Genomic DNA, 288,358 nt, shown 5'->3' on the forward strand with positions numbered 1-288,358 from the left:
GCCTTTGAGCAATTCCACATTTTTGTAGAACTGATATTAAACTGGGACTTGATTCTATTTTCAAGATATCAGATCAAAAACTTTATGTTTATTTGTAAAACTTGTAACTGATCAGACAATGTATTCTTCAGCTTTAATGTATAATCTTTCCCGTAGCACACTAACAGTTCAACTGTGGTCTCTTATTTAGCCTTTGAGCCATTCCACATTTTTGTGGAACTGATATTAAACTGGGACTTGACTCTATTTTCAAGATATCAGATCAAAATTTTTATGTTTATTTGTAAAACTTGTAACTGATTATGCCAATTTGTATAAGCACATATGTTTTCTCAGAACTTGTACACATTCTGATCAAATGTTTAAACCACATCAGGTTAAGGTTAGATTTAGGACAGTGTTGTAACTACCATGTGTATAGTGCTCATATAGTAAGCTTGTTGAGTCTTTCTGTTGTTAGTATTTCTTTAATGACTGGGTTATATAATGGCTTTCTGTATGCCTCTCTTAGCTATGTTACATCTCTTTCCCTGTAATTGCATGGTTTCTGTCACCAAGGTCTTTGTTTATTCCCTTCTATTTTAAGTTCCATTTTATTTTTCTGAAATCTTCTATTTGTCTAGCTGCTTTCTATAGTTGGGTATTTTCCTTGAGATCTGGAAAGGGAGGAAAGCAAAACACCTCTGAAGGGTAATGAAGTGGTCTTGCATGGTTTCTGTCACCAAGGTCTTTGTTTATTCCCTTCTATTTTAAGTTCCATTTTATTTTTCTGAAATTTTTTATTTGTCTAGCTGCTTGCTATAGTTGGGTATTTTCCTTGAGGAGATCTGGAAAGGGAGGAAAGTAAAACACCTCTGAAGGGTAATGAAGTGGTCTGTCATCTCTCAATGTGTTATAAATTTTAAAATGTATTTTTTTCTTATATTTGCAGCAACATTGAAAATCAACAAAGAGATTAAAGGTGTTAAGAGAATACAGCTATTGCCAGCATCCTTTGTTTGCTTTCAGGAGCCAGGTATGACTGAGCTATGATTCTCACAGTAGTAAACTGAAAAGTAAAGAAGTGACACAGTGGGTAAGGATATACTTCAGTAGAGGACTAAATAGCTACAGAATAGTGAGACAGACTAAAAATGTGGTTACCATTTAGGTTAGCCATAGCTTTGTGGTAAAAGGAATTCAAAACGTAGCCATTTATTCACATTTTGCTTTTAAAACAATTTGAGTTTCTTGGATTAATAGTGTAAGGAAAGAGCCTTATGAAACCCAAGTCATCCTTTGGCCCATATGCCTGTTATCTATGAAGTCCAAAGCGTATGTGTGAATCTCTGAGGCTGCAATGCTGGATTATACCTCCTTTTTGCCTGGCAGTTCAGGACTTCAGAGGCTGATGGTACCTACACTCTCGTTGTGGCCCTGTAATTGCTATATTCTCTTTGCCAGAAAACATGTGCTGACCACATAGTTTTCCCTCTAATTTTGGCATTTTGGAGAGCGCTGAGGTCGGGGGGGGAGGAGTGAAAGCCAGATAGATGTGGATCCTTGTGAGCACAAGGGTCTGACTAGCCTTTTGTTCTCTGAAGTACATGAACTGCTTTGTAGGCAGCTGAGACTGACTCAGTGTTCTACACTGTGTCCTGTCCAATTGCTGATATACAAGTCGAGTTGAAAGGCTTTAGAAGAATAACTGAACGCTGAAATGTGTCTGATATAATGGTAGAGTCTTCTGGCTCCTCTTTCTTCAGAGAACAGAATGGAAAAACATCTCCTGTCAGAAAAATGAATATTGCAGGCGTTTACAACATAGATGCATGTTACCCAGGAGCTTTGAAATCTGACAAAGGAAGCTCTGGGAGCTTGAGAGTCAGTTTGTTCCTGACGAACTCGAGTATTTTTCTTATGGTGCTTTGTAAGGCCAAAGGAAAGCCTTGCCTGACCATGGAACTGGTCTGTAGTTTGTTGAATTATTTATTGCATGATTGTTACACTCTAGCTGCAGAGTTGCTCCCATCAATATTACAAACAGATTACAGTTCTGCTTATAAGAAAACAATAATTCTTCTGCTTATATATAATTTTTGCATTATAACCTCCTGAAATTAAGCTTTTTACCTCTCCTCTTTGATAGAAAAGGTTGCAGGTGTTTACAAAGACCTCCAGAAATTATCCCGTCTCTTTAAAGACCAGCTGGTTTACTCTCTTCTGGCTGCTGCCCGACAAGGTGAGAGAAAATATTTATAATTACAGATGGTACTTCAGTTTTGAGGATGGAAGGAAGGTGGTCTATCTAAAGCCTTGAAGGAAAGGTGTTTAAGCTGGTCAGTGATGGGTACATAAAGAGTAAGGATAAAGAAATTTATACATTCTAAAGAAATCATATTAGTCTTCGTATCTCAGAAAATGTTAATATGTGTTTTTGATTGCTCTGGCCTGACTTAAGAGACTGGAGTGGCTGTTTTCCACACTTAGTGATAAGAAAATTGTACCACAATGATTTTGTGGTAGTAGTCCTGTAGTTTTGATCCATTTCTTTGTCAAAGCAGAAAAATTTATATAGCATCATACTTGGAAGTTTATTCCCAGGAATGATCTTCTCAGTAACTGATCATTGAGGGCTTGGAAAGGATGGTAGGAAGTAACCCAAGCTGGTGTTTGTGAAGCAGTAGGAAGCCAGGCTTTCACTGCATAGATGCTGCTGTAAAAGGTCTCAGCTTGGTACTTCGAAGGCTGTTCAGTGGAATTCCCTTTAGACTTCAGTGTGGGAAGGTTTTATGTGAAGCATGTGCTCTGCATTTAATGTGTTTTTTGTGGGCTCATGAAATTGGGCAGGTCTTTTTTCCTTACCTATTTCTTTGTTCTGTAGCCTATAAACATAGTTAGGTGTGTGGAATGTTTCTTAGGCTTAGTGGCCAGTAGTGGTCAGTATAAAGTGCCATTTGCCCTATTTTGTGCACTCTGTAAATGTACTCAGAGTTGCAAGGGATCTCTTATAAGAAGTCACGTCACAGTACTTTCTGAGAAAAGTGGTGTAACTCAGGCATCAAAGGGAAATGATTTAAGGGAAAGATTATAATCTCCATCCTTCCTTTTATAATCTTCAGAGATAAACTCTGCACCATTAGGTAATGCTTCTATTTTCTCCACTTTGTAGCTCTTAACTTGCCAGATGTGTTTGGATTAGTGGTCCTTCCTCTTGAGCTCAAGCTTCGGATTTTCAGACTTCTGGATGTCCGTTCAGTCATCTCTCTCTCTGCTGTTTGCCGTGATCTTTACACAGCTTCCAATGACCAGCTGCTGTGGAGGTTTATGTATCTGCGAGATTTCCGAGGTAATGTTGAGACACATTTTTCTAATTGCATTCTCATGTGAACAGAGAGATTAGATCTGACAGGTTTTTCATAATAGGCTCGTCAGGTGATCACTTCTGATTTTTAAACACTGGGAGTAAATGCAGTCATTGGTGATGCTAACCAGTGGAGTTGGTCAGGTGTAATTCAGGTGGATGCACAGTTTTTTGCCGGGAAAACTGGTGATAATCTGCTGAGCCATTACTGGTGGACCACATAGTTCTTCCCATTGTGTAGTGCAGATTTTTCTTGTTTTCATATGTTTCCCTGGCTACCTTGCTGTACTGGCTGCTGCAGATATTTGAAAGTGGAGTGAAGACTTACTCTTGCTATAATTTCTCACAACAGATTGAAGAAATAAGGTGATCAAAGGAAGTGCAGTCAGGAGTCAAAGATGGGGACAGTGTTTCTGGGATTTCTCTGCTTTTGTAGACGATGCTTTAGATAGAAGGGGTGTGCAAGTACATTAACTATTGAATGGTCCTTTATATTTTTTAAGATGCATTATCTTTATGAAAAATTTATTCAACAAAAGTGGGTTTTCATCTCTTGAATCTTCAAGTTCTGACAAAACTGTGGGCTTCTGTGATGTGAATGCTACTTAAAAATAGAATAGATTGCCTTTCTTAATTGTTTGCTTCTCTTTGTAGATCCTATTGCAAGGCCTCGTGACACAGACTGGAAAGAAGTAGGTGGCTTTTATACAATCCCTCTGCGATTAGTCTCCGTGGGCTAATTTGAGAATAGAAATATAGATTTTTGGGATGTGTAACTTTGAGTTAAATTTTAGTTTACAAGTCTGGTGTTACATATACACATGCTGAGTTTGGTCAGAGTAGGAGAAAACAGCATTAACAAGTTGCATGATGCATGCCCAAGTCATGGGTCTTCCAGAGATGCTGTGTTTGGTCTTTGGTGGGCAGGGGAGTTGCTGTTCTGGGTTTTCAAACTGGTAAGGAGTGCTTTTCTGAGAAGTGCTGCAGAGCTGAATGCAATTGCTGAAGGTGGAACACAGATCACTTCTAGAACTTTAAAATGCCTTTGTTTCTGTCTGCAGCTATACAAGAAAAAGTTGAAACAGAAGAAGGAGACCCTGAGATGGAGACACATGATGTTTCTGCCCCCTACCCCTCATCCAATCCCCTTTCATCCCAACCCATTCTATCCTAATCCCTTTCCTCCCAACCCATTCCCGTCAAACCCAATTTATCCCCCAATGATCATTGGTGGAGAATATGATGAGAGACCAACACTTCCATATGTTGGCGACCCAATTAACTCACTCATTCCTGGCCCAGGAGAAGCACCAGGCCAGTTTCCTCCATTCAGACCACATTTTGACCCAATTGGTTCCTTGCCTGGAGCAAACCCTACACTTCCAGGACGAGCTGGTCCCAGTGACAGGTTTCCACCTAGACCCAGCCGGGGCCGCCCCATGGACATTCGCCGTGCGTTCATTTGATGGCTGCTTTTTCCTTCAGTGAGTTTTCTAGTCCCTGAGCTTGCTTCCTAACTGCAGGAGATTGCAAATCCCAGGCACTAACATCTGCCTTCTCTTCAGATCGTGGCAAGAACGTGTGTGCATGGTAATGTTTCAACCACAAAGGTTGGGTTTGTTTTATGCTCTGGTAGTACTCTCCCATCTGACACTAGGGTCTGTTTCACCAAGAGCTACAACTTAGAACAGTTTGTTCTCTTTTCCCACCGCTGCCCCCCCTCCCCACAGCCTTGCCTGTAATCATCTGTGGAGTGCTACTTAGAGACCAGAAGGATACCGGCCAAATACTTGCTGCATCAGATAAAGAGCACTTTAAATACAAACCCTCTACTTGTCTGTCTTGTTTGAAGAGTTTTATTAAATTGCCAGGAAAAAGAATGTTGTTTAAAATGTACCTGGCTAATAATCTTTATTAACAGAAAAATCTGACATGTTTCACATAGAACAGGATACTACCGCTGTTATGGTAGATGTGAGTTTGTAGAAATTTTCAAAGATGCTGTTTTCCTTTTTCCTTTAATGTTTTATTAGGTAAAAAGCATTTTTGTATTGTTACTTAATACACAAAGAATACAGGGAAGGGATTTTCTTTACAATGGTAATATTAGAACACAAATGAATTTGTTTTACAAACAACTGAATAAAGTCATGCTAGAGAACAACTCAGAAGTCTGAACAGAAGCAGAGCAATTTTACAAAGAACCAGCAGCAAAACGTTTGTCTTTCTCTTTGACTTGACAAATAAGGAGCTGTAGTACATGGCTGCATTTACTGTGTGTGAACTAAAACTGGTGCAAAATAAATCTTTCCTCTTGCCTAACTTAAGGAATTAAATAGGTTGACCTGGTTGCAGTGAAAAGTGGGATGACAGCAGGAGACGCAGAATGAAGTCTTAGTTTACTGCAGTAAATTCCATTTAATTCTGTACTCAAGTATCAAAATGTATCTTGCCAAGAGGAAATGTGTTGTAGCATGTTATGAGCACCTTTCAAGTGTTGTCTTATTAACTAATGAGCAACTAACAAGACCACTGTTAAAGTTTCCTGATGAGATCTGCAGGCTGATGCTGGAGCTCAATTAAAGGAAGACTTGGATGACTAAACGTTGCTAGAACTTTTCATTTCTTACATATTTGTTTTTAAGATGGATTGATCTCAGTGTTTCTATACATGTAAATGGTACTGATGACTGTTGTGACAGCTGATATTATTTTCTAAAATATTTTTGAAATTCCAGCAGTGGAAATTAAATGACATTTCCTGTTAAAATACAAGCTATTTAATCAGTAATACTTATGTGCTTTTCTAGGTGATATTTCGGTGATTCATCTTGTTTTGTATAAAATCAGCTGGCTTCAGTAGGGTCAGGAAGTTTTGCCATTAACTCCAGTGGAAGTAAAATATACTTTATTTTGCTGTCAAAAGTTGTATTGCTTTTTTCTTCTCTTCTCTACTTCACAGCACTGGCATACCAGTGCAAATCCTGACATAATTAAACACCCAAGAGTAGGTATTTATACAGTCTGTGGATGGCGGTTTCCCATCAACACCAAGATTAGACTTAATTTTTAACATTTGCCTGCAGTGGTTGAATTGCCTTGTTCCAACAGAATTTTCACTTCACTGAAGTATATAGTTAGGCCTCTTAGAGCTTACACTGATTCTTTTTATTCCACTGACTATAAAAAGGAGAAGAGAAATCTACGCTGCATTGGGTTTGCACTATTTTGTCCTTGTGATGAGTGCTTCAGAAACGCACCCATAACATTCAGATAAGATTATACAGCTCTAACTGATTTAAAAAATCCTAACTTTTCACTTTTTTTCAAGCTGTTTCTGGGAACAATGATCTCTCTGTGTGTCAGAATCATTAATTTTGTGACACCAATGGTACTCACATTACTAGTGCTTTGATGACAGTCGTGTTGCTTGCTCTGCTGGCACATCCCATGCTTCTCTGGAGTTGGGCCCTCTCTGCCATGAAGACAACCTTGTCATACTTCTGCCAGGTTGATGCCATGAGGTCTGGTTATCCTGGATTTAGTCATTTGAATGTTTGTTTTTGAAGAAATGAACTCTGCCTTTTTACAGATACGCTGCTAAGTGGCCTGAAGATATTCCTTCCCTTTCTTCATTGTTCCTTCATAGTAGGGTCAGGAAGTTTTGCCATTAACTCCAGTGGAAGTAAAATATACTTTATTTTGCTGTCAAAAGTTGTATTGCTTTTTTCTTTTCTTCTCTACTTCACAGCACTGGCATACCAGTGCAAATCCTGACATAAGAGTAGGTATTTATACAGTCTGTGGACAGTGGTTTCCCATCAACACCAAGATTAGACTTAATTTTTAACATTTGCCTGCAGTGGTTGAATTGCCTTGTTCCAACAGAATTTTCACTTCACTGAAGTATATAGTTAGGCCTCTTAGAGCTTACACTGATTCTTTTTATTCCACTGACTATAAAAAGGAGAAGAGAAATCTACGCTGCATTGGGTTTGCACTATTTTGTCCTTGTGATGAGTGCTTCAGAAATGCATCCATAACATTCAGATAAGGTTATGCAGCTCTAACTGATTAAAAAAATCCTAATTTTTCACTTCTTTTTTCAAGCTGTTTCTGGAAACAGTGATCTCTCTGTGGGTCAGAATCATTAATTTTGTGATACCAATGGTACTCACATTACTAGTGCTTTGATGACAGTCATGCTGCTTGCTCTGCTGGCACATCCCATGCTTCTCTGGAGTTGGGCACTCTCTGCCATGAAGACAACCTTGTCATACTTCTGCCAGGTTGATGCCATGAGGTCTGGTTATCCTGGATTTAGTCATTTGAATGTTTGTTTTTGAAGAAATGAACTCTGCCTTTTTACAGATAAGCTGCTAAGTGACCTGAAGATATTCCTTCCTTTTCTGCATTGTTCTTTCATGTTGTATTAAAGGTATTGTGAGCCCAAGATAAAGGAACTTGACTTACTCTGAACTGTCAAATTCACTAAAGAGGCGTTCCCGCTGCTAAGTGGCCTGAAGATATTCCTTCCCTTTCTTCATTGTTCCTTCATGTTGTAGTAAAGGTATTGTGAGCCCAAGATAATGGAACTTGACTTTGAACTGTCAAATTCACTAAAGAGGCGTTCCCTTTATTTATAAAAGAGGATATGAAATATAAAGTCAATCTCAGGGCCAGTATAAAATTAGAAGACAAAACAGAGGAAATATTTGAAAACTAGCAGCATATTTTGTTTATTTGCCAGCTCCTCAGTTAGGTGTGTCATTGCTGTTTGTGAACTCTACAGAAGAAAAATCAAAAGATGAAATGCCTGAAGATGGGCATTTTTTTAACTGTACTGTTCATCTGTATCCAGCACTGTTAAGGTTGCTACTAACAGTCTTTTGCATCCATAACATTCAGATAAGGTTATGCAGCTCTAACTGATTAAAAAAATCCTAATTTTTCACTTCTTTTTTCAAGCTGTTTCTGGAAACAGTGATCTCTCTGTGGGTCAGAATCATTAATTTTGTGATACCAATGGTACTCACATTACTAGTGCTTTGATGACAGTCATGCTGCTTGCTCTGCTGGCACATCCCATGCTTCTCTGGAGTTGGGCACTCTCTGCCATGAAGACAACCTTGTCATACTTCTGCCAGGTTGATGCCATGAGGTCTGGTTATCCTGGATTTAGTCATTTGAATGTTTGTTTTTGAAGAAATGAACTCTGCCTTTTTACAGATAAGCTGCTAAGTGACCTGAAGATATTCCTTCCTTTTCTGCATTGTTCTTTCATGTTGTATTAAAGGTATTGTGAGCCCAAGATAAAGGAACTTGACTTACTCTGAACTGTCAAATTCACTAAAGAGGCGTTCCCTTTATTTATAAAAGAGGATATGAAATATAAAGTCAATCTCAGGGCCAGTATAAAATTAAAAGACAAAACAGAGGAAATATTTGAAAATTAGCAGCTTATTTTGTTTATTTGCCAGCTCCTCAGTTAGGTGTGTCATTGCTGTTTGTGAACTCTACAGAAGAAAAATCAAAAGATGAAATGCCTGAAGATGGGCATTTTTTTAACTGTACTGTTCATCTGTATCCAGCACTGTTAAGGTTGCTACTAACAGTCTTTTGGAAATAAGGAACTTTCATTCTTGGCTTTTCTATTTATTATATTATCTTATTCATAAAACCAGCCAGCCAGATGAAGTAACTGGGTCAGATGTACCTGTCTATGACTCGTGAAAAAGAGGAAGATACCACTGCAGTTATGAGCAAGACTGCTATTCTTCTGAACCTTAGCTTTATACAAGACTTTTAGTTGCATGGTAACAAAAGTGACATTCCTCTGGAAATACCACACCTAGATATTACAAGAAAGTCAAGGTGTTTCTCAGTCTGTATCTAAACAGCAAAATGTGAACTAATTTTCCAGGTGGTGGATATGAGTGGGTGTCCTAATTGTGTTCCAACTCCTTGGCCTGAGTCCAAACACAGAAATCTGTTTTTGTTTCCTGGCTTCCATGTGGAGAAGACTAAAGCATGCTGGACAAAAGGGAAGCTCTGTCCAGGTGCTCAGTTTTCACAGCTGTGTGAGAAGGATCCTAAGGCATGCTGTGGGGCACGCCTGCCCTCTGATTTAAATGTAACTTTTATTCACCAATTCTTCTGTTGCCTTCTTACTGCCCCTAACTGCAGCTCTTGTATTTAGGTGCCTAAATACCTCTTGGGTATCCCTTAGTTCCCCATTCATATAAGTGGATAATATACCCCTTGTATTCCCACTGTCTCCTGCTTTGTTAGAATGTAGGGATTTTGGAATAGAAACCCTGCATCGAAGGTGATAACTGGAATATATGATGATGCATTTGTGAATCTCCTGTTAGCCAAAGCATCTTATATGTGAGCATCGTAGTTGTAGATTGAAGTGTGCTGTTGGAACATTTCTAGGACACAGTATAGAGTTTCATCATTTTAACTTGCAGAAGAACTCTGTTTTCACTGAAGCATTCCTGTGGATAGAACTGAAAATGCTTTTCAGGAACTATAGGAATAACCAAGTTAAATTGAGAGTGCCTGTTGCTTTTACTTCTTTTTGCAAGCTGGACCTAGGAGAGGGGGAGATGCCATTCTGTTTGCTTGTCCTTTGAAAGACGACAGATGTAGGCAAATGAGGAGATCTGAGTCACTGCTGGGTATCGAGTCAACAGTGCTGTCCTGCTACTGTGGTCCCCTGGAGGACAGCCCTGCTGTGTTCAAATGCAGCATCAGCAAAGGATCCAACCGTTGTGGTTTCAGTGATGAATTGGGGTCAATTTATGGGGCCATACCATACTAGTCACTTGTTTCTTGCGTAGGTTCTTTTGTTAAGAGAGAAATAAAAAGATTTGGGGGATAAAGCAGTTGAGGATTCTGGCAGTAAACTTTTATTTCTGCCTTTGCATCTCTGATGACCATTTAATAGGGAAAGTCATAAACCATGCTGAGGGAAGTGTTATAGAAGGAAATCCTCTCCCACCAGGGTTGTATTACCTCCTCTCCATATAGTGAAGCCTGTTAATCTGCTATTGTTCTTGCCAGTGGGACAGTGCTTGCTCAAGGCCATTTGTCACTCTTTTATTGCTCCTGGAGACTGCAAAACATCAGGGTCTGTTTTTTTTCTCAAATAATGACATGTATTTATGATGCTACGTTGTAAACTGCTTAGCAAACCTGGAAGGACAACACAGAACTGGAAGGGAAAAAAAAAAAGATAAATCATGAGGGAATAGGGTGGTTCTGTAATACTGAACTTCAGGTATAAATCATTGATCCAGAGGAGTCTCTCGAGAGCCTTTCAGCCTGGAAAAGCTATGCTGTTACTTGCCTGAAAGTGCATGGGTCACAAAAGCCATTATATGTGTAAAGGCCTGCACAGGGGTAGGTCATACAAGGTCCAGATGACTGCATTGAATTTGGATGTTCGTTACAGGTGCTGTGCAGGAAGGAATTGTTTGTTTGGCTTTATTCCCACCAGTGAATTATAAGATCCAAGATGGCAAGTGCTGCTGCTGTTTTTGCTGCTCTGGTGATCTCTGTTTTTAAGTGACAGCAAAGATCTGTGCTGTTGGCTCAAATGTTTGTAACTTGCTGACCACTCTGGGCATTCCTAAGTGTCACTAAGGTGAAGTTGCTAAGGGAAGCACAGGGCCAAAAATCTGGCCTTGGAGCTGTATGCACGGTTTGTGATTAAAGTACTTGACAAAACTTGAGGAAAAGACAAGGAGGTGGGATGGGGACTGGCACCTGCATCAGGTGTTTTATAAATAGAGCTAGCACAGTGTAAGGGGTAGGTTCTCAGCTGGTAGAAATAGCCATAGATACATTGATTTACTCAGGATGATTTTTTTCAATCGTGAATGCAACTTGTGTCGTTCCTGGTTTTTGCTGTGTCCCAGTTCTAGTGTATGTGTCCATTCGCAGCTTCATTCTCTGTTGCAGGCTTAGAGGAAAAGCACACCTGGCAAAGATCCACCTCTGTCTTCTTGGGAAGAATAATTCTTAGGGGGCGTCAGCAAGAACTAATAGTGATCATTTACCTGCTTGGGACAATCCCATATGTGGCTTCCCAGGGTTTAGTGTCTCTGTATGGACCCCAGCTCATCTTATTTGTAAAGGATAGTTTTCCTTTTCTATTGCAGGTTTGTCACCTTGCATTCATGTTGCACTCACCCCAGTGAAGTCAATGGGAGTTCAAGGAGGGAGACAGGATTTCACTCCATCTCTCTGTCCATTTGGTATTATGGAACACTCAGCACACAAGTATGTGCACTTCATCAGCTCTGCTAGTAATTAAGCATGTTCCTGGGGGACATACTTAGCCAGATGTGACCAAGTCACCAAAGTGCTTGGAGTTTAGCTGGGTTTTGTCTGGAATTTGTGTGAACTGTGAATGTGAACTCTGGTGTTTCCAAGGGCAGGGGAAGAAGTTGTTTTTTGTGTGGAAGGCCCATTTCTCAGGTTATTTTTGAGCTAAGGCTACAGGGTTAGAACATGACATTTTTCTCTCAGAACTCAGGAATCACGTGCAGGGGACGTAAATGCAAGGCATGAAACAGAGACATTTTATCTGCTATGAGCTGAGTGATCTGGAACAAACTATCAGTCCATCTGGATGACCTGCTCATGTGATCTTTGGCGCTTACTGATGCCCTGTATGGTATTTAACTTGAATGTAGTTTTGCTCTGAAAAGTGACTTCTTATAAAGTTGGTATCATGAAGTTCCACAGTTCGCTTTGTTTCCATGCTTGAGCATGCTCACTTTATCAGTCAATGAATACATAGTCTTGACTCTGTTTTTGCACATTTGTTTCTGACATAAGCCTGTATTATTTTTTTTTTTTGGCTTGACCTCAATAAGGAATTGGAAGTTAGCAATTGTATTGACTATATACAAATGAAAATAAAATCTAGTTTGCACTGTCATAATTGTGTTGACTCCACAGGGGTTAGCAAGAGTAAAATTTGCTTTACGACTCAGTCATTTGAACAGATGTGATTCTGGTTATGCACAAAAAAACAATGAAATTGTGCCACTTTTATACAGTCACTTTTCAGACCGTTATTAGAATATTTCCTCTGTATTAAAACAACTATAGTTTTTTAAATTCCATTTACCCAGCTAGTTGTAAATCGCTGGGTACCATTGAGTGTGTTCCAGGATGACATCAGATACGCTGATATGAAGAATGAGGGCTGACAAAAGCAGAGACCCAGCTGCAGGGCTGTTAATCGGAAAACAGGCTTGCAAATGATTTCCTCAGGTTGCGGATGGTCTCAGCTTTTGCTTCGTCTTCATTGGCATTTCCCCGCTGAGATGACTCAGTTATGCTGAAGGTGTTTGTCAGGGACTGCGATTTGCTGAAATGGAAAACAGAGTTTGGACTCAGCAGGGTGGTTTCTCCTAGCCAGTAATATGCAATCAGCACAAGACTGGACTCTGGATTAAAGTACCTGAAATGTGTAGTGTGGTGGCTGCATTCTTAGCACCAACATTTTGATCCTTAAGTACACTGCTCTTGGTTTGCTTTGCTAATGTAGGTATCACCACTGAAAGCCTGTTCCTGAACATCGCTCCTCTGCTGCCTAGAAACTCTTCTCATTCCTAGCCTATATTTTGTTCATAGAAATTTGCTCTTGTCAACTTCTTGTCAATGCCAAACATTTTTTTGCCAATCTTTGCTGCCATGGTGCCAGCCAGACATGCTCCATGAAGGGTGGCAGCAAAGGCTCGTAGCAAAGATCCACAATAACTCAGTGGTGTGCTGGGCTCCAGGAGAGTGCTTAAACATACAGTCAGCATTTGTTTATATATATGATTAGTGCCACTTCCACTTATCCCCACCCCCGTCCTTTTTGCTACCAATTGCAAAAAAATATGCCCAGTAAAGAACCTTGCGTGGCTCCTGCATTCAGGGAATAGTGAAGGAATGACTCTTGTTGAGCTTTCTGGCCAATAATGTGCTGATTGCAGCCTGTAAGGAGTATATATACACCCTGCTGGGAAGGTAGTAGCTGTGTTGATATAGCTGGAGCATAGCACACAACTAAAAATGAGCACACGAACAAGAGGAAGACTGTGAAATCTTACACACATCAAATACAATTTGTTCTATCCTGACAACAGGTCAATGGTGGCCTGTTAAGCCCAGGCATGTATACCTCTGCAATCATTCACAGTTGCCCAGGCCTTTGTTTGTCTAGGCCTAGGGACTACTGCCTGAACACAGTTGATACATTCTTCAGGGCAGCTCAGGGTAATTTTTTGACAGCTTTATTCTGCTATCTACAGGTATTGGCAGTTTAACAGAGCACCTACTTCAGATGTGGGTGTGGGGTGGCTTGCTGTTTGGACGTTTCGGTGGGGCTTGGCTGGCTAGGAGCCCGGCCTTGAGCGGGAGGTCTAGGCTGCTGTGGAGGGAACACGCCTGCCTTGGAAGCCTGGACTGGAGAGGACCCAGTTGCTGATCGGACTTGCTGTGGAGATCCAGGTGACCTTTGCTGCTGGGGTGAAGTGGACTGGGGACTCTGGGGCTGCTGTCCTTGAGGAGAGAGCCGCTGCTGTGGAGGTGCGTTTGTCCTTGCAGGCTGAGATCCCTGAGGCTGACGTGGTCCACCTGAAAGGGACATGTAGACAAAAGCATGAGGAAGTGCATGTGGTGGACAACAAGCAAGGAGCATCTGTATAGAAGAATGGGTTTTGCTAAGGGGCCAGACTCTTCAGAGTAGCTTCATGCAGAAGGATAAGGGAAAACCTCTCTTATAGGCCTAAAACTGGTGTCATGCCCTTGTCGCTAGAGTTGTCCATTTCTTTACCTCCTGCAGCACTAAAGCAGCTCTCCCCAAAGGGGGTCACTTCAATGTGCTGTACTCTTCCATGTAACTAGTATTTCTTGTCCTTGGCAAGCACTTCCTGCTTTGGGAAGGAAGAGTCACTGGAGAACCAACTCCGCAGGAAATGAAAGCTGTATCTGCTGGTTTGGGTCAGCAGCCCCTTCATGGGCCCAGCAGTTTGATGTGAGACTCTGCACTCTGTCACTGCCCATCCATCTGTTCCAGCATTATCAGCAGGTGGCTCCAGATGTATTGGTAGCAGACTCCCAAAACTGAAGAGGATGTGGAAAGCAACTGGATGTGATGTGAGAAATCGCTGGACATGACAGGTAACAGTGTGAGAAGCTGACAAAAGTCAGAGATAGCGTCGTGAGGGCTGGCTGGATTTCACAGGTGGTCAAGGGGGAGTTACATGAGAAAAATCTTCACAAAGAATTGGAGGGGAGTACTGGAAACAAAAGGGGAGTAGTCTCCTGCAAGGCCAACAACTCATACCAGTAACAGCGTGTAACGCCAACATTACGTAGATGCATTTGGTATCAGGAATACTAAGTTTTGCATACAGCAAAACTGTGACTGATGAGGAAATGATAATTAGAAGTGGGTGTTAATTTGGTAGGAGGTTGGAGTGGAGACAGGAAGGGACAAAGGTGGCAAAAAGGAGGGTCTAATTGCTTATGTGGATTGAGCAGTTGGTGTAGTCTGTGTACCCACGGGGCAGCCCTGCACTTCATTACCTCAGTGTAAATCAGGACAATAAACCAAACCTATTGTTCTGACCGACCTACATGAGTCAAACCCGCTTCTACTGTCAGGAGGAGTTGGAGGGTGTACTTTTGCTCACAGGGGAACACCTGGACAGATGGATCACGGGTCCTGGCAACACCACATTGGTGTCTGTTCCAGGCCTGACAGCACTAGAATCTTTTCATCACTTCTTAACACTTGTAGCCACTGCAGCTTTGTGCAAATACAAATACGTTTGTTCCCAGAATCCTACTCCAGTGCCAGTTCAAGTGGCCTTGTTTTGCTGAGTCAAGTCCTACCAGCAGTATCAACTGGATCTGTATCAAATTTTCATCCCCCTATGTCACCTGCTGTGGACTATGACAGCGGCTGCTTTAATAGCACACTGGATTTTCTGCCTGTTTGTCAGTGAATTGGAACAATGAGTGAAGCCTTTATCCTGATAGCTTTTATTTATAAGGCAAACTGTTAGGTCTCACAGTACATGCTGTCATGGGACAAAAAGAACTGTACCTTGGGGAGGAGGCCGTGGTTGGGACAGTTGTCCAAGCTGAGGTCCGGTCTGAGATTTCATTGATGCAGGTTGAACTTGTGGAGGCTAGAGGAAAAAAAAACAACATTCCAGTTAATACAGAGTCCCCAAGGAGAAGCCCTGAGGTAATACAGGAACTGCAGAGTCATGAAGTGTTCCTTAAATACACACACACACAGAGCATCTGGCTGGTAAAAGCTCATGGGACTAAAATGGAGAGCTGAGTAATAAAGAAATTGTTTGCTCTCAGGGAATAACAATTAAGTTACAGTTTAGAATGTTTTTTAGGCAATCAGGAATTACCAAATGTGTCAGGCCTGAGGGGGTCTCTTAGTCCCATCTCCCATTTTGGACAGTTGCCAGCACCAGATGTTTCAAAGGAAGGAGGGATGAACCATGGAAACATCTATGGAGTAATCATCTTTTTACCCTAAGGGGTCTCTTCTTGATTGCTAATAAGCAAGGGCCAGCTTTAACCCTGAAACATGAAGCTTATTATCTGCTCCACAAAATCTTTGCAACAGTTCCAGATATTTTGTTTTGATATTTACATCCAGAGCCTTTGAGTCTTGCTCAGCTCTCAGCCTCACTGCTTTTCCCATTTCTTAACTCCCTTGCTTTGTTCTGAGTTTTGAGAAAGTTCTCACACCCTGCCCTTGCTAGGCCATTCATTATTTTGCAAACCTTTACTCCCCTCTCTCTCATTCATCTCCTTTCTAAAACCAAGAGACTGAGTCCCTTCGGTCCTTCCATGGGAATGTTTCCAGGCCCCTAATTGTTTTCATCACCCACTTCTCTTTCCCAGCTTTGTGATTCCTTCTGCAGATGCCAGAGGCAGGTCTGCTTACATTATTCCAGATGAAGCAGTATCTGGGTCCTCTGTATACATCACCAGCTCATTTCTCCTGCATCCTAATTTCCTGCTTCTCCCTTGTCAGCACAACCATAGGCTGAGCAATGGTTTTCATTAGCCCATATGTGACAAACTCTTTCTCAAGGGGAATGGCTAGTGCCACTTGCAAGGTCTACAGATTGTTTATGTTCTCCCTCTCTCTTCCCCCAGTTTAGCTTACCTTTCAGTCTTCCATATGGAGTTTCATTTGCTGTTGTAGTGACTTAACATACATAGCTCTGTCAGATGTTCTTCACTGCCATCCCTGGTCCTGACTAACGCAAATAAGTTGGTGCCATCTGCACTTTCTTCTCTCTCACTGTTTACTCTTTTTGACAGATATTTTAATAAACAGATTTAGCAACACAGAACTGTTGCACAAAGGGCTGGTCCAAAGTTAACAAAAGTCTGAGTAAGCCTATTGCACAAAATTGTTTATGAAAGCAGAGGAAGCTGGAGACAGATGGGCTGGTATGTGCCAGATTATTTACATGAAGAACACAATGATAAAAGGGTCTTCATGGCTCCTGGAAGGTCAGGAGAATGAGCTAAGTGATTCTGGAAATGGGAGGAAATGTTCCATAGTTGGAAGCACTGAAATGGTTTTCAACTGACTAACATAAATGTGATGAGGTTGCCAGCCCATGTTTTACACTATTTGTCTGAGATGTGCAAATGGACGGGGAGGAAAATCTGGGAATTTTCCATTCATAGCTTCTAGTCCTACATATCTTGGGAAACTAAACCTTGCCTTGGTGTTGGTGGAAATTTACCATCCTAATGCTGTGAGACATCCTGATTGGACCAGCCAAAGACAGGGAATCGGATCTCATATTCACATCTATAGTCTTTGCCTAAAGCCAACCCAAGACTTCTCAGAGACAAAGGCAGAACAGGATTTTGAGGCTCAAACATGAAGGGGTGAGGGCCACCCCAAGATCTTCTGCATTTGGAAGGGAAACAGCCAGGGGATAGGATGGAGGTGCGGCAGAGAGGTGAGGAGAGAACCGCAGCTGTATCCATCAAACCAGGTTGATATTAGCATCTTATCCTGTCCTGGGCTCAACCAACCCGATTATCAACATGACCAGGCTTAGCATCCTTTAACTATCCCCTCTGCTAACTTTGCAAGAGTTAACATCTCTCATATCTATGTAATTATCTGAGGACAGTTTCTGAAATGAAACTTTGCCTTTTAGCCCCTCCCTGCTTGCTTTCTTCAATAGCTCTTATCTGTTATCTTGTCTAAGGCTTTTTGACAATCTAGCTACATTATTTTGACTGATTGCCTGTTATCTACCACTCTATGAAAGAATTCTCAAAGAAATGAGGGGAAGAGGATCAAAAGGAAATAATTTTCTTCAAAAAAAAATGTGGTAGATGCTCTTAAGCATCTGTGTTTCTGTTGGTTTATTAGTCTTCTGTATAATTATTTAAAATATTCTGAGATAATTTCTAACGTCCATGACTTGTCTACATTTTTCTACGTTATTCTTACAACTTTCTAAACACTTATTTTGTATTTGTTTTACACCAATCCTCTAGAGCAATAACTGTTTCTAATGAAATTCCTTATTTTTTGTTGCCAGCTTAGTCACTTCCTAAATTCAGTTCATTGAATGTAGCCATCTGGGTCTGGGGGCTTAATAATTTTTAAAAGTATTCAGTCACTGCTTTTGTTCTCTTCCATGTCTTTCTGATCAGGAAAAACTGTATCTTGCTTAAGAAGTTCCCCACTTTCAGCAATTAAATTTACTAGAGTCACAACACTGTCCCTGTTGTCTTCATTTTCTCCCTTAACTTTGGATGATTCATAGAGCTCACCACTTCTTTGGTAGGGTTCTATATTCTGATGAAGTCAAAGAATTCATTTCATTTCTCATTCTATCTGCTCTTCAAAACCAATTTCTATCCTTTTTATATTTTCTTTTATTACTTGCATGATTGTGCATAAAGATGTTATTAAATGTCAGATTCCCAAATTTGGAAGATTTTTTTTTTCCCTTTTTTGTCTTGAAGGACCTCTATCACTTTGACACTTAAGTCTAGAAGTTATTTCTTGCATTCCTGTTCATGAGCAGATGAGAAATGTATATATGCCTTCTGGAAAACAATGGTCTCTCAAATAACAACCATAAAATTTTACATTTAATGAAGGGAGTCAATTGATTTTCTCATTTTATTAAAATCATCTTTTTTAATTGCTTGTGTCATACTGTTACTTTTTGATATCACTTCTGTGCCTTGGACATCAAACTCAACGTTACATATTCACTTTCCAAATTTGTACCTGGGTGTTTCTTAAGGCTCTTAATTTTCCTATTCCACTTGGATTTTGTGGTTCCAGGAAGCAGACACCTACAGAGATGGGGAACTCTCTCTGAATTACTGTCCCACTGTGCTATTTGACTTGTTTCTTGATAGCTGCAGTCTCACAGTATTATGACTTGTTGCTTCTTCCATCTCTGTCTATGCAGTGCACTCAATTTCATAATTTCTCAGTTTTTCTTGGTCCAGAGACTAGTGTATACAGTTCCAATAATATGTATAGATATTCTATGCACACCCATAGGATATCCAAGGGTTCATATTTCTGTGTATTCAGTACTGCTGTCCTTGTATTCAAAATTGTTATTTTTCTTCATTCTGTGGAAGTCTTCACCTGTAGCTCTAGTTCTGCGTCTCAGTAGCCTTGAATGTAATTACTTCTCTCTGCACATTTGTAACTATGTGTTATAGCATTATATTAGTAAATTTAGCTTATACAGTTTCTGTACCAAGATCTTTCTCTGTAGCAAAATACTGTAGTTACCATGTTTGTAGTTTTAATTTTCTTGATTTTCATATATAGTTATTTGTAGGTTGTATTCTTGATGAAGAACCTTTTCCTATTTAAGTCTTCAATTTGATATCAATTCCCTCCAAGACCATTTGTTTTGTTTTTATTTTGGCCCTATTTTAGGTCTGTTGTAATCCAGTCCAATCCTATACAACTGTGTTACAGACATAAAAAACAGATGCATCTGTCCATGTTCTCAGTTTCTGTTGGCTTCCCCTTTGCTCTTAGTTTATACACTCTCTATCTTGGTTATTTCAGATGGCAGCTGTTGATAACACTTTGGTCAGAGTAAAGCCTGTCCCTTCTGTATACTTTCCCTGCCTCAAAGCATTTTTAGTGCCTATTAAATGTTTACCCCCTCAGTCTAGCTACAACTTGGAGTTACCTTGATGAATACCCTTCATGCTGTGCACCTGCTTTAGCAGGAGTGGGCTGTCGTATGACAAAGCCAGAGAGCCATAAAGCGCTTTTTCTCATTTTTTGTCTCAAGTGGAAACTGTTCCAGCGCATTGCAGTCAGTAGTATCCCTCAGCCTGTTTACTCTCCTGTTTTTTCTTTTGTACGGATTTGTTGTCCTCAAACCCTTGTGCTTGGCTCCCTGCTAGATACCGAAAGAGGTGTAGCATGTACACCTGGAGACACAGATTGTGTTCTGGTGTGTTTCATTTATACAGAACTGCCACTGAGAAACATGGCACTAAGATTAGATGCATTTGATACTCAAAATGAATGTACACGAGCAGCACTAAGGGGTCAGTTTAAATGCAATAATGACAGGTTCTTATGTGAATTCAGCATTAGTCAAACCTCCTCCGGATGAAGGGCACCTCCAAAGAAGAAAGGCTGCAGTAGGGAATGGAACAGCTTTTGGTGGAATTTCCCACTTTCCATTCTGGGAAGCACAGATTTTCATCAGGGATGCAAAAACTGGAATGAAACCTATCCTGAGGGATGATGTTAGGAGATGAAGTCGGGTGTTACAAACACCTCTAAAAATGGCTGTCTTCAATACAAATCCATGAATTTAGCAAGCCAGAGTGTCTAGACGCATGGCCCACACTTCCAGTGTGATGCCACAGTTATACAGAAGGAGAAAAAGGGAGAGAGAGGTGTTTCTTAGGGGCACCTACTTCAAAGAGTCTATGAGAGACCTCTGGAAGGGTAGGAATCAATCTGTTCAATACACTCTCATATGGGACTGTTTGACTCCCTGTGATGTCTGGCTGCCTGACACCCACAGGGAGGAGTGAGAGAGAGAGAAAAAAGTTCAGGAAAACAACTTGGCCAGAAGGTCTCTCTTTGCTCATACCCAAGGCCTCAGTGGTGATGGCGTAGATCCACCAGTGATGACAAGCTGAGTCATTTTGGAAACCACCAGATCGGCTATAAGCTGTCTGTCCTCTTCAATGTGCTCCCCAATCAGGGGCATTGAGCTGTCCATCACCTGCCACAGGAGGGAAAAACAACAGTTAGTAAGGAGATTTCCTGGTGGCAGATGCCTGTTTCAACTCACCTCTCACGCTAACCTGCTTTGTGTCCCCACATCCTTGCCAACACCTCTAGTCACCACTCCCCCATGCTGAAACATGCTTGACTTTCCTAGGTGTGGGATTCCACTTAGAGTTTTTTTTCGGAAATGACATGTACTTCCCCCTACTCCCCATCTTCCTTCCCTTCACAACTCAGAAGCCGAGCCAAGACTTTTGGTGGCTGGAGGCTTTCTAAATCAACTACCCACAAACTTGCTTCTTCACATGTCCTGAGGAGACACCTCTGATGGATGAGGTCTCTCTGGCATTGTCCCACAGTATTTGGGGGTGACATAGCAGCAGAAAGGGCCACAGGAGAAGGGAAAAGACATGTACTGAAGCCTGAGGAGATGAATGCAACAGGGTCTGGAGGAAACCAGGAAACATTTGGTATTAATCAACACAAAGCACTGCACCCTGAGAGGGGAAGCAAACACCACAGACGAGGACGATATCACCCAAACAACAGCACCCAATGCAGGAAAGTAAACGTATTCTTTGCTTGTCTTCTTGATATTGTTGAGCAGTTGAGATACAATTGCTTCCCAAGCAAGTTCTACAACTGTGCTGGGGAAAGCTGGGAAGCAAGACTGTGGGGATGGGGGAAAGAGAACTGTCAAAGGGTCTTTGAGGTAAGAAATGGTCTGACAACAATAACATTAATGAATGCACGGAAGACCCTCAGCTGTATAGCAGCCCTAAACATAATTTTCAACAGTTCATCATAAATCAAGTGCTTTGTAAACATTAGCTAAATCCCAAAGGAAGAGCTGCACTATGATGAAGTTAAGATTCAGCTGGAGTAAATATAATTGTACCAAAATATCAGGGTTGGAAGAGTTTATTTTATTTTGCTTTTATTTTTAAACCAAACATTAAAAACCCTGGAAATGAAAACTTAAAGGCTGCATTGCTCAAGAAAGCCACTGACTCATGCTCAGATAACAATCAGAAGTGCACTCCACCCTGGCAAGGCTGCAAGAGTCCACTCTTGGAATGAAATGGAAAGTTTTGCATCTTTTTTTTAGGCTTAAAGCAAGGGAAATCAGTGAGGTGAGGTCATCGAGTTTGTATTCTAGTCTCTTCTTGCAGATTTGCTATTAATTTAGATTCATTTCTATAGGTGTTCCACATGAAAATTAGAGAAGCTACCCAGGAAGGTTTAACTGGGGTTTGCATGAAGAGTGAGTTGGTGTTTATAGCCATGGCCTAGTTGACCCAGGAGGTGAAAGAAGGAGGTTAGAAAATTAGATGGCAGTGCTCAGCGAAATACACAAAGTGACTTTTCGTTCCACTGTCCACTTTGCTGTTTCTCTGTAAAAAATGAGGTGTAGAAAGGAGATGCTGCATAGTAGTGTCAAGGAAGGGCTAGTTCCCTTCTGCATCTGACTAGCCAGGGGCTCCTAGGGGCCCTCCAGGAGGTTCCTGTGCAGCTTTCCCTCCCCTCCCACCTTAAAAGCATTCCCATTTCATTTGGCAATTCCAGTTTATGCGTGAGAAAAGAGGTCCCAGCTCTCTGCAACACTGCATGAGAGGGACCTGTCTGACCACTAGATGTTGCCATTACTCTGCTAACAGCCTGGCCAGCCGAGCCCAGCTCCTGACTCCCTGACCCTCTCTGTGAGTAACTGGGGTACAGCTCTGGTCAAAACACCCCAAAACCCTCATTTCCCTATCTTAAAGACTCCTTTTCCCTATTTCTGTTGGAGAGGTGGCTTGAGAAGAAGAGAAAGATGCACCAGAAACAAAGGCACCAGGAGAAATGAACCCTGGAGCAGGTCCCACCTGAACCAGTGAAGGTGCACCAGGGATGAGGATATCTGCTGTCCTGCTGTGTAGTGTCTGGCAGGGGAACGTGAGCTGTGGAAGACTGCAAATGCAGGAATGAACAATCACATGCATAAGGGAGGGCCTTTGAAAATGGCAGCGATTTTAGTGGGCAAAGTGATACAGCTGGTTACCTGAAAAGGAGCATGAGATGTCACCTTGTCTGTCCTCCAGGGCAGGGGAATTGCTCTGGATCTGGGCAGATACGAATGTTAGTGCTGAAATAAATCAAATGGCTGGAAGGAATATGTGAATCACAGGCAGATTGTGCTCATCTCTTCCTGGGGAGATCACAGAACAGCTGGGCAAGAGAAGACATCTGCACATATGGACCCGGCCTTTGTAGCTGCCCAAGGTCAGTGGCTGCTCCTGACACAGCTGCTGTTGCCTGATAAGGTGTATGAGGGGGGAGCGGAAAGCGGCTGAGCAGAGAAGAGACTCAGGAAAACCCCATCCCGCTCCTCCCCCTGCGCCTATCTGACGCTGAGGCCTGAAGGCTGGACTTGTTATTCCATGCTCTGATGTGCAAGAGCGGGGTGTTAGGTGATTTTTAGGGAAGGAAGAAAGGAAACAGATGATTAGACATATCAAAAGAAATGATATGGCAGCGCTGAAAGGATGGGCAGGGCTTCTTGCGGGGCAGCAAGGAGCATGTCTAGTAACACAGCTTAGCTGTATGGCAGGTAGGGCTTAGCTGATCCAGGAGAAAGAATATATCACACGGATCATTTTACTTGCCCTCTACTCACTTCATATTTGTCAGCGTAGCAGAGACATGGAAAAGATTAGATTACCCAAAAAAAATGGAACAGGGAAGATTGTTACACCATACACACTGCTGAGCTCTTTTGAGAATCTGAGCTGCTAACAGTGGCACCAAACTTGCACTGTTTTGAGGATCTGGCCTTCTGATCAAGTGCTGGCTATTCCTGCTTAATATTCCCTTAGAGTGACAAAGTTGTTTACAGCAGAAGAAAAAGAAGTACCAGCTTTTACCTTTAAATTCACAGCTGTTTTAATAGGATGAAGCTGAAGAATCTACTGATTTCTTCAAAGTTTTCAGTATGAGCCATGAAAATGGTGCTTAAGCATGCTAGGTCTTTGGAGGACAGAACCGTACTAGATTCTGCTTTTTGCCATGGGAAAAGAAAAGAAGGTGAAGTTCGAGTAACAGCAAATACCACGGGTGCAAGATTACTCTTGTGCTGTGTTGATAACTCATCTGTCTTAATCTGATTCTGTTTGCGACAAACCACTGTGATAAATCTCAATTCATAGAAATGCCCATCACTACTATGCCCTCTGTGAATTTTTCCTAGAGAACTGCTTTGCACTGTGAAAATTAATTACTGCCTGCAATTGCATTGTGCAAATTCCTTATTTGCTCAGCCTATTTAGGCATGCTTTCTTGTAAAATGTCACAGCACACTGTTCCTTCTCACCAAGAAAAATACAACTGTCGCACTGTCAAATAACTTTTTTTCTCCCCCTATCAAAAGGAAAAAGCAAAATAAAGGATCAGTTTCAGGCCAAGAAAAGTACCCCAGGAAGTAGGCTGGAGGCAATTAATTACTTGTCAGCATCTCCCTCAGATCTGCATAAAGTAGAAAATGTGCCCGGTTGGCTTTGTTCTGCTCTTTGTCTGGCACTACTCTACTCCTTTTCCTACAACGTCCATCAGTCTGGCATCTGAATGCCTGCTAATTGTTGGTACATCAGGCCTGCTCAATCAGCTTCTCTGCTGGGATAATTCAGCGTGACCCATCTGAAGCTGATGTGTTTCTTCTGATTTGTATCATGTTAGATCCATTGCTTTTTACCTTGCTCTCAGAGAGAGGAATATTAGCACCTGTTTCACTCTGTGCAAGCTGATGATGGTTGTTAGTGTATGGATGCGCTTTTTCTCCAGTCAGTCACACACAGGGGCAGATGTGAAAACCCAGAGGTATACCCAGACAGAGGCATATAATCCTTAAGCACAGAATTAGCCATGTGTGCACGTACATGGGCTTATATGCAAGAATAGATGCTGGGGTATGAAATCCACATCTCACGTCTGACCATGTATGGACATAGTCCAAATGTCCTCCCAGTCATTTCTAGCAAGACTGCTGCCTTGCTCTTCCTTTCTCAACTGCATGTGCACAGAGATATAAAAGTGCACGTCAGGGGACAGTCTGCTGTGGGGGATGCTCCTCTAGGTGCTGATGTATTGCATACAGGAGCAGACCCATTAGCGGTGGACTTCCCCCATCACTTTGGGAAAGACGGAGGCTCGTGGCTGTTTTGTTGCTGGCAGCTGCACTTAGATCACATGGCCTTTGACAGGTCACCGCTCCCCGGAGAGCAGATACATAATGCAGGAATGCGCAGTCACTGGAGGGCTCATGTGGTTCTCATCAGCATCCCAACCCTCAGCGGGTGGGACTGCTCTCCCACACATAGCTTTCCAGTGTGTCAGCACCCCTGCATGAAGCCATGGGCTGGCTCTGCTCATCTTCCTCGGCCGGCCTGTGTTGGTGGAGTTTACAGCAGGTCAGATGCTGTGCCTTCTTGAGTCACATAGTGACAGAGGCACTTGCTTACTTGCCAGATTTTCTCTCCCCCAGAGCGTCTCGAAAGTTTCCACTTTGATTTTCTGGCCAGCTTTTCCTTCTCTGCCCTGTTAGCATGACCTGAGCGTGCTATCCACCCCACTCCCACATCTGCCTCCTGGCCTGGCAAGGAGCACGTTGAACTTTAGCTCTCAGAGCCACAGTCTGTCCAGCTAACAGGGCTCTGAACACAAACATTTGTGGTCCACACTGCCCATAGTAACTCCGTGGTGCTTTGCCTTGCTGGGCAAAAGATTTTAGTAAATACACCTGCTTTTTAAGTTAAGTTTTTCCTGCTATTTATGGATATTTTTGCTACATTCTCACAACTGATTTTATTCTTTTAAATTAAATGCAGCTAGGGTTTTTGTTATTGGGGTTCCCTTTAAAGTGACTGCAGAAAGACAGGTTCATTCAGAGACAAAGTGAGATTTTTTTTAATGGATTGAAACACCTGCTGGACCTCTGCACGGGTAGTGGGGGGAGGTTAACATGACTAACATTCTAGCACTAATTGGCACCTGCATTCAAGATGGGCTGAAAATAGGCACGTTTGTTCCTGATGTTGTTGATCCCTACTAGCACCTATGAGAGATGCGCTGGCTTTGCAAGTGCTTAGCCTAGGAAGGAGGGTACTGGGGCATTACTGCATTGAGAGAAACCAAACTTTCCATGCTGCCAGCAACACTTGCAGGCTGTTACATGCATGAAGAAGGCAGCTTCACATCTGTGCCATACTGGTGAGGTTCTGCACTATGGGGATTTTTCAGCTGAAAAGCTGAGGTGACTGAGCAGTCTCCATTTCCCTTCACAGCCCACAATGAGAAATGAAAGCACTTCAACCCTGACACCTTGCTGCATATCTACCAGTTTACCTGGGACTCTAAATCAGTTTCTTGCATATCAGTGGGCCACAGCTTGGAGGAAACAGGTGGACACTGAGGAGCAGTGATTGCTGGACTGTGCACACAGGAGTAAGTGACAGGCTGAGAGGGTTGGGATTGTTCAGCCTGGAGAAGAGAAGGCTCTGGGGAGACCTTGTAGCAGCCTTCCAGTACCTAAGGGTGCCTACAGGAGAGATGTGGAGGGACTCTTTATCAGAGAATGTAGTGATAGGACGAGGATCAATGGTTTTAAACTGAAAGAGGGGGGATTTAGATTAGATATTAGGAAGAAATTCTTTACTGTGAGGGTGGTGAGGCACTGGAACAGGTTGCCCAGAGAAATGGTGGATCCCCCATCCCTGGAAGTGTTCAAGGCCAGGCTGGATGGGGCTTTGAGTAACCTGGTATAGCGGGAGGTGTCCCTGCCCATGGCAGGGGGTTGGAACTTGATGATCTTTAAGGTCCCTTCCAACTCTAACCATTCTATGATTCTATGATTGGTGCATGTGAGCTCCAAGGAAGCATGTTTGCAGATACACTTCCCAAAGGAGACTTGCATTCAGGTTTCCCATGCTCTCACCTCAATGATGTAGTCTTTTCCATCTTTGCTGTGGACAGCTTTGACAGCACAGATGTCAAGACCTCCAAACATTTCCGCGCAGGCATCCGCCCAGAGTCTGTACCTGCAGAAACCACAGAAGCATGGCCTAGGATTAGCTGTCATTGGGTAGTCCACCAAATACAGCCACCCGTCCTGCTGCCCATAAGAACACAAAGAGATTCAGGAACCATTTTGAAGTAATATGAAGGCATGCTTCATATGCTTTGCTGGGTTATTGCCTCCCTGTCTTGCACAGAAGATGGAGCAAAAAAAAAAGAAACTTGCCTAAAGCTTCCCTTCATTTCAGATTGTTTCAGTCCTGCCCTCAAATCCACCTTAAAATGTTTTTTTCTCTCCTTGGTGTTTACATCAGATCTCCAGTTGGTTGTCATTTAGCCAAGCTATAAATATTTAGCTCATTTAATCTCCCAGTAGTGTTGGCCCCTTAGCGTTTGTATTGGCTTTGCCTGAAAGCCCTCCATTATGCAGGCAGCTTTCTCCTGATAAGATGTCCTACACATTGAGGCTGGAATGGGATTGGAGTGAGTGCAGAATTTAGCAAGTAGTAGTCATCCCCTCCCCGATCTGTAACCCAGTGGCTCCTGCTTTTTACAATTTATGCTTTCAATTTCATCCTTTTACAGTCTCCTGCCTCCCTTCTGCCCCTTGGGTGTTGCTCCTAGCCAGGTGGTCCCATCACAAAGACCAGGCATTACTTTGTCAGAGGGAGAGCTGCAGGCTGCAGCCCTTTTCTCCAGTTGTCCCAGAATGGGAATGTGAGCTGGTATGAACAAGGGCCAGGCCTGGCGGGTGCCCCCTTAGCTATCCTGGTGCCACAGCAGGAGAGAGAATGACAAGAGGCGTATTATGGGGGGACTGCATCCCCCCGCTGTGGAAATGAGGAGGGAATGAGGAGGCCTGGTTTTATTTCCTGTGCAGCTGTGCTGCAGTCCCAACCATTTCAATAAAAATAATAATCTCAGAACAGCGGATCTGTAAGCAGGACCACAAGATGCGAGGAGGAGAGGGAAGGCGACAGTCTCATGAAAACACTGACATTTTGCAGACCCTACAGGGACTGGGAAAAGAGCTGTTCTGGCCAAAGAACAAGTTTATGTCCTTAAAGCCAGCCAGAGTCCCCATAGCTTCACAATATAATGATCAACTTGTGCGAACAAAATGTCTGTGGGAAAAAACAAGAATATGGCTTATATGACTACTGGTGCCCTCTTATCTCTAATGAGGAGACCACCCCAGCCCCCTTGAGGAAGACAGCACCTGAGGAGGAGTCAGTAGCATAAGGAAGAGGAGAACTATGGACCCCATGAGCCATGCAGGAGGCACTGCCAGCACCCCACCTGTACTGCTGTGGTCCCACACTCAGAAGCACCATCATGGGAACTACCTCTCTTCCTGAGGGACATCTCTAGGGGTCTGGATTCAGCAGCCAGGCTCAGGGAATCATTGCCCAGGCCAGCGCTGGTTAGCTACATGTCTTCAACGTTGCTGGCCCTAGGTGAGCACTGGGAGGCATCAGGGCTGCTGAGGAGGGATGTATATGTATCAGGGGTAGCATTTGTAGAGGATTCACTGCCATTTTGCCTACTATTACCTGGTCATGTCAATGCTTTGGGCTAACATTCAGTACAATAGGTACTTCAGGTTGCTCCTACTCAGCAGAGCATTTTAGCACACTCCTGCCTTGTTGCGTGCACTGATGACTCACAGATTTCAATGGGATTTGTTGCATTTATGGCTGGATAAGGCTAGAATGGTGAATTGTGGTACTGCATCTATAAAATGAATCTTCAAAATGTAGCATAGCAGGCTGGCAGGAATATGTGTTTTAGTCCTACAACACTGCAATGAGAGTGTGTCTACCTTTCATCTCTCTAGCTTAAGCTGTCATATAAGCCACCAGGACGCATAATAGTGTCCAGTTCCCACAGTCCTATTACAGTCTTGCAGAGTCACCTTCAGCATCTGATTTGGGGCTCGGTTTGACTTCCCTGTTTCACAGAACTAAGGGTACAAAAGGGACCTCAGATGATCACCTGCACAATTCTTTACCCCAAAGAGGAGACTTTTCTTTAATTTGGTCTTAAAGAATACAGGGATTTCTCATCTCCTTCAGGCAATCCATTTCTGTGCTATTCTATCCTTACTGTTAGAAAATATGGGAAATGTTCAAACAAACCCTTTATGCTATAATTTGAGTCCATTACTTCTTACAGTATTATACTGGTAATATAAAGAGTGAGTAATGCTCTATTAGCAGCCTTTTACATATTTGAAGTGCTTGTGCCCTTCAAGTTTTTTCACCTTTAGGATGAAGTGGTGTTCAGCTTGTGGACAACTTCTTCCAGCTCTGTGACAGCTAATGAAGGAAAGTGAACCTCTGCACTGGAGGCATTCATTAGGCACAAGTCTACACCTCTACTGGAAAAATATTAGTGGTCTGCTAACTTGGAAAACTACATAAGCAGTTGTTGCATACTTTTCTTATAGGTTGATTATGTTTTCTCTCAGCGTTCCCCCTTGTTGTCCTTTGGGCTTTTTCCAGCTCCTTGCTATCTCTCTTTAAATGTGGTGCCCAAACCTGGTCAGAGTCAGAATTCAATCATCCTGACAAATTGGAGACAGAGTTGGAAAAAATCTTAGATTCACTAGGGATGAGTGCCTACATATAATCTATGGATTCTATAAATCTATGAATGATATACTTCAATAGAATGGAGAACAGGTGATTTGATAGCAGTTCTGCAGAACAGGGTTTGGGAGTTACAGAAAAGCATAAGTTACCATGAGTCAACAATGTCTTGCAGTTGCCATATTAGCAAATATCTCAGTGATTTGAATGTATGGAAGTACCATATGCAAAATTTCATCTGTAAGATGCATGAGGCAATTCCTTCAGCTCTTTGCAGCAGTGAGAAGACTTTGCTAAAACAGTGTCCACTTTGGGGAGACCAATGCAAATAAGCACTTTCAACACTTCAGCTGACTGATTTTTCCCTCTGTTGAGCAGAAGAAAAACACTCTTCTGTGTCGGCCTCTCATTAGTAATGTGCTTAGAATAACTTCTTGTTACTTCTTGTTTTGTGCTGTGACCTTTCTGATTTTATCCCTACATGTTTGTGCTCGCGCTTGACCTTAGCATGCTGATCTTGTTTCCTGTGGCTACATTCACTAAAGATCTAATGATTTAGTTATGTTAGTCTCTAGCTGTACTTCCAGTCTGTTCTCCAAAATAGGACAGTTTGCCTTTGTGCTCTTAGTATTTTTTTAAGGAAACACTCAGTCTTTTAAACTTCTTTATCCAGCCTCCCAGGAGACCTCACTTACCAGTTCTCTCAATTAACCAAAGTCTGAAATACGATTCCTCCCTTCTAACCCAAGAATAGCTAATACTGTCTTGAAACCCTCTTCCTTACCTCTCTGTCATTGCAATCTGTTCTAGCATCGCAGAACCTGTGTTTGCCTTCCAGTTTCCAGAGATGGACGTCCTCCTAGGAAAACAAACCAAAAACGTAACCTGAAAAGAAAAATACACTGCTGCCCCATCCTCCCGCATACTGTAGTCCTCATTCTTGACTCAGTGCTTGTACAGGAGGGGATAAGGTGAGGTTCTTCCTGACAGAAGCCTTTCCAAATCCTGCCTCCACAACACTCCATACAGGATATGTTGTTCAGACTCATGAAAACCTGAATAAGGAGTTAGACAGGGAAACCTCCAAGGAATCTTGAGCACACATCAAGCTCTGTGAGTACTTTCTTTCTTCATATATCAGGCCCAGGAGAGCTGAAATGTCTGCAGAAGATCTGGGATAATCACCCTTGTGTTCTGTAATGTGTAGCAACTTCTTTCCATGGAAGAGCAACTCTTCAGGCAAACATCTGCCTGAGCAGCTTCACAAATATCAGCTCTGATATTCTGGGTCTTCCTAACTTTGATTTCAATTCTATTGGTGTCATAGACTATATGATTATACTCTCTTTTCACTGACTTTTCATTGACCTGTCCATGGCTCACTGTGTCTGGACTGGGAGAATTTATAAATGCAAAATTGTTGGATTTGCATTAGCTGCAACTGATAGTTAATTTCCAGAAAAATGTACTGTTGCTGGAAAATCCTGGGATTCACCGTCATCCACCAAGGGATGAAAATTTCTCTTTTCTTGACCTTAGGCACAAGGCAGATCTTGGACAGCCTGCTGTGACAACACTGTCCATCTGCCTGGAACAGTGCTCAACTATGTACAGTATACATAGTGTACAAGCTAGGACAAGTCAACAAGCTGACAGGATACATCCAGGGAGCATCTCCATGCTGAAGAAGATTTAGATAGAGATTTATTAGGAGAGTATGAGGTGCGGTCCAACATGAGGTTGTGGGAACCTTGCTGCCAGTTCTCTCACTTTTTCAGCATGATGTGGAAACTTGCAAAACTACGTGAAGCAGTGATGTCCTGGTGTCCTGCTACACTATGAACCTGGATTATTATAGTTGACTTCCTAGGGTTCCCCTGTACTATGGTGAGGGACAGCTTGGAGTCCTGTTCCATTTATCTTCATACATGGTATGCATAGTTGCTGTGAAACTTTAATGGTTTTTGTAACCATATTTAAAGGGGTTGGGGGTGGGGAGGAGGGAGAAGAGTGGAAGAGCATAGCTACTCTGTTGCATAACTGTGTTTCCATATAGTTGGCTCTTGTCCCTTGTTCCCTTCACCCAACATCCATCTTCCTGCCCTACTTTCTGAACAAAAGAATGTATTTCTCCTCAAGCGTTGACTGTTATGAGCCCTTTGATGGCCTGTAAGGTCTGTGTTCAACCCTCAGACTCTCTTTTTCTTTTGACATGGGATTCTTAGGATTATGTCTTTCAGTTCTGCAATAAGAAGAACCATTCTTTATTAACATTTAGGATCAGAAAATTGCCCTGCAGTGGCAGATGGCATCCAGAATCCCATTAGTACTGATGAGAACTCCCGGAGTCTCATTAGTGACAAGATTGGACATTAGTTCAGAAAATGCACCTGGCATACCAAATGTAAGCAACTGTGTTATCCCTAAGAAAACCAAACCACAGCTATACAGTTTTAGAAGGAAATTTGGTATGGGAAAGCTCCCAAAATAAGAATTCTTCTCTAGCCATTGGGCTGATGGGTTTGATTTGTTTATGCTCACCCATCTCCACCCTAACTTTCCTGTTAGGCAACTTTCCTGTTTTTAAATTGAAAAGCTTCATTTGAAGCCCTCTGGACCAGTCACCAAGTTCCTACACCACAGCCTCTGTCGAGATCACTCCTTTCTAAATATGTCTGAGCAGTTCAGGTGTGAAGTGTGCCATGAAATTCTTCTTCTTTTTTCTTTCTCTTTTAGTGTTCAACCCGAAGTGGAAAACGAGACTAAAGACAAAAATATCTCCCTAAGGATGCCCTGGCTCAAATCCCATTTCTCTCAGGGACTGAAAGTCAAAGTACTTCCAATCATCCTAAACATCAGGGAGGCAGTGTACAGTCAGTATCTTAAAGGAAAGGACCCCAGGCTTTTAGGGATTGGTTGATCAGATCTGTGACACCTTCAGCACTGCTTAGGATAAGTGGATCAACTAGCAGATCATGGGCTGTTGGTGTCCTGTACTTACCATCTCCAAGCTGAGCCATTTCAGTCTAAAAGTAGCTCTGGTTTAGACACAGTTGGTTTGTATCCCCTGTAGAGCACATTGAACTGCATTTGAGGTGACAAGATCAGAAGTCACACTCATGAAACTAGAAAGGAAAGGATATTACCCTCTTACTAAGAGCTGGTGGCAAGGAATATCCCACCCTTGAAAGCCAGCAGCTGCTAGCCTCATTCAAAGTGAACAACATTTCACAAATTTTAACTGGAAACAATCCCTCTCTTTGCTCTCAGTTGTGATGAGGGTGGAAGATTAATTTCTGCCTCAATTTCCCCTGCCACGTGACTAGCATTCAAGTCTTCTCTTTGCCAGTATTACAATGACAGTCAAATAGATTTGGTGGAATTTTAGGCATGTATCACATGCTGCTTATCTGCTGTTTTGAGACTGCCCCAAGGCATGGGCTAAGTAGGTGTTTGTTAGTAGTGTGAATCTGGAGTCACTACACTGAAGTCAATGGGAAACTGAACTCAAGCCTTGGGTCATGGGCTGGAAGGAAGTGCATTGAACATCTGGGGCGGGGAGGAATGCATGAGTCACCCTGTAGCATCCTCCCTCTGGCAGATGCTTGGTGCAAAGTAAACATATTATGGAGAATTTCGGTACGCAGTCTTTTCTCAGAAGGAAGGGGGATTTTAAAATCTGTATGTGTGGGTGAAGGTATAAAAATACTGGGTAGATCCCATGGCTCACAGATCAAAGCAATTCACTTAGTGTGACGCTACTGCAGATGCTGTAATTGCCTTTAAGTCTGAGATTTGCTAGCATGACTAATGATTTTGAGTCCTCTATTTGAGACACCGGTGAGAGCTCTGATATTTTGCGTGCTTTTACCTCTGTCCTTGGACATAGTAGGGACTTATTTATACCATAGAAATAACCTTCTATTCTGTCTGATGCTGGGACAGAAAGAACAGCCCCCAAAGAGACTGACTACTGCTCTCCCAAGCTCACGTCCATAAATGGCTCTCTCAATATAAGTCAACCTCCTGGGTTAGCAAGGCACTGGGTGAACTTTGGTGTTTGCTTTCTTTGCTAATTAGCTTCATTTCTCATTAACGTATTTCCCGTTCATGGCTGTTTTCATGTGAAAACATTTTTCATTTAGCAAACAATTGTTTATGCAGCTATATTCCCAAATGGGATTAGCTCTTAGTGTGACTGCTTTCTTTCCTCAATCATCTGGTATTATTTGTGATCCCAGTCTGGATGAGTGCGTGGTGAGTGCGAATAATAAACAGGGAGAGGATATGGTCAGGCTAACCGGGTCTTTGTTTCACGTAGACGCAGGCTGGGAGCAGGCTCTGGAGCCAAGGCTGGGTAGGTTGGCAGGAACAAGGAATTTTAATTGATATTTTAAACCTTCCTTCCTTTGGCCAATTTGAGCCAGACTCCCTGAGATGTTAATGTAATATTAGGCAACTGTGCTATTGTTGACCTGATCAGATTCAAAACAAATTTTCTCTCATTGAGTTCATGTGAAGTAGTCCGGTGTCCCACAAGTCCTTCCCATGAAGAATGTGACTCAGTCATCATCTAGTTTAGTTAAATACCTCTGTGCTAGGAATCCAACCAGGAATTTTAGGCAGCTATGGCTGAAAAATATGTGATCGTGTATATTTGATTATCTTATTTAACTATGTTTTGTCAGAACTATGGCCTGGGGGTTTGTAAACACGGACCCGAAGCTCACAGTGTTGTGAGTGTTAGATAACATATGAAATTTATTTATCTGGTGACCTGAAGAATTTACTGCTGGAGCTGTCTACTTGTCCAGAATTTTGTGGCTGGATAAGGAGCTTCTGGAGAAGCTGTGCTATTAGGCTTTCTCTTTCAGTAAGAAGAAACAGGTGTTTGACTGACTCATGTGGTTACATCTTTAATTGAGCTTGATGACTACTGAAGTTTGGCTGAGCACTTTTTAATATTTTCAAACATACCAGCGTTGAGGGTTGCCTTCATGCCACTTCCCTCACTACCCCACAGGGCAGTGGAGGAGCTTTGGGGAACGCACTGAAATTTCTCTCTTTCTCCTTTCCCTGCTTTGTATGCTTCAAGCACACATGCAGAAAGCCCACAGAAACCCTGCATGCTGGCCAGGCTGAGTCTGTTTGTACCCAGTGCTGTGTGCTTCTCGTGTCCTCGTGTGATTGTTGTGCTGTGATCTCCAGCTGGGGAGAGGATGAGGTGTTGGACACTGTGGCACTCCATGAGTTACAGCTGGCTCAATCTTTTCATTGTTTCTCCAAGGTGGGAAGGGAGTGGGTTCAGTTCACACTGGAGGGTGCTGGGAGCTGGAGGATTTTGCTGGGAAAGATGAGCCCTTTGACAACAGGAGGGAGGAGGTGATAGGTGATGGCAAAGCACAGTTGTTATAGTGGGAACTAACTGAATCTCAGAAACAGGTAGAGAGACGTTTACCTTGCAGATACAATGAGCTGACAGTGAGTAACGGAGAAGATGACCGGTGGATGAGGTATCTGGGTTCAGAGGTGGGAGGAGAACAACAGGGCTATTCTTCAAGGAAATTAAGTCAGCTTCCTACTCCTGCCCAGAGCAGACACTGACTGAATCACTTCCACAGCTCCCCCCGTCTCACTCCAGCATAGCCGTGCACTCACATGTAAGCCTTGTAGTTGCTGCCAATTTTCTGGATTCGGATGTCATACTTGGAGTCAATGAATGGCTCGGTGGTGGCATAGGTTTTTGCCATGGCTACTATGCTGGCCATGTCCCGGAAGTCGTGCTGGTTCTCAACTTTGACCTTGGTTGCCAAAATGCAGTGAAAAAGTGACAAGAGCAAAAAGAACAGGAATACTCTGTTAGCAACAGTCATCTCCATACCTGAATAGCACAACGTCAGTTAAAACCCACACAGACAGAGCTGAGGACAGAACAGGGATTGTGTGACTTAAAGAGTGGAGTTCCCCAGACCAACCCAACACAGAGCAAATCAACGCCTTTCTCCTTCCTCATGCACAAGCCCTGGTAAACCTGGCACCGGCAAGTCAGCTAGACCTTCGCCCAGATGGCTCTTACTAATGCTCATTGCTTTTATGATGCTTCAGAAAAACATTTGATCTCTTAAGGGGCATTACTTCATTCAAGCATTGGAACTGCTATTTCCCATGTTGGGATGGATGAAAACAGTATTTTGGGTGGTCAGGAAATAGAAACCAATGCCAGAAAATCAACAAGAGAGCTGGTTGTCTGCCACTTCTAGGATTCAGTTCCCTGGCATTTCACATTACCACCCTCCAGACTTTCTCTGAAGAGCAGTGCAGGTCTCCTGGCTGGAAGCAAGCTGTGAAGCAAAAACATGTCCCTGGGGGAACCTGTGATTTTGGAGGAGATTTGTGTGAATGCAATGCCATGGACACATGTGTGGGACAGCTGGTTGGGTGTTAGACTTGAGTTGCACTTGGAAATGAGAGGGCAGTGGCCTATGAGCTGGAGTTTGTATGGGAAGCTGGCTTTTCACAGATCTGTATTCAGTTATGAAAAATGCTCTGTATCTCATAAAAAAAAAAGAAAAAATTGAAGAAAGAAGGACCAAACCAGTAGAAGCTCTAATGATATGATCAAATCTCCGCATAAGCTCATTGATTTGGGAGAGGAAAACTGAACAAGAAGGTAATGAGAACATAGTGGACAACTTCACCTCATCCACACAATCAACCCTGGCCTTTAGTCTATTAGCAAAAACTTGTTTCCTGCATCAGAGAAATCCGTGCAAGTCTTGTTCCTTAGAGCCGGATGGATGCAGGAAGGGTGGGTTAATTGGTGGAAAAAAGACCAACACTGTATGAAAAGGGTGAGAAACTGAATGACTTTCTTTACGTATTATCTTCACTTTGTAGTTTGGTAACACTTCAAGACCACAGTTGGGAATTGCAACCCTGCTTTGCTAAGTGTCTACTCGCTCGTGACAACTGGTTGGTCTCTGCCCTAGAAGAGTTTCCCAGTTGCGTCAGTGCGTGTGTTAAAGGAGGGTGATGCCAGACTATGTGGAGCCGGCTGAAGGAAACACATGCAATGGTATTTCATGTTTCTTCGCAAAGAACAAACAAGTGGTTTTACATATCTGCTTTCAACCATGAGAGGGCAGGAGCCATCTTCACTAGAGAACAGAGGACAAGCTTGTTGCTAACCTGCTTTACTCTGTTTAGATGGTTTTGTGTAAGCACCAGCCACATTATAAGCCAAAAATGCAGCCACATCCTGATCCAGAAAAGCTCTTGAGAACTGGGCAGACTGTGGGGAAGGTGAAAAGTGCAACTAGTTTGACCTGTGACCATTTTTAGATATCTGAATAAGAGGAAAAAAGACCTGGTCGTTGCTTCTCTTTTTGCTGAATGCCAAATACCCCCTTGCTGTGGTGAAGACTGTGCTCTTGCTGTTCAAGGACCACTGAGAAAAGAGCAGAGGAAGACGACAAGAGTCTGTGGGGTGGGAACGTAGAAAAGAAAAAAAGGAAATAACAAACCCAAAGAGGAAATGTAAAGGCAATCATTGCACTTCATCAAGGAGGAGCAACCTTGCTCTGGGCTGTGGTGTTCCCCTCTATGTCTGAGCAGATCTGTGTGGTCCTGGCATGGCAGGGAAGCTTGAGGTGGTAGGAGAGCCCCAGAGGCTGTGGGGGAACAGGAGAGGGGAGCACCTCACATGGCAGAAGCCCCCAGCCTGGGCATCACATTCTTACAGAATACCGGAGGAACAATGCAGGCTGTGTCAGGGCCAGGTATTTCTGTTGCACAGATAAGTGCTGGGCTGAATGACATCAAGCAAGGGAGTCCCACCCAAATGAGATGATCACAGGAGGTACTATATGGGCAGGTGACGCACAGTGTTGCGACATATTCTCCTGGACCCATTTGGCAATGGGAAAAGGCAAAAGCCATTGTATGATGACCTACTTGGAACAAGGACTCCTGTGGGATCTGAAACAAAGCGCTGTGCTTCTGCGACAGATGTCTTTGAGCCCTGGCTGAAACGTTTGCATTCCCAGCCCAGGAACATTTGTCCCAGAGGCAGAGGAAGGGATGCCGCTTCCCTCTCCATACTGGAATTAGACTGTATTGTTATTGCTAGGAAAGAGCTATATGCTTAACTTGTTAAATGGGATTTTTCCTCAAAACTTCATTATGCTATGGAATGGAAGGGACCATTTCTTCCTCCTCTACATCACCCTGTCCCTGTGGGGAGAGAAGGAAAGCAAGAGGTGTTTTTTCCAATGAGCCTGAGGATTTTTGGCTGGGTAAATAGTTAAAGAGTGAGGGGACTCACCAAGGACACAAAGTAAGACATGAAAAACAAAGATGATGACTCCCACAGTGCTATACCACCACACAGCCCCCTGGAAACAGCTCTGCCATCTTCCCTGGCTTGTGCCAGACTCCTTTCCACGGACTTTTCAGAGAAAGCACCTCACAGAGGACCCCTTTTAGGAGATCATGGCTCTTTTTCCCACCAGGCATCAAAATAATCACCACACCAATGCTGAAATCTGAGCCACTGTTTGTTAATTGTTAGAGCTGGCCAAATTTGACAAAATAACAGCCGTGTCCTGGGTTAACGCTGGTTTAGTCCAGCATATAGTTATGACTTCATAAACAGGAAGCACTCGAGTTACAGTCAAATTAGATTTATTTTCCTGGCTTATCTATCAAGTCCACCATTTTATTAGCTTTCTACTTTTAAATTTTGTATAATTCATTTCCTCCTGCCTTGTAACCCTTTTACATGTCAATAAAATATCCATTCTCCTAACAGGAGAAAAAACCCTAGAGATAACCAAAGCCAGGGTGGATATACTGTGACGCCAGAGGGCATTATTTAAGAAGGGACTATTAAAAATAATTCTAGAGCAAACAGTTAACAATTTACCTAATAAGAGATACATCTGTCTTCTAAAATGGCAGGTTGGCCAATGCATAAAACTGAGAAAAGAAGTTGGAAAGAGATCAACAGGAAGCCATTTCTCTCTCTCTCTCTCTCTCTCCCTCTCTTTTGCACCCTTCTTAGGATAAATGCAATATCCCATTAGGTGCATAGAGGAGTGCAAACAGTGAGTGCAAACACAGCCCCTGCCCTGGTGGCCTGTTTGCTTAGCTGTGCTGGTTGTTTGAGCAGCAATAGACTCATTTTGGAACCATCAGCTGCTGTTTGCCGTAGCATTTTAGTGACCTGTCGTGAAGAGTTTGGGCCAGTGCATTGACAAATGCCTTTTCTGAGGAAGAAAGTTCCCCAGGAGAGTCCCTTCCTCCCTTCTGGCTCTCTTCTGTGACTCAGGCACCGGCCGTGCCTTAGCACACTCCCTGTCGCTGCAGTGGAGAGGGGAGTCTGGCTGGACCCCTGGGGACATGCTCACACAGATGTGACTGTCCATTTGCCCAGTGGTGGCATCTCAGAGGATGAAACTTTGTGACCTGCAGCTGGTGCTCATTTCCATCCTCAGCCTGCCCAAGAGGCACTGATCTTCCTGCCTTTGGCTGGAGAGTGGTCTGAGGAACAGATCATGAACAAACATTTCTGTCTCATCCCTGCTCTGGATGTGCTTTTGAGGTCTTCCTGCAAGACAGGATTTTGGAGAATGGGTCCTGACATTGTTAAAAACCCACTGTGGATATTTCCCAGGCAGCCTGAACCACCCCTGAGATGTGTGTGAGCACAGCTTCCTGCAGTGATAGACCTGGGCAGAAACTTCTACTTTCTCTGTCTCACAGTTCCCAAATCTACTGTCTCACATATATCCCAGATGTTCCTGGACACCAGGGTCCCATGGCTACAGCTCTCCTTTCTCATCTCTAGCCTAAGCACTGCAAGGTATTGCCTCACAGTCCCATTTTGCCTTCCTTAGTTACATGGCCACATGAAAAAATAGTCTGCCAAAGTGGCATAATTATAGTAGTCTGCTAGGGCTGCCCTAGCCTTGCCTCTCTGAGTGTCATTCAGAGCTAAATCTGCCTCACAGGTTAAACCCACACCACTTTAGAGATGACTTGCAGAAGTGGTTTCTGTGTCCAAACTGGGGTTAGAGGCAGGTTCAGCTGGGAGGTAAGTGTCCAAGGCTGAGCCAGGGCCAGGTTTGGCAACGTGGTGTTTGACCGAGCCTTGGTAGGCTTGTGAAAATGTCTGAGTCTTTTCCTCCAGAGGAACTGGCAAGGCCTCACAGAGCTTGTGATTTTTCATCCATCTTGACCTGCACTTAGCCTTTCTGTAGCGACTTCGCCATTTTGAGACAGCAGATCTTCAGGAATGGCTCTGTACAGAGAGTTTCCCGAGTCTCTCCTTCCCTCTACCCCAAATTATACTCCCCATCTCAGAAAATACCTCATCCAACTGACACACATTCAGTTAGGCCTAACTTGGACTCACCTCAAAATAATAAAGACAAAACAATGTCTGCATTTCATTATTATCCTCACACTGAAGTTCTCCACATGTTATGCTGCCTTTAATGCATTAAACTTTATAATCCCTACCAACTTCCTAACGGAGAGCTTCTCTCAGCCCCAGGTTTTGGCAGCTTTAGTCCCTGGTAGCCTGGATCATTCACTGTTTTCTGTGCCCAGCAAAAGGTTCCAGACTGGTCTGCAAGAAATGAGGATGCTTTTGCTATTTTCAAGATGGGTGGTACCTCCTCACTCATGAGTCAGTGGGAACGCAGCGATTGGGCTGCTCTGTTGTGAATGTTACATGTCAAGTCATTATTTGTCCTCTGTAAAAGAAAATATTTGTTCCTTGACAAACCGAGGCAGCCCTTTCCCCTTCCTTTCCTCTTTAGCACACTGGATTTTCAAAGCTCTCACTTTTGGAACATTCTATTTCCAGTCCCAAGAGAGACAAGGTGACGAGCTGTCCTTCCTGATAAAAAGCCTGCAGTATTTTTACATTATAGAGTGGCTCTGTTTAGCTTGTGCTATATTTATACCAGGGGAAAAAAAAAGTAAAGAAGTCTTTCCCATCCAGTAAGAGCGAAAATAACTCTGACCACATTATTATGAACAACAAGTTTTTCTTCTACAATGTAATAAATTCATCTGAGCCAGGATTTGTACTGGGGAGGTGTTTTCATAATTATGGGGCAGAAGGGGACAGGAGGCGACTCTTAAACTCACCTAGTAAGAGAGGTCTAAAAATAAAGTAAGAGTAGCAAAATATATATACATTTATTAAATTCATATAAATATATATAAAGCCACATGAACAGATACTGGTTTTCCGCTCTTCACAGATCTGGCAGTTGTTTCCTTCTCATGATCTGATCAGGAAGAGGTGAAGAGGCTCTTTGAGAGAATTTGCAGTGCTGGGCTCTGTTCCTAGGGCAGTTTAGGGTCATGTTAGCACACAAATGGCAGATATTAGTACACTCAGAGCTTTATTCTTTCCAGGGGCTCTGGCATTATGAGATCTGGAGTCAGGAAGGAGTGTTATTCCTTTCTCACTGTGGTGCTCACCCAACGCAACAGAGACCCCCAATCACTTCTGGGGTAGTCAGGCTCAAGCTTAAATGTGCAATGCTTAAAAATGCCTTGACCTTTAGGAACCGCTGGGCGAAGAGTAGTTCAATTCTGCACAGGGAAGGACATCTCATCTCAGTGTCCACCCATGGTTTCCCTGGAAGGCTCCTTGAGTATTTTTGACCACATAAACCTGGGCAACTTAAATACAACATGAGAAAGGCCCTTCTCTGCTGCCTCCATTGTAAATCATTGTCTGAGCAGCATTTCTACAGCTATTGTATTTGTAACAATACCATATCAGACCAGCAGCACACAGAGCACTTGTTACGATCATCCAGTGCCAGTGAAATATGAAGTGATTTCAAATTTTGTAAGGAGGATAATGAAGGTCATGGGAGGGGCTGAGGGGGATATGTCCTGTTTTTAGACGAGAAGATTGTCTGGGGCCCCTTTGTCTCTCTGGGTGAAGCCTATTCCTGGTATCTCTGTTCGAGTCAACAGAGAGGCTGTTGTTTCTGGATTTCTCAATGGAAATTTCAAAATATGCCTTTTATTGCAATTCTTTTTTTCTTCATCCCCATGTGCACCTTACATGCACTTGGCAAGAGCATTTTTATCACTAATGGTATACTGCCACCCCTTTTTGGTTCTGACCTTGAATACTAACTGTTCAAGCTAAAGACAGTCAATAGAGCCTGTGTCTTACAAGTCCTAACATGGTTATTTTTCATTTTAGCTTTGAGGATTCTCTGTTCAACCCTCTAACTGAAAAATGTGTTGAGTGACTTTTATGAAAATGTTGTGAAAACAAAGAGTATGTGAAAATGAAAGTCTGACTATTATAATTATGCTCTTTCTAGCCATTATTGCAAAATAATAAACACTCAGCACTTCTTACAGTGCCTTATGAAAATGAATTAGCAATAACTATCAGGTAATCATTATAATTCCTCTGGTCTGTAAGACAGAGAAACTGAAGAACTGTGAAATGGCACAAGTCTCCCTACAAGTCAATGGTGGAACTCTGGGGAAGAGGCTTTTTCTGTGTCCAGAGCTTTTCTGGCTCCTGGCCACTGCCTCAGTACAATTAAAGAATAACAGTGTCTGGACTTCCCATCTTTGCTCATTCTTTTAAGTCTTGGTGCCTCCCATTACATGTGATTTTATCATTAATAACAAGAAAAATGGAAGTACTTCCTTGACAATTTCTGTTGGTAATGAGATTGTAATCTGAATGCTCACATCCTTTGAAGCACCCATTACAGGTACAAATACATGGCTCACTAGCTTGGCATCGTTTGTTGCAGTAAGTACTATTTTTAATACTGACATGTGTACTTTGGCCAATAGGTTGGTTATTTTATCCTTTGTTTCTTCAGTCACTGCTTTTATACAAAACATGACCTGATGCAGGTACTTTATTAACATTTATTTACTTACGCTGATCTAAACCAAAAGCAAATCTCTCTCATTTCATATTGCGTATATTTTACAGCTAAAGACCTGCTATTTCCTGCTATCATCTCTACTTCTGAAGACTGATGCAAAGAAATTCTTTAGCTCTCTGTAATCTCCATGTCATCACTGGTTATTGCTTTTATATTATGATTGTTAAAACCAACATTATGTCTCCTGGAAACCTTCTTTTTCTGAATTACTTAATTGGTTTGATTTTTTTTTACCTATAGGTGTTACTTTTCTAGTATATCCATAGTTCTGCTTATCTGTATTTCTCCTGACATTTTCTGGGGTTTCTGTCAATCCCACTTGGGCTTGAACCATATTACCTTAAAAACAACATGAAACAAATTCCTGTTACTTGTCTTTTAAATTAACTGACTTGTTCTTTATTTTTATTTTCACTTTCTCTCTTCTCTTTTTGCTCTATGTAATGAAGTGCAGTGCAACTTCAAGAAGACTAATTTAATCAGTCTCAACTTTCTTTCAGACTGCTTGTGGCTGGAGAAGGGCCCAAACTAAAACCATAAGGTCAACAACCCTTCCTTCCTTTACCTTCCCCATCTGCAGAATAGAGCAGTGTTGAAACTCTGTGCCCAAACACACATCCAGACTTCGCTAGTAGTCCCTAATTTCATAATGGACTTAAGTAAACTTGGCCTTGGATCAATTCTTTCTTCTAAGATGCTGGCTGTTGGCCTATCTTCATCTGGAATGACTTCCACGTACCCGCCTTGTACCACTGTGTACAATTGTGCCTGAAGTTTGAATAGAAACTCTCTTCCCCTGTAACTTGTGACAGCAAAAATCAACATAATTAAAGAATAAAATGGGAGGGAAAGTACGAGGTGGAAGAAGATCTGGTGTTTGGTACAGAAGACAATAGCTAAATACTCAGCTGAGAGATTTGTCTGGAAACACTGTTAAGATTGGGGTACTTTTCTCTAATTCTGCTATAATTTCTGTAGTCTTTGTGCACAGGAAAGACAAAAGAAGCCCTCCCTACATTACCAGTGAAATTACAGAGCAGTCAGAGAGATCCAGGATTGCAGGGTCTCAAGGAACTTGAAACCTTTCCTCAGGGAGAGGTTTCTTCCTCCTGGTTTGTCCTGGTTGAATTTTGCTAATGAAATCCTTCCTAGGGACATGTTCAGTGGCTCGCTCTACAAGCAGCTCTAGGTTTGTCTGCATGTACTCTGATTCAACGACACCTTTGCCTGTTTAACATATGTAGCACCAATATTTTAACAAACATTTCCTGCTTATTTAAATGTTTGTTCTTTGATGCTGAAAGCCAACTCCACCACTGGCCAGGGATCTGAACCCACTTCCTCTCCAGCAGCTACCATCCAGACAGAGGAACATTGCAAGAACGGTTATGAGAGCTTCCATGTGCAATCCAGGAAGCCAGAAAGGGCTTCCGTTTCCAGAGCCCAAGCAAACAAGATGTACCAAGTTTAAGTTTGGCATACCTATATATATAATTTTCAGGCAAAGTGTGAGGCTGGGAGATGGTCTGTCTGCTCTAGGGAAGTATCGTGACAAGGTATCAATTACACAGTTCATGTACCACCCATTCTGATACATCAGAATATCCTACTTCTGAACAAATCCAGTTTTAGACAGATAAGAGATGATTTTTAAAGGTATATGCAAGAAAGGGGAGGCTAAAGCGCAGCAGGAATGTGCTGGCGATGCCACACTGAAAGGGGAGCCCAGCCACCCCAAGAAACAGGGGCTGCTAATTCACTTGGGGAATAAAGACCCCAGAGAGCCTGGGAAAAACAAACAGGTCCTTCTGGGGAGTGAACTGTTTTTCAGGATTCCTTGGCAGGCAACCAGCCACTCTGCTTTGTAAGGTCTTGTTCTTCCTTGCAAGGAGGAAAAAAATAACTGAAGGGCTGCCGTTGTATTGAATAAGGTCATCATAATGCACTCAAAAAGACCAGTGCGACTGCTCCTCATTGTGAGAGCTATGGGGTGTAGCTGCACATTACAGGTGCTTGAATAAACAACATTACCACTTTCAGGAGAGTAGAAAATATATAAAAGACGAGCCTAATGACTTCAGCCCAGCCGGCTTTTCCCCCACTCTTCGCAACCCCCCTTCCTGCATCCCAGGCAGCCTCCAACCCAATACCACTGCCTGTCTCCAAGTGCGTGACAGTGGAAAAAGGCCTTTTCTCCCACAGGAACAGCCAGTGCAACACAGATAGGCTCTGGGGAGGTTTAACCCCTTCGTCGGCTGTCCACACACTGTGCACAACCACAGGAATGCTGTGGCACATATATGTTTCCTGAGCTATACATATTTTTTCTTTTACTTACCTTCCCCATTCCAGCATGAGCATGTCCCAGCTTGACCACAACGGGGAAATTCGGAGTTGTGTGCTGAAAGACATAAGAAGGAGATCCTTACTAGTTATTTCTTTCCAGCTATTGTATTTGAAATAGATTACTTTTATTTAGTGGCTTTTATCCCCTTCCTGGATGATGACAGGCAGATAAAAAGGTCAAATAAAGATTGTTCAGGTGGTAGTACAATAAGCAAATAGCTCTTCACTGGGATCAGAAATGCAGGCCAGGCAGAATTCCTTAGATCTCACCCATTTTTGCTACCTGATAGCAGTAACCTCTAAAACCATCTTATTTTTCCTGTTATTTTTCCCACCCTATATGTATGGATGAGTGTACACTCACACACATGTAAAAAAAAGCTGTACCTGCAAGCTTGAGTAAGAAAGCACTTTCAGATGCTGAAAACATCTGAATTGTGAGAAAAACAAGGGTTGTTCATTTTTTTTTCTGCACAGACAGCTTCAGCCTTTAAAGTGAGCATGAGCAGCTCCCATTCCCCTCCCGTCAGCAGCGATGGGGGCAAGGGAGGAAGGGAACTGGGGCCAGCTTTTGGGTACAACTCACAAAGACCATCTATTCATAAAGCCTCTTCCTCTCCTCTCTAGCTTCAGCAGTGGGTATAGGGAATAAAAGAAAACAAAGAAGGGTTGGAATCAGCAATAAAAATGGAAAAAATTATGTGATGCCTTCTCCCTGGCTTGCATGGTGTTTACATTGGGCAGGGTCCTGCCATCCAAGCCATGCAGGGGCATCTTAGCAAACATGTTGGATTTTACTTGGAGAACTGCAAGTATCCTCTTTGCCTTCTATTCCCCGGTTTCATGCTTGTGCAAGGATTCACTTGGAGCGATCAACTGAGAGCTGAGTGTCTGGAACTGGTAGGAAGTGCACATGTCAGGAGTAATGAGGATATATATTCCACACCTCTCCTGCTACCAGTTAGTCCATTTCTAAACCTCTGCTTGACATCCCTGCTATTGTCATCTTGTCCTGTGTTCCTGATTCTTATGATCTAAATGTTATCCCTTTAGTAGATAACCTGTTATTTTTTATTGCATATTTCATTTTCTTTAATGGGAATTCTTTTAAAAGACCCTTTTGTCTTTACCCAAACGCCTGAAGTGATGAGCTCTATTCATGAAGCAGTTAACCTGGAGATCTGGCAATGGGAGGGAGTTGAATTTTGACAGATAAATGGCTCTCTTATTTATTTAAGTTCGAGAATAGATAAACAAATTGTTCTTGTGTTAATTGCCAATTGTCTGTATGGACAGGCAGGCGTTACACCCTAAAGATAGAATGGTGCTGCAGTCTCCATCTGTGGCAGCTCGCTAAAAATAACTAAATTAGTAATGAACACTGATATGTTTTGCTATTCAGCTGCTTCTGTAAAGAAATGTCACAGGAGAGGGGAACAGCGAGTGCAACATGTTCTCAGACAACTTGTGTCTCTTGTGAGGACCTTCTTCAGACAGAAAGCTGAAGGATCCTTTTCGGACCACAGAAGGGCACACAGATGCGATAAATCAGTCCTGGCACAGACAGGGAACAGCATCTGCTTTTTCAGAAGAAGAGGCAAGAGACTGTGATAGGTGGCCGTCCTGAAGACCCATAGTAAAGCATATGGCCAGGCACATGAGTTTGTGCTCTATTTCCTCTTCGCCTCTCTAATTCATCGTAAGAGCCTGAAACTTAATTTGCTGCTGGCATAAATGGATCAAATGGAGGACTGCACCTTAGGCTTACTGAAGAAAGGGCTATGGATGGACCGTGCCAGGCCTTTAATGCTGTAAGATGAAAGGTAACCTGGTAGATAGGGCACCCACCTGCCCAGGCTCTGGGAGACCTGGCTCACTTCCCAGCTCTGCCATCCATGCCCCATGCACATTATTTGAGCACAAGCTCCTGCAAGACCCGGCCTCTGTTCCCTGTTTGTGAGCTGAGGCAGCAGCTACTGCTCAGGAAAAGCAAACTGCATGCTGTGAGCTGGCGTGGTACCCTGGCAAGGAGGCCAAAGAAGTGTGCAGGATAGATAATGTTGTATCACCAGCTCAAAGCAGCCAGAGGCAGGAAGCGATGCCTCTGCTGCTCTGTTTGTGTACCCTACCTGTGGGTTTTGCTGAGGGAGCCTGGCTCGAGCATGGGGCAAGGGAGTGGGAAGCATCTGTTTTCCTGTGTACATGCAAAGAAAGTTTGGGATCCAATAAACAACCCAAGTTTACTGCTGGCCTGGAAGACACCACCGGAATGACAATGCTCTGCTCAAATCTCTCCCTTTCACTCCGTTTCTTGGAAACATGAGCTCAGCTTTCTTGGGAAGACCTGGCCTCATCCCATGGAGGGGTGACCAGCTGGTGACAGAGCGCGTTGGAGTCACAAGCCTCTTGGGTTGGTCATAGTGCCAGGGGCTTGGGGTGAAACACGGATCCAGACTCTGAATGTGCAGTTTGCCAGGAGCCCGCTTTGGCCACTGAAACCCCACCGAATTTCCACCTACGTGAACCTGCCTTATGAAGGAACTAATGAGAGAGAGCAGCACATACGCTCAGCTGCATTTTATGACAGGTTTATCTAGTTACAACAGAGTGCCCTTAGTCTGTGCTGCAGTTAGGTGGAATCAAAGCTCTCAATAGTCCACAGGACTAAGGCAACCAGAGTCCACAACCACCCAATAATGGAGATAGGAAGCCCTTGATGAAGTGGTGGAAGTGGGCTGAACTCCACTGCAGCCAAAGGAGATACTGCCAGCTTCCACCAGAACCTTCTTGGGACCTGAGTCCCATTTCTGTTGTTAAGAAGGTGGCCAGCCAGCATACCTGGCAAGCACCCAGATGGATAGGGCAGCAGGAAGAAGGGAGAATGTATTATACATGCCACTATGAAGCAATTCACACACGTATGCGGTGAGAAGCTCTGGGAGTGACCACAGCCACCACAAAGGCAGACCCCTGAGATGAGTATTTACACATACTTTGTCATAGATTTCCTGGCAAAGAACATGCTTATAATCAAAGTATAGCACCAGAGTTTAATAAGAAAAGCATGTTTTTACTGAAATCATGCAAAGAAATGATGTCTATGTCTTCTATGTGTTGGTTTATACATTGTAAGGGCTCTTTTTTTCTTGGAAAAATGGGGAAAACCACTTTGATGCTTTTAAAATGTGCATGAACTGTTGACAGGGCTGGTATAGATGATGTCTGCAGCTTTTGGGATGGGACTGTAGCACCACAGCTAGCTCAGTCAGTGAACAGACACTGGTCGTTAGTTCATATGCATAACGCAACCCTTTGAATTAAAATCCTATAGATGTATTCCCGGATGTTGTCACACAAAAGCCTTGAGATGGCAAGGTTTGCATATGCGTCTAGAACTTAGTGTAGGAAGATGCTTGTTAAGAGTAGAGCAGGAACTCTGCAAAGCTATCTTTGGTAGGAGTGAAGCAAGACTCATGAAGTTATTTCAATTTACAACACTGGTGGCCCAAAGTGTACCATTTTAGCTCCTCATTTTAAGGGCTCTCCTCTGTGTGTAGTGTCACTGCAAAGATCACTTTGCAGTTAATCAGTATTTTGCCACTGGTGTGTAAAAGTGAGTGCTGGTATGCATACATTAGCCTTTATTTGAAAACACATGGCTGTAAACTATGACACTTTCCCCTTTACCCTCTGCCCAACAAATAATGAGATTTTCAATACTTCATGTAAATATATGAATATTTTCTGTATTTACTGCTGATGGAGTAGTAGAACAGAGTTGGATATAAACTGATCTAAAGGGAGGAAATCAGATAAAACCTGATCTATCCCATAAATACTTTCTACTCTTTTGTTTCACTGAGGTCCTCAGGAAGGATGCTGATATCAGGTCTGTGATTTTGTGTACATAAACAATGCAGAATGTCTCTTTTGATTTCCTTCTGCCATGTTTAGTTTTGTCCATTAGTTCATATTATCCATCTCATACAATACACCTCCAGTTTCCAGTAGTATTCTTTCTCCTGCAAACCTTTCCAGTCAACGCTAAAATGAATAGTCCAGGGCATAATGACATCATGGATAATATTAGGAAGGATCTGGGGAGGCAGGATGTGGAGACATTATATCTTTGGTCTCTTCGCACCAGTATTGTATTACTACAGTTTTCAATCAGACCAGAAGGCCCCATAGAACAAGATACTGTAATTTTTGTTTTGCCCTTCTCCCAGAAGTAATACTGTGAATTTTTCAAGCTTTTTCTACTCTAAATCTGACCTTTCTGTTTATTTAGCTGCCTTTGCTTGTATGATGACAAAGTTTGTTCTGGGTGGGTACCTAATGGATTATGGGAATGTTGTTCATGCGCTTGAGAGCTAAATGTTGAAAGTAATGTGTGTGGCACTTCCCCAGTGTAATTAAGTTGGAGGAGCAGTGAATATGTATGATTTCCTGTAAAAGCAAGCAAGCTGATTCAAACCTACAGGAAAGTAATGATGTCATGACATGATGTCATTGTGTTTATGGAACTATCTTACTGAAAATCTGAGCTGAAGAGCAGCACTGGTTGTATGCCAGCCTTGCCAGGCATGGCCAAGTCGGGGCTGTATAGTGAAATAGAGATGAGAAGCAGCAGTGCTCCTTATTGTTCACTTACTCTCTCATAAGTTGATGTAATCACCAACTGCATGCAGAATAGTTCGCTCAGTGGATTAATACCATGGCCCCATGGAAGTTTGTGGTGGCCAAGAACTATGACAGACAAGTCCTTCCTCTCTGATGTTTACCAGATCAGAAATAATGTAAGAAACAACAAACAACAATGGGAGAATATGAACAATGAGAGTTGCCAGGATTCACATCTGTGCTCTGTTAAAGACACGTGATATGGATTCCTTTGAAACACACACGTGTGTATTCATTATTGTATTATAATTATAGCACAATGAAGAAAAATGGGGAAAGAGGGCCTATGCTTCCAAGCCAGCTGAAGTAAATCCTAAGGAGGAGTGGATATCCTCAAGGGTCTCCAGAGAAAGGAGGAGATAGGGGTTCTGATGAGAAAAGGGATGAAATGCTTGTGACAGGAAGAGTTCAATAACAGCTGGATCGAGACAACGTTGTACAAGGTAGGGCCTGAAGCAGTGTGGTGATTGACAGATGGAATGACAGCACCAATACAACAGCGCTGCTTCTAGCAAAAGAGGAGACAGCATATCATTTTAGGATGGGTTAAATTTTACAGAGCGTTACTGAGCTGGGGTGATAAAATCAGTGCTGTGGATGAGGTGCATGATTTAATTCATGGTAGAATTAGTAGTCTGTAAGGGAGGCTTGTAAAATCAAATGGAAATAAACTAACACACTTGACGTAAAGCACTGTGAGGACAGAGACCAAAGTCTTAGCAAGCACGCAAGTTTTGGAGGTGGCATAAGGAAGAGACAAGAATAAGACTCCTGATTACAAGATTTTGGGGAGCAAAACCACTCAATAATTTGGAGAGGACCTAACTGCTGCAGGTCTGGATATCTCTGAGAGCAATGGGAGGACCAGGAATGACTGCAAAGCAAAGGGTTAAATTTAAGATGCTTTAGATGGATGGACTTTTAACTTCATTTAGCACTGGAGCTGAGACCTCCAGCTTCGGATAGGAATTAATATAGTAAGTAACTAGATGGAGATATAGCATAAATTAATTTGTGCTACTAACTGAAGTCAGCAGTGCCTTAGGGCATGAAGATCCTTCAGGGTGGTAAAACAATTATCCTTTAATACTATCACTGCTTTTATAAAGCACAACACACACACACACACAAAAAACCCAAAAAAAACCCAGCAGCAACATGACTTAATCCCCACATCCTAAAGTAAACAAACCACAAACCAATGTTTCAGGGCTCCAAACACTTGCTGCGGTTAGAACTTGTCACGGAAGCAAGTGGAAAGGGTTAAGCATGAAACGAAGCTTTTTATCATTGATTCCACCTCTAATGTTTCTTCTCCTTTATTTCAGACAGGATGCTTTTGGGTCCCCAGTCATCCTCCTCAGCATTTGGAATGTAAGAGTGTGAGAATTTGATATTATTCTCATTCCCTTGGAGTTTCAGGTGTGAGAATTATATGGACATATCCAGACAAGCAGATGGTCAGCAAAAAAATAATATAGTATGTGTGTGTATGCACGTGTGCGTGCTTGTATTCACACACTTATCTACCAGCCCTGGCCAGTAAGTCCTCATTAACACATCTTAAAATACAGGCAACATTTTAAAGATTGGTATGTGTACATAGAAAACTTAAATTCCTTAATGTGTGGTGTTTTCTTAGCCAGTATTTTGCAGTGTTGCCTTTAGGGAAACCTCTTGTCTTTGCATGCTAGAAGAGTGAATACATTCCCCCAACTCCTGATGCTGAAAAACTGTTTAAATATTTTTTGTGGGATGCAGTGGAAACTAAGAAGAAACTCCTCAGTTTTCTTTCCCCTCTGACTTGAATTGGGTACATTTTGATATGTTTTTCTCTAATAAGAAAATTCTGTTCCCCGTGTAAACCTGTTGTGGAGGGAGAGATATTGAACACCAGTTGTTGACAGGGTGGTGAACTCTCTAGGAACTTTTTTTTGGTGGGTTACCTTTGGATAAACTGTAGCACCTAAATTGTGGCAGAAGATAAAGGAAGGAGGTAGAGGGGAAGACAAATACCCTATGAAGTTATGCTGGTGTCTTCAAAGCCATTTCTCTTCCAAGGACCCCTAAGGTTCACAAGACACTGGCCAACAGAGCTCTCTCTTCACTTGGAAGACTTGACCCCTTTTTTGGTCAAACTCTGATTTATCATTGATTTCAAAATGAGCAGCGTGGGGTTTCTCTGGACAGAACAAAACTTCCCTGAATTTCACAGTGGAAAACAACCTTTAGCAACAGGCACTACAGGAGTAATTAGGTCTCACTGAAGCTGATCATTCAACTGTCAGTGCCGGTCCCTAACCACACCAGGCCATCAGCTGCAGGTGCTTTTCTGTCTCCAAAGGGTAAAGTGAACATGGTTCTCACTCCAGCTTTTATACAAAGTGAAGCCGTGCATCCTGATGGTAAAGCCCAAGAGAACCACACCCGACTCCAAGGGCTTGGTTGTGATTTCACAACCTTCTGTAGCACATTTGAGAGTGATGCCTTTATGCCAGCGTGAAATGAGAAGTGGGCCCTGGGCTTATTATTACATTCAGTGAGAAATGCTCTGCCTGACACAGAAATGGCTCTGACGTTTTATTGTAAGTCTCATACTGTTGTAACTCTGCCAATGACCCTGTGAGGCCTTGGCTGACATTGCTGTGTCAGATGCTGAGGGGAAGAGGGCCACAAGCAGTGAGCCATAGATGCTGCCTGGTACGGGGAACGGGATACCATGGTCCACTGGAACACTTGAAATATCCTCTAGGCTCCTGAAAGTTGTTGGGCAATGGATCACCAACTCCTTCCTTCTTGCCATTCTTCAGCACTCAGAGCTATAGAAATCACAGCATGGAGAACCAGGCAGTCACAGTCAGACTTTTTTTAAAAAAATCCCTGATTACTTTTTATACTTCTTAAAAAGTACAGATAGTAATCTTGATTAATGCTGCAGAGCACAAGGGACTTTGAACATAAAGAAGAAACATGGGAAGTGTCACCCTGCCACTGGCATCTCAAGCTACATCTATATGACTAAATAAAGCAATGACATAGCAAGGACAATGGCCCTGAGTTGCCTGTACAGGTAAATTGTTAGGCTGATCTCTGGCATTTTCTGGCTCAAGCCAAACAGCATTGCCTCCAAACAATTTCCAAGTACAACAAGGAAACCAGCATAAGTCTGCTGCCATACCCCATAGGACACTTTGGAGGCACAGAGAGTTTGATAGCATGGCTGGGGTTGGACCATGACAGAGTTACCAGAGAATGGAACTGGCACTGTGTGGTTTGCTACTGTTAATGTAGCCCTACTCTGTCTCACAGGGTTGAGCAGGAAAGTAGTTTTTATCTCACATTATACCCTATCTTTGTATGCTTTCACATCAGTATTTTATTTCAGTTGAACAGACAAATGGTCTATCACATGCAGCCATATGTCATACCATTCCCATATGATAATTTCCACTGACTACCTTTTTCAGGCCAAATTCATAGTGGGTGCATTTTTCACCTACAGCTACAGATATTTACTCCACATTTCTTTTGTCCACTGACCTGGAAAGTCAGGTATTACCTCACATGAGAAATGTTTATGCTATGGGCCCAGTTTGTCCTATTTTACAGCCAGATCTTAGTTTAAGCATTTTAAGCCCTTAGGCTCATGCAGGAATTCAAATACTTCACTAATGTGGCCTGGCAGTGAGATACACATCCCCTACTTTTTGTGGTCACTTCAGCATTCTGGGACATAAATGTGGGGAATAAGTGTTTAAAAAACTCTATTCCATGTACCTACATTTTTCATGGGCTGCACATGGGGCTGAACAGTGGCAGTAGCCCTTCTGAACCCTGAAATTGTTGTGGCATCTCTCAGAGGCACCTACAGCAGGTGGGTGCTACACATGAGCCTTGTTCTTCCTATATCCTTGTTCTTGTGCTTCACAATCTCAAGTTTCTTTCTCTAGATAAAAATCTTGTATGTTTTTCCAGACTAATTTTTGCCTTATGTCAGAGACACTGAGGACATGGAAGGCAGCCATTGTATCCTATGATTGAATTAGTTTTGTGTCTCTTGAGATTTCTTAGGAACTTTCAAATTACATGTTTTTGGTAGGAGCCAAATACTGTAGGAAGGACTCTATTTCACCATCTCTCTAAATTCAGCCATTGATGGGGAAGAAAATAAGATTCCAAACTGCAAAGTTCATATTTTCAAAGGTGAAAGTTTCATGTTCCAATGATTCTATGAATGAGCACTAGTAAACTTTTTTTTTTTTTTAATCTAAGAAGGAAATGAAAAGCTTCCAAACTGTAAAAGGGAAGTTTTTCTGACATGCGTTTTATTTCTGCATGTTTCATTTATGAGGCTTTTTGAGATTCTGACTTTGGGTTAGGGAAAAACACCTGAAATCTTGAAACCTCTCAAGAGCTGAGAAAACCTTTTCCTACCTAGGCTTTAAGGGCATGAGCCCACAATGGCACCACAAGGGTATTTGTCTCCCCCTTGTGGCTTATTCCATGTGATGAGATGTGATCCTGCTCCACCTGTTTGCTAAAGCCATCAGAGTTTTCAATGAAGTGGAAGAAATGTATTCTGTGTGTGTCCTGCACAACCATCCTACACACAAATTCTGGCTGTGACCTCAGTGTCAAGGGACAACTGAGTTTGCCATTAGGAGTCAAAAATGGTAGGGGGAGTGGAGCAGGCTCCACACAGGACATAGGTAGAGTTATTTTCAGCTGGGCCTGGCTTCTGTTTACATCTTTCCCAGCTGTTACGAGAAAGGAGCTACTGAAGTGAAGGCATTCAGAGGAAGACAGAAGAAACCACTGTGTGGATCAGCCTTTTTCATCTCCCAACCACCACCTCAGTCAGCAGCATTTTTCCCCTGCTGAGCACACACATTGATGTACCGCAGGCTGCAGCGGCCAGGAATGGCAAGCAGCAGGAAGCAGAGAAATTCCTTTCGGAGTAACACATAGACTCTCTTCTTTAGCTTGGGCAAGCCTGCAGTGGCAAAGGATGCTGTGGTCTCCGTAAGCCCACTCCTTCTGTTTTGTCTAGAGAGAAAGGGTTCACCATTTACTGGAAAAAGAGGTGGAGACCTGGGCTGATTTCATCTGTGAGGCAATACCTCCACTTCTCTGGGATAAATGAGACAAATGTGAGTGAGCTGGTCCACACCCAGTACAGGAAGGTATTTGTTTCTTTCCCAGGCACATTAGTGAGGCCGTCATGGGATCCAGGTAGGATTTTGGAATGTGGGCAGAAGCCAGCTTGGAAGTAAGTGTGCACGTGCCTGAAGGAAGGGCATTGGGCTCACCAGGGGAGCTGGAGGCACTCTGGCTGGAGGCAACACCAGTCACCGGGGGTGAGTCAAGAGGAGCAGAGGCACCATTAGCCCACGCTACCTGTTGTCACTGAACACTGCCCTTCCTTCCATCACTGCATGAGCATTGTGCTCACCCACAGGCAATGTCTGAAACTAGTCCAGAAAGATGGGTAGTTGTTTCCTTATAACAGCTCTACCTCTTTTCTGCCCATCAGACTTCATGCTATTAAATTATTTTCCAAAACTGGTTGCTGAAGTCTTTTAGAATGGTCCTGGTTTTATTTCTTGTGGAGGTGGTGCCAGCACCTCAGAAACGCAGCAGCTGAACTTCTCTGCTGAGCTTCTGTGCTGCACAAACAGTTGCTATCAATATATATGGACCAAAATTCAGGGTAGTGGGAGCTCTTTTAAACAACAACAACAAGAATCTTTGCATTGACAAATTAAAAATATTTGCTTTCTCAAAGAAGATAAATCATACCTCAATCTGTTTAGGACTATTCAAAACCTGTAAGATAAAACCTAGTCTCAGGTCGGAGAAGCCAACTGGACTTTTCACTTTTTCTTGGTTTTGTTTCTTAAATTCTGAAATCAAAGAGATTTTTGTATACACTTATCCTTGCAGGCTTCTCAACTGATAGTTTTTCACCCATCAGTTGTGGGTGTGATAACAAAGAAAATGTTCAAAACTTCCTGTGCAAAGGTGGCTCAGCTAATTCCATACTCAGAGAGTAGCAAGTGTCCAGGTTGTGTGCTGTGCACTTTTGGACTTCAGTAGCAAGACTCTGATTCTGGACCTTGAAGACAGAGTACTATTTCATATGCATTTTGTAGACAGCCCTAATTAGCTAAATTAGTTTGTCTGCATCATAAATGTAAAGCAGCGCACACTGGATTTGTCTCTAATTGTGGCATTGCTGTGGTGATGGGTTGCAGGCTTTTTTTTTTAACTTTCTCATTAGTACTTAGCTTTAGGCATTTGTGAGAAACCACAGCCTCCAAAAGCTCCCACTCCTGTCCTCTTAATTTTGACTCACAAGGTTTTAATGGATGAACAGAAAGCAAAGAAAGCCTTTGGTTCTCATACCATTCAGCAAACCTCCGGCTGGCACTGGCATTGTTTGGGAACCCTTGTGGGGATGAAAGCAAACTCTGTACAGATGTGGCCTCTTCTGAGACTGCTCTTTGAGGCCTGTTGATTCTCAGAACAAAAAGCACGTGAGGAGGGTGACTGGCAGGGGATTTCCATGGAGCGCTCTAAGTGAAGTTATTTTAAACTGATCCTGCACCACGCAGGGCCAGAAATAGTCCTTGGTGAGAGGGGTTCCCAAAAGCACGAACTCTGCTGTGACCCTTTGTACACAGTGAATTTTTCCATAACCTCAGTGGGACCAGATCTGGCATGTCCGCTCCGCACAGTGTGACGCTGCATGGAGATCCTCTGGGCCGACAGGCTCATGAAGGACATCATGATGCAGGCTCACCAGTTTGGAGCTGGGAAATGTAGAGCTGGGTGAATGTGGCAAAAAAGCCACATGTAGATGGCTTATGCAGGGACACCTTGGGTGTTTCTGTTCCCAGACCTTTCTGGGGCGGGAGAGGGGAGTTAGCATACGTGGATCTAGCTGCTGTGTATTTTTGGACCTTGGTCTCCACCTGTGAGAAGTTAATGGGGTGAAGCCATTTGGTTGGGTATCTCTGTGCCTGCCATGAAGACATGCCCATGGAGCACTTCCTGTCCTTTCTTCCTAAACCCTCATGTAGGGAGTTTATGAGGCATGATATGTGAACCCTGCCCCATGAAAGGATTAACCAGCTCTCAGAAACTGGGAGTGGTAAATGGGGTCCCTCCTCAAACAAATCCCACTATGAGTACAACCGCTGATTAAATTGAGGCTTTGGATGGTAAAACTGTAACCAAGGCAGGAAATTTGATTACATCCATCAATCCAGCTGTCTGACTTCATGTGGCTAATGCTATCCTGAGCTCATCACTATGGCAGCATGGCATCTCGCACGTAAAAACTGAAGCCCTGGCCGCACTGAAGGCAATGAGAGTTAGCTCATTCATTTTGACGAGCCTACGGTTTCTTTTGCAATGTCCAGTAAAGGATGCTTATCTCAAATTCCCCTCCCACTGGGAAGTATTTTCACTCTTTTATTGCTTGATGATGCAACTTTTAAGCAATCCTGTGAAGATGGCCTTTCGTGCTTGAAGTTGAGGCTGACCGAGTGTAGGAGGGCAGCTGAGTGGCTGTGGTCGGTCACTCAGCTTATGGCACAAAGTCCCGGGGGGTTGTGGACCGAAGGTCCCTCAAGGCGCCCCTGTGGCAGGGAGAAGCAAGCTCTTCTGGGAACTTGTAGCGGTGCTGGGAAAGCTCAGAGTGAGGGGAAACAGCTGACGCCTTGTTCCCTCCCTTCTCCTCCCTCACATCTGTGAGGTCTCAGCCGAGACTGCTCAGGAAAGGCTGGGACTCTTCCCTCTGTGGTCCCTCTGTACCACACCAGCACTGGCCTGTGACCATGGGCCTCGTTTGCACCAAAGTTTCTGGGTTGCCAAGGTGATGGTAGGAGACACAAATCATTTCTATATGTGATTTCATTCCTCTATGCCATAAGCTAATTGCTTCCTTGTACCACAATATGTTCCAGCTGTTGGTCTTTATCTGTTTCTGGGTTTCTTCTGTCACTCTGGTGCATGGGTAATTTAGAAATGGTTCCCATATTTCCTCTTTTACTTCAAAAGGAAGAAGAAAACAAAAACACTCACAGGCAAAATCCGCTTGCTCCTAACTCTATTTCTCCATGTGAGAAGCTCTGCGATCAAATTCCCTAAAATATTACCTATCAAAAGGGTTACTTTGCATTTGTTGATGCAGAGCAGAGCTTCTTCCTTAGTGACGCTGCACATATAGAAGCCCAGACAGAACCGGGACAAGCTAAGCTGTGCAATATGCGACAAACTCAGCTTTAGTCTTCAATGTGGTGAGACTACTTGTCCAACCTTAGAAAGACTGCCCTTGCTTGGGAGTGAGGGGGAATGAGGAACCTTTAGTTTGTTTGTAAAATTTGATGTGATCCTTCTGTGTCCAACAGATGACAATAATTACATTGAATTCACTTCCTCGGGTCCACAAGGCTGTTTCAAGAGGTGGTTAGGTGGTACACAGGACTAGACAGGCAGCTAGAGATCAGGTTTTCAGAGCTGCAAGCAATTCGTGCGAGAGGTGGATTAAACAGGTCCTTCTTCTCCAGCCTCAAAGCATTTCCCAACACCCATGAGCAAGATTACAATTAATAAGCTTTCAAGATAGGAGGTAGCATATCAGTTTTAATTATTTTCTACTGCAAATATGTTATGAAGGGCACAGAAGAAGTATAAGGAGTTGCCCAGAAAGGTGGGTGAACTTGGCAGTCAGATTCAAAGCTGACCTTTTCAAGAGCTGTATTAATCACTGGCTAAGCTAACATTTGACGTGTAACTTAAGAGAAGACAGGCTGCTGAGTTTACGGAAAGAGTGAGGGAGAATTTCTCAGTGAATCGGGAGGAAGAAATGAAAACGGAAATGGCTGTATGGGATAGGTGTGAATTGCAAGTGAGCTGGCTAACTGGGGTGAAGTAGAGGCTATTTGCTTTAATTCAGTGTGAATGTTACGAGAGGCAGATGCCCATGGATACCCTGATCCTCGGTTCCTACTGCTCCTGTTTCCTGACTGCTCTCCTTTGCCTACAGCCCACTGAAGGGGACCAGAGACATGAAGAATTAAATATCCAGGTGCAAACTGAACCAGTGACCTCTGCTTCAGTCTCATTAATCTGATCTGTCCTGGGAGTGTCAGCTGGTGGCCAGAACTTCTCTCTCAAGGGATAGCTGGCAAGACAGGTCTACTGCGTGACCATCTTGTTCATAAGCAGGGTGAGTTGCATCATGCAGCTTGCAATGCTGTTGGGTAAATGTATCCAGCAACAAGCAGGGCAGATTTAAACTGTGCATGAAATTTTTTTTAATGAGTGGGGTTTACACTGACTCCAGGGGACATTAGAAAAGCTTAGTGCTACTGTTATCCTCACCAGTTCCTCTCTGTGAACGTGATCAGATAAGCCAGTGGGGAACTGGTACTTTGGTCTTTTGGGTCATACCTGGGGCATGGGCCTTGGTGCCAGCTTGGCTATGGGATGTGTATCATTTAGTGGAAGTCCATTTGGCATATGGGCCCCAAAACTGGCATGCATGTTGGCAACAGTTCAAGGTTGGGACTCTTCCTCTTCTGTGACATGACAGCCCAAGCCCAGCTGGCCAGGCATTGGCACCCTGAGCTCATATAGTGAACCTCATGTTAGATGTGTCTCAGTTATAATTGCAAAGGATGGTACAATGTTTGGTGAGTGAAGAAAGGAGTTTTAGGCTGGTAAAAGTGTGCCTGCCACCGGGACTTTGTGCAGGTAGAAAAATTGTAGGGCTGATGTGGCCTTTACACTGTTCTGGGGCAGACACAGGCAGCAGGAAGGAAGGAAGCCCCACAGATACCATGATCTTCTATAACAAGGGGCTCGTACTGACCATTGATGACATTGAAAAGCATTCTGTCTGAGTGCTGTCAGGTAATAAAGTAACAGCATATCCTCATCATGCCCTAGCTCCTGCTCACAATTTTTACTGCAAACACAGCCTGAGTTGCCAGATTTGGAGAAATAAGGGCTTAGAGCTAAGTTTCAGTAGAGCTGATTGGTTTCAGAAAATGATTTGGCTAAAGCCAGCACTGACAGAAAACAGAGGGCACCTCCTCTGATAACTGCTACTCCAGTGCTGCCAGCTTAGGTTGAGGTCTTGAATGTAAGAGGCATTGTACAATGCCATAAGGAAAACATCCAGGCAAAACAGCAGTGGTGAATAAACAGGAAAGCAGACGCGTGCGCTGCAGTGGGAAGATAGTCAGCACAAATGAGCATACATCAAGTTGTGAGACAGAAAATCATCACGGCTCCTAAGCAGTTACCAGGTTAATCAGGGGTAGATCCTGCCAGCCCAGTGGAGCCTACTCTGATTATTTGACAGAAATGTGAGAAACCGTCACAGTGAAGCAGGTCCTTCAGCCATTCACATGACACTGAGTTTTCCCAGGCGTGCCGGCCAAATGTGTTCAAGCCAGAGTTTCTGTCTTACCTAACCCACAGGCCTGGACCTGATCTTTAGTACAACTCCTAGTGAGATTTCACAAACGCCTTAGCTTAGATGAAATTTAAGGATGCAATGAAAGAGCTAAGCTCTTCTTGAAGATGAGTTCTTGACTTCCAGAATAAAAACCTAGGGTTTTGAAATCTGAAATCAGTATATTTCCACTTGAGCATGATCTGGCAGAACTCTGACTTATTGCCTGTCTGGGTGTGGTGGAAAGTATATTTGTTTGCAAAACCATGTATTGGGAAGGACTTGCGGGGTGTTGTTTTCTTGGAGACAAGATGACCTATTATCAATATATACAATTATAAATTAAACTTGGAGTATATTATGCTGAACACTGTGCAAAATAAACCCTGCTTCAAGCATTTACAGTCAAAACAGACAAGATGAAGGAGAATTATCTTAATTTTGGGAATGAAGAAATGAAACACTGGGAGATTAAGTGATTTGCCATGAATCAAACAAGCAATCTGTGGCAGAGCCAAGAATAAAATCCAGATCCCACTGGAGCAACCTAACCAGGAACATCCTTCCCATTGAACAGTTTAATTAACATAAATTAAGCAGCAAGTTGACTCAACATGTTTTTAATTTTACATGTGTACTTCAGAGAACACGATAATTGCATTTTATAATCTAAAAATAAACAAACACATATGTCTGTCAGAAAATCAACAGGCCCACAGGAAAAATAATTCATCCCTTTATTGTACTTGGTGTGAAGTCTTTCGTTAGGACTAAAATTGTGATGTGAAGTGCAGGAAGAAGGCAAAGAACTCTCTCCTTCTGCGCTAGGTTATTAGAATTAAAAATAACCCTTCTTTTAGGTCTGTGCTGTCTGAGTTCCAGGGTTCTGTGTAAACAGAAGAGCCAAATGACGGATTCCTTAAGCATGGATCCTGTGAAATCCGCCACAACCTCAGTCAGCTCAGTGATGTTCGGGGGGCAAGAGGCAGAGCTGAGAATTTGCTAGCACCTAATATGTGCATTTGAAAGGGTCCAAAGACAGAAGGAGTCTGGAGAGCACCTGAGCCCTCCCATGCTCTGAAAAGGAAGATGAGAGCATAAGAGATACAATAGCAAATCCCAGTCAAGGGGAAGATGTCTTTTAAGCTCAACAACAAATCTGTCTAGTCTTTGAAGTTGGCTACGCCAGGCTTCATTCCCAGACAGCAGGGTGAGCATTCCTCTCTAAAATTAAGCCCCTGGCAATTGCTTCCCCCAGGAACAGGCATGTACTGAGTGTAGGAAAGCTACACATGAGTGACAATAGGATTTAAAGAGCAAGAGAGAGAGAGAGGAACTGATTTAGACCTCATGGGAACATTCACAGAGCCTTTTCTACATGCAAAACACTTGCATTGAATTAAGCTAAATCAATATAAGCCAGCTGGAAACTGATCAATGGGGATGGCGTTCACGAGCAAACAAGAGATTATTCTGCAGGGGCTGCACACCAGCCGAGGGCCACGTAGCCCTGGTCAGCGCGGAGTCACGGGGAAGGTCAAAAAGCAACGGCTCTTGCGGTAACCACTCTTGCATTGTATGATGCAAGCACGGCCACATGTCTGCACACTGCACCGCTCCCAAATCACAGTAACATCAGTAACATCACCATCCCCAACACCACGGTCCTGAGCCGGAGGCAATTCCCCCTGCTGATGAACGTGTATCAGCTGGAGCTCGGTGCTGCGTTAGAAGGCTTTATGTATCTCCTGGTCAGCCTGGAGCATGTGCTGAACAACTGCGAGCCTGCCTGGTGCATGCTTTGTGTGTGGATCAGCTTTTACTGTCTTGGGGTCCCTTCTGCAACTCTTTTCCCACAGTTAAAGTGAAACTAGAAAATTTGGCAGACCCCTGGCTTTCGTCTATGGAGCTGAAAAGGCACAACGCTTTTCTTCCTGTGACATTGCTACCAGTAAGACACAACCCCTGCTTTGATTTGCACTGGTGAGATTTTGTGCACTTTTTTGTATGTGAGGAACGTCAGGAAAATGCCAGTAATATTTGGTGTACCCAGAGTTATGTTTAAGATTACACTTTCAGGCAGGAACTTGGCAAACTAGAACCTGGTAGCCGCATGCTTCCAGAGGCTGCGCTTGAGAAACTGCTCGTGTTCCACTCTGCTTTTCTACCATGATCAAAGCTTGAAGACCTTATAAAATTTAGACTGATGTCCCATTTTAACATTTTCTTTGTGGATATGGGCTTCCATGTTAGCATCTCGTTTTGGGGAGTAGGTGCCATTCAGAGGAGGGGAGCAGTGGCTTTCAGATAGCCTATGCCCTGCACATGGCACGCCAGGATAAATTCCACTTCTGTGCCCAGGTTTATGTTACTCGCTGCAGAAGAGTTGGGAATAAAGCAGGCTTTTGTCACACTCTTTCAATGAGATGTTTCTCACCTAACATTAGACACTTGTGAATCTCATTTTTACATCTGCAGCAGCCAGTCTGGACAAACTTCACAATCAGTGGAGAGAAATTTGGTGTTTCAGAGCCTGATTTGTCCAAACTATTTAAGACATGTACCTTAGGCTGAGAACAGCTGCTCACCAGTAATGTCTGTATTTCTCCCCGCTGATGACAGACAGTGCTGGTGACCAGGTCAAATACACACACCTGCATAATACACATCTAGAAGATACTCATCAGCATTTGGGTTCGGTGAATCCTAGCCCTTGAAGGAAATTGATTTTGAGCGACACCCTGGTGCCCATAGGTAAAAAGATGCTAAGAATATGTTATGATTGGAAGACTGAAGTCACTGAAAGCTTCACCTTGTGGGAGCTGGTGCTCTCTGGGAGTATGGAGGGTAGCTGAAGAAAGTTTGAACAGGGCTTTGTTGTTTATCAGCAGATACTGGGGGCCTAGGAAAAGAAAGAGACTGGTTTGCTTCAAGGTGTTAGGCAGTGGTCTGTGGTGATTGTGTGTAGGTGTGTGGACACCCTGTGTCCTTATGTTCTCCACTGCTAGTATGTGGCCCTCAGCAGTTGTGGGAAATGATGCTAAGTGACTCTTCAGCTGGATGCTTCTACGACAGATGGAGGTGGCTTTATTTTTTACAATAGTTGGTGCTGAAGTACTGGATGCTTCTAATAGTTTTGAATTTAGCCTGACATCTGAGGCTCACCAGGATGCTGTATCATAGGAATTTGAAGAATACTGGCTTCCACATAAAAATGAAACATGTGAACCATATGTCATTAACAGGACAATAACCAGGCAAAAATGCAGCAGAATTTGTGGTTGTCAGGGAGCTGAAGAGCCAAGCTTCTTGATTTTGAGGAGCTGAGTCTCCAGAAAGAGAGAAAATATGGCTGAAATTTGAGACGAAATAGTCAAAATCTGTTGGAGGAGCAAGAGTTATTTTTTGGAAAGGCCACTAAAATTTGCCAGCCAAAGGAAGTTACCTAATTCAGACTAAAATGTACATAAGACAGAAAGTGCTATCATGCCACAGAGGATGTAGCCTGTTTCAAGACCCGAGACTGGCAGCAGAATGGTACATGGAGCGTGGAGCTTCTTTCCTCATAAAGCAGCACACAGATCTACAAACAACACAAGTTAGGACAATGGCTGGTATTTAGAAAAACCTTCAAGAACCACAGTAATTTCTATCACTTTCCAAGAGCTTCCCAAGCATGGACAAAGAGGACAATAGCACCATGTCCTTAGATGACTCTTATGGGACCGGTGGGCAATGCTGCAGAGGATTAAAGCTCTATCATCTTGAAAGCAAGTGAAATGCCTGTGCCTTGAACGTGGATGTTGGTGCATGATGAAGTGTTGCCAGGAATGCGCCTGTTAGCATGGAAAGCAAAACCATAGGCAATTGACCATAAATAAGTGAAGCTCAGGACTTATTGTGGTGAGCTAATTCCTTTTAGAGTTGTGACTAAACTCATGGGCAATTAGCAAATTGGAAGAAGTACAATTTGTAATCACACCAAGGGAGAAAAATTATCCACGAATAAAAACATGCCACTCCCTTCATCTCATTAAAGAGGTAACTCACCAAAGCAGCAGAAGATCAAAACAATTGAAGAAGAGTTTGAGGATATCGTCCAAGGGAAAGGGAACCTGTTGAGGCTTGTCACATATACTGAAAGCACAGGCCAGTCAAGTGAAAACTCCCACGGCATGGGAACAGTTGGTCAGCTGACGCAGTCTGGCATAAATTTCTTTATGTCGGAGAAATTAGCTATTTATTTCAGAGACAGCCTTACTAGACAGTCATAAAGGCAATCATTTCCATTCTTGCTAGATCTATTCGTCTGGCATAGCTAATGGCTAACGAATCACCACAGTTAAGTGCATCTGAGTTTAAGCAGCCTGTGCTGAAGCACAGTGTGAGACATTTTATTGCTAGTCCAAATTTATACTCAGTACAACAGGTTGGTAGAAAGCAATATCAAAATAAGAAACCACCCACTGGAAAAGAGTAAGGAGGTTATCTGTCCTGGATTTAGCATTGTTAAATTACAGGATTGTAGAGAAGATGAGTGGCTTGTCAGCTACAAAGATTTCCTTCAGCAAAAATCTGAAGAAGTAAGAATGCCTGCAGTGTTAGAAACTGATGCCACCAAAGCCTGGCGTACCTACAAAGAAACAGACGAGGTAAAACAAACCTTTAAGAATTGAGGTCCTGGTAGCATCCACTCCTACATGAAAGCACAAAGCAGATAATCTATGCAAAAACAAAAACAAACAAACAAAAACAGTTGCAAGCAGTAGTGAGATCTGAAATGGTAGCCCTGAATTCATGAGGTTGTCAAAACAAACGGATATTTGGTCTCTAAAAACATGGGCAACTTCTTCCATTTTTAGAAGGGACAAAGATATGAAGATCACACGGTCAGTTATTTTGCTCTGGAAGATCTCAAATGGTGGACGATTGGAGCTGGCTGAGGCAGCTGCATCCTAGATTACGGCACAGCAAGAATGAACAAACTCAGAGGTGCTCATCATTAACTGCTGTTGCTGTTTTTACACCAGTGGGGATTTTGGGAAGGTCCATACAACTCTACAGGGTACCTCAGAAACTGACCAAATATTAGTTACTATGCTGCATACATGTTTCTGGCATTCTATGTTATGTTTTTGCTGGCACGGGTGCATATGGAGAATTGTACTTCTAAGAGGCTTTCTGAAAGCAAGTGGCAGCTGCAACTGCCTTGATCACAGGCCCAAGTTATGCACTGATGGATAGAAGATCAGGCCCCAGCGAAGCGCACCTCCTTCAGATATGATCGCTCTAAATGATTTCTGAACAACAGGCACAGCTCATTCAGGAATACTGTTTACTGCCATTTAGTGAGAAAGTTCTGCATCAGCTGGCATTCAGGATAAGCATCTCTTGAAGTCAAAATAATTTTGCAATTACTCGAAACTGATTGTACTTTCATCACAATACTAGTTTGCCAAAAGATCACATATCAGCTCAGTATAACTTGCGAAAAACATACCAGAAAGTACTTGAAATGCAAGGTTTCTGCAATTTACAGTGGCTTATCTTTTTGCGAAAAAATATCACCAAGACAGCGTTTTCTAATGAAAATGTCAAATGAAAGCAGGAGCAGTTTAAATAGTAGGAGAAGATTTCATTTCCCTTAAATGCAGATTTTTTTTTCCCCTGTGAAAATACATTAAAACAGTTTATTGACATTACTTTTTATGCAAAGCAGTACTATTGGGACATTCCAAATCACACAAGACTTTTAATTTTGTAATGGTCTACCTGCTGTCTTCTGCTAGGATTGCAGTCTCTTGTGTTATCAGAATACCACCAAACCAACAGCGCAGATCTAAGAGAAGCACCTAAGAAAGTTCCAGGAACCTCAAGGCAGCTAGTTACAAGCATGAATAATTGTAAGTTAACCAGGCCTCAGCAGTACTTAAGTATCTAATGATCATTTCTGTATCTAATGACTTAATACTTTTAGGGCAGAGAGACAAAACATAACAATTGTATTGAAAATAGAAATTGAAACGTCTTTTATTTTATCACCGCACAACTTCTAACTTCCAAATAAACCCCTTCCCCCCCAAAACCCTATAAACCTCAAAATGGCAACAAGAAAAAATAAATTAAAGTGAAACAAAAGGGATCTCCTTAAAATAAAACATAAAATTAAATTTCCTTCTGGACTCCCCATAGGGTTCTCCCATCCCGACAAGGGACTAGTGACATCGGTTCAAGGTGTCATCCCCTCTCTGAGTCATTCAGCTGCACAGAAAGGAAGGGAAAGGGAAAGCATTTAGAACGGGTCTCCAGGGCTTTAGCCCACTGAATTCCTCCTCAGCATACAATCTCTGGAAGAAGTGGAGAAACCCCTTGAGAAGGAAGTGATTCAGAAAAATAAGATGGTCTGTTTGCAGTGACTCACAACACATCAATAGTGGAATTGTCCAGAGACCTATAGAATGTCAGGACTCTTTATACCATTGTGCAACCACAAGTACCAAGAAACATGTGTTTCCTATCACTCAGCCCAGCTTTATGCTAGGCTAATATATATTAGTCTGTTTAAGTGCATGCTTGAAAATATAGTCTTGCATGTATGTAAAAAGTTTCATGCTCAGGCATATTATTATTATTATTATTATTATTATTATTATTAAGATTGCAAGTGTTTCTGTTGGAGATTGTATGGATGCAGTTACAATTTGTTCTTTGTTTTCAGCAGACGGCATTCTATAAATATGTATACTTGTACCTATGTTTAACAATATATTCTGTGAACAAGTTCCCTGCAGACATGCCATCAGGTCTCTGTGGCCAATCACAGTGGTCTGCAACACTGCAGCATTGTCAGAGAAGTGGTGACACTCAGGCTGCCTATAACTTATTGTAAGATGATGTTTTACCTTTTGAAAAATTTGCCTTCTTGTGACCATTCAGGGTAGAATGTTTACCCTGAGTACCCCCCCCTAAGCTGAATATACGGAGAATTTCAGGTATACCAGGAGGCTAAATACCCTTACACACATACGCTCACATGCACAAGCAAAGGAAGAGCTGTTGGTTTGCCACAGTGAAGAATACTCATGACTACTACTACTCCAGCTATGAAAAAGACCAATGAAGAGTAGCAGTCCTTGAACTTCTTCATCCTCATGAAAATTTGACCAAATTTGGTCAAGTTCCAAACTTCTGGTACCTGCAGTTAGCAATTGCTAAGTGCGGTCTTGCCACAGATGTACCCCAAGCCTATCAAAGCCTCTGTCTGCACTGAGCAGGTTGCTGAAGTGCAGAAACTCACCAAGATCTTCCCCTGCAATCACAAGTCTCAGGTGCTATAGGTACTGAACTGAAACAAGGGAGTCTGTGGGTGTGGAAACCCCAACGAACAAATATAGGGAAGCAAATTACTTTGTGTGAACTGATATGTAGCAATTATTCCTGTTCATTCTTACTCTGCAAAAACGGTGGGGTAATTCACAGCAATCTCACCTTCAATAAAAGGCAAATAAACTGCCTTACATTACAGCATGGTAAGAGTTGTCACGGAGACACCTGTTTATGGTTAAACTCATTAAAAGCTGATGGTGTGTACTACTGCATAGTGACATTTTTGCATATTTGCCCTTTTCTGTGTGCATACCACACTCCTTGTGCTGAACCAGTGTCAGGGACATAGCACTGCATGTGAAGGCCATGGCAGAAAAATCAAGAACCAGTCCTGGGAAAAAAGATAGGATTTGGACTTGGAGCAGTGAAAACTCAGGTAATGACACGGGGATTGAAGACTGCTATGAAAGAGAGAAACTAGAAGTAAAGGTCTGGTTGGGTAAGAATAAGGATGGGAGCCAAGAGCAGAATATATGGGAACCAGTGGGACAAAACCTCCGTGTGGAAAGACCAGATGAAAATTGATGTGCAGCAATGAGGAAGGCAAGGAGTGGCTGGGCAAGGAGCTATGGACCAAGGAAGAGCAGGGTGTAAGTGTCTTATGGAAGGCAGATATTGCACAGGGATCAAGGTGCAAACAGAGAACTGGGATGGGCTGCAGAGAGAGTCTGAAATAAAGGGGTACGCCATGAATGAACCAGGCATCAGGGGAGGGATTCTGAGAAAGGAAATAAGCAGGAAGGCAGAGTATTGGCAGAGAGGGGAGAGAGCATGGACAGAAACCCAGGGATAAGGGCACTGGCCAAGGCCAGTGGCACTGGTGGCAAACACTGGGACTCAGTGAGCAAGATTTTTAGGACGGGGAAGAATACAATATTAAAACCAACTACATAAGGAGAATGGGACTTGCCTGAGGAACCAAGATAGGACAGAACCAGCACGAAGATACAGATAAACTGGAGGGAACAAGGAGGAAAAGTCTCTCTCCACTGTGACCTTTTCCATTCAGAACCCAGAGTGGATTTTAAACATCCTGAGTATTACTAGTTCTCTCCTAATAGAAAATATTTGCAAGGACATCCATACGGACACAGGAGATGAATGTAGACGTACGCCTGCTCTTCATGAAATGCAGGTGAAAGTGCCAACCTTGGTGAGTCATGCGAGTGCCAATATACGGCTGCCAGAGGGAATTTATTTTTTTTTCCAGTTTGCTTTGTGGTAAGCCTAGGAACCGTCATGCCCATATATCATGTGAAAAGAACCTTATTAAGGTCGAAAAGTTAAGCACTCAAACTTTAGGAAATGCAACCTTCATTTTCCGTCCTTGTACATAAACATTATGAATCAGTCTTTAATTACATGACTGTGAGTTATTTTTTCCACGGGTCCCCTTCAGAAGGGTCCCCCAGGTGGACCTGCTCTGAGGCTAAATCTGGACTAAAGGAGGAGGTTATTTGCAGGACCCCTGCTTCATTTCTTCCAAAAGTCAGAAAATGCATAAATTATGAGTCAGGAAGTAGCAGAAAAAGAAAGGGCACTTTGATGATTAAGGCAGCTGAAAGACATCTTAGTGAATTGGATTCTGTCCCTAACTGTGCCAAAAAGTCCATATGAAATTCTGAGAAAATCTTTTAAATCACACCTCTTTGTAGGAATTGATGTTACGTTCCTCAATTTTTGGTCTTCTAAGTTTGAAACACTGGAAATTGACTTGAAAATTTTTTCAATCCTGCTGCAATTAACTCCTGGAAATGACGTCTTGGACTGGTGTTTACATATAAAAAATGAAGAAAGATTCAAAAATTGGTGTAGAAAAGAGTAACTGAAATTATCTGAGGGCTGAAAAACATGTCTATCAGTGAGTTCCTTACCAAACTTTTTGACATGTGATTTGAATACAGGTTACAAATACCTTCCTGAGGAGTAAATAGCAACTGTAAAAAAAATCTTTAATACAGTAGAGAAAAGTAAAGTAAGCACTTACGTCTGTGAGCTGAAGCTATGCAGATTCAGATGAGGAATTTGGCATAAAGTGTTAGCAGTGAAAGTAATTAATCACCCCTCAAAAATCAACCCAAGCAAATCACCAGCTCTTTATCTCTTGAGGTCTTCAAATTGAGACTAGCTGCTTTCCTGGACTACCTGCTTTATACTTTGGATAATCCTGAATTATTGGACTGAGTACAGGGATAACTGAGTGAAATGTATATATAAGTATGTAAAATACGTGAAGTGAGACTCTGTGACCTAACAGCCCTTATCTTTACTAATCCATGTGCCAGGCAGTCATGGTTGCTGCTGAAGTCAGGGAAAACTTCTCTATGATCATATAAAATGCTAAATTGTGCTACACAGACAGAAAAAATAAGGTCTAAGGTAGCTCTCTTCAGACACTCAGTAATAGTACATGCTTTTGAACATGATCTGTTACTAGCTCAATTTTACATCTATAAAATAGGGCTGATAATCTCCCCTTAGTTGGAAGAGCTGTTTTGAATGTGCACTGATTACGATGAGAACAACTGAAATATCCATGTGTAAAAGAGTAATTCTTAACTCAGGACAGCATTTGAATAGTGTGAGAATACTGGACAAAAAAATGTGAGGAGGTAACAGCTCATTCAGTCAGAACTAGGTATTAAATTATGCAGAAAACTTCTAAAAAAAAAAAAAAAACCCAAACAACCTAGTATGTGATCCAGTAATCAAGGACTGGCACATAGATGCATAAGCATAAGGGAAGCAAATAAAGTTGCACAATCAACCCTGATTCTGGCATTTCTGAAGAAATCCAGAGTTTTCAGCCTGATTGTGTTCCTCAGTTTATTAGCTAATACATCCTCCATAGGACACACAAAAGAAAATGTAATATAGTAAAATATGTAACTGCAGCATGACATAAACTCAGGTGTATCTCCTGTGAGCTTACACTAGGGAGAAACCTGTCTCAGTTACACAAACCAGCAACTTATTCTCGAGCATTTGCAAGTCTAATGTGAGTCACAAAGACTGGAAAAAGGTGGAGGGTGAAGCCGATGGGATCTCTACAACCGGATTTAGAGAGGAAAAATCATCCCAGTGAGAGATGGGAGGAAGGTATGGCTAGAAGAGAGGATCATGTTGAAGGAGACATGTCAGTTACCATTTGGGTAAGGAATCAGCACCTGGCAGGAAGCACATAAATACAAAAAGATTCCAGACTACATGGAGCCTCTGGTTTTGTCAGAGCCCTGAGCTCATTAATGGTCCTAATGACCCTGACAAGCCTTACCTGGGGCCCACACCCATGAGCCCAGGAGCTCTATTTAAGCTCAGCCCTGGGCATTTACACCTTGTTTGAGCTATATTGGAGGAGTGCTGGTCTTCTCTACAGCCACAGTTGTTCCTCTGCCTGACTATGGAGCCTATTGAGCTGGACCTCAACCTATGGATTGGCTTCCTGGCTTGATTTTTGTCACTGTGGATTTGCCTGATGATCACTGGACCTGATCCTGTTCCCGATCTACTGGTTGACTTCCTGGCTTGACCTCAGACCTGTCTCGTCACTGTTATACTGCATTTTGACCTGAACTTTTGGTTGGACCATCACCTCCAGGTCTGTCTTGCTCACCTCTCTCTGGCACTGTGGGACTGAGACCTGGCTGTCTAGGCTCCCCCTTGGCTCCTGGCTCACCTCCCTTTAAGAAGCAGTCCTGCTCTTGCTCCTCCCTGAGAGATTTATCCTGGCCTTTGGATGTCAGGTGCTCCAGAGGGAGAGGCTGCCTTGCCAGCTGGAGCCAGAAAGCAATGTAGCAAGTCTGAGAGGGAGGGAGGGAAGGAGAACTCTCCAGCCAAAAATAACTAATTTAATTTTTTAGCCATAACAGAAGTTTGGTGACTGGTAGCTGTGTGACTAAGTGTGTGCACCCAGAGCTCTAGTCGGGCTGTAAGATGACGTCAGCTCAAGGAGCGTGCCAGCAGCCTCTCAGTCATCCCTTTCCTCTTGCTTGCCAAGAGCTGTTGATGCTTCCCAAAATATGTGGTAAAAGAAGCCTCATGCATGTTTACATTCAAGGCAGGATGAGGGCCTGCCCCTGACCAGACTGCCACAGTGTACTTCAGAACCTGAGCCAAAACAATGCTGCTTTGACAGAGGCTATTTTCTGATGGCTGATCATTAGCTGGGTGAGGTTGTTCCCCATCTTGGTCCTCTACCACATCTGTTTATCTTCTATGACACTGATATCTGAGGAATCAAAAGGGGAACAAAAATGTCCAGCCTAGGAATGGAGAAGCAAGGTCTCATGCTTGAAGCCAGCCTTCTGAAAGCTGGTACAGGAGCAGAAACTGTGTATAAGCTTTGTGAAAAGCAGCGTGTGTCTGTTTCCCAAGCGGGTGTTGTGTAATGTAACTGCTGTCATTATCTTCCATGATGGAGATTAACAGGAAGTTTATTTCATTTTGTATACATTGTAAGCAATAACAACGGCCAGATTTTTAACGACTGAAGCAGGCTTTTGTTTGTGAGCTGAAGAGCTCACATGGGTTAGAAGGGGGTTACTATCTTGGGAAGTGACTGAAAGGAGCTAATTGGTAGGCTTGAGCCTGTTCAGCTGGCACAGTAGGTTTTATCATGAGAGCAGTTACGGTTTTTTTTTTAAAAAAAAAAAGGTTCTACTATAAAGGGGTGTGTGTGTGAATGTTATAGCTTTTAAATATGTGTGATAAACTGGCAAACCAGTGGTACCTAAATGTGCACAGGAAGAGTTGGAGCACCCTCAACTTAGGCAATAGCTGGTACTTTGTGCAGTGAAAACCCAGACTAAAAGATGGTTCAGAATATATTATCTAAAAAAACCTTTATTTGGATGGAATGGATTATGTACGTTTCTCTGTGCTGTGCCTATTCTTGTTAAAACCCAGGTGTTACTGAAGCATAGAAGTGGCTGTCAAAGTCAATGCAGGTGGCCAGATGCAGTAACCTCTAGGGACAGTTAATGGGCGAAGAGTGGCTGGTAGAAGTGGCTTGGACATGCTGTGTGGTCTGCTGAAGCCCAGCTTAGGCCTTGTTACCCAGCTGTGACACTGTCAGGCTTGGGCCGACAGAAACTGGAGGCAGTTGTGTCTAAAGCAGCACCAGCAGCTGCTTCACCAAAAACTGAGAGGGCTTGAAAACTTGAGATGGTTGTATTATAGGAAAGGACTAATTGATTAATCTAGCCCTTACACTATATTGTTCTTACAGTACGTTATTCTATTTATTTTTACTGTCTTCCCTTACTTCAACAATGTGCTGTTTTGGTAAGTCATTAGATTCACCATATGGCAGCAGAAAGGCTGAGCTCTCAGATGAGCCCACCGGTTCCTGTTTTCCCATGTTTTGAGGTGGGAGATTCAGCTGGTGTTTGTTAAGAGTCTTAGAAACTGAGCTGTACCATTTTGCTGCCAGCCCAGAAGCATGCAGGAGGGTTATACAACCTTAGCTTCTCTTCACACTGATTCTTTCCTCTGAGAATCTGCTTTGTTTCTGAGTATAACTAAATAAGGACTAAACAAAGGGGAGAATGGCACTTTCAAGGGATATTTACCTTCTTAATGGCTTTCAGGGACTTCAGGGGAAAAAGTCTTCATCATCTCACAAGATGTAGAAGAGTGGCCAACTGATAGGACCTCACAGATTTTGGTAAATTTTGGAAAATTGCAGAGCCCCTGTTATCCCTAGGCTTTTTCAGGGTTTAGTGTGCTCCGCGAAAGGCTCCGTAAGCCTTTCTCACCCCCCTACAGCAAGTCTTAAGAAACTCATTGAGTCCATCACCTCCTACCACAAATTTTGAAAAACTTCCCTAGGGGCTTGCTCCTTTGTCCCTTAGGATTTGTGGTTTATGACTGCATAGGCAGAGCTATGTGAAAAGCAGACTCCTGAATTTGGTAGCAGCACCGCATTGAGAGCTGAATATAATGAAGAGCTGCAATTTGCTGGGCACAATGACCAGTGTTACGACAAGTGCACAGCACGGTGTTGTTCACAGTGTTGCAGGCAGAGCTAAGGCATATGCAGCTATTTTCTGCTCAGTCATTATTATCTTCTGTGGAGGGCAAAGCTCCACTGGGTTCTCTGGTCCTGCTGTCCCTTTGTACTGTTCAGGACCTTTCCAGCTCACGCTGTTTCCCAGAACAGACAGTGTCCCAGTAACTCTGACCTACGGCTTCACCCAGTTGAGAATGAAAGGTGCCTGGCTTGCACAAAGGTTGTTTTCAATGAGGGGAAAAAGCAGGTTCATCTGACTGCATTGCTGGACTTAGTGGATGCTGTCTATTCTTGCTTAGTGTGAAAACTGGTGTGTCCTGTATCATATATTTTCCCATATATATTGCATTTCTGGTAGAAAACCAGAAGCGTTTTTTTTTTTTTTGTCAGTCTTTTTCTCTTGGCATCTTTGTACCCACTGCTGCAGATACTCATCTTCTCTCTTTGATTCCAGGCACATACATGAACCTGACATTATTTATGAATTAAATCGCCTTTGTGTGTCTGTTTATATATACATATATATGTGTATGTGTATACATATATATATATATGTGTATGTATGTCTTTTTTGGGACAGATTTTAACATGTCTGTAAGGATGTAGAGGAAAAAAATAATGTTTTAATTCTAATACCCTGGGACCCGTGTGTTTCCAGTCTAGAGTCCAAAGAGCTAAGTGAATAAAATGTTACCTGCTTATACTTGATTTTATTTCTTTCAATCTAGACCTACTGGTGCCAAGAGAGTTCTTCTGAAATTAGGCAGTAAGATAGAGATAATTATGTCCACATTCGTTTTTTGTCTCTTCTTGACATTTCAATCAACCTCTGAAAATTTCAGGCTAGAAAGCAACCTAATCAGCAGTAGGCTCAATTTTAAAACTATTTTCTATGTTGAAAGTTGGAGGTATCAGTCCTGGGAGACATCACTGATAAGCATTTGAATGTTGCAATTTGTGGAGAGTATTTTAAAATGTCAAACATAAAATTCCTGTTTTACATTTGGCAGTCATAAAAAACAAAATACTTGATGTTTGCTACTGTGCAGATAGTAAAAATACCAATGGAAACCTGTACCATCACTTAAAATGGGTTTGCATAAAATGGTAGTAAAGATGTCTGTGCTGGTACTGGCTTCAGTGGTACTAGTAGCAGCAGATATTTAATAGAATTCATTATAAATAATTATTTTGAATGTAGTCTTTGTGTTTGCTAATCATTCTCTTGTCCAGGGTGGTTTCTTTAAATGTATGTTCCTTAGCTGGCTGAAGTGAGCACATCCAGCCTGTGGGCTGTTTTAGAGATACTTGCAGCTCACAGTGCAATTTGTTACATCATACTTGTTATTCTGTACTTTCCTGGATGTCAGAAGCTACAGAAATACTTCACAACTAAAACAGATCAGACAGCCAAAAAGTCCAAGAAAGGAAAAAATTCATAGGCAAGGAACTGAGGATGAGAGATTAAGCAGCCTGCCAATGCTTACAAAAGAAAATCAGTGCTAGACTAGGAATTGGACCCAGACATCCTGAGTGTTCAGTCCAGCCTTAACCACAAGACTGTCCCTCTTCTGATTCACAAATATTATTACAAATTAACTGGTGGTTTTCTGAGTCCTTGTGATTCATTAGCCATAAACAATGGAGTAAAACAATTGCATTCTTTGTAAAAATGCAACACTTTGGTTTTGGGTTTTTCCTTGGTACTGCTCAGCCTTTTCAGCTAAAGGGTCATTGACTGAAATGTGGGCTGTGGTCTGGCTATTACCATATTTAGAGACAGTTGTCTGTTTGTCATCGTTCTGTGTATGTAGCCAGGATTCTCACAGGATACTGCTCTGTGATAAAGAGACTAGACTGGTGAGAGAGGACATAGCTTTAGCATTTTAGCTGTCAGAGCAAAGGAATGATTCTTGTATTCCTGTTACCGGAATATGGACATTTTGTCTCATAGGTATGATATATACATCTGGGAAATAGGCATGGGCTTCCAGAAATGTTTTAGATGACAAAACACTATTTGAAGCCAACTGGCCTTTTGCTTCAGGATTTTGGGGACAACATCTCTTGATGGTGGCTGGATACCTCTGAAAATGTCTTTATAGCTTCTCAGGACCAAGGAGGAAACCCAAAAGGTGTTTCTAACCATCATGAATGGAGCTGAGCTTGCTCTTAAGACCTGGTCTAAGTGTAAGTTTTGAAATCCTATGTTACTGCCTGTTGAGGCTATCTCTGACTAAGGACCAATTAGATAAAAGTGGTTGATTGTGCAGCTGACCCCTGTATTTATCCCAATGACCATACATCTCAAACTGAAGTTCTGCCTAAGCATAATCAATGGCCAATCTATAGCCAGCAAAACTGAGGAGAATTGTGGTGCTGGGCATGAGGAAATCTAGCTATAATGCTGCTCACTATATTTTAGAGGAAAAATGGCTGTCAGGCATGCAATGACGCAAGTCTTTTCTAGGACATGCATCTATCCTGTCAATGAACTTTGGGAAATCCCCTTGTTAAATCCACTGACTAGTGACCATGAAGAGTGACAGAACAATAGATATCCCGATTGAAACAGCTGTGGAAATCATCCAGTCCACTGGCTTATTCACAGAAGTACTATTGCCAGCACATCGCTAGGTCAGCCCTAACTTTGAACAGTGGAGTCCTGAAAATTGCCTAAAGTGGTTATTCTATGACCTCTGTGGGCTATGTGTTCCAGTGCTGCACTACCCTCACAGGAAATTTTTTTATTAATCTCTGGTTTAATGTCCAAAGCCACAATTTGTGGTCATTGTTTTGTGTTGTGTCTTCTGATGCTACTGAGGAGAATGTGGATCTGTTATGTTTGTAATTATCCTTCAGGCAGTTGTAGGCTATTAGATTAGCCTTCCTGTCACCTGCCTAAGCCAGCCAAGATCCCCCAATGTACACTTGCTAATCATGTGGCCGTGGCCACTGGCCATTGTGGTAGCCTGCTGCTGGACATTCTCCAGTTTCTTCACATCCTTCTACAATGGAGAGGCTCCAGACTGGACAGTGTGTCATATGCAGCCTCACCAGTGTCAGGCAGCAGGGAAAACAACTTTTCTAGATCTTCCTGCCATGCTTCTCCTACTGTGTGCAGAACACAGCTGCCTTACAGTGACCATGCACTGTCAGCTCATTTGGTCTGCCATCCACTGTAACCTCCTCATACTTTAGGGCAGCCCTCTCACTCAGCCAGTTTGCTCTCAGCTTGTAGGGATGCAGGGAGTCATTCTGCCTCGATTGCAGAACTTTGCATTTCTCTCTACTGGGCTTCATGAGGTTTCTGTTAGCACAATCCTTAGGTGTTTGAGGCCCCTTTCAATTGAAGATGTCATTCATTGTGTCAGTCTCATGTCATAATTCTGCATCTTCCACATACATGCTGAGGGTACACTTCTGGTGTGATCCAGGTTGCTGTTGAAGATTGAAGTATATGGACAGCAGAATCCAGCTCTGCAGTACAATATTTGTTACTGGCTGTGAGCAGATGCTAAACCTTTGATCATTGTTACCCTTTCAGTTTTGGGGTCCAGATGATTTTCAACATACCTATAAGTCCTTTGTTCCAGCCTTGGCACTGAAGAGACCAGAAAGTAGCCATTACTAGACATTGCTAAAGCAGCACTGGGGGAATTGTTTCCTAAATTCATTCATATTGATTTTTCTAAGAGACTGCATGTGACAGTATGCGGTTGATAAAAGGGAAATGTTCAGAGAGGAATTAGGCATTCATGGAAGACAGGGTGGTTCTGTTGTACTGGAAGCTTCAAAACTATTACTTTTCCCTTCCCATTCTGACTTTGCTTCTTTTCTTAGCTACAAAGCCTGAAATTTAGGTTGATTGCGCAGTTTAATGAGAGGGGATGAGGTCTGGGGTAGAGAAACAATAAAGCTGATGCTGGTAGCTAGTGTCCACAGACCCAAACAAACTATAGTGGGAGAAGGCCACTTTCACCTTATGTTGTCCAAACCTGTTAATTCAAAACTTCCTCTTCTTGGAATTCCTTCATAATATTTAATTACAACAGCCCTCTCCCCCACCCCAGATAGACTGAAATAATTTCAAAAGGTGAACAAATTAATTTTGCTTTGGCTGCAGGTCCTTCTTCCTGGTGTGAAAAGATGGGCCCAAACCAAAAACATTCCCTGTCCAAATGTGCATGGCTTTGGATTCAGATCTTTCATTTTCAAACTCTGTGCCTGTAGTCCATGTCTGTTAGCAGGAGGTCAGAGATGAAAACCACCTCTCACATCCAGGCCAGGGCTTTTATAAAGGGGCCTTTTATATATTCATCTCGTCCTCACCACTCTTCTCTAGGGTTCAATTTCTTGTTGGTTCCTGTTAGGTTAAGGGGAATTACACATCCATATGGTAAGGAGAGGATGGATTCCTTCTTCCTCTGTAGACAGTAAGGAAAACTAGAGGAAGCATCTTATATTTAAGATGACCAAGGAAATCCTTAGCAATTATGACATCACAATAGTGTAGTTATGAGGATACAGTTTCCTCTCTACACCTGAGAAACTAGAGGGTTGAGCTACATCCCATACGTGTGCAGTATGACTGAACAGTGACAGAAGTAAATTCTAACGGAGAAGTTCCTCCGGCTGCGAAGCCGGCTGGGTGACCTACTTGTACTGTCACTGGATACTGAGCATCCTTGTTTGAGCACAAAGTTGGTATTATTGCTGATGCTCAGACTTATTGGTTATTTCACTCTGCCATCTGTGATAGGATTTAATCTCAAGTAATCTGAGGTGGGAACGAAATGTGATGCAAAGCAACTTGAAGGGCTTTTCACTTCAGACAGGCTTATTTAGTTTCCCCTGTATGGCATGGTTTACCGAATACCAGATCAGAGACCTACTGGTAAAGCAATATGTCTTCTTTGAGAGGGAAGAGAAGCCTCTTTCACAACATGCCAGTGCTGTGGCATGTTAATACTGCAGGTGCTACTGATCACAGGAATGCATCTCCTAGAGCCAGGTGTAGGAGAGAACTACACAAGGGTGATTTTTATATGATGTACTTATAATACCCTCCATTAATTAACCATGGACTATGCATGTTTTTTATTATATCAAAACACTGATCTGGAAAAAAAAAAAGTTCTCTTCTGGTCCTAAATCCAGTCCTGCTGTACCCGTGGACTTCATTTTTAACCTTAAATGCTTGACTCTGCAGAGCCCTGAGGGAACGCTTGGGAGGTGCTGCCCTGTTGGAGGCCATCTTGTGTGGCCTACACAGATTTTCACAAGAGATTAGTATGCAGTTCACAGCACTCATGCCCACTAATCTCTCTTGATGTATTAACCCATAGATCCAGCAGCTCTCTGGAAGGATTATCCTGGGTCTGAGGGCCTTTTCCCTCCATATTCCATCACTCGCCTTCACAACTTTCCTTCTCTGTGCAGGGCATGTGGCTGTTTTCCCTGGATGAATGAGCAAGTTTTGCCACTGTCAGGCAGGTGATAACCAAGGCTGGTTCCTCAGTTAGCTCCTATTTCTGTTTATCTAGCTGACTTATACTGGATATGTATCTCCATATACCCTTAGGATGATTTGTTGTAGTAAAGGAAGCTGCCCTGCTGTTGCCACCTTCCCATCTCCCCAGACCTTGCTTTTGTTCCTCTCTGACAGTCAATTCAAAGGCACAAAATAACCCCCCAACAAAGAAGTGAAGGAGCTGGTCCCAGAGGCAGTTTCCAGCAGTCTGGTCTCTCTCTTGTCCAAGAGAAACCACTCCAGGGAGATGGGTGTGAACCCATCCCACCACCCACCTCCTATGCTAGGGACTTTGTCTGGCCTTGGCAGAGAAGGGAGAGAAACTTCCCTTCAGCTCAATAAACTGCTCAATGGAGTCACTTTGAGTCCTCCATCTTTTGGTTACTTATTCTCTTGGCATTTTAGTGAAAGCCAAAGAATCTGTTTTCCATTTGCTGTACTTTTGCCGGAGACTGTAATTGCTCTTTGAACCTACAGGAGCAGGAAACCCATTAAAGACCCAAGAGGACAGGAATTCAGTGCCATCCAGCACATTCCTCAGCTCCTTTCATCCTGCAAGAGGAGAGTGCTTCTGGCTTCTCCAGAAGGAATATTACTACATTTTGTTCAAATTTAAGGCTGATTTCAAGAGTAATTCTACCACTCACTGTATAGTTATCATTATTCCTGCTATTTGCATTATTATCTTTATGGCTATTATCAATAACACAGAAATATCTGCAGAGAGGTCATTACAGAAAATCCTAGTATCAAGCTTGCCCTTCAGTATCTTGCAGAGTGTAAGGACAGATATAATAACAAGAAAATCTAGGCTAAGGGTATGTAAGTGTGGAACACTGTTGGTCAGGGCTTTTAAGGAGCTTCTGGAAAGAGAATGAGAAGGCTGCATATTGCATGGAAAATAAGAGCTACCTGTTTCAGGGTAGAGGGAGAGGGCGAAGCAGCACAGCACAAAGAGAAAAGTGTAAGCCTCAGAAGGTACTTCTAAGAAAAGAAAGGTAGACTGGGGTAGTACTGGGGGCAGGAAGGCACAGATACTCTGAGCCTGAAAATTGAAAATGAGGAGCTTGGATCTCATGCACTGAAAGAAGGAAGCCAGAAATTTTAAGGATGACCCAGCTGGAGTTTGAGTCTGTTATTTTAGTGAACTTCACAACAGCTCATCTTTCTGCGCCAAGTCTTCTCCCCTCCGATAGTTGACTCTGTGCCACCTGTTACATGAATCTTCACTAAAGCTGATATAATGAACTGGTGAAGAGTTATCTCAATGCACAGGAATATAAGCAAAGTGGATGACGCTGCTGTCCCATCCTTTGCTGAAATGGTCTCAGGTAAGGAAACAGGAGACATGAGAATATCCCACGTATCATGCAACTGTCAGAACGGCCTTGAGACTTCTCTAGCTTGTACCTGGGAGGGAGCTAAAGACACTGGTGTAAAGGTCAGTAATGGCATCTCCCAGACCATCCTAGTGATGGCAATACTTGAAAAGAAACTGTCACCTCCTTTATGTATATCTGCGTACAAGAGAAAAATTAAAAGAATTTTGCTAGGCAGTGATGCAGAGCAAAGCCTGTCATGCGTGCTTTGCATGTCCAACAGAGTCACGGATTCACATATTTGCAGTGGTCATGGGTTAGGAAGGAACCTGTGCTGGACATCACAGCAACCCTCTCACTCCCAGTAAAAAATAGCACTTTGTGTGATGAATAGCTAACAGCTAGTTCAACTCCGCAGTTAATAACAACAACCAGCTTCTGAGAGTCGGGAGCCTTTGCCTGCAATCATTCCAAATTCCTTTATCTCCAAATAATCCAGCAGAAAGAACAAGGAGAAAGCCTTTGTTCCAAACTTTGGCATTGCCCTGATAGCTATCTCTCTTACTTGTTCTTCTTGTACTCCAGGTTACTCTAAATGAGGACACATACCACACACAAAAAACCCACATTAAGAAGTTTCTCATGGTTATGGAGTCAAATGCTTAAAAAGTTAGGAAATCCTGGATTCAAGTTACCCAGGCAATATACGTGCAAATGGGTTATGATGCTGTCTTCATTTCAAAGCCCAGAGACTACTGTTTATCTGGACACTCCCTTGCTCCACAGGCAGGACGAAATCGCTCTGAGGGCTACTCATGGCTGTGAAAACGTTGCAGCAGCTTTCTGCCTCGTGCTCTGTGGGAAGCAGATGGCGGTGGTCACCAGAGGCAGGGGACTGCAGAAGGAGCAAGAATCATCAGGGGACTGAAGCAATGGGCTGCTGCCTTACAGAGCTGGCCGGTGTCCATGGCACTGCCACACAGCTCCAGTGTGACGCTGGGCAAGTTACTTTGTGCCAGATTTCCTGCGGGTGATCGTGACATGGCTACCCCTTGCTTTCTGGATGCCTGACATACCCCCCCCCAGTCCCAGACTGTTCTCCAAAGCCCAAAAGGGTTATTTTTATTATGAATTGATTCCCTGATCCTATTTGCAGAACAGGGCCACAAACAGCTCTGTGTGTGTGTTGTGGGGGTTTGATTCGCTGTAGGGCAAGGCATGGGCTCTGGTGACAGGGGGGCAAGCCATTGAAGCTGGCACTGCAGCCAGAGCCCCTGAATGGCTGAACCACAGCCGACTTGCAAGGGGGACTGAACACTTGCAACTGCATCTGGGCTTTGTGCTTTGAATATTAAGTGCTGCTGCGTGCTGGAAACTCTGAAAATGTAAGTCCTTGTCATTCTGTATCAGGTATACAAAACCTTCTGACTCTGCACTTTCAGCAGGCAGCCTCTCATCTACAAAATACACAATAACCACTACAGTAACCAGTGTAGTGCTGTGAAAACAGTTTTATCGATGTTTCTGAAGCAGTTAGATACCATATCTTGCTGAATGCCATGAACTCAAAAGGGGTTTTTAGTCATTCTGCTCTCAGAGCATGGTTTAAACCCTGTGTACTAGAGAAGATCTAGGTCCACCCACTGAGCAGAAGGCTAAAACTAAGTATGAAATATTACTTTTTTTAATTGCAGGAATTCTGCGACAGGAATCCTGTGAAAGAAATTATCTACCTTACAGGGCTCAGAGAAGGAAAATTAAAACATCAATGGCATCCTTTGTAAGGGCATTTCCTATAGGCATTTCCTGGCTTTGCAACCATAGTAGAAATGCTACTATGTGTGAAGTTTTTGTGCTCAAACATTTACAGTCCTCTTCTGTTGTAGAGGACTTTTGTCCTGATGGTCTAAAACTTTCTCAACAGATAACATTTTATTTTTTTAACTAATAGTCAGGCACAAACTCAATTAAACGGGGGCAACTCTTGTATATAGAAAGCTTGTTTTGGAATAAGTGGTTTATTTGATTTGGCTTCCCTTTATTTGTTTGTACAGGAAAAAATATGAAATATGTGAACACGTCTCATCAACTTTATATTCTACAGACCCTTCTGGATGGGCTTACTAGCACATCCCTGAAGAGACAGCAGGTATGTGTGGGAGCTGGAGTATGCTTGAAACAGTGACTGGTGACCCGTTGTCAGACTTTTTTCAGAAGCAAAGTTCAGCTACCCTTCTAATGTGGCAGTCTTTTAGCAAAGGAAATGTAAAAATATTTTTTGATTGGAAGGTAAAAAGAATGCAGTAATAATATTTTTAAACTTTTTTCTTTTCTATGCCTTCTCTTAGGTTTCTCCTCCTTGTTTACAACTTCGAAGGAAAGGAACCAGATTCTTTTGCCCTGTGAAAGGTTTAACGCAGGTTAAAGCAGCAGCTTAGGATTTTTCTTTAGTAATAACCAGCAAACAAAGCTAAATCCTTTTGCAAAATAACAAATTTAATTGGACAGGCAGCTTTGCACCAGCTTCCACCAACCTAGTGCCCAGTGCAGAGGCACAGGAACCCGGGGGGCCACAGCTGGTCTCCAGGGAGAGAGGCTGGCAGCGCTCCAGCCCCAGCCTGCCCAGCAGATAAAGGTTCCAGCCTGTTGGGAACACGCAGCAGAGTGTGTGACTGTCCCATTGGTGCTCAACGTTGGGAAACTATTACAGGAATGCATAGTTCAACAAGCCTCTACACACAAGCTTCTGTTTTTTTCCCTTGAGATAAGATTTCGCGTTATGAATTCTCAGGGCTTCCCCTGTTTTGCTGGGCAGAGGAATCCTGGCTTAGCCCAGTAAATGATGAAAGGGGCCCAGAATGCAAGACACAAGCGGGCCTTGTCACCTGGGGCACCCGCAAGCCACCTGGCAGCACATTAGGGAAGAGTTTTATGAAGCAGGGAGCTGTCGCCCTTGGCACAGCTCTCCGTGCAGAAAGCGGACAGTAGCTCCCATCCGTGCTAAGTTGAGGCTACCTGAGCTGGCAGCTCAGAGCTCAGTGCAGGCAGCAAAACCTGCCCAGTTCCCCGGGGGAGTATGCTTGCTATAGCTTTACCGTGAACTCCATGGCTACGGTTATCAGCACACACACGAGATGATAGATAGTTTAAAACTAGTACGAGCTTGTCTGCGTGACCCACTGACTGGCCTCTGATTGCAGTGTCGCTGTATGCTTAGCCTCTACGCCCCCTCCTGCGCTGGCTCCTTTGAGGGACCACTAAATACACAGAACACATTTTTGAAAGGAAGGAACAACCCCTTCCCCCTCAGAGGCTAATGGAGAAAAAGCCTTGTTCAAATACAAGTGCACGAAAGGCTTCAAAGTCACTTTCGTGAAAATGGCTGGGAATAATTTCTTCCTTTGCCTCAGAGCTTTTTCTTATTCTTTTTTTATGTAAATACTTGCAACAATGGTTAATTGTCAGAAAAATGTAAGCTATTTCTTAGTGGGATTCTTGTCTGCCCATTTCTACATTCCAAACTTTTGTCTTTATAGCTGAGGTCTTGACTAAATTATATAGCTGAACGTTGAGCTAGGTACTACCTCTCCAGAACTAGCCTGCTGGGACTGAGAAGTATTCTTGTTAAAAGCCTGAAATAAAATAATCTGTTCCAAATGACTTATTCTTGGCTCTGGCAACTAATTGTGTATATATGCCCCAAGTTACATTAATGTGGAAGTAATAGATCACAGAGAGCTTGCAGTGTTGTATATGTTACTTACACATTAAGCCTATGGCCATGACATCATTGCCCTTGTTCTGGGCTCCAGTGATGGCGTAGCCAAAAAGAGTAACTGAGAACACACAGCATTGTTCCTCTCAGCTGCTAAGGCCATACTGATTTTGTGAGTCACGCTCAGCATGCGGGGATGATACATCCCATCATTAGTCTTACTAATTCCCTGGTTTGGGAAGGGAATATTGCCTACTTTAAGAAAAGAGGAAAGGGGTGGAAAAGCATTGGAACTAATCACCAGCTCGTTAGCATCTCTTAGTCTGCGTTCATTTGTCTGTGGTGGAGATATAACAGTAGGATCTTAAATTGTTATAAACAGAGGATTGTCTTCAGGCTTACATAGGACAGCTATTATTTTTTGGTGAATCCTGATGAAATGTTCAGACTGACCGTAAGACACAAAGAATTAACTTGGACACTGTCTTCTCCTTTATGTTTTGTTGGCCTGCCAGCAAGGAGGCCCAGAGTAATGGAGAGATAGAAGGGCAGGACTGCTCTGCTGGCCTCAGTTGGGGAGAAAAAGAGCTGGAGAAACCTAGAGGCAGGCCTAATACCTATACATTCTGATTTTTATATGCTACCACATGTGGGAGGATTTGTGTAAGAAAATAATAATAATGTCATCGTAAATATAATAATATGAATTTCAGTAAGTGTGAAAAGCTGAGACCAGCTGTGCCCACAGCAGGTGACCACCCTTAGCTTCATGTAATCATTTGCAGTCTTGGGAGGTAAAAATACAGCAAACTAGAGCGCCAAGAAAGTTTGTTTAAGAAGTTGTCTTTGAGCAACAAAAAGCCAGGACTCACTGAAGATGAGGAGTGGCTAGCAGGAACTGCAGGCAATGGGGGATGCTTAGTCAGAGCCACTAACAGAGTCAGAATGGCTGCAAGAAGCAGCACCACAGACAGACTGGTCAGGGGTTCCCACCCCTGCTCAGCTCCAGCTCTGAAGAAGCCTTTGCTACCCAGCAGGTGAGTGGCGGTACCCCAAAACTGTTGGCTGTGAGTAGAGCTTTTCTACAGCAGGGGAAAGCAATGGTCTGCTGTAGCAGTTGCGTCAGCAAGCAATGAAAGGGCTCTGGCAAGTATCGCTGGGGGAGCTGGTGGATGCCTGTCATTTTGTTTATGTTACATTATTCTTTTCTTCTTTATCTCCAAATCAGTGCTGTTCTGCTACGCCATTTATGATTTGTGAGCAAGGAAGTAGAGCTCTCTGAGCACTCAATTTAATTTTCTCAGGTGGGGAGTGGCAACACAAAATTCTGTTTCTAAGTGACCCTTAGAAATTGAACTCTGCTCTTGCAGCTGTCAATCACTGGCAGAAATGGTACACTTATAGCTTCCTTCATTTTTTATCTTTCCTCTCTCTTGAGGCAGAAGTGAAGAAAGCGGCTTATTGCTTGTGTTTGAGCTCTTTGCAACCTTGGTGAGTCTCTAGGGAAAATCTGCATGAGGAGCCACTGAGGTCTTGCTATCATGACATTGGAGTTTCAGTTTATATATAGTAAAAAAATAGATAAAGGGCCTGAATACTGGAGAGCCTAGCAGTTTTTTACACTTCTGCTAAGCAGAGCCTGAATTCTTGACTGCATCTGAGACCTGATCACCATGTGTAGTTGCAGTATGAGAAGGTGGGTAGGAACCAGATATAAAATAACTCATTTGAGTGGTAGCACAAGTCCAAATGCAACAGCCTGGACTTCAAGACAGGTCAAACGCGCTCAGGCAAGATCCTGGGTAAATATCCAATAAGTGAAGCATGTGGTAGCACAAATTCAAATGTAACAGCCTGGACTTCAAGACAGGTCAAACGCGCTCAGGCAAGATCCTGGGTAAATATCCAATAAGTGAAGCATGTGGTAGCACAAATTCAAATGTAACAGCCTGGACTTCAAGACAGGTCAAACGTGCCCAGGCAAGATCCTGAGTAATTATCCAACAAGCAAAGCACATGCCGGCACTGATACACTACACTCTGGTACCTGTGCTGGCTAGAGGAATGCTAGGTAGGTGGGCCCCCACACTGTCATGTCTCTGGAGGATATTGTCAAGGTGTTCCAAGTTTCACCTGGGAGGACTAGGAGAGGAAAGAGTGACTTTGGTTATGTCCCCGCTGCAAGCCGGGCCAGAGGTATCCTGTGATCATTCCATCAGCGTCGTCCAGAGCCATCAGGATTTTACAGCCAGCCCACAACCATCTGTGAAACAGCTTCTGCTCTGATGGCCACTCTGGAGACTGCACTTTCTGAGCAATATAAACAGTATAAGCATATGAAAATATTTGTTACATTTGCAGTCTTTGGAGTCTAAGACTGCTTTTAACCCTTATGATGATGAGAACAGCCTGGAATCATCTCTAACATACCAGACTGCTCTCGAGCCTGAGAGGTTCTTTCAGCAGTAGTCAAGTCTGGCAGAAGTCAACTGAATCAGGGAGAAGGGAATGCAGCTACAGACTGGCCTGAGGCTGCCCATACTGTCCTGCAGGAGTCAGCTGCAGGGAAAGGATTACTTGGGGAGATAGATCCAGATCTTATGATACTTGTTCACTAGCACAGGACCGAGAAGAGGCTGTTGCCAACCTAAGAACAGCAGTCCCCTTGGGGTTAGTTCTCTGTAAAAGACGCCTTTGTCTATTCTGCCCTCATCCTCTGTGGTATTTGTACATGGACCCTAGTGCTGTATGCTCCCATGGAAGCCGACCCCCACGTGCTGCTTGAGGAGATCTATTCTGTCTACAAAGAATTCCCCTGCCAGGGCAAGAATCATCCCTGGTATAAAAATTGCTGGAGCTGCCCCATTTGTGTGGGTTGGTGTGTTGGCACCATGGAAGGGACAAACCAGATGCACTCCAAGAGTTTCGGATTCCTTGCAAAGACCGAGCCAACAACGTAAGAGAAGGCTGCAGGGCGTTTTGAGCTGTGGTGGTACTGGTGCTCCAGCCAAGTCTGACCAGGTTCCAGGGTAAGCAGACGGCAACCCCTTCCCTGATGCTGCCCTGCCCTCCCCTGCCTCACCCTGGTGCTGTGTCCAGCCCATTCTTTCCCATTTTATTCACATAGACTTGAATCTATTCCCATGATATTCCATTCACATGGACTTGACCTATTCCCATGCTCCTCTGTCCCTCCTAGCCCAAATCACCTTTGCCATTATATGCCCTTTCACTTCAGTGCTCTTCTTGCATGCCCTTAAATGAGATTATAAGGTGTCTAACCCACTGCATCTTCAACTTTCTGGGTTCACTCTTTGGAATGGCATGTTCTGCTGATTTCCCACAAAGGAGAAGGCTCCATGTGTAAGATGCTGCAGAGAGCCTTTGCCCCCACCCAAACTTTTGTTTTTCAGAGTGACGCACACCCTGCTCTGCTATTACTTAATAAAAAGTGAAGTCACTGCTTTCCTCCTCTTCAAACTGCTCCACCCTCAATCAGGAGGTCTGCTTCTCCACCCTTTGGCAAGACAGCTGTTTGGGGGTGGAGGTGTTGACCAGCCTCTCGTCTGGGGGGAAAAAAAAAAAAAGAAAAAAAAAAGTCCAGTCCCATCAAAGGGCTGTTGTAGAGCTGGGAACAGCCCTGACAGCCATCCCCCCTTCAGTGCTTGTGCATATTTCCTGTGAGCATAAGTGAGTTAGATTGCTCTTGACAGTTTGTGAGTCTAGTTTAGGGTGCAAGGAAGAGTGTGAGCACAGCACTCCAGTTGGCTGTTCTTTATCTGCCTTTTTCCTCACCCCAGAGGGAAGATTTCACTGAAACAGCCACCTTCCTATGTAACTGTGTTTACGAAGAGGCAGAGAAGCCAGTGAGTATAAGCGGTGTGATGTGGAGGTAGGTTCTCTGCTCTGCTCAGACTTTACCGACAAGCGGTGGGAAGGAGGAGAGCTCCTAGGAGCTGGCTGCAGCTGCATCACTTTGCCTTACCTCTATCAATATGAGTGCAAGTAGCCCAGAAGCTGCCCTAAACATACATCAGCATCTGGTAGCCCCTTAGGGACCATCTGCCAACTAAACATGCCTGGAACACAATGTAGTGCAGCCACTCTTCCTTCCCACCCTTGACATGCCCTTCCCGCCACGCTGGTGGCTATTCTGGCTGGCTGCTTGTTGGAGACGTTACTGCTTCAGAGACACCACAGGCAGGAGAGGGAGACCTGGATCGCATTCTCCATCCTTGGAGGGAAGGGTGTTGACAATTGGGGCTACAACATCACGGGGAAGGCTTTTGGGGGATGCGTTTGCTCCAAGAGGTGTTATGTCCCTCCAGAACCTCTGCTTTTAAAAAAGGAAGTCTGCAAATGTTCAGAAAACAAATTGTATTGTGCAAGGAAGCATGAGAAATGCACAGGAAACTTGTCGCAGTGGGAGAGCCAAACTTTTCAACTGGTTCCTGCACAGGGTGACAACTGGTAGGCACCATTCTGATAAAAAGGACAAAGAGATGGCGAGGCACAGAGTGCAAAACCACAAGGTCTGGCAAGTGAGGGGGCAGCTGGTAGGTCCTTATCGTCAGGGTGGCCAGCTGTCCAGGGGTTGAATGACTGTACCTTCACCTGCTTTAGAGCACATGTAGTTTTCTTCCAGCTTTATTGAGACTGGCTGAGGAGGTCTATGTGTACACAGCTACCTTTCCTCTATCTCCTGCTTCAGTCCCTCCACACCAGTTCATGGCTTCTATTCCACTGCACCATGGCAATTTATATGCCAGTCCCTGTTTTCCCCCCTTCTCAGCCATTTCCTGGCTGAAGCAGCTGTTAGCTTAGCTGTGTTAACTCAGATGCTTTATGATTATTCACTCCGAAATAAAAGTGGTAAACAGAGAAGCTTGGAATCCCACTAATTTTTTTATTTGTTTATATGGAGGTAGCACCCCACTCAAGTATTACCACCCCTGTCGTGCCAGGTGCTGCACAAAAATGGAACAAAAAGAGTCTGTCTCCCAGAGGGCCAAGGATTTTCCTATTAGATGAGAGAGACAGAGCACAGAGTGAGGTAATACTAGTTAATGCCAATGATCTAGGACTTCAGCTTTGCCATTGTTACAGAGCTCGCATTCCTGGGTTGGAGAAACCATGTTTTGGGGAAGGTTCAGTGGAAATGGTTTTGGGACTGTACCAAGATCCTCCCAGGATTCCAGCTTTCTTAGTCTCGGCCTCAAAGGAATTTACAGCTGGCTTGGGCAGAGCTGGAAGTCCCTAGAGGAAGGATTTTGTTGATATTCAGTCTTTGAAGGACAGTGAGCTTCTTTGTGAAGGGCAACACGTATATCTGGCCCTGTCTACAGCACCACACCCTCTACTCCTCCAAAGTGGATAGTTTCAAGGACTCACATCCTCGAGGACTCAAGGACTGTGTCCATCTGCCCAGACATTATCGGGAAAACCTGTAGATACTGGGAGGAGGTTCCCCTATCCATTCATTCAGATTGGACAGGATTTACCTCTGTCTGAAAGTGAAACAAGATGCCAACACTGCTCTTAAAAGTGAAGGGGATCTTCAGCAATCAGCGGAGCTCCCAGGAATCTGTGGGAAGCCAGAGCCAACATGAGATGGCCCATGTGCCCCCATATGTGCTTCTCCCTACTGCAAGCAGCCTGTCTATGCTTTTGCTACCAGTGTTGCTGGCTACAGTGTCCTCACTGGGTCTCAGTAGGGTGGAAAATAGCTCCTTGTGCAGCATGGCCTCAGCTGGGAAATACTGGCAGGGAACGAAGAAGAGCGATGGGCAGCTCATTAGGTCTGTTTGATATGCAAACTGACTGCTTCCGGCCAGCCAGAGCAGAGTGCTACAGGCAGTCTTGTCCAAGATTTTTAGTCTTTAATTTTTAGTCCAACACAAAATCAGTGCAGTTTGCCCAATTAAGAACATAAACACAGCCTGTCAACTCAAGGAATAGTGCTCTCCTGTCTTTGAGGGGAATAATAACTACCTTTTTCTCATCCTAAACAGCTACCCAGGATTCCTGTACTTAGTTTTTTTACAGAGTGGAGCCAGCTCCGCTTCCAGATCCCTTAGGGGTCCATATGCCCTTTTACACACATACATCACTGCGCATACACCTTTGGCCTGCAGAGTGTCTGACACAGATTTGTATGTGGAGATGAAGGGAGATCAGGAGCAGAAATCCACAAGAAATTTAGGGGAAGAAAAAAAATGCCACCTGTTGTTCATGTTTCTGGAAAAATTTGGTTGAAATAGGAGGAGTCATTCTAAACCTTTTACCTTCCTTTTGTACCCCGCGGTGCCTCTGGACATCAGGTTCATCACAGACTGTATAGCAAATTTTGCATTGACATGTTTTATCTTATTATTTGCATTGACAAATCATCACAGGAGTGTAAAGCAGGTAAGATTCAGACTTCCATGAACATGGCATCTACAGTATGAATGCCACATTCTGTGAGCTCCTTCAGTCCTGACATCACAGCTTTATTGCCTCTGTGTTCCTTTTGAACCCTCTCTAACATGTACTCCATGCCCTTTGGCAGGGACTTGCTACGCCTGTTATAGATCAGTACAGTGTTTGGGACAATGTGGTTTTGGTTTTCCTACAGAAGAGCGGTGCCAATAAATAATGAAAGCATGTCAGTCATAGTCTGCATAGGAAAGGCAGTGCCCATGGGATGATAACATCTTTGGTGGTTACCATAAAATTTTCAAGAATAAGTCATTCCCCTCATTGCTTTAAAAAGCCTCCACAAACTTGGTATGCTAAGAACTTCTAATATGAATGTATCTGTCTCCCTTATTTGGAAAAAAGCAAATTGTGCATCCAGTTTCCTGATCCCACTTCATTTTTGATATTTGACCTGCAGATTAGAGGTTTTCACGTCATCTGTCAGCCCACAGAGAGTATCCCAAGGTTCAGGGTGTGTGAGAGATAGGAAAGGGACATTAGGAACAGGCCAACCACAAATAGCTCAAATTAGCTCTGAGAACGGGAGTGCTGAGGTCTCTGAGGAACACTAGTCAAAGAAAGAAAATGGTTGTTTGCTAAACTCCCACTTATTCTACTGCCCCTGAGGACTCCTGGCTCACATCCCTGCCCAGACATCCTACATGGCTATTTAAGAGGATTTCCCCCACCCCTTCCCCCTCCGCTGGCTGTCATTTTCCTCTTTTGTAAGCGCAGTAGAGAGTGATATGGGATTCCTGCTCCAGCAGCAAGTTGCTGACTGGAAACAGGAAACAGGGGGCCATGCAGAGCTCAGCCTCTGTGATAACATGGACGTCACACCCACGTGCAGACAGGGATGCTTCTCACATATGGCAATGATCAGCAGCTCCCCCTTTTGCTTCCCTCCCCTCTTCCCCAGAAGGGCTTACAAAGCCCTAGAGGGGCCATATATCGAGTTAGAAGCAGCCTTTAGAAAGCACGGCTGTGTGAGGCCTCAGTTAGCATGGAACATGATTTCTTGCATAATTCTTTTAGATTCTCCAAGGCCAGAAAATTTGAGACTGTAAATCTTCATGTGACCACAGCATATGGCCTTAGAATAAGACATGGAGTGAATTACAGAGAGACAGCCTATCTTCTGCAGAATCTGATTAAGAGAATCCTTTGAGAACTATCCCTTACATGCAGTCATAGGCATGGCTTTAAAAGCTGCCCTCCCTCCTCCTTCCTTGAAATGCCTGGTAGGATAAGGATTTCTTTGCAGCACCAGCTTCTCCATTTTTCTCATTCCTATTCTCAAAAGCCTTTTCTCAAAATAAAACTGAATGGCTATGTCTGCCTGTCCTTCGGATTATAGTTCCGGGGGAAAAAAAACCCAACAAAAATATTGTTTAAAGTAATTGCATTGATACTTGTGGAAACACCTTAAGGGAGTTGGAGGCATTGTGTAAGGAGCTAGGTTCTGTCTCCACAGGGAGGAGAAGGAAATGCTCTTGCAATTCACTGGGAATAAGTTTTTGCTTCCTCCAGCCAGCAATCTGTGGTGTTATTCGCTTACAGCTACGCACAGCTAATGCTATACTAGCCCCTCTAAGCTAAGTTCATAGAATTATAGAATCATAGAATTGTCTAAGTTGGAAGGGACCTTTAAGATCATCGAGTCCAACCATCAACCTAACACTGCCAAAACCACCACTAAAAGTTGCCATTATATATGATGTTCAGAGGTGAAGGTTTATTCTGGATGGGGAAACCAATTTCAAATGGAGTAAAAAAATCCCTGCCCCTTCTCCTTCCATGTGGCAGGCTCATTTTCATGATTCTGCTTATTTGGCACAATAAATTCCTTGAAACAAAAGTGACTTTATGTAAGTATCAATGGGAGAAGCTTTTTTCCAGTAATAGATGATTTAATCTGAACAGTGGGAGAGAGAATTGCAATGCCTATGGAAGGTAAAGAATCATAGAATGATTAGAGTTGGAAGGGACCTTAAAGATCATCAAGTCCCAACTCCCAGCCATGGGCAGGGACACCTCCCACTAGACCAGGTTGCTCAAAGCCCCATCCAGCCTGGCCTTGAACACTTCTAGGGATGGGGGATCTACAACTTCTCTGGGCAGCCTGTTCTGGTGCCTCACCACCCTCACAGTAAAGAATTTCTTTCTAGTATCTAATCTAAATCTGCTCTTTTTCAATTTAAAACCATTACCTCTCATCCTATCACTGCATTCCCTGATAAAGAGTCCCTCCCCATCTCTGCTGTAGGCACCCTTCCAGTACTGGAAGGCTGCTATAAGGTCTCCCCAGAGCTTTCTTTTCTCCAGGCTGAACAACCCAAACTCTCTCAGCCTGTCGCCATAGGAGAGGTGCTCCAGTCCTCTGATCATTTTTGTGTCCCATAGCTATCCTGTAAGATACGGAAGACCAGATTAGCGCCTTCTGTTCTAGCTGCACTAAGGATTTGCCTGCATTGAAAAAACCTCCCTTCCCTTTCCACTTGCTGGGTTTGTGGTGGTTCTGCTGAACTTGAATTGGGAGAAGAGGAAGCAAGATTTTGGTTGAAAAGTGCTTGGTTGTAATTTACAGATCATGAAGACACGGCTTAAATGAAAATGCATAAAATGCTTGTCTATGTAATTTTCATAATGTTGGGTGCTGGGTCAAGTCTGCTGGAGAGCCACTTCTCTGTTGGTAGAAACTGCTGTTGCTCAGACTCTTTGTTGATTGTTTTCTATTAATTATCCTGTGAGTAAAACTGTAGATCCCTCCCGTGCATTGCAAAACTTTTACACTGAGAGCACTTTCCTCACTGACCTCAGCTTGGTGTCTAGGGAGAGGCCTCCTGCCTCCCTGACTTGTGGGATGAGAGCTCAATATCTTCTTGCAGTTTGTTTTAACCATTGCTTAAAATCACTGCTGCAGGTACTGAGAGATGGTAAGAATGGGAGCTACGCTGTGGAGCAGCCCCTCAGCCACCTGTCAGCCAACAGTCATGGGAAGAGAGGAGAGGAGAGGAGAGGAGAGGAGAGGGAATGTGCTGCACTAAGTTCATGCTGGACACCTGAAAAATGTTCAATACCTGCCTGGCCTCTTAGCACTTGTGATGAACCACTGCACTGGAGCAGTCCAGGCTCCCGCAGCAGGGCACTTGGGAAAACACCAGACCCCTGGCCACCACTCTGTGAGATTTAGTGCCACTGTTGCTAAGAGTTTTCTTGCTCAGGGCACATGTTCAAGCTTTGGTACTTTCATAGATCAACTCCTGGTACATTATCTGTACATACATTTGACATCTTCCTGGTTCCTGCTGGCTCTGGTACCTCTCATTGCTGCCTCTGCTATGCATTGGAAGTCCTCCTTTCCGGGTAGTACCAGTGACATGTGAGTACATTTACCCACACCGCGTGCTCTCCATCAGAAGAGCAATGGCACTGTGAGCTACCATATTGCTCTTGCTACAAACCGAGTTAAAATCAAAAGGAGTTGAACTCCGTCAGTATAGGACGCTGTTTTTTCAAGCTTCTGCTAATAAAGCATGTGATCATAATCCCAGCCTTCCAGTCCCTGGTAAAGACACTTTCATTCAGTGCAAAGGAAAACCAGAGGAAGTTTGCTCTCTCTTTCTTGGCTTCACCTCCAGCCATGCTGTATGTGGATACAGATTAACTCTTGCTGCCGTTATCACTCGCAATGAAATGGAAACCAAGGCTACTTTGCTAAATGAACAAAAAGGTTCTGTAATTACACTCTGATGTCTTTCCATACTTCTGCTTCTTCCCCCGCCCCCCCTGAAACACCCTGCAGAAGCACATAGAGTCACAATGAAGCGATAGTTCAGGGCCTTCAGATTAAAAGAAAGGGGAACAGGGGCTGTAGATTTTTCCCTCTGTCTTCAGTGGAGAAAGAGTACTATTTTCACACATCTGTGCTAAATCAAACACTGATCTTTTCACTCCTGACGTTAATCCATAAGGTGTGGAACTCACACTGCTGACCTGAAAAGGCCCTTTGATGAATGCGTTGCTCTTCACCCAGGAAGAGCAAGATAATAGACCAGGGACTGAGTCCTCACTCCGGGCTGCAGAACTACCATCTCCTCATCTTTTGTCTCACACTGTACGCCAAGATTTATGGAGAAAAATTCCAAACGAGTGAGGAAACAGAAGTGCTGCCTTTTGCTCCAGAGAAGAGAGAGATCTGTCCTTGAAATCTCACATCAGAAATCCCCTGCTTACAGGCTGGGACCTTGAGTCTGTGCGGGAAGGCCCTGCCATAAGTGAGCAGTCGGCTGCTGGTTAGAATACAGCATTGATTTGGGAACACAGGAACAAAAGCATTGAAAAAGTCAATTTGAATTTAAAAAAAAATCCTGTGCCAAGGCAGCGATCTCTGTTGGGATCTCCACACAGAGGAACTGCTTCTCACTTTTGACACCCATGTGCTGACAGGCATGGCAGGAATCACCGAGTGCGTTCCCTGCTGGCACACTATGCTCATCATTAGAGGCTGTTCTTGTAACTAACACCTTTATTTGCAGTTTCAGGTGAGAAACTAGTAGCAGCTGGACTATGGGGATGAAGTGACTGGCTTACTCTTGCAGGAAGTTTTTGCAGGTTATGCAGGGGGAGACAGAAGACAGTAACTTTTCCTGCAGCTGCACCTGATCTGCAGGTAGAGAAGACCCTTCCTTCAGACCTGACAGCCTGGCACCGTCTCCAGACTCATTATTGTAATAAAAAGAGGAATGCCAGCTCCTTGGTGCTGCTCTTTCTGCTTTTCACAAGCATGGTGATTTCAGAGGATTCCAACATGCTTTAAAACCAGTGGCCCACCCTAAGGACTGCCTGGCCTACTGCGTATGGAGGGACTGTAGCTCTCAGCCTCAGGGTGGTCTAAGAAACACAGGATTATTGTCTCCTGCCTGGAATCTTTCTCTACCTGCCTGTACTCACACAGGGTTGTGGAGACCACCGTATCCTGACAGTGCCCTCTGATGTGTAGGAGAAGGGGAGAAAGATTATGGGAGATGAGGGAGCAGGTTCAGTCTGTGTCCTCAGAAGGCTGGTGAGAGGCAGAGAGGTCAGGGGAGAAGGATCTGGTTGTTCAGCATTTCAAAAAGGTCATATCCTCAGGCCAGTCAGCTCCCCTCCCTAGAGAGGCTGTATGGAGCTCTCCTGCTACTCTGGCTGTTCATCACTGTGAGAAGCCAGGCGAGCTCTTGAAAGAGGAACAGAGATGCAGTGGCCAGCCACCTTCAATGACAAAAATAAAAAATAGGACTATGAAATTCTGGACTGTGCCAGGAGGACTGAAGAGCAGCAAGATAGATACTCCCTTACCACTGCTGAGCACAGTAAACCTCATCACAGAGGGAGCAACCTGCTGTGAGCAAAGAGACTTGCCAGTCTGCCAGGCACTGTCTGCTAAACACTGGAGAGCTGTTTGGACCTCCACAAATACACCCAGCAACTGCAGAGGCCAGTACTCAAACGCAAACCCTCTCTCATGGAAAGAGACATTTCCTGTACAGTGCCTAGAAGGAGGCACTATGAGTAACTGATATTACAGTGAGAGATGGAGAACATGTAAGTGCTGTCCCACACTCAAATTTGGGCAAGACATCACGGCTACAATGATAAAGCAAGCAATGAGATCTCTGATGACCACACCGACCTTCAGGCTCTAATCTCGCCAAAAGGAAGGCTTGCCCCATAGCTACTCATGGAGCTGATGCCGGGAGCAGATGTGACTTTTCTGTGTCTACTCCTTCTTCCTCAAACTCCTCTCCAGAGATATTATCTTCTTCAAGTCACGCTGATAGAAACGTCAAATCTTGATTGCAGCCACGAATCTGCTCATGAACTCTGCTGGCCACAATGCCACAGAGCTGCCTTAAAGCTCTCTTAAAAATGTGAGGCATTCCAGTCATTTTAATTACTGTGCATTGCATAAGCCAGAAACCAGTTCGTACAAAGGAACAACAGAAAAGTGATTTTCAATCGCTCTCACTCTCTCCTCTGCTTAGTGCCAGCCTCCAAAGCTCTGGGAACACCAGTTCTTATTACCATTTGAAGCACTTCATCTATTTGAAATCTCTTTGTTCAGTCACTTAAAGCTATTGATGCAGTTTAGAAGGGTTTAAAAAAGAAAAACAAAACTTCAATTTGGAAATGGCTACAGCAGCATGAAAGCAAAGCAAGAGAAATGGAAAAACTTATTATAAACAAAAATGAGAGAAAATTAATTGCTTGGAATGAGGCACAGGCAGGTAGAGCCAAGCAAATCACGTCGTGTCCTCCCCCCCGGCCTCTGTCAGACCATCTAATCACAGCCTCCTGGCTTGAACCCTGCGTGGTACTGAGCCCTTTGGCCCTGATCCAGAAATGCACTTAAGCTTATATTTAACTTTGTGCATGTAAACGGTCCTGTTGACTTCAGCAGAGCATCTTGTGTGCTTAAAGTTGAACATGTGCCTTAGTGTTTTGCTGGATTGGGGCCAAAGAGCGCCGTCATGTGCAGGAAACATTTTCAGCTTGATAAGGCTGTTAAAAGATATTTCCTGGTTGCCCTTCTGCAGCTGATGCCACATCACAGCCTGATCGGAGGGTCCCTGCATGACCGAGAGGGTGATTTCATATTCGACAGTCCTTTATACTGTAACACGCCTGGTGACACATGGTGCCTGTGGTCTGCTCCCAGGCTGGGCGCTCCCTGTAAGCACAATCTGTAAAGGGTCCTTGAAGACTGAATGCAGTATAGAAACATTAGAGCCGACAAAAGATTAACGGTGCACCTCAAATTAAAAGCTTGGGATGGGATAGAGCGTTACCTATGTCTGGCTTGCAGACAGGAAGGTGACATAATTCCTTTGCAACCTCTGAGAAAGAGATCAAATGAATTTTTTTCATATGTATTTATAGAATCAAAGACGTTTTTGAAGAAAGAGTCGTCTTATTTTAAGTAGCATATGAAGTTCACTGATACAATGGAGAAATTAGTAGAGGAGGAGGTTTTTTCAACCTTTTTCACACTCATAAATCATAGCAAATATATTTTAAACAAAACAGTATTCTCAAAGGACAGCATCAGAAAAAACAGTCATTCTGAAAAAGAAACAGATAATCAGGAAATAGGAGAATCTTTTGCTAATAAAATACATGACGACTCTGCACTGCCCTACCAGATGACATGACTGCGCTGTAAAAAAAGACATCAGACACCTCCGAAAAGCAGCTATCCTTTCCCATCTGCTGCATAAAAGCAGAAAAACAATGATATCTCCTAGAGGGTGTGATACTGAGCTGGTGTAAAAGATATGGGGATTGTCAACTTCAAGAAAAGTTTTTAGGACAAGAGCAGGCTTTTCAGCAACTTGGCAGCTGGACATTTTAGAATGTTAATGGCAGGACTCCACGCTTACGAATCAAGTCAAGTTACTGCAGAAAAGTTAAAATGGAAAAATGCCCATACTTCAGAAGCTTTTAAAATTAATACATTGTTCATGGAGGTGGCAGGACTGTTTGGAGTGCAGGCCTAAGTCTCCTGACTTCATTCAGTTTGAGCTAGTTGTGGTGTGCTGATGAGATGGAGTGTTTTCAGCCACTGCATGTGTCAGGGTTTTTTTCTCTGGTAGTGGTGGTAACAGGGTTATTTCTTTCTCTTTTTTTCTTTTCCCCTTCCTCCTTCCCTCCTTCTGTCCTTTTCTCCTTCCATCCCTTCCTTCCTGCCTGCCTTTCTTTCATTTTTCTCTCTCTCTGTTTTTTTGGTCAGCAGTTCCTGCAGTTTGATGAAGCCCTTCTGTACTACTTACATTCAGGTGCTTTTCTCAGTTCAGGAACAGCTTTCTGCCAGCGCCTGGTATCCCTCACAATGAAATGTGATCAGAAGGGAAGTGAATGTGCCTTTAGTTCACTTACAGCAACACCTTAAGCCTATTGAAGTAATATCCCAAAGTGATTTTTATCTCAGTCTCTGCAGCTCACTCTGGGTTGGTCCTTTCTAGCCACGAGCTTGACTCGGGGAAGGAAAATGATACTGTTAATACGCTCCTGATGTAAACTGCAGTGAGTATCTATGGAAGCAGAAGGTCGTTGTCTCTCCTGAAACTTAACCAAGAAACTCAGCTTAACATCTTTACTTTTCAGAGCGTGAGTTCTTTAGATACTGCAAGAAAGCTAGTTTCATCCGCAAAAAATGCAGCCATCTCTTGGAGCGCAGTGCCCCCTAGCACTGTCTGTACACATTCCTGCAGGACCGAGGGAAGACGGACACCGCTCAGCCAACAGCACCTGCGGGACATGGCTTTCCCTGGGAATTTTCACACCAACTATTGACCCAGCCCAGTCATGCTTAGCTTGTGGGATCCGACAAGATCACAGCATGAAGTGGTGTGGCTGCCCAGTAAAGCAGAGAGATCCTTAATTGTGTTCAACAGTGTGTTCTTGGTGGAGGACTGGGAGAACATAGATTTCTTTATTTGGTGACATTAACCAAACGTGAACTTTAATTTTCTCATATGAAGATCAAGGTCTTTATTTTCTCTGTTTTTTCTCTGCTACATTTTTTATGGCCATATAAGGCTTAGAGTTTATCTAGGCAAGGGAGCTGAATGCTAGTTTTTATTTCATTTTTTTCCCTTTGCAGATTCTCCCATGCAGACAGGGCATAGAGCAAGAATTCAGATGGAGTTCTCCTTTCAGTTCTTTCATCGACTTTCTGCCTTACTTTGACCCCATTATCAAAATTTTCTCATATAAATAAACACTCAGAACCCCTGCCTGGCTCTTCTGGAGTGCATTTTACTGGTAGGTCTCAAAGGAGAAAGGCTAATATAAAATATCTAACAGATATTATCAGAGGATAGTATACAATATCTTTATTTAGATATGATAAAATGAAAGTGCAGGCAGGTTAAATGATTTAACCAAGGCCTCCCAGCACGCCACTGGCCAGACTGAGCTTTCCCGGGTATTATTTACCTGTGATTTACAAAAATAAAGCACTATGGTTTCTGTGTATGAAACAGACCCTTAAAGTGGTAAATAAGTATTGTTATTATTGTACAGTATCCAGTTGTGGTTGAAAAAACCTGCATGCTTACTATTATAGAGAAGTTCATATATTTTTTAAAAGAATATCTAGATGTCAAAAAAGCAGGTGAACCAGCTAAGTGCCTCCTGATTGAACACAGGTACTACTGCTCCGGACAATGCTAATACATGCATCTATGTGTTATAGTTCCTTTTAGCATTCTTACAGCACCCAACATCTTTAAAGCTTATTATAAGGCATTCAGCTTGTTAGTCCTCAGAACAGGCAGGAAAGGTGTTATTATAGAAATGGAGAAACATACTCAGTGGAGTTACTTGGCCAGAGAGTGAAGGAAGGTGGTGCCAGAGCTGTGATGATAATCTAGTTGTGTGTGGGCCAAACTCTTATTTACATCAGTGTCAGGTTATGGAATAACTCCACTTCTCTCAGATACTGATCTGAGATGTTGATAGACCAGGTGTATCATGATGTTGGTGATATCAAACTTTTTACAACAACAAAGAAAAAATGAAAGTGTCAGACACACCTCATTTTTCTTTCGTGTTACTCTGCTGAGGTCGCTGGGGTTGTTCCTTGTTTACACCCAGTGAGACTGAAATGACAGTCCAATCTGACAGATTCAACTTCAGCTGTAGCTTAAGCAGTAGCTAACCAAGTACGTAAGGAGTGTTTTTGCACAGTGTTTCTAATATCGCAGTTTGAAGCCAAATGGTTCAGACACTGATGTGTCTAAATCAAATGTCCTGTTTAATACCCTGCCTCATACATACTTATATGGCCCATTAGCACCTCAACACCATCTAATTTTTTCAGTGTGTTCACTGACACACATTCCTGAGAAGCTCCCATCACTGTTATCCCCGTTACACAGACTGGGATTTGAAGCACAGCGAGGTGAAGCTGTCACACAGGTTGTCTGTGTCACAGCGAGGGTAGGAACCTGTGTTTCCCACTGCTAGCATTGTAACCTCAATCTCTACCAGCAACACCCATCTTGAAGCTTTTTGTGTACCGATCCTCCAAATAAAAGCCTGTGTTTCCATAAGACTGGGGGTTTTAATTTCATATGGACTGTATGATTAAGGAAAAGGTGTAGGCAGGCTGTGCTTCACCCAGATGGAGCGGAATTGTAAATCTAAAGACTTAGCTGACTATTTAGAAATTTAGGACAGCTGGTCCCTGCCCTTTAATACCAGCATAATTTATAACTAGACATGCTTAAGTCTTGTAAACCCCGTGGAAAGTACTCTGACATTATATACACTGGTTTGATACTGTGATTAATCACCCCTCAGTCCCCCTTGCAGGATAATAAGGCTGGCTGTATCTTGCAGCTGGCAATCTCCTTCCTTACAGTCCCAGCTCTTCTATAACATTTACATTTCTACAGCGGATAGAAATTTACCGTTCCAAAGGGGGATAAAGGAAAACAAAACAAACAGGACTTTTCTATAAATTCCACTAAAGCTGCTCTGCTAAAATGTACTTTGAGATTAAATGTTGGGAGCGCCTGGGTAGATACGGCGCTGCTTTTTCCAGCTTGGTTTTAGCAGCTTATGACCCTTTTCTGACCGAAAGCCCTGGGAAGGGGAAGCGATGGATGGTGGTGGTGGTGTGACAGGAGGAGAAGGAGCATTTGAGCAGGATTAAAAACCGCAGGGCGAAATCCCGGTTTTGCACTTCAGCTAAGTCTGGCCCTTTTCCCCCATCCTCTTCTCACTGCTTACTGAAAGAGGGGCAGAAGCAACACCCAGTGCTGCTCTGAAAGCCGTTAAGAACACTACTTTGCCCCCTCCGGTTTAAAGCCAGCTTGCAGACAGCTGAGATGGTTTAGAGGGGAAAATAACCTCAAGCTTTCCAAGCCAACCACAAACCCCGCGGTGCGGCTGAGGGGAGGCCGGTGCCGGCTTGGGGCGGGCAGGGGGACCACTACGGGGCCAGTCCCGCGGCCGGGCACCTGAGCGGCGGCGGGGACGGACACTGGCCGATTACCTCGGAGGTACAACTAGTTTTGAGGAGTTTCAACCCCCCGCCCGGGGTGGCACACAGCAAGCGTGAGGGGACGGGGGGCTTCCCCTCAGAGCGGCCGTTACCTGCCCCAACCGCCGCCCGCGCGCGCCGCTCCCCGCACTATTCCCTATAAGGCGCTGAAGCGGCGGCCGCGGCCCCGCCCCGGCCCCTCTGGCCTCTCCCGCCGATGAGGTAATGCGGGGCTCCCATTGGTCGGGGGCGGCGGCGCCCCCGGAGCCCGAGAGGGCGCGATCGAGGCTATAACTCGGCGCACCGGCCCCATCAGCGGCGCAGCGCAGCTCCGCATCGCACCGCACGGCCAGCTGCACGGCTTCTCCCTGCCCTCAGGCTTGGCACCGTCCCGCCGAGAGAAGGCTGCGCTGCTGAGCCAGCGAGAGAGAGAGAGGCAGTGCGAGGAGGCAGGCAGGCAGGCGGTGGCGGGCTGTTAGGGAGCTAGAATAAAGTCAGGCGAACAAACCCAGCGGCCGCCCTCCCGCTCCGCAGAAGTGAGGAGGCACCTCGGGGAAGGGTGGGCAACATGACGGCGTGGCTGAGCTTCCTCGTCGTGTTCCTCTGCAGCTGGAGCCTGCGGGACTTGGTGGTGGAGGCTTGCACTTGCGTCCCCATCCACCCGCAGGACGCTTTCTGCAACTCCGACATCGGTAAGTGCCGCCGCAACGGGCGGCCCCCTCCTCGCCCCGCAGCCACCGGCCCCGCCAGGGCTGGGGGGGGACTCCCTGAGGCGGGGAGCCGAGACCCCTCGCCTGGGGAGCCGGCACCTGCCCCGCCGGTGCGAAGCCTGCACCTCTGGAAAGTTCTGTGGGAGCCTGAAGGGGTGGGGGGTTCAGGCAGCAGCCGGGCTGTCACCAGGAGTCAAGTCCTTCGTCCTGCGGGTGACACCTGAAAACAGAGGTTTGGGCAGGTTGAACCGGGGAGGGTGAGTTGACCTTCCAAGACAGGTATGACTCCGGTAGGTGCTGCAATACGCCTGGGTTAGTAAAAGGAGAGGTGTGTGGTGGCGGACCCCTGCCCAGCCCCTCCTGAGGGGCATCAGGGAGCCAGGCGTCCCACAGCAGCCAGCCCTGTCCCGCAGCAGCGGTGGCAGCCTCTCCAAGAAATGCCGTCAGGAAATCAGAGCGGCTGGTTTTCCTGCAGCAAGGCAAAAACACAATCGGAGGTGCGGGCAGCCAAAATTTCCTCCACAGCCTGGTGACAAAAGAGTAGGAGGCAGGATTAGGGTGAGCTCTCTCAAGCCAGGAAACCGCCCGTGGTGGTTGGCATTGGAAGGTGCGGCTCACGCAGGCTTGTGGTGCTGCGCCTGTGGGCTGGAGAGGCAGGTAACAAGTGTCTCCACGCTTTCTGTGCGCTAGGCTGTGATCTTTGCAGCTGTGGGAGGCGTGCGAAGTTGCCTGCTTTTTTTTGGGAAAGTTGAAACACTTCTACTGGATCCTTGCGGATGTTCTCTGCTATGGGTTTTAGCATCCCTAAGGGTCTTCACTACGCTAACTTTAGATGGGGGGACAAGGGGAGCACCCAGAATCTCTCAGGGTAATGAAGACTCTGGATTCAAGTTCTTTGGTTTGCTGGTAGCCAAGGGTGGTTAACCAAATAGGGTTGCTGCTTGGTAAGTGTCCTGTGGTAAAGTACACAAAATCAATTAGTGCTGTCCTTTGAGTTAATACTGGACACATGGCCACATAAAAGTAAATACAGGCTGTTGCTTCAGCAGTTGTTGAGTGGACTGCATGGGTGAAGTCTTGCACCTCTGTGGATTGTCTTAGCGCAGTGTAAAAAGGGTTGGGGGATTTGGCACTGCTTGTACCCACAGAGTACTGACTCCAAGTGAAGTCTGCAAAGAAATCCACTTGGCAACTGCTGTGGAAGTCAAATAGAAAATAATTCCCACTGCTGCAGAACACCCATTGCTGTGAGCCCTGCCAGTGGCTCTTTCAAGCTAGCCAAGCTTACAGGCAAGAAAATCTCTCTTGCCCTTAACACTTCTACAGAAACTACAGCTATGCCTGGTTATTCATGTGTAGTTTATATAGTGTATCTGCTCTTGAATGCCAAAAAAAACATTACATGTTAAAAGTGCTGGGAAAGTTACAGTTTGCTTCAGTGATGATAGCCTGGAAAATATTTATAAAATAGTTTTATATTGGGGAATTCTTCCAGGAAACTGCAGTATTAAAAGTTCTGTTGCCGTTTTCATAGTTTGGATCAACAAACATGCCACCTAAGTGGCAAGTGCCAGAGAGATTGTTCTTTCTGTGAAAGTGAGGCTGGGAAACAGTTTTTCTACAGCTAAAGCTGATGACAGCATGTGGCCTTCATTAGCTACCTTTTAAAGGAAGGTCTAATTTCTTGCTCTGGTTAGGTTGTGTTATACTAGATTAAGGATAGTTTTAAGTCGAATTCAACTTCTTCAGATGGTGTTAAATAAATTTCTGTTATGAATATACACTGACAGTATATTTTTGCTAGAGGAGTAAATGACTAGGAGTATGGTAAACTATGAAGATTCATATAACAGTGCTCCTTAACTTTAGGGTGCAAAGTTTTTCTGTTTTGTATTCTGATTTCTGATTGAGTTCAAAGTAGTCTCCTTTCTCTGTTCTGGACTCTTCATTATGTCTCATGCCTTGGTTTTGCTCTTAAGACACAGTAGTTCAAAAAGTTGATGTCAGTGGGGCTGTCATGCCTTTGGGCATCACGACAATGCAAAGGAGGAGAAGTAGAAGGAGAAAGAGCAACTCATTCTAGTAGATGACTTAAATGCAAGTTTGGTTAAGACCACGTTTTTGTGTGAGGGATTGAAGGAAAAGTAAATCCTTACATTTGCTAGAACTGTCTGGAAAATGTGATGTTTGTACAGGCTGATTTTAGTAAATGCTGTCATATTCTTCATGTGCTGAAAGGGCAAAAAGCACACTGACGCTTTCTGGCTCTGTAGGAGTTAATCATCTCCATGGAAACTGATGGCAGTGTACTAGTGCAGTGTTTAGACAGACTGAACTACACGCTGGGTTATAAAACACATTGTGGGGAAGAAAGGGACTTGGCAGCAAGTTTTTATCGCTCTTGAAACTCCTGACAAAATACCAGCTCAGAAGGGAGGAGTCAATGCAATAAGGGCTGGAGCAAAAGAGCTTTTTAAAATAGCTCCTAAAACAATACAAGAAATTAACTAGCTAGGTGGCAGCCTAGGAGAGGCTTTTCATCTTCAGAGCACTCGATGTTGAAGAAGGAAAAAACTTTTTTAGTTTAGGAGTGTAATGCAAAGTCTTACTGTTGGTCTTTCATGCCTAGCCAGTGAAGTCCTACTCTTCAGTTTATTCTCTTTTCCTTTAATCTGATCCCACTAGACATTTAATTTTTGATCTTCCTGTGGCTCAGTTCTGATACTGAGCCTCCCAACTCTGCAGTCATTGAAAGGTTTTAATCTCTACAGAAACAGATGCTCAAATAAACCCATTGGAAAGGCCAGGATTTCAATATGTAGATCCTTTGAAACTGAAGGTTGTGGTCTTCTAAAGGAAGCTTGGACTCCATACACAACAATAATTTTTTTCTTTATTAGAAAAAAAAAAAAAGATGAACTACTGCCAGACTGGTCACAAGGGGGTCTTTTCACTCAGCCTGAGTGTTCCAGCATGATGAATGGAGCAAAAGTGAAGAGGTGTGTCTCATCTGGCCCTCCGAGGTCAATCAATAATAAAATTGCTGTTTTAACTCTTGTCTTTCTTTCTTTAACTGGATCAATAAGTGCCAGAACAGGCAGTACAATAATTAGACAAACAGCAACTGCTATGACTTGCCATCTGAACTTTGCTTCCTCCACTCCCGGCCCCTGCCTACGACCCCTTCCAGATGTGAATATTTTTCTTTTGTTTGAATTAAGAGACCTTTTGAAAGAACAGACACCAGGCATGCTTTGTTCCATTGTGACAAAGCTGTGACGTTTCCAGCTGGACATAGCTGACATGAAAGGGGCTTGTTTGTCCTTTTTTTTTTGCAGGAGCAGCAGGAACTTCTGAGCTTGGATGCTGAATGTTGCATTCACAGGTTTTGAAAAACAGCTCCTGCCTGGTCCCCTCTGCCCCACCTCTCCTTCAAAAAAAAGAAAAATGTGAAATTGCAGGCTGGATTTTGACAAACCAAAACCAGTCTGCAAGTGATAAAGAAAGTAGTTTGTCCACTCCACACCTATCTCACTTTCATCTTGTGCATATGCTTCAGAAAAGAGCTACGGCACTACTAGCTGTCTCTTACCTCAGTTCAAAGGAGCTCAAAATAACATTCCTTTCTATAGTTTGTATGGTAAGAAATATCTGTAATTTCAGCAATGATGCCAGTGGGTCCCCTCTCTCTTCTAAATAACCTCACTTTTGGCGAGTTGGAGCTGGCAAGCTTTGGGCGATGAAGGTAAGCTCTTAAGAGTCCCTTGGTGTCAAAGAAGCCATCCATTCCTCCATTGTGCCATAAACAGCGCTGAGTTCACAACACCTGCAGTGACCAGATTCCTTTGAACTGAGAATGGGCTATGAGAAGAGCAAGAGGCAGCACAGAAGGAGGAAACTCGTGAATTTGCAGAGAAGGGGGAAGCTCATGAATTTGTTTGGTCCAAAGTCTAAGCATCTAATTGAGTACCTGACCTTTTGCTTTCACTGTTTTTCTCTAATTTCTTGTTCTGCCTTCTCACTAATAAGCTAAAGAGATATGCAGAACAACTTGATCATAGATGAGATTTTGAATATCTATTCTTTGCCTTGATGTAGACTTTGCAGTGCGGTCACATACGCTGTCTTATCCTTTAAGGCAGACAATATCTGCCACATTAACTTAAAATACATGTCATAATAGTCGCAAAAGTTTTGTATCCACTTTGGAATCAGACTTCTGTTGAGGAAGTAATGATGTGGTTTCATTTTTAGACTGGGCTTCCTTTTGAGCTATTTTAGAAGCAGGAAATCTGAGAAGTGCCCCTTAAAGCTTAATAAAAAACTAAAAGTACTCACAGGAATTCCATTTAATTCCATTTTACATGGGGAAAAAAAAAAGAGGAGATTTGTTTAACATTTATGGAATTCCAATGTCCTTGATAAAAATGTGGTGAAAAAGGGTGTTCCTTTTGCTTGGTCATGTCTTCTGACAGAAAGATGACCATTCTAAACTGAATTGTTCTACTTAATAGAAGTAGAAAGAGAAGTTGTTTCTGTTGGTTATTTGCAATTAAAGTCCATAGGGGAGTAGAGAGATCACCTTGTGGCATCTGGAGTTTGTCATTTCTCCAGACCTAAGTACTAAAAAAAAATGCAGTGGAAATTTGTGTTTGGGCAATGTAATGCAGTATGTATATAAGCTTCCTTTGGTATCTTATTACTGTTATTTATGCTTACTCCAGATTTCCTACAGGAAGAAACTCCAGCAAGACCTCTGAGCCAATTGAGAGCCAGATGTTCTAACCCTCAGTCTTAGAGCTCCTTGCTTTATGTGGACATTTCTTTCATTCTTATTTTCACTGATATTCCACCTGTTCTTGAGAACTCTTCGCTTGCCAACTGCTCTAATGTTTCTGGGAGAAAGTGGGCTGGTGGGAACATAGTTATGTGCTGCCATGTGCAGTAGTAATGTGTTTAGTTTAGCAAAAAGTTTTCATCTGGGGTGGGAAAGGACCTGCTTTGTTCATGTCTGTTATTCAGGATAAGCAGATTTGGTTGTTGGATATAGAAGTGGCAGAAGGCGACACATTCATTCTCAGCTTCATTAGAGGTCTTCACATTTTCCAAGACACAAAATATAGTTAGTTCTGGCCTTTCAGAGTTTCTTAGATATGGCAACTGGATTGGGATCTGATTAAATCGATCTCTGCATTCATGCATAATCCCACTGACAGTCATGGGGGGTGGGATCAAGCATCTTATAGGGTGACTCAGTGAATCACTGTGGATTTAGGTGGGTGTTAAAGCTATTAAGCTGAAAACTTAGTTTTTTGATGTAGGAATGTTGTCCGTGGTCATATTTCTTTTTCCTCACAGCTCTATACCATGTGGTGCTCTTATGTAGCCCAACCAAGCATGCGTCACTGAAGCAAGGAGCCTGTTTGGTCTGGGCAGGAGGCCCTGTCATTAAATGAAACTTCTACCAGATGCTCCCTGGAAGTTCATAAGAGCTAGTAAACCTGCGAGGACAGCTTGGTTTGAGTTAGCAGGCAAGGCCAGGCATGCTGTGCTTGCCAGCTCTGAACCAGGCTAAGCTGAGGGACTAATATCAGTCCTAGTAATGTCTGGAGTGCATGTGGTTGAATTTCCTTTTAATGAGGAAGTATTTTTATTTTTTTTATTATTTTTTTTTGGTTCAAGATGAAGAGGCTTTTGCTTTGTTGTGCTCTTATTGCTCTAGACTTTCAGGGTGTGATTCTGTCTTTCACATGCGAGCAACTTAAAATGATACTGGTAAAATGATAGTAGTGTAAGAGATAAGAGAGGAAAATTGGCCTTCAAGCACCAATTAGTTAAGCAAATGCACAGGTCATTAAACTTAAAGCCTACGGTAGCTTGTTTAAATCTCTGAAGAACCTCTACATGTGACACTTGAAATGTTGCTAGTGTAACTTTAATGGACTATTAACTGCTCTTTAAGCTAACTACACCTTACATAGACTTCTCTGAGACAAGGTTGATCAGGGAGGCTGTCTATATTTGGAACTGCTGCAAGACTGTCTTAACTTTTCCTCAGCTTTGTGGCACTGAACACTTGTTGCAAATAGCAGAGCTGAAGGTCAACCTATCTGGTAACCCTCTGTGTTTAAGCATTTGGGGCACAGAGGAGGGAGACACACTGTTCAGGCTGTATTAAAACCCAGAGCTCTTCCTCTAAAGCAGAGACCTGAAACCACGCCAAAATTATCGGTGCTCTGCCCACTGGTGACTCTGCTACCGGTGTTATTTGTCCATAGTGGGCTAGGTCCTTCTTTAAAACCAAGGTTAAACTGGATTTGCTTTGGAATAAGTTGAGAAAAAAAGAATGTTAACTAGTGAATTTCAAATCTCTGCTGTTTGAATGTATTAGGCTGATGCTTGGCCTGAAGTAAATGAGACCAAGGTAGGTTACATGGATTCATACCTTCTTAGACTTAGATCTGAAATCAGGCCCAGTTATCAATATGGAAAGGAAAAAGTGGACCAGCCTTTAAAGCAGGTGCGATGCCATTGTTCTCAGCAGTATTTTACTATCTTGTATCAGAGTTGGATTTGACTTGATGGTTTCAGGTTTCTAAGAGGAATGTTACAAACACTAGAGAGCTTAAAACTAACTTTAAAAAACAAACAAACTTTAACCTTCTACTGTAATGTGAAGTAGTTCCCTTGAGTGACCAGAATGAAGATTTAGTGCATTAACTGACAATGTCTAATAACAGAAAAATGCAAGTAGTTTTACACAACCCTGATTATTTTATTTATTCAATGTTTCTGCCAGCTAGAAAAGATTCTGGGAGTCTTTTGGAAACAAGATAGAAGTCTCTTGAGTTGCGTGCTGGTAAAATAAATGTTGACTATGAATAGTCCAAATTCCTGCTAATGTTTATATAAGACCTTTCCAAAGGGCAATTTCAGCCCTTAGAAACAGTACACAGGGAATAACACTCAAGTTAAATAGCAGAGACGCATATGCAAAAAATAACATCAGACCTCATCAAATATCAGAAACAGCTTGCCTAAGATGTAGATTCTCATTTTTATCTTAAGAAGAAAGGAGGTGATTCAGGGTATCCCTCTTGGGACTCAAATGTTCAGGAACCATCAGAGAGCAGTGCTTGGGGAGAATGTTGAGAAGGCCATTGTCAACTTGGGGATAAGGTCTCGGGTTGTGCTCATGGCAAACTAGTGGTCTGTGTCAATGGGCTCAGCTCTGAAAACTTCCATCTTTGTTACAGGTGGAGAAAGAGGATGAATACAGCAATAGGCTCAATGGGAAACTTGTAATGGGAGAAGGTATTTAGGAGCTCTAGGAGTGGCAAGGGCCCTTCAAAGACTAGTCTTGGAATATAAGGAGGAGAAGGATTACTGGAGAAGGGAGAGAAGCTGTATGGAAGCATTGATGAAGAACTAGATACAGGCTGGTCAAGCTAAGAAGAATCATTAGGTATGACACATGACAGGCTGCCCCATCTGAAACTATGTGGGAGGTGTCCAAGGGGAATTTAATCCATCCAGGAGAACAAATGGGTGCTGTGGCTTCAGGGAACATGTACGTAGGAGAACCCATATAAAACAATCTGATGCTACACTGAATGACCTCTAACAGCCTGTAGCATTTTTGTTTCTGACTGGCAAGCAAGGCTTAGACTTTGAAAAAGCCTGAGTGGGTGGACGGGCCATGGACAGAGCACATGCACTTTACTCTATCTGGACTCTAGCCAAGCCGTTGCCTTCCTCCATTAAGATGAATGCAAGGTTCCTTCAAATAGCCCATCAAGAAGTGCAGGTTCCATGGGGTGTGAACAGGGCTTGGGCTTTCCGCCAGGTGAGTTGTAAGAAAAGTACAGCTTAGCTGGAAAATGATACTGGCTGTGCAGCAGGAGAAGCAAATGAAATTAAGCCAGGTATAACATACTGTCAAAGGGTACTTTTGATATACATGAAGTAGTAACCTGACCTACTGTATTCAGGAGATAAAAGGAGAGCATGCAAACAGCAGAGCCATCGTTGTTCAACACCTATTTGTTATTGATTCTGGACAAAAATACACACTTTAATAAAAAATCCACAATCGTCCCTAGTTACTCATCTGTTGAGCTCAGTTTCAGAGCATTGTAATCCTGCTGATTCTGAAGAGCTTAGAACTGGTTTGTTGGGGAGGTAGAGAAAGGTATGTGAAAGGGCCCAAGGATGAGAAGAGACCCCATGGGGTTTTTTCCTTCTTAATTCCTTGATTTTGACATGAAAAGGCCTAGGTTTCTGCTGGCCTGCATGATCACCGGTACTACAGCCAAGTTGGTATAATTTGCACCAAATTTGCACAATGCTTGTGCAGATAGTAATGGCTACACCAGGTGCAACAGCATGAAGGCAACATATGATTACTTCTTATTCCTGGTGGTTCATTAAATAAAAAATAAAAAAAATTCCCACAACAGCACATAGAAAACGAGTATTTCTATTTCACAGGGCCATGTTCAAAATGACCCAAGCTCCTCCTGGCCTATACTGAAGGATGTGAATTTTAAGTCCCTCATGCTGTATTGTAATTACAGTATGGAGGCTTCAACATCTTTTCTCTGTGTTTCCCTCTGTATTGGGTGTTACTGGAGTGTAGCCTGCAGGGAGGCCTGCTGGCATTATGTTAGTCTGTTAATTTTCTGTGGAAGAGCACTGGAGCATTTATTCAGATAAATTCAACCTCTCATGTTCAGTGAACACATGAACAAGCAAAGATCTTGCTCCTCTGATGTTTAATTAGTCCTCTCAAATTTTTTGAATCAGCTGTAAATAGGACGCTGCCCCCCTAGTGAGACGGTTTTGGTGTTGGTCTCCAAACAGTTAAAATATAAGAGAAAAAAATGTGCTTGCTTGTACCAAGACAGGAAAACCACAGAATGGAAAACTTCCACTTGACTTTGAAAGACAGGAAATGGCTGGTGTTGGAAAGGCAACAGGTAGAGGAGGAGAGATTCAGAGGATATCTGTTGAAAACCAGCTATTCCCCAGACAATTCTCCTTTAGCTCCATGTTCTTTTGGGGGAAGGAGTTCCAGGCTGGTCCCACCGTCCCAAGCCCTTTATACTCTTTCCAAACACCCGCCCCGGTTTCCTACTTCCTGCCTCTACTGGCACTGCTATAAATATCCTGCTTGCCTTTCATAGGTCTAGAAAAATGCATGTTGCAGGTGAAAGGGGATTGAGGTGACAGTATGAGACAGCCCTGAGACCTGCTCTTGTGAAGTGTGCAATTGCTGGGTCCTCTGCTTCAACTTGTGAAGCGTGAGCTTGCTGGGTTCCTTGCTTTAAATTTCCCTGAGAAAATGGAGGGAGTCCTTCAAGAATGAAACAGTCTTTCTGTTTATCGTACGCAGCTCTGGACTAGGATACATGAGCCTGTTTCTAAGTAAACAATTTCCTCCAATAAATAATATACTACATATGGTGCAGAGCTAAAAGCTGAAAAATTTCTGGTATTGAGAGAAGGGAGGGTGGGGAAAAGAGACTTAAGAAGGAACGGGAGACAGTAGTCAAGAGACCACACGGTATCGAAAAGTATAGCATTTGCAATAATGAATACCTTAAATGCATTGGTGAAGAGGCTTAATCCAAGAGGAAATAAAACAGTAAAGTGACCCCTGGGGCACTTAAGTAGCCATCGTGTACAGTACTTCAATAGCCACGAAGTACAGGGCCCTCCCTTAGTATCCTGTAGGGCAAAAATCACAGACCCAGGGAAGCGTGGGAAGACAAGAGTAGCAGTTCCTGTGCAAAAGCCTCAGCGTTGCAAAGGACTGTGCTGGGGGTAAAGGCAGGATGAGTTCCTAAGCCCTGTATTTTACTTCTCTAAATATGAAGAGCAGCACCTGACCCTTTTTTCTTTTTTTTTTTCTTTCTTTTTTTTCTTTCCCCCAAGGGGGTGGGAGATTAAGGATTTAGTTGGTTATTTCCTTAGAGGATCAAGATAAAAAGGAGACTTCAATAAGTCTGTTTCCATCTTCTTTACAGGCAGTATATTTTCAGTAGAATTAAGCAGCTGTCCTGCTTTTCCCCCACTGTGTAGCAGTTTGCAGCTTTACAGAGAAGCACAGAAATAGAGGATTCCACAGTATTAGACAGAACTCCAAGGTGGGAGTTTAACAGGACCCAAATTATCACAGGAAGGTTTTAATGGAATATTATCCATCCAGAGAGAAGCTCGACTAGACCTGGTGGCTAACAGCCAATGACCCTTATCAGTATGTTGCCTTTATTACCTTTGCTTTGGAACAAGCACCCTGCAGCAGAACCTGTGACAGTGAGTCATGTGCATCATCCAGCTAGGCTGGAGTTCTGATGCTGATAAGATATACCTCCCAGAAGCCTGATGTGGGACAGTCTTGACTTTCCCATAGCCCCCTTCTGTGGCTGTCATTCTAATTCCTTGTAGTTAGAGATTGATTCAAACCCTGCAGTTTTAAGTTCCTTCCAAAACTCTTTAAAGGCATTTGTTTTTTTAACTCTGGAGAGTCTATTTTTGTTATCAGGATGAATGTTTAATCTACCTCCCACATGCATTCTAAGTTGCAGCTATCTTTTGAGTTTCCCAGTGTATTCTGGTTTGCTCTTTTTCTGTTTGCCTGGGAGGCCAACAGGATGGGAATCATGTATTTACTCACATTTTGTTTCTAGGATTTTCTTGGTGCCAAATAATTACAGGACTACATTAGCTATGACTAATAAATCCTTGTGTTACAGAGCCCTACATCCCTCTGTGTTGTGTGATTTAGCAGGAGCCTGCTGGAGTAGCACTTCCAGCTTGATCCCAAAGAGATTTCTGCTTTCCAGCAGACTGACTGTTGAAAAACAGCGAGCAAAGGGGGAAGCAGGTCCTTACTGGCCTTTATTCCTATGCCATGTTTAAATTGGTTGAAGAAATAGTGTAGATTGAAAGAAACAGACAGCACCTGTATGTTTGGCTGAATGGGAAACAAGGCTTTCACTAGTACCGGAAAGTTTTCAAGCCAATAGGTTCCTTCCTGTTAGTGGAAGATCTCATGTTTGTTTCTGAATGCCCTTCTCTCATACTGATTTCCTCCAGTACTAATGGCTGTTGGAAGGGGTAGGGGAAAGGAAAGCACTGGGTTTTTCTTTCCCTACTGTCTCAGAAACTGTTTTCCTGTTTGTCTTTTGCAGCATGGCAGCTTGCGCCATTGACGTAAACTTTGTCCTTTGTGCTGTTCAAAGCTCCCTTCTGAATCTGACAACATTGACTACATACATCCTGACTAGTCTGCATTTTTGATGGGACAGGAGAGTGAACAGAACAGTGTCCTACACTGATAGTTTTCTTGGCACGCCCAGGGGTTCACATTTTTGTGCAGGCTATATATTTGTTCATCAAGCCATTATCAGACCTGCACATGGTAGGGTTCCTTCTGGCATATATTCCTCAATATATATGTGGACCAACAAGAAAAGATTGATCGAAGTTATTGTTGAAAGATTAGTGTGGTGGTGCTTTGAGGCAACACCACAGAAAAATATGGAAAAGGCAGGTTTTGTTCCAAAAAAATACTGAGAGTCCTGAATGGGTGGGAAAAAATTTGAAGGAGTTTTCTGAGAGGAGTTTCTTAGCCCACTTGGACTTCCTTCTCTGATGAAATCCATCAGAACTCACAGCAGCCATCTTGACTTGGGCAATTAGAACCGAAATGCTGATGCATGTTGTTTCCCCTCTGAATTTTGGACTATATCTCTTTATTCTATTTTTTTCCTCATGAGAACATCTCCACTAGAGTTGCTGCAACAGCTGTATTTTCATAAACATGCTGAAATTCAGTAACGTGGCCAACCAGTGTACACTGGAAGCAACAGAGCTATAATGGTTAAAATAAAAAAGTCTTGTTTCCGTATTCCCAGAGTAATTTCCCTTGGCAAAGACCAAGCACTGAATGGAACTATAGACTCATGAGCTAGCTACGTGTTTGCCTGCCAATTTAATAGCAAGAGCAAGCAGGATCTCTGTTCCTTTCACCCAGAAAGTGCAAACTATGTTTTGGTGAGATTTCATTATAATGATAGTGGTTTCAGCCCCATTTTTGTTTTAGAATGTATAGGCAAGAAAGTACAGCTGACGGGACCAGGCAATGCCAGTCTGTTTTCTGTAGAAGCAGTAATGCTTCAACTGTTCCAGGTTGTATTTCTTCCCTGCCCTCTTTGGAAGGTGGTAGGGGAATCCTTACTTATATTGCTGCATTTTCACTAAAATCTCATACCAGAAAGTGTTATTGCAAGCTGTGGCAATGAGAATGTAATCTGTGGCTGTTTTGCATAGTTGGATAGTTTGTTGTTTTTGTTTTTAAGCCAGCTTGTGACTCTCTGAGGCTAGTGCTGCTCCAAACCTTATTAATAACAGTCCTTGTCATTTTCGAGGTTTTATCTTTTCATTATTATTCATACATGCTCATTTCTGGATTTGCTAATACACACTTGTGCTTCCTCAGCTTCCTTGCTTGTGGAAGGAAGCAGCGGGAGGAAGAGTGTGCACTGATAGCCTGGTTTTGTTAACTGGGCTTCTGCTTATCCCACAGAATATTAGGAGCAAATGTGAAACTATACGTTGGTAAGCCACATGACTGATTTTTTTCAGGGGAAAAAAAAAAAGCATGTAACTATTCTTAGTTGGTATATTAAGTGTGAAATTAGGCAGTTCCAAGGTGATGAACAACTGCTATTCAGAGATAGTGCCTTTGTGTTTCTGTCTTATCCCCAGAGCTACAACAGTTCAGTGTTCTTGACTCAAAGTGTTTCTCTTGGGGTATTGGAAAGTGGGAGCTGAGCAAGGCTGCTAAAAACCCAGGCTTAGACGTGTGCCTCGTGTGTACATCTTGCAGTTCAGTGATGACCCTGATGACTTCTTGAACTTCTAATGACAATGCAGCTGTCTGTTCATGGTGCTAATTAACCCAAAAGCTGATTCCTCCCTCCCCCTCGTTATCCATTCTGTGAATGAGATGTGAAAACAAGAAGACGACTTTTCCCGTGCCCTTAGGTCTGTCTGAGCCTGGCAGCAGTGACCCTGCTTGAGCAGAACTGAAAGAGCTGCTGCGCAATGGCCCATACTCCTTTTTAATGGGTTATTAAAATTCCACCTCTCCCCCTCCCTCCAGTCCTGTTACAGTTTGGAGTGAAGGCACTTAGGGGAAAACAGCTGCAGGAGTAACTTTCCCTCTTTTCTTTCGGAAAGGCAGAGACAGCTGTTCAGTTCGTAAGTCTAGGGATTCCACCACTACTTATTTAGGGCCTGATCCTGCTCCAGTTAAAAACAGTGGAAAGATTCCCACCGGGTTCAACACGCAGCTGAAGGAAGCAGCTTCAGGAAGCAGCCTGCAATCAAACAATACCGCTTCAAAATGTTGGAAACAGCTAGAAAGGAAAAAGAGAGTAGGAAGGCATTTGTCACAGAGTTGACTTGCTGACTTGCCTGCAGTCTCAAAGTACAAGCACTCAGCAAGCCAATGTTTTGCTTGAGGAACAGGTTAAATTAGTGTGTTTGTGGTATCCTAAGTCACTTTTTAAAGATGGCTCTAGTATGTCTATGTTCATTTACAGTCTGCAGTGTTGACAGACTCTTATTGGCACAGTGAATTAAAGGACTGATCTCTGATGTTGATTGCTTATTTTAGTTTAGATACTCTTGGACATCTAAAAGCGTAATGGCTTGCTTTTTGAAATTATGCCAGTTCTCAGCACCTGGAGCTCTCATTGGTATGAATTTAATTGCTGGCTCTGAAAAATGAGGGGAAAAATGGAATTTACTCTTGCTTCTGTCATTAGAACTTGTTGTTGTCACCTCTGATTTATACAGTGAAAGAAGAGTCTAGAAACCTGCTGGAGAGGGTCAGAATTTCTGTTCTTAGAGAATTTTGAAATGGTAGAAATTTATTCAATCTGAAATGTGACGGAAAAATGAAAATATCAGAGTCTTCAGCATGGAATTTTCTGGAAAAAGTTACTCTGATGCATCCGAATAATGTTTTGAAGGGTTAATTCAAAATGTCCATTTGGAATGAAGGTGTCATTTCACATCAATGTTTAGACTTCAGATGCAGTTGAAGAGAAATGCTGATTCAGGATGAAAATAGGTCTCAGTTTTTCTGAGAAGAAAATAAAAAACAATTTTGTTGAAGTTGATTCTTGCCTTGGAAATTTGTGACTTAAGGAAAAACCACATTTCCTGACAGAAAAAAAGCATTTCCAGAAACATTTCTCCCAGTTCTATCCCTGATGGTTTAACAGTAACAGTCTCCTTTTCTGGAAGTGCTGATTTTGATCAGGTTACTCACTAGCTCTCAAGCTAGCTCTCAAGTCCATTAGTCACTGGGGTTTATAATTAGCTTTTTTCTGAATGCTGAGAATTCCCTTTAAAACACAAATCTACATACCCTTTGCTTGTTCCAGTCATTGGCAATGGACAGTTCTCCTTGGGTTTGCTCCATTAATGAACAAACAGGTTTGCAGTTGTGCTACTGCCACTGGACTGAGACGAGGTATTTCCCCTTGTGTTTCTGTTAGTTCCTTCCCTGTCAATGTTTAAACATACTTACACCTGTGTTCCAGGTGCAAGCTTAACTGGAGCCCTGAAAAGCTGGCTCTTGGGAGGATGGTTCATTGCTTTGCCAAAATAGTCCTGTTGCAGCAATGTCTCAGGAGACCTAGGAAGCAGTCAGGCTCAGTGTATAGCCTGGAAATTATTACCCTTATCTGTAAACATTCAGCAGTGCAGTGTCCAGAGAACTTCTGCCTCCCAAAACAGTTAATGGGCCTTGGAGCATTTAGAAATAGCAATCACTGTGCCAGGTTGGCTGTGAAATGACTATCCAGCCATGTTTTGTAACCTTTTGTGTTTTGTTATTTTTGTTTTGTTTTGTTTTCTAAAAAGTTACAAGGACAACTGGGGAGTGATACGAGAATGCAGGCTTAACTCCCCCAAATTGGAGCTTTATGAAAGTTCTTTGTAAGAATACTTTATGAAGCTCTCAAACCTAGTAGCACAGATGGGCTAATTGACTGGTAGGTTCACTTTAAGTAAATCTCCATCAGATTCAGATGGTCAGTCTTCATATAAAAACACTAATTAGCAATACTGACTAGGAATAAAAGAGTATGGGTTAGTCTTGGATTTGTATAAATATCTGTTGTGCAAAAAAAAGTCAACAATGGTGGTAGACAGGCTCTGTTAACCATTCAGTGTGTTCTCTGTGCTTACAGAAGTCCAGCTAAGAGTCATATCTCATGAACATTTCATTGGGAGAACCAGAATGCATATGAGCATCCAAGTAATGACACCCAGCTTCTGGAAATCTATTCTGGTTATGACCTGTTAGGCTGTTCATGAACATGAAATTTTAATGATGAACAGTTTGTATGAAGTAAGTTTAGGTAATAAAAGAACAAGATGGTTATGCTCTTTCTCTCTCCACTGCAGTTTCTATGAACAGCTCTGGCCAGTCTGTCAGTAGGACAGTCAGGGAGTTTCTGAGAACTGAAGAACAAAGGTAACTGGCCAGTGTCTGCCTACCCTTTCTGCTGTCAGTGCTCAGTGTCACTGTGCAGGGAAACTCCCATGTCTTCAGAGCCAGAGGATGTACAGTGTGCAGTATTTAAGTTACTCATATAAAGAGTTGTTGCTTATAGATGTTCTTAGACTTCTCATTAACTCTTTCATGAGTTGTCTCATATCACCCTTCTTTTTTTTTTTTTTTTTTTTAAGTTTACTTCAACAGCAAATCAACACTGAGCCCTTCCGGCCTTTGATACTGGTAGGTTCACTTTAAGTAAATCTCCATCAGATTCAGATGGTCAGTCTTCATATAAAAACACTAATTAGCAATACTGACTAGGAATAAAAGAGTATGGGTTAGTCTTGGATTTGTATAAATATCTGTTGTGCAAAAAAAAGTCAACAATGGTGGTAGACAGGCTCTGTTAACCATTCAGTGTGTTCTCTGTGCTTCCAGAAGGCCAGCTAAGAGTCATATCTCATGAACATTTCATTGGGAGAACCAGAATGCATATGAGCATCCAAGTAATGACACCCAGCTTCTGGAAATCTATTCTGGTTATGACCTGTTAGGCTGTTCATGAACATGAAATTTTAATGATGAACAGTTTGTATGAAGTAAGTTTAGGTAATAAAAGAACAAGATGGTTATGCTCTTTCTCTCTCCACTGCAGTTTCTATGAACAGCTCTGGCCAGTCTGTCAGTAGGACAGTCAGGGAGTTTCTGAGAACTGAAGAACAAAGGTAACTGGCCAGTGTCTGCCTACCCTTTCTGCTGTCAGTGCTCAGTGTCACTGTGCAGGGAAACTCCCATGTCTTCAGAGCCAGAGGATGTACAGTGTGCAGTATTTAAGTTACTCATATAAAGAGTTGTTGCTTATAGATGTTCTTAGACTTCTCATTAACTCTTTCATGAGTTGTCTCATATCACCCTTCTTTTTTTTTTTTTTTTTTCTAAGTTTACTTCAACAGCAAATCAACACTGAGCTCTTCTGGCCTTTGATAGCCCTTTGAAGGTCGAAAATGAAGGATGATGTTTTGGAACACAGTTATGACAGGGCACTACATGGGATACTGGAACGTTGCTGAATAGGTGGGCTAATTGGTCGGTGTGAGGTTTGCCTTCATATTGTCCTGACCTTGACCTGTAGTCTAAGTGAAAATTGTGGTACGTGAGGCTGTTTCAGGACACAGGGAGGTTTTCTGCTTGCTTTAATGAACACTGAGTCAGGATCCAAGCGCTACGCCTGTGTCTTTACATGGTGCTCAGACTCCAGGGTAAAATTCTTCATGTAACTACATAGTATTAATGACTGCGGTTACATAATGGACATTAATAAAAAGGGCAATTAGTAAATCCCTTATGCGTTATGATAAACCAGAACTGTGTCATGGACACGTCCAGTGTCTGTGAGCACTCTGCACAGGCTGTCAACTCCTGATCAATTTGTAATACCTCAAGAATGGTGGGCAAAGGTACTGCCTTCTCACAGGAAAAATTGTTTGAATGCAGGTTTAATCCCAGGGTCCAGCAAGCCTAATAGTAGGTCCTGTCAGGTCCAGTGCAAATAGGAACAGTGGAGAAGCACATATAGGCCTGACCTGGTTAAATATGTATACCTCTTTGGCACGGACAGCTGCTTCGCCTATCAGTTTAATGCAAGTTTTCTAATGCAGGAAGGAATTTGCAGGCCCACCCAGTACCCTTGAAATCTATACATGTTCCCAAACAGTTCTTCCTCTCTAGCTCCTACGTGCAAAATTGAGTGTAAACCATGTGATCGGTGGAGTGCAGCCTCCTTGCAGAATGCTGGCACCCGTCCCGGCTGGGCGAGGTGCTGAAGCAAGGAGAATCCTCTGAAGTAAGTCGCTGAAGCAGGGAGTGTCCAGGCCTGTGGCTTTTGATACTCCCTGTTTTGAAAGGTTTACATGGGCTGTCAGAGCTGCCTTATTTCTAGCGTGCAGAAGAAAACTGCTTTCAGATGTTCTCTTTAGCAGGACTTGCCTTCCTTCTCCTCCTCCTCCTGTTGGACCATTTGGATGTGAGCTCCCAGTGTGTCCCACGGGTTGCGCGGTGGGTTAAGGAAGATTAATAAATAGGCAGATTTGGCTTGAGAATTTTCTATAGCCTCCTTGAAAAATACAGTGATGAATTTATTATGCCTGTTAACTCTGGATATCCCACAGAGGAATCTGGCACTAAGAGGCAAAGACACACCAGTTCTATGTATCTGGCTTTGCAGATGTCTCGCTTTACATGAAATGCAAAGTAGCATCTACCAGGTTCAAGCCCTGGACATTCACTCTGTTTATGGTTAAGTGCTGCATCAGAACATCTTTCTCTATTCCTCTTGTGAGGTATGCGAGGAGTCTCTTGGCTGCTTGGTGAAGATAGTGGTTTTATTCTGAGAACTAGATATCAAGCTGCAACACAACAGCTTGCAAAGGAATGACCGTAACCCAGTAGAGCAACTTATCTACAGCTTTGCAGGCTAAGGACTTTTCTGTCTCAGCAAAACTGAAACTTCCTGGGAAATTTTCAGGCTAAAGAAAAAATGTAACAAAAGGGTGCCTCTGTGTTGCCTGTTCAGCCTCCAACCTACTCACTGTGTACCCATTTTGATTTACATTTAGAAGCAACATTATTTGAGTACTTGCAGCACAAGACACTGCGTTTGAGGACTGTATATTACCCTTGCTTAGGATCAGCAGTACTTTATTCTTTGTAGCACCCATGACCTTAAGGGAGTAAAAGTCTGCTACGTGTGAATCAGAACGTAATTTCTGATTGGGGTAGATACATTAAAATACTATTCAGTCCATTTTAATCATTCTAGCACTCATTCTTGTAGCTTATTATCATGATCTGTGGAAACGGAGCAGCCTTACTTGCAACTGTATCACTAAATCACAGGCAAAGGACGTGTTTTCTCCTTGCAGAGGCTGCTCCCCTAACTGTACTTTAGACAATTCATTTCTCATCATATGCTCCAATTTGCTTTCTGTGTTACTGCTCACTTGATGGGTTGGGAAACGATCAATGCCAGATGCACATTCCTTTCAGGCAGTAAATGCTCCTGCAGCAGTAAGCCATGTGCACCAGCTCCTTGTTTCATTAAAATCACATATGGTTTCCATTTGCCCCTAATTGGTCTCACTTCAGCTCTGCCATATTCTCTGAGTGGAACACTTAGACCTATGGCTCCTTCGAACAATTCCAAAGAACTATGAGAAACCAGACCTTTGTCTGTTTCAGCCTGGCTTCCCCTTGTCCTATATGTACTGTGTCTAGAAGTACTTGATCTGGAAGGGAGGACTGAGTTAAATCTTATTTGCATAAATCTTATGTAGACCAAAAGAAAATGGAAAAGGTGGTATGAGCTGAGCATTGCCTGACCAGCTTTGAGTCATATGCTTGTTATTTTTATCCACCGTTGTAAGCTGGCTTAGGAAGTGCTTTTGTGTGTTGGTTTTGACAACCGTCTTTCCAACACTGCTAACCTTGGCTGAAAGCTGTTCTTTCTTTGGCCGTTGTCAGTGACACAAAATGAGGCAAAATGCCCTCCACTGAAAACATCCCTTGGAGAGAGGTGCAAGCTGCCTCTCTGCTGTGCTTTGTTCATGAGGCGCTCCCTTCCCCTCCCTCCACTTGCATCACTTTCCCTTCCTGTACTCCAGTAGTTACCTACTGCCTCTGCCTCTAGCCTAAATTCAGCTTTCAGTAACTAATAAAATATATTTAGATGAAAAGTTGAAAAAAAAAACCAAAAACCTACCAAAAAGGAGACAGAGAAATGGCTGGTTGGCAGGAATGACATTGGTTTCTCTTTTTATTTTACCAGAGGTTTCTCAAAGCTGTAGGCATGTTCGTTATGTAGTCTGCAGTGTCCCTATTTGCTTACATTTATAGCAAACCTAGAATGTTTTGTTGATGCAAGCTGTGAAACTAACTTACAGATGTGTGTAAATCATGTGACAACTCTGTGCCTGTTCTAGCTAATCTCTTGGGTCTACCTGGCTTCTCTGAGTTTAGTAGGTGTAATAGCTAATAACAACAGACGTTGTTTTTCTTTTTTTCTTCCTTTAGCTTCTCTATGTTTATCACAAAGTGTTTCCTAAAGCTAGTTTCCCTTGACATGAAACGTACCATCTACACATGGATCTAAAAGATTTTACTTGTAAATGGATATAAATGCATTTTAGATCCCTCCTTTCTTCTTCCTCCTTTCAGTCTTTCTTCCATCCTCCCAACAGACTATCCATGTATGATGAGAAAGCAAGGGAACTAACATCAGGAGTTACATGCAGGGGCAGTGCTGGGCAGCTGAAGATTCTTCAAGCAAATTGCATATAGGGACCTGAATGAAATGTCTAGAAGAGAATTTGCAGTTTCTTATTCAACAGAGACCTCTCCTCACTCTCTGATTCTACAGTATTTCAAAGGGAGCTTGGGCTTCCATAGGGTGAGATGCACCATATGGGGAGGGAGAAAAATGCTTGCGGCTGCTGCCTTTGGAAAAATTGTATCCAGTTAATAAGCCACAGGTGAAATGCCAAGCACAAACCAAGTTCTGCTTGTTTTATGCAACCTTGCGTCTTTAATTTGTGATCTTGTTGGGAGGATCAACATTCTTTCAGGTGAAGCCCTTCTAGAGCAGTTTATACTTTTGAAGTGATGGAAGGTCTGTTGCAACCATAGTCTTGTATGAAAGAGTTGCATTACTCCTTATTTTGCAGTGTTGGAAATCAAGCAGTGCAGTGTGTTGTGCAAACAGACTCTCAGTGGCAAGGAAATCTTCAGGGGTGGGAAACATGGTTAATATTTAGTAAGTGCAATTGTGATCAGTTGTTTTAGACAGAGCTTGGGCCTGGGCAAAACCATTTAATTGCCTTCTTTTTTGGGTGGCCTTCAAATGGCCTTGCTCTGCCACAGACAGGGAAAGGTTTTTTTATCTGTAAAACAAAGGCCAAAAGTAAATGTCATAGTTCTGGTTGGAACAGGAATGAAAGATATCTGGATGTCTTGCCTTCCTGTTTTTGTTTAGACCTTTATTGTTAGTCAAAATATTCCAAGATGCTTGCTGAAGTAAGTACAAATCCTTTCTAATGTGATATTTATAGGGCAACTGTCTGACTGGTAGAGCACCTTCTTGACACCAATCGCCTCTTTCTCAGTCAGTTTTCCTCAGAGTGCTTTGAAAAGGCAAGAGATCAAGATTTGGACTGCCTTAATGGGAGCTAGTTTAGTGGTGAGGAGTAGAAGACGAATTCAGCCAGCAGTGAACCTCTTACTTAACTACCTTTTTTGCCTTTCTTGATGAGGTTCTCTGGAGATACTGTGTACCAGCACAGCGGGATTTGGCTTCTTCCAAGACAAAGAAAAAGAGGTTTGCTTTGCTCTTGTGGCTTTGGCAGGAGGTCATGATGGAACAAGGCAAGAGGAAGCTCCTCTATTGTATTTCTTTCAGCCTTCTTGTGCTTTGCAAGAAGTCTTCAAATTCAGTAATCTAATTTGTAAAAGAATTCTGGTTTGGTTATGTAGGAGGAGGTGACTTTCAGTACAGAGAGATCATCAAACAGACTGGAGGCTTGTATCTGTTTTTTCCCCTTGTAATGAATCCCCTGCTGTCATCAGCATTTCCCTCTCTCTTTGGTTTTGCCCTGGAAGTGGAGGAATGGGTGAGAAGCTGCTTTCTTGTCCCCCTTCCAGAGCAGACCCCACCCACTTGCTGCTCATACATGCCTACAGCCACCAGGCAATTTAATAGAGCTTCCCAAGAGGCTGCATGTAGCTGGGCCAGACTTCCAGTCCAAAGGACAGAATCCACTTGTAGTTCTTTGTTTTAAGGGAGGCCAAGAGTGTTGGTAATAATTAGTAGCAGATCGGCCAGGGGAGTGGGGAAAGGAATGCAGCTCATGAGAGACAGTGAGCTAGATAGGCCTGATTTTGTCTTTTTAGCAGCACCATCAGCACCAATGCTAGAAAAATTTGTGTGTGAAAGCATCCTGCCTTGACCAAGTTAGGAGGCACCCCCATAAATGCCAGAATAAACTAATATCTCAGTAGTGTGATAGGTATGTTCAGGTCTTAGCTCTGCCTGATGTGAGCCCTCCAGCAGGTACCAGCACTGTAAGGAGTTTTTGTGAGACAGGCTGAATGAGAGAGCTGCTAGTAAAGACAGTAAAAAGTTCTCAGTATATTGCTCTTGGAACTGAGCCCTTGATAGTCTTTGGATGAATAAAATGGCAACCATCCTCCAATGTCTAGTGTTAAGGCAGCATTTCCAAGTGCACCGTTCTGTTGGGGGTTGGTTTTGCTGTCCAGTCCCTGGTTTAGTCAGTGGCCTCAGGATAGAAGGAGCTTTTCTTCAGCCGCCAGGTCACTTTGCTGCTCCCAATATATTTTATTTTGCCACTATTTGGATGCCGAAGAATTTGACTGGGAGAATAACTTGTCCCTTGTGTCTCCATTAGTAAACAACATGAATCCTCCACATCCTTCACTCACTTAAATGCAGTGAGCATGCATCTCAGCCAAATGTCTCACTTAAAAATACTCATATTGCACACCAATAAAATAAATCCTTGAGACAATAATGAGAAATGTAGCATTTGTTTCTTGCCTGAGCAATTCGTGATAATTGGTCCCAAGGGAAATGGATTTAGAGCAAATCCTGGTCTCTAAAGGGTGTGTGCCTCCACTTAAAATGCTGTTTATGGATGACAGCCAGCCGGCTTGCATGACAGCATCTGGCTCTTATGGCGCAGTTGGGCACGCAACTGGGATTGGTGGTGTTAGCTTGTGTGTGTACCACTGCCCTCTTGTTAGCGGAAGGTGAGATTTGTGGTCGTGTCACCATCTAGTGGCTGGCCCCGATAGAGGACACGGGCTGGACTCAGCTGAGACAGTTGATGCCTTTGCTTTCCAGTCGGGAAAAAGAGCTACTACACGTGTAGTAGTTAGAGTGTGCCTGGGTGAAATGACTTGTTGATTACGAGTCTTTCACCATCTTGCTTCCTCAGCTTGGCAATGGCTTGTCTTAATCTCACATGTCCTCTTCCCTTATATCGGTCGTTGCCTGTTTGTGTGCTACTTGCCTCATGAAAATAAAGCCTTCTGCTGTCTCAGCTATAAAGCCAGGATCCTCTTCTGGTTCATATCTTACCTTTAGGCCTATTCTTATGAATCCTTGAGAAAATGGCCACAGAATAAGGGTTAAAGATAAAGGTTACTTGAGTAACCTTTATCTTTATGTGTGCATTTGGGCAAATAAAAGTTCGTACAGGGCCTTTTTCTCCTATGTCCATTCTGATTTGTTTGCCTTTATAAGTCCTCATCCAGTGACATTTGGAAAATACGTTATTTTTCTGTCTGTTTGTGTGCATACACGCACATGCAGGCAGTTTGTACCATGCTAGAGATGCTAGTGAAATAGAGACCATTAGCTGCTCACACTATTCTAGTCCTGCAGCAAATCTCAACCATCTCTGTTTTCCTAAGCACTAAGTTAGTTTACATTAAAAAAAAAATAGATAGGAAAATAGATAAATACATTAATCTTTTGTGGTACATTGTTAGATGTATTTCTTGAGTCCTCAAACACAGCAAGTTATTTTCTGAATTTATTTTTTTAAATATCAACTAAATGTCCATTTTTCTTCCTCTCTGTTCTCTCTCTCGTTTTTTAAATCGTGTCAAATGTTGAGAAGCAGTGCATGTGTTTTCTCCTCATACCATGAATCAAAGGTATGGCTGCCATTCTTATCTTATCAAGATTTATATCCTCATCTAATTTAACTTTTCATAAATAATTACAAGTCACTCATGAGACCTTGCCAACTGCTCCAGTCCCACAAAGTGACCTGACCTGAAACCCCAAAGTACTGAGAAACATTCATCTTGGAGTATTTTCATAGGCAGTACTTCAAAGGGATTGTGGTTTAAAAATATGCAGCTATTTTGGTGACCACTTGTGTGGGATAAAGTTTCCCATCAGTAATAGCAGGACTGTAATAGAGCTTCAGGGAGAAGGAAGGAGTTCAAGGAACTTTTTGCCTCATTCTGCTGAAGTAGTAGGAATCCCCAGAAGTAAACAGTTGATTTTGTTAACACAACTGAGTTTGCAGCAGAAATTCTGTAAATTTCTGATAATATGCAGAGGCAAAAAATTCCTCTGGCAAGTATGCATGGCCCCCACTCAGTTAGGAACAGTGTTTTTTATCTTCTGACCAGGTGTGAAGAATGGTCCAGTAGTGTAACTGGTAAGCAGTGGTTTGAAGGAGCAAAGATAGGAACCGGGAAACATGTGCCTGCAGAACTGCGGCTTAGAACTCTGTTCTGGGTATGTTTACAGGTGGCTTTCAGGTGTGGAGGTCTAGGGTGATAAAGCTGGACATGCAAGAGCAACATCTGAGGAGTCCTGTCCATCCAGCCTTTCTCTCCAGTTAACCAGATGCATCTAATGTTCAGGGGGTGGGAATTTAGCCTCACAAAATACACAAGGTAGACTTAAGTTGGAGTATTCTCTGCTCCTTGGCAAACAGCTTGAATTTTCCTTCAGTATGGGAAAAGTGATGCAGAGTGGGTTCTTTGTTCATTCCTAGCTTTTTGTTAAAGGAAGGAACTTACCTAGAAAAGGCCACTTCTCTGAGATACAGAGGGCTTCACCCATTTGCAAAAGGCTTGAAGTGACATCCCAAATGAAGGTTTTTCATGGTTTTTACTAGGTGAATTTTCTCGAACAGTTCTCTAAGTTTACTGGGGAACATTAATACGAAAATACAGACCCTTCCACCTGCTTGCAAGGGTAGCATTAATTAAAATTCAGATAGAATTACATGCTAGTCAAGATGTGCGTTTTGAATCTTTGGTCTTGCGCTGAAACTGTTGATTAGTCCATAAATAAGAGTTGGTTTCTTTCTGAAGTGGCTGTGCTACTCTAACACATTAGGAATTAAAGGGCTGCCAAGCTAGCAGTGAAGTACATGAAGAAAATGTGTTTCTAGATATTTTGTCAGCAATTGGGAATGTGCCTGTCTTCTTTTATGCTAACTGTGTTCTGGTTTGGAAACCCTAGTGTTTCACAATATTACCTTTTAATATATTTCTCATCGTTGTCAATGAGATACAAGATTTCATTGTTGATTTCAGATGTGTTGGGCAAACACTAGGTTTTTCAATTTCAGTTTATCAGATATGCAATAGACGAAGATAAGACTTTTGACACCCTTTGCTAGAGACTCCAGAATTAATGAAGTGCCCTGGAATTCACAAAGACCCAAAGAAATTGTGTTCTTTCTCATTGACCCTTAGGCAGTTTGGTTTTTGTAGCTTCATTGGTGGTTGTGGTAGTTGGGAGCAACAAATGCAAGAACCTAGTTCTTTAAAGGTATTTGCAGTCCTCAAGGACATGCTTCAATATAGTTGCTGAATTTTGAAGAAGGGAGTAAATCAAAGACTTAACAACTTGTTAAATAGAAGAATCAATAAAATTGTACTGGCGTTTACTGCCACTGGATAATAGAATTTTGAAAAAAAAAAAGTTTTACACTCAATGAATGAAGGTTTTGTTGCTTCTTTGAATCAAAGCCAGCAGGACTGTCTTACCTAGTTTAAAATTTATTTGACAAGTCTGGCTGAAGCACAGGATATAATTCAGAACAGAGTGAGTTTGTCTTAATTTCACACCATTCTCATGGAACAAGTTCCAGGAACTGGTGTGTATAACCAGACCTATCTCTTCCTTTAAATCTGTTCTTCAGATTATTCAGAAATCTGGGACAAGCTTTTTGCCTCTGTAATTTGGTCTACGTAGTGAACAAAAACTTAGCCTCTTTCCCATTTCTTCCAGTGGGTTTCTATAACTGTTTGAAACCTAAATGAGCTAAGAAGCAACAAGGTGCTTATTTAATGTCCTGTGTACCTGGCAAAATGGATCCCTGAACTGTGTTGCTGCTTTTAGATACTGTTGTAGCACAAATAATAACTTGTTGGGTTTTCGTGCTTGCAAAGGACTACCTCCACCACTTTGTCTTCCTTCCATGCCTTTATGCTTTTTAATGAATTGTTATCTGTGATGCGTTAATATGATACATTCAGCAGAACACAGATGAAATGCTGCAAAAGATTTCTGTGAAAGCAGTATCTCTGTCCTGTGCAGGGAGTTACAACTAGGACCTTCATAGGATCAGAGGAAGTGATGTGCAAGGTCTGTTTTAGTTGCTGGATTTCAGTAGCCTGGAACCATTGGGCCATGTAGTCAACAGAGGTGTGTTGTTTGCAATGGTATACCAATATAAGCTCTATGCAAAAGTAGCTGATATTTCCTTTTCCAGAAAAAAAAGGAGTTTCTGGAGGATTTATGTATAACTGTGTATAATATATGTAACTAAGTATAATATATTATACATTATTAATGAGTATTACGAGTATGTTGCATTCTTTGGATTCTTCTACTGGAATAATTGTCATAGCTCTTGTAATAAGAAGCTTGATGAATAAGATTTTAGGTAAGATTTGCATGGTTATATTGTAATTTTGATGCTTCTCTTGATTGATGGAACTTTGAGTTCCTTGATTCTTTTTTTTTTTTGTCCTGTTATTTATATGAGTGGCATTTGGGGTACAGGGTTTTCTAACAGTGATCCTTATTCTTCCCAAGATTGGTCCTCTCCAATCTCATTTTCTGCAGCCCTAGTAAAAATTAAGCCACTTCTGGTGCTTGTATAATGTGATATGATTGTTCCAGGGGAGTGGGCTTCAGCTGAATAATATCTGCCCTGACACTAGGTTTTTCTTCTCTGCTGACATGAGCAGGTGATTGCAGAACTTTTTCAAAGACGATCGATGGAACAGTAGTTTCTTTTGTGGAATGCCCCAAAAAATAAATGAGCAGGATAATTCTTCATTAAGCACTGACTGTAAACTACCCACTATTATCTGAGTGACCTCACAATCCTTATCTAGGGTAACTTGGGCACAGTTGGCATTGCTATGGTGTGTCCATGTTACAATGGAGGACTTTGTCAGGCTGGATGCTGCGTGCACGCATGCACACACACTGTCCTTGAAGAAATGGAGTGTGGTGTCCATAAGGCCTGATGGATCAGCTTTAGTTTGTCTTCCAGGTGGCTGCTGGCTGCCCTGTCAATTTTTACTGTGGACTTGATGGCTGATGAACAATCTGTTTTTGCACAGTAGCCATTTGTTCAAAGGAGCCATTTGTTGGGAGTTTTGTAATATCTGAAAGGTGGCAGCTGTAGTGAAATCCCCAGATACGGGATATTCTGGTGCACTGTACTATATTGTTGTGATTATTGGGAAACAAGCTGCACTGGGCACCCAAGAACAATTTAAAAGTAGCATCTTGTTGAACATAGTTCCGTATGTTGGGAGTTAAGACATTAAATACAAACTTCATCCCAGTGGCTTGATGCAAAGATTTTAACCTGTCTTGGTTCCAGCTACAGACTGCTTTGCAGATTTTAGTGAGGTTTCAGCATAAATAATGCTTGTTTTTATTCTCAGAGAACTAGATTTCCTCTAAAGAATTTCTTGCTTTGACATCCCATTTCACATGCCTTGATTGTGTGTGAGATCTAGAATAAATTGAGAGGAAGGTTGGCTTAGAGTTTTATTTTACGGAATAACTTAGATAAGTGGCTTTTTTGAAGTGGAGGGTCTAGCCTAAATGTTGTGTAAACTTGTTTATAGTTTGTTGTATTTTTCCTCTCTTTGACAGTGATCCGAGCTAAAGTTGTGGGGAAGAAGCTCATGAAAGATGGACCATTTGGAACGATGCGATACACAGTCAAGCAGATGAAGGTATGTTTGCAGATATTTCACATAGGCTTGCAGATATGAAAGTGATTCTAATTAACATGTAATAATGAACAGAGTTTGCGTACTTAAAATAACAGCATCTCAGCTTTTCATATGTGTCAGCCAGAATGGAAGGTAACCAGCAATTGGTAGAGATTTGCCTGGTGAGGGGAAGAGGTGATTCCTGAATACAGTGTTCAATATCTGAATTTTTCCTTTACTTTTAAAATTTCTGGTAGTAAAAGATGCCAGATGGGCTTCTGTACATACTGGAGTACTGCTTGTGTTCACCATAAACCATGTTAGACTGTGGAAATGCAAGCTTTTCCATGCAGAGCTTTCATTAAATTCAAGATGTGGTGGTGGTGGTGGGTCTATCAGCCTTGGAAGAGTGGTCTTTCATCTCTTCTTTCCTTGCATTCTTTGTAACTACTAGTTAGAATGATGGTATTTTTTCTATGTACAGAACAAATGAAACTCATAGAGGGAAGTCTTTATATAAAGCTAAACCAAACACTAGCTTTTGAATATCATCAGCTCAGAAGAGCTGCAGAGTATTGACTCAGAGGTGACAAGAAGTAGATCTCCTACACCAGTTGCTTGGTTTCTCTAGTTCCTCTCTTCAGAGCTCTAATTCTTTGCTGCACAAAGGGCACTCAACCTGCTACTGTGGACTTAGGGTTTTTTTCTCTTCAACTGCCTCCTTGTTATGTAATGCTAAAAATCAGCCGTAGATTGTTTTTCTTGGCTATGCCAGTCCAGTCATAAGACCGGTTTATGTCTTTAAAAAAAAAAAAAAAATTAAAAAAAGAAAGGGAATGGAAAAGCTTGGCAGAGACTACAGAAATCTGAAACATATTAGACAAAGTAAAGGTTCAGAAAAAAACAGTCACTTCCCTGCCTCGTAACAGTAACTCCCTTTATAAGGCAGTTTATAGCTAAGCACGAAAGCTGGGAGGAGGAGATGCAAAGCCTGTTTCATAAGCTGTCGCAAAACCGCACACGTAGCCAAATCTGGTCCTGGCATGGCTCTTCCACTGGAGTGGAATGCTTGCAGTTTGAAGAGGAGGGCTTGAGGTGCTGCGTTTACTAATGTCCTTAATCTTAAAAATTTCTTTTTAAGATTCAAAAGGAAATACATATTTGTTGATTAACTTGTATTTGTCGAGAAGGCAACTAGTTATGTTGGGAACAGTGAGAAAATGCTGCTACTCCCTTTTTTTTTGGTTTTTTTTTTTTGTTTTTTTGTTTTTTTGTTTTTTTTTTTGATGGCTCTCTCTGGCCTTATCAGACTCGCAGCGCTCTGTGCTGTTCTTGTCCAGTTTTGTCACTCTCCAGCTTAACAAGTGTAACGCACTTCACAAAACTACTGCTTCAGCGTCTCAGCTATGAATAGAAAAGGCCTCTGTGTGTCTTTTGGTATGGGAGGAACATAAGCCCAGGCAAGGTGAGCATGTTGAGTGGAGCAGCAGCCACTCTACTGTCAATAGAGATCATCGTGTTAATCTTTAAATAAGATGCTTGAGCCTGTCCTGGCTGTTTTCGTTGGGTTATTCTGCAGCACAGGGCCAGGGTGTTTACAGCAGATACTGCAGTAATCTGCAGTGTCTTTGTGCTGAGACTACAAGATAAAACTGCCTTTTTGCAGGAGCAGTTCCACAGTGTTTTGTTAGGAAGCTATGTGTCCAACAAAAGCAAGAGTGATTTTGAAGGGGAAATCATGTGTTGGACAAATTGCCTTTATGCCAGCTACATAGATGGTGGGCTGGTGAGATGTTGCATTGCACATTTAACTGTGACCTTTGGAAGGGAGAAACCTGAAGCAACCAAAGTGCTCAGTAGAACTGGAATGTCCGGAGGACGTAGTTCTTGATAAACAAACAAACCAAGTGTCGTCTTTGAAACCCTGCTGTCTTTCTGCTGAGCTTAGAGACTTCAGTATAAAGAGGGATTCAACTCCATACAGTGGGGGAGCTCAGAATAACGCAGCAAATCTCTCCCTTGCTTGCCCCAATGAAAGCTGACTGTCCTCCTGCTGAAAAGAAAACTAAGGAGGCCTGTGGCTCTGCACAGCTGCATGGGAACAACTCTGAAGATAAAACTAACATCAGTGTTTTTTGGCCACCTATAAACCCATCTGCACCTGCAGGTGAAAAATAAACAAGCCATTTAGTCTATCAGTGTGTACTGAATTGCCTGTGAAAAGTGCAGAGAGCCTTAAAAAGCAACAAATAATCTTTGTATTTCTTTCCTGGGTTCCTTGGAGTTTGCTGTGGCTGATTCTTGCTCTCACACAAGATACTCCTGAACTCATTGCTGAATTTCACAACTAAACCAGCTTGGGGCCCGGACTGGAGACCAAGGTCTGCCCGCAGGCACAGAGCAGTGCCAGGCTTTCTAGCATTCAGGTTTGTTGTCTGAAATGGCCTTGTGCTGTTTCAAACAACCTCTGCCTCCACCCACTGCTTTTTCAAATCACTTAAAAATATTTCAAGATCACGTGTCAGAAATCTGCACAGGATTGATCTAACCTCTGCATGTTCTGTGATGCTGCAGCGCGTTCTGAGAATGGCCCAAACCTATTTCAGGAAACTGCAAAGGAAACAGGGAGATAAGATATTTCTACTCCATGTGCACAAACAGTCCTGGTTGACCATGGCAGCACTCTGCACAGGCTGCCAGAAACAAGGAGGCTTTCCTTGGTTTGTTGCTAATCTGTAAAATGAGTCTAAGGGGTGAAACATGATAGTCTGAAGAGGAAAGACATAGGGTGGGATTAATTTAGTTTAATTTTAGACAGACTAAAATGAGGTGTTGAGTCTTTCCTGCTCTCTTAATTGTCAATGGAGCGAGACAGGAACCACCAAAGTGTAATTTAGCCCAGCAGTTGTAGACAGCTATTTTAGGATGGGCTGAGTTGTTCTGGAGGTGCCTGTTCTTGGCGTTTGACTAGAGAGGATGCCTAATTCATATGAAGTGCCTGAATTTTAGCTAGCTGAAGGTTAGGCAAGATGACTCCAACCTTGCTATCTATTGTGATCTCACACGGGAGGAACATAGAGGGAGAAACATTATATCACAGAGTGAAGTTAATCATGTAGCAGGAACAAGATTTGCGTTTGGAGGCAGTCTCTCTGCTAAGGAGAATGCTGACACAGCTGGCAATAGAGCAGCACTAGCAGACACCACTGTGTGACACTCGCTAATACTTTGTTCCCTGTCATTATGCTTCCGAAAATACACATTTGTGGCGACAGGAGGACTCCCGAGGGTAGCAGTTAGGACAGAGGTTAGCTGTATGGCTGGTTTTCTTCTGACTGGTGTAAAAGCACTTCCACAATATTTTTTTGTCTCCAAAAGTAATGCTTAAGGTATTGTTTTATTTGTTTTGAAAGAAGGCATCTGTAGAAAATTCCCCCTTGCCAAATTTTCTTTTTCCTCCCCTGAGAACCAAGGTCATGGTGAATTTTCATTTGTCATCAGAGGATGAGGCAGACCCTGTCTGCCCCCAGCACTGGGTCAATTAGCGTGACAGTTGCTAGCATCAACGAGGGTCACTGAGGGGTGAGCTGAAGTGCTTTTTAAGAGGCTGAGCATACTTCCTTTAGCAAGGTGATAAATGGTGGTGCCCTGACAGTAAGGTGAACAGGAAATCAGGTCCAGGAGTTGAAAACCAAACCCCAGTTCACCATCACTAGTTACTTCATAGGCAGTCATGTTGAGCTTGATGGTGCAGAAGATGCAAGGAGTGATGACTGTAAGGGTCCTATAAGAAGGGCCTGAGCAGCTTCTCAGAGAAATGATTACTCTAGCTTGTTGCCCTTTCTGCAAGGGGGAGAACGGGCTCAAAGTGTGCCTGTGCCCTTGTAGACTTTATAGCACAGATACTTAATTAGCCCAGCACTAGTTGGAGCTTAGCACTTGGAGTGACAGATCGCTTGTACTGCACATGCACAGCATACAGCTCTTTGCGGTGTAGATAATGCACTGCCTGGAGAGACTGGGCAGCCCCAGCTGTTATCTTAACTAGTCTTATCTGCTTAGATACTGTTATCATAGCTTCTTGGTGTGACACCCACTAGAATGGAGTCTGAACGCATGTTCTTTATTCGATGTGCCTTTCCTCACAGTGCTCTCGGGAAGCAAGGCAGAGTGGCTCTACAGGGAATGAAAGCGTACTGAGGGCTAAATAACTCATCCAAGGACAGATAGGATGCTTGTGCCAGAACCTAGATCTCTAGCTATCTTGAGCATAATTGGAAAATCTGAGTAGATCATTCCATACCAAGAAAATTGCAGGGATAAAGTAGATATTAAGCAAGGTTCAGTTCTTCCATATTCATTAAAATACTTTGCTCACTTATGGACATAGTAGTGTATTCCAAACATGATCTGTGAGCTTTTGTTGATACAGTAGGATTAATTTAAAAAAAATGCTTTCCTTGCGTATTTGCTGGATGTAGAAGGAAGGCTGGAAAACCCAAACCCTTTAGCATGTCTTTTACTGTACCCAGAAGTGCTATTACTGAGTTGTGATACTGTTATGATATTATGCTGATTGGGGTAGTATAACTAAGGAGAAGAATAACCTGGCAGACATTTCATGGATGCCCAGAAGATAGTTGGACCTCTCAGTGTAGCAGTACTAGTTTTTATATTAGTTTTTTATATTTTTATATGCAATATCTGGGCCTAGCATAAAATCTGTTAAATCAACAGTCATTCTTTCAGAAATAAAAAGGCTTGTTGTCTTTAAAGGGGGTGGGTGAATAGTGAAATACCCTAGGGTAACGGAGGACTTCAAGAGATAGAATACAGCCTGGAGGAGAATGCCGCAGCTTAAGTGACACAGCAGCAAGGACCTATAGCTCTGGGATTGCTTGGGATTTTTTTCACTCTTGCCTTACTTTAATATTTACAGTTAAATTGAACGTGAATGTCCTCTGTCAATAAAGCTGACAGAGAAAAGGATAGGCTGGGAAATGCTGTGAAACTGTGATTCTCTCTGACTCTTATTGTTCTCTTTTAACATTTAAGCATTGGCCATTCATACAGTTGGTGGGGAAAAAAAGACAGACTGAATGCTTTGAAAAGATAAGCAAATTTTAAAGGTGAAATTTTCAGAAAAATCATCCTCAGTGTTTCAAAAATAGGATATGTTTTATTGGGTCCAATGTAAACATGGAATGGTTGTTTTATTGCTATGCACAGGCTTCATGATGCTACTAACAGGTGGGCACGAGTTTCCCTAAATTGCAGCAGTAAGGTCAGGTCAGATAGGGACACATACTAATTTCTGACTGCCAGTATATTTGTGGGTTCATATTTCAATTAAACTGAACTGTACGAAAGATTATGAAAAAGGAGGAGGAGTGTAGAGGAATTATTTATATGTGATATTTTCTTTATGATGCCCATCAGTACTGGGCTAATTTTAGGAGATGGGGTAGAATTCTATTTCTGCATTCATTTAATTGGAGGAACATTAAATCCTTGCTGAGGTCAGCAGGAATTGTGTGTGCAGGCGTTTGAGAAGGAGGTGTCTGGCTTGATGACTTAAATCAAGTGCCAAAGGTCTGAAACTCTTACAGCAGCAACACTGGAAAATAGGGTCATTGTTTAAAAGAAAAGTCCCTTAGTTCAGAAGAAATTGTTTAAATCACATGAAGGAAAAAGATTCTAAACTTGAACTAATTTAATTTCTCCCTAATTATGATCTATATAAGAGAAGGAAATTGTTCAGGGTGTTGGCACTCTGCCCACTCAGTTCCACTGGGCCTAGTGCGAATGGGGAAAGGCGGTCCCTGTGCTGAATTGCAGTGGCTTGTTAGCAGGTGGGTATTCTGCTTCACTGGCAGGTCTGGTGGGGAGACTTCCATCAGAGCCCAGCTAGTGCCATTAGTCCTTCACCCTTGTAAACACTAAACGTTCCCTGCTTGCCACCACGGTCTAGGAATGTGGACTGTAGAGAACGTAAATGAAAAGTTGCCATGTTAAGATGACCTAAAGACGTTTTATTCTTTCTCTAGATGTACAGGGGCTTCCAGATAATGCCACATGTTCAGTACATCTACACAGAAGCTTCTGAGAGTCTTTGTGGAGTCAAGCTGGAGGTCAACAAGTACCAATATCTGATTACAGGTAAAGGACAGTGTACTTCTTCATAATCTAAAACTCTTCTGTTCTGTACATACACGTGCTAAGGATATGGGCAGCTGGAATAGGTGGCCAACAGTGTTTTGGTGCTTAATGCTGAGAGTCATTTCACTTTCTAGATTTCCTTCTTTCCTAAAATATCTTTTATACCCAGCTATGTTGTGACAAATAAGCTGTATGACAGTCCGCCACTGTCAATTCATACCTGAGCTGGCACACCTGTCACAGCGAACTGGTTGCTACCCAGCTGCACCAGAAATGGAGGATCCTTTTTGGAATGAGCTGGAGAATTGCATGCTGCTGAGATGGGGGGATGCAAGGAGATAGAGATGTGGCTGTTGCCAAGTTTTGTTTCTAGTAAAGGTGTCAAATTGCTTTGCTCTACTGTTGGGGGGAGTTTGACAGCATTACTCACCTGCATGTTGTTGCTGGTGCTTACAGCTGGCACAACACTCCTAACTTAGAGAAGTGCTGTAATCTTGCTAGCCAGACATTCCCGAACCAGTTAATAAAAAGAAAGCAGTTGCTGAGCGGTGACTGAAGCCAAACATATTGAGAGCATTAGCAATCTCAGGAAACGAGAAAAGTGCTCGAGCTGAGAAGTGCTAACTTGTGACCGTGTCTCTGTTTTTAAGGCCGTGTGTATGAAGGGAAGGTTTACACTGGCCTGTGCAACTGGTATGAGAAGTGGGACAGGCTGACTCTGTCCCAGCGTAAAGGACTGAATCATCGTTATCATCTGGGCTGTGGATGCAAGGTATGTGCGTCTCTAATTAGGTGGCATTAACACATTCAAACCCTAGAATTCTGTTTCCCCTGGCTGGTAATACCAGCGATGCTGGTGAACAGCCAGGAAGAAAAATAGAAGACAACAATTTTTACAGGGGAAAATGTAAAGCTCAGCTAGAGTGTTGGGACCAGAGAAGAGGCAGTCAAATAAAAATGCCGAGTCTATGCCTTTATAATGCCCTGTTGGAGTTAATTGGGGTTGGGGAAGGCTTTCAGAACCCATGCAGAATCCTTTGTAGGTGAATGAAATCAGGTACCAGAGGCTTGGCAAGATGTGACCAGTTTTTTCCTGTGTAAACATTTTACAGTGCTTAAAGCCTCACAGCCTGGCACTGGCACTAAGATTTTTGCTTGTGGCCCCAGGCCTACGAAAGCATAGACACAAGCTCAACTTTTATGCACCTGACACAAGCCCTTTTGACTCTGGAATTACCTGTGTATGTGAAGCCAAGAACATGTTTACATGTTTACTGAACTGAGGCTGAATTTTGGGTTAGTAAGCAAGGTTCGAGGGAGTGGAATTTTGAATCCCTTGTTTCTGGTAAAAAAACATTTCATGTGATGTTGTTTTTCCATGTAGCCTTACCTGATTGTTCTTTAAAATTGCAGATTAGGCCCTGCTACTATTTGCCCTGCTTTGCCACCTCCAAGAATGAGTGCATTTGGACAGACATGCTCTCCAACTTCGGCCACTCGGGATACCAAGCGAAGCACTATGCCTGCATCCAGAGGGTGGAAGGTTACTGCAGCTGGTACAGAGGATGGGCACCTCCAGATAAAACGATAATCAATGCCACAGATCCCTGAGCACGCTATCCCTTCCTTATCTCCCCTCTCCCTTACTTGTGGCTGATCTTCCTTTGGACACTAACTCTTACCAGATCATGATGATGACAATGAAATTAGTGCCTGTTTTCATGCAAATTTTAGCACTTCGAACACTTAAAAAAGAAAAGAAAAAAAAAAAAAAGAAAAAAAGTCTTGTGCTACCTTACTGAATTTGTAATCACCTTTTCCATTTTTTGATACCACTCATTTTGATCTGACAACATTTGGGAGCTTACTTTTGCACACCAGAGGGAAAAGTGGGAGGGAGAAAAAAAAGAAAAAAAAAAAAAAAGAAAAAAGACAGAGCTCTTGCTCTCTTACATGTATCATTAGCTGTAGCAATATAATCTCTATTTTTTTAGGAAAACAAAAATCTAAAAACTATGCCAATTAGGCACTGTATTCTTCTATGTGCTGGCTTCCCGTCACCCCTCCTCATGCACTAAGTGCTGAAAATACATGGACAAATCTATTTGAAGGAAAACAGGTTTCCTTAATCAGATTGGCAAATGGAACAAACTGAAAAGAAACCCAGCCTAAACTCTGGAAAAAATGACATCCAAAAGAAATCCTCCTCTATGGGAGAGACTGGCAATGTGATTGACTCCAACAGTGGGAGAATTCACCCGGTGTGTCTGACCACATCATCTGGTAAAAGCGTTGTTGACTGATTGTCCTAGCTATTTCAGTCACTGTGTGAATTCAACAGCACATTTGAAGTTCTGGTTTTCTCCAGAACAAAAAAAGAGAGTATTTTGTATTTTTGTTGTTGTTTAAAAAACAAAAGCCCTATCCCCAGTGTTCAGGGAGGTAAATCCACCTACAGCAGAGTAGATGAAGTGCTGTGCCATCCTGTTTTGAGCAGCATTGGCCCCTGACATTTTTGCAGCTTAGCTTCCACAGCAAAACCAGCTTGTGAACACCTAAACCAAACAGATATAAAAATACCAACTGTAAATTAATCACGTGGAAGAGGGAAAGGGGAGACTTGCTAGAGCTCTTACTATAAAAAAAAAATCTATTGCCAAAATAGTGTTTTGCTGAACTAAGATGTATATACACATAATGACATAAGCTATTTTTGACAGGATGTGGAATTTTTTTGGTGTTATAAACAAAAGAATGGTTTGATTGTGTTTTAAAGACAGAAATATTGACATTCCGAGTCAGTGAGTTGTTCTTAAGATATTGACGCTCCAGTGTATCTGCAGTAGTGGCTACAGTCATTGTTTCCTCTGTACCTCCTTGCACCACGGTTCCTCCCCTGCGGCTACACTGGCTGCATTTGTTTATAGAGTGAAAGGAAGTGTGGGGGGCTAGGCAAGGAAAAGTGGTCTCCTAATAAGTGCTGGCTGGGATCATAAAATTCCAGCTGCCCAGAGGATTCCTTCTGTGTCAAGTGCTGTGTTTCCCTCTAGGCACTGTTAAGCATAACTCTGTGCATGTGCTCATACCATGTCCTGCAGTGATTTGGGAGGAGGAGCCTTACTGTCTTGTGCTTTGCCGTTGACTGGAGAAGTTTTTTCGTTCTATTTTGTTTTTTATTAAGAAAACTATAATATAATTTTTCTTATCAAATAAAAGTATTTTAAGTTTTAATGATGGTGAAGAAGGGGTGCTGACAAAATGGGTGACTGAGGTTTGGAGGGGGAGGGCTTGGGCAGGGAGAAGATTATGCTTAACTTCATTTTTGTATTATTATGATTATTTATCTTAAGTTTCCATATATCTTCAGTTCATTCCACTTAGAAAGCAGAGCTGCCACCAGCAGGAAAAAGTGTTGCAGTGAGTCCAGCTCGGGGCAATACAGCATTTTAGAGTCAGTGACCTCAATTTCTGAAGAGTTGTTTGGGACCTCTTTGCCAAATGGAAAGGAAAGGGTGTCTGAGATAAGCCCTGGTGCATTTTTAAGTTCCTTGCATGCTACCAGAGCTCTGCCAGACATACATCCCCTGAAATGCCCCATTTACTAGATGAAATGCTGCAGCAAAAAGCTGTGTAGCTTCATTTTTAACATGAACTTTAAAGGGCATTTTCAAAGAGTTGATGTAAGAGGTGCCTAGGTCTGTTGTGTATTTTTTTTTTCAGCTGCTCTGAGTGGCAACGCAGCACAAAACACATTGAAAGTCTGTTGGATTTTCCTGTGATTCAGGCTTGGAACACTTTTCAGAAGTCCTCTTCCCTGTGACTACTCCTAAATTACGGGTTGGAGATGAGAGGGAGAGTAGGTTGCTTCACAGCACCCATCGTAGGATCAGGTGGTGGGTCAGACTATTGTCCCCTGTGGCAGAGTATGGGGTTGGGCTTTGGGCACAGCGGAGCAATCTCTGTTTGAGCTGTGCATGGCTGACAAAAATCTGTGAGGGTCACTGAGGGCAGAGTGGAGCTGGCCCCGCCACCCTCACTGTTTGCATCGTGTGGCGTGGGCATGGCTGGAGATGGCCCTCCTCAAGCTCAAGGTGACTTCGCAAAGCTGACGTCTCTTTGACGGCTTTGGAAGGCTACATGAAAATGCCCCTCGATGCAGTGAAGTGTTGATTTGAATTTTCATTAAACTGCAGCTCTGTGTATTTTACCTGTCACTGATTCATTTAGCTAGCTGAGACATCACAGTATTGCACTCAAATTATTGTGAAAATATTTGCATTCTAATACTATGAGGACTCGTGTCCCTAAGTAGGATATAATGTAGCTATGTGCTTTGTAAACAACAAAACAGCAGATGCATTACCAGAAAATGAAGCGTATTCCCATTTTATATTGCAGACGGTAAAATATTTCTGAGATGCAGACAGCTAGACTGGCAGGGGTGGGGGTTTGGTAACAAGTCTTTCCCCTTGCTGTGTAAAGAAACAGTTGTTAAGGCTTTTAAAAATGTGGAGCCAAAAGGAGGGGGAAGAATCCAGTAAAAATACATTTCTTTTGGGAGGCTTCTTAATTTTGTTTCTGTGCATGCTATCAGGGACATATTTCTTGGGCTAAGCTTTGTCTTGTGCTTGCGTTGAGAACCTGACTGAAGGCTCCCTTGAAGTGGGAGGGAGCCATTAAATGGATTGAACAGGCTCTAAATCAGATTCAAAGACTTCTTCCTTTCTATCTGCTCTCCTTTCTTCTGTCTCGCAAAGTCACTTCTGCCTGCCAAAGGACAAAACTCCTTTCCTCATTACATTAGGCCATGCAATACGTAGGAACACCAGGCATGGAGATGTGAGGAGGCAGGTGTTACTTTGTGGAACATACAATGGCTTGCAGCAGCACAAATATCTTCCTGACACCTCAGACATGCTCCTCACTTCACCTCATAACCCTGAGATCAGAGGAACTGTCAACGGCACAGCTTATGTAAGCACGATGTTTGGACATGTATAGGATGAGGGCTTCCCCCACCCTCCCCTATGCTTTAGATATACCAACATTATTAAAGCTTACTTTTTAAAAACCATAACTCACTTCTAGACAGTTGCTGTTCACTTTTTAATTTATAGATATTTTTTCTTATTTGCCTGAGAGTCTTTTCCCCTTTAAAATTATCAAAAATATGAAAAATAGATTGAAGGTTTGGGAAAGACTGGATTTGATTTTCCTTTTCCAAAATGGGAGGGAGTAGAGAGCTCCTTTTGTGGGAGGATTCCCCCTTCTCTGTATGGGACAAAAGTGCCATTTTAAGTCTAAATCTCCCATATTTTGAAGAGTTACATGGCCCTCTAGGTAGAACTATTCTCCAACCTAAATATGTCACCATATCCCATTCATACTCGGCCAGAGTGAAAAGCTGCCTCACGGTGATGGGAAACATACTGTTGTGTTTTTTACAGTAAAGACTGTTTGAAGTAAAGGCCTCCATGGGATCAAGTTTCCATTCTTTCAGATGTCTCTGAGAGTATATATATCACTTTTAATGTATTTTATAGCTTACAAGGGGCAAACAAAATTTAGAAAACTGAATTTTTTGGGGGTCTTTTTTAGAATAAATGGCTTTTTGGGGCTACCAGTCTTGAGAAAAAATCTTTAAAAATCCACTAAACATCTGCTGCTGCTTTGCCTGTATTGGCTTCCCCTTCTCTCTGACACTGTTCTTCCTTCATAGAGCCACTCTGCTGTTCCTGATAGTCATGGAAACTTGGGGAGGGAACCAAACCCGTGTGAAAAATCTTGTCCGGAAGGAATGTATTTGTTGCTAAATTTTCTAGCACTGTTTACAGTTTTCCTCCATGTTATTTATAAATTTTATATTCAGTGAATGTATATTGTCTTTTAAGGTAATGTTGCATAATGTTCACTTTTTATAGTGTCCTTTTATTCTAAACAGTAAAGTGGTTTTATTTCTATCACAGACATTCTGTCTCTGCTTCACTTATATTAGTTTCTGTCCACTTCAAATGTACACAAATGGATTTGCAAGTGGATTTATTCATTTCCTTCCCTTCCTTCATACCGGTTTATTGGGCTCAAAGCAGATATTCCACCTCTAGCAATTCTTCTGCTTTGGCACGTATCCCTCCAGCCGTCCTCTCCCTCTTTTTAAGAGGTTGAATTGTTTATTGGGGTCATGAGCCCAGGAGAGGCGAAAAATGCCTTTTGAAGTTAATGCATCCCACTTGTGGGCTGGCCGGAGGGGGTCACTACAGAGCAAGGCAGTCATCATGGCTGTCCTGTACCACCAGGAGGGCCTCAGAAGAGCAGTTGCCAGATTGCTCTTATTTCCAGTAAACTGATCACTGGGAGGAGGGTTAAAAGGTACATGACCCCCACGGTAAAGGGAAGACTGATTCATCTTATGGATTTTTGCTGCTGTGAAATGTCAGAGCCTTGCGTCCTCTCTTAAGGTTTGCTCTTTAAGGCTGGTTAAAAACACCCCGTTGTCATGAGAAGGAAGCTTCAGAAAGAGCATTTTCAAGGAAATTAAAATGCTCAAAACAATTGCCCTGCTGTTAGAAATATCCCTTATCTCACTTTTATGTTAGGAAGATCTGTATTGTCTACACAGATGAAATAAAACAGATTTTTAAATCTGTTCTATTTTTAATCCAGTGGTTTAGAAAGTAAGCTTTGGAAAGTTTTGGACGTAGAAGGATGAGGATCTCTTACGCGAGAACTTCATTGCTTAAAGTATATCACATTGCAAAGAAGTAAAACCATAACACTAGTTATAAACACTTCCAGGGGGTCAGCCATCAAAGGACCACAGTGTATTTTACGAGCGCTAACTGGTACAGCTTGAAAATGCCTCCAGGAAAGGGAAGAAAAAGAGTGGAAAAGGGGGATCATTATATTTCTATCATCTGACACATAGAGAAGCTGATGCACAGTGGGCAAGCAACTTCCACAGCTACTCGGTGGAGGGATAACTGCCACGGAGCTTGCTTGGTGTAAGCACTTGCCCTCTCAGGCTCTCACAGCCCAGGGTACTGTGAAGATGCACCCAGAAGAGATCTTGAGAAGTTACACAGATTCATTCTGTGAGGCAGACCCCCCACCTGGAAGGGGCTGGCCTGAATTCGCCCAAGTGGATTGTTGCTTGTCTGAATGTTTGGAAAGTGACTGATTTGAACCAGATTACTCAAGCTTACATGTCAACAACTGTGTTTGTGTTCAGATGAGATTATCAACAGTTTAAAAAGGTTCCTGAATTCAATTGGAAGTAAGAGATAACATCTGCAAGTAAGCAATAACATCTCCAAGTAGGTGATCAGTTATAGCGATGAGAAATATGTGAAATTAGGATCAAACCAAACTACTATGCTGGTAACAAATGCATTTACATGCTGAGGAATCAAGAAATCAGATTTCCAGACAAGAAAATAATGCAAAATAGTACTCGCCTAAAGTATAAGCAATGAAAACCTTAATCAAATCTTCCAAAAATACCAAAAATCTTCCCTCAGTCACGATTAGACAAAGTCACAATTGTCCTGAAGCATTACATATGTCACAAAACCCTCTTTATAAATCAAGGGGAACCAAACACAACAGCATTTATCAACTAATTTGTCCTAAAAGTCTGCAACTAACTGTCCCATAGTCTTTAAGGACCATCCATTTCTTTATGTCTTAAATGATAATACAACTCTTACCACTGCATTACTTGAGTGTTTCAGAGCAGTTATGACTGTACTTACCTTCATGATGTCCCCGTGATGACATTATGGGCGTGATGTTGTCCGCACAGCACAGGTGGAGAACAGAGCATTGGAAAAGCGAGATGGAGAACAGGCATTTCAAGATATTCTGGCACCTGTGAGCACCGGTGGGTTTTTTCACAAGAATCTGAGACTTCCTTTTGAACTTTGAAGCTCCCACTAGGTCTCTATATCCACCATCAGGTACCTACACTGTGTTACACATTGTGGTTGGCCCACATAGTATTGCAACTGTGAGTGTGTGTGAGAAAAGAGGGGTTTCAATGTTTTTGAGCCCCAGTTTGATGACCCTATTCTTCAGGCTGCCAATGCTGCTTGAGTTCACCACCATTAGGTGTGGGAAATGAGCTCAGCCAGGCAGTGGCTCACACGGGGGAGGGTGGGGGGAGTCATGGTTCACACAGAGTCTCATCAAAGCCTCAGCCAGGTGAGAAGAGTCAGTAATTTATGGGTGCAAATTGGGAGAAAAATTCATTAAGGACTACTCATCCTTTTAACCCAAGGAAAACAAGAGACACAAACAGTTTTAAACAAAGCTGCTCGCTTTGCCGTGCTCTCCAGGACTAAAGGCACCTACGCAGGTCTCTTTGGAAGGTGCCCTATGAGTTTGGTAGGGTGCCCAGAGTGTTTTGTTGTTGACAGGAAGACTAGACCCCAAAGCCACTGTGCAAAGGAGACATTACAAGCTGAAACAAACTCTTTTTCAAGAACTCCAATTTGCTTTGAGCACCCAGTCAGGCTGATAAATGTTTCGTGGATGGCAACCACGTGACAGACCAAGCAAACTCACATTGTGAAACAAATATCTCTTACGGCCCATGTCCCAAATCATCAATGTATTTTAAATAATTCCAGGAGGGGAAAAAAAAATCCACTTTATCTGAATAAAGTGATACTTTGCTCTAAGGGATGAGCTTTTGTTGACTAGATTTTACAATGGATTTTTGCTTTGGTTTTGAGCCTGTTCTCATTGTTCACTTTTTCAGGGTCCATATGTGACCTTGGGGATGGCTGGGCAAGAAAGGAAAGAGGTTCCTGAGCAGTGCTTTTTGGATATTGCTTTTTAGCTAGTAGTTCTCTGGAAGTAAAATTGAGGCTTTTCCCAGCATTCCCACCACCGTCTCTCGTGCCCAACTCACATTTATTGCTTCTCCCCCATCCATGCTGGCATCAGAAGAAAGCAACGGTACTCACCATCTGCTTATGACTTGGGAAGAATGTTTGCTCCACGAGGGGGAACTTCTCAGGACCCAGCGAGTTGAAGATTTTAATGAGCTGAGAGAACTTGGGGTGAGGGAGGGGGAACAAAAAACAGATACAGTGAATGTCAGTGGCTTATTGTGTAACAGGTAAGTGCTTGCAAAATGCTCTGATGGGGGTAAAGGAGGTGAGAGAAACATGTCATTATGCCTTTCCCGCCTTGCTTTCTTGACCTGCAAGCAGCAAGAAAGATATAAAGTTGCTGTATTTACCCAGGGCCAAGCCAGGCTGAGTACACAAAGCTTGGACTAAGAGAGGGGAGAAAAGGTTCAAGAGTCAGACAGGGATCAGTCTGGGTTTAGTTACAGATCTGCAATGAACAGGCTTTGCTTTCTGAATGTGGCTGGGGGGAGGACGGGGTGCCCTTCTTGGTAGAGGAAAGGGCTCAGAGCAGTGACCAGTGCCACCACTCCTGAGCAGAGACAAAATAAATCGAAGCTCCTCCTTGGATCTCTGCACCACAGCCAAATGAAAGCAAGACACACTTACCCGTTGTGGTGAAGAGAAGGAGGGTTGGTAAGGACAGAGATGACTAGAGGGGATTGCCAGGGCTACCTGGTTTGAGTGTTAGACCAAGGAAGCATAAGCCCACTGTCAATCATAACTAACATTTATTATAAAACCAAGTGTCTCCCAACTGCACCATTGCACTACAAGAGAAAGGAGAGCTCAGCTGCTACTCCTGTCCCATCTACCAGTGAGGTGGGAGGGAGGCACCAGCCTGTGAGGATGCTATCTAGAGAAAGCAGTGTGTAACATCAACCCGGAAAGCAACAGGGCTGGCATTTCACGTACAAGGGTGAACGTTTGCCATTGTCCCCACCTGTGAGCATGAACTTCACCATTATCACCACTGTCATCACTATTGTAAACTTTATCATTCAGGGTTGTGCCCAACCAGACACAAAGCTTCCCATGGTCGGACCAAGTTTTGATTTCTGTTCAGGCTCCAAAACCCCAACAGAAGTGTAGCACAGCAAATTCCTGCTCTGCTTCAGCCATCTGTGAAACGAGCAGGCCATTCTGTACAGTGTCTGCAGCCTCCCTGTTCAATCTGTCATTGATCATCTGGAGAAAAACCCAAAACTATAAGAGAGAACTTAATAACCATGACAGAAAATGTTGCTGAAGCAGGGTTGATATACCAAAGAGACTAAGAGGTGATATATAACCCAGAAACCTTCCAGATCTCAGGAGCAACTTTGATTCTTTACAATCATACATCTGGCCATCCTGCTTTCTCTCTGAAGAGGTACAGCCCCATTACCACAGACAAAGCTGAACTGGCAGTGCTTGGTCAAGTGGTTAGACTGGCAGCCTTGCAGAAGGGGGAGTAAAGCTGAGTAAGGTAGCTTGGTTATTTTCATGGATGTGTAGAGAATAAAATGATTTGGGATTGCTCCATGGGTAAATATTTTGGTTCCTACTGAGCTGGTAAATGTGACTGAATTCCCCATTGATGTCCTATTTGCAAAGTAATTTAGAAACTGAATTTAGTTTCCAAGACCCCTAGAATTTGGTAAAATCAAGTTAAATTAATAAAGGCCTCCAATCAGGGCCAAGTCTCACTGTAAGTCTTTTACACAAGTTCCTTCAAGTTTCCCATCAAAGCTAGGGATGCACTCATCTTGAAGGAGACCTTTGTGTAGCCTGAGGGAGGTAACACACACATTAATGGAAGGAAACAGACACCTCGGGAACAGGGGAAGGAAAAGAAAGCCCTCTTTCTTCCCTGTAGCATCAGCTGCCTAATCTTATGTGCTCTGAGCACTTCTGAGCAATGGCTGAAGCCAGCACCAAATCACAACCCTAATGTTATATTGCAGGCAAAGAGAGAGCTACTGAGAATGTTTTCTCCTGAGTAGCTACGTTAGGGCTCCTGTCCTGGTCACTGGGCTAGTCAAAGCAAACATTTCTGTACAAGAAGTTAAAACTTCACTTGATAGTGGAGAAGAAATAACCCATTGGGAGTTAAAGGGTGATATGAGTGTAAAAAAAATGCAGCCACTCTGCAAAAAAATCAGGCTGCAAGGTGTGTGCCAGACCCAGGCCACATGCTGAAGGGGCAGCTGCCAGAAGATTAGCAGACACATGCAAAGAATCCTTTTCCTAATCTGGTAGGTCAAAATGTGGCATCTACGAAAACTGAAAAACATCAAGAGGTGTCATATCCCATCACTAACACCACCCCCCTCTCACATGCATCAGCAGATAAGAAAAAAATTCCCCATGTGGAGTAATTATTATTGGCAATGAGAGTATTGATGTTGGGGAAGGAGGACAGCTTGCTTCTCTTAATTACTTGCACTAACCCTGCACATCCCAGAGAAGAAAAATAAAGCCCTGTTTTGACTAGCAAAGTGAGCAAATAGAGCTTAAAATTTAAACAGAATGAGACAGACACAAGGAAAGGAGGAAAAACAGCCTGGCTGAGAGCAGCACATGCCCCTCGCTGTGTGTGCATGCAGCCCTGGTGAACCATGGACACCGTGACGTTGAGGTGGCACACGTTTATCCTAGGAAAACAGCTCAAACAAAATAACCAGAACAACTGTGCAGCTGACAGACAGTGTCCTGACTTGTTCCTTGGGCTTCCTTTTGAAGCATACAGCTCTTGGCTGTAGCTGAAATAGCAAGTGTTTCAGATGGACAGATGAGACTCAGCCACCTGGGAGCCTCCTCAATGGGCCAAGCCTGCAAAAAGGTCCGACTTTGTTATTGAACCTCATGAGACAATTCCCTTCTTTTTTCTTGCTTTCTTTTGTTGTTTTTTTTTTCTCTCCCTTCCACCCCCAGTTGTTAGGGACAGGATATTGACAAAGAGACACCCATATTACATGCTGCAGCAGCCTCTTAGAGACGTGATACCAGGGTTCAAGTAGCATCCCCTGGCACATTTGAGATGGGTAGAAATGTTACTTTAGCAGCTCAGCTAGATATAACTGCCACTTCCACATTTTGGTATCAGTTGCTGCTTTCTGTGGTCCCACCGGTTTTAGTGAGATGGCATCCAGCCCACAAAGCAAGACACGGGGCAAGGCCATGTGGTACAGCCTGGTTTTAAGTACCTGGAACAGACAGGCAAATGAAATGCCTTGCCTAGCTGGTAGGACATCAGAGTTACTTATAAGGAGTCTTTACAGAGAAATTAAAAGAGGATCTCAAGGCCTTCTGCATATTTTGGAAGTGCCTAGGTCAGCAGGGAGCCTGTGTCCCTTGACAGTCAAGAACACTTTGGCTGGGAGTCTCTTGGACTCCGTAGGTGACTGTCCTCAAGACTTCATGTTTCCTGCAGTCTTACAGATGCAGAAGTTGCCCTGAAATAATGGACATTAACTGCATGTAATATGAGTACTGCTCTGAGCATTGTTCCCACTGTATTTTGTATTGTAGCTTTTCTAACACAAAAAATATTATTAGTGATAGAAGCATTGTATTTAGTGTGCTTGTAGCATTATTTCTCAATAATTCTGGGATCCTCTTAAAACTTAGATTTCTCAGATGTTTCTCTGTGTGTGAGATTCCCCTGAATACTCTGTTTTACTTTCAGAAACGCCTGTTTCAAACTGTGCCTGCTTTCAATGCAAATTTTAACCTTTGAAGAAATTTGTGTATTGCAGTACTGGAAACCTGGCAAATGTCATTAAAAATGGGGCTGCATGTTTGAGTAAACTCAAGCCCAAACTCAGCTGATTGTAATTAGAGTTGCTGAGAAAAAACATTGTTGGAAATTGCCAAGAAAAAACAGTCTCACTTCCATCCCCCTCCACAAAATCATAAACATTTCTATGAAATGGAACCATTTTTGGAAAAAATAGAAAGGGAGAGTGAAAAGCACATTTCCCAGGAGTATTTAATTTCATTTCTTCATGTATCTCAACTTTTTTTTTAGGTCCAAAAAGTTTCCAGTAATCTTTGTTAAGCAGATCTCTTATTTCAAGATGCCTGTTTTGCAATCAGAGTGGAACATGCACCACTCTGTCCCTATCTTTCATTTCTCAGCTATCACAAAATCAGAATTTTCTGATTCTGCTGCCATAGAAGCTTTCTGCCCTCAGATGCCCCACTGCAATCTCTACCTGAGCTTCAACCTGATAAAATTTCAGTGGTGCCAAATACCAGCTGAGATCCCACCTGAGCTCTTAGATTACTTGGTGAATTACAATCATTGGTTTGGGCAGTGATGTGTGTGTGGGTGCAGCAGGGAAAGGAGGCATTCTCTAAACCTGTTTTAAGTGTTTACAAGTGGTTTCCTTGACTGCTCTGGGAAGGCTGGCTGAGCCAGCCGTATTCCCCCTGAGGAAAGCATGGCACAACCGGACCCAGAATAGCTAGAGCCAAGTTACTGGCAGAGCCAATTTCTCCCACACTGCCTTGCCAGCCTTGCTTTTTCTTTTTTTCAATGTGCTGAGTTTGTTTGTTTTCTTTTATTTTAGATTCCTAAAAATAGGCCTGTCACATCTTGAGGCCCTGTGCACACCATCAGAAATGTAATTTCAAGGCACGAGTTGAAAAATGCCAACTGACATGCTTGTGTGAGTAGGACCAAGTGCAGGAAACAATGCAAAGGTGTTGTACTGAGCTTGATTTTGATCCCTCTCTTCCTCCCCTTTCCATTCCCAGCAACCTTTGTCATTCAAATGGGGACTGAGGCCAAATGCACATCATCCTCCTATACAGTGATAGAAAAGTGAGATTTTTCTCACTGCTCGCATTACTGCACTGCAACATTTTTTGAAAAGACATGACCTTGCTTTTGGTCTCAGCAAAACCCCCAAATGTCATCAAAGGGTGAAAAAATAGAAGACTATGTTTGTTACACTGGTACCTTTTTTTGGTAAGAAATGAGTTAGCTCCAACACTGCACAGTCACAGAAATAAAAGTCTGAGTCACTACAGCTGAGTCATCAGCTGAGACAAGCTAATTATAATATTTTTTAAGGGTTTTTTTTTTGAGATTTTCAGGTGAACTTGACAAATTTAAAGAACAGGTGAAGGGGGCTCCCAGTGCAAAATATAAAAATTTCTCCTGTCCTGTTCTCCCCAGGAACTGCCTCAGCCCAAGAGGTTTCCGAGGAGCAGTCTTTCAGGTTCAATGAACCAACACTTTATGATAATCTTGTATTTCCTTCTGAAACAGCTTAAAAGACTTCACATGCTTTCCACTTTCTTTCTGCCCCTTTCCCGGGTCTCTTTGTCATTCTATGTTCCCTTTTTTCCTAGACCTAGCTGTTGAAGAAATCATCTCTCTAGCTTTCCTGCCTTTCTTTTCAGCTAGTTTCCTCACAACAAAGACCACCCAGAAAAAGTAGGAAGAGAAGAGTAGAGAGGATAAGTGCAAATTGCACTTCTGCAAGGAATGGATAATCTTAGTCTCAGACTGGGGCACCTGGATACCACAAGTATGCATCTAATAAAAGATGCTAAAAATAGTGTAGTTCCGATACCTTCTAAACCAGCAAATGTTAATGTTTCTTTTAAGGTTGTTTTACCATGTCAGGTCAGAGATGTGCTACTACTGATCTGATATTATTAATCTATTACTAATCATCTACTCTGCCTTATAAAGTGTTACTGTATTGTTAGCTGTTTGCGACACATTAGTGTCTGGGACATGTGAAATGTCCTACTCAGGGTGAGAAAATAACACCTTGATATCACTAAAGGCTGATAAAGGAGAAGTGCTGGTAGTTTTTTTCCCCAGAAATTCCCAGCTGGATTCCTAAGGTTATTTAGATGGTGGTTTTAGCCTAAAGAGACAAATTCCTACGTAACAGACTGGAAGCTGAGTTTGGTGCTTTGTTGGTAGCACATATCAGTGTTGGCATGCAGGAGAGCTGGATCGTCACTTACCACCCAGGGCTTGCTGCAGAAGTTGTAGATGGAGTAGAGGGAGTTGACCGTGTGGATGCCACCATACTGGAGGCCGATGATAAGGCTGCGGAAGTCTTCTCCCAGCGCCATGCTGTAGGCGTGCTGCCGGATCAGGACAAAGTCAGGCTTGAAGGACCTGGAAGAGACGAGAGGAGTGACATTTCACTTTCAAACACTCAGAAACATTTCTAGCCTCCCTGTTTCTTCTCCCTCTTTCCCTTTTTCATTGACACATATTGCTCTTCCCCGTGCCTCTTGTCATAGGTTGCTTGTTTGAAAACCTCTAGTCATGAAAAGAACGAAAAATCCAACATAGGTGCAAGTGTGAGAGGGTAGAAACAGGCCAAAGAGATTTGCTGCAGTTTCCATGTCACTCAGGCATGCACAGGAACAAGGCACAAGCGGAGCCAAGGGTCATAAATTCACTGGTGGGGGGATTCTCTTTTCTTTCTAAAAGCTTAGCCATATTTGGCAAGCTCCTTGCAATGTGCGACGCAGATGAGGGAGCAAGTTTGTTTCCTGACGATTGAACTCGACATTGAATCAATGCCCAGTGGGTGGGAAGATCGGGAGGGATTTCAAAAAGCTATCGTACACATCCATACATTGACATACATTCCCCCTTTAATCAGCTTACTACATACGCAGCACATCCCAGGCTCTTATGGCTATGAGTCAACAAGTAAAGGGCACGCATGGTAATGTAATTAATCAAATGAGCAGAGCCCCTCATCCAGTGCTGTGACTCATGGCGTGGACTTCCAGAATATTATTTAGCAAGACTGGAGCTGGGACTCCTATGGTTCAACAGCAGCAGCTCTCAGCAAAGGCACAGAAAAGTGAGGCCCTTTCTAGGAAAGCCAACAGGATTATCTTTCACACAGCCAGATCTCACTCCTCGCTGATGCTGTGCCTTCGGAGCCATCCAGAAATCTCTGGAAACAGCAGCTGGAAAGAGACTGTTCCCAAAATGGAGCTCAGCAGTTCATTCTCGAAGGAATGGAAGGGGCTTTTCCACTGAAATAGGGAATTATTTTATACTTTGACAGAGGTTGCATCAAGGACATTGGAAAAATTTCCATGCTGTATTGAAGTATTTCAGAGAAATGAGCTCTGTAACCAGGTCCCATTACCTCACTACCCTCGAACATTTTCCTTGCTAAGAGACTATAATTTCTATCCTTCGGATGTATGAGCTGGAAATACTTTGGGTTTATAGCCCCTATTTATATTTCCATCATTTTGGCAGGGAAATCCGAGATGGTGACTCTGGGCCAGACTGTGGCAACAAACACTGTATACAAAACTCAGCCCAGCTTTGTTGTTTCAAAGCTGTTCATTTTGTTTGTTGGCCTTAGGCTTTTGTTATCGTCCGAGACATGGCGAGGAGCATGCTCTGCCTTTGTGATGCAAGAGGCCAAGCTTTGGAAATGTTGTGATTCCCTCCCATGGAGTATTTTTAAACCCAGGCATGTTCCCTAATGTACTTGGCACCAAAGGTGGTGCTTTCCTCCAGCAGCGAGATGCATAATGAGCATCGGGAGGGCTGCACTATCACTCTGGAGCTGATTTATGGACCTCCCTGGTGTCAGTGTGGGTGAGGCAAGCGGTGACCTCCTGCTGAGAAACAGCAAGTGAATGCAAATCTTGGAATGCCTGAGCTGCTCCATTCTGCTGGACTTACCGTGTAGAAAGTACCTCAGAGGCAGGCACAGGTCCTCAGGAAGGATTAATCAGCTTCCTAGGACCAGGACTTGATATCTGTGCTGAGTTTCTGAACAGTTGTAGTGGCTGGAGGGGCAGGAGCTTTGGGCATGTCCCCCTTCATTCAGCTGTTATGGCTCAAGTCTTTCCCCAGACCTGTCTTTGGGACCAGCACTTACTGGGGCTGCAGGGTAACGGTCCAGACCATTGCTCCAGTCTCCCCAGAGGAAGCAGCAGTATTTTCCCTTGAACATCTCCCCCAGCACCCTGGGGTGGGAACGTGGTGCTGTGGTGGGGACAAAGCATGCAAACGCGCATGGCCAGCCGGAGGGGAGGCACACACAGCAGCTGGGAAACTGCCTTCAATGGATTTATTTCTGCCAGCCAAAAGTTCAGAAAAAAAGCTCTTGTCTTTTCAGATCCTGGCAAAAGGGAGAGTTTTTCAACTTAGAAGATGGACACAAGAATACAGAATTAACGTAGAAAAGCCTATTCTGAAACTCTGCATCGTGTAGGAAGGCAGGGCACTCTCTCATGCAGCAGATGAGGAGTGAATCTCTAAAGTGAAGGTGGACACTGAATCCCTGTTTTGAGCGGTGGGACAATAAGGATGTTCCCATGGATACTGAGAACAAGGCAGAGGAGTGCAGGGCCCGGGACTAGCTACGAATAAACATCAGCTGGGGAGCTCTGGAGCCTGTGAGACGTCTGTAACAGAGAAACAGAGACCAGTGGCAAAATGTGAGGCGAGGGGCTAGGAAGGACAGCAGGCAGTAAAAGGGAAATGAATAGTCATGGGAAGAGTGGTGGCATGAAAACCGAATGACTGGGGGTACCGGTGATCTGGAGAGAAAAAAAAAGCTAAATTGCTTCACAAAAGGATTCTTGCTTTTTTAGTAGAAGGTCACTTTTGCAAGCTGCCACTCATTCTCAGAGTGTAAAGCTTAAGTAACATAGTGAGCCTTCGACTTGGAATAGCTAGTAGCATAAATGTTTTCTTTGCTAGTTCAGCCCAACCCAAGAGCATCTCCCATGACAGAAAGCTGAAATCCTTGGCAGACAGACAGGTTAGGCAGAAGTCCCACATTTGAAATACTGTTGCCAAAACCTTTGGGTTGAGCCAAACTCGGTAGCACCTACTGTGCTGAAGTCCTAAGCGGTGGAGTTCTGAAGGACTAGGAGACCCGTGGCAGGAGCATGGACCTTTTCTCTCCACTAGATCTGTCCAGCTGGTGTTTAGATGACCACAAGCAGTCATCTCTGCTGTACCTAGTCCTCTGTTAAAGACAGGTCTTGGGAATAGGTTTGGTCATGAAAGAATCCAGGAGAGCCCATCTAAGCAGCTAACGGACAGGGAGATGGGATAGGTAAATGGAACTAAAAGTAAACCACAGGTTTAAAACACGTTGCTAGTAAGCTGTGCTCTGCATGTTGGTGTGGTGCCCTTCCTGGGCTGAGTGGCAGACACCTACCTGAAGCTGTGAATCTTCCTTAGCAGGATACCCAGATGAGTGAAGCTTCCAGGAGAAAGATGGAGCTCATCTTTGGCCACAACCTGCTTACAGAAGCCCTTTCTCAGACCCCAAGAGCTCAGTTCTCATTTACAGTTTGGCTCTTAGCACTGCCTGGCAAAATAAAGGCCACTAAAATGCATGTAACATATTCCCAGAGTGCTGTAGAGGTACAAGAATCCTTTGTTTAAAAAAGAAATAATCCAAGAGACTGGAAAAAAATTCATTTTCAGATTGAAATAGCTGCTGAGATTTCATTTTCCTCTGGAATGGAATGGAAAGGTTCCTTTCAGCTCGTGTTGCCACACGCAATGGCCTCTGCCAAACACAGCACAAGTCCTTCAGTGCTACGAGTGGTGCACGACTGAACTGGCCACTCCAAGAGTGAAGCAGTCATCCACAGGTCCTGTGACTTTTTTTCCTCTGCAGTAGTTGCCTTCCTGTCACAGAAGTGAGCCAAGGCACATGTGGCAGCCACTCAGCCTACCTCTCATCTTGGCAATTGAGATGGGCCAGCAATTACCAGAGTCAATCAGCCCCAGGTGATGACGAGTTTCTGGCCAGGAAGGTGCTAGTGCTGCCAGTCCTGAGCCTGGCCTCTGATATTGCGGTGCAGGATGCTTATTTGCATTTAACTAACTCTTTATCAACTTGTTCCAATGCATTTTAGCAATCTCTTTCTTTCTTAGTGGTAAAACTATACTTTAGAGACAAACCTAAGTATAAAGCCTGGATCCAAAACAACTAACAGGAAGAGATGTGACTGCAGAATATAATTTCTTAGGTTGGACCCATCTACCCTTAAATCTGTGACAGTGTTAGCTGTCTTGGAATTAGTTTTGTCAGAAACGAGGGAATATAAAACAACTTAAGAGATTCCTGATGTCAAATATGGAAGTTAAACCTCTCAGGAGCAGCAGTAGCTGTTCTGGTGACCATGTGTCCAACTTCTCTAATTATGAGAATAGAATCAGCTCTGAAAAGATCATCAATAACATTTCTCTGCAGAAAGCAATTCCCCAGCCTCCTTTGGGGTAGAGAAGATGATGACAGCAAATCCTGCTGGGAGACTTTATGCCTTAAAGAGATTTCCTATTTCTTATTTCTGCATATAGCCATAACTCTGGCTTGCTTGCTGGCTTTTCTCACTGAAGCACAAAGAGCTTCATGGGAATGAAGAAAGAACACAAAAGAATAGACTATATTGTCAAAATACATACAAAACACATTTTAACGATCCCTTCCACTGTGAATTATCACCTGCAAACAAAGGGTAGACCTGTTTTATTCTTTAGAGCCATGATGGGTTTAGAGAGAATTTTGCCTGGGCTGTGGAAGAAGGATGGTCTCTCCTGCTCTCTTTCTTAGAGCGTCAGTCTTACAAGACACTTCACCCTTCATGTCAATAGAAAAAAATCTTCCCTGGACACTGAATATGCACATCTTTACTTCAGGTTCTGTCTACCCTGCATTATTCAAGGAGGATTTATTCTGACACTTTCCAGAGATCAAGACATTTTGACTAAGTTCTCTTCCAAAGCCTTTCCTATCTGCTTGGCATGACACAGGGAGGAAGAAAAGTGGGTAATTAAGCAATGTGATACATCAAGCTTTGCATTACTGGCAATTAATGGAGCCTTCAGGCAAGCTTTTGAGGCAGAAGTCCAAGCCATAAGTGGCTGCAACTACCTGAGAAGTGCAATAATCCTTTCAACTATGCAGTGCCTCAGGTGTTTGAGGGCTCATAGAAAATGGCATCTACAAATAGGAACAAGTTATTTTTGTGCTTTACTTGGGTGTTAATAGTATCATTATTACATTACTGAAACATAATATGAAATCTGTGACATTTTCATCTATCACAATGTTAGATTTAATATTAGGTTGGATGTCATAGCAAAATGGGAATTTGCTAAGAAAAAAAATCCCATTTCAGTCAAAATCTCATGTCATATTTTCCATAAAAAGAAGTAGACCCAGCTGAAGTTATTCAAAGCAAGAATGAACGTGATTACTTATATGGATAAGGCAACACAGAGCTGGTTTTAGAGAAACAAGAAAGCAACATAAAATAAAGAATGACCTTGCTTTACCAGGCTGGAGGAGAGGAGCAGGGGGTCTTTTGGGACATTATAATAGAGAATGGCTGGGGAAAAAACATGGGGTATGGAGGAGATCAGTGTAGAAAAAGCAACAGGAACCAGGAGTCACAGTTGCAGTAGGACTAATACTACTATATGCAGACAAGGACACCATGGAAGATACTCTGATTTGCTTCTCAGCCACAGACCAACGGTCAACGAGCCATAAAATCACGTCACACACTTTCTGAACTGTACTGTGGCAGTTTCCTAAGTCTGCCTAAAATTTTACTTGTAAACTGATCAACCTTGACAAGGAAAAGCATGTAGACCCAGATGATGACTAAAGTAGTAACAACCACACCTGCCAACAGCAGTTTGCCTTCAAAATGCTTGTGACTCAAAGCTTTTACAGAAGGTGATCCAAACACTTTCCAACATCACAGATTAAAGTTGTAGAGTAATTTAGGGCACAGAGGATTTTTGGAAATCATCTGGCCCAACACCTTGCTCATTGCAGAGCTAACTTTAAAGTGATATTAAGTTGATCAGGGTCTTGTCCAGCCAAAGTTTGAATATTCCCAAGGATGAAGATCCCTTTACCTCTCTGGGCACTTCTTCCAGTATTTTTTAAGTTTTTAAAAATTTCTATACAATTAGAATTTCACCTCCTGTTTTTAATTTTCCTTTCACTGCACATCTTCAACAACAGTCTGGCTTCATTTTCTCTATGCCCTTCTTTTAGTTGCCTGATGGCTGTAGATGGATCTCCCTCAGCCTCCTCTTACAGACTGAACAAAGCTACCTCTCAGTCTCTCCTTGGATGTCTTTAGTCCAGTTCAATGAGCTCGGTGGCCTTTCACTCCGCTTGTTCCAGTTTGTCAATACCTTTTTTTGTACTGGGGAGTTCACAGCTGGACACAGCACTCCAGGTGTGAATAGCATCTCATTAGCTACACACTTGCTAATACGGCCCAGTGAGTCATAGGGCTTCTTCCCCACAAGGGCACACAGGACATCCATGCCTTTTTGTGCAGAGTTGTTTCCTCTCCAGCTGCCCCCCCCCAGCAGTATTGGGGCTATTCCTCCTTCACCGCAAAACTTTGTGATTGTCCTTATTGAACTCCATGAGGTTCCTGTTGGTCCATTTCCCCAGTTGTTGAGGTGCCTCTGAATGGCAGCTCTGTCCTCTGGCATTTCTATTGCTCCCCACCCTCCAACTTGTTGCCACCCATGAGCTTGTTGAGGCTGCACTCTGTCCTTGCACTCGTTAATGAAGATCCACCTTGACCAATATAGTGCAAGTGCAGCAGGATTTGGCCCTTCACTTGTCTGTTTGCCATTCCCTGGAAGCAGCCTCAGTAAAAACCCACGGAGAAAGGAGACGCATTAAGGCAGGATTGGAAAAAAAAAAAAAGCCGATCAAGACTGAAACAATCTACAACAGCCCTTAATCATTCTTGCGTTTTGCATTCAGTCCAGGATTAACTAATTAATGAGTGCTCTAGGCCCTGGCAGCACATTTCTTATTGGAAAGAATTACTGTAAATGAGAAAAGGGCCAGGGAGTAGTTTAGTCTCTGAGATGCTCCACACCCTGGTCTGCTCAGAGTGACTTTTGCTTTCTGGCAGCTGCCTGCACGCCAAATGTTTTCCCAATAACTGTCAGCATCCTGCCTGCACGTCGGCCGGGCGCCAGCTGCTGGGGAGGTGAAGGGGGACATTATTCATCTGGGAGATCAGTAAACCCCAAAGGGAGAAGTAGGCCTCCAAGCAGCTGTTTAGCAGCAGGAGCTGAGGTGGAAGCAACTGAGAATAAATACATAAATAACTACACCCCAACTTCTCTTTTTTACCTCCTGCTCAAAAAATAAAAACAAAAAAGAAAGAAAAGAGGACAGGGATAGGCAGGTGAAGACGGGGGAGATACTAGTGAAAGATGGTGGTAAATCATCCCCCATGTGGAAATAATTTCTTGGTTTATAGATGCTTACTGGAGGTATTAAATGGCTTCATGTGTAAATGCAGCTTGTCAGGGTCCACCCTGTTTGACACCTTGTCCCAGCCTATTGTCTCTGCAGGATATTGCAGTAAGGGAAGCGGTCATTTGGCACGTTTTGTCTAAAGTGCACTTTCAAAAGCTTACACAGTTACACACACTTCTCCATTACATTTACAAATTGCCATGCCATCAATACAGAAATATTGCCCAAATGTTGCTCAGTGTTAAATATATAGCACATATTGTACTATATCATGTGGCACATTCTGTGAATCTTGGGAGAACATGTTTTTCCATCTGGTTTAGGTTTCTAGAAACTTTCCCAAACAGTTTTTGCATTTTTGCAGAAATTCTCAGAATTTTGGTTTCAGAACAACAAAAAAATAGAAAAATACATTCTAAAAAAGACCTCAATTAGATCAAGAGTTAAATTAAAAAAGACAGGGACTAGACAGAACCTAGTGTTCCTCTTTGATACACCCTTCCTGGAAGACAAGAAGCTGAGAAGTGACTTACTGCCTACCAATACATCCTACATCAATGTCCAAGGACAGTAGCTACTCCCCTGACCTTCCTGGATAGTATCCCTGTAGAAGAACTGTAAGAAACCACCAACTCTTGTGAATTAATAGTCCTTAAGAGACAAGAAAATATCCATCTCCTAGCAATGTGCAGCTACTGTGCGGTGGGAAAGCAGGACCTCTGTACGTTAGAAAATGCACATACCTCATTCCGTGAGCAGCATGTCAATGGCCCTGTGGGGTGGGTGAACCTGCTGGGACAGGAAAGGGTGCGGTGGGCAGAGGACAGTGTCCTCATTGGACTTGAAAGACTCTTGCATCCTGGAGCAGGCAGATCTTTTTCAGCCAGAGTACAGGCCTCTTGGGGTCTGCAAGCTCTGAATAGCAGGGAAACACCTGCTGCTGGGCTGGCCAGTTTCTTCCCTACTCCTCTCATGTAAAAGCATTTGGTTCCTCGTGCTGTGATTGTACTGCAGCTTGCAGCACAAAAATATGCCTTGGGAAAAAAGCACTTTTGGGTCCTGGTCTGTTTGGGATGGTGGTTCAACAAGCTACCATCCCGTTATCAGAGTGCAGAGCATAGTAGAAGCACTGAATCAGCTGGAAAGAACGGAAAAGTCAGTGTTAATTAAAGGAATGAATGGGCTTGTAGGGAGGAATTGGAGCATTGACTGACCCCACTACAGCTGCGAGTGACAAGGGCATATCATCCAGGGCGAGCAGGGTGAGACATGCACCTTCTTACACAGACCAGCCGAATTCAGGCAAGGACTAAACACCACTCCACGGCAAAGGTCATTCCCCATAGCAAGGCTTTGTCCACAGCGCTCAGCTCCTCTCCAGTTTGCTGTCAGTTTTGTCACCACTTGCCAGGGCCATTGCTTCACTCAGGGTCCTCCCCATTTCAGACCCTAGGCATCTCCTCATCCCCATCAGCCGTTGGCTGTACTGTGGTATTACAGTGAGTCTGCACAGCACACTGTAAGTGGTATGGTCACCACTGTGGTAGGTCCCATGCAGACACACAAAAATGCACTTTCTCCCTTGGATGATCAGCCCCAATGGCAAAAAAGCCAGCTCCACAGGGAGACAGGAGATGAGAGCAGTCTGGTGCATGATTAATTTATATCCTTAAAAGTCTGAAATGCTCCCAAAGACATTAGTATTCTGCATGTAAGAAAGCTGTCCAGATTTTCAACATATCCCTGCCTTATTCCCACATCTACTGGAATTAATAGCTGAAGGCTTGTAAAGCCCAAAAGGCAAATACAGGACTGCATTTAATCTAATGCAGAGGCTGAGATCATAGTTTGGGAGTCTAAGTGTTGTCAGAAGCAGAGACAGCCCAAATTATCATTTATACTAAGACACTTTTATAATATCCTGAAGCATAAATGCACCTCAGAATGGGTGCAGTGCCAGCACTGACGGCGTCTTTGCACTGTGGAAACATTGGTATGAAGGGCCCTTCAGAGAAATGAAGACAAGTGAAAATGGAAATCCCATTCCTTACATCTAACCCTAGTAGAGGTGAGACATCTCAAGAGCTTTCTAAGGTAAATTAGACTCCAGACAGTTCACACTGTCTATGTGTGTGTAGACCTCTGCAAAAGGAAGTCGTGGATGCACTGGAAGGGGGATGAAGAATCCATCAAAATGTTTCAAAAGCAGGCATCAGCCCACTCTTGGTTTTTTTGCACTGCCTAGTAGTTCAGCCATCGCACCCAGAAATGACTCCATCTCTCTGTTGAAGGGGTTGCTATGCCTAAGTTGGTAAGGGATCCTTTGGTATTAACAAGTGCCACCTCCTCCTTCCCATATTTAGCTTTTCACTGGGGAAGCTCCAGTGCCAATTTTAGCCAAAGAAGTGCTGGGGTAACAAGGACCAATGTGTGGGAGGTTCCCAGCCGTGACTGAGCCCAAAGCTGCTCCTAGTGCCCAGATCATCCCCCTGCACCGTCCTCAGTCAAGACACGTGTCACAGGGCACTGGAATAGGAAAGTGCTTGCTAGAGTCTGCACAAGATACTTCGTGGCCAGCTTTTTTTCTTCTTTCTCTGAAGAAAATGTGCTGAATGGGCTGACGGGGACATCGTATACCATGGTGGAATGGGCACAGAAAAAACACATGCAGTTTTTTAGATTTGTTAGATGATAGTCTCTCTCAAGTGGCACATTTCGCTGAGACTATAAAATCGCTCACCCCATCATACAGATGTGCAGAACGTTGTAGCTAAAAAAGAGGAGGTGGAGACCCAGAATTTTGTTACTGAAAAATTAAATTCTGGGAGCCACACTTGTTTTAAAGATCAGGCAAGCAAAGTAACGCCTGGCTTCAGTTATGTTGTTTGCTAACTTACTTGTAGATACTTGTTTCAAGATACACAGACTACGAGTCATGGAGGTCTGTGTATTTCCAGTTCCTTGCTCTCTTTAATTGACCTTAATGCTTCTAAAGCTCCCTTTCTTTTTTAAATTTGCCTGAGGCAAGTGGTAAGTGCAGAGCTTCAAGGACTGTTATACCTTCTTATTAGGGCATTTGTCTTCCAGGTAAAAGAACCACAATTCTTTCCTGGTGCAGTTCAAATCAGTTGGCACAGGGTCTGAAAGAATGCCTTAACTCCAAGATGTCAGAAAGGATCAAGGGATCAGCAAAGAGCTTTGATTTAAATGTGCAATAGGATGTCCCCAGTTTAAAGAGAGAACTAGGAGAACTGCAGCAAAATGGCAGAATTTAATAGGCAAATAAATTGTTAGATAGTGTATCAGTTAACATAATTTCAAACTGGAGAGAATAGCCCACTGGTTGCTTTGTTGTTGTTGTTATTAATATTGGTGGTGGTGCTGTCTTTACAAACATCCATTATTTCATTGATTTAAAATCCACTGGTCTGTGGCATATTCATTGTCTTTCAACCAAACTGCCACACTCTGTTGCCTTCGCTTTGAAAAGGAGTGTGAAGAAGACAGGGCTCCAGCAAGGGGGAATCCCAAATGTGCCTGTTAGCAAGATGCTGTCATATTTCCTTCCTATAACTTGTCAGTAGGATTTCCAAGGACTTTGCAAGGAGTATGCAAAAACCATGAGGAGTATATCTCACCATCTAGAAACATTCTGGCTTGTGACTAAATATTTCGCTCAATAATTAACAGAGGCCTAATAAGTGATGGAAAAAAGATGTCAGCAGCAGCAGGGTTGGTATACACATGAGTCAAAGGTGGCAGATGCTGGGCACCCCGAGGGGAGTCTGTGGCCAGGCAGGACCACATGAGTGAGATGGGGGGAGGGAGGGAGTGGGAAGCAAGTTGCACCCACGTAGGTGGGCTGAGGGGCCTCCACACAGCTCAGGAGCAGTATGCTCCGTAATTCGCCTTCTAAAGTGAAGAAGGGTTTTTTATTTCTGTAACTTCTAAAGTATTAGTAGGAGTAACTGTGGAAGCTGGCTGGTCTGAGCTCTTAAACTTGCTGAGCTGGGCAGGACAGGGACACATCAGCACAGGCTGTAAACAAATGGCCAGTGTCTGTAAGGACTATAATAAACCATGGACAACACAGGCCATATAAATTGGGTATCCAGACAAGTACGCATTTGCTAAATTCACTTCCCACCACACAAATGCATGTGTCCTTAAACATGCATAGATGAAAACAAAAAGCCTGAATGAATGCCATTCATAAAAACATGCATTTTCATATATAAATATCCACGCAAAAAGCCTAGCTGCGATACCTGTGTATTAACTGCGAGCAGAAACATGAACACCATGCCCCAGACACTCTTGTGAAATAAATTTTGTCTTCAGTTTCAGTTTAATAGCTCAAGATCTTTCTGCCAGATGTATGAATGGCTTTGGGAGGAATGGCAGGGGAAGGAAAATGAAGATGTGATCAACCTAGGAAATGGTTCTTGGGAAACCTTCCAGCATCGTGAGCAAGTGAACACAAGAGCGCATTAGCACGGCACACTGTCTGATGGATGCTCCAGTGGCTGGTTCACAGGAGATACGCTTTGTTTCACTGAGAAACAGACATTTGTGGGATGAGAGAAAGCAAATGGATGTAACAGACTCAACCTTAAAAGTTTTTAGCAGAGGCTTGTGAAATTGTACCAAAGAATGAATGGAGATTTGTGAACGTACTAAGAGCTGTCGAGACCTGAAATAAATTGATGGACCACAGTCATAGCTAATTGACAGTGACAAGTGTTGCTTTGCACTGTTTGGACTGGAAATGACATCTTGAGAAATTAAACTGAGGAAAGCATGCTCAGAATCACTGTTTTTCAGCTGTTCTAATAATCCCTTTCAAAAATATCTCTGCATGCTATATTATGTGTCCCTATGTCTATTTCTGAACTAGAAGCAAACAGACAAAAGCATTGATTAAATGTATGAACAATATTAAACTGAGACATGCTGTATACACTAAAAAGGGCAAAAGAATTGTCCAGAAAGAAGTAAGGAGGCTAGAAAAATGGTTTGGGAGTAACAATGAGATCTCAACACGAACAAAGAAAAGCTATTGTACCAAAGATGAAATGTAGAGTTAGAAGTTATAATGACAGAAACTCATAAAGATTTAGACTTGGGAATAAAATGATGAAAGGTAATATTAGGGCTACATAAACAGAGGCATTTTGCTGTCATACACAGATGTGACAACGTACACTGCTCTTTATATAGCACCAATAAGAATGCATCAAACATTAACTGCAAATTGTAGGCATTCTGGTGTCAGAAAGAAGGAGAGCAATGCTTTTGGCAAGTGAGTTGGGTGTGTGACTGGGGAATCATTGCTCAAGAAAAGAGTCTGCTTGCAATGACTGCAATTATGAAGCAATTGCTAGTAGGGACAGAAATCCCCATCAGAAGGAGATATAGTATTACCTCTCAGCTATACTACAGGGCAAGGCTGGAGCACTGGGAATCTCTGGCAAAAAAAGGTGATATTGCAGGTGAAAATCAGGCTGCAAGGATCAGGATGATGTGGCTATTACAAGGGTAGATCTACTGGGATCAGGACCTAATAGAGAGAAGCTAATGAAAGCAAGGCACTATTTACAATGAAGGTTCATTGACACAGAAGGAGGGTGGTGAGACACTGGAAGAGCTTGCCCAGAGAAGTTGTGGATGCCCGATCCCTGGAAGTGTTCAAGGCCAGGCTGGATTGGACTTTGAGCAACCTGGTCTGGTGGAGGTGTCCCTGCCCATGGCAGGAGGGTTGGAACTACATGATCTTTAAGACCCCTTCCAACTCTAACCATTCTATGATTCTGTGAGAAAAAAAATCAAGGGAAAGGAAGATCCATTGTCCATTTTACTGGGAGGCCTGAGGCTAAAAGAACCTGAAAAGTATGTATTTGTGGTTGCGTGAAGGGTCTAGACTGGAAACAATGACTGTATGGCATAATGTGCAACTGAGACCTGATACAAAACCACCAGAGTCAGGTCAGTCTTTCCACTGCTTTCAGGAAACCTTGAAGTCATTGGGGCTGTGCTGCCCTAGTCCAGATACCAGTTAGACCCCTGAGGTCATCCTGCTTGCCCGACATTGCTCCAGAAAGCCCGATTTTCAAGAAAACTGGTGCTCCTTACCTTACCACCTTGGTGCCATTCCTCATGACCTGCATGTCCACCATGCAGCCACCTGTGACGTAAGCAGCCAGGTTCAGCTCGGAGAACTCAGCCTGGAGCAAAGAAAAAGGACAGAGCATTACTCAAGGGCAGCAGAGACATAAACACGTGGACCCAGACATGGAATTGTCTTTGGCTGGAATGTGCCTTTGCTTTTTTTTTTTTTGTCTTTTTCTTTTTTCTTCTTCTGTGAGGCAATGGGAGATCCAGTTACAGCTGACTTGCCCTGGAGAGACTGTAGAAGTATTTACAGCTCCCACACTTGGGGTGTACAAGTATACAGGATTAGGCTTATTGCAGTAATAAGTACTGAAGGAATTAAGAATGAACAAGCTGAAAAACGCATACAGGAAAGAATAATAATAATAAAAAGAGGTAAGGTCATTTGAATGCAAATTCCAAGTTTCCACTTGGAAACATCTATTTAGAATTATGTCTGAGTTGGCTGTTGTACCACTGGCCGGCTATAAACCTAATACAAAAGATTTAAACCTCCCTTAATAGCTAAAAAGCCTCATTATGCTGCACGAAGGTGATAAGCAGAGAAACCCACCTGATGCGGTTTACTTATTAAGATTTTAACTATTAAAGAGTTAGCAAAGCTGGGTAGGTTATTAACAGTACTGCTCAATTATTAAAACACTTTTTATTTTAAAAGAGGTGTGACTTACAAGGCTGGAAAGGTTGGCAAGGAATATTTAAGCTACGGGGAGCAAAAGGCAATGTGCACGGGGGCGATTATGACTGCAGTGGGTGTCAGTGAAGGTTAAGACACAAATCAGGGCGATTAACTGGGCGAGAGGTGTGATAATCCTCCCCCACAGCCGCTGGCTCTGCTGCCCCTCCGACAGGAATGCCAGCAGGACTCGGTGGTCTCAGGCCACTCTCAGTAGGAGGAGGATGGCAGGATTAGCTGATCAGTGCTCGTCTTGGGCTCCAAATCTTAACTCTGGTCTTTATGAGCAAATGAGTAGACCTTAAACTAGAATAGCTTATTATTGTGCCCATGTAAGTTCTCCCTTCCCAGCACCATGCAAACATACCTATACAAATTCAGAATCCTGTATTAAATTGGTGCCTGTGTATATAAACATAAACAATCAGGTTTCATTCTTTGAGTTAAAAAATTTAACCTTCTCCCTTTGAAAAGCATTTTTTTCCCTTCCTGTTAAGTCATTTCTTCCAGACTTCTTATGATGGAGACTGGGCAGCAGTAAAATCATCTTTTAACCTAATATCAGAGCACTCAGATGGTGTTGCTAATGCTTATGATTTTATTTACATCTTTGTACTATTTAGTGTTCTTCTGATACTTTTTCTAGATGGAACCAAAACATAGTGCCAGAAACAACTTTTATACAGAAAAAAAACCCAACCCCAAATGAAAAAAAAGCGTATTTTGTCCTAATGAACACATGGAAAAAGCTTGCCAATGGAGAACGAGTGCACCTGTAAAGGCTCAGAGGCCAGACAACAAATGAAAAAATCACTTCCAACTTCTTTTTTTAAAAATCCACATAATTTTAATGCAATGACCGTGGACTGGTGACCTGGTGATGTAATAAGGTTTCATGTCTGCGGCCCTGTGTAAACTTCTCAAAGCAACACCCTTACATGATCTTACATCATTATAACTCCCAATTACAATGAAAGGAGGGGGAAAATTCCTGTTGCCAAGAAATAAATCTTACTTCAAACACATACATACACACACAAAATGGCAGTGGTTCAGGTGACTGACTGGGCTTTTTTATGAGTGCTGCCTTGGCCACAGCCATACTTCAGCAGTGATCATATTGGATCAGAGATGAGATAAGAAAATATGTACCTCTAAAAGGCACCCGCATTTATACATCGAAAAAATCTCAATAGATGTAGGGAGTGGAGAGTCCACCCTGAACAAATTCAGCAAGAGCAGATGCTCTGGGTACCATTACTGAGCTCCCCAGTGGGTCAAGACAAGCTTCCATGTGAGCTTGAGAGGCTCTATGGAATGAGGAGATGAAAGGATGGTTTTCCTACCTCTGTGCATATGTCTTAGAGATGCCCCACTCTGAAAGCAGGATGTTACTGAGCTGGACCTTCAGCTTCTGCAGCTGAGGGATACATCGTCTGATGTGAACACGAGAGCAAGAGAGGGAAGTTTTACTCTGTATTTACATGTTCTTTATGCTTTTCTTCTGTAATTTTTTCCAAAATGGTTTTGTACTAAAGAGCTTAACACCTTGCTTTGCTGGGGGTGAAAATGGACAATCTTAATTTGATGGCTGGCACTCACAAAGTAAGTAAGTCGGTCTGACAGGCGTTGCCCTGAGGCAGACAGACCAAACAAAGCTGTGTTCAGACATCTGACATCCAAACAGGCCTGGGAATCCCTTGAGCTGGTAAATACTTCATACCAAACTGCCAGGACCAATTTCAAGCCTGCTTATGTCAAGAACCAGAAGAAAGGGAGAAATCCCCTTTGGCAACCATTGTCCAAGGCACCCTGGCAAAGAAGGAGGAATGAAGAGAGGCTTGGAGGACTCAGCTACCTTGCCCCTAAAACATCCAGATATACTATCACAGCTGAGTGACAATCCTAATCTTTTCCTGGCATTCATTCCTGCTTTAATGGACCAAGTTAAGGACCACTTCTGCTTTCATGTAACTGCTTTGTCCCATCTGACAAGCCGCTGCTAGCTGGCGTTTGGAAGAAACTTCAGTCAGCAGAAATTGTTTCCTGTTGATTTTCCAGTGCTCCCTGTATTTTTAACTTTGTGGGTTTTGTAGCCTGATGACTTCCCTTGGCTGGGATTTCAAGTCTGAGATCATCTCCAGCCTGAGTTTACCTTGCAGACAAAAAGGTCTTTGAAAGCAGCACATGCAGATAGAGTGACAGGTAACTATGCATAAAACAGAAGACCCCAGCTCACCATGGCCTTGCAGAGTCATTTGCATTAGGACTCATCAATTGCATTAGCCTGATGGTGTTTTATACTTGCTTTGCAATGGTGCCAGTGGCTGGAAAAACATTTAGGGTAAGAGCGAACCACGTGTGACAAACGTGACACAATTCATCTTGAAGAATAACATAATACAGACTGTGGGAGTAGAAATATTTCATACCTCTGTGAGGCCCAGATCTGAGAGGATGCGCAGAGATACTTTGAGGACAGTTCTGTTAAAAATGCCTATTTCAGGTATTCAGATTCATAAATCTGTCAAGATTATTCGGACTAAATGTTAAGCTACTCTCAGTTTCTCCCATCAGTGTTCTCTAGGTCCTGGAGATCTTTTTGGTGACCTATTTTAGTTTCTGTTTCTGTTTGCTGATAATAAAACAAGGAGGTTTTTGTAATTTTAAATCATGCAATAGTAGACATGCCTAGCTTGGTAGCCGTACCTATTAATGATTCACGAGAAGTACATGATCAAGGTAGATTTTAAGCATTTTTCATAGAATAACAGAAAGTTGTGTTGGAAGGACTTCAAGACATCACATAATCTGTCTCTCTTTCCTAAGGCAGGATCAGCTCTACCTCTGGTGTTGTGTGCACATACTACATAACCTTCTTGTATCTTCCACAGATGAGGAAACTCCTTGGGCAATTGGTACCTTAACAATCTTGGAAAGTTTTCCCAATGTCCAACCTAAGTCTCTCTCCTTTTTAAGACACTAATCTTTTATCCCTTACTTCCTCCTGCAGAACCTGAAGACTTACTATTTGAAGACTTATCCTTCCTTCTTCCTTTTTTCCCCTAGACAAAACCAACCCCATTCTTGTAAAATTTTCTTTTAAGTGATGTTTTTCACCACAGTGATCACTGTTGCTGCTGTCACTGGGATTCTCTCTGAGAGGTCCACAACTTCCTTGAGTTGTAATGGTCTGGACTCACCATGATCCTTCAGCAGAGACCTGACCATTGTTGAGCAGATGTAAGGCCACTCGCCTTGCATATAATACTACTGTTTACATGTTTCAGTATGGATTTCTCGTATGTGCAGCAACATGACTATTTTTAAACTGGTGTTCTGGCTGAGATCTGCTGTAATCCTTGCATTGCTGTAATCCTTGTTTAGGCCACTGACTTGTCTCCAGTTCCCCGTCATTGATTGATGCATAAGGGGGAGACTCATCGATGTCTATAGGTAGTAAGGAAGATACTTGCTAAGCCCACATCTGTGCATCACCTAAGTAAAAGCTACTCAGGTTGGTTAGTGTTTAAAAGGAGACACAAGGTTATACTAGACCTTTGTGTGAATATTTGCATATATAGTCCCATTTGCACATATACCACACATACACAAAATTAGCAGAGGGGGTTTCAGCGCTGCCAGGGAACCCTTGCACTTTCATCAGCGCAACACACCATACGCTACAACACAGACACTGGCTTCTCGGGGGTTGTTCCGTCACATAAATCACAGCACTGAGCTACCACTACAGCACACAGCTTTCCATATGGCAATGCAGAGTACCCACATCAGGATCCTAAGCACAAGTTTGGCCATTACTCTGACCAGCTCTGACCAAGGCTCTCCACTCTCCCAGTCTTGCTCCTGAAACTCCTCAGTGATTATCACTAAACGTCTGTTTTTCTCCCTCTGCCCCATGACCCAAAATGCAGTCAGAATAACAGGCTGGTCCGTGTCATGGCTTAGGCACTTAGGATGAGAAATTACTACCGTCTAATCAAATCACATACATTCCTCAGTGGATTTTATGCTTTAGTTTTTAGTGGATCTTCCAATATATATAAGGAAAGAAAGACTTTGGCAGACACCACACTGCATTCCTGTAACAGCATATTTCACTACAACCATTACAAGCATTTCAGTGGGGAAGTAAGCAATCCCTAAATCCTGCACAGACAGAAGGGTGAACAGACTGTAGGGATGTGAAGAGGGGGAGGGCTGGGGCTGTGCATGCTTGGTATGCTAATGCATGAAGAATTAGAGATTACACACCCTGAATCCCCATGTCTCTTTCCTGAAACAATTTCCCTTGGGGAGGCACCTTTCTCCCCACCTGCCCCCAGCACTGGGATTGCTCTCTGGGAGAAAAGGGTGGAGAGAGTCCAGCTGGCAGGGGTATGCTGCTGTGTGGCTCCAAGGGGAGCTTCCACAACTGCTCTTCACAAATCTTGAAGCTAGGATGCATGCTCCTAGCCTACAGACAGCACTGACACTAAAGGTCCCTATGCCTTGACCCGCATGAGTGCCTTTTGGTGCATCAGCTCTGGTGACATTTGGAATTGTCTCTAAAATCTTCTTCTCAGCAGTTATGTGACTGACTGAAAATTGGAACTTTAGCAAAAGCACATTTCTAAACTTTTTGATCCCAGGAAATTGCTCAAAAACATGAGCTCTGTAAGCCCCCAAAATCTAATGGAAATAAAAAAATTGAAAATACTATTTATTTAAGAAAGTCATGGTTTTTAAGTCATTCTTGCTATTTCTCCAGGTCCCTTTATTCATGGTTTCTGAATGTTTGTATGCGGCAAAGCTATGAGAACTGCTGTTGCTGTTCTTGAACTGCTTTCTGGCTTTCAGTTGGAAAAAAAAAAACACTCTAAATGTATAATGAATAAAAATTATGCAGTTATTTGATGAGAGGCTAATTTTCCTCTCATCACACACAGGCCTATCAGACTCTATATTTTGAAAGGACCACTTTATGTTGCACATGAAAATACCTCTTGAGGACGGGAAGTACAATGGAGCTGGAATTCATGATTTGTATTACAATTATCTTCTGTGAGCGCCAAGTACAACTTTTTCCTGACAATGCTGCCAATGGAGTCATAGTCTATACCACAAGACTTTTCCAGAAGCGTGTACATGGGAGTTCAATGAATAATAATTCCCTGAAAATAAACCAGGCAGAGGGAACAAGTGAATGAGCTGTGCAAGAAGAATGCATGTCAGAAGGACAGACGGACCCACCTCGTCACAGCAGGAAATGGTGGGAAGGAGACGGGTGGACAAACAACAGGAATAAAAATATAGATGAACCTTTTGGCTTCATCACTCTCCCTTCATCCTTTTCATCCCCCCTCCACCATCAATTAGCCAATGCCAGGAAATATGTCTCTGAATACATTAAAATTCCTTTGGGAATTATCTGAAGGAAAGGTATCCTGAAGGTGGAAGACTCTCTCTAAGAAGTGCTGCTTGCTCTTGCCTGCTAGGTCTGTATTCTCTTTTTCTCCCTTCTGGGATCTTGTTGGTCAAGACAGGGCACAAGACTGGAAAAGCCCACCAGAGCCATAGGTTCCAATCCCTTGCTACTGCAGGCAACACGTTATGAATCCTTTTCTTAAACCAGTGCATTTATTAAAACCAGCCATTTCTCCTTTAGCCCCTGTTTTGGAAGGATAAACAAACTCAGCTCTTTCAGCCTTCTCTCATAAGCCTCCATGGCCATCCTAGTGACCATGCACATCTCCTGCTTTGTGGGCATCTCTCCCAGACAGGTGGCAAGTCTCCAACTCATCTGGCCACTGCCCACAGTGTCATGGTCTGTCCAATGGATCTGTAGTTGTCTGGGTTCAGCCCTGGTTCTCCTGTCCTCTTCTGCTTGTACCTGGGTGTGCTGAGGATTCCCAGCAATGCGGCATCCTCCTTGTGCATGGGACATGCCTAACACCCAAGGATTGGAGATGCATGCACTGCAGTCTGAAAGCTGGAACTCACAAGGCAAGTGAAAGCAACAACATGGATCAAAATCTAAGAACCTTATTTTTAGCATAAAATAGTGATAATACTTTTAGACTCAGCTGCTCCTTAAAGCTTAGGGTTTACCCACACTGAGTAAAAGTTAAATCCTCACAGTTTTAGTGGGAATAGGTCAAATAGATTTTCACTTTTTGATCAGTGTTTCATTCAGTCCTGTGGAATGGCTATCATTGCTACAGATGGACTTGTAGTGGAAAAATATCCAAATAATCAAAATGTAAACCAAACTGCCTCCAAAGAATTCAGGAGAGCACTTGCACTTGCTTCCCACCACCCCAGCCCTCACTCAGCCCCACACCTCTTCCCTCACAGCCAGCAGGGAGAAGACATTCCATGCCTGGGTTTTAGTCAGGGGTGGGCAATAGTAAGTCCTACAGTCCCTACAACATAAGTAAGTTTTGGGTTCTTTAGAGAAGAAACAAAGGTGGGAACAAAGTCAGGCCTCACATTCATTTTAATGAATGACAGAAGACAGCAGAGGCTGGAGAGGGTGTATCCACCATAGTGTCCCTGACAACTCTCTTTCCTATTCACTGGCACCAGGGCATGCCCACAGCATCTTGTCTCTTGCTAGTGCTAATGGACCCAAATGAAAAAAAAGGGCCTGGGGGCGGTATCGAGGTCATGCAATTAATTTCTGTGCTAAAGAACCAGAAAACCTTCTTTGAGAGTCCATAAGACCAATCTTCATACAAGCTGAGACTTAAAGAAGCAGCCAACAGAGCAGCAGAATGGCATTTAACATCTCTTCCCTGCGCATTGTCTGGTGTCTAATACGAACTGAATTCACTTCTTGTAGAAATTTAGTATCTTGAAACTTCTGCCTGTTTCTCCAATTCAGCTGAAATCAGCCAATGCCTTCCACAGTGTTGGGTGTGGGGGATAGACAGAGCGAGACAGCATGATCACATACGTCTTGCATTCCTCGGATGACGGGGAATGAAGGGGGAGAGGCAGCTCAGAGAGCTGGTAGGGGTGTATAACTAGATTAGATAACTGACTTCCCGCTGCTGAGAGAGGGAGAGACAGCGCTGCTTTCAGCGCTCCTGCTCCATTACAAATAAGTGATATCATGACTTAAAAAAAATATCACCTACTAGCCTACTATCCCACTCTGCTTCCCCCAAAAGATTGCAGAAATGGCTTGCTAAGAAAGAATTAAGATGTAATAGGGATGGAGATGCAAGAGGAAGAGAAAAAACAAGACGGCAAACTCTTCCTTCAGTTTAAACAAACTACAGAGCATCCTAGAAGAATGGCAAAAAAATTAGCACGGTCAGAAAAAATAGTGCAGTTGCTTTTTCCCAATGTGGTTTTTCAAGAGTATTTAACACTTGGGTATTTCCTTTCAGTGCTTTCTGCCATTCAAAAGTTTTTGTTATTTAGCTTTTCAGATCAAAAGTGTTTTTCCCTATAAAATATAAAAAAAATCCTAAAGCAAACTGTATTTCTGGCTAAGTCAATAATGTGTGGTTATGTGAAGCAGGATCAAATGGAAAACTGAAAAACTAGAAGAACTCTGAGCAGACCAAGCAGCTCAAGAAGTGCCTGAGAGTCAAACCTTGATCTGATGCAGAGTTTATTCAGAACTGAACAGCCAGGTTAGGGCTTGGGCACTGTGGCACAATCTGTGTGCCTTTCACAAGACAATTATAGTAGAGAAGACTGGTGAGCTGTGTACTCAAAGAGAAAGGTGTGGACCAGGCTGGTAAACACACTTATTCCCTGTTGGGTTTTTTTTGGTTGGTTGGTTTTTTTCATAAGGATACTGTGGAAAAACATTTGTTTTTCAGATTGAGAGGGCCTGTGATCAACCTCAGGGGACCTGTTCCACATCAGCTTAGGATCCTGGATTGTGCTTGAGGAAGAGAATGAAGAAGCGAGGAAGGCTACAGGTAACCAGGGTAGGAGCACGGATGAAAATCAAATATTAAGAAATACTGACCGAGGGTGGATAGGCAAAAAAAGAAGGGGCCAACAAGCCAGTTTGAAGAAAGAAGTGCCCTTCTCTTGGCCTCAGCGATATGCAGAGGGGCCTGAGGTCAGATTTGAGGTCTGCCCATGACAATGCAGCTTCTGTGTTTCCCTTGACAGACAGTGATCCAGCTGGAGAAAGCGGTCATCCCTTCTGCTTTCAAGGTCTGGGGGAGTCAAGAGCAGTTCCCTGTCCGATATGTGGAGGCTTGGCTGCCTGATCTGAGGGGCAGGGAGGGGGCAAGGGGAAGCCGCCAGGACCCTTGTTTATTGTTCCTCAACTTTCCTTCCCACTGTGTGTTTCATTCCCTGGGGCAACACTGCAGTCACTCTGCTGAGTATTTAAAGAAGGCTTGCCAATGGCCCTCACTAGCAGAGTCCCACCAGCCTTACAGTCTTTGCTTGGAGCAATTTGGTGCTTTTTCTCAGACATGGACATTCAACCTATATGAAGGATTTCAAGAGACAGACTGGAAAAGTCCCCTTGAAAGAGTCCTTGGGAAAATGCGATAAGCATTTAGTATAGTGATGATGACAAGGGTCATTACTCAGTTTAACCCATCAGGGATCAAGAGACCACTTCTGCCCTTCTTCACTCACCAACCATTTGAAGATAGTTCCTTTATAGTGACCTCAAGTGCAATAACATTTGAAGAGAAGGACTATGAGGGGAAAGGCAGAGACTGGAGGTTTAGGAAAGAATTAACAGGTCATTTTGAAGAGCATCAGGTCTAGCTTTGAAGCTGACCCTGCTCTGAGTGGTGGAGCAGGTTGGATCAGAGGTTTGAAGGGTGAATCTGAATTATTATTTGATTCTATGGTTCCATGTGAGAAGTGTGATTTTAATTTTTTTTTCCTATTATTTTTAAGGATATTTACTGAGGCAGCCAGCAAAATAAAGACTTAGATAAGAAAGTGCAAGTGAGAATAGCTTTGCTAATACCACCCAGTACTGACAAGTGCAATACCAATAAAAAGAGGAAAATGAAGTGTTCATGGTACGATAGCTGCAAAAAAATTACTTGCTAACTTTTCTGTTCCAGACACAACATTTGATCAGAATACGTGTGCTCATGTATAGTCCTAAGTAACAGCAACCCTTTGAAAAGAGAAGGAACACCTTATCAAGGGCAACAGGTCTTGAGAAAGTCTTCAAAACCACTGCATTAATAATTCTATACGCACATGCACACATGTGCATGCACACACACACGAGACACAATCACCAACTTTGTAAAGGCAAAAAATATCAGGTCATTCAAACAACAATCACCAGCTTGCTTTATCCATCCGAGCAGTTTTATAGCCTTAATGAGTATAAACCATGCACACGACTCCTTCAGGATCCCTAGCTCATCTCCACATATCACTCTTCTTATGCTTGCTTTCAAGTTAGGCGCATGCATATGATTATTAATAATAATTTCTATTTTGACACCAGCATTCAAAGTCTCAGTCAATTCTGGGACTTCATTTCAACAGACACCGCACTAACACAGACCGCAACATGAAGAGTTTTCAATTGAAATGGATGGCTGGTGCCAAGGCTAACAGAGAAACAGAGAATTTGTCAAATGTCCTTCAGAGCACATCAGAAAACAGGTCATGAGCCTCCTAACTGTTCCTGTGGGCTTTCAACAAATTAAAAGATTTTGCCATATGTAGTTATTTTGCATACTTCTGTATATACTTCCATCCATACAAAGGTTTTAAGCTTAAATCAGGGTAAGCCAGGAGACTTGTATAGCTCACACGTGGAACATAACATCACCAACATGTACTGTGGCACACTGGCTTTGCACCTCTTCAGGCATATGTACAGAGAGCTGTGAGGTAATTTCAATGCTTCCAATGGAAGAAATTATAATCCTATCACCAGAACAGAGAGTTTCATTTTAAGGTGAAATAGCAACTGATTCTGCAAAGGTAGGGAGGACAAAGGGATGGTCCAATAAGATATTTTCATTTCTAGCTTCCACAATTCTGTAAAATGGGCATGTCTTAAGAAACCTCATTAGTTCCTTTCTTCAAGAGAAGAAATATATCCACAGTTTTTCTGTCATCTAGACCTCAGCCCTGTCCACACGCATTTCTTTGAGCCAAATTCAGTTGTCACTTACCTGTTCCACTCGGATATCAAATTCTCCATTCACCTTCTTCCCCTGGAAATATTTGGCCCTGCAGAAGAAATGAGAGAGACAAACATGGTTATAGGAGGTTTTTGGCTTTCATAACATAACAAGTTTTGCTTCTGCATTTGCCTTTTTGCTGAAGAATTTTCATCCGGGTCACAACATGCTTTCTTAATTCCTATCTTCTTTCAGCTTTCTGTTTAGCAGGAGAAACCTGCCAAGCCAGATGAAAACCACATTGGAAAGTTCCTTCAAGGTTTGAAACGTTTTCATTTGATTTTCAAACTGAAAACGAAATGCTCTCCTAATCTTTTCTAGAGCAGCAACTCATACCAAGGAATCATTGATTAATCTCATTTAATACCCAATCTTTATTCTGTAAAAGGAGGAGAGCAACATATGGTGTGGCATTGGGAACTTCTTATGTTGAGGAAGGATCTTTATCATCACAGCTGAAGTACTTATGAAGCCTATTCCCTTGCCCTCTCATCCCAGAGTTACTTTTTGATTCTGTTTGTCTTTCTGCTACTGATTTAGAGAAACATTATCTGCATCTACAGTGTCATTAATGAAGGATCTCTTCTCCTGAACCAAGAAACTGTGTTTCCTTTGGAGTTGAACAGTGTCATGAGAAGGACATATATCTTCCACCACCTCTGCTCCTAGCTATGTAAACAAGAAAGCACTTTCAGAAGGATCAGTTCTTCATGACAGAGGAAGGCTAACACTGGTGTTGGAGAAGAAAACACAGGAAAAGGGCAGGCAGTTTTAGCTTTTTTATTCATAGTTGTGTATAGTGCCCCTTATATTGATTAGTCAGCAGGGAATTTGTGAATATAATTTCCCCTGTGAATATTTCTTTCCAATTTTTCACCTCAAACAAACAAGATTGACAGAAGAAAAAATGAATTTATTCTCAGACCTCCCCCCTCAAACTTCAGGAAGAAAATGCAGGTTCCAAAAAACTCCAAAAAGCACTGAAAACACAGTTAAGCCTTGCAAGAGCTGTTTCCAGAGACAAAGTAACTCTCTGCATTCTGTTTCCAACTGGCAAAGAGAAGACAGAATAAAGAAGTAAAGGAAAATGAGGGGAAGCCGGCTTTGCTCCCTATTTTAAAGTATTAGCAAAAAAAAAGAAGCTGGCTCACGTTTTTTACTATGTGTCTATTTGTTCCAATAAAAAAAGGAGCGACAGTAGGAATGCAATTTTCCCCATGGCTGAAACACACCAGTTTTCAGCTGAGTGCTCTCCTCCCCCAGAGATGGGAAATGTAAATAAAAAAAAAGTTGTTTTGTCATTCTGGCTCAAAACCAAGCAAAAAGTTTTCATTTTATTAGAAAAAGACACAAAAAATGTCAAAAGTTTTCCATGCCATTCTAATGAGGGTATCTGAAAGCTTCATCACGCTTTCCTTCCCAGGCAGCCCATCTATCAGCATGGTGCTAATAAGACCTCTGTATAGATGGTCAGTGAGGGACAGTGCAGCAGCCAGGTGTGACCGAGATCAAGTGGCTCAAACAACCCCTGTTCGGCATAAAAGCAGAGCTCTGGCCATTTTTCCTCCCTTTTTTGAATTTATGACTGCTGCACGAAAAAAAGCAACTCAAGAAACAAGCTGAGACATCATGCCTCTAACAATAAACAGGAACACTAAATACACTTAATAATTCCATCGTATTTCTGGAGACATGGCTATAGAGGACCTGGCAATATTCCTTGCTCCTAAACACTGGGGATACTGCCGGAACCAGTGACTTCTCAAAAACTGGATAAGCTTTAAGTGGGCCCACAGGAACTGGTCTGAAATTTGAGGCACGCTATTCACTGGTACAAGCTTGTTTTTATTCCCAGCACACTCATAATGTATACTCCTTACCCACATTTACAAAACACACTTCCTCCCTCTATGGCCTCTCCTCTTTGACAACCAGCTGGTTGCAAACTCCTTGGTGCTGCTTTGCTTCAGCTTGTAACGAAGTGTGATTAACCATGGTCTTCAGCCCAGTACAGATGGAGCAAAGAGGCTTCCTCTGCCTAGTCCAGGAAATTAGCCTTTACATGGTTAACAAATCCTCTCTCCCATCTCTAGAGTACTGGCTCTGACATGGATAGTCACACAGAGGGCACATCCAGCATGAGGAATCGTTACAGTAGGGCAAAGGACCTCAACTTAGACACCATGTGACCTCTCCTTCTTATCCTTCTTTCCGCACAAGTTTTCTCATCCCACGCCTCAGATAACTTTCTTTTAACAGTACAATATATCATTTTCTTTCAAAGACAGCCCCCCCAGGAGGGTTAACCTGCTCCGAGTGTCTCTGAAGGCTACAGGTGCTAAGCAATTTGCAGGCAAATGTTTTGGTCAGCCCATCATTTTGACACAGTCCAGGGTAAGAATGAAACACTTCTTACTGAAATGGATGGAGTGATGTTTTCAATTCGCACCTGGGGTTTTGGAACCCCTGGGCAGCAGTGGCTATCATGCTGAAATGAAAAATAGCTTTAGCCTCACCCTGGAGCCCCTGAGATTTCAGTCATTGCTGATGCTACGGAAACATCATGATGCCTCTGGTACAAGAGGGAGAGTCTTTTGGTCAGTACTGCACAATGTATGAAATGGCTTCTGATCTGTACGGTGGACATGAGATGGAAGAAAGGACCACAGTGCTCTGGTGGGGATGCAGAAGAAAGACAGATGGATGTTCCTGGCAGGTGAGCCTGTGCAAGACATTTGTGAATGCTCTCTGCCCCAAAGTCACCTGAGCGAGGCTCTTCCAGACCTTTGCCTAGGAAGTGACATGCTGCAGGGCTATCTAGGCAGCTCATAGTGCAGTAGGGGAGCAGCACCCAGAAGACCAGCCAAAAGCCTTCCTGAGAAGCCTCTGAAATGATGCCATTCACCTCCAGCACAGCCAGCTGCCAGTGATCAGAGGAGCAGCTCATTGCCATGGAAGGGGGGCTGTGTGGCATCTCCCATCTTGGGACACCAGGCGAGGCACTGGACATGCAAACCCACCCTCTCTCTGGGGCATCCTGCAACACTGACCACCACTTGGCTGGACATCCCTTCATTTTAAAGCATGTCAGATGTTCAACCCACCAGAACACAGCATTATAATTTGGCTAGGCAGCGTGTAGATGGGGTGGGGTGGTTGCTGTGATCTCAGTAAATCAGCATGTAAACATGTTTTGAGTGAAGAAAAGTGCAGGGCCATGCTCAAGAGTAGTTCCTGGGTGGGATTTACAGTGGTAGCCAACGCATTTAAATGTGGCCGCACCAGCTGGGAGGGAGGAAGCACCATAATAAACAGCCAAAGGTCTGTCCTGGCTTCCAGGAAGAAAGCTTGCCTTGAACCCCTCTCTCTTTGTGATGAAGAAGCCACATGCTCTGGAAAAAGAAATAGTTTCTGGGTGCAAGAGTATCAGACAAACATAACTTCTGCTTTCTGCCTCAGCCCTTACATGATTACAGGGCCACAAGAAACCTGATGCCTCTTCTTATGAAGTAATTTGGAAAGAATAAAAACTTATTTTCCAGAGCTGCCATGAAACAGCCCCGGTCTGACTCAGTGATCATGGCTGGAGGAAGCATATACACAATTTTCTGTCAGATACGGAGTCTATCCTTAATAGCAGCAGGGAAAAATAAGTGATCAATTCACCTCCAATAACCTACATAAGAACTAATTCACAGAAAGTTCATGCAGAACATTAGTGCCCTTATGTGTTTGCAAAGAATCTGTCTGCACAAGGGATGTCAGCACTGATCCAAGACTGCAAACATACCTGTAAGGCACTCAAGTTTATCCCTCTGGTGGCACCAACAGTCCTCATGGAGCGCTAAGTTCTCTGTAAAAGCCTGGTGTGTCACTGGGCCCATGGGCAGTAGAGCTGGGCTGGTGGGCTACAGGTGTGAGAGCTGGGGCCAGTCTGCACTGCTGTGCTGCTCCTGCATCATGGGGAAACATGGCACAAGAGAAGCAATTCCCACACGTTGAGTAGGGGCTTCCAGGATCAGCAGCAAAGGGCCAAAACTCATAAACTGCTTCTGTCAGGAGTGCACAGATCATCTTGCCATTTTTCTCTGTATGACAAATAACTGGTTACATCTGCCTTGTTCTCTTTCTGCTTTGAAAAAAATGTAGGTGCAATGAGTGATCAACCTGTCAGCCAATACGCATGCTCAGCACAGGAATTCAGGAGAAGCTATTTGTGCAGAGCTTGTGCTGTCTCTCTTGGAGTTATTTCTTCTCTCTTCCATCTGCTTTTTTTCCTTTTGGTGCAAAGAAGCACATCTAAGCTGCTTCAGAGTACCACCTCAGTGTTTTCTTCTGGATCTGTGGGAAACAGAGACATCAGGGATGCAGCAGGGGACTGCACAACTTCTGCCAGGCTTAAGAATGCTCTGCACAGGTGAGGAATAGGAAAAAATGCCCAGCTATCAAGCATCAGCTAGAGAAAGTGCCCGAGGAGCTCTTCCCCAGGTACAGTGCCACTAAACAACAGCCCATGTAAGAAAAGATGCAGAACACCAGAACAGAGAAGGCAATACCCAGTAGGGACAAAAGATTTGAAGGGATCATGGTGGGCTGGAAGAGTGCAGTGATTCAAAGTTAACAAGCCGTTCCTGCAGTCCATTAGCTGGATGAAGCAGAGGCTGTAACACATTATGCAGCTTTGAAGACAGGCTGGTATTTTGTATTAAATTCATGGGACTTCTTCAGGGTAGTCTGTAAAACGGTTCCTGTATGAAACAATTTTCTAGGATAGGAAGAGATCAAAGAAATATAGCTCAATGCTTCCTGCGAGCAACCTCAATGTAACTGAGGTAGCAAATGTCATTGCAATTGCTGAAGGTCTTGGAGTCCTTCAGACAAACAGATAAACTTGAGCGCATATCACCTTGATGTGAACAAACGCAGGTCCTTTTTGGGGCACCACTGTTCAAGAGCAGCCTTGAGCTACAAACTCAGGAGCAGGCTTGTACCTTCACCCCAGAAACAGGTTCAATATCCCTGACAGCATGTCAAAGAGGGACACTGGGATATTGTAATAGCGAATTCTTCCAAATCCTCTGACTGAGCTTGTGCCTCTGGAGCAAGACACAACAAGCAAAGAAAGCCAAGCCACACTTTGGATGGAGACCACTTTTCATCCGGAGCAGGAAGCAGCCTTTCCCACCCTGCACAGGGGCCAGAACAAAACATAGAATCATAGAATGGTTTGGGTTGGAAAGGACCTTAAAGATCATCGAGTTCCAACCCCCTGCCATGGGCAGGGACCCCTCTCACTACACCAGGTTGCTTGAAGCCCCATCCAGCCTTCTGGGAATGGGGCATCCACAACTTCTCTAGGCAACCTGTTCCAGTGTCACACCACCCTCAGAGAAAATAATTTCTTTCTAATATCTAATCTAAGTTTCCCTTCTTTCAGTTTAAAACTATTACCCCTCATCTTATAGCGACAGTCCTTCATAAAGAGTCCCTCCCCATTTCTCCTATAGGACCCATGCTGAGGAGGGGGAAAACGTGCAGGACTTGGGGGGACGTGGGCAAGGGAGTGGGTGGAAAAAGAGGGGGACAAACAGTGAAGAAGACACATGGGTAAACAAACCAAAAGGGATTCACGGGTAAATTATGGAATTATCCAAATTATTTCCCTGAATAACATTACACATATTTCTCTCAAGCCCCTTGGGAAATAAATAAGCCGTGTAATTCCTTTTTGGATCAGCCTGGAAAAGGTGAGGCTGAAGCCCCCCGGATTGGGTGTGGGGGGGACCTTGGGGAGGGAGGGAAGGGGGTTAGCCACTGTACGAAATCCCCGTGTCAAAGGGCCTGGGGGCCCAAGTGACGCACAAGGCACTCACTGTATGTCCGCATTGTCTCCTTCATAAAAGGGGCTGAGACTGTGAAAAAGGAGGCAGTTTCCAGGATACTGGCCAGCAGCCGCTGGAATGCCCCGATCCCCCCAGCCCCTACACGCTATAAAGGCAGTGGGGAGGGGAGGGGTGAGGAGAAATGCATTTGTGCCCTTTTTTCTTCAGGGGTGAGAGCAAGGAAGGTTTTCCTTCCAGGGGCCAGTCCACAATCCCTTCACCACTTCTCTCCAGTTTAGTAGTTCCCAGCTGCAAATAGTGAGGACTTTTGAGATGGTAAAGTCTTGACTGCCCAGGGCCTAGAGAAGAAAAAAATCACTCCACAAATGTTGAGGTCTGCAACCTACTGTTGTCCACATCTGCTTTGGCCCAGAGACCTTTATGCACTGTTCAGCTCTGGGATAGGCCAGTTGGTACTTAATATTTATTCTGTAAGGATACCTTGGACCAGGGATGGGACGTGTTAGGATGCTAAAGGTGGGTGGTGGATAAATATGATGGATCTGTGCTTTGACACTTGTACTTAATTGGTTGGTACTTAATATTTATTCTGTAAGGATACCTTGGACCAGGGATGGGACGTGTTAGGATGCTAAAGGTGGGTGGTGGATAAATATGATGGATCTGTGCTTTGACACCTCAGAAAGCAAGGTCTGAACTACAGGTTAAATGGACCAGAGGCAAGCGCAGAAAGAAGGAAAGTGTACCAGCACTGTACAGACAGAGAGGTACCAAGAGGTACATCTCAGTTTTGGGTTGTCAGAAGATAGCCCTGAATACAATGATAGCCAGGAGCTCCTCAAAAGTTTGGGAAAAAACTGGGCTGCAGCACTGCTGTGCTCAGTCCCGTGCCTCCCCGGGGGGAGATCATCTTGATCTCGGTGCTCTCATCACCTGACTTGCTGGAGCCACTGAATTAAAAGCCAGCTCAGCTGTGCTGCAGGTAAGTCCTTAGTGTCCGAGGTCGGGCCATGGGAACAGACCGCCTTTGTTGCCTTCTGGGAAGAACCACAAGACCCAGCCCGCTCTGGTTACTGGAAAACAACACCCAAGGCATTATTAGTTATGGGATCACACCAAGGAAAGAAATGCCTCTGGCTGGAGAGGTTTGTATCAGCCTGTGATGGTGGTATGGGTTGTTTTTTTTTTTTTCAATAAAGGAAGTCCTCGTGGTGAGGTCCTTGATGAGGTCTGAGGTCCCACCCTACAGGGCTGGAAGGATTTTCTTGGCTTGAACGCACACAGAAAGGCAAGCTTTAGGGCAGGAAGGGAGAAGGTTTTTTTAAAATCTTCTTTTGTGAGTCCTCCCTTTCTCTCAGGGAACCGAAAGCCTGTTTTCAGGGGAGACCTGAGTTGGCAAGCCACCAGCACTTTAACGATTACAGACACAACCATTCAGGCTGCTCTTTCTATTCAAGTAACTACAGAGTCCACACAATACGGGCCTCCCAGCATCTTCCTGTGCCACCTCCTGCTCCTGAAATGGGCGTAATCAAAGATATCCCCCCCCCCCCCCCCCTTAGTGCAGTGTTATTGCTTTTGGGCACGGCTTTTTGTGCTTCTCCGAGCTGTCAGGATAGGAAGGACACTTTGCTGTAGGTCTGATCCCCCACCCAGGCTACATCGCGGTCACATTCCTCCTGGCCACAAAGGGCTGGGGGATAGGGGAGGCAGTGGAGGTGGGGACCTACTTGAAGTACAACGTGAGGCAGCAATTTTATTTTGTATATAATCAAAATAGTACATTGCTGGAACATTTCTACATTGCTAAATGTAGACGGTATGGCCTGGAGCTGTTTGCAAGGGGTATCATTTTGTTGAGGATTGGACAATTCTTTATTCCAGCCCACTTCTGCCCTCCCTGAACCTGAGGAGCAGGGGAACCAGGCTAACTCGACCCAAGATTGAGGCAGGGCTGCTGGCTTTCAAGCAGAAGAAATCTGGCTCACAAACCTTAAGAAATACATCAGAGGGATTTTTTTTTTTTTTTTAAATATGTACAGGACCAGGCAGGACATTCTGAGGTTAAATTCTATGCATTTATAAGAACTCTGGTAAAGCAATTAAGGTCCCAGATTTGACTTGCATTAGCATATTTATAACCTGGTGGGGAATGTTTTCCATATTCCTTGTGTCTATTTTTGTAATGATACTAATCCCTTACATTTCTGTATCACCTTTCATTCATGAGGACTAGATCCCAAGTTGCTTTGCATATGCAGGACAAAAATACAGGCAGACATGATGGTGATGCACCTAAAACAGATCGGAAAGCAATGTGATAAATGCGATTCACTCAATATCTTTGACAGCCCTACCTCCTTTTCACTCCTATGCCTGTATGGTGGGGAATACAGGAGCTCTTCATGCTGCTTCCAAGTGTGCGCACGCGCGCATTCACACACACAGACTCTTAACACAAACATGCCTCCTCTTTCCCTAAAATTCCTTTCTGCCCTCAAGTCACACTTGGCATGCATTAAAGGAACAGAAATATTCAGTCCCCGGTAGGCATGGCTAAACGATGAAAATGTAAGTTTTTCAGCCAGATTTGTGAAAACAAAAATTTTACTTGTCAGTTTGTTCAAGTTATAGCTGCATAGTTGCACAGAACTTGTGAAACCTTAAAAGATCACATCTGCATAATGAAAGCTAATTCATAATCATTTATTGTCAGTTACCACCATATTAGATGATTTTGGGCTTCTTATCAGGAAATATAGACAAAGCTTTGCAATTTAACCTACAAATTCCTGAGGTCAAGCTTGAAGTATCAGTGCCAAATAATAATAATAAAGATAAATGATCATTAAGTCCAAAGCCAAAAGCTAGTCCAAACCTTCCCATTATATGTAATTGAGTTAGGTACAGAAATATTTCTCTGAATAGGAGCCTTATTATATCATCTTCAGCATACTGAAAGCATGAAATGACTCATGACACTCATTAACTATTTTTGAAGAGGAATTCCTTGCAAAAAAATTTAAGATTTACAAAGTCCTATGTTACTAAAATTCAGTATTAGATTATTATTATTTGACCAATTATACTTTTGGACAAATGCCATATTTAAGGCTCAATATTGTCACGTCCTATCAGAAGTAAAATTGGTTTTATTTTAATAAAAAAAGGTTGATAATTTCCTCTGAACGGTATAAAACAGTAATCCTGTCAGGGCAGTTCATAATTAGACCTGAATCATGACATTATTGTTATACAAAGAACTATTTCAGATGTATTAAGAGGATTTCATTCAGCATTAATCACAGTTTTTCTCTTACTTTGTCTTTAAATTTTTGGAGACAGTATGTTCAGGCAGATTTAGCTGTAAAGTAAATGGGAAAGCAACAACACAATTTTGTGTCTCCTAAAATATCTTTGGCGGCTTTTTTTTCTGTGAAACATGGCACAATCCTCATGTGTACAACTGCTGCACCTAGGGCACATGTATTTTGTGCAAGACAGCATGTAACACTGTTAGCACTTGAAATGGCCTGAAATTTGGACAAAACACACCAATGTCTTTGAAAAGTGTCATGAGATATTTTGCAAACGCAACCAAGATATCTAACAAACGCAACAAGAACAACTTTGTTATGCTGTCTGGTCCAAAAAGCAATGCTTTTAGCATATGTTGTTAACAGGGGCCTTAGCTGTGCTTGATCACTTCCCAAATAAGCTGTTTAAACACGAAGCATTAGGCTAGAAAGCTGAGCACTTTCACAGAGGGTGGGGGTTAACAATTCACAGTACTAAATCCCGTTTGATCTGCTGAGAAATTCAATCCAGCAAGAGCATGATTTTACTTAGCAGTGCATCAGGCCGGGAAGTTGCCAGTGGTGGGATGTTTTCCTGCCAACTGAGGTCGGGCTACCAGAGCTGGCCCATGTGCCATTACATGGAGTCCTGCCATCCCCCTTCCTAATGGCCCCTCTCCCTTTTGCTGTGTGTTTGCACATGCGCGTGTGTGCGTGTATTCATGTCTGAGCTCCACTTTTTTTGTGTGACAGCTGCTGTAAGTGAGTTGTGGATGCGTTTCTGGAAGTCTCCCAAGGCACAGATACTCCCAGCCCACAAGAAGGTGCCTCATTCTCCAGGTGGAGGCTACCTGGCTGAGAGATGCACCGCGACGTATTTAAAAGATGGGTAGACGTGGTGCTAGGGATATAGTTTAGTGGTGGTTTTGGCAGTGTTAGGTTATGTTTGGACTCGATGGTCTTAAAGGTCCCTTCCAACCTAGACAATTCTATGATTCTATCAATGATGGAAGAGAAGCAGAGTTTTTCCCTAGCAGGCCAATGCATTCACTGCTGTGGTTGCCTCTGAGGGCTGCCTGTCAAAGCCAAGAGCATGATGGAGCTGTACAGGTAGTGTTTTCCTCTCATGCACATTCTACATGTGACAGATTCACTGTGTGCTTCCTTGCAATGCGCTACAGCCAGGTCTTGGAGAAGGATGGAAAAATTGTCAAGATGTTGCCACTTTGACAGAAAGCTGGGTGAGTTCCCTTGCTTTTAATAGAATGTACCTTTATTTTACTTCTGCTAATGCAGAAAGCAGCTGATCATATTCTGTGGGGCTCACATTATTTTTATAGTGCTTTGGAATAAACCATAGCATATTGCATGTCAAGAGCGGTAAGGATTTTACAGAAGAAGCCAGGCCATGGATTCCCAAGGATGCACTTCGCTTCCTCCAGACCTCTGAGAGAAGTTGAGTGCTACACTGCATCATCAGAGACACAGTAGCTCCTTAAAAATAGAAAGGATTGCTATTTGTCACTTTAAAGTACATTCAACACGCGCTTGCCTATTTGGGTTGTTAGAGAATTTCATCATGCACTTGTGCAACATCCACAGTTGCAGCTCTTTGTCTCTGCTGTAATACAAACAGTGATGATAAATTAATGTCTGGCTTAGCAATATTGTTACAGTCTCCAATTACGAGAAAGTGTTTTAATGTAGAGGAGAGAAATCGAATGGCAGATTCCATTGTCTCTCACCCTTCCTGTCTGTGAACAAGCTTGTCCCTTTTGTAAACCCCACGTCACTTGGTGGGGGGGAGGAGGCATTGTGGAAGACCTCCACCCTTAAAATAAAGGTAGCGCTTCAGTAGTTATTTCTTGGAGATCTTTTCTAGTAGAGTTAACTATTTTAAAAGGAGACGGGAAGGGTTTTTTGAGAACCAAGTACAAAGGTTTCACAAGTAGCAAGAGCCAGAGCAGGAAGAGGTGATATGCATTGCAAACGTGATGCTTCTTCCAAACCCAAAATCACCATCACAGAAGCAACAAGTTGTTGTTCACCCTCCAAAGTCTGGGACTGTCTCCGTACATGATGCAGAGTGGACAGCCAGAATCCCTGGATAACCAGCTTCTTCAGCTATGCTCTCACAAGGCAAACATTGCTGCCTCGGATTGGTCAGCTTGAGCTCACATAACACCCTGGCTGAGACTGAGAAGATGACTGGCATTGCTCAGGAGTACCATACCAAGAATAAACATCCACAGAGCCATGAAGCCACTGCTCTCAAGGGCTCACTGAGTTTCCTGGAGACACAAAAATCAACTGCCAAATAGCACTCCTGGCCTACTGGAGTGGCTGCATTGCTACACTCTCTCAGAAAGGACCGCATGCTACCTTTAGGCTGGAGAAGTTTCTAGGCGTGTGTTTACATCTGTGCTACAAAGAGGCATGGAAATCTGTGGCAGGCAAGGGTTAGTTATGTTGTTTCCTTGGTTTTCATGTCATACATATGTCAGGATATGGTCATGAATACATAGACTAATTTTGTTCATTGGCCTCACAGCCTGAGAGAGACTGAAGGCAGGGAGCCTCTGCAAGCAGCATTATTTGATATCTGCAAGCTTGTGGATTAAGGCAGAGAGCTGGGAGAAATGAAAGGGGTCCCCTATCATGTGTAGAAACTGCTAAGTTATAGACAACAGAAGGGTGGCCAAGACAGCAGGATGCGAGGAGCGGAGGAGTGAAGACAGCACGGATAGCCATACCTCCTCTTTGTATCTCCCAGGTGCTGCTCCCTGGACAAGTTCAGCTCACAGACCACGAAGTCTGCATGACAGAACAGCAGCTGGGAGATATAAAGACAAGGATTTGAATGCAGTGTGTATTTTAAAATGCGAAAATACTGCACCAGAGTCCAAGCCCTCCTCGTCCTTTCCCCTGCTTAGACTACCTTCAGAACCATTAATCTCTAGGAAAAACTAGATTGGCCTTTGAGCTAGGGCTTTCCTCTCTGATTACAGTGTTTGGACTAAGCTGTGCTGGCTAAACCCCAGATGCTAGAGCTGTGCATTAGAGGCATTCCCATTTCTAGCTAGAGGATGCTATGTTAAGGGACTGCCACCTGGCAGCATCTTTAAGGAACTGCAAAAACCCTGAGCAGAGATAGAGGTTGGTGAGCATCAGCCTTCCTGGAGACTTGCAGGTGTACCCAGGAAGGAGAAATCAGAGTCGAGCAAGATGGGTGTTACTGACTGAACTATGGTGTTAAGAGGCTGCTACTGTGATAAAACACGACAGGCCAGTGAAACATTTAATACAACGACCACCTTATCAGCAATTTTCCCACTCAATTAAAAAACTGGTTTTCCTTTGAGAAAAATCCCACTGTTTTCCCTCTCTTAAAGTAAGATGAAGAAGCCTGACCTAGTTGTACTCAGTCACTGCTCCTTTTTAGCTAAGAGCTAAGCTCTTGCTTTGTAAAGACACACCCAGGGAGGCAGGTCCCACCTTATTCCCACTCTCTTGGGAAACCAGGGAAGACCAAAGGTGACAACTTTACTGAAGAGTGGGGTGGGATGAAAAGAACAATAAAATAATGTCCCTTGGCCAAGACCTGATAACCCAACTTTTTTAATTTTGAAGTTTTCAATACGGCCCCCTTGCTTGTGCTACCCTTTCTGTTTTTTTCTGTGTTGTGACAAGCTGGCGGACAAAACAATGAGTATCTCCTCAACACATGATCTAAATAAGTCTATTGGCCAACTTGCCTTTTGGAAAGTGTCCTCTGACGCCCAGTATCCCCAAAAAACTTCTGAAGTTTTGTTTGTAAACAGAGACCTGCACAAACAAGACAAATGTGAGGCTTAGCTGAGCCTGAGAGCCTTTTGCCAATATCTGCTATGCTTAGCAGGTGAAGGGTCCCTGATCAGCAAATGGAGTCCAGTCATTACTAATGGTAGCAGTAAGCTTGGGTTATCTTTTCATAATTTATGTATAAATTTGCATACAGAGAAAAGCTCAAGAGAGATTGAGCTGGAGAGATTGAGTGCCATCTCATTTTTAAAGCCAGCACAAACAGGTCCTGAACCACACCACTAATGCACTTTCAACTGTGACCACTGCTAGATGTGGCAGCTCACCTAAGTCTGCTGAGCCAAGAACGCCTTATATTTGCTCATACATTGAGGCTATGAAGAATTTTGCCAGTGAATATCAGATGAACACTTTTTTTCAAGAAAGATATGAGAAAAGCCTACTGTGCTGTTTATGCAACTCACCATTCAGACACTGACCTGGAGCCAGAGTTGGTGGCCTAGATGTGAAAGTATCCATGTAACCCCCTGCAGATGCCTCATGCTTCCAAGATCCCTCTCATCCCCCAAACTTCGTAGAGCTGAATTCATCAGGGAGACCATGATGACTTACCAGTCTGTGTGTGCATCATCGATCACCAGGAGGATCTTGGGTTTCTGGGCCACAGGTGGCGCGGGGCTGGCTGAGTGATCAATTAGTCCTGCAGCCGCTTGTGTGGTTTGCTTCATGGCACTGGAGATGGAGCTGAAGATGCTGCTGCCAGTAGAGGAGGAGTGTGAGGGCTGCGGTGGCTGTGGATGCTTTCGCTCTGTGGCAGGAGAAACCGGGGAGCTCGTGGAGTTGTCGGGGCGCTGCAAGTCCATCATGTAGCCATTGGGCAAATTTGCCACGAAACTACTGTCGGAGAGACGCCTCCGGAGGAAATTCATTGTTGCAGTGTTGTCTGGAAACCTTCTCAGCAAGACCGAGGCTGAACAATGGTGTCACTGGTCTCAGGGAACGTTTCTACGTGCGTGTAGTTTTTCAGCTATATTTAATTTCTCTCCTGTGGGAAGAGAGTCAAAGACATATATGTGAGGTACATACTGTAAGTCTGAGATAAGAAAAAAAGAATCTTTTGACCTTTTAAATTAGTACCTTAATCAACAATAAGAGGAAAAAGAGGAAAAAGGTTTCTATGCAGTATGCTACATTGGTAAAGCTAAACAGACAGGACAAAGTATGTTTCATGGCTCTCATCCCAAAATATTTTCTGTCAGGGCAGACCAGCTTACACTAGCTTAGTGGCTAACAATTCTATAACTGTTCCCTGTGGAGAAAGAAAAAAATATTCTGACCATAAATGTTAATTTTCAAGAGAGAGACAGCTTATTTCTGGTATTTTGTGTGTTAGAAATGACACCTGCTTGTTACAGATCCAGTAGGATAAAAAGTTGTATCATCTTTGGCAGGCTTGTGAGCAAGACTCTGAATTTAAGGCACAAACATCCTAAATTCAAATAGCATTTAGAAAATAAATCACAGAAAAATCACCATATACATCTTGATCAAGTTCAGTGGCAGCTTCAAACTACTTGTTTCTCTCCCTGCTGCTCTCTGCACTCAAAACTGGACCTTGAGCCAGATGCATGCTGGTGGTTGCTAGACACAGCAGACTACCTGATTTTACAAGTTCACTTGTAGGATTTTTGCAGGTACTCAAAACTAGAAGTTTGGCTGTTGTCTAATCTTCTCTTTTTTTTTTTTTCCTGTTGTCGGGTTTTTTGTTTTGTTTTGTTTTAAGAAGAAAGGTCTCTTCCTCTGCTCTTTTCCAGTGAGAAAATGAACACTGTGAAATATAACTATTTGGCTCTTCTCCTTTGACCAAAGTATGATGACTTTTTTACCCAACACACTAATTTTTCAGCAACTAAGTAACATCGCAGAGTTAGCAGAAATTTTAATTTTTTTTTTCACCTATAGAAACAGTCCAGAAATGAGAATTCCACAGTAATTCTCCAAGACCTTTTATCTGCTGAGACAGCGTTTGAGTCTTGACCAGAGGCTGCTTGGTGAGATTTAGGGGAAAAAAAAAAAAAAAAGAAACATATTGTTGGTAAAACATAGGTGTTTTTCAAGACAGACTATCTGCAGCAACAAAAGTGAGAGTTATCCCATACATCAAGTGAGATGAGTCACGTGAATTCCTGGTATCATCATTAAATTATGCCCCAACCTCCTTAAAATCTTTTTGAATAAGCCCCCTCTAAATGCTGGAGCTCCCTGCCGTTGCCTGACTGGTTTGGCCTCCCTTATTGCTCACGCTCTTGTCCCAGTCTCCGATTGCCTCCTGATGGCAGAAAACTGTCTTTCCCTGTTGGTCCAAGAGAGCTCAGCGTCTGTGAGTCTCCCTCCTGGAGCTGTGGCTGAGAGCTCATGGAGCAACTGAACAGCTTTCTTAAAATAAACTGTCATTTATTTTCACCTATAGGGATTTACAAAGCTTTGGAGACAAAGGATTCAGACCGGTCTATGTCCATACCTCTCTTATCCCTCAGAGCCTTAGGAAGGCTTGGCTGAGCCTGCCTGGAGTAAGTAAGCTACAAAGAGCCCCTTGGCATGTGTCCCCCAAATCTCGTCATCCATCACCACCCCGACCTTGTGGGCACAGGATCCGTCTGGAGCAGAGGGCTCCCTGCTGAAGCTGCTGACGTTGGCTTATTAGAGCAATTTTTCTTTTGATTTCTCAGCCCTGGCAGTACAAGTCCTCTGACTTTGCCAGAGTCTGGAGTTAGTCTTTTCCCAGGGAATAGCTCAGGAAATCTTTAATGACTTCCTGCCACATTTGCAGTCAATAACGTACCTCGAGGCATTGTGCTGTCTTCCCACCCAGTCCTGGTGTGCCCGGTGACTGCACAACATCAGCAAATGCGTGACCTGGTGAGCACTTTGGTAGCACTGATGGTTTAGGCAGCAATTGTTCCAAAAGGCAGGTAACCTGTAGTATGCACATGGATTATGAGCTAGCTACTCACCTCATATATACACCCATACAGCACCTGGCCTACTCATGTCCTACTGCAGCAGCTGTGGGTGCCAGAATAGAGCCATCTACTCTTGCCTGTCCAGGATGACCAGACTGGTAGAGCCTACAAAGACTTTGGGGCATTTCTATAGGACAGGCAGGGTAAAAACGTGCTGGGCTGTTCTCTGCTCAGGAAGGAACCTGTGTTTTTTTTTCACCTTGCATAACACAAATAAGAAAAATCCCGTCACTTTAATGACAGTCCACTCAAGAGTAGGTCTGGTCCTGGTTAGGAGGAGCACCCCAGAGATCTGTCTACTGTCGCAAAGGTTCGAAATGAGTATCCTGTTGCCGTGTACAGCAATTAGGTGTGCTCTCTTGGAGGATCTTCGTGTTAACTGGCAAGGGGTGGGATGTAATTTCAATACCAACCTCAGGAAAAGTGGTTTTAGGACGAGACGCCTGTCCTTTGCACACTTTGGACAGCATCACAGAGAGCTGTTGGTTCCTGCTGTGGCAGCTCTCAGCCACGGGAGGGAACCTGACCCCAGCCATACAGGCTGGACAAGGCTCTTTTCATAAGGCAGTATCCTTGGGATAGGGTCCAGCAGCACTTACATGCTCTTGAAAGCGTTCATTGCCCACTGCCAGGCATTTACATGGCTGCTGCTTCCTCTGTGAGATTTGCACTCTCCAAAAGAACATGGGCTCCTTGCAAAGCATCAGCAAGTAAAGCAACGGGCAAATGTCTCTGCTCTGCACTGTGGACATGGAAGCATGACGGGAAGAGCCAGAGTACCCTGTGATGTGGCTGGCTGGAAGGCACACAGGTTTTCTCCCCAACAGGGCTTCCCAAATTGTACCCTTCAGGGTACTATTCACAATAAACAATTTGCCATCCCTACTGCAAGGCCATGACTGCTTGCCTCCTGGACATTTTTAAACAGCAGTATTTACAGTGTCCCATCATTTTTTCCACCAGGGGTTTGGTGGTGGAAGATGTTGCCCAGGAGACACGGGGAGCTGGCAAAACTCTCTTGTCAGAGAGTTTGGGACGCTGGGCTGAGGCTGCCCTTTCCCTTTGCTGGCTGGCACTGCCTCCACTTGCTGCGAAGACTGGGCTGCGTGCCGCTGGCTTGGGAAGGAAGGAGAGAAAAACTAAGCATCTGATGTCACAGGGAATTCTCCCTCCAGCAGAGCACGTAAAGGCTGAATTCAAACAGGATGACACTGCTGCAGCAGAGAGCAACAACTGACTCTGATCTGCGATGGGGGATGGCAAACCCACCAGGAACTTTGACTTTGGGTCTGTCAAAATGATAGCACAAACTGTCCTCCTCTAATTACATGCATTTTTCTAATGAGCTGGGTAATATAATTAAAATACACTTTCTCTTTTTTAAAAAACTGTAGTTATTGGCGGTTTCACTGGATCGATTTATCGATTGTCATTGGTGCTGCCACAGAGGACATCTCTGCAGTGGCAGCAGTGTAAACTGCCAGCAGATTCCTTTGCTTACTGCAGACCCTCATGATCTGCTCTGCATTGTGCTCACCTGCTGTTATTTAACTTTCAGCAATAGGGATTTTCCTACTGGCGCAGGTTGAGTAGGTTAGGACCTCATTTTCCTACTGCTTGAAACTCCTTGTGGAGAAACTGAGGGCTCAGCACATCAGGCCAAATCTGGCTCCACACAGCTCTCACAGCGTGCAGCTCTCATGCCAGCATCCACCTGGTGTACGTACAGAGCCTACCCTAGCAGGCAAGCAGGGCTGTAGCTTCAACAAAGCCAGGAGCCAACACCTCCTTCAGAAGCAAGACAACCCTGATAAGCGGTATTTTGTCACTTCAGAGCTACAGGTAGGAGAGCTGCTGGCTGTACACCATCAAGTTGTACTTGCCTCTGTGCACACTAGTGTCTTCTTACGGCTCACATGGAGACAGGTCACCTACTTGATGCTGTGCCAGGCACAAACAAACCTGCCCATAGCGAGTCCTGTAGCACCCTGCATCACTGAAATACAAGCTGCGATAGAGCAGCTGCCTCCCACCACACAGGAGTAATCTGCTCCTGTGTGAAACAGCTGCTCCTGAAAGCTAGCTGAGGAAACAGTGGGCATCTGGGCCATGGAGCTGCAAGTCAGGGATCTGGGCTATGTTTCAAGATGGGGAAATAATAAACAAGGCATAGGAGAATGAGTGAGTCCTGAGGAAAGGGAACAGGCAGGAGAGAGGGGGAGAATAGGAGGAGGAGAAGGCACAAACAGAATGGGAGGAAGTAAGTGGCAATCGGCTTAACCAAAAGACAACGTGGGAACATGGGGAAATCCCAACAATGAGCACAGTCAGGGAATCAAAAGGAAATGATGTGAGCAACTAAATGAAGCAAGAGCAAGGTCAATTGGAGCTGACCTTGAAAACAACAGCAAAGAGGCTGGCACCATCAGCCCCTTAACTAAGACACAGCTAAACTTCCTGGCTGATATTTTTGGAAGGGCAAGGGAGGGTAAGCAATCTGCTCCCTCAGCACGTTGACAGCAGCCAGGCAGCTACCTGCTTTTTCTCAAGCACATACTCCACAGAGATGCAAGTTATCTCAGAAAGCCTGTTGACATGTGTTAGAAATCAAGAACAAAACGTTCACTTAAACCTCTTGCTGAGTTACTTTCTAATGTGAGGTAGCATCAAGAGGGAACCAAACTCAATTGGCTGATATTTGTTAACTGTGCTTAGATTTCCCCTGAGCTTGTTATCTGTGCCATCAGGTAATGATCTGACATGACCACACCAGCTTGCGTGTCTGATTCCTGCTCTTGACAGCCTCAGTGGAGCAATGCTGGGGGCGTCAAGATGGAAAACCAATATGGAGAGATTATCCCTCCGCCTCACCATAAAGGGCACACTTACTTCTGCCCTGTGGTAGACAGAAAGATGAGGGGATGCTCCTCACCTGGCAACGGCCACTTACTGGTACCCCTCACATCCATTTTGTGGATAGCCTTCTGCATACATTCACATTTTAACATATGGGTCCCTTCCTGCCTTCAGGCTTATTGACACAATGTGGGAGTGGACTTCTGCAGAGGCACAGCCACATTAGAGAGATCTAAATCCAGCTGGATGGCTTTCCACATATATTTTCCAAAAGAGGAAAGACATTATTTATTATTATCAAGCTCTCAGTGTTTCACTCTGAATGGCTTCAACATTCCCAAGCTTGGCATAGCTTGGCATTTCTTGTGAAGAATTGAAAACAGTTCTGAAATTAATTAGAACTTTTGTTGGTTTTTTACCTCACTTGCCACAGTTTTGGACTCAAGAGGCTCACACGTTCAAACATTTCTTGGTATTTTTCAGTTGAAATTCCATAAATCAGGAAATTTAAACAATAGGGGATAGAAAAAGGGAAACGATGCCCCACCAATCCTCTCACATTTTGTAAACCTGAGACATTAACAAAGACTGTAAAGGCTGGAAAAACTGTATGCCATCCCAAAGAACAGAGGAAAGTAAAGACTTTCCATGCTCATGTTCAGTTTGCAAAGAGCTTTCCCAAGCACCAAGAGTGCAATACAGCTCTAACATAGACACTAACAGAAATTCCCCAAAACATGTAAAGCTACAGCACAAATTCCACCTAAAATCAGAGGGGTTTGTGCATGCCAGTGCCACAGACAGAGCCGTGCTATCTCTTTGAAGCAGTTGCAAGAAGTCAGGACCCTGCAGCTGGAGGGGGTGGCAGGGCAGGGGAGTGGACACAATACACCATGAGGACAATGATGCTACCCAGAACCCAAGTTCTCCATTATATTAGAAAATTGCTCTCCAGAATTTCACTTGCTTCCCAAAATCTTTATTACCTTTCACAGCAGCAGTCATCTCCTTTGGAAGTGCTCTTTAAGGATTTTTGCAAGAAACCAGTGTCTTGTGTGTTCAATTTCTCTGTTTAGACAGATCCTCAGAGATGCCACGAGGTCTCTTTCTCAGAAATTGATCCCCTTACCATGTCCAATATCCTTCATTAAGCCACTGACACATATAAAGGTGCAACAACTCTCTTGTCTTATTGCTGCATTCTTGCACACCTTAAAAAAAAATCCTCTCTACTTTCTTGGGTGGCTATTTAAATGGTAAAGTCTAGGCTTCGCAAATCTTATTTATTTTTTTCAGTTCGCAAAGCTGTCAGTGGTTTCGATATAGCAGCTTCACCACAGGGGGGTCACCTTATCTCGTCTTGAAGATAATTTTTGTGTGCATACCAAAGTGAATGCAAATGGGACAATTTCCCCAGAGCTACACCCAGCACAGAAAATGAGTTAGTCTGTTTTCTCTTTTGCCTATTATTTCATAATGGCAGGCAAGGAAAAGAAGGAGGAAAAAAAAAAAAAGCTGTAAAATGGCAAAATGCCATTGTAAGATCATTAAGCTTTCAAGTAGATTGCAAAGGAAGATGACTCAGGCCATGAACAATAGTGAAAAAATTTCTAGTGAAAAATAAATCTGAGTATTATGATAATGCTCTGTGGCTTTAATACCCCCAAGAATAAATCATGATGTGCTACTTCTTGGAAACAATACATTATTTCCTCATTTTATTCTCACTGTGGAAATCCTGTTGGCACGGACGGCCACAGTGTTGTCCCAGTGGTAATAACCCCTTGTCAGTGAGCTTAGGGAGCCCTTTTGTGGCCTGTCTCTGTTCAACATCAATACTTGCTTATCAGCAAACCCAGACCCAGCTCAACTCAAGAAGGCTGTATGGGGCAAAGAAATCCTGTCCTAATCCTTGAATACTATAGAACCATCTCCATCTGAAAGTCAGTTGAGTTGGCATACTGTCTTCTTTTCTTATTTCCCTAGTGTACTGTGGTCATTCCCACCCCGAGCTATAGCGACACTAATGCTTCCATTAAGGCTAATACTTACATACATGCCAAAGTGGCTTCTCACAGTCATACTAAAGAAAAGCAGGAGACAGCAGTACAAACCGGAGCATTTGTAGAGATAAATCCTCTGCATATTAAGCGCATGAAATTGTAAGAAGGAAGCAAGCAGGGCTCTGAAGCCCCTGTCTTTTTCCATCCTAGTCTTGGATCTGATGCAGCTTATGTTGTGTGTTTGTGAAACATGCTCTAAGTTTCCTGCAGTAACCATACAAGTCTTGATTTCATGGTGATAAGAGTGAAAGCAGCACCAGACATGCCATTAATAGAGCAGGGATTTCCTTCAGCTGAGAGACGCTTTGCTTTGAAGAGTGCTGATCTGAATAAAATCAAGAAGCTGGATGCATTTAATATGTAGGGCCTGCCAATATGCATTAGGACTCATCCAGATAAAAGATGCCTAAGGGACTGACAGCTCACAGGTTCTCAGAGGAAACTGCAGCAGCCTGCCCAGTGCTAATGGGGCTCCTGTCTTGATTATGATCACATACTCTTCCTAATTTTTATTTCTACTTTATTTTCTTTCTACCTTATTTCCATTCTGCCCGAATAGATTACTTACTCAAATTACAGGTGAACAGAATATTTAATTTCTACAGAGTTAACTACGTATGTTGGGGGAAAAGTACCACGGGTCATGAAAAGGAAGAAAGAATTCACTGAAAGGTCATAATATACACTAAATAGATAATTATTAATTAACTGATGATGATAAAAAGATTTTTCTGTTTGGAGCACAAATTGTATTACTTTTCATATGTTTATAAGACAAAAATGGATTTCCTATTTCCAAATAACATATCTTCAAACACAATTCTGCAATTCTTGCATGAATGCTTCTAACACATTTTAAAATGCCACAAAAATTCAATTTCTTTCTGAAATGTTCTTTGCTTTTGGGTGTTAAAAAGTTTTCCTTCAAACATCTGAAGTCTGTAGTGCTTATATTCCATCTAAGATTTGTTACTGTTTGCATCCATCTCTTTTCTTATCCTCACACCCTTACAGACACCACCATATCCCAGTTTCCCATTTTTTTTTTCCCATATGGTGTGGAACCCCTTATGATTCCTGAGATTTACTTAACTTGATGTTGTCAACAGCAGATACCTGGAGAAATAAAGCCTGTAATTTGTCTTTGTGTGAGAAGATGCTCATTTGCTTTCTAACCTTACGTGCCTGTCTCATGTAGCAGCCCTTAATTCAAAGAGAAGAATAAAATGAGAATTTAGGCACACTGACTGGTTTATTTTTCTGATGGAAGAGAAAAACAATGTTTTACTGCACTCTGGGGAAGATTTGTGGCACGACTGTAAGACAGTTTGATGCCAAAGTCTTTCATGAGATGTAGAAATGGTAGAAGATTGACTGTCTATACTATTACCCCCAAAAGAGGCAGAGGAAATGGGGATGGGTTAGACCTTGATCTGGAACACTGTAGGGGTCCAGTTGGCTATGTCTGTTTCAGGCTCTGTGATGACCAACCCAAACTGTGCTGGGTATTTGTAGGAGATATTTTTCTTCACTTTTTTGCATAGTAACTATTGATCACATGGAGACACATGACAAGCCGTATGGGTTTGTGCAATACATCCTTTCTGGTCACACCATGTACCCACACACTTCTCACTCCAGCTCTGGGAGAGGGACTGAGCACCCCAGTCTTTGCACCATCATCACTGCCTGCTTCCCAGCTGCAACCTCACAAATGTCCATGAGATCCTGCTCCAGCATGATTGCGGGTTGGAGCTGCAAGACAAATCTATTCTTGGTGCCAGCAGGAGCCTGTGCAGGACAGTCAGGAGGCAGGTGCTTTGCTTTCTTAATAAAGGATCTGGCCAGGTTTCAAGTGCCACTTAAGAAGTTATGTTGGCTCTGTAGGAACATTGTGTTGACAAAGAGTTGTACCACCAGAGGTGCACTGCTATAATTAGAAAGTACCTTTTAAAAGCCTAATGAAAAATTGCTTTAGTAATTGTTCTTTATCAAGCTGTCTCCTCTCCCGGTTTCCGTCTGCTTGCCTATTCAGTTTTTGCATTCATGCTGGATGGTGTAGGAGCCTTTCATAATTGGCTCCAAACGCCAGAAACTATGTTTAGGTGAAAAGCATCAGAAAATATAATACAGAAGTGTGAGAACCGGAAGATATTCTGGACCCAAAGTCCTGATAGAGTAGGCCAGTGGGCTGGGCCCAGACATGCAAATTAAGCACAGCATGATTTTAACAGAATCCTCTGTCACCAGTGTGGGGAAAGGTCCCTCAGCGTTGGTGCCTTGGTTTCCTCATTTACGAAGACAAGCTTTAATTTTCAGACTGCAGAGATATTGTAAGGCTCAGCTCACACGCCCCCATGCTGCACCACTGAACCAAGCATGAACGGCTTGAAGAGCTCTGGTTCCCCTGCTGATCAATAGCTGAATTACCAAGCTCTTAAGGGTTACAAAACTGGCCAGCCTTATTTAAGAACCCAACCACCAGGCCTTTCAAGGGTTGGGGGGAAGCTTTCTTGGAGGAAAAAAAAGTGGCACTTAGAACCATTTTGTAACTGGGAATGTAAAGGAGTGATCCACACAGCTATTGTAGTTTCTCCTTCTCCTACACTTGCAGAACTTCTTTCCCAAGGCTGGAAAGGAGAGAAAGAAGGGGAAGAGGAAAAGGAGAGGATGGAGTGGCTCTGCAGCTGGACAGCCCGAGCAGGGTGCAGTGGGAGACACTCAAGCTGCATGCACTGGCGTGAGCCCTTGCTGGGTACACACAAAAATACGGCGTGACTAACTGGTTACAGAGAGCATGAGCATTGCAGCCAGCAGAAAAAAACTGGGAACTGCCTAAAAATCTCAGACAGAAGTTATCTGAGAGCCACACTGGGGTCTGCCTTTCTGCATTTGTGTCCTGACTAGCCGGACAGGTAGGCAGTTACTATTTATGTGTAATTATATGATACAGCTAACGATAGAAGCAGCATTGCTGAGTATTCCTCTGTGGGACAACCCGTATTTGATCAGAGCTAAACAGTGCAGCCCCATGTGGCTGAAGCTTACTGATGAAAGCCACTTTTACTGTGGGTCTGTATTTACAGAAAAAAAAAAAGTGTCCAAGATTAGACTGTAAGATCAGCTGAAGAGTCCAAAACAAACTCAACAGAGCTCTGAGTAATAGCTAAAGAGCTTCCTTGCTCCACTGGGTTTATTTTCAGCTCTTGCCCAGACCGAGTGCCTCAGCCCTCAGAGGCCAGCTGGTTTAAAATTTTGTGAGTTTAGAACTTTGCCTGTTGAAACTGGCCGCCTTGTAACAGCTGCATCACTTTGTCATACCTACACAGTCACAGAACTGGTTAAAAAAAACCCAAACAGACCAACCCCAAGGCACAATCTCTTAGCTTCAAGATTTCAGACGCTGGCATGGATGGCAAGGTGTTAACTACAGCAGGCTGAGGAAGCACGCTTATTCCCTGCAGATCTGCACAGAGCTACGCACTCATGGAGCCTGGTCTCCCCCCCGTCAGGATGATATGCCAAATTCTGCCTGTGCTTACATTTGCATATTCAGTGTTTTCCATAGGCTGGAGCTGAAGTGCAGAGCTGATATTCCTGCATGTTGCAGTACAGCAGTCAGTGCACTGAAAAGCACAAAACATTATTCTCTATTTCAAGACTGTACACAAAAAGAAACCAATCTTATGGGGTTTGTGGCTGGAAAGAGTGGTTCCTTTCTCAATGTTTTTTTCTTATGGACTTTTTGTTTTGAGCAAGTCACTCAGTGTGCCTGATTGTATAATGATATTTCTGTTAACTAAAGCATGGAAAGGCTAAATTGGGTCAAGTTTGAGAGAGACTGAGATGTGAGGTGACATAAATACAGATTGCAGAGGTGTTCTATAATATACAAAGTAAGTACAGCAGCTGTTTAAAAATAAATCTACCTGAAAAGTGTATTACTTTTAACATGGAAGAATATACAGAATTCTCAGCTCCAATGAGAATTTCTAAGCTCGTCAGAGTCCAGTTTCAGAGCTGATCACTGCAAAAACAGTATTGGATATCCAGAAGATGTTAATTGTGTAAGAAAGTAGTGTATGTATGATCTTTTATAAATAAGCCAGCTTATACACAAAGATCTCTGTCCCCTTTCCTCTCTACTCCAATGCAAAACTGGTACCCAAACATGACCCAGTGATGGGATTATGAAAATCTGGTATCATCACTGAACTCCATTGAAGTAGAGGATCACCTTCACATGTCAGTGGTTAAATCACTTCATATGGGAATTCACATGTAAAACCAGGGAAAAAGAGGGACATATTGTGAGCATTAATAATAACGTACACTGCATGAAAACAAATACACAAGTCCTTCACTATTATCAGTTTAATCACTTACTCTCTTGTTGCTTTAGCTCTCCATCATTAGTATCTCATGTCTGAAAGAGGATAATTGCTTTGGATCTCTTCAATTACTAGTAATGCACTGCAGAGCACTTGTGAAAAATCAAATAGGTTTGAAGACTAGGATCATTGAGCTTGGCCTCCCACGTAGTGCAGCTTGTCTCGTTTCTCCCAACAACTCCTGCCGTGTAGTTTGTCATTTCTGATTGAAAAACCAACTGCAAGAATAGCTTGTAAATACTCATGGGTGTGGTTCAAAATCAGCCCTGTATCTAAGCCATCATCGCCACAGCAAGAGCAAAGCAGCAGCTCCCTGAAGCCGGTGAAGAAAACAGCATTTGGTCCAGCAGTGGTGATCCCCCAACTTCAGCAGGATCTGCGTGACCGTATGATACCCCAACTCAAAGACACTTGCTTAAGCACCCCATAAAAGCCCAGATGTTCATGCTGCAAATCAGCAGCTGTCTTCTGGGCAGCTAGATCTTGAGCAGCAGCTGCTGCCAGTGCATCATCTCCAGGGCTAGTCAGTGCCTGGCAGCAATCCCTACCTGAGCTGAGTTTTCAGTTTGCGCTACCCTCAAGGTCGAACAAGAAACATTGCCAAGCAATGCAGGAGATGGCAGCTGGTTTGTCAGCCTTGGCCCTGCCCTCCCTCTGCCTGTTTGTCACTGAGCCTCATGGCAGAGCCCATCCCCTGGGGTTGCTGCCAGCCACAGCTCACCGAGTTTTCTTTGCTAAAAAGCAGCAGCAATGCTGCAGACTTTGATCAAACTGTTGGTCTTTGCTGATGCCTCTGTGCAATCACAGCACCTGCCTGATGCTCCTTAATACTAATGAAGCAGCAGCAGAAACCTTCTGGCTAGAGAAACTGTGCTAGAAAACCTAGTTGCTAACTGACTATTCCCACCCAGTAAGTAGAACGACTGCTCTGTGTTAACAAAGAAACGTGAGTTTTGCCAAGAGGAAGCACAGAACCTGCTGTTTGTTAAAATGGACACCCTGGCTGTATTTTGGATTTCAGAAGTGCTCTTTAAAGGCTCACAAATATATATTGCTGATGATTATTCCACCCGCTCCACCTGCTAGCCCTCACCATACCATGAAACAGGAATGTGCTATGCTTTTGTTAAAAATTAGAGTTTTTCTTACTTGCCGATAGCCCTTGATGCTCTACCACTAAGAATAAAAAATATGCACTTAGGAGGTTAGACAACTGGAGAGTCTATTCATTCTTCACCACCTACTCTGCTCTGGGAAAATATACTGGTCTTACAGCATCGTGTGAAGGTAACCAGCTATTGCTTCTATTAGTCCAAGGTGTGGGAGGCTCTGGAGAAACTTGCATTTCTAGAGAAACTTGCAGCCTCACTAAGAATTAAACCCTGTTGGTGTCCTCTTTATTTTCAGCTAGAGGACAACTACCACAGAATCAGCTCACGGTCCTCAGCAGATCACAACCATCTAACAACTAGATGGAGAGAAAGGCAAGGTGACAGAAGCAGAGCTGAAGGTGTAGGTTCTTCCAAACAGAAGCACTAAGGTCTTTTCAGCCATGGCTGTATGGGAAGAATCACAGCACAGGGAGACATATGGAACTGTGCTAAGAATGGTCCGGCTGAAAGTTTTTATATTTGCAAAAGTAGATTGTAAGCCAGACTGCTCATTTCAAAGAAATTTTGCCATTTCAAAATAGTTTTTGCTCCAAAACAGCACAAGAAATATTCCAAAATTTCTTGTAACATGTAAATCATAGAATCATAAAATTGTCTGGGTTGGAAGGGACCTTTCAGACCATTGAGTCTAACCATCAACACAAATGTTGTATCAAATATCCCATTCATTCATGGGCTTTCTTTTCCAAAGGTAGAATTTCCAGATCCTGTCTCACAGCGGATGAGCTGTGGTCTTCCACTGGAGAGATGCTGGACTGAAATGTTGCTGGCTGGCTACTTCTAAGATTGAGGTTGAAGGAGCATTATGGGGTTTGGATATCACAGGTTAACAGCATGTTACTGCTATTATTTGTCCAGGAAACCAAAACTGGCTACAAGACATTTCTGGCCAAAAGATGAAATGCCACAGCAATGTAGAAGCTCATGTCTTTTATCTTCTTCTGACTACTGCATTACTTTTTCTGGAACATTTACCAGACTCCATTACTGTATGCAAGTTAGCAGAACAGAGCATACAGAAAAACTCACAATGTTACTTATCTAACTAGCAACTCACAATGTTACTTATTTAACTAGCAACTGTCTCAGAAAGCAGAGTCAATTCCTTCCCTTCCAGCTCAACCAAAATTCTCATCAACTTCAATGGGATTCTCATTGAAATAAAAAAGTTTGGGGTTTGGGTCTGATCCCTCTCTTTCTGTTCACAGTAGAAGGCAGATGACCTTGCATGACTGGCATGATTTTTGTGGGAGATGCCAGCTAGTGACTTCAGAAGAGCTACAACTGCCCCGGGTAACTAAAGGCACCATCCTGCTCTTTCTGTGGGTCACTCCTAGGGAGGGGACAGTAGTCACACAGCCTGACCGTGGGGCCTCAGCAAAAGAGGTGGCACTTTCTTTCAAGACAGAGGCATGACATGCAAAGCCAGAGGCCGGTGACCTGTGACCGAGAGTCGGAGACATCAAAGAATCTTCCTGGGAAAAGCCTCCCTGCACATTAATAGGGATTGTCAGCTCTAGCGCTTGACAGGCGCCATCCTCTCCTATGCCTCATGTTTCTTAGGAGCCGGCGTGTTGAATGGCCTCAAGAAACTCTCATACATGAAACTGCCCCTGTGGGGAACAGCGGGGGAAGCCCTGACTGAAAGGCTCTGTTGAATTATTAAGGTTGCCCAGAGTAAACCAAGGTAACCTTCATGTTAATTCCTGACAGCCTCTTTCAGCTTTATTATAAAACAGCATCCCCCCTACCTCGCCTACTCCTCTCTCTCCTGTTAAAAGAAACTTCACAAGGCTGCTGAAGTAAGAAGCCCTGCCCGCAAGATTAACTAAATTCACACAGGCCTATTTTAGATAGATGCATCACGCTAAATACGGCAGCGTTTTGCTGCTGGAGGAAGCGCAGCGTTTCACCCAGCCCCTCTCACCGAAGCGCATTAATGCTTTAGCAACCAGAAAGGAAATACAAGCACCGTGTCTCATCTTTAAGCAGCAAAACTAAAAACTTTGGGGCTAAAAAAAGAATAAATACTTCCTAACTTGTCACATTATTTTGTTTTTTCAAGCCCACTTCAGAAAGCAGCTGGGTGCTGAGCGTGTTTCCCTGCCCACATGTTGTGCCCACAGTCCCTGGAAGCTGCCTGTGATGGCCACAGTGCACCAGAGTGACTCAGGGAGAGAAACATCCAGTCCACCACCTCTGGGACCACATCACCATTCTTTATCCCAGATTCCCATTTTTTTTGGTCCACTGCACTACAGCAGTGGCTATAAACAACTGAGTTGTGCTGTTAAGTTGAATGAGAAAACTCCTGATTTTCTTGACTTCTTTCACTGAATTTTTAGAGTTGGAAGGGACCATAGAGATCATCCTTTCTCTGAGAAGGACCTATATTTTCTAACATCTTCCTATGGAGTTTATCATCGTCTTCTGCATAGTCAAGCAAAAGTGTTTCTAGCAACCAAGAAGGTCTTTGACATGTTCCTAGGCTGCAATGTACTACTACAAGGGCTGTTCATCCTTACTCCAAACCCAGCAAGTTACAAGTTGAAGTCGGGAAGGAAGAAGACAGCATAACAGATATGTTCGTTGTATTGTACAAAAGAAGCCAACTACACAGGGCAAAGATATCCTATATTAAAAATAATACTTTTTCTCTAAAAAAGGAGTGTTACTATAAACAGCGGATTGTAAAGGTCTGAATCATCTTGGAGTTGAATGTTCTGCTGCTACTGCTTTTGCTTTTCTAATAGTCCTATGTAAATAGGCTTCTGTTTGCTTATGAAGTTAATTTAGTGCTGGTGAAAGTCTACCAGTCCTTCTAGATTAAAAATATTTTGCATTGGCTACATAAGAGGTACGGCATAAGCATTTGTGGCTGGTTTTTTCCACCAGGATTGGAAATTGTGAGTCCCAGTGGACTGGGACTTTCTCTATTCACTTGGATGGCAATGATGCATCAGTTAACCTCTTATTCTACTCCAACTAATGTGAATGGTTTTAGCTACCACTTTGACCAAGATGTGGCTTGTTAGTATCCTTTCTTAAATGGCCTTGTGTTTCTAAAGGGCTAGAACCAGCAAGGTAAAAAATCTTTATTTCTGTATTTGTGCCATTGTCAACTAAATGTAAAATTAATTGTAAATTAAAATGTAGGGCTTGAGGTAACGCGCTTTTTACACTTGAAGGAGCTGAAGAAAGCCACTCCAAACCATGAAGACCTGGCTGAAGACACTGGTTGCCATCTTTTAAAAGAAGGTGGTATGTATGTGTTTGCTTCTATGTCTGAGAAGAAATAAAGGAGCCAATGCTTTTCCAGGCTTCCCAGTTGAAATATACAGGGAAAAAGCGCTGGCTCTGGTGTGCTGAGAGCATGAAATAAATCTGCCAAAACCCACAACGCTTGGCAAAAATGAAATTTCCTTCTTCAAAAGTCTGATAGTTCACAGCAAAATTTAATGTGCCTTTAAAGTTAAGCTCTCAGAAGCGATTTGAAGGCAATACTCCCAGTTCCAGGAAGCCTGGAAAAAGGGTATTTTTCTATCCCTTCTAATCTGCTTTGCTTCCCACCTGCGACAGCTGACGACAGACCACCCTAGGAAGCAGACAAACTTTTCTTTCCCCTCACATCACTCTGGTGGCAGTGCAGAATTCAGCCCTTTGCAACAGAGTGCTGACACCAGGACAAAGGAGCATTTCCACCCCGAAGGCCACATCACAGACTCTTTCTCCTATTCTTCCAAGGCTATCTCATTATTTTTTTCCCCTTTATGAGCAGGGTCTAAATTATAAGCATGTGCCTTGGGCCACCTTTCCTGTGGCCAGTATAGTCTGCTAATGGCAGCAAAGCCATACTGCACCCTTGCTTTAGCATTTGATCTGCTCAGACACAGTAGGATTATTTCTCATTAAACAGACAATAGATGAGTGTCTGGAACCTGACAGCCATTAAAACAGACATCGTTAGTTCTGCGTAATCACTTATTTTTCCTTGATAACCATATTATAAATATATATGAGTCTAAGTACTGAACCAGTAACAGATCTCCTACAATTGCTAATCAGACCTCTGCTGTTTGTCAACATTCAAGAAAAATACTTTGACATTTTCTAATCTCTAGATGAGGTAGGACAACACCAAAACAAACGAAGGATGGAAAGAAGTGAAAAATTATCCAGAATGGAGAAATAGCATGGCTTCACCACTGCTTAAACAGAAAGGAAACCATTTTATCCCACAAATAATAGGCATATGTAGAAATTGGGAGGTTTCCATTTGGGCTTACCAAATTTGTTTGAAAAGTTATGATCCAGGGCTTTGTACACCTCTTGGGGTTGCAAGCCAGCTGAAAACACAGAGGCCTGAGGGGAGAAGAAAAACATTGGAGTGAGGGGGAGGGATACAGGAGGCAGTGCAGTGACGTGGTTTGAAAGAAAACACTCTTACAACAGCTCTGAAAATGCTCTGGGTGTTTTGTTTGACATTTTGAGTTAGCAGCTTCAACTACCAATAGATTATCAGATCAAGTCAAAAGCTGCACCTTTACCTTTATTAATTGTATCTGGGCCAGAGCAGCTCTTTGTTATTCCCATCTGTGAATTCTGTGCTTATTTGGTAAGCTATTAAAGAGGCGTGAAAGGAATTTATAGCCTAAAAACTTCAAAAAAGAATAAAACATCCTGAGTGTTTACTGCAAAACCTAACCTTCCGAAGAATTTCCAGACTGACTAAAAAGTGATCCTGCACCCCTATAGACAGAAGAGCATCCTCTGAGGGTAGAATGACAAAATACAGTACATCGGTCACAGAGCAATAAGAACCAAACTCTTTTCTTTCCCCTTTTTTTAAAGGAGGATAATTATATCTTTTTTTCTTGCTGGAAAGTAGTACATAAATACAAGGAATTTTTGGAATATTTTCAAGGTGGAAAGAGCCTGAATTTAATGTTAAAATTAAAGAAACAGTCTTTATTATGGAGGAGCTATGAAAGTTAAGGGCACTTCAGTCCTCTAGGGTAGAATTAACAGTACTACAAACCTCATAAGAGCAATTGCCCACACATCACATTCCTCCCCTCCCACCCTGCACCAAAAAAAAAAAAAAAGAAAAAAAGAAAAAAGGTAAAAAAAAAAATAATAATAAAGTGAAGAGTGTTGAGCCAGAGAAAAATGGTACCTTTCTGGGGGAGGAAGCATGATGTGAAGGACGCTGTGGTTAGTTTGTTGCAATTAGCATTAACATCAATAAGGAGCACAAGTTTTGCATCCCATCACACCCCTCATTACTAGAGTGCATAACCTCCTAACCTCCACCCAGGAAAATGATATCATTGCATGAATTAATCATCTGGGCAATTAATGGCGAAAGCGACCTCAGGTTTCCAGCACAGTCTTTGGCACCAGTGAATTGGCAATGACGTAAGCTTCCCTGGGAATATGCTGGCGTTTTGCCCATTCCTGAGCCTCGCTGTTGACTTGGAGGGCAGCAGCAAACAATGTAGTCACCCAACCGGTGATAAATGCTGCAAGTGAATGCCAGGCTACCGCTGCTGCAGCGTCAGAGGGATGCTTCTCCTGCCTGTGCCTCTCCCAGGGAAGATGGGTATCCTGAAACAGACTTCCTTTGATGTGCAAAGAGATGGACTCTCCAGGTGTATGCTCAGATACTCTCCAGTATCTGTCCTCTTCTTATTTAGGAAAGCTTCCTGCTCTGCACCTTGAAGCTGTGCTGTTTTTTGGAGTATCTGAATAATCAAGTTATTTAATTATTCCTCTGCTGCTGGGGCAGAGGCAAGGAGAGAGAAGTAAATTATACCAGAGAGTTTATTTTCAGCAGGCAAAGCTTGTTTTGCTTCCTTTCTTAGCGTGCTCTGTTGCTGTGAGTGCTTTGAAAGTTGGAGTCAAACTCAACTATGACCAAGACTTTTGCTAACTCAGAGGAGTTGAAGGACAAGAAAGAGGCATGAGAAATCCGGAGACAAGAAAAACCCCTAGACTACAGTATATATCCTGTCTTAGATATGTTTTTCAGTCATCTATTTCAGGTGAGATGAGGAGAGCATGGCTCCATCCTACCAGAAGCTGCTGCACATTACGTTTGGGTTTTCTATCATCAAATGCAAATATCCTCTGTAAGGTGGAGTCTTTTTGTACCTATGCCAGGTGAGTGTCCCTGTGGTCTCACTTGGGGCACATGCACAAGTTGTGAGACAGAGAGGGTAAGACTCAGCCAGCCACTCCCAGCAGCACATCTCAGAGACATGATGCACAGAGATGCTCCTGGGCAAAGGGTAGACATGAGCAGGAAGGTGCTCCCTGATGGGAATATAAGTCATGTTTGTATTTTCCCATTTTTGGGCTGCATGAGAAAGCCACAGAAAAGAAAGGAGTTTGAGTAGGGGAAATTTAAGGAGGAAGGAGAACTTGTCTGGGCAAACAGGTTTGGTTAATGCAAGACAAGCCATTTTGTTACTTGTCCCTCTAGGGCTTTCTGCCTTACTGCACTTCTCAGAGGGATTCTCTAGGTATTGCTTTCTGAGGAAGCAGAAAAAGCATACCTCCCTCAGCACTCATCATAAGAGTTAGTTTCCAACTGAGATGAGAGATCCACAGGTGAGCAGCATCTTTGTCTCAACACCACCTTCCTCTGGATCCTGGCTTAAAAAGCATGAGGTGGTGAAAACATAGAAGAGGCAGCTAAACCTGTTAATGCCTTACAGCAAGCTGTGATCACCCATCTGTTTAGTGACTGGGCTATGGTTACCCAGCTCAGGACAGCCTTGTCTTAAAGGCTTGCAAAGATGTAAGGTGCAGAAGTGCGATTATAGCATCATCACTGCAAACAACATTCCCCGCCTGCATGGCTTAATGCCACTTGTCACATTTGTAATCCAGCTTCCCCCACCTTCCCTGTCTGTTTAGCAGTCACTTGTTATCAGAGAAAAGGCAGTGAAACAAAGGGAAAAGCAGAGGCTAATTTGCTTGATATGCTCCTGCTCTTCTAGATAATATTAATTTGCGGGCTCTAACCTGATCCTCAGAGATGCTCACCCTTTCTTCGCATCATTAAAAAGGAGATGGAAAATCTGTGGAAGCAACTCAATAGATTATCACTTTAGCAGCAGGAAAACGGGACAGTTTGATCATCAGCTTCTAACCATTCAGATAACCTGTCCAGACTACCCCCCACCTCCTTGCTTTCCAGGTATAGCTGGCTCAGCAGATAGGATTAATCCACTTTCCTACTCACTCGCACTCCACTCTCCATGTTAGAGAATCTGATTACACAGATTGTTTGCAATTTATCTCCACCTGCCATGACTAATGCTCCAGTCTGACCTCCTCTTTCTCATTTTCACATTTCGCTGCAGATCCGATACACACACAGGCAGATGCACACACGATTGCTCTTTTTTGTTTGCAAACAGCTCACTAAGAGCCTCGGCATTTCCATTTTCAATCAAACCAGAAAGCACTAATGTTTTCCCCACACTATCCATGAGGTAATTTTTCCCTTTTGACTCCTCTCGTTACATTTATAATGCAAAGGCTTAATACATTGCTGCTCTATCCACAGAAAACACAGGCATCTCCATACGGACGTGCACAATCAAGATGCAATATTATAAACCCCTGCAGCACATATAAAGACAAAGGCACACGCTACATGCACTGAGCAAGTGCCACCACACACATTCCTGTTCCTTCCAAACCCTGCAGGAAAGCATTGCCTGCGGAGTGCTTTCTTATAAACAAAAACACCCTCCCTTGCAGCACAGAGCCGGTATATGATTCTGGCGAATCCCGTTCCCGCTTGCTTCCTTACCTTTCCTCAGTCTGCTAATCCGGGGGCCCTGGACCTATTCGCTTTCCCTCCTGCACACAAACTGCCAGTCCCTCCTGCTTCACATTCACAGCACACTAGCAGGATTCACCGTCATCCCATTCTGCCGGATCCTTATCGCCCTATTGGCCAAAGCCAGACATTAAATTCAATTAGGCTCCTCCTTATAACTATATTATCACAGGAACAGGATGAATAATTTAGTAAAACAACAAGGGTGTGCAGGCTCTGGTGTCACAGACTTCACCCCCACTGGCAGGCTTTTATCAAAGAGAGGCGGGTAAAGAAACCAGAATCTGTCACTCTCCTGAAAAGGAGACCTTAGATTACCCACTTGTATTTCCCATTTCATCCCCCTTCTTCCCCTAAAGCCATGGCACTCCCTTCTTATTGTTGTACATCCATCCCCAGCCCGCAACACAGTATTTCCCTGGTGAATCGTCATTACCATCTCAGTGGATGCAGAGATTTCTGTCCAGGCAAAGTGATACTGCAGCACATCAAACACTTTGCCTCTTTCCTGAATGCAAGATGCGAAAAAAGAATAAAACCGTTCTGCAGAAGGGAGCGACAAGACGAGCAGATCACAAGGAAGTGGGAGAGTCTGCCTTGTATAATGATATCTTCTGTTTAGCAACTGCACTGTCATCCTATCAGTTCAGACACCCAAGGGATGCAAGTACATGGTTCCTGAAAGAAAAGGGCTCGTATACACACCACTCGGGGACTATGATTTCACATGCCTGCAGTGGGAGTTTGAATCCCTACGTCAAAAACACACACCAAAGTGGAAGTTTTTGGCCAGAGCAAATGACTAAACTGTTCCGTTTTCCTTTTTTTTTTCTGACCAGAAATTTGTAGTGACAACTAACTACTCCTGTATTTCCCACAAAGTAGTTTTTCTCAAAATGAACACTGCTCTTTTTCTTCAGGTCATGCTTTGTTTGAAGAGCTACAGAGCACTGCAGCTTCCCTTAACAGGGTCACCACTATCTAAGTCAAGCCTCAGACCACCTCATTTGCCTGAAGAGCTTTTTTGTTACAGGAAACAGTGGTAGAAGTGGAGAACCTCAGTGGGACAAGCCCTCCCACCCCCAAATCAGAGCAAGCAGCCAGCAGGGCTTTTAAATGACCATTCACAACAATAGTGAAAGCTATTGTTAATACACGTTCATGTGCGCAGTATTTACAGACAGCCATATAATTCCACCATAAGTGAAAGTGAAAGTGAAAAATAGAAATGATGAAGAAGCCATTCTTCTTCCCTTATAGAAGCCTGCATCCTTTAGAGTCCAAGACCACCCTTTGCACTCTGCTTCCTCTGCGCTAATATTTACTCAACAGAGTCTATACACCAACTATGATAATAATGTGAGGTTCAAATTCGCACTAGAGCCCAAACTCCTTCAAGCAGCTCCTACCCTACACCAGCACTCAGTTTGGCTCGTCTCCCAGGACTGGCTGGCTGGGTAGCCATTAGCCTCTAGGGGCAGCAGGGACATGAGGTTGAAGTCAAGCTCAAGTACCAGCATACCTACAAAGGCAGACCACCAGTGAGAGACCAGCAGTCTTCCTAAAGGCAATGTCTTTCTTTAGGCACTGTTTTCATATCAAAGGACTGGCAGGAAGCTGGGATGACACACAGCTATGTCCACCTTCTAAATTGCTGGGCTGTCTACCTCTGTCACAGCCCCGGTGCAGGATGGAAAGTCATGCTGCCTTCCCCAGGAGAATAGGACACAGGAATTGTGGATGTTTTTGCCTTTCCCACCAAGTTTAAGGTGATCTAAGGAGAGAAAAGAGTCTTGACCAAGTTTTTGCCTTTGTCTATGACTGATTTCTCTGCCAAAAAAAAAAAGGGACAAAAATGCTCTCCTGCTCCTGAAGATGCTTCACTTTCGAAGAATGGCAGCTGCTCTTTCCCCCTCCTCTTTCCCTTGCAGCCATCCAAACTTCCCAGAGCTTTTGTGTTAAAAGGAAACCTTGAATTATGCACTTGGTGATAGCTTCAGAGCAATTAAATTAAGCCACATGGCAAGATGCCCAATGTCACTACCCAAACTCAGGATGGTTTAGCATCATTTATTGAAGAGTTTTTACATGATGCTTACTTAAATCACAAAAAGAGAGCAAATTAGGCTGTTTCCATGACAACTACAGAATCTGTTCAAAATTCAGGAGATGGAGGGGGGGGGGAACTTCAATGGAGAGCTCTGCTCCATCAATATGACCCTTGGTTATCAAAACCCTTTCAAGTTAATTCCTAGCATCAAAGCCTCCCTGACAAAGGGTTTAGTAATCGGGAGCAAAGATTTGGCTAAAGAGGGCACAAGTCAATTCTCCCAGCACTAATGTGAATTTACTTCTAGTAAGAGGCGCTCAGCTGAGGGCTCCACAGAGTGAACACAGAAGTGGCAGCAGTAGTACATAAACATACACGAGGCAGGGTGGGAGAAATAGCCTCCTGAGGCTTCATTGCAGACAAGCACTGACTCAAAAGGCAAATTGTGACTCTGTGGTGCAGTAAAGGCGAATGACGACTTCCACAGAGTAGATGGGGAGGGAGAGAAGGAAACAGAGTCCCAGCCACTGCTCATGAAAACCCTCCAAAAGTTGGAATAAGCCGAGTAAAGTCTTCCACCAACCCCAAGAAATTCATTAAAGCAAATAAGAGAACAAAATGGCAAGACAAAAAGCAGGATCAATGGGGTCAGAAGCAGCCAACAGGCTGAGCAAATTGAAGACAGACTGTTTAAGTTCTTTTTCAGGAATTAAATCCTTGGTAGGATTGTTGAATATTTTCCAAAGCTTGTTCTCTGTGTATTTCTTTTTTCCAGCTGAACATTTATTCTGTTGCAAGCCTTCTAAGAAAATCACTATTTTAGTAGGATTTTTTTAGTAAAGTCATTTGGTTCTCAATTGCAATAGCTGAGGTATTTTTGGATGAAGGCAGAGAACATTTGGTTGTTTTTTTTTAATTCCAGAAAGATTTGTAGTTTACATGGAAGATCTCTCTTTCCTCATAATTATTTTTGATCAGACAATTTATTGCCATTGAAAGCTTTGGTGTTCTCCTTTGAAAATATGCCTCACTGAGCATAAGCCCCTTTTGGATGGTAGGAACATTTTTAAAATTAGAGAAAATTGAACACACCGTCAGAAGGGGGTAATCTGTGAAAGTCTCTCCTCCTCCCTCTTCATCCCTGGATGAGGGAAACTGTGTTTAGAGATGAAAACAAGAAGCAATTGAGAAATTTAGGGAGAGATATAGGATTGTATTGTTGTGAGCGTTATACTCCAAATAGGAAACTTGACAAGGCAAATGCATACTTACTACAGTGATCCAAAAGTTCAAGAAATTATGAAAAGAACCCTAATAAAAAGTATGCATTTTCAAGATATAAGTACTCTCTTATCTAATGCCCTGCCCACCCTTTAAGTCACAAGACTGATTGTCAGTCTGCCTTACATGGGATGTTGTGGCAATATTTCAGCAACTTCAGTTGGAGGTATTGATCTTCTGATGAGGTCTTCTTCCTTGTGCCTGGGTACTACTTTTATAGGTTGCTAATAAGATTCAGCCGTAGAACAAGTCTTTACTTGGTTATCAACTTGCAAACGAGGCTAGCTATTTCTTTTCATGTCCTCCCCCTGCTCCTTGTTGGTATCCTGCAAAGCCCTCCAGAAAGCATTTATTAGCTAATGATATTATAGCAGCAGGAGAAGGTCAAACTGCAAATAAATCACCTAGTCTTGTTTTGGACCCACAATACATGGCAGAGAGAAGAGGTTGAACTGAGCATTTTTTCATGCTGAATACATTGTGACACCCTCTTTAACAGCCACCAGTTTGGCAAACATTCTCTTGGGATGGTGTTACAGCAACAGAGACATCAAAGTGACAGATTCCACAGATATAAATCTGAGGAATAAAGGACAGGGTTAGAGAGAGAAGAAGGAAAGGGCAATGCACAGGAGAACAGGAATGAGCTCTTGGGAAGCATTGGGATGTTATTTTCTGAAGTGAGATGCCTTTGGGACAAGCTTCATTTCACCTAGTCAGCCTGAGGAATTGTCCTGGAGATTCACTGCTTCTGCATGTACATACAGTGGTCTCTAAGAGAAGCATATTGCTGTCCCACTGAAAAAATCTTTCAGTGTTCCAAACATGTTCCTAATTAAAAGAATTTTTCATTTTTTAATAATAATGGCTTTTGATTTTAATAAACTTTTCAAGACCTTCAAGGTATCATGTCTTAATCTAGAAGAAAAAAAACAAAACAATTTTTCTACTGTCATTGTTTACTTCAGTAATATTTTTCTATAATGTTTATTGGTTGCAGTGACTTCTTGTCATCTCAGACACCACAGCAATATGAGGTCTTAAAAGCCATATTTTATCCCACTGTGCTATTCTAACACAAGAAAACACAAATATCGTATTTTCCCATAAGGCTCTTTGAGTGAGAATCTATTTAATAGCATGCAACTTTAAAAATACAAGTATACCACTTCTTCACCAGATCACCTGCCATATTTTGCAAATCACTGTTCCTAAGTTTCCAAGGTGAAAAAAATATTCCTTTTTTACTGATGGGACAGATTTCCCCATCCCAAAGCTTAGAAAAGAGAGACACATGCCCTAATTCCATGTCAGCATAGGGGTATCTCAAAAGTACAGCACTCATTTAGGACTCAGGAAATAGAAGACCCAAACCTGAATAAAGCAAATTGGAGAATCATCTCTGGTCCTCCTCCTCAGAGAAGGAAAATGCACCAAGTGTTTATCAGCTATTGAGAAGAAAGACTATCATTATACCTCCTGCATAAATTATTCTACTCCTGTAACATTGGACCAAAGATTGAAAGGGGGACCAATAGCCAAGGGACTCATAAGGAAGTGAGATACGTGTCAGTAGCTTCTAACTCACAGAGTACAGATTTCACTTCTTTCTCTCACATCTCTATTGCCTCTAAAGCTATTTTCATCCAAACTACAAATCCTACACTGGACATGTTTAACTGGAGATGGAAACTTCCACCTTTTTGTTTGTTTGGTTTCTTGAATTAGAAAAAATTACTTCATCTTCCAGAGTTTTTAGCCCTTTTAGCAAGTGGGGAGAATATCTGGCACAAAATCAGAAGCTAAACATCATATTCAGAAGGAACAGCTGAGCTGAATTCTTCTTTGGCTTCCTCTAAGCCAAGGGGCACTGCTCAATCACATGATGTAGCTAAGACACCACAGGTAAGCTTTTGTGCACTGATCAAATCATGTTTCTTACCTCACTTACTCCCATTCAATAAGAATAGTTCTGGCAATGCCAAAGGACTCATATTAGGGTAAAACTTAAAATTAAAACAGGATCATCATCCTCACCTTCAGCAGATAATCATCTAAAAAGTGCCAGTGCAGATGACCTATTGCAATGGAGTAGCTCAAGAGAACCAAGAGCTGATTTGGCCAATCAGTTTGCTACAGAGAATCTGCTTCTTCAGGTGCCTCCATGCTCTCACATCCTCCTCCTCCTCCTCCTGCCTTCCCTGGTTGCCAGGCAACTACAAAAAGGACCCGAGAGCGTGCTGTGGAAACCACCCTGTAAGGTACCATGTGGGTTCAGGTTTTCTTTCCAGAAAATACCCAAGGGCAAAGTGACTTTGGCTTCAGAGTCAACGTCTTGCTGCGGAATGTTGCTTTGGTGTGGGCCAAGTGATATATGTCCAGAATAACCAAAATAAATGCTGTCACCAACTCCAAACTTGCTTCTGAGCTTTTTCTGGGGGCGAGCTGCTCTCCGTCAATTCCAGAGATCAATAATTTAAGGAGCTCAAGCACAGAAATCACCAGCCTGTACAGCAGGAGATTTCACAATACCAGATGCCCCATGTAGTTGTTGCAATGTATCTGAGGATCACTGGTTGTAACTGGCCATAGCCATATGTTTACAGCACTGACTTGACAGCGTCCCATGGGGCAAATGCAAAAGAAACACAACATTTTTAACCAGAAATCTGTTTGCTTATAAAGTCTCAGGCAATTACGCCTGAGGACTAAGAAAGATCAGTTTCTAGAAAGTTAAATAGAAAGCCATGTACTGGACTCCATGAAGTCACTTGGCTAACTTGGCTTGGGAGAGGCTGTGTCATTCCCCCAGGCCTATCCAGCTTCCTTCCATGAGGGTTTATATTGAGAGATAAGCCTCTAGTGTATGAATAAAAGAATCTAGGCTCTGATGTTTGAAGCTGCAAAAATAAAAAAAAAACCTGCACCCTGAAAATGACATTAGTATTTTAAAATACAATTTAGTTTAAAAAATGATGGCATCAACTAAAAACAGGTATAAAGTCAGACAAAAAATACCTTGGAGATTAGGCACACACCTGTCACACTACTTTCAAAACAAGCTTAATTTGCAAAGTCTTACACTGTGCAGGGCTGAACCTAACAAGAAAGAGAGGAGAAGAAAAAAAGTTTTCTATTTCAGCCACTTTAATATTACTTTTTGATTCCTGTAATCACACTGAATTTTTGGTGCTTTTCAATACTCCAGGCATATCTTTGAGACCTGTTACTGGACAACAAAATCTGATTTTTACCCTTACCTCCATATATCATGCCAGAAAGCCCATCTTTTCCAAGCAAAGTTTTCCATTTTTATTATCTAGTGTTCTGCCTAATATGATTACGTTGAATGGCCTCAGGGTACAGCCTTTATAGCATTCACTACAGACTCTGAAGTCATAGTTTAGGACTATATCCTAGGACAATGCATCCTAAATATCTTGGGATTTGGGGACTAGTTTTCACAGTTTCCCTAAGAACTCTGCTTCCTTCCCTGCCCTTCTGAGTAGCCACTTGCTATTTCTGTATAGTCCACAGACAATTAATTACTACTGATCTAAATGATCCAGTCATAACCAGACCCACATGTTGCTCTCAGTTTAAAGGAGAAATAATTTTGCTTTCCCCCCTCCCTACCCCCACCTCAACCAAGGTTGAATTTTACTAGCAATGAGATAATTTCATGACTGCAAAGGTCATACTCTGGATCCTGTTGTTCTTCTTTGAAACTTTCTTAAACAACTGCATCCAGCCTTCAAATTTGCATCTTACATCAGCCACAAGAAACAGATTTCTCCTTCTGTTCTCACACAGTGCAATACAGATAGTTAATTTTTGTCCCTGATTTTTTTTTCCCTGGCACATACAAAGTTCCCTTATCCCCTAAGGTCACATTTTGGCTTGCTGCCTTTTCTGCTGAGGTTTGAAGTCTAAAGTAGTACTCTGTTACAAAATCCTAATAGTACTTTTGCAGTTCTTGGAGAAGAAAATTGAAGTTTAGAATGATTAAGGAAACTAGGATTTAGGAATGAATTTTTGCTGACTTGTCCCTTTCCTCCTTTTAAACACCCCTTAAATTTAGCACCTAATGGTAGAAAACAAAACGGATGTTCTGATTAAGCGTTCATTTCAACTTTTTGATGTCAAGGTGCCCCTGCTATTATGGGAAGGGTATTGATGGGATTATGAATTCTGGCAACTAAACCTTGCTATTTTTTTAAAATGGTCTATCTCTTTACCAGCTCTCAAGGGAAAAGTCTTTGGAATAAGGAAATAAAATAAGAAAGGATTTCCTTGAGAAAAATGGATAGGCTGGATGGATGGACACATTTTTCTACATGATGCAAAGACCTCAACTACATACCCTTAGGCAGCAACATCAGCTATGGCAGCCCAGCTGGGCTTTGGACAGAGACATATTCGACATTATCACAAAACTCAAGGACATTGCAATGAGCAGGCTGAGGCAGGAGGAATGAGGAGGGACAGAACAAGGTGGGAGAGGGGAAGTTGTGCAGGGAGGAGAGTGGTGAACCAGCTGGGTGGAGAGCAGTTGATGTAGAAGGTGTCTGGTGTAGCCATGCAAGGTCCTTTCGTTTGGGGTGATTGAACCCTTGCTCTGTGTGGAAGAAAGGTGAGGGAATAAATTCTTTCACAAGTGCACACATCCTAGGGGAGCATTTCAAATAGCAGTCTGCAGTGGGCAAGCAAGCACTATATTTAAATCCGGCTCACTTCCCAAGGGTGAATCAAATGAGAAGCTACTCATAAGGCTGTAAAATGAAACCACATAAAACGTTAACAGAAAAGTCATGTTTTAATTTAGAATTACTCACCAACTGATAAGAGAGCCAAAATACAAATATGTTCCCTAATGTTGATGGCTAAATGTCTTTCTCAAAACATGTTAAAGGAGGAGACAGGAGCAGCAGGCTAGAATGAATTTGAGAGAAAGCTGGGCATATGCTGCAGCACTAGACAGTATTGCAAGAACCAAATGACACAGCAGGACAGCGTAGGTATTGACCACCATTCCCACTCAGTACCTTTAGTATCCTATTTGGGGTATCATAAATAATGTGACTTCAGCATAGTTTCGGAAATAGCCTGTTCTTCTTTGGGGATAATTTTCTGGGAGTTATTAAGTCAGAGTTACCCCTAATGTTTCTTAGGGTATATCTATGCAGCACCCAGCTAGGGTGCTTAGGAACAGGGTTTACTGGTGGTCTTGGCAGTGTTAGGTTAATGGTTGGAGTCAATTTTAAATGTCCCTTCCAATCTAAACAGTTCTATGATACTGTCTCGCAAATGCATTTAAGCAAAACCGCATGGCAATCCTGTCTTCTGAACAGGAGAGTATTTTCATATCTACAGCTCAGACAGACCTTGCACAGGTCTCCAGCATAGGTTCTTCCCTATTTCTTAATTGTTTCTGCTTCTGCTGCTGCCTAAATGAACTCCTGCCTGAATGACACAATGCCAAAAAGATGGACATCTTTCCCATTTTCATGGGTTATAATTTATATCTCCACCTCTCCAGTAGAGCCTCTCCAGTTCCTTATGGCTTTGGATTGAGGGTAACTGAACAGATTCAAAATTTCTACACCTTCCAGCCCCAGGACTCTCTCCCAGATGCCCTTAGACATCTCTGTCAAATGCTGTTTTCCACATAAGCTTCTTTTGTCTCCTCAGTTTCAGTAGGTTCTAAGATACTTCACAGAGAAGGAAAGGCAACACTGAGAGGCCCAAATGTTGTAGCAATAGCACCTGTTCTTTCTTTGTGAGCATTTCAGGGCAATCTCTGCCCATTCCACCATTTAACACTGGACTTAAAGCAGAAGTTCAAAATCATCTTGCGATATACACCCAGTGCAACTAGATGCTCGGCTCTCTGAGTAAAACACTCAGAGAGGTTTATATTTTCTAAAAAGAGCTGCAACAATTTATTTGTGCTGGGACGACTTCTCCATACATATTTATGGGATCTGTTTACTCAAGTAAAGCAATGTGTGAAATTCAACAGACACAGAACCTCACAGAGAAGTCTTCTGTCTGCTTTAATTAAAGAGAAAAGGAAAACACCCCAGGATTCTTTACTGTAGTGAAAGTTAAAAGGATCAACAGGAACTGCTGTGGGTGGATGAAGCTTCTACATTTTAATGACTTCTGACATGTCTTTAAGTCCTCCAGGCTTTCAAACCATTATGATACAAGGAAGTTCACTGTGGTCACTAGACAAACAGATATGGTCCCAGATTATGTACTGCCAGTTGTTAAGAAAAACAAACCAAAACACCTTCTGCTTCAAGGAAGGAGGGGAAAACACCACACTATTTTATAAAAGTGTACAATACCCAGGAAGCTGAGAATGAGCGCAGAGCAGCCCCTATCCTGAGTTAAAACTCTCTGGTTCTAATATGCACATCACAAGTAAGAAATAAAGGCCAAATCTTGGGATTGACAATTAGGAAAAAAATAAATGCCTGCCTGTTCAAAAGAGAGAGATTCATATGCAAGTAGAACCGCCATGCTTTCCCATATTCCCTTCCATTTTGTTTGGGTTGAGGCTTGATTTGTTTACAGTATTTAAAGCTCCTTTTTAATGAGTTGTGTGAAATCCAGCAGACACATAACCTCTTTGAACAACAAAGAATTTCCTGCATTAATGAAGGAGGAAAGAAAGCCAAGAATTAATTTATTACAACACATTAATTACTACATGAAATAAAAGTTTAAATAATCAGCAGGAACCACAAGGGTGAGGTAAAGTTGAAAGGAGATAAAATATGCACATTCTGCTTAGGCGGTAGTCAAGAAAGGCCTCTTACTACCAAACAAATATATAAGAAATGCAGCTTGAGTTTGTTATTGTAGAAGAAAGGTATTATATTAAGGGAACTTCTGGAAGTCTTTTCTTCTGATAAACAACTGTTCCAACCTTAAACAGAGTAAGCAAAATACAAATAAAGACAAATCAACCATGGCTAACTAGATTGAGCGGGTGGGTATACAGAATTGCACAGCTTACTCTGAAACAGATATGTCGCACTGAAAAGGCAGCTAGAGACTTGGAGGGGAAAGTTTCGTAGCTTTTTGGTATTTTTTTTAATCCCACCTTGTGACAAAACTTTCCCCCCTGAAATAGGGATTTCAAATTGTATATTGCAAAAATATGTGTGCATGCACAGGCAGTGTGTGTGTTTAAATATTTACAGAAGTTACACTACTGAGGGAAGTGGTGAAAATATGATTACTACAGGATGAATGCAACCATTTGTACCCCCATGGATGCACAAATGGACTTGAGCTTCTTCTTTTGCAGTGCATATTGGAATACTTCCTAGACCAAAGTCTAGGTCCAAAGACCACAGATTCACCACTGACTTTGGCTGCTATTAATCCTTATCAGGTAATTGTGAGGAGAACTCCTCACTGATCACGCACAGCTGTGGGGTTAAACCCTTGCAGAGGGCTATCTGGAGAAGCAGCCACAACATTCCACCTCCTGCAGAGACCATATAGAGGAAGGAGAGAGCTGGGCAGAAGAATTTGTTCTGTCTCAATGGCTGCCAAAGGATGCCCCAGATCAAGGTACTCTGTGGGGTAAGTGGCCCTGAAGGACCAGAATTTAATTGACAAGATTAAGGGAACTGCATCTTGCACATCCCAGTGTTTGTCACTTATCTCCACTCAAATCAAAACTCTCCACTCAAGGGATAACACCAATTTACAAAGAGCCTGGCATTTTCAGTCTTGCTTTTGCTGCCTGTTGCCACAGCTCAGAGACCAGAAGACGGTATTGCATGGTATGTACAATGACACTGCCAAGTTTTGGTAGCTGTGCTGATGCCCTGCTCTTGCCAATGACCAGGAAGAAGTGACTCAGGGCCATCTTTCACATTTTCATTTAAAGGTTTACTGGGAAAAAGCCACAATCCTGAATATGAGGTATGAAATGAATGACTATAAACTTGCTGGATTAGCTAGCCTGAAGAATTTTTCCCGAGTCATATGCTGGGATAGCAATTGCCACCTTTAGCTACCTATAAGGTGGCCTGCAAATGTCTTCACTGGAAGCGCGAGATGATTTGTGGTCTTGTACTTCTGTGCTTCTAGGTTTCCTCAAAAGAAGTATGGCTTTACAGTCATTAAGAGTTGTGGGTGATAAAGATTCTTCATTTAGCCATGAACCCACAGAACATCAACCAGAACTACAGGTGGAAGCTTAGATTTCCTGCAGTGCTATTAACATTTCCCTCTGTGTGAACAGTCAACATTAGATAGACAGTAATGTTATGGGGGACGTCTTTGGTACTTGTTTCTGGGTATCCCACAAGGCCAAGTGCAGCGGAAATCTCTTGCTCTAAGAAATAAAGGATGACAAGAGGCTGTTAACTGCAAAAAGAAATGGATCAGCTGAATGCAAGATTAAGATACTCAGAGGACAGAAACAGGGCTCTTTGAGAGGAAGTTTGCTCTCAATGGGACCACATCTTCAGTCCTGCTGCTCAGCCAATACAGAACACCTCAGACATCACACACAAGTCATGAGCTGCAGTAACAGCTCAAAGAAATCCAGCGTGCTTGGCAGCGCTCACCCAAGCACAAGGACAGCATTTCCTGGAACTGGAGTCCTGTTTCCTCCCCTCGCAGCTCTCCCACTCCAAGCACTGCTGGCTGTTTTGTGAACAGCCTCATTCACTGCATGCTGCACTTGCCTAGGGCTGGAAATCCATCTCCCCCCTTTCTCCCTCCTCTCAGCCTGCCGCTAGTTCTGATGGGATACTTTCTTCCCGCATTAGCCTGCTCTCTGCTTCTCTGTCTTCCTGAGCTGGGCCTTTTTCCTCCTACTAATTATTCATGCAGGAGAGCAGATGGCAGGGGGAGTGGATTTCTCACTCGCTGGGAGTGTGCTAGCTTATACAGACACTTGGTTTTGTCACACAAAGGGGGAATAACGCCAACTGCAGAAAAAAGCAACATATTCCAGACCCTGATTCCTAGCATCCTCTGTTCTCTGTTCAAGCACGATATATTTTGGGCAACACCATTCAGTTCTAAGCATGCATTTATGCCAGTTACATCACATTGTGCTTTTGCCTTCTCTTGTTTTAAATTTTTAATTAGTCTGAGAAAACAATTCACAGCATATCATTTACCAAAATGAATGCAGATTTTTCACCTCAAGAAGTAGCTGCAGTTCAATACAGTAACAAATATTTGGGAGCACTATTTTCAAGTCTGCAGAGGAAACATCCGTACTCATCTACAAATGTTCCATATTCAGACAGCGGAGGTCAGTTGTGATGAGGTACATGGACATGAGCAGAATCTTTGACTGGAGGACATTTCTATGTCCTTGCTTGCAAACTTGCACTTAGGACAACTTGCGCTCACCAACCACCCTATGCCTGGTTCAGCGAAGAGGGCATTGCTGGGACTGTTCCCAACAGGCAGTCTGTGCAAGCCATGCTATTCCGTAGTCCAGCAGTATTTACTGTCACAGAAATAGTCCACTCCATGCCATTGGTCTGAGTACCCAGGGACACTCCTGGACATGCATAATTTATTAGACTGAATGTAACTGTGCCACAAGTACCCACACAGGCATCTCAATTTTACTTGCCCAAGTAAACTTGGATGAACCTTAGGGTTCATTACTGTGCCAAAATGTTGCCTCTGGAATGCAGCTGCAATTATAATTGATAAAGCTTCTGTACCAGTTACCATCATCACCAAAATAAAATGCAGATGAGATTATACATACGCTTACCCAGCCCTTGCAGTGTGACCAGCTCTAGCTGACATTGTCAACGAAATTACCATCATAGCCTCATTAATAAAGAGCAACAATGCTTTACATGAAGTCTTTCAACCAAAATTTTGCCTCCTAGGTTCTGCAGCAATAACAAAGTGCAGTCATCTTTTGATTTACAGTGACATTCAATAGGTACCCCAAGAACAGCACAGAGAAACAAGTCATTAGTAGAGGCCACTGGGGTCTGTGCTGTTTTAATTGAAGCAACAATGCTGTCTTTGACTGCTATACAAGTACTGCCAGACTTTCAGGGGTTTTGCTGTTTTTCAGAAAGCTTGAACAGAAATGACCTTGCAGAAAACTACATGCAAGTGAAAACAGCTATTCAGAAAGAATGGAGGAGTCAACCAAGTCCAGATTTTAATCTGTGGTTTCAAAAGCTTCTCTCATGCTGTAAATTAAGGTGACTGAGTTGTAAATCAACAGAGTTGCAGTGGGGGAAAGCTGGTGAGAGAAGACATGTCTGATGTTTAGCACACTAAAGCAAAAGCCATATTTCAATTTTATGTCAGGAGAATGAGCTGCAGAAGCCAATGGGCTTCCAAGCAGCAATTTATCAGTTTATCAAGGCAAGTCTTGCAGAGAAAAAGACAGCAAAGAGGAATGAGGGGTAAAAATCCCCAACATATGACAAAGTAATTTAAGGTACTGTCTTCAGACATCAGAACCCATTTAAGTAAATGCAAATTTAATGCAAATGCCACTTTGCTTCCATTTGTCATCCGTGATGCTAGACTGTCAAGCTAACACAAAGGAAACTTAAGATATGTGTTTTCGTTACATGTCTCACAAATAAAAGCTTCAGCAGCCTAAGAAAGAAGAATTACAACATTCCCTTGTTCCATCATATGTAACACATTGTGCAAGTGCCTGCCTTCCAGGATGGTTTCTTCATCACCACAAAACTTAGGCTATTGTGGCTATAATACACCTACTAATCAACTTCTCTTTAATTGAGTCTCTGCTATGTGTAATTGACATGTGACTTTTGCCATGAAGCTATTCAGTAACTCCCCTTTTCACACTACAGCAGAAAATGCACGTTCAAAGGAGGCAGCTGCAAGAAAGACACACTGCATAATCCTTCAAGATTCAACAGGGAAGCATGAACTTAGCTCAGTCATGTTTTGGTCTATCAGTCATACAATGATCAATCAACCAATGAGGAGTTCAATTTCCTGAGCCCAAAGTTGCATGATGGGATTCTTAACTGCTTTGGACTCAAGCCCTTCCAGACCAGTTGAAGTTGAGACTTGGCCAAACGCTTCAGAGTGTAACAATGTTTTGTTGAATTGGGAATGTAGCCATGGGATCATGAAAAGGGGTTTTCTGTGCAGTACTATTATTAAGACAAAACCTGGAAACATGTAAGGCTATTTACTGCAATTAAGACAGACCAAAACATCAACAACGTTCAGAATTGATCAGGATTCTTCTCTGAGCAGTTTAAGTTGTATTTACAGAGCAGGGTATTGAGAAACCATTCTGAGACACTTGCCGTAGGGTTATTCAAGCATTTAACCCCAGTCACATTAGTACCCAAAGCAACGCTTTCCAGTCCTACTAGCATTTGCTATTTGTAATACCAGTACATCAAAACAGCCTTCTGGGTAAACCCATGCCACTTCCTTGATATATTTTACAACTTGGATTTCCCCATCCCCACTCCCAACTGCTGCTGACTCATTGGCAAGGTTTTCCTTCTTCCAGTTTGCTGTAATTGCTTTACACTGAGGCTCTATTGATCTGTTGAGGATGTGTGAGCAGGGGAATTTCTTGACAACTCTGAGGCCACAGGTCTCTGCCCACTCACAAGTGAGCATGGGGAAATCAGAGGGGCAGAAATGCTGGGCCAAATCTCAATTCCTTTTCACTGAACACCATCTTTCTTGTGGCAGCAACTCCACCGCTCTTTACATAGCCTAGCAGAAGCATTTTAAATGGCCACATGATATTGCAATAGTTCCTGCCTCTCTCAGACCCTAAGACAGATGGAAAAACAAAAAACAAAGCAAAATCTAACAGAAGAACAGGCAGGCTAAGCATGTTATCTACAGTGACACAGGTGTTCAATCCTGTGAGTTACTAAACCTAGTTATTGCAGCCCAAGCTGTTGGTTGGTCTCCTTTTCCATGTAATTTTCAAAGTACTGTAGTTCTCTTCCTCAGGAATTGAACTGCTGTTCCACCCACCTCTCACAATGAACGAAGCATTTTCTGTTCCTTAGGTGTTGCACATCCCCTCTTCAGGCAGGGGACCCTGCCTGAAGCCATACAGCCCTGAGCACAGCCACGTCAGTTCTCACTCCCTATTTCCTAAAATGTTAGTAGTTTCAGGATTACTAAATGGTTATCCTGGGTCACAGCAATGGCCAGGGATGCTTTAGAAGTCTCATCGCTTGGTTAATGAAACAGGTATTCTGTTTGTCATGAATAAAATCACATTGTTCATCAAACCAGCCTCCTGCTCTATTTCAAACACTGAGGATTCCCTAGCCAAGTTTCCAGGCATGAAGGTGCCAGCACTTCATACTTCACTGTTCCTCAAATCTTTGGATAGGCTTTGTTGTGTGGATGCAAAGTTGGGCTGAGCAGAATACACAAAGTACTCTGCTTCTCTTTGTGTTGTGCAACGCTCTTTCATTAACAGTTTGTCATTTTGCCATTCGGCATGAGAATTGTTTGTGAAAAACAGATTAGTCCTTTTATTTGCAGTGTTCCTAGCATATAGGAGGAGGAATTTGATAAAATTGAAAGTCCTCTGTGGTTCAGAAAGCAATTTTGATGCCCACCTGAGCTTTTGCAAGACATTCATTCTCCGGCCAGGCAAGCTGCATTGCAGCCAATATTAGAAAAAAGTAAAAAATGAGCAGATGTAACAAGGCAACTGCAAACGGGTGTGCAAACATAGAAGACACACTTACATTCTTGTTTGGGAGATTTTCATAAGCAGAAATAATGGGGCCAAACTGAGTTGATATAAAAGAAACATACTAAATCTGTTTGACTAGATTACAGAGGTGGTCCCATTAGACAGCAATGTTGACACTGATCAGTATACATCACATAGGATTTCACCCCCCCCCCCCCGCTTTCCTCCAAGATTTGTTCTGTCACCCAATAAATTTGATTTTTCTTATTATGGCTTAGAGGCTGAAGATTTTGTATTGATCTGGCAGCGCAGAGTCTCAGGAATTGTCTGGACTTGTCCCAGAGTGAGTTTATTTTAGGTCGTGCTAACAACAAGGAAACCATTGCTTAAATTTTTTTATTCTCACTTTAGGTTAGACGGGTAACAAATAGTTATTCTATATAGACTATTGTGTTGTTTGCACCTTTCCTCACTTCTGTGCTATCAGTAATCTGCTCTCCTGATCCTGCATACACACAAGGCTTCCTGAGCTGGGCTTGTCATTAAGAGACGAGACACTGAGACACTGCACAATGCTACTTACCACCCTGCCCTCCAGCGTGCAAAGTAATTAGATATAAAGCAGGAAAAGCAAAGAGGCATGTTGGTACGTAGACATCCTTAGCAGATGACCATGGAGCCCTGGAGGTTCCATCTTTGCTGTCCAGGAGCATAGCTCTGCACTCCTTGCTGTTCCTGCCAGCAAGTGTCTGAGTTACACTTTGCTGCCTGCCACACGCAATACTTAGTAGGCTGGATGGGCTGTTCTGCCAATGTGTCAGGTGAGCATCTAAGTTCCTTTGGCTGACTAATTCACCTCCTTAAAACAAAGACTTCAGTACCTGGTTTCTTTAATTCAGACATCCCTAAATATCTCTTGGCCTGCAAGCCATTTTCAGCTAACAACACAATTGAAATACAGTGCTGGGAGAAATCGAGCTGTCATCTTGCTTTGATGTCAAAAGGCTTTTGTAACTTTTGCCCAATTGTTTAGGCATCAAGACTACAAGGCAAGAAATATGCCTCTATCTGTGCAAGCAAGACACCTGCCAAATAGCTGTGCAGAGTCATACGTAGCTGCCTGTGACTGACAGCTTTTTCTGCTGAAACCAGAGCATGGTTCCCTTGTGAAGAGCCATCGGCAGCATGGAATGTACCTCAGCTTTTCCTACACTGAGTCCCCAGAGAAGAGCGGCTTAGTTTGCCTGGAACACGCAGCAGCCTGTTGTCATCCCAGCCCCTCACCCTTGATAAAGCAGCTGCCCATAAGAGCAGCAGAACCACTGCTGCCCAAAGGAATGACTTGGTGTAAAGGTCTCCAGGCACCTTGTGTCCCATGCAAAGCTGATGATCTCAGCTGCCTATACACAAGGCAAAACTAACAACCTGAGGAGGAGTCACAGGGTGTAGCAGTTTTGTCAACAACTGTACCTTTCAGCCAAGGTAGACAGAGTAAGAGGTGAGAGAAAGGGGCCTGCTGGGTCCCTTGAGAGGCAGAATTGCTGTAGATTGTGCCACAGCTGTTTCACTCTCTGCCTTTGGCAGAGTTACTTCCCAGAAGCTGGGGGACTGGCATGATCGCACAGCCAGAGTGCTGCTGCTTATGGAGCAAAATGCACTATAAAGCAGAGATGAAGAATAAGGATGGCCTATCGAGATGGCAGGAATAACATGGAGAGCCCAAAGCATTAGCCAGGCACGGCTTACAACTAATTTGTGTCGTGGTTTAACCCCAGCCATGAATTTTCACATGCAATATTACAAAAAAAACTAGGAATTGGGAGATTTTTAACAACTGAAATTTAGTAGGAAGCCTGGATAGAAGTAACAGTCTTGCATTAAAACTACAGTAAATTCTCAGAAGAGTTTGAAAGTATGGTTTTTCAATCTTGTGTTTGGGAAGATTTGAAGTGTCAACCCTTTCATTTTCCTCTGTCAGAAAGCGGTAATTTCTGATCAAAAGAATTCAGCATCTCTGATTCGAAGACTTTCAGAAAGTGTTTTCTTTCAGTACATTTCCATCTCTCTGGACCAAAGGAGAACCTAATTTTGAAATGTTTGAGCTTTCCAGGGTTGAAAGCTCTATTTCTGGACCAGCTGTATTGATACATTGTGTGCCACTTGGTCTTTGTGCTGGAAAAGAACTTTGAAACCACCTTTCTGACACACAGAGTGAAGACAGCCCAATTCTGCTCTTTGGTCATGGAGTTTAGCATCACATAGGGCTGACACCAAAGAGTTTACATCAGAAATAACAGATGGCAAGACGGTTTCCACCACTGTCATTCCTGCCACCAGCTCTTGAGTCTGAACCTGCCTGACACCAGGAGAGCTCCTGTTTATAGCTGTTAAAGCTGAAAGGATGTATTTTTCATGTCAGCAGAGAGGAACAGTTGGTAATTTTTCCAGAGCAGAGATTACAGGAGGCTGCCAGGCAGCCATCAATTCTGACACACCATTCAGAGAGTCCCTGTTGCTGCGTACCAAATGTCTAATCCACAGCTCAGGAAAGAACTGGAAAGTGGGCTACCAGCTGATATGCATATAATAAGCTGGTATTTCTACACCATGGTGATTTTTCTAAGTCCTTTAAAGATTATAAAATATGCCTAACAGTTTGCTGAAAATGCTAATATTTAGCCAAGATTTAGTCTCATATACACAGTGATGGGAGGTAAGCATTCAGGTATGTAAGTTTAACAACAAGTTCTACAGATACTTCAGTTAGTCCAAAACATATAACACAGTTTAGTTAGGAGATTGTAATGGACACAGGCAATATTATAAAAAGTGACAGTAATTTTCTGCCCTTTTCCCCCTTCACAGGTAGGGAAACAGCTGAGAATGTTTCTTGTTAAAGGGCAGACCTGTGCAGGGAGACTATCCTTACAGAAATCTATAGGACTGGCTAGGGACTACTGAATGTTAAGCCAAAGCCACAGCTCTGTGTCTGAAGTGAAGGCATATTTCAGATCTGTCAGCAAAGTGCTGTGGTACACACTACCAACACTTGGTTAACAGGTTGTGGCTAGAAAGGAACACAGCCTGCCTAAACAGTAACCAACCTTTCCCTGACTATCCTATTCCCACATGAAGGCAGCGTTGTCCTTAATAGGTCACTGGATCCACTCTCCTGTGGAGAGAAAACATCCCTCAGGAAACAACGCCTTGGCTGTTCGTTGTTCGGGCATGTGTACAGATAACTCTCCTGCTCCTACCCTCAGAAAGTCTCCATAAGGCTGACTCCTACTGTTCTGGGCCATCTGGATACATCAATTCTAAAGTACTGTAACAGAAAAGCAGTCCATAATGTACTAGAAGACAACATGCAGTGTTAGCCGGGCACCAGAGAGGAATTAGATTAAGTATTCCCTAAGAGTTGTCATGTGCCATTTGTACTGTGTGTGTAGGATGTGTAAGTATTTAACAGAGACTGCTCCCACTTGAAACAAGACGTCATTGACCAAATGATACCAATTGTTTTAAAGTTAATTTAAAAAAAAATATGCATATAAATCCTAATTAACCTGTGTAGCTCCCTACTGTGAAAAAAACAATAACAATATTAGGTCAAATTGATCACTTGTTACAACTTAAAGGCCTTCCAGTGCCCCAGTAGAACAACTGGACTCTGCAGAGCTCCCCAATGGCCTTAAGACAGTCTAACACCACTAGGAACAACAGAATTGCAGCAGCTATTATTTTTCATTCTTTACTTAAGAAAATGACCCACCACCTAGAATTTAGCTAAAACATCTTTCCTTGAAGTATAGTATATGAAACACACTATGCAAATTGCATCCCTGCTTTTGAGGTATTCAGATCTAGTAACCAAGTAAGAAGGGCCATACAGTTACTGCAGGAAGTTAGCTCTTACCCTATTATGTGCCTGAGGCAATTCCCCATCTCAAGGAAAATGGTGAACACCCCACACCAATATTCTGTGGGACATAATTCCAGCCAACAAGAGAGAAATTATGAGATTGCTCTGATGCAAATGCATTGGTGGGGAAAAGGGTCATCTGCTACCTCCCTTACCATTTTCCTCATAACATTTCTGTCACCCTGATTTGCTGCTCTTCTGTCTACAGAAGTGAAGGGTAATCCTTTTGTGAAACTACCTCCTTCTCCAATAATTAATTTGTTGCTTGAAGGAACAAAACTAAATAACTTTTAATTTCATTTTGAAATAAACTGTGCTTTGCGGCTCCTTTTGCAGAAACTCGGGAGAAGCTGATTTTCTTCTGGATCATGTTGTTCTTTCTTAGCATTGTGTGTTTGGTAAATCATATTAGCACAGCATGAAGTTGGCACAAGATATGTGATGCTGTCTCAACTGTAAAATCAAAGCTGTTTGGCTGAAACAATAAAGGATATTTCCCCCACCCACTCTACCCACGATATACAGGGAAGAGGAAAAACACAGTTTGGCTATGTTCCTTAATTTGTCATTAAAACATATAGATATATTCTACAGCAAATTCCTTTTGACTGATGCTAAATGCCTGACTAATTATACAGGCTGAGATCAGAAGAAGTGACAGATCTATAAAATTTGCATTAAGTCAGTTTTAATATAACATATATTGTACTTTCTTCTCTTGGATCAGAACCAACTGAAGGATGTTATTTTAAAGAGTTTTGCTCGACCTCTGCAGATTCCTGCCAACTGTATAGACTGGATGGCCAATAATGAAATCCAAGGTAATTGATTCAAGAGCTATCCTTAATATATTCCCTGTCAAAAGGAATAACTACATTTCCTCAGGGTAGAACCTCTTTAACATGTCTCAATGGATAAATTTGATCAGGACACTCAATCCACTGAAGAGATGTGTTGTCATCAAACACCTATTTTACCACTCCCATAAGACATCTCTAGATTTCAGATAAATTCATAGGCCCTGAAGAAAAAAATTTCCATTGAAATAGCCAAAATTTTCTTTTGCATCAATTTGATGTTGAATAGCCAGTTTGCTTGTTAAAATTTTCAATGAACAAGAGGTTTGGGTACGATGAAACATACCCAAAAAGAAAAAAGCAGTAACCCAAATGTAAAAAGCACTAAAGGGGCTTGCTATTTTTATTGAAGTTCTCTATGAAATCCTCTACTCCATTTTCATAACCAGGCTTGAAACTTACGTACTGATTATTTCACATGGCAGGGCTTCATGCATACTGAAGATCATAAAAAAGTAGTTATCTTGAAGGGACTCTACACCTATATTATTCACTCTAGCCATGAGAAAACTCTTCAGAAATAGGTTTAGAACCCCATTAGCTGCAGTTGCCCTCTGCTGGTACCTCTGAACCTCAAATTCAGCTGTTTCAGCCCTCAGGGAAGCTCGCGTTACAGAAAACTGGAGTTTTTCCAAGACCTTTGATATCATTCTCTCAACATCATAAATATCCATGGATAATGCTAAGACAAGGTGGGCAGGGGACTCACAAACCCGAAAGAAACGGAATGAGGATTTGGTTCCATTTCAGGTAATGACCCACAAAGCAGCTCCTGACTCAGCACCTTGGACAGGGGACAAAAGGTGGGTGGATGGTCCCGGGAGAGTCACCTTCCCATGTGCGAGCCCACGCATGAACCGAGTGGTCAGAAAGACTCCAAGAAGTCCTAGAGTTTTGACACTAGCAACAAGGAATTCCCTAGTTAGGGAATGAGTATGAAGAGAAAGAGTGGATGAAGTATGAACACAATCTCTAGATTACCTGCATTACTGACAGGTTTGGTAAGACCCTGCAGTAGCTGCAATGTAAAGGTAGTGAGGTGAAGAGTACTTCTTAACCACCACAGCTGTGTTCCTTTCACAACATTCCAAGTCCACCCAAGGATAAGCCACCAAAAAAAAAAAAAAAAAAAAAACAAACCAAACAACTGTAGAAATAAAAAGAAAATTGGGGCATATATAGTCATAGAGTTACTATTTCTGCAACTCATGATAGCACAGCATAAGAGTATGTGGTGGTAACACAGAGGTTTGTTGTTTGTTTGTTTGGTTTTTTTTAAAAAAAAAAAGGAAAGAAAATAATATGGTAAACTCACTGGATGGGAGATGTCCAAGTCATAAAAGGACTCAAGATTCAATGAATTCTCATGAGAGCAGGTAAAGAATACACTGAAGTGCTCTAGAATTTCCTAGATCTCTCAATCTCTTTCTTTTTTTGAAAGCATGTTTCAAGAAAACCAAAACCCCGGTTTTGTCAGTCTTACTCTTATGCATAAACCTCAACTTATTCACTAGAGAGGAACAATTAACCTTCCAGCAAAAGTACCAATTCATCTAATAAAGAAATGGCATAGAATGAGTGATGTGCAGTCTGAAATTAAACCACACAAACATTTTAAGCTCTTGAGCAGACTAGTGAAGACAACTATTAAACCAGAAAGAAATATTCATTGAGGGTGCCTGCTTAACTGATCACATCAGTCTAGCCACAAGAATAGCCTCCTCATTACTTATTGCAATATATCACAATAAGCTGCCATCTACTGAACTAGAGAACTTCAGTTTAAAATACTTTTAAAAGATGTAACTTTTCTGAAGAACTGCTTTCAGACTACATACATTTTTATTAAGCTGTAACGAAATATGGTCAAATAATATAATTAAGCAAATGGGATCGGTGATCTGACAAATACCTTCAGTCCCATGGCAGTTTACTGTAAGTTAGTTGGCAAGAAACACTGACAGCTTAGCTAATATCTAGAGTGCAGGTTTGAGTTTCATCAGCACAGTTAGTCTGGGCATTCTCCAAAAGGACTTCACCCCACTTGAGAAGAGTGATGTTGACTACAGGGACTACCATAAATGAAGACATATACATTGTGCAGGAAATCAGTTCATGATGTACATGTCTTTAAGAAGACTCAGACTAGGTCTTTTTTTGTTTTGTTTTGGTGTTTTTGTTTTTGGTTGTTTTGGTTTTTGTCTAGTCTTACAGCAGCACTTGCCAACAGTGTTATGCCACAGTTAAGTGGAGCTTGAAAAAATTTCCATATCTGTTTACTTGAAAGACTTTTACAGAAGATTAGCAACAGCTGCATACAAAACCTTGAGGAATTTTGTGTCAGAAGGAGATCTGATAAAGTACACATTGAATTTTGAATTCAGGCAAACTCATTTTTACCTTCCCTGAGAGGGGAAACAAAGCTGCTACCACAGCAGAATGTGTGAGTGTTCCATTTCAGAGTTATATGTAGAGAGACTAATATTATCTTTGCAGAAACGTCAATAGTAAGCTGTCCAGAAGACAGAAAAATAGAGCTCATGTAGAGGCACACACGCAGAGATATATATAAAAATTTAAATTGTAAAGAGCCAGAAGGAAGTTGGCTACATTTCAATTTTAGGTAGAAAAATCAGTTCCACAGACCAGTCAGTTATTCCCACAGGGTAAAGGCTGGAATATTTTCTGTATTTTCACTCAATATTTTTTAAACTTCTGTTATCATTCTGAAATATGACACAGGGCAGAAATATTTCAGCATATGTTTGATATTGTTATTAATGAGGAAGAAAGTGCACTAATGCAGTATTTTCTTCATTCTGAGGGACTCTGTGGATAGAGTACCGGTTTGACTCAAAGACTGAATCCTGGCCTAAATAAATTACTATGAGGAATTTATAATTACTTCCTCTTGTTAGAGAGTTTCTCTTGTGCAAAATAAAAAAAAAAAAGCATCCAACAGACTGAGATCTGCATACTCGGTGCCCATAGCTAGGAATATCACCTAAAGCATGCTCTCTCTTAAATGATATATTAATCAAAACCTAAAATTCTGGAGCAAGGACTAAGAAATATTGAAACAAAAGGTTCTTCAAATCAGGGACTGAAGATTTAGATGTGTCAGATCATCTAGATTATCCATGTCAGTCTAACTTGATTTAAGATACAACAGCTTCGTGTGAACTATACCCAGATTCATTAATATGAATGAAAAATTTTCTGTAATGAAAGAAAGTAGAAAATTTGAGGGCAGCAAGTTTAAAGACTATGGTAAACTTTTTTCTCTACTGCCATTTTTACTACTCTGAATAACGTGCTATACTTTTTTCCTGAAACTAAAGCTCCTCCAGAAGATGTTATTCAGTAACTGCCTTTTCAGAGGGAGCTACAGACCATATCAGCACCAGGTATCTCCCTCCTCCGCTTTGAACTTTATCAACTTGTTATAAAGCTGCTGATCAAGTTCCTTGAAAGATATGTGAACAGTAGATCAAAAGGGCTTAAAAAAAAAGAAAAGAAAAAAGAATGTATTTCTCACACTTTTAAAAAACGTTTAACAACCTCAATCACTCTCCAAGTGTCAGGCACACTAAGTTACATTTTCATGGATCTCAAACAAATTAGACACAGAAACTAAAATGTTAAACTGCAGCTTGACTTGAGTTAGACTAATTTTCTACTGATGCTCCTAAATCACTATATGCTTCTATTCCCTGCAAATGAGATTCTCAATCAGTCAGATTCTCAATGTTCTCTCCTTTCCCCCTTTATCAGTTCCCACATTGAGTTCCTGGAGGAGAAATCAAACACCAGCCTGCTAAATCAAACACCACCTGAAGTATACATCTTCAAGCAGTAAGAACCCCTCTCAGCACAGTAAGAGAGCAGGACATATGGCTGCATGCCTGAGGAGTGACTTCTGTAGTATACTGTAGCAAACTAGAGTAACAGACTCTGGTATACAACTTTGCTTTTGGGAAATTGGTTTCTGAAGCCATCTAAGCTTCACCCTTGAAGGCCAGAAGTGCATCAACTCTTCTCCTCAGCTTACACTGTCCTGTCGCTTTGATTGCATGTTTACAGTTCTAGGTGGTACTTTAGTATTACAGGAATACCAAGCTTAACTATTGATGACAGGGATGAACATGGGTCTGAAGGCTCTACAGAGGGATCTGGACAGACTGGATCAAAGGGCCAAGGCCAATGGGATGAGGTTCAATAAGGCCAAGTGCTGTGTCCTGCATTTCAATCACAACTATCCCAGGAAACGCGACAGGCTCGGGGAAGAGTGGCTGGAAAGCTGCCCAGCAGAAAAAGACATAGAAGTGGTGGTGGACAGCTGGCTTAAGATGAGCCAGCAGTGTGCCCAGGTGGCCAAGAAGGCCAACAGCATCCTGGCCTGTATCAGGAATAATGTGGCCAGCAGGAGTAGGGGAGTCATCTTGCCTCTGTACTTGGCACTGGTGTGGCCTCACCTCGAGTGCTGTGTTCAGTTCTGGGCCCCTCACTACAGGAAGGACATTGAGCTGCTGGAGTGTGTCCAGAGGAGAGCCACCAAGCTGGTGAGGGGTCTAGAGAACAAGTCATATGAGGAGAGGCTGAGGGAACTGGGCATGTTTAGTTTGGAGAAGAGAAGGCTGAGGGGAGACCTCTTTGCCCTCTACAATTATCTGAAAGGAGGTTGTAGAGAGGTGGGTGATGGCTTCTTCTCCCAAGTGAATAATGACAAGACTAGAGGAAACAGTATGAAGTTGCAGTAGGGGAGGTTTAGATTAGCTATTAAGAAGAATTACTTTACTGAGAGGGTGGTCAGGCACTGGAACAGATTGCCCAGGGAGGTGGTGGAGTCACCATCCCTGGCAGTAGTTAAGAAACATGTAGACATGGCTCTTCAGGGCATGCTCTAGTGCCAGAGATTATTGGTTTGTGGGTGGATGTAATGGTTGAGGTTTTTTTGGTTTTTTGTTTTGTCTTGTTTGTTTGGTTTGGTTTTTTAGGGTGGTGTTTGTTTTTTTTTTTTTTTAAGGTTGGACTTGATGATCTCGGAGGTCCCTTCCAACCATGGTGATTCTGTGATTGCATGTCACGCAATACCACATTTTTAAACACTATTTGCAGGATAAGTGCACTTTGCTTACTTCTGGTGAGACAGGCCGGAATGGGACAGGCCAGCAAATATTCCAGGAGAGCAGAATGGACACAGAACTGCTGCCTACTTCACATATACCAGAGCCAAAATAGCCAGGGAGGAGTGGGGTATGTGACGCACTAGGTCTTGCTGGGAAGGTGAAGAAAAGAGTATGCCTACATCCAGGGATGCTACTAGACCAGAGACAGTGGAAGAGATAAGCATTCTACAGATGCACCCAGACAGAGCAGCTGCAAATGGACAACCTACATACTTTAATGAAAGCAACTGTTTAAACATCACCACCAGGGGGAATTCTGATCTTTTTCCCTACCTGACTTTTTAAAAAAAATGACAAGAAGGAAATTGATAACCCCTCCCTTCCCACCCTAGACAAGATTGTTTGGCACCACTGAGTACTGTCAGACTGGAAAAGGGGAGCAGAGTAGAAGACAGGTTTCTTGCCTTTCTCTCATAGGGTTTGCAATGGAAATCACAACTATTGACGGATGTGTTGCCAAATTGGCAATATATGTTTACTCATTTCAGTTCATTTTTCTCCATGGAACCCATCAGAGAAAATTAATCTCCTAGCTGGAAGTAAGGCGTTGTCAGGGCCAAACTCTTCCATCTTGCCTGCAGGGAATTCCTTGCCTTTCACTATGATTGAAGGCCTGTACCACACTACTGAGCTGCACCTCATTAAATTAGCACCGAGCAGACTTCACAGGGCTGCTTCCTTCCTACCAACACCATGACAGTCAGAGCTGCTGCATGTCACAAAAACACAGACTTTTGCTGCAGCCAGAGGTACCTGTCATTAGGAGCCACACAGTCAGGTTGATAATAATTTCAGTACCAAATTTCTCTGCCTCCCCCCATTATAAGAAACAGATAACATCTTTCAGCAGTCTGATTTGCTTCTGCTGTTTTTAGGTGACTTCCATCAACTTGAAGAAAAATTTTGCATATGGCAAACTCTTTGACTCAGATTTGGGTCAGTGTGAAAGACTGTTTTAGCAAAGCCTGTCTTACCACACATTGTTCATGGACTTTATTAAATCCAGTATTTAAACACATCTGCAGACTTTGTTCCACCAATTTGCAGAGGAGAGTGGGAGGGAAAAAATGAAACGTTGGAAGCATGGCCTTCAAAAAGATGTTCATCTTTGCAGGACAGCCCTTCCAGATAAAAGGAAAGTAGGTGCTTCAGGAGGCTGTTTAAGTCAAGGATAAGGCAAAGCAGTAATCCTGTCCTCAAATCCAAGATTAAAACCTATGTCTATGCAGCTGAATGGCTCGAAGTGGCTAATAAAAGTGGTTTCAGTAGTTACCATGATCTTTTAATGGATAGTCTGAGCTTCGAGTTGTGAAGCTGAAAACTTCTAAAGAACAGTATTTCAGATTAAGTGATACAAGGACTCCGTCTGGCCTTAGGATTTTAAGATGAGCTCTTTTCTAATTGTTCCTGGACAAGTGTCCACACTTCAGGTGGTGGTTGGTGTAGTATCAGGCAATTCAGTTCAAGGCAATATTATGAGTTTGGTGGGATTTTTTTGCATGACAAACATATACTGGCAGACTAGTCCATAGTAACTGTTAGGGACTAAATTGAGCTTCTATTAAGACAGCAGTAAAGAATTATCTAGAAGCAGTTTAGTACATCGTCCCTGGAGCCAACCATGATCTTCTAAAGTTAGAGGTATGTTAACTCTCTATTTGGGGTATTAGTGTTTAAAATTTGATCAGCAAGTCACTCCTATACATAAATTGCCTTTTTTATGCATAAATCAGCTATACCTTCTTTTTTTCCGCTTTTCCTGTTTGTGTGTTTCTGCCATGGAAAATATGCTTTTGATTGTTTCCCAGTCTTGGTTTTTTTCAGTTGATCTCTTAATGATATTTCCCTCATATTGAGTTATTTGTCAGAAAATACTCTTAATATTGTTATACAGCATGAGCTTTTCACTTAGTGTGATTTCCGGATTTTTATAGCGCAACAAGTTTTCATTAGAACAGGCATCATATGTCATGAGCCTTCTCAGTTGTGTTCAGTGACTCTTCAAAGGCAGGTAGAGGGGCAGATTAGTATCAACATCCACTCCTGAAATTGAGCCTGCCATGGGACAGCAGTGTTAGAGCAGTACATGGGAGCTCTGCAGCTGATACCAAGCAGTTCATTGCAGCTGATCTGGAGGCCCTGCTGTTCACTTTGTGTCCCCTTCTAAGTATGCCAAGAGAGCTTAAGAAGGCAGCTCTGGCAATAGAAAGCCTATTCATGCCATATCCCATGTTAGTGCCCAGTTAGCTTTCTACATTGCCTCCCAGAGCCCGCCCTACGTGTCTGAGAGGCCTGTGAAGTTATGTGCTGTGTTATTGCACTCATGAGTCTTGATAGGACTTTCTTTTGAAGGTATAAGCTCAGCTGCAATTAGATGATTTCACTTGGCTAACAAACATTGAAGTAGTCTTTCACTGCACACTGCCACCTCCCTGCTAGAGCACAACTCAACCTAGAAGAACACAAAAGAAAAGAACAACAAAGGCTTGCCGTAAGAAATACTGAATTTTTCTTATTTTTCTTGCTGTTAAACATTGTTCTCATCCAATCAGAAAGATTAGAGAGGACTTGAACACCTTCAGAGCATCACTGGAGATTTATCCTTCCAAGTTGTGACATCTCCTTCTAGCAACTTTAGGTACCACACATTAGCACTCATCACAGCACTGCTGCATGGCTAAGAACAGGCAACCCACTAAGCCACATAAGGCTGTGCAAAATGAATGTGTCAATTTTACTACTACTTTCTCTGAAAGACAACAATCAAACCTCAAGAACTTACCTTGCTGAACAGCCCACACATTACCTCTGATCCTTTTATCAGACCAGACCTTCTAAGATTTTACTATCCACTGGAAAAGAGCGCTGAACTACAAAGGGTACCCAAAGTTACCTGACCTGCAGCAAGATAAATGCCTTCAGGTGGCTTCCCCCTAGCTGAACTGAATTTAGTCTGTTAAACACAAACCAAAAACAAAGACTACAAACAGACATCATACATAAAAAAACCAACCAACCAAACATAACCTTATATTAAAGAGAGAGCAAAGAAAGAGCCATGGGAACACTTTTCCTCATATCCTATCTCATAGCAATTACTGCATCTCTTGTGGTTTGGCAGTCCATCTTTTTACATTTTGAGAGACAACTTCTTTGCTTCATTCACTTCCCAACATTTTACTGACTAGAAAGTAACAACTTGAGCAGTTTCTGAAGGCCAGTGAAAGCACATTTCTGCATTGCCTACTACCACTTTAAAATAAAAAGAAGAAAAAAAAGGGATGTTTCAGCAAGAGTTGGAGACAGCTCAGCCTGTGTGGGCTGCAAATCACTTTTGGACCTGCAACATGCCCAGCTGAATTAAACTTATCTCTCTGTCTCACTGGCATGGCTGCTGAAGAGGCAGATTGTCCTGGTCTCTTTGGAGTAGTTTACTATTCAGAGATTGGGACTGAAGTGCTCATGTTTAAGTTTTATTTCTCTCACTAACTTCCTAAGTGCCTTTGACTCAGCTAGGTTAGTGCTTTCAGTAAATGGGCTGCTTGAAGCTAGTTGCAATTTTTAAGTCAGGATAAGGCTTTGTGCAGATGTCTTTTTAAAAAGCTTTGAACCAATGTGCTGAATCAATGGCTGAATCAGATTTCAAGGTTTGTGTGATGCTTTCTCATTGGAAAAAAAAAAATTAAAAATCTTTCTGTGGCAAGAGGGCTGGGAAAGTGAGCATTTTCCAGATTCCTTGAAATATGTTACTGGTAGGAGCCACAGTCCTTTGGAGCTTCCTGGGAAGGAAGCTGCAAGCTTGGACCCTCTCACCAGAGCTATGTTCAACATAAAGTGAACATAACATACAGGGTCTTTCCTACATGGTTGTAGCCAACCTCAGTATAGACCAGGTAACTCAGCAGTACCCCCGTTCACCATGGCCAAGCCACAGGTCACCAAATGGAGAAGGTTTAATCCACAGCTATTCTGGTGTAGTCACAGTCCCTGGGTTTCAGATCATCCCAGGTCCCCTGCTCCTGCCTCCTAGTTCTTATCCTGATGCACATTTGTTCAGCATTTTAGATTTTTTAAAAGCAAAAGTCTCATGGTATACTGCTAATTTTACCATGTCAAAGCCATGACACCACTAAAACACACTCAATCTGTAAGTTGGAAGGTGCCAGCCAACTTTACAGCTGCAGGGAAAGGAACTTTTGGCAATAGACTCTGCAATTCTGAAGAGTGCCATAAGACACACGGATCACGCAGGTTGTGAGTCACATTACAGCTTTCCTCCAACAGCCACCATAAAGCCAGTTGCAGAGAACTCTGTTTTTCTGCTTCCAGTAACACCACAGAACAGTCTACCCCCTGCCATGATATAAGCCAGCAGTTCCATAGAATCCATACAATTTCATCATGACATCTAAAATACTAAACATTTTATTTCTAGAAGTATATTTCTGGAAGGATGAATACCCTCCCACACCCAGCTTCCCTTGCTCCCTCAAGAAAACTGTTTTCAGTGACAGCTTAAATATCTGTAATAGCTACTTGCTTATCAAACTCCATTGATTTAAGTATGTGAAAAGTAGAGTATCATTCAGCCAGCACATATAACATGCAGAACAGCTCCATCATTAACACCAAGTACAACTTTTATTATTCAAATCATACTTGCTTTATGAATTTACTTACCCACTCACTAACAATGTAATGTAGTGCATTTCTTGCTGGACAAAACCTCTATCATGGATGGAAATGTGCTGGAAGCAGAAAACATCAGAGCTGGCTTTTTAAAAAAAGAGGAAAGTTGCGCTCACATGCTTCAGAAACAGCATGTTAAGGAGGACTTATTAACCAAGAAGGAATAAGATTTCTAAGGAAAAAGCTGGGAAATATAAGCACATCTTAAGATATGCTCATTATAATGTGTAGTACACTCCCAAGATTACAGACAGTTGTAATATATAGATTGCAAGTATATAGATGAAATTACTATATCAAAAGGAATATAATTGGGCGATCACAAGTAAGAGCATTTTGAAGGAGAGAATTTTTATTATGCAGTTACTCTAAATGCTCTTGCCCTGCTTTTAGAATGAACATTTTACAGGTGCTTTACATGATTTCCTAACGCTCCCACATCAGGCTTCAGAAAAAAATCCCTCCCCCCTTCAGGTTTCCCCATCATGGACCTCCCATCTAATTGGAGTATCTGCTATGCATGCTTTCCATGCATAAAAAAAGTTCATTTAAGAATAGACGATTACAAAGACTGGATTTCTCAATGAACAGACAAGTTCAATTTGGCAGGCCAGCTCTCATGATTTCAAAGCAACATGTTCCATTTAAAAAAAAAAAAAAAACACACAGGAAATTGAAATCACAGGTTTCCTTCTCTCACCTAATGGGGCTAATGGTGCCCAAGCTCCATGGGGAAGTCAGTTGTAGCTTTGAAGGCTTAACTGGCAGGCTATTAATTCCATAGTTTCCACACCAACTGCTTAAATATTTAATCTCTTGACATGTCTTAATGATATTCCTCACTGCTAAAGGTTTAGCTTTGTGAAGGCACTTACTAGCTGCCCAGCACCCTGCTGTTGAAGTCCCAGTAGAGTCCTGCAGGGAACCAGCAACCAAAGAGTTAAAGCTGGAGACAAATGGTATACACACAATAATTGTAACTAGCGCTCATTTAGACCTGCTTAATGAGCATAGCAGATTATTTGTGACACAACCTCAAGCAAGTGAAAAACCCTAAATGAATTTGATGCATTCCTATATGGCATGGCTAAGAACAGGGGCTTTAGCAAGTTTAAGGAGAAACGTGAGAAGGCAAATGGGGTTAAACAGCTTAGATGGCAGCTGTTCTTGTCCCTGAAAAGAAAATGTGTTCAATTATTCATGTTCAGCTTAAACTGACAATGAAGCCAGCTTCAACAGAGCAATTCTTCTACATTATTCATACTATGGAGCGAGCAGAGTCTCTGCAATGAGATGTTTTTGCAGATGGATGAAGCCCACAAATGGTTCAGAAGCTAGGCTGGTTCATAAACTCAATGGAGAGAGTGTGTGTGTGTGAGATTTAAATATGAAAATCCATTGAGTGTTCCTGTGGGTATACATAAGGTTTACAACATCTAGAAGTTACAGAAGCTTGGAAACATCACTGAGGTAAATTTTCAACCATCAGCAGGAGAAAGTAGTGAAGTTCCCATCTCAGGTGTCTGGCCATTGTATCTGTTATCCTGCAGGACACAGCAGTACTGAGAAAAATCCATTTAACATAGTCATTACTGCAGCACAACAGGCCTTTTGTGCTCACTCCTGCATAGCTGTAGGGCCAGGGAATCTCAGTTTCTCCAAAGACCAGCTAGTCTTCAGAGCAACTTCAGCAGACAGCTGCGTCTCTCTCAAGGAACACTAACAGCTGGCCATCAACAGCTGGAGAAACCGCTCAGATTTCTGAGAATCACATAGAGGCCAATCAAGGTAGTACACCTGCAAATGCAATCTCTCAGAGGGTATTTTGTAGAGTACAAATTTTAAAGAAGTCTGGAAGTGTCTCTTGCTTATGACCACAGAGCAGAGCTCTCCTGCAAGAGTTATAGGGGCCTATACAATGGAAGCACCACACAATCACAAGTTAACTGAAAGTAGGACCTGCAGCTTTCAAAGTCACGTCTTCTATTCTTTTCTGAACCTGGTGTTCTTCAGAGCAACATCCTACATTGACACATTCAGAGACGTCAAATTTCTCTACAGAAGTTGTCTGTTTGGGCTGGAGAGACACAATAAGTGTCTTTGAGCAAGCCCTGTTCTGCAGACAGAGAAAAAACGCTCTGAAGTCTTCTCAGCACAGCTGAGAAGTCAGTTTTTCAGGGAACCTCAGAAGATGTCCCTCAAAGTGGCATACACCAAGATGGCTGCCTTGCACTCCAGCTGATTTTTCCAGTCACCATAACGGCTCTGCATGAGAAACACTGCCTCCATTTTTAATCTGAGAGAAGCAGCTATACAACAAAACCTTATCAGTAAATTCCACCACTATTTGCAAGCCAATACAGCCTCTCTGAGCTATGCCACCACATTTATTTATAATCACAAGTGTGCAAACTCAGCTACAAATATACACCTGAGGCAAGCAAGGGGCTCTGAACTCTAAAGAGGAAGGAAATGTGGATGGAAAACACATTTATATGGTCAGAAGACCACTGACTACAGTCATATAGGACTGAGCATCAACACAGCCCTTAAGGTGCATGGAGAAAGGTAAGCATGCTACTATAGATAGGTATCCAAACCAGTGAGCTCACAGGATAACACTTGCCATCACAATGGAGACAGAACAGTACCAAGCTGTAAGTTAAGACCATAGATGACAGCAGCTCCTTTTAGTACTTCACATTTCATGAAAGACGAGAACCAGAGATAGCACAGCCCTGTGATCCACATTGGGGATCTTAGGCTGACCTCTCACAGCAAGCCTATCCTAGTGTTAAATCTACAAGGCACAGCAGAAGTCTTGTGCTGCCTCCTCTGCATTACTAACTTCCAGTGAATACCTAGTGCCTGGTGTCACTGTGCAAAACTCATTATTCCAATCTCAGCTTCACCTGTGCTACATTACAAAATCCCTCGTTCCTAGTAAGCAGCCTACCCAACCGTATTTTTATCAACTCAGTTGTTCTTCTATTGTCACTTTATTTCAGAGACTGAAGTTCGCCCTCTTCAGACCAGACCTAAAACTTCTGTTGAAGTTTCTGCATCAAACCCAGAACACATCTTTGGAATATAAAGCATTATGAGAATGAGAGCCAGGTTTTTAATCAAGATTTAAGTCACAGAGTCCTCATGTCCTCCCTGCAATTAGTCATCCCATTAATCAATTATCCTCGCTGTTGGGAGCTGGAACTCCATTTTCAGTCAGGCTTTGTCTCACTTGAGGTGCCAAGCACTGTGTATAAGAATTTTCTCTTAGGTTAGAGAGCCATCTAGCAGTAGACTCAGCACCTTGTGGAATCTTATAGTAAATTTGTCATCTCTCATAAACAAACTACACATGAATTTTGCTACATACATTTTCCTGAATTAGCCTCATAAACATTTTCTAAGCCTTTCCAGACCTCTCCAGCCAACAATTATCCTTTATGAAATGTAGGCACCACAGACAGATGAAATAAAAGTACTCAGGGACTTAATAATGGGTGACAGCATTACTATTTTATGGGTTATGATTTTACTGACTTCTTAATTCCAGGGTTGCCTTTTACTACCCAGCAGCTTCACATATTTTCACATCATATGTTCCCAACGTGGTATACAGTACCTTGATTTTTCACTGTGCTTTTTATTGGAATCATAATGTTCTGGATGGAATTTCAAAGATCCACCTGGAGTTTGTGGAGAATGTTTTATGGAAAATGTTTTATTGCCAAAAGGAACCCAAGCTAAACATAGCAACATCCTGTCTTGCATGTGTACCACAGGAAAGTGCACACCCTTCCCTCGAGGAGTTCTAGACCTGGCTTCTCTTCCCCACTAGCCTTGGCATAAACCGCAGCACTGAAACACGATGGCAGAGAATGACATTTCTTGGAACTGAGGCTTTCATCCATGAGCAGAAAGCACGCTTATTTTAGCAGTATGATTACAATAGCAGCACTGGAGTAAGAGGAAAAGCCAGAAGAAAAAAATAAGTCAAGATCAAGAATAAAGCTGAACCTTGGTGCAGTGAGTAACATGGTCAAATATTTGTCTGTTTTGCAGATGTGCTTGTCATTCAGAAAAGTGACAGACACCAGTATGACTTTAATCATAGTCCTTGAATAAACACATTGATGTAGGTAACCCCAAATTTACACAAGCCAGAATCTGGCACTGATCATTTCAGAAGAATCCCTCTTAGAGAGGTATCTCTGGCAACACACCAGTCCTCAGGCAGACACAGACCTGAGGTGAATGGCAAAGCAGAGGCCATGCAACTCTTCCCCTCCTGTGCCCTCATCCACCCCTTGGTTCCTCCACTACTGAAGAAAATGTGAGCTAGCAACACTGCAACAGAGGAGAACCAGGGGACGGTGACAGTAGAAAAGTGAACCCATCATGGCCCTTCTGGTAAATCTGAGTCAATCTCTTTGGTCTGTATCATTCGATATTGTTGCCTTCGACTGTATCTATTCTGCATATTTGAATGCAGCCAGAAGGCCAGGCTGGTAACAGGCACCTAAGCCACATGTCTGGGCTACTCTGACCTCATCTTTATAATTTATTTTAACAGAGGAAGATTCAAATTTTTTTTTTAAGGAAAAGCTAAAAATATGAAAGAAGCAAAGCTTATGGGTGCAGGAAATAAAAATACTATTTTAAAATTTAAAAATATGTATGATGATGTTTAAGGTACTCAGAAGTAAAAAATTATTGTTTTCTCTCTCTTTAGGGAGGACACCTATTCTTTTGCTTGCTTTGCAGTAGCAATGTTAACTAAAACAAACATATCTGAACCCCAACCCCTTTGGATATTTTTCCCCCACACTTGGCTTATTAATTGAATAACACAATTCCTTCAGGTCACTAACAGGCTGTGGGATCAAGGGATCACTTTCCCACCTGTTATTCATCTAATTGCATGTACTTATAACAAGTATAAGCTACTAAATTTCCTCCTATGGTGAAAGAAAAAAAAAAATAAAAAAAATCACAGTTTATGCAAAGTCAGAAGTTAGCTCTTCCCTCTAAGCATCTTTATTTATTGGGGAGGGGAGTGGAAGTGTGTCACATAACACAGAGGTAAATGTTCCCATAGCTTTATGTCTTTTAACAAAAGAAAACAAACAAACCAACTTTCACTTGTGGACTTGGTGCTGCTGTGCTTGCAGAGCCTTTCTGTCAAGGACTGCTGAGGAACAGCCCTGCCCGCCTATAAGCGCAGGTACCACCTGCCCTCGCATCCCCAGGCAAGAACAGAGCCGTTCTGCTCTGCCATCAGCTGCACAACTCATCACCCCTCACTTTCCCTGCTCTCTGTTTTCCTGGATAAGCACCGCTATTTTTCCAGCAAGAGCAATCAGGAGGCACCATCTAGTGGTGCCTAGAAACACCACTTTTTCATTAAATTGCAGTTTCTGAGACTTACAGAAACAGTTTGTATTATTATCTTCCAGACAGGGAAGGAAACCTAATATAGGGAAGGCAAGACAGCCCTGCAGAACCAGGTATAACAAGAAATTGCTCCCTGGAGTCCTGGACAGGCTCTAGATTACATTAAGCTTCACAAAAAGACTGAACAACCTGTTAGTGCACGATACCTGTTAACTAGAGCAGAGCACAGGGGTGTTACCCTGCCCCAGGACGTTTAGGTTTCCAGAGCTGTAAGTGGTGCTCCCAGACCTGAGGTTTCCTGTGTCAAAACAAGGGCTTGCAAAAAATATGGTCCTTATACTATAGCATGACTCTGAAAACCAGGTAGCTTTGTCAAAGGGTACAAATCCATTTTGTTGATGTGGCTGTCTAATGCAAAAGTCAGCATAAGGATAATTTAAAAGGAGCTTAAAAACTCCTAGAGCTTTTTAAAGCCTACACTTCCCTCACCTTTCCACTTTGACAGCTACTTGTATCTTTTTTCTATCTTTCTTCACGAAAGCCAAAGAAGCAGGCACTGACACAGACTAAAACCCGTATCTTGCCTAGGACTTAGCATTTGCAGTCTGTCTTTAGTTACACGCATTCAAACAAGTTATTAGGAGGTAAGTACACTGTGAACTTCATGATCTTCAGTATTCCATGATAACACAGATTCTTGTCCCACGGCAAACAGGATTTTTTTATGTTCAGGAAAAGAGTAATGAGCTACCTTCACAAGCTTTTGGCTAGTACATACACAGCATTTGCTATAGTTATACCGCACAGCATAAGGTTTCAACATTTCTTACCTTATAGAAGCACGTCACAATGTCCATCCTTTATGCTCACTTCAGCTCTCCTATCTCCAAGAGGACACCCAGGAAGCCAATTTTGCTGGAAACTTCCTTTAGGTCAAAGCCTCTCAGTAGGCATTTACTGTTTCCAACATACCTCCCTAAGCATCAAGTCAGTCCTCCTCTAAGAGCATTATAACTTCTCACAATATTGTAAGCTCCTCAAACACATTTTCTAAACCAACATAACCTCTAACCAAACAGAGGTAGGGCATCCCTCCTGGACTTTTAGAGACATCCACCACACCCATCAGCTTGAGACAGCTGATTGATTGCCCAGGTGATGAAACACAGGTGTGGCTGAGTTCAATGACTATTAATGATGCTGGGCAGCTGTTGGTTTTTAAGTGGGAAAATCCCATTGTGGAAACAACATTGAGGGCTGGTTCTCTTGGAGTATGTTTCAAAAGCAAAGGAATCAGTACCCCAGAATTTAGACATTAATGAGGTTAAATCCTTTTTGACAGGCCTGTAATCACTCACCCTAACACATAAAATATTTTTAAAAAAGATAAAATTGCAGGTCCCAATATTTTAAATATGAAATATTGTAGGTCCCAAACAGTTTTATATCCTTCAAGCACTTTGCAGTCCAAATTACTTCACACTCACCCTAAGCAAGATGGCTAATCGAGAGCTCCTGACACAGGAGGTTGCACTTGCCCATGGACTCATTAGGCTTTTTAAAGGAATAGGAAACCCTCAGCTTTTAGAAATAGAGTATTTCAAGGTGCATTACCTAACTGAACTACAAGCCCTAACTGAAAACAGATCTGCCTCTGGGCTGTAGCTGCCAACATGTCAGCCAAGGGGACCATGAAGTTATGGGTAGTCTCTAAAGCAGGGATGGCTTTATAACTATTATCTCTCATGTAGTTGCCCTGACTCTCTATCCAAACATCATAAGAACTATAAATCAAAAAAGACTATGAAAGAGCTGTCATAGCAGTAGAGGTAACATTATTAACTGGTGCTTTCTGTGTGGTCTCGTTATGACATAGATGGAGTATCTCTTAGAATTAATAAAAGGCAAACAACACAAAGGACCTCAGTGCAAAGTGATGGAATAAGGGTTCATCAACTAGTTTTCTTGTATTTTACTTCTGTGCTTTTTTTTAAAATTTATTATTATTAAATAAAGCTCGGAGGTCAAACAGGACTATGCATTGAAGTAAAATGTTTAGATGTTTGCATTCCCAAACAATAACCTGTTCCTCAGATGAAAAAATCACTGTTTTTTCCTGATAACCTTTTGTTTCACTGTCCATGTTTCAAAGCTTATCATACAATGGTTGCTGGCAGAGAAATGAAAGAAAAGGAACAAATGCACTCTTAGCACAACTGCACTAATTTCAATACAAGTTTGCCAGGACTGCATTTGGCCTCGTACCCATATACAGTAATTACAGCAAGCTTTTTGTTGTAGCCATTATTAGATAAACCATGTTATTATCCTTAAGAGGCAGGGCAAGCAGTGGAGAGAAACAAAGATGTTTTGGGACAATTTGCTTGGATGTAATGAGGCAATAGGGAGCTGGCAAACTAGTTTGTTGGCTAGAGAAAGGTCCCGGGAAAGGCAGGATTGTGATAGCTTGGTAAGAAGCACTGATTAGAAAAAGCCACTCAGCCAACTCTGTGGCTGTGGGGGGTCCTGCAGTGTGGCAGAGCAGTGGGGAGATGTCATGGCATCTGCAGAGAGGTTACTGAAGGGTCTTGTTCCTGTCTTCTGGGACAGCAAGAGAAAGCCAGAAAAATCATCCTGTGTCACATCTCTGTTAGGTGTGCTGGGGCTCTCAGACCTGGTTAGAGCTTCCCACTTTGCACTGGAAATCTGGAGGAAACTTGTATTGTCAGCAGAATCCCACTGCTGTGAAACTTTCTAGACAGGAGTATCAGACTTGAAAATATTTGGTATGACAGATTTAACTCTGAGTACCCCTGGATGAAACCATGACATGTGAAAGGATCTCACTGTGCCCAGTACTGGGGGATGGGTAATCTAAAAGTGCTTTGAAGATATATATATTAAGATAATTCAGCCTTGTCCAGAAAAATAGGCCCTTGAGGAAAAATAGGTATCAAAGATAGAGAGGGATTATTAAATCATCCTGGATGACAAGGAAGCCCAGGTGAAATTTTATCCTGTCAGAAGTCCACATTTGTGGTGAAACTAGGCAAAAAAAATTGCCTTTTTTCTATATGCACCAGACAATGATATCTGTGCTTTGAACCTCTGCAATACAGCCTTAAAAAAACTCCATAGTCAAAAAAAAGACCACCGCAAACCAAACTGAAACCCAAACACTGTATCCTTACAGATGAAAACACAGCACCCAAACAGATTTTCTTGATCAGAAATTGCCTGTGCCTCAGTTTCCCATGGATGAGCCAGGACGATACTACCTTTTCACCTCGCAGGACTTGGTGGGTACCATGTGGTACTGGATGAAGTCTCAGGAGCTTTGGTCAAAAGATACCCATTGGGCACACACTGACTGGTGAAGATCGAATACTCAGGAGTGATCCATTTGTGCTCAGTTAGACAAAGTTCACAGCCAAAGTATCTCTTAGCACCTCAGCTCATTTCCAAAGGGTAAGCTGATCTAAACCTGGTGGGATATTGAGAGGTACCTATTGATGGGTTTTTAAAATGTCTCCTGAGAGCCTTGAGGAAAGGGGGAGGCTGGGAACTGCCTGGGGGCAAGATGTGGCTCAATCATGTTTTGCAAGGCTCTGGTTATCATAATGTAAAAATCAGATCCATGAGGCTGTTGTCCATCCAAGATAAAGTGGGCCTTATCCTAAATTTCACCAAGAAAAAGAAAATGCTTTGAAAATTGCACTTATTTCTCTTTCTTTCTTCACTAACTTTTTTTCTATCATTCAGAGCACTCAACACAACAGTCTTGTTAGTTCCTCTTACATTTGCCTTTACAGCTGTGGTTATTTTAAATACAAGCCTTCTTCAGCAGAAGAAAACATTGCTCTATAATTATGTAACCCTGCACAATACTGGAAATAATTAAGTTCTCACATTATTTATTTACGTGCGGTGTTCTTATATCATCCAAGGACAATAATGTCCAGTTTCTTTCAGTAATGCTTGAGCCTGAAAAAGGGTTAAGAGTTTTCTTATAGGTGTTTGCCTTGCTTTGCCTCCCAGCACAAGGCTGAGCTGTTTCTGCATATGTCAAGTGTTCTCTGTCGCTTTTCCCTTATCAGTGGTTTACCCTTTTGTGGCACCGGTATTTTGTATATTTAACTACCAAGCACAGTCACTCTGGCCCGTACTCTCCATACAAAGAAGAAAGCAGCTCCTTTACTGTTTATACTGTCTCTCCAAAGACAGTTTTCATCCTGTAGACATGTTTATTTAAGGAATATAAAAATAATTGGATTTTTCCTCACCTGTAACTACGACTATAACTTTTTCTTTTCTTTTCAGCATCCCCTGCTGATACTGCACTAGAAGCAGTCCTTCATGTTAATCAGGGTTTTGTCAAGAAACCTTCCAAACTCAAGGAACTTGCTATGTTTTGACATAACTTAAGTCAGATTTCCCCCACCCCATACTAAGGCCTGTAAGGAGCACTGCAGGGAAAGCCATTTTGGTCAACATGTGCAGGATCACAGTGCGGGCAGAGTAGGAGGAGGACGGAGTTCTTCAGTGTGTCAGGGTGGGAGCTGAGCCAGCGGCTGGGTCCAAACTCAAGACAAGAGGAAGCCAGACTATGGAGATGGAAGCCTATGGCTCTGTCCTTAGCTTGTTGACAGGCACTTCATCATAAGCAGGGACCATGTGTCTGGACTGTGGTTGTGCTGGGAGCTCTCTTTCAGTATTAAGCTGTGGTCAAAAGCAGGACCGTTTCAGTAACTGTGGGTGTCAACAATAATATAAAGCTTTACAGGGTTATCTCTTTAAATGCAGATTGTAGGGAAGAAAAAAAAAAAAAAAAAGGCTGCAAATGTTTCTTTAGGATGGGTAAAGTTCCAGGATTGCCTCCCCTATTATTTCCCTGCAAAACAGTTGAAATAGTTGGGCTGATTCTGTCTGGAGCATACTCAGCCAGAGGCAGACACCCACCATGGAAAATAGTAGCTTAAAAAATTCGTTGACGTTGAAAGCAACGGAAGACATACAGATAAGAAAGTCAAGGATCCTTAGCTATAAGCTGCTACTTCCTGCATGGCTTATAATTAGACACCGGGTAGAACCTTACACACACTTAAGATACAAGCCAGAATACTTTTTGCTTATTTTTCCATTGCTGCATTCCCATCTGTGCTCTTTGTGCTGTCCGTTGCCAGCTTTCTGATAAAGCACTGTATCTGTGGCTGATATTTGCTAGGAACCATTGTGAAAAATGTTTGCCACAAAACAAAATGCTATTAATTTTTCTCTCCCAATAAGTGCTGGGAAGAGTAGATTTTAATTTCCTGCCTCTCCACTTTCCTGACTTCTCTTGTTAACCTCAATTTATTTTTTCACCTCAGCCTGTAAGAGAGCTTTACAAACCATGGTGTCATTTCAACACTTATTTTTCATTCTGATGCCTGGTTTGTGAAAACATCCAATTAGATATTCTACTTTTTTTTTTTTAAAAAAAGATTCCTTTTTAAATGCCTAATCACACTATGAAAAGCTTGACTTTAGCCAACCGTTTTTGGATACCATGCCCCAAACAAAATCCTCTTCAGGCTCTTATGTCTGAGTGATGATCATTGCCTTTTTGCAAGTCAAGAAACACAGCCAGTATTTCAGGGCACATTTTTACTCCCACTCTTTAAACCCTCACCAGGGAAAACTCAGAAGGTGTGTGTTGGCAAAGGGGGCTCCTGTGCACACCTCACATTGCCCTTGGCACTGTGTTTACAGATGAGGGCAACGGGGGACTCTGGCCAAAACATCCTTGAGCCTGCCTGTCCCCAGCTGGGATGCTGGCCCAAAAGTGCCTTGGGGAGTCAGTACAAGAAGGAACATATTTCCAAGCTAGTGAGAATAAAATGGCATCGAGATTCACAAAGCATTGCTTGGGGAAGGCAGAGGCAAAGCTGTGGTGGCCAGGTGGGCTTGGGTGCATTTCTGTCTTTGCTTTATGCCTACGCCAGCTTGGCCACGTCCACTCCTAGGAGCTATTTAATGCAGTCTGAGGCACAGGGTCATGGTGCCATTCCCAAATGAAAACATTTGCCAAGCCCCAGCGCTAAACTAGATTTTGTTACTGTGATCAAGGACACTCAAATTGCAGCACAAGCATGTGTCCCCTGTAAGCATGGTGACAGGGCACTAAGCCGCCCTCCTTGACTTTGCTTGTGTGTGTGTAGTACTGGGTACACAATATCAAAAAAACTAGGGATGGATTTAATTTGTCATTCAAAGACTCTGATAAAAGATGAGCTCATTAGCTCCAGGTACACTTAGGAGATAGCAGATGATTCAAAATCTTGAGCTACTTATTTAATCTCCCTGTTAACCCCCCTAGCAAAACCTGTGTTTTTATCTAGATGACTGTGTGTTTTTTATCTAGTTGACTTAAGTTTCTAGAGACACCAAAAAAATCCCTTCTGTGAATTACCAAAAGTTCCCTATCAGCCACATACATCTAACAAATTACTGAATGTGACCATATATGTAACTTTAATTTCTCTAACAACCGGCCAAAGCTAAAATAAATGTGAAATTTAATGCAGGTACTCATGAAGCATCTCAGAAAGGAAAAATACTGGAGTGCATGCTCATTTGAAAGGAAAAAAGAACTTCTTTTAGTGTCTACTACAGATTTTAATTTAACACGGAACAACAGAGTTAGAAAAGCCTGAAACATTGGCCTGTTATTTTTTGCTGTCTCATTTTAATGAACTTTTTGTACATGTTAATAAAAATTGCTTATTTCTCCTCACATAAAATCCTTAATGTATTTGCAATTGTGCTTTCTCTAGCCATTTCTTTATTATATCAGTTTCTCTTTCATAGGATTAGGTTGGGTGAGGGATGTGAAATATTGTTAATTATCAGCTTTTACTGCTGTGACTGTAGTCATACACTTCTTGGGAACATTTCCAACCAAAAGCCAACATCCTGTGTGCATTAATGCTGAGGAGAAATTATAGGCATGTAAGTAACAGCATTGCCCTCTCTGGTTATTGCTGAGGGCTGAACCTGTGCAAGTGCCTAAGGCACATCCACTGGGCATGGGCTGACCCTGGCTGCCCATCCGCCCCTGCAGCACTCCCACAAGGATGCTCTAGAGCTTGCCCTGTGTCTTGCTGCTCTGCCACATTCACAGCCCCAGTTACTATCCTCCTGTCTTTCATTAGGAAACCTACCCACATTTTGCTACACACACATCTCTTGTGGCTTTGGCATCCTACCCCAGGCAACTATTCACCAGGGCAGAAGGCAAGGCTCATATCCATGAAAGGAGCCCATGATTAGCTGTAACTGTTAGGAGTGTTGCTTCGTGGGACACTCTGGTAAGGTGCAGGACTCCTTAAGAGCTCTACTGTAAACTCCATGAAGGACCAGAGAGTTTTGTCTTCTTGACATATGACATTGGCACCGAGGGTGCCTAATTGCTTCCTGTGTTGTCTGTCTTCCTTTGCCAAACACAAGATCTTTCCTCCTTTGAGCAGTTTTCCCTTCCTCTCCATTTTCCCACTCCCTGCAGATAGCTGACTGCTCCATTATAGAACAACAAGCACCAGTTTAGCCATGCTGAATAGCCCTTGCTGGAGGTCACTATCCTCCATTTGAGAGGTGGAAAAAACAAACCCAAACACTTGGTTTTTTACAGGTACTTCATTATCTTCTACAATAGGAGACAAAATCAATGCTAGCAAACTTCCTCCACACCAGGACCATCACTTGGAAAACTCATTATCGAATAAAGCTTCCAGGGACATATGCACACCCTTAACTGTATGGTGATGGGAAGAGTTCCCCATAAGGGTCTGCACTAGAAAGAACAATATCCTCTTCAAGTTCCTGCCACAGACATGCACACACATTGGCTTTCCATTCCTCCTAGTCTTCTTTTAATCATTGTGCTGCAGCATCTTTTACATCCGTAAGGGGGTAGGTTAGGAGGTAGTAGGAAATTGCAGGTAATTGAGAAGTACCCTGCAGAAAGGGAAGCAGGATATGGATAGGGAAACATCTCAAAAACCAATATTTGTCTAAGAATGATTTCCCAAATTACCTCTTCTGTTCATCGCAACCGTGACCCAGGAACCAGGTCCTATTACCTTCCTCTCTATTCTGCATGCGTGCCCGTCCAGGAAGGTGACTTAGGATTACTTGTACTCTCTCCTTCTGTCTCCCATAAAAGATTGATCCAAGCTGGGCAGAAGTGCACCAACCCAAAGAAAGGGCATAGGTAAATGGTACTGTGCATTCTGAGATGTCCACAATAGAATATAGACAAGAATTCTCACCTAATATATGACTAAACTGGAAAAGAAAAAAGTTAAATATACAAAAAGAGAACTCTGCAATGCCCAACTATCCTGCAAAGGGTGAGCCTTTTGCTGGCTTGCCCTCCTCCTCCTCAGGGCTGCAGGAACCAGCAGTGATGACTCTCTAGGGTAAGCATGGGACAGAGCTGATCCGGAAATGGGCTGTGGGTGTTGACCAGGCTAAGGGGAAAGGCTCCACTAACCTCAATACAATAAGCATTAAGCTCTTCTGAAAGGCTTTGGTCTTTTAACAACTCACTTTGGGAAGTGTAGGCTTGGTAAAGAGCATTTAACCAACTCAGCAAGTGGTATTACTTGTCAGCTGAAGGCTATCAGATGAGACCAGATGGTAGAGTCCTATGCTAATGTGAGCACTTCTTTTTCTATGTCTGAGTTGTGAAGTCATTTCACCTCTGTGTCAGGTCTTTCAGAAAGCTGGTACAGGGGAAAATGCTGAAAAACATCTGAAAAAGTCACTGCACCTAGGAAAGACTATGGTGCTGTTTCAGGGTAATAGCAGAGAGAACAGCAGGAACTAGCTTAATATTCAGTTCACAACCTTCTGAAAAGTCAGTAAACATGTTGAAGACCTGACTGAAGATTCTCCCTTTTTATGTGACCTGGTGTCAGGTACAAAACATGGTCCTCCAACTCAGAGGACCAGGCAGCCCATGGGATATCAATATCATTAAAAACTGAGGCAAAAAAAAAAAAAAGAGTATTGAATGCCTCTGCTTTTTCTTCATTCCAATTTGTCAGGTGGATCCTTTCCCTTCTTTTAATCTTTAGTCCTCAAAATGAGTCCCCTGGGTAAGTGAATTAACCTGGTGGTATCTCAGTTCTCCCATCACAAAGCAGTGGTGGGAATGTGTGGCTGTGAGGGAAGAGGCATGCTGTGAAGCACCTGGGAACAGGAGCATTAGCAGAGTGTGGTCCATGTGTCTAAAATGATAGATATTGATGTGTCTGATGTGACGAAACAGTTGCAGTGTTGCCTCTTAGGAGCTGCTGGGTACAACCAGAATAAATTCTGATCTCACCTTCTGGCATGCTCTATATATGACATGGCTTGTGTTGGAGAATCATTGCCATGCTTTGGGAATGATTGTTTTGATAAGATGCATTCATACATCACCTTAGAGTTTAATTGACATAAGGAAACAGACGAGAACATGGAAGAAATCGGTGCTGCAGAGTGAGCCAAAGATATATGGGGCCTACTTACAAGCTCAAGTGAAAAATGGGAGAATAATGGCACCTATTTTGCAAGGCATTTGACTTACAGATCTATAACTCTTCAAGTCTTGGTGAATATGCTCCAGAATGAGTTGGAAATATAAGACATTTACTGCACGCTAAGCATTCTCCCCCTAATGAAAGCAGGGGAGCTTCCCACACCTCCTTTCCCCACCTCCTGCCGCTCATAACCAAGTGGAGAAAAGTCCGAAGCTCCAAAGCACACAAGTAGAAATATGATCCTGACACCAGGTTTTACACTTCATTTTACCTCTTATTTCAGCAAAGGCTGCTTCACACTATCAGCCTATCCATCAGTCCAATTCACATGATGGAGGAGGCAAAGAGGAGGGAAGAGACAAGAAAGGTCTGTTTCAGAAAAGGTATCAGGGAGGAGCGATGTTCATAAAATCATTTGTCGCTGTGGAGGAGGGCCACTGCTGGTTGGGGGCTGAGGTGACACATGCTCCTATTATTCGTGCTAGACAAAACCATAGGACATGCAGCCCAGCTCCTTTTGCTGCTGCTGCTGCTATCACTGCGCCTCCTCAGAGTGGCTTCAAGCTCTGTCCTGTGTTCCAGTGATGGTACCCAACCAAGGGGGCTGGGTTTAGAGAGGAGAAAGGTCTGTTTTGGGAGGCAGCCAAGGAAAATGGTCTGGAAAAACTCTGTGAAGGCATTTAGAGATGGCAACACTATAGATACCTCTTAGGAAATGGGAACCAGTAAAAGTAAGATGTGAGGCTGTAGAGAGAGGAGCAGAGTGAAAAGGTGAGTGCAGGCAGAACAAAGATTTGTTTCCTCTGAATTTGTGAAGTATTTTGCCTGTACAGAGCCAAAGCACTAGAAAGTTTCAGTCTGTACTTGTTTTTAATGCTTATTATTTCTTGCCTTGGAAGAAGAGGCCTTTTATAGCTTGACAGAAGAAATAAAGCAGCCTAACAGAAAACAAGGGAGGTGTGAACTACGACAGGAACAAGGGGAGATCTGTTTACCAGGCAGGATGAAAAAATAAGTAATTAGCTTACCAACAGAGAGAGACTGCTACAGAAGACCTTTACTGATGGACACATTAGAAACTATTTCAAGGAGATCAAATTTAAACTCAGCTAACAAGAATTTAATGGGGCTCTGTCATTAGTAATTCAGATAGCTCTGCAAGGAGACCACACCTGCATTATCCAAACTTTTCCAATCCATTTTAGTATTCATAAAGTATTCATGTGGCCCTTTGTAATGAACTCCAGGCTGACTGGGGGTTGCTACTGGTTAATGAGCATCCCGTTCAGACTTACTGTGGATGAGAGGGGGCCTTGGGCAGAGTCACAAATGCAATTCTGTGATCTTAAAAAGGACTTTTTTTTTTATCTGAAAAAGAAGTGTGGATGAAGGTCAAAACATAGGTCAGGATGCAGAAGTTAGAGACTGTCACTTCTGATCCACTGACATCCTGTGTGACTCTCAGTAAAGCATGATCTCTGCATGTATCCACTTCAAAAGCTGAAATAATGGTAACAGTTACCTACTTCAAAAGGCTGCTGTCATGACTAATCGCAACAATGTTTATAGAACACTATCAAATTCTCAGGCAGAATACATCAGAGAGATGCAAAGTATTGTTTATAACTACAGAAAAAAAAACTATGTTAAAAACATCAAGGTTGCAAGATCAGGCATTTGAAAGCTGGGAAGTGCCAAAATTAAGGTCGTCAGTGAAATTTCAGTTTGGTTTCCCTGTTTGCATGTGTTACAAGGTACATTGCAATTATGACATGTCCTTTCAGGAGAATATATAGCAGCTGCAGAGAAAATGTTCTTCCTCTATCAACAAATATGTAGAAGGTGACATATACATACAAAGACAACAGACTCTCTTGTGGGGATGTGAGTGGAGGTCGCCAAAAGCCTAAATAGCCATATATTCAAAGGTTTCCTATTGACAAAGAAGTAGGTATTTAAAGGTGTGGGATAAAACACGATGCTGGAAGTATCCATCCTGTTGTATATATTATACTAACGGAAAGAAACACAACATACAGTAATATTATTGACAATGATTGGTAGCTCTTTGTCATTCTACTTTTTATTAGAATTTGTTTTCAATTAACTCATTCTGGTGTTGCTTTTTCCTCTTATTCCATCACTTTTTGTCATGTCTGTGGCATCCCATACTGCTGCTTTTCAATTTCTGTATCTCTTCTTTTATTCCTCTCTCTTCATCCATTCTGCTGCCTTTCTTCCTTTCCTCTTTACTTTTTCCTCACACACACTTCCAATTCTTCCTCAAAACCCAGTCTTTCTCATCTCTTTTTCTCACTTGCATTTAATCTTACTATGTTATCTTGCTGTCATCTCTTCCAGAACCCCATTTATACCCTTCCTCTTCCCCAACCCAATGCATTCAGATTTAAAACAATTTCTCTGGCAAGCTGTGGCAACAGATTAGCATCACTTTGATTACAAATTGCACTGTGTAATTGAGAAGAGATCCAAAGCAAGAGAAAAAAAACAACAGATAGTAGAGGGCACGAGAGTTTGTGAATGCCACAGAACTCTATGAAACATCTCCTTGCAATCTTGGCAGTCATACAGCCTGAATGGCCAGGTGGCAGCCTGTGCAAACTGGAATTAGGCTGCCCAAAGCTCTGTCTCCTCTTCCTCCTCAATAGGATTTCTGTATGGAATCACCCAGGAGAAAGTTACTTTCTTAGAGGAGAAATGCAATTCAAAGTCAAATGAGTAGTGAGCAAACTTGACAAGACATATTGCAGGGGAAATGAAATTTCAAACAGAGAAATGGGTTAATGATAAGCCTCTCACACCTGGGCAAATTTTTCATGTCAATTAAGCTTGGGACAGGTCTATTAGGTTTCATTGGAATTACAACACTGTACACAACATCAGAATTGTCCTACGGTATTTCAAATATTTCCCCTCCCTTCCCTGCCCCACTCATCCTTCAGCATGAAAGTGTCTAAAGGACAGGAGTCACATTTGCACGACCCAAATAACAGAATTCAAAGTGTGCTAATGATCCAAGCTGTTGCATTTGGCATTTTGAAAGGGCAATGCTAGGATCTGAGATTATGGGCACAAAGACAGATTTAAGCAAATCAAATTCTCAGAAATATTCCCATCTAGCCCACTAACTTGAATTACAATGTTTCTAGAAGTGACATTTAGCTAACTACAGCATTTGGAGCAAAAGGACATAGCTTCCTGAGACAACTTTTTCTTCAGCTTCATGAAATGATGTGCATTCTGAGAACAGAGGGGTAAAGCCCACTGTCATAAATGAAGTGGAAACCTCAGTTAAAAACATCAGGTTGTTTCACATAGGATTAAACATATTTTGTGTGTCATTGAAGAGTTTGGTTTTTGTCCAGGCTGAGAAATCAGACTGGGTCTGAGATAAAAAACTGATTACCCACAGAATTATCCAGGAATGGTAACAGCAGTTTAGATTCACAGCCTGTCTTACCTCAACTTACTCAAGGCAAAGAGCCACTGGAGAGCATCACAAAGCTTATTTGCGCTTCCAGGCTTATATGCCCTTCAGCCAAGCCCATTGCACAACTCTTCTCTTATTCCAAGCATGAGTAAAATTTCTGTCAATAGTACCAGATAACCTGACTGTCCTGTTCTATAGTTTTCTTTAGGCTGGCTGTATGGACAGGAATTAGTTAATTTGGCTCATTGAGAATCCTGACTGACTCAGATCCCCCAGGAGCATTACCACAATAACCTGCGTAAAACTCAGATCCCCCGGGAGCATTACCACAATAACCTGCGTAAAACTTGTCAATCACTGCTTAAAGTATCTGGGGCTTTATGGTGTCTGCAGATAATGTGATCACCCTAGATGTAAATGATATAAAGAGCTTGGGACACCCTGATCTGAAGAGGTGTGCTGTCCTTGTGCCACGATGCTTGTAAGAGAGCTTGAGCCTGTTCCCCTTTTCTTTTTCAGACTGAGGAAACTGAGACACAGCCCAGCAAAGACTTTTCTGGAACTTCACCAGTCTGTAAACACTGACCTTACATCTTGACATGTGTCAAAACACCCTGAACCTTGTTCCTCCCTAAGTGTTCCCTTATTCCCATAAAAAGTCTCCAGGCTAGTTGTTCTCAGAGGTCTTGGCTGACAAAACTTAGTATTCTCTCATTGCTTCAACTACAAGCAGCAAACTCTCCTGGGTACCTTGTCCCAGAAACAGCTTCTTCATCCTGGGGCAGAACTCTCCAAAGGTGACAGGTAGAGGACTGCCATTTCCTAGGAGGTACAACTCTCAGAAAGGGCTTAGCGTCAGAAGAATTTATATCCTCTGGCCTGAGTAGAAGGAAGTGGATGAAATAGTATGCTCTATGTACTGTGGGACAGAAGTGTACAAGTTCTGAAGTTCATTTGGCCATCTCCCTGCTTCAGACTGGGTTTCCCAAGTTACCAGTCACTTGACAGAAAGCAGGCCCACACTCCCAGGAGAACAGCTGCTCCGTCCTTGAGTTCTTTGCTAAGAATGTCTCGTGGTTAACCTTATCCCCAACCATAATGTCAGTCTGACATATTACTTGCCCTCCTTCAAGTGTTTCCAACGCATCCTCAGAGATTTCACTCTACCTGATACAGACTTTAACCTTGTTTGGGTTATTAAACCTGTCGTAGCTGCTATGAGGTACTCACGAAGGTGACTGATATTTTCCAGGAGTCTCTAGTGGCAGAACAGTTGCTATAATTAACCATAACTTGTTTTTCCTTCTTCTCCCCCTTGCTCTCACTCACAGAGTGCAGGCAACAACGTACATCATAAGTGGATGGCCCCCTGGATGTAACTGTTGTCTTTGCCGAAACCAAAAACCAAAACCAAGCCAAAATGCAATAGGAAACAGATAGATAATGTTTCAGATAAAAACAAAAAAATCATTATACTCATGATTTCCCCAACAGAATTACTTTCTGCTCCCCAAGGAACAGCTGTTTTCAGACTAGATTAGCATCACTCTGCTGCCGACCCTTCAGAGTAAAGTTTCAGGGCAGCAGCTTCTCAAGTTCTACATAATTACCATCTGTATTTTCGTTGTTGTTGCCAATCATCTTGAGTGCAAAATAGCACTGAGCAAACCACTGATTCCTGTTCAACATTAGTCATGAGAGGGATCTTCCACCTGATTCTCCAGGCATCTGTGTCACACAGAAAACCACCAAGAGAAAAAGAGCTGAGAGCAGCACATCTTAACTTGGGGAATTTGAGACTATGGGCCATGTTCTTTGTTGCTTTTATGTCTCCAAGGTTCATCTGCTTATGTCCAGCAGAGGATAATGTCCAACATACTCAGGGAAAGAGATCAACTGATCTTATCTCTTCTGATCAGCTGGCAGGAGCAGGATCCAAGCCACTGACAAGCAATATTATTGTATTGAAATAAAGGCCCAGCGTAAACTCTACTCATGACACTAGTTTGGAAGTCTGGAATTTTGCTCCACCACAGGAGCTCCATCATCATTCATAACAGGCATATATCCCCATAGCAGACAACTTGTTATCAGACTGCAAAACAATTGCAAGAGTGTCTCGATTTTCTGTATAGCTAAGCACAGACACTAAGGGATGTAGTAAATTACCCAAGGCTACTGCAATACCAGATATGGAAGCTGGGTGGTTTCATGCCCACATTAGGCGTCTCTGCCTCCTTTTCCAGGATTTTCCTTACATCTGGAGAATGCAGGAAGCACCTCCTCCCAGATCATTTAAGGTGACTGACCATGTCTCACTTCAATGTTTCATGATAATCCTCTAAGCGTGAGGTACTTAACAGTGACTTTGTCTCCTTATCTGTCCAACTCCATTATCCTGGACTGTGCTGATACAGCTCACCTGCCAGTGGGCTCCACCTGAATTAGATCTAGACCCCAGACAGCGAGGACCTTCACATACTATGGTTCTTTCCCTGTTGAGCAGCTTTCACAATCTTTCACCAGTAGTGTCTTGAGACCATTTGCAGCTTCTTTTCATCCCCTGCTCTTCTAGGCTTTTGCTTCTTGGGCCAGTTTTGCAGGCTGCCACCACCAAGGGTGTTTATTGGTGCTAATTGCCATACCTATTACACCACAACCACTGAGAACTGAGCCCTGTTAAGTATCAGCAATGTCTGTTGGTTGCATTTCATCAGTGATTCCCACTCTGTTTTAATGGTTACTTTCACCTTCTCCCAATCTTTGGTTGCTCTGCCAGCCAGAGGTGTCCACGATGTTTCACTGGGGTGACTTTGGAAGTCAGATCAGAGAAGGCACACCATAGCCAGTAGTGCTATCTGGCTCTGAGTTTGAGCTCCTAGTATGGCAGGAAATAATTTCCAAGCAGCCTTTCCTCTGTGCTCTTGCTTAACTTCTTTGGCTCCAGAGGAAAAGCTTGTGCAACCCATTAGACAGCAGCAAAAGCCCTTCTGGTGAAGGGACCCAGTGCCGAGCAAGGGCAAAAGAAAAACTCAGACCCTGGGTCTAGTTTGGCTGTTGTTCTGTTAGATGGGAATAACTTATAAAAAAGCCTCTCCATCTCCATTCCGCACCCCTGAAATTTGGCACCCCTGAAGACACTTTACTTCTCTATCTTGTTTGAGAGATTCATATTCTCCTGGGAAGATACCAGGTCTCCAAGGGCAAGACTGCAAAATACAATGTGTGTAACACAATATGGGGAAAGGAGTAATATCTCTTAGGGCTGTTTGGGCTGTGAGCTTTGTTCTATTTTAATGCAACACCACTACATGGAATGGGTCTGTGCCCATCAGTGAATAGTGCCTCAGAAACTTGAGCAAGAGCAGAAAGAAAATCATTAACCACTACACTGAAAGTAAATAAAACGGGAAGTTATTTCAGCTTCCTGGTTCCCTCCAAGGGATCCTACCCTATTCATTCGGCATTTTACAATGCAATGGTTAAAATTTGCTAGCTGACGTTAAAAATACTAGCTGACATTTCCACACAGTGGGCAATGGCATCTCTTACACAGAGGGGCAATAACATCCTTTACACAGAGGGGCAATAACTTTCGTACTAAGAGAGAGAAGATGAAGACACGGCAGAAACTACACCCACAGGAGAAAAATAAGTGGAACAAAGTGTCAAATACAGAAGGGTGAAGTTGGACCCTGCCCAGCTGCCAACAGAGGAGCTGGAAAGCAGAACCACCATTGTGCTGCATGTCATACGGAGGGAAGGAGAGACTGTGATAAGGGTGGCAAGAAACCTGGCTTGGTTTCTTGTCCCAAAAAGTCCAGAGCACCCGCTGTGCCCAGCATCACCTGCCCGCAGCGCCAGCCAGCAGAGGGCAATGCCAATCCACGCACACACCGCTGCGCTCGAAAAAGCAAGCGGGGGATGTGACCCTGTTATCCAGCCTGTGTCCCCACACTGCCTGAAAAGTGTGAATTAAATAGGCTATTTCCCCTTTGCAGACTCGTGACACTCTAGTCCTGATTGTGCTCTTTCTTTCACTGATACAGCCCTGAACAGCTCTAAGTGCCATTGGGTGGGGAAACTGGGACCGGTGAGGTGTCTGTCCAACACATTCAATACAGACACTTTTTTTTTTCTTATCAGTCTTGCAGACTGTTCAATTGGCTTTCCTGAATCACTTGCTATGCACAATGGCCTGAGTTATTATCCCCCAGCTTTCAGCTCTGAGGCAGGTAAATGATAAGCAGTTTTGTGCTGTGTGATTTCTCTGTATTTTTAGAGCATGCCTGTTTGAGCCTTTGGCACTGGACTGTGCAGCTTGACATCATTAGTGCCTTCAGAGAGATGCCAAGCAGAACTGCAGTGTAGACTAACAGGGTGCAGGACAGAGGTGGGTGCTAATTTAACCACCTGGCAGCTACAGCCTTGGGTCATTCTTTTAGGCTATTACTTCTCCCATTACCTGTTTCCAAAAGTAAATCAGCCAAGTTTTGAACTGTTGCAAGAGTTTTCACATATTAAATGATAAAAAAACCCACCTGCCTATGACCATCAACTTCAGGTCATGGAAACACAGGCTGGTTTATGCAGTGACAGGAGCAGAGCGCAGCTACAAGAGATGAGGGCAGGAGGGCTGGTGTGCAGGGAGAATGCATGGAAGAGCAGGAGAGAGCCTGGGCTTGCTGGGACCCCAGAAATGGTTGGGACTGAAGTCCCTAGAGGGAAGAAATTCAGGCAAGTGATTGGACAGAGCAGGGCTGTGATAGGTGTATGTCTGCAAGAATTTCTTTGTAGGCTGGATGAGTTTGCATAGCCTGTGAAGAGCCCGGCCCAACTTCTTTATAACGTCCTTCTAGACACAAGGGGGCTGTGGTTAGGTCCCCCTGAAGCCTTCCCTTCTCCAAAATGAGCAAGGCCAGCTTTCTCATCTGCTTCTCACAGAGCAAGAGCACCAGTCCCTAATCAGTCTGGAGGCCCTCCCCTGAACTTACTTCAGTTTATCAATGTCTGGGCTCAAAAATGGATGTAGTATTTCAGGTGTGGCCTCATGAGTCTTGTGTAGAGTGGGATAATCCCTTCCCTTGATTTTGTTGGCTGTGCTGCTGTTGATATAGCCCAGGAGGCTAGTGGCCATCCCTGCTGCCAGGGTTGCTGCTGGTTCACACTAAGCTCACTGCTCGCCAGGGCCCTCAGGGTCTTTTCATCAGAGCTGCCCCCCGGGCAGGTAGTCCCAGCCTGGGACGCTGGGACTCTTCCAGCAGGCTCTTCCTTGCCATCTGCGCACTTGGCACTTGTTGAATTTCATAAGCTTTCTGTTAGCTCATGCCCTCAGCCGGTCTAGGTCCTGCTGGAGGGTCATCCTGCCCACCGTTTTATTGACCTGCCCAGCTGCCATCATCAGCTTTGTGTCATCTGAGGACATGATGAATACACATCTTGTCACCTCCTCCAAGTCACTAATAAAGATGTTAAACAAGGCAGTGCCAGGAGAGAACCCTGCATTACTCCATCTTTTTCTGGCCACCACGTGAAGTATGATCCCTTAACCACTTCATTGCACCAGTTCTTAGAAGAGGCTGGCACACAGGAACAGGGACTGCCTACTCCCAGGTGTCTGGTGAGGGTGCGGTACAAACTTGTTACCAGTTTTCTTCCTCCCATTTCCTTACCTTTCACCACAGTCTCTTCAGTACAGTAAAGAGAAAGCAATCAGGCTGAAGGAACTTCATAATCCATTGGTAAAGTCCCATCCCCACCCCCTGCCCTTTTTTTTTTCCTGAAGAAAAGCCTGGGGATGATAACATTTAGGAACCCTTCACCCATGTCAAATGGGGATTTTAGTATAACTGAGGCATTTCAGCTAGTTGCTTGGGGTGTTTTCTCTTTTTTTTTTTTTAAGTTACTGACACATTTACAAGCCAGTTAACCTCAATCCGCTTCACATAACTCAGTTCTAAAATGGACTAAGCTCGGTTCCTACATCACTCTGTGTACATGGAGGATGGGTGTTCAGGGGCCACTATGTACTACAGTCTTTGGTGCAGAGCTTCAGTATTTGCTTCTCATCTTGATCCCATCTCCTGAACTCCACAGCTGGGATAGTTACAGGAATGAAAGTACCTACAAAGGCCCCACAGTACTGCCATCCCGGCAAACAGCAGGCTGCTGGCTTCCTCATTTGCCCTCAATCAAAAAGAATGAGAGAATTTGGCATGGCAGCTCTGTCCCAACAAGAGGGATCCAGTCACACATTCCTCACCTCCTCTGAATACATGCACATATATAGCCCTGCACCTTTCTCTTCTAGTCAAAGTCAAGCAGAGGTGTGACAGAGGCTGAAATATTTTCAATAATCAAATGCTCTAGCTCCTGTGCCTTTGGCTTTGCAACGGCTTGTAAAGCAAACTGCACTGAGTGCTGGAATAAGCAGTAAAATCACATCTGACGTATTTTTTTTTCCACAGCAACAGCTGGTTTAAAAATCTTTGACTAACAAGTTTTCACTGCCATACTAATCACTTTTCTTAATCAAATCAATGAACCATCCAATTTAAATCTGTTTCTCATGAAACAAACATTTCACAAAGTGTGATAAATAACCTCCAAACTCGAGACACTGAGCTGCAAGGGTCCCCCAGCTCATGGTTCCTGCCTTTCCCGACAGCCAGAGCCGTGAAGGGAGCAGTCACCCAGCTCAGGGTTAGGGTTGTGACTGCTCCTCGCTGTGTTGGGAAGGGCAGATAAACTGCCAGGCCTCTGGTGTGTTGTGTTGTAGCTGAGGGGAGGAGGTGCAGCACCGCGGCAGAAGGACTTTTACAGGCTCCAGATGAAAACTAAACATCCTGTTGTTATTTTAAGGGACAGTTAAAGTTAAGGTCCTATGCCTCACGCTTAACTGGAATGAGTAGAGCTGGTGGATTGTTTCTATTGCTCAGAATAAGCTTATCCTCTCTGTGGGGGGGGGAACTCAACAAAATTAAACCAGACCACACATAGGCAGACATTCCTATAACGAGGTGATTCCCTGTCAGAGAAGAAAGCTCTGATCCATGAACCGCTTCAATGTATGGTACCGAACACCCCTGCTATGCTGGAAAGTGAAAGCATGATGATGCTGTGTTTTTGGGTTCACTGTGTGGGGACATAGTGACACAGGTTTATGCCTCTGCACCCTTCCTTCCGAGCAACCCTAAAAAACCCACTGAGCCTCACTGGAAAAGCCTGAGGTTTCCCATATTCCTTGCCAGCCTGCAGCACCTCAGAGGGACACTGTGCAAAAATCATCTCTGTGAGGGCAGTACCACATAGAGAGCAAGGAGGAATTTGCCATGACAGTTCTTCTCCCTACACTTGAAGCATCCTGGGGTTTGCAGCACACAGCCTCACTACCTGAAGAGCCACTGCATAATGGAAAAGTACAAAGAGAAGTGACAAAAGGCTTAAGACAGCGTGACTAAAATAGGAACTGAGCTCCAAGGGGGAGCCTTACTTAAGGCTTGAGAATGGGCAGTGTTGTTTAAAAAATTAATAGATAAATAAATAAATGCTGTTATCATGAAGGGACATTTCTGTTCCTTGAAAGCTGTGTCTGCTGTTTGATGGACCAGTGTGGCAGCCTTCTGAGCCGAGGTGCTTATTCCCCTATTAAAGTCATTTTTGGAACTGAGCTGAGTGATACACATTAGTGGAGCACCTCACGTTTGCTTTCCTTTAGCTGAGCTTTTGAGGATTGAGTTTCCTTGAAAAAGCCTCTGAGGATGTCCATGTAGGACCATCCAGGTTGTGCCCAAAGAGACACAAAGAACACAATTGGAGCTGCATAGGATTTCTCAGCAAGACATTGCTGGCAAGACTGAAGTGTAAAGGGTCACCCAAGCCTTGGGCCAAACAGAAACAAGCATGTAATTGCTGGATGCTTTGCAACTCACCTAACATACATGTTATGACCACATGCTCTTACAGGAGACCACTGCACATCCCCATCCCCGCTCCCCCAGATTCAGCTACACCGAGCAATGTGCCAAATGCTGCTAAAAAACCCCAACTGCCTACACATGGAGAACATCAGGAAGTCCTGACAACTAATGTTTAATGCATACCAGGAGGCAAGTACCCTATTTAGGGAAACAGGCCATTAATCAAAGAATTAGTTACAGGATATTAAACTTGCCAAGGTGCTGTTATCAAATATGTAAGGCAAACAACATTCTGGGTAATTAACAGACATGTGTGATCAGCCTGCAATTTGAATAAGGAGTTTGCCTGTGAATGTTTGGATGTTGCTTTGTTCCTTAAAACTTCCTAATGGTTTGACCAGGTAACCATGAAGGACAAGCCTGACTTTATGAACTTCCCCTGGATTATTCCAAAACCACACATCAGGAAGATGTAGCAGTAGTACAGATCTCCCAATTTCTTTACCACAAACCTCCCAGCACTGAGAAAGAGTTTAATCAGCTGAAGAAGGGACAAGGACTGTAGGAGCAGTGCAAGACTATCAGGGTGGAAACAGGTGGGTGGCTCCCTGAAAACAGCAAGAAAGAGCTACTCTCAGCAAGAAATACATGTGAGTCCTCAAGTGAAAGAATAATCCAAGGGCAGGATAAAGGAAAAGCAACTGTATACGGATGTCTCACACTTACCTTTGCAGTTCAGGAAAGGGGAACAATCGCTTCTAAGAACTGTTGTTATGCCCTGAAGCAGAGGATGAATTGAACCCATTAGAATTGTTCATCCTTATCCCTGGTGGCCACTTCAAAATACTGGCTTTTGTTTAAAAAAATGTGTACAGCACTTGTAATTGCAAAATTAACCTTCAAAATCAGAACCCAATGTAAATGAAGATGCTGTATCAGCAAAAGCCTGAAATGAGAGCTCTGAGAGGTTGCTGCCATTTACCACCTGAAATTGCCAGCTCTGGAGCTAAACTGGGGGGTGAATGTCAGCAAAATGCTATTTCTGTCCTTTCATACAAAGGCTATTTAGTGTAGGTTTCATCACAGGCAATATTTGGGTTCATTCAACCACCATCCCCTTTTTGGCTTTGCTATGAATATGCTTCATTTTTATTTATATTCAAATAAAAAATTACCAAGACTAAAGTTTTCAGAATCTCCTAGTGCCTGGGCTATGAAATTCAAATTTTGGCATGTAAATTAGATTTTGATTTTTCTTTTCCCAGCAGACACTGAGTATCTTACAAGCTACATTTACCATGCAAGACCATCATGCAAGAGTTATTCTTGAGGTATAATTTGGGTGGGAAGAGAAAGGAGGGAAATTGTAGACTGTGGTTTTGTGTGATATATAGGGAAGTGAAGAAATGGTAGCCAGATTTGGTCTGTGGAAACCTGAGACAGAAACTTAAGTGGCAAACTACAGAGATAGATAACCCTCTTTTATGCCATTTTAATGGCTAGATACACAGAATAACTATCAACATCCCCAGCCTGACTAAGCAGCAAACATCTACACACATAGTACATCCATCTGTAGGATCCGATCACTAGCTAACTCTTCTTTTAAAGCAGCTTGAAGCTGAATACGGTTACACGAAGACCACTGGGAATCACCCAGAGAGCCTAGGGGAGAGTTGGTACAGAACTGGGTAATGCCCCATCAGTACTTCAGCCTTGGGAACTCAACTCACCCCCTTTTGATGAAACGTAATTTCTGATCCCAGGGTAAACTTATTGTAATCCTTCTTACCACATCTGTCCTGGAGCATTAATATTTGACATAAATCCTAAAGGAAGCTCTGTTCTTTATTACTAATTTGTCAGAGGTGGATGGATAGGAAAGGTTGTGGGCAATATGGCAATGGAATTGGCAAAGCGTTCCTTCTGGGAGCCTGATTATTGGAAATCAGCTGCTATTTACACAGTTAATGCCATCCACTTCTTGCACCTGCTCAATCATTCATTTCCCAGTGCAAGTCAGGTTTGCCCTGCTGCAAAGTCGGGGAATTTAAGGGAGTTACACCTGCAGGTTTTTTCTTTCTCTCCAATGATTGCAGAGTTCAGCTTATAAGACTCCCACTTTACTTTTCCAGCCCTTCATTTTCCTTTTCTTTGAATTCTTTTTCTACCTATCTATATGTATATATACTTTTCCAAGTATTTATGCTTTGGATAATGAATCCAAAGCTCTTTCTTTCTCTGGTTGGACTCCCAACCTGTTCCTGCATCACACAAAATCTATTTGATTCTGCAATCATCTGAAAAACAAGAAATTCAGCTAGCATCCCAACTTACAGTAGTTTTTGTTCACATTCTATTCAGTCTTTGAGAGGGGCTTCATACCTTACATCCAGAGGCATCTTATTCTTTATGATGTCCCTGCAAATGTAAACTCTGTGCTGTCATCCCCGGCAAACACACCTTTACAGTAGACTCAACTTTGAATTTTGGTTAAAAAAAACCCCAAACAAACTTAAATAAACCACAAAAGATTATGCAGCTGATCTGTCTTCCCACTCTTGTTCCCATCTCCTTTCTCCATAAAGAAGCTCTGCAGAGAAGCCTCAGGCCACCAAGTAGGAAAGAAGGAGGAAAGGACAGATTTGCAGTCTTATGATTCTACTTGTTAGTGTTAAAGGTTGTGTGCCAGCTGTGAGATTAAGGGAGGTGCAATTGCAGATCCAAGCACCTGAAAAACCTATCAGCAAGAGCTAATTAATACAAAAAAGTAAAGTCTTCTGGTTTTTGCATGTTTTTTTTTTTTTATTATCAAGAGAAGAACTCCTATAAAATGGAAAATCCATGCTTCTACCTAGCAGATTAAGCATTTGTGATACTAACCTGTTAGTTGGTTTTGCTTCCCTGGTGTTGTTGAGGTCTCATTCATTGTAGTGTATTCATCCGCTTGTTGTTTTACTTAAATATGAACTCCCCCAACCTGTGGTAGTCTTTGATTACAGAAAGACAACAGCAGGAAGAAGGTCAAGGTCAAATAAAGCAGATAAACATATGATTAACTCTGAGCAGATAAGGACTCACCTGTCTTCAGTGGGAACAGCCTAGTACTAATGTGTCTGATAGGAGGAATAAACCAGATTAAAGGGAATGACAATGCAAAATTAAAAAGTAATAAAAAGCTTAAAAATGAAAACAAAATAGTCCATGACCTCTATTTTTTGTTTTCATCTTAAGAAATAACAGCTGGGATGCTCCCAAAACCAGCATACATCAAGTCAGACACTGGAAAGGAATTGAGAGGATTATTTCACAATTTTATTGCACAACTGAAAATTAACCTTTCTTTTTTTTTAAATATTTACAAGCCATTTATTTTGCACACACAATCTAAACAGCATTTTCCCCAATAAAATTTTCACCTAGAAAACTTACACACAGACTGAAGCATACACGTAAACTAAATGGTTTGTGTTAAATGTAAGCTGCCTCAGTCTAAGCCTGGAGGGGGAGATACTCAGGAGATGGGCAGCAGGCAAATTTTTCTTTTTTCTTTCCTGAAAATGTTACTTAAGAATCTTTCCCCAACCTAGGGAAAGAAACAAAAGAGTTCAGTAATAGTTCCAGCCAGTCAGGTAAGGTACTGACAGGGTGGTGAATTGAAGATTCAAAACCCTTCAGTGCCACAAACCTTGCAGGAAGGCTTGTTTCGTGCATGGTTCACCCTAAAGGTTGTGATAGGCCAGTTTTCCCCAGGAGAATGTAGAATTACCTTGGTCATGAAAGAAAAGGAATAAGGTTTGACTCATAAGAAGAAAGACACATGAAAGGCTGCAGTGTTTTGGTGGTGGATTTTTTATTTTTTTAATTCTTTCTCAGGGATTTCTTACCTGCACTTTCAGAAAAGTGGTGGCTGACACACTGCAAATGATGCCACTGCTCTCGGCAGAGCTGCACAGGGATAATACAGGGCAATGTACATTGCACATCTTGACCAGCAATGCCAAGGGTAATATTTTAACCTACATTAGGAAGCTCACAGCTTTGTTCTGAAAAGGAGTGCTTTCCTGGCTGTTAGCACAAGCTGTCTGTCACAATGTGTATCAGAGTCTCTGGAGTCCTCAAATCACTCCCCTCCTATGGCTGATCTGCCCACACATTTTCCATCATATAGTTTGTTGTTTTCAAGTTTGTCAGCTAATACTAAGTAGATAGCCTTGCAGCACTTACTGCTTAGTTTCCAGGGGATTTTGACACCTGCAATCCTAAATGAGTAGGTGGTAGCTCTAAAACTGATGTTTATTGGCCCAGATTTGTCCCATGTTACTTTGGGCAGGTGTACACCTGAGGCATCTGAGCGGCGACTATCACTTTTTGGCTAATCAGACAGCAAAGGGTGAGGTAGGGCTTCAGTGAAGAGAAATACCCTCTGCAGAAGTCCTGCTTACTCCATTGACTGTCAAAGGAGACTAAGGGACCAGATCCACCATCACGAGTCTTAGACAGCTGCCAAGTTGCATGGGATGAATCTGGGCCTGAATGCTTCCAGCTGGGCACCTGAAAACCTAGGGATTCTGGCATTGTAAGGTACTCTTGGTATTTAAATCACTTTGGTTCTATCTCTCTTCAGGTTTTAGATCCTCTGCTGCAGGGTGGAGAAACAGAGTAAGTGATGCCAGCATGATCCACAGTGAGTTTGGAAGGAAAGGGAGGGTTTATAGACTTGTTACACTAGTTAGGGTTTGTCCATTGGGAACCCTACTACTGGGAGATGACTTTGTGAAAGGCAATTGAAATGCATAGGAAAATTGAAACTTATGGCTTCAAACCAAATGACCTATGTCAAGTCTTCTAAAGTAATTATTTCTTCCGGAACCACACATAGTCACCATCGCTACCTTATGCATGGCTACCAACGTGTAGTAATGTTCAGGTCCTAAGCAACCCCATCTTGTTTTGGCATTAATTGTATTAAAGGACCAAGTCTCTCGCTCTCCTCTCCCCAGAAGACCAAGTATTTTTTTTTTTTCTTTTATTTTTTAAATGAGTGCTGGTTTAAGGGAGCCAGCAAGAAAGCGATGTCTTTTTCTATGTAATGGTTATAACCAAACCTCAATGTTGTGGAAACTGGCCATACTGTCTTTAAAATATCTGCCAACACCTACCCAAGGATAGTATAAACATGGATTTAGGGGTGCAGCAGATTGGGAATGTGGAGAAAAAGTGAAAAAAGTGGAAAAAAAAATAAGCTGGCTGAGAAAGAATCCTGAAACCGAGCTCTACAGAAATAGTAGCAAATTTATAAATTGTAGAAACTTGTGCTAAAACTTATAGCTTGAGTAGGATACTCATCTTCATATATACTGCTGATTTCAGCCCAATTGGATTACTTGCAATGACTCGTTCCCTCTCAAAACAGTCTTTTTCTGGAAGGTATATAGGTGCAGTGGACAGAAATGTTTGAAAAATATGAATATGTTAAAAATAAAACAAAGCATAATAATCCCATTCTTACAGCTTTGAATTGCTGAATTTTCTCTCAGGTGCAGGTCTGAAGATTAAAATTGGAAAAAAACCCTGCAGAATAAATTTGTGTGGAGCCCCAGGTGCCATGCCAGAAACATGGTGTGTTGATATTGCTTTAGTAATGAACTCATGCAGTGGTACAGCACAAGCCAGTGGTCTTTCATACTTAGTGGAAGAGACATTACTAAGATAGAAATAAAACCTGTGATAGCACAAAGCAAAGAAAATCCCCCAAGGCTCTGTACTGAAGTGTCGCTGAGGACATCTCAACAACCTCTCAGTTTTGTTCTTCACCCCAGACAATGCTGAAATATTTTTAAGCCTGACTGATGCAAAAGAAAGCTGTATCAGCTTAAGAAAATTTAAAGTTTTGCAAACTGTTAGTTTCACATATGAAAATGGAAATGAATGCAACAAAAATTATAAAATATTTGGGTCAGAGAGTTGCTTATATAACATGCACTTGTTTTGCTCTATGAAGTGTAATCAGAAAAAAGATGACAGTGCCTGTATTCCCCGCATTCATGACAAAAGCTGGCAGGTTAACCTGGTGGATATGCTGCACTGATAAATTTCTATGAATGTTAATCCTTGTCGGTCCCTACAGAAGTCATTGATTTTTTTGCATTGTCTTTGCTGTTCTTTGAATAAACTCTAACAGTGAAAAGTAAAAGATGTAAACTCTCCATGAGCCATGTGAACAAGTATGGCAACATCCACTGACGTTATGGGCAGGAAGCATCATTTTGTTCATCTGTCTTTTCTCCTGTCAAAACAGACAGGAGAAGTTTACTGTCCAGCCTGAACACTGAGTCTCAAGCCAGCTGGATAATTGGTACTAATCTAATTAGTAAACACTGGGCTAGGTGTTGAGAGAAAATACACACATCTCTTGTTCTCATTCTGAACCAGCAAACTGCCGAGTCCCATCTCTTCCTAGCCCCAAGGGGCCTCTGTCACTCACAGTGAGTATACATCCAAAATGCAGAAAAGCTCAGTAAAGTCTGTCATCAAAATAATAGATTTCATACTCAATTCACTACTTCCATCTAAAAAACTCAAAGCAGACAGCAGTGCAACTTCCTTCCTGCTGGTGGTGGTTAGTTCTGACTGGATGAAGAGTTCATGGATCAATCGGCATTGGGTGCCTTTTCCTTTCCTTATAGCATCACTGGAAAGCACTGCTGGAACAACAGATCCACAGGCAGATCAAAAGAAGAAATTCTGCGAACCTTGCTAACTCCAGCTTTCCCCAACCATTGACCCCAGTGCTGACAATTTAAAAAAGGTGGATAGTCAGACTCCTACTGTTATCAAGCTGCTATTACCTTTTTTTTTCTTTCTTTTTCTAATCAGCACCAACGAAGCAATATGGGAAGCCAAAGAATTGAAACAAATTAAACATCTTTGAGCTAAAAATGGTTTAATCTCAGTGTTGACTTTCATGAATTTTACAACCCATAGAACTTACTAGATGGGCCACATTGGCCAGTGTTGGATAAGAAATGCCACAGATCCAGAATGAGCTTAGCCCAACTCACAGATACTACAAACAGATCTTCTGAGGGGCCTCAGAATGCTTTTTCCTTTGTCATTCCTCTGGAAATTTGGCTACTTAAAACAAACCCCTCATGCCCCCTCAATTATTTACTCCATCTTTTCACTGCTTACCTGACAGACTGTGCTGATAGCCTTTAGAGTGCTCCCAAAGGGGAAGCAGATGCTTGTACAGAGCATCTGTACAGAGCATTGTCCAAGTACATGCTTGGACAGAGCTGGGATTCATCACTCTTGCATGTTCAGCTGTTAGCATTCACAGGTTGGGGAGTGAGTGCTACAAGGACTCCGAGTGTGTAATTTCCATCAGCTCTGTAGGATACCTCCATACAAGAAAAGCCTGTAGAAGAGAACGGCAGGCATTCTGCTCAAAAAGCCTGAGAGCATGGGGGATAATTGATTTTCCTAAATCATAGTTTAAACCTATCCTTTGGGGGGACAAAAAAAAAATAATATATATATATATCTGGCTTTGCTCAGAATCAAGGCAGCTATCATATTATGAAAAGCTCAATGAGACCAAAAGTGAAAAGAAGCATCACCCACCTGCTTCATTCCCCGAGTACCATCCACTCTGTGCACAGAATGAAAGAGGAGTTCTCTAAAAAGATACCTCAGCAAATCATTGTGTAGAGACTACGTCCTGTCACTTATGTGCCAAGGGACAGAAAGAAGCATGAGCAGATCACCCGTTCCACCAACAACTTGAAAATTCAGATCTTCTAACTTTCCCATGACTGATTTTGCAGCCTTAGCAGGGGTCTTGTAATATAATGGTTAATGTTGAAAACTCACACACCCATTATCTGAAAATTATGTTGCCATAATACTGAGGAATAGGCTTAGCTTGGGTTGAATTACTTGGCCTCGTGTGTTTGGAGACCTCTTCTCAAATATATTTGGTGAGAGTAGTGTCTGCACGCCTGACTGGAGAATTACCCCCAGGTCAGAACTATTTAGTTTGGATTGAAATCTTGTACCTCATGGCAATGGACCATGGAGCAGCCTTTGTCACCTGCACAGTGACTTCCCATGAATCCATGTTGCAGAGGTTTAGGACATTTCAACCCTACAGAAACAGTAATTAGCTAGGAGGCAGGAAGCTGTTCTCATCCTGCAAGGGGAAACCATAGCACAGAATGATTGAAAAGATACTAAGCTCTTAGTCTGGGTTTCAGATCTTTTGCATCCTGGCACCCTCAATAATGAAGACTTTCAGTGCAGCACCCATTAACATGTCTGGACAAATACATTCATATGATCCATCACATAAATAAATATTTGGCTGGCTTTCTAATTCCCAAATTATTTTTGCAGCTGATCATGACAATTCTACTCTGCACAGCAAACAAACCCCAAATCCCAAGTACTCATAAGAGGAAAATGTTCTAGCCAATTAACAAGTACAAAGCTCCTTTTGAAATTCTCAAGGACTTTGCATTTTGTTTTGGGAATATAGAACTACTGATGAAAACAAATTCCTATAAAAGCGAGGTATTTCTAAATCCAGGTTTGTAAGCATTTCCTGAGCCATAATCTGCTGTGCACAGCCAGAAGCTTTTCCAAACTTAATTTTATATTGTGAACCAAAGTAGCACTCTTCAAGCAATCCCCAATTCACCTAAGTGTTTGGGTATAAACATACCGTCTAAATATACATTGTGAATTACTACTGTAAAAATTACTTCATTTAGCTCTCAGTGCTTGTGGATTTTCAATACTACAGGAGAAATTCTATGTTATTGGCTGTCATTGTCTGCTAGTGACTTCTTTGTTCCAGTCTCACTTACTGGAGTTGCAGAAACTTACCTGCTTTCTTTTCCTAAAACTGAGATGTTTTTTTGAGCTCACAACGATACATTCTTTTGTTTGCACTCCCACCATCTAATGTATTAGACCTCCTTGAAGTTCATAAATAATGATGCTCACCCCACTTGCTGAGCTTGCTGGTGTTTTGCCGTTGCTGCCCTGAAACTTGAGGAACACCCATACTGTATCTGGCAGAAGGAATGTCCTGTTCAATGCCTAAGAGTAATATCTCTGCTGATTTGCCAGGACTCCCAGTGCTGCTGGTCATTAATCTTTCTCAGCCAAAAACAGATGGGGCCATTAGGCAGGCTGGAGTAATGGGGAAAACTGGCATGCTACAGAAGGAAATGTATTATCTTCTGGATAGAATTGCATGTAAAAATGAGAACATTAAAAATGTATTTTTCATATTTAATTGACGAGGCACGATTATACCTACCAGAAAATAATGTGCAATGTGTTTTGTGCAGGGCATTTATAAAACTGTTCAGCTGTGCTAGGGCCTTATTTTCCCCTGTGGAGAGAAACAGTAGCTACAATTCTGACCAGGTTTTTTGTGCTTTTCCCTCTAACACAGGGTTTACTCTGCTGCAACAGCTACTGCAAATAACACTACAAAGTGCCTCCACTTGTCGCAGTAAAAGGAAAATGCAGTTTACAATTTACATACAAACCACATGAAGCCTACCAGGTAAAAAATCAGTACTTTAGGAATAATATGACCGTATCTGATATGTAGTCTAACAAAAATGATGGAACTGCAGGTACAGCTCTAATTCCTTTATATTACTGAGTCCAAGATGACGATTACAAATAGAATAAAAACTGAAAATTATGAAATGGAAACAAGAGACTCACATAAAAAACTAGTAAGGCTGGAAGGAATTCCTGAAAGTAGAACTTGGAAAAAAAAATCTGATGGATACTAAGGACTATTTGGATAAACAAAGACATTTTCTAGGTCTGCCAGGTAGGCAAATGGTAGATGACTCTTAGCCACAAAATGATAGGATGGAAACTACAGCCAAACATTTGAAGGTGACAACAGAGAGAAATCATGGGAACATATTAGAGGGTTACAATAAGTCATTAAATAAAGGCAAGTGCTTTGCCCAAAACTTAAACTTGCAAAGCCTGTTATATCAAAGGGAGAAGCATGAAAACAAAAACAGGAGGATTGGGTGTCAGCCAGCACATTATTATTTGGAATAATAATTATGCCTGAAATGCAGTGGCATGTCAGAAGGTGCTGGGAAATACACAGTTCAGGCTCTTGTGCTGGAAGGGGCTTGTGGGCCTGAAAAGGCTGCAGAGAGTCACAACGTTTTGGAGTAGAGGGGGAAAATGGAGATATAGAACAAAATATGTCAAGATAAGAGCCCAAATTAGAAGAACAAAAGAACTTCGTAGGACTTTATTTCTGATCCCTTGACCAGGAAAAGGTTACCATCTAGGAAGGTTAAAGAGGAAAATACAAACTCCCAAAACCTAGTAGGGTGATTTTTAAGATAAAAATTTAAAAACAAAAAACACTTTTCCTTTGAAAGAAAGAATCAGTGGCCCTAAATAAAAAGAAAAGAAAACATGAAATCCTCAGATTAAAAATGGAGAGGGCTTAGAAATAGCCATGGAGTATGGTATTCCCTTAGACAAATGGAAGACAAGGACAAGGAAATTACTAAATTGGAAATTTTAGAAGTTATTCAGGCCAAATAGGAAACCTTCAGAGAGTGGAAATCCACACTTTGTAAAGCTGAAAGGAAGGTATGTAATAGTTAAGATGGAGTTTGAGCAAGCTAAGGGGGAATTTGAAGAGCAAATAGAAGGAAGTTAAAACTGAAAATACACATTTGCTCAGTACACCAAAACCAGAAAACCGGAGGTAACTGGTAGGCCATCCCAAACAATAAGTAGAAGAAACAATTAAAGACAATAAGGACATTGCCAAGAATCTTAAATGATTTATTTGCATCAGTCTTCACCAGAGAGGGTGCTGGAGTGATATCTAAATGAGAGACTCACACTTTCCAAATATCAAAGATAAGGAGAGGTCATAGACTGAAGACTCAAGAGAGAAGTTGGTGGAACAAATCAATAAATCAAAGGCATTAAGTCACCAGGTTTATCTGATATTTCTTGAAGACTTCAGGAGAAAACTGAGAATTAAGTAACAAAGTTGCTAGCAAATACCTACTACAGCAGAGGACTGGAAGACAGTGTTATAACTGAGTTGGAGATTTTTGTTGTTGTCGGTGGTGTTGTTTTCACGGTGTTGGAGGAGCCCTGGCAGTTACAGACAGGTATGTAATCCTAGTTTGCTACCATGTAAATTGGCTGAAATGTGTTAAAAAACCTCAAGCCCCACGGCTCCCAAATTATGAAGCACAAAGACAAATATGACATGACAGATACAAGTTAGTATGGTGACTGTAAGGGAAAAAAAAAAGGGGGGGGCTCTTTGAACCTACTACCAATCTTGGAGCTGGTTATAGCAGCCAGCACACCTACGCCGACCCAGGAGGTCCCATGATGCGCTGCACAGACAGGCAAGTGGCAAATGATTACCCCCCTGCTCCCCAATCTGCATCTCACGACCACCGAGGAGAGAATAATATTCATGTTGATAATGGCACATCCAAACAATGTACAGGTCCGTGGTACAGGTTATGCTGCTTCAGGGCAATCCAGTCCATCCTTGGGCAACATTGTTAAGCCAAGGAGAAATGCACACCTGGAAATTAAAGTTTTTAATGTATATAAATCTGACTGGAGATTTTAGGTAGGTACAACCAGTGTTATCCTCTCTTAGGATTAGATTTTGATATCTTTCTGCACGTTAGCTAATCAACAGGACTCTGTGCAGCGGGGTTCTTCTCATTCTCAATATGCAGAGTGACCCAGGCCATTAACAGTGAGCAATACGGGATTTGGGGAGTTAAGATTTTGGTGTTTTTTTAAATATATCTTAGCTAGGACTGAGCACTCATTTCACTTCTTCCCAGCTCTTCCCAGATTTTTATGTAAATCTTTACATAAAGCCATTAAGAGAAGAAAAGCACTTTGGAAAATTATGTAGTGATGTATTCTTATGCAGCCAACAGTCCCAGGGGAAAAAGTAAAAATTACACATAGCCTCCCACCCCTTTTTATTTCTTGTCAAAGATGTTGCCTTTTTTGGCTTTTCTCATATATACACAGCATGATGAACTGATATTTGTAGTTTAAATGTCTGGTTTAACCGCGTGGTTTCCACCATAACAGAAAGCTCTCACGAAATGTCAGGTTAGAAATAAAACCAAGCTCTAGAGGGATGTGGTGGGGAGGAGAAAAGTAGAAGATCCAGTGGCTGAAAAACAAGATGGAAAAAAGTGAGCAGAATGCAATGTGGATCCATTTCCCAACTCAGGCAGTGGTATTGGTATTGGTACGCGTGGTTGTATGGGGATCTAGGGTAGGGAGACAGACACATTTCTCACTGAGTTGTTTCTGCTTTCTCTATTAACATTGCAACAGAAATTACAAATAGCCCTGCAAGGGGTAGTGCATTAAATCTCATCTCTTCATCCCATGTAAACACAACATTAATACTGAAGAATAAAGAAAATGGTAAAAAGTCCAGTGTCTTGTTTTCTGCATTTTGCTTGTTAGGTTTCCTGTCCGCCCTCCAGCATACTCCTGTGTGTACTGAAGTTGTGAACTTGACCAGCCCACGTTCAAGCAAACACTCACACTCAGATTCCCAACACATTCTTTTCTCCCCCTCGAATGAGGAGTTTATTCCTAACAGTTCTGCTCCTTTTAATTATAAACTCCTTTAACGAAGTAGTTCTGAGACCTTGCAGAAGGCAGCAGGAGAGCACCAAGGCTACTAGTTGCCATGTTTATATTCCCTGTTCAGCCAAAAAGTCCACTTAAAGCCCAAGGCCCAATGCCTTCACGGATGGGCATGCACTGAAATAAGCCTACAAATCAATATCCCCCCGCACAATGTGCCTTATAGGCAAAATCCAATTCTTGCCTAAAAAAGATAAAGAGTTACAGCCAGGCCCTTTATTTTACGAGACACACACGAACAAGTTGCTCCGGTGAAAACAGACCTTACACTGACAAGCTTTGTTCACTTTCTGGCAGAGTTACTGATCTTCTTTACTGGACCACCAGAACTGAAGATGGGAAAGAAACACAAGGGAGACATTTCCTTGGCAAGGAAAGGAGCGGCATTTAGGACCGGGGAAAAGGCAGGGTAGGGTACAGGGGATTTTCCTGATAAAACAACTATTTTGAGAATAAAAGACCAACCGATATCATGTATACACCTAAACCAGTAACACACCTTTTCTGGAGTGCAGTATAGTATAAGCGTCCCCTTCATTTTCAAGGCTAATTCAGACCTTTGGCTCATCCTGCATTAACAAGGTCATCCATGTTAACAGGGCCCCTGTGAAAGTTCACAGGCAAAAGTTCCCTTTTAGAGTAGTGCAGATTTGAAATTCACAGGACAGCGACCCGAAGATCTTCCTTTACAGATAAAAAGCATGTCAAATTATTAAATAGCAACATGAAATCTTATATTCTGAAGGTCTGTCTTTGCTCTGCAGGTAGGAGAGCAGAGTGCGTTCCCAGCCCCTGCCCGGTCCCCTCCGGTGGCATGGCATGGCATCCTCACGGCCAGCCCCTTCTCGCTGACACCTCACGAATGCTAAAGCTGAAAGGCCGGGGGTAGTCGGGGAAGGGGTGAATGAGCATAGTCCGAAGACGTCACTTCAAATTTCTACTGTTAGAACTGCCGGGTATGATATAAAACCAGAAAGTGTTTCTCAGTTTGAAGTTTGAAGACCAGGCCCCAAACGTTGAGTGGCTCCTCCCTCCGGTGTCCCTGTTTCCCGCACAAGGGCTCCGCTGTGCTAGCTGTTGTTCTCTGCCGTGAGATATTTGAGGGCTGCAAAGCCATAGTGGCGTGACATATCCTGCTGGAACTCCTCCTTCAGGGTCTTGAGACAGATGCGGTATTGCTTGTTGGAGCGAAACTTGGTGATGTCGAAGCTGGGGGCGTGAGGCATGTGGATCATGTAGGCGTTGGGCAGCACCGTGAACTCGTACTCCTGGGGGAGAAAGACACTGGCTGTGAGGGTGTTCCTGAGCCCTCTTGCAATGCATCTCTCCCATACCTCCACAGTCAAACACGTCCACCATGTGACAGTGTTGTGTGGGTCTCACAAACAACAAACCCATACAGATATGCCAAATAAGCCTTGTTTTTTTTTTTTTTAAAGTTGCTTTTTCTGGGTTTTATAAAAGATCAACTTTCCCTTTTAAAATGCTTTACTCCAATTAAACCAAATGATGGGGCAACAGTACAAAAAGTATGCCTGAAGCCATGTCTGCAGCACAGATTTGGTACTAGTGTGCTTGCAACAAACTCATGGACACAGCATGAGTCTTAACCGTTCATGCAAAAGCATGCTTTTGCCCCTACAATTTATCTTGCTTGGGATGCTGGAATAATCTATATTTACAAAGGCAGCCATTGCACTACATATGTTGCTTTGCCTGTATACTAAGATACTTACAGCGACAAAACTGTCCAAAGCTATTTATAAACCTGAAATGAGGTGAGAATATGATGTCTTTTATAGGCGACGTGTGAAAATGGACCTGCTAGTTCCATATGCTTTGAGAAGGTTTTAGACAAATTAAGTTCTCCTTCACAAAGTATGAGATGCTGTGCTAATTCCCCCTCTGCTCTAAAACTACTTCACTAATCCTCTTTATTTATATCTGACCAAGTTATTTGACAATTTTTGTTGTTAAAAAAATGATGGTTCATTTAAGTCTCAATTATCCCTGTTAGATTTTTTCCATTTTTATAATTAATGATACGAACATTAGAGCAAAGCTAGACAAAGACAAAGCTGGAAGGTCACTAGTGCAGGATGTGCAAGAACCAGGTATCTGCTCCTGCAAGGAAATGGGCAGAAAAGGGATGTGAACCTCAGTATTATGTAGGAAGGTGAAGTGCCCTAACTACTAGGGCCCTACCTCTTTTTTCATATGAAATTTCAAAAAATGTGACTTGTATGAGATGCAAATGACAAAGAAACTCCAAAGACTCCACAGGCAAATTTCCTATTGTCCACATGCAGTTTCTATTTACCGCTGTTGCTGTGTTGACTCATTGACCATCTCTGCAGAAGACAGTGGACAGAAAAGCCACAAAGCACGCTGGCTTTAAAGGAAAATTTGCACAAATTCCCCTGGTTTGCAAAGTCCTGTCACTTGTAGATTTAGTAGTTTGTGCAGAGACACAGAGTATCTGCACCACAGGGGCAGAGTATTCCAAAAACATTTTGTTAGGGAAGGAGATTTATGGGAGAGACTGCACTTGTGCTAATAAACATGAGTGTTTCACCTATAAATCTTTCCTCACCTAACAAAATATGATCAGCTTGGAAAAGACTGAAAATTGCTGGGTTACGATGCTACCAGAAACCAAGTGTTTGAGCAACACAGCCCAAAATGAAGCCCAAATAAAATGTGAAGAAGTGAGCAGAACGCAATGTGGATCCATTTCCCAACTCAAGCAGTGGTATCAGTCAGCCCAAAGTGTGGCTAAAGCTGCAGGGCTGTCCCTGAGACACCTATGAAACAGTAGTATATGCTGGACTGCTGGGTGCAGATGCAGGTGTATGGCTGCTCCTTTCTCATTATGGGAATGTCTGCTCCCTGCCAGACAGTGTTAAAGTGGTAAATCTTTGTGCCAAATTACAGTGCTGTCATACATGGGAATAGACCCCTCTGAGCTTCTGTTTGGGGTGACAAATGTACAGCCAGAGCAAAATAATCTGATGCTTACAGGCAGAACTCATTTAGCTGGAAGAGACTTAGAACTAATGGGGAACCAAATGCAAAAACAAAGGCTGGCAAAGGAGTGAGGAGAGCTGATAAACTACAAGCTACGTCTCTGTGGGACCCTAAAACTAAAGGCTGAAGCTGCAGAAGAAGATACATCCCCCTCACACAATATTTTCTTTGTTCTCTGTTTGCATCTCAAGTCTGTAATCCTGCAGGTCAGGGACCGTCTATGCTCTGCAGTGTAAACCATTAAGCACAGTGGTGCTCTCATCCCTCTGAAAGGCCTTCAGGCACATAAAGCCTTCCAAAAACTTACTAGTCTGCTGCTAATAAGTCCCTTTGAAAGATGCTGAAAGGGTCCTGGAAAAAGGGTTGCTCACAGTCTAGTTCCACAGTCACCAGAAGAGGAGGGAAAGGTTTCCTAATGGCCCATCTCCACTATAAGGAAATGTCGGTTGAGAAAGCAATGCACTTGCAGGAACCTCTGTCCCTACCTCACAGGTTATAAATTCTTTAGACAAAAACTGTCATTATCTATGTATTTGTACAGCATCCAGCTCAGTGGACATCTGCATGCCCCCAGAATGATAATGACAATTCCTCCACACAGTGTGCTGCCCTGACGGATGGTAGTGGCACAGGCCCTCAGTAAGGAGTCTGAAATGGCTCTCTTGACAGATGCTGCAGTGTGAGGAGCAGTGAAATAATTCGATTGAGAAGCTGCTCTGCCTGCTGGTAATGAAGCCAACCAAGCAGCTGGCAGCAACCTGACCTGCAGACACCCCCATACCATAGGGGAGGTAGCTGTGCAATCCCACGTTCCCTCCAGGCTGATTTTGTGGGAGAACAGGCCAATACCCATGTTGCTACAGATGAAAATGAAACTTCTTTTCAATGTGAGAATGTTTTTAAGGCTGGAAGAGTGAGAAAAACAATTCCCCAGACTAAGTTCCAACCCACTGGCCATTTAAAATATCTGCACTATGATCAACTTTGAAAAATGTTCCCATTTCCCATCTCTATGCTGGGCAAATGTCTCTGAACAGAAGAGTTAAATCATGAGTGCTAGATAAGAGCTGCCAGTGGGAACATAAGCCTTGTTACCCAGATTAACAAATAATAAATCATTACATTGGCACTCTCCACAACTGATGGCTAATTGATTAGTGTTTGGAAAGTGCACTGGAAAATTAAAGTGCTATAGTAGAGCCAAGTATTATTATTAACGATAATATAAGGGACAATTATTTTTTCCAGTCTGTAATAATTTTTTCTCAACATAAGAAGGTGCGAATTTGTTGGGAATGGCCTTTTGCAAACAGAGGGTAAGTGGCTTCCAGCCCAAGGTGACCGTGTGGTTTTGTAAGAAGAACTAGAAAATATCCCTCCCACATATGTGCCTGCAGACAAACACGCTGTAGCCCACACCCCAGAGATGCAATCTCCCAGTAACTTGCCGCATGCCTTGTGCCACTCTGCTTCACATAAATTGGGAAGAGGTGGGCAGAGGAGGATCAGCTATATTCCAGATCCATAGCAGAAGCAAGCATCAAATGATACAGATGGCCAAAAAGCCTGTTTTTTGGTTAGCTTGAAATGCTACTAGTTCAAAAACTGGGACTGAAACCAAACTAAAAAAAAACAACAAACCAACCCAAACTAAAAAGAAATGCCATGACCCAGACCCTGCTGATTAGCACAGTGGTTAGCTGGACATCCAAGAACAGCAGGGAGATGCAAACCCTGACATTTCTGTGAGCAGCAGCACTGGGCTCCCACAGAGCCATAGTCACTGCCAGACTCTAAGATCTAGGTCGGTGGCAGGGATCTTGGCAGCTCTGAGAGCACTAGTGCCAGTCTGGGACTCCTGAGCTTTCTCTGCACCTTTATTCTTATATATTCTGCCCAGAAGCTCCATCTCAGGTCACAGATCCAAGAGGCAGGTAGCCCAAGGATCAAGTACCTGGATGCTCTAGAGTCTGCTCCACAGCCAGAGACTTTGGAAGTGCAAAGTCCTTGGATTTGCAGAGATGCACTGTAAATCCAGGCCAGAAATTGAAGATGCTTGCCTTGGATTCAAATTAAGATTGCTTTTTGAATTCTAAATTAGCATTTGGGACTCACCAACCTCTGTTTCACTGAAAAACTTCCAGCTAGGTCTATAGATTCCCTAGTAGATGATGAAACTGGTGACAAATGCTGCAATGCTCGAGCACACTGTTGGGCAGGAGGTGGGCACTGCAGGGATTGTGCCACTGCAAGACAATAACTGACAAACTAACTAACTCAGACTCAGTTTCCCTTTAATGCTTGACAAGGAACTAAACTGAACATTCCCAACTGGAGAAGCACTCATTTAAGAGCTCAGTAAGGCCAAACGAGCCCTTTGGTGATGCAAAGCCCGAAGGCTTTCTACAGAAAACACGTGTCATTTAACAACCCTGCCACCCAGCCCCAGGTGAGATAGGCAGGCGTCATCTCCTCACCTGTGCATCCAGTTCCATGATGTGAGCTACTTTGTTCCAGCCAAATCCAACAAACCGCCTGTCATACTCCGGGCAGTCCTTCCTCACAACAACGTATGGCTCAAAGTCTGCTTCCCACTCGACGCGGTAAGGGGTGGTGGCTGTTCGCCACTTGGCAAAGTTGGTTGGCGCATGCCCTTTCGTCCAGACGTGATACCTTAAACAGACATAAATGGCAGGGACGCGGGGAGGCAATTAGATAGAACACATCTTGGCGAGGCAACAAAATGTTACTTGTTAGATGAAACGCTCAAAAATAAGGCCATTAGCTTACACATCACATCATCATTTTCAGGACACATCGGAGGCAATTTCTAGGACTATTTCCAGCATGCTTCCCAGAGCCTCTATGCGCTCAACGCTTAAACACATCTAGCTGGTGAAGGATAGTGTGAAAACACTACCTAATGGTAATGTGAGAAACAATTACAAAGTACACAGACAGTTCATCTGCACTACAAAGTGCTGTATCTCATTCCTAGCAACCAAGCAGCTGTATCAGTGCTCTAAAATCGGTGTGAAATTCTGTAGCTCAGATAAGGTCCCTAAAATTAGCTATTTCTATACCTCAGTGAAATTCATGATCTGTTTTATATGCAATTTTAGAATTTATATGAGAGACACCTGCAGCTCTGGATAGATGTTCCGTTTTATTAATTAGTGTTATTACTATGGTAGGAGCCAAAGTGGATAATTAAATTAATAAGTAAAATATTACATAAAGGCTTTCTGCTGCACTTTCTACATTGTGGGGAGTACCCATGTGATCCTCAGTAAGGTAATCAATTTGATTTACAGAAAAAGATCCTTTTATACTTTGCTAATCTTGTTTAGGTCACAGCAGGTCTCTTCCAAGCACAGCTTGAATCCACCCCATTAGTGCCAGGGTCAATGACTCTCTCGCCCACTTATTCTTCTTACACCTTTCCAAAAATCAATGAGACAGGCTCTTTCTGCAGACTCATAGATTAAATAATGAAACAAAGGCATAGCAGGCCATCTGTATTACAACGCTCTGAGATGTGTAACAGAAGGGACAAAACAAACATCCTGCCAGTCTGTAATGTAAGGTACATTGAATTCACAGGGATGACTCATGTGCTAAAAGTGAAGGGATTTGAGTGTTAGATATTTGCAGAATTAGGACCTGAGGTAATGTTTCAAACACAGAAATTTTCCAACATTGCGAGCAATTGCTGAAAACAGGGACATGGAATCACAGCCTAGGAATTTCACTTGGGCTGTACATTTGTTTGGCTTGTAACAGGAAAAACAGAGAGGTGTTCAGCTTTGCTGACTCTCATCGGGCAGTCAGGAGGATAGAATTATTAGGGTAGCACTGGGGTCCCAAGTAACGCATGGTCCTTTGAAGGCTGCATTTCTAAACTGCAAACAGGTTGCATCACTTTCAGATATCTGACCTACGGACCTGCAAAACCAAAGCTCTTCTGTATTAAAAAAACTGACAATCAACTGACTTCTATAGACATTATTAGAAACCAGTGCCAGATTCACAAAGATACTTACAACCCTCAATACCCTTTGCAATAACCTCCAAAAAGCCTATCCCTTTTCTTGGTCTCGTTTGAAAATGAATGGGTAACCTACCCAGTCACTAATGGGCAGCTATCTATGCTGGAAAAAATACAATCATAATGTGGGGTTTAAAATGATATGGGATTGTGGAGGATGCTGTATCTTCTAAATCCTACCTCCGGCATTTTGAAATTAATTATGATAATAATAATAATGACTACTAAACACTTAAGAAGTGATTTGTATCTTCAAAGCCCCATACAAACTTGGGTTAATTGAGGGATTCCTGCAGAGAAGCAGTCAAATGCTGATGTTGTTCTAGGAACTCTCCCACTGATTTAAACAGGGACAGAACAGGACACTTACCATAAAAACCATCAATTTCTTTCTACCCTTTTTGGGGATATCAGTGTAAGTAGTTACAGCAGCTCAGGTATAACCTCTGTGAGCCGAGAGAGCTGACCAGCAGGAAAAATAATAATTGGGAAGAGACAACAAAGGGAGAATATGGAAGTGAGGTTGGAGAAACAAAACAAATCAGAAAGGATGGAACAGACCTGACTGTAACAAACAAAATTATACCAGAGTGACTGATGTGAGTGGAGGGAAAGAGGAAAACAAAAGGATGGTTAAGGTCAGGACAAAGAGGAAAATGAGTACAGGATGCTCAAATGAGGTGTGCACACTAATTATAAAGAAATAATTAGTCTGAAAAGAAGAATTGCAAGAGTTCAGGATTACATACATATCTGTACATACAACATACATGGGTCTACATATACATATGTACGCACACACTTAATCTGCTGGAGCTAGGTCTTGGCCAATGGCTGTTCACCACATGAAATACATTGCAAAATAAGATAGGCAGACACCATTACATGGATGTCCATATAGAGGAAGCTACCATAAAAGAGTGAGTCATTTCCAACAGGCTTTACTCTTCGTGACGCAGTTGTGAGAAGTGGTTCACAGTCTGTATTAGTCTTGCATCTCACAGGAGAAATGAGTAAATTTAACTTTCCTGCTCAGGCCTTTCTCACTCAAGATTTAAATAGGCTTGGAATTTTAAGGCCACACTTGATCTCACTGACTCCCAGGAGAACTTTGTAAAAATTGTGAACAACATATTTTTCACTAAACTGGCAATTTTGACAAATCCAAACCAACTCATTCAATCTCCATAAAATGATGACAAGTTTCTTTCCCACGGTTTTCATGGAAAACAACTAGAAACTCCCCCACCCCTGCTTTGCATCGAATGTTTAATCTTATTTGTGTTATCGATAGCTTTTATTTAAAATAAAATTTCAAAACTATAGCAAACCTTGCTGAAGTTAGCAAAATGAAATAATTATTCCTCTCCTCCCTGCCTTGTCCCTCAAAGCTCCCCATTTCAGTGAAAAGATGATTTGGTGAAAGAAAAACTTTCCCAATTCTGTTCTCAGACGCTTAAACATTTCGTGGGGTTGTGGATGCAATCAGTTAATTAGTTAATCAGTTGTTGATGGTTATGTTTTCTCAATACGATGCGTCTTTTACCAGCTGTGGTATTTCTTGTGCCCGAAAACTGTGTCGGCAGCACATTTGTGGTTCATCAGCTACTACCCAGGCACTGAGCAGACACATCCTCGTGAGGCACAGTCACAGCCAGCGCCTGCAAACAAAGCCAGCAAGCTGGCACAAAGCAACACAGCACACCTTGCCAGCCATCGATGCTCACACATCTTCCCTTTTCTTCTGGTGGTGACCGGGGGATGTAATTGAGAGCCGTTTTGTACTTCTTAGCTGCCCAGAGGTAGAAAAGGTCACCATTTGGAAAAGAGGTGACAAAAGCAATTTCGGTGAGGGAAAGATTGTAATCTTCCATGTGGTGTGAGGGACTGGGATGCTGCAGGCACTCTCAGCAATCACTGTCACAGCAGTCCTCCCCAGCTCACTCCCACCCGCTCAGCCTTGAATTGCAGCATTATTAAAGCACCTTGAAGGTGGAGGTGGAAATTCTCAGCCCAGATCACAGCTGCTTTGTGGCTGTTGATAGATTTCAGCAACGAAATGAGCCAAAGCAAACTGGGGAAGCATTTGTAAAATGTGCCCTGCATTAATACGTACACCAGCGACGGAGCGCATGTCCTTCAGTTCTTATTTAACCTTGCTCTGGCAAACCTCCAACTGATGTTAAAGAGATTTTTGCCTGAGTGAGACTTGAGAAAGGATCTGCAAATCTGGCTGTGTACGTCACATGCCAACATGCTGTATAGCTTGAAGATGGAATCTGTAGTGGAAGGCCACTGCTGTGCAAGCTGAAAATTTGATTGTTGGTGGAATGTGACACCTGAAAATTCTGAGGGCATTATTTTCCCCTGGAAGGATGTTTTCTTTCAACTATGGGAGAAACGATTATTTTCTATCAATAAATCTTTTGCTAATTTGTATGTCTTTGTTAAAGAATGATGGGAGAGTGAAAGGCACTTGCTCTATCAGTATCCTTAAGTAATTTTCCAGAGAGAGGTATGCCTCTCTCAGTTGCCTCAAATTTCTATTTCAAGGCAGTCACTGGTAGAGGTAGTGTCAGAATTATGTTTTCCAGAGTCACACCGACTGTCTGCTATGACGTGTGCATGTGGCCA

At 42.8% G+C, this 288,358-nt stretch overlaps 4 protein-coding genes across 6 annotated transcripts in view; 2 read left to right on the forward strand and 2 right to left on the reverse strand.

Moving 5' to 3' along the window:
• FBXO7 (F-box protein 7) overlaps positions 1–6,268 on the forward strand; it is a 12,947-nt gene extending 6,679 nt beyond the window's left edge. The window contains exons 5-9 of the mRNA XM_014963578.1: positions 932–1,015; positions 2,129–2,221; positions 3,152–3,328; positions 3,998–4,035; positions 4,405–6,268. Of these exons, the coding sequence (XP_014819064.1) occupies positions 932–1,015; positions 2,129–2,221; positions 3,152–3,328; positions 3,998–4,035; positions 4,405–4,809 (797 nt within the window). The 3' untranslated portion in view covers positions 4,810–6,268. The remainder of the gene's footprint in view (positions 1–931; positions 1,016–2,128; positions 2,222–3,151; positions 3,329–3,997; positions 4,036–4,404) is intronic.
• A 3,973-nt stretch (positions 6,269–10,241) lies between these two features.
• SYN3 (synapsin III) lies at positions 10,242–209,373 on the reverse strand. Of its 3 annotated transcripts, none has more exons than XM_014963577.1 (15): positions 209,354–209,373; positions 205,349–205,424; positions 188,170–188,602; positions 174,609–174,666; positions 163,755–163,846; positions 150,322–150,478; positions 144,403–144,492; positions 44,588–44,650; positions 34,958–35,100; positions 30,084–30,158; positions 26,629–26,731; positions 20,524–20,658; positions 15,465–15,549; positions 13,690–13,987; positions 10,242–12,731 (listed from the first exon to the last, which is right to left on the reverse strand). In XM_014963577.1, exons 3-15 carry the CDS (start codon positions 188,484–188,486, stop codon positions 12,599–12,601), a joined length of 1,749 nt encoding a protein of 582 aa, XP_014819063.1. In that variant the 5' UTR covers positions 188,487–188,602; positions 205,349–205,424; positions 209,354–209,373; the 3' UTR covers positions 10,242–12,598. The 3 variants fall into 3 exon arrangements, with proteins under 3 accessions (XP_014819063.1, XP_014819061.1, XP_014819062.1); XM_014963575.1 differs by lacking the exon at positions 209,354–209,373 and adding an exon at positions 208,888–209,017; XM_014963576.1 differs by lacking the exons at positions 205,349–205,424; positions 209,354–209,373 and adding an exon at positions 208,888–209,027.
• TIMP3 (TIMP metallopeptidase inhibitor 3) lies at positions 101,501–137,190 on the forward strand. Its single transcript, XM_014963579.1, has 5 exons — positions 101,501–101,892; positions 129,216–129,298; positions 135,325–135,436; positions 136,087–136,208; positions 136,850–137,190. The coding sequence occupies exons 1-5, from the start codon at positions 101,769–101,771 to the stop codon at positions 137,045–137,047; spliced, it is 639 nt and encodes a 212-aa protein (XP_014819065.1). The 5' UTR covers positions 101,501–101,768; the 3' UTR covers positions 137,048–137,190.
• Positions 209,374–276,756: 67,383 nt separating the features above from the next.
• The window catches only part of LARGE (like-glycosyltransferase), a 281,053-nt gene continuing 269,451 nt past the window's right edge, over positions 276,757–288,358 (reverse strand). Inside the window, exons 15-16 of the mRNA XM_014963960.1 lie at positions 284,154–284,349; positions 276,757–279,917 (exon numbers count right to left, since the gene is read on the reverse strand). Of these exons, the coding sequence (XP_014819446.1) occupies positions 279,720–279,917; positions 284,154–284,349 (394 nt within the window). The 3' untranslated portion in view covers positions 276,757–279,719. The remainder of the gene's footprint in view (positions 279,918–284,153; positions 284,350–288,358) is intronic.

This window comes from Calidris pugnax, unplaced genomic scaffold, assembly GCF_001431845.1.
Source record: "Calidris pugnax isolate Ruff unplaced genomic scaffold, ASM143184v1 scaffold44, whole genome shotgun sequence".
Classification (NCBI taxonomy): Eukaryota; Metazoa; Chordata; class Aves; order Charadriiformes; family Scolopacidae; genus Calidris; species Calidris pugnax.

What these genes read in the sequence shown, in the direction of transcription:
- TIMP3 (XM_014963579.1), top strand. Translation starts at nt 101,769, where the DNA reads ATGACGGCGTGGCTGAGCTTCCTCGTCGTGTTCCTCTGCAGCTGGAGC. An exon ending in ACACAGTCAAGCAGATGAAG is followed by an intron (nt 129,299 to 135,324) that starts GTATGTTTGCAG and finishes TTCTTTCTCTAG; the next exon opens with ATGTACAGGGGCTTCCAGAT. An exon ending in GTACCAATATCTGATTACAG is followed by an intron (nt 135,437 to 136,086) that starts GTAAAGGACAGT and finishes TCTGTTTTTAAG; the next exon opens with GCCGTGTGTATGAAGGGAAG.
- SYN3 (XM_014963577.1), bottom strand. Translation starts at nt 188,486, where the DNA reads ATGAATTTCCTCCGGAGGCGTCTCTCCGACAGTAGTTTCGTGGCAAAT. An exon ending in AATGGCACCAAGGTGGTAAG is followed by an intron (nt 150,479 to 163,754) that starts GTAAGGAGCACC and finishes CGTCTCTTCCAG; the next exon opens with GTCCTTCAAGCCTGACTTTG. An exon ending in AGCAACTACAAGGCTTACAT is followed by an intron (nt 30,159 to 34,957) that starts GTGAGTGCACGG and finishes TTGTTTTCCTAG; the next exon opens with GAGGACGTCCATCTCTGGAA.